Source organism: Gallinula chloropus (assembly GCF_964237585.1).
Source record: "Gallinula chloropus genome assembly, chromosome: 2".
Taxonomy (NCBI): domain Eukaryota; kingdom Metazoa; phylum Chordata; class Aves; order Gruiformes; family Rallidae; genus Gallinula; species Gallinula chloropus.
Window position 1 is genome coordinate 159781780 of NC_140086.1, and position 288358 is coordinate 160070137.

Below are 288358 nucleotides of genomic sequence, written 5' to 3' on the forward strand. Positions count from 1 at the left end.
AGTGCTAAAGAATATTTTTGGGAGCTTTTCCATGAAATGACACTCCACCATGTCTTGTTTCTGCCATGCTAGAGTGTCAAATGTGATGTCTTTTGTTCTACATGACTTTGACTGTGGTAATTAAGTAACTCCCCTTCTGTTTTGCTGCAACATGTATTTCTCTGTGTAACTCTAATAACAATACTTGTTACTGTTGAAAGAGAACTCACAACTTCAAGAAGCATGTAACCTATTCAAAGAAATCGTAAGAACTTCAAAAAATGAAGCGGTAAATCCCAGCATAGAATGGAAATTGAGATGCAGATAAGAACAGAGTGTGTGTGTGGGGGTCATTTGCTTGTTCAATTATTATTTACATCAGTAAATAAGATGGAGGTATTTTCTTTTCCAGGAAATTTTGAGAATATAGGGATCTCCTGATTCCATCAGACCATTTCCTTGTCTAATCCAGTCTTCATTTTGTCTAAGACAAGGTATATTAGATGAAAGAGAAAGAATCTAATGCCTAGATTAATAGGTTTTCTGTGTTATTTTTGCTCTGGCCATTAGTAATTAGGAACTGATTAAAGCTTTCAAGCTTTAATGTATCCTACTAAATTTATTTTATCATTATTAGTTTCCTCTAGATAATCTTAGTATTTTCTAATTCCTTCTATTCTGAATTGTATGCTTGGTCTCTGTAATTTTTTAGGAAATTAGTCTCACCACTGAGGTCTGTCTTAAAAAGTATTTCCTTTTATTAGGGTTGAGTTCTCCACCTTTCAATTCATCTGGCCATCATAAACCACTAAATTTTATTCAGTTATTAAACTCAATGATTTATGTTCCTATAAATCATCTCCTTAAAGTATCAAATGGACTTTTCTTGAAGACATCTAGAGTGGGAATCATCTCGCCCACCTTTAGAGTTGATACCGTAGGTAGTTTTTCCAACCCAAAGTTCCTTTAAAGTTAGTGGACACAAATAACACTTTTAGGATGTGACTTTTCTCATTTATTTTAGATGCCTCCCTTAGGTTGAGCTGATTCATACACTGATTTCTGGTGATTTCATGAACTAGATTTCTTTGGACTAGAAAGGGAAACAAGGATTAGTTCAGCTACAGGCATCTACATTGCAGGTACATCTAAGCTTTGATTAGATTAATCCTTTAGAGGATTAAACCTTCCCCTTCTACTGGTACTCTATTCCAGTGGTTACTTTTCCTACTTATTTAAGAAAACATTTTTTTCTCTGAAATACATTTATCTGGATTTTGCTTCCAACTAGTAGTTTTTCTTTTTCTTTCCTCTGTTAGGTTTGACAGACCCCAAGGAGCAAGTGTACTCGTTGTGAATATTTGATCTAATTTAATGTTTTCGTATGTTGATATTACAGGAGATGAAGACAGAAATTTTGTATGAATCTGCCTTTGATTGCTTGTACAACATTGTAACATTCAGAGAAGGGAAGTGGATTGTCAGGGAGCCTACAGACTCCTGTAGGAGATCAGATTTTGTACCAATATACATTAAACTCCAAAGAGCATCATGAAGCATGGAAACAGCAGAAGAGATATTTGCTAGAAGTCAAAGGAAAAAGATTTTTAGCTCTGTCATATTTGATTTAAGACAATGGCTTTCAGCCAAAAGTAGAGGAAGAATATTCAAATAGAAAAGAAATAGTACATAGAGGAAAAAAAGGACTTATCTGAAAGTAATTACCAGGTATGTTCCAGTGGCAAAGCATATTCATTATTACAGAGTCTGGCTTACTAAATGATGACAAATACTACTAGCAACAGTCACAGCTGTTCCTCTGGTGTGAGTGCAAGTAGGAGATATTTTGTAATGGTTAAAGTAACATCTTTGTCCACTGCTAGTGACTTATAATGGAATATAATAAATCCTACATATCACCTATGACCTGAGATAGTGTATTAAGAAAAGCAAGTATATCTAATAAAAGGAGAAACAAATAGATGTGGTGAATAAGTTATAAAAGAAATATAAGCAAACCAATTTCGTTCTCTAGATTGAATATTATTTTCTCATTCCACATAAAAAACTGCACCAGGCAAAACAGCCAGCAGACATCAGTCCCACGTGAGAAAAACTCCATGCAGGCATCTGCAGATGTAGGAATACACTCCTATAAAAAACATTTTCATTATGGCTTGGTTAACAGGGCTAATCATACACCTCCTGCAGCCCACACTAGAGTGTTACTTGCTTCCATCTTCTCTTCTTTTGAAGGAAAATAAATTCTCTGGTTGTCTTCTTCAGCAGTAGAGAAGAATCATCCTTCAAAAGTATTTCATGCAAGAAGAGAATGGCCTGTCTTGGCCTTAAGTAATTTTGAGTGCCAGGATCAAAAACAATGGCCACAGTTGGGTGATCCTCACCACACAAAGAGGAGTAGAGCAAGGAATTTAACTCAAGACATTCTGTCAGAGAAATTAGAAGAAAACCATTTGACTGCAGGGTTATGGGAGCCATCTGTCTATGACTAGCGATAAAGGAAAGAAGAATCATCCAAACCGACAAAACCAGCTTATAAATCAAGATAGTTCAGATGGGAAGTGTGACCTTTGAATTTAGCCACAAGTTGGTCATTAATAACTCTAGTGAGAACTGTCTAAGGAGGATATAATGCATCTTTCAGCTGCTGCAAAAGAAGACTAAAAGATGAAGGAAGTTGTGTACCAGCTGAAGATTGAAGCTGGATAGATATGTGACTTCTTCCTCAAATTTTTTTCACTAGTGTCTTTATTATGCTTTAATTCAGGAAAAGTTGTCTGTGTCAGGGTTTAGACCAGAAATCCTCATGCTATCAATCTGTGGTGTAAAAATTCTCGTGTGAACTGACCTTCAACCACTTTCTAGGTTTGAAGGTCACAGTGAAAATTATCTCAGCTTTGGTTCTATGGAAAAATTTAATAAAATCTGTTAAGTATCCACACTCTTTGGGTAGAATAAGACCTCCTGAAAGGAGACTTCTGCTCATCAGTCACATTCTGATAAATGTCCATGAAGTTTTGCATGCTTGTGGAGAGTTTTTTTCCATACTTGTTGGCAAGCAGGAACTACAGATAACTTTCAGCCTCCAGAGGACATCTATTTCTCCAAACATGTTTTGCTTAGTCTGTTTATCTCACTAAACTATCACTGATAAGGAGTAGTCTTTACAACCATGTTTATTTATGTTTGTATGATTTCTTCTGAAACAATCACAAATTCTTCTTAAATATTATTCATAAAAGCTTTGTGTATATTGAACATCTTTATATTTGTAGGTGGAAATTCAGAGAAACTTATCAATTAACCTTTCTGCAGTCTACTAGCTACTGATTTCTGGATTACGAAAGAAGGCACATGTGTATCTGCCTTGCTATATTATTGCTGATTCTTAATTTTCTTTTTATCTTTGGTTGAGAGGTAAATCAATCATAGAATGCTTTGTGTTGGAAAGGACCTCAGTGGTCATCTAGTTCCAACACCCTGCCATGAGCAGCAACACTCTCACTGGACCAGGTTGCCCAAAGCTCCATCTAACCTGGTCTTAAACACCTCCAGGGATAAGGCTTCCACAACCTCTCTGGGCAACCTGTTCCTGAGCCTCACTTTCTATTGTAGTACCTCTTTTAGTGAGGTTTTTGGTTTTTTTTTTAATTTCTGTTTTGAGAAATAACAAATACATTGTTGCAGTTGGGTTTTTTACCTGTTTCAGAAATTGAGAAAAAAAAATCACCTGACCAAATCACTGACTACTTAAATACAATTCTCTCATCATACTATCCTTTCACTGAAGTTTCACTGAAAATTGGAATTTTCTTTTCAAAACCTCCTGCTGACAATTATGGATCACAAATAGTTCTGAGCAAGCTCACTAAACTAGTGGGAAGGCTCATGACAGCAAAGCAAAGGACATCAATAAGTGTGCTCAGGGCTGTGACCACAAGAGCCTTGATAACCATCGCGATCCCTTCCCTGTCTCAACACTGAACTTCTCAAGATGCAACTCTGCCTGCCTTGTCTACTCTATGATGTGCTTGAGCAAGACATATTTCATACCTCAGAGGCTATCCCTGAGATTGTTTGCCTTGACATTTGTCTCCCTTCTGCTTTAGCACCATCTGCTTTAGCGTTCCATCCCACATCATCATACTGTGGTTACATCTGCATGACAAGGCATCTCTTACTACCTGAAACAAAGATGCATCTACTTTGGGTTATTTCTATTTATTTTACTCATGTTTCTCATCACTGTGTTCCTCACCCCCCCCCCCCCAATCTCAGTAAGGAAGAAGATGATGTGGCATAGGAATTAAGGAATGTTCACTATAGTAATTAACAACTAATTTATTTAGAGAGCTTACATTTTGTTTCTTAGAAGCTTAGAACTCAAATATTATTGTTTTTGTCAGAGCTTCTGCAGAACTTTCAGAGGGTCAAATTTCCAGACTGTATCACAGTTTAGCATGGATATCAAACCTTAAACAAACATTTGTTTATACAATCATGGAACAGAACTGTTGCAAAATTCACCTAAAAATCAGAATAAATTTTCTTAAGATTGTTATTGACTGAACATAGAAATCTGAGTGCCTTCTGCCAAAAAGAAAGGCTTTAGAGATAATAATTATAAAAATAGATAGAATAATAAACTGCATTCAAGGAACTGAGACATCTGATACACAGGAATCTGTTTGAAAAGCTCAGGTACAGAATAGCTCAGTTACCAGTAATTCCAGCACTAAAAGTGCTACTTGCAAGTTATTTGTTCATTCTGAATAAGAAGTGAAAACTTCTTTTACAGAAAGTATTTCTGGAATAATTTTCTTCTCAGTAGTAATACATCTTACACCTGAAACTACTACTTGGAATGTTCATGTGACAACCATATTACACATTTGTCCCATACAACCCAAGTCACTTTAATGCAATTTAGTGTATAGACACTGAGATTTTTCTAATAGTGAGTGGAAAGGGATGTTTCCAAAGTACCCTGAAAATCACAGGAGGGATCTGTCTCTGTAAACAGAGACCATGGAGCAAGGAAATTCTGAGAAAATTCATTCAGCTAAGTATCTAAAATGTGGCAAAATGGATCTTGGCCACATAAAAATTGAGAGGTTATAAGTTCAACTGCAAGAATGCTAGAACTTTCAGTTCAGATTGGAATAGTAATAGATATTAAAAATATATAACAGATATATTTATAAAATAAATTAATATAATATATAAATTATATAGTTTTTTGGCAGTCAGGTGAAGTCCCTGCTGTCTGGAAAAAGGGAAACATTGCACCCATTTTTAAAAGGAATAGAAAGGAGGACCCTGGAAATTACTGACTCTAAGACTCACCTCTGTGCCTGAGAAGATCATGGAACACATCCTCCCAGAAGCTATTATAAGATACAGGGAGGACAAGGACATGATTCATAACAGCCAGCATGGGTTTACCATGGGGAACTCCTGCTTGACCAACCTAGTGGCCACTATGGTAGAATTAATACATCAGTGGACAATGGAAGATCTACAGATGTCAACTATTGGGACTTCTATAAGGCCTTTGACATGGTCCTCTACAACATCCTTCTCTCTAAATTGGAGAGAGAGATGGCTTTGGTGGATGAGAAATTACTTGGATGTTCACACCCAGAAGGTGGTGTTCAATGTCTTAATTTCCAGATGGAGATAGCTTTCAGTACTTAAAGGGGGCGTTATAAGGAAGACAGGGACAAAAATTTTAGCAGGACCTGTTGTGATAGGACAAGGGGCAAACTAAAAGTGGGTAGGTTTAGACTAGAGATAAGGAAGAGAATTTTTACCATGAAGGTAGTGAAACACTGGCACAGAGGGAGTGGATGTCCCAACCCTGGAAACATTCGATGTCAAGTTTGATGGGGCACTGAGGAACTTGATCTAGTTGAAGATGTCCCACTTCACTGCAGGGAGGTTTGACTAGATGACCTTTAAAGGTCCCTTCCAACCCAATATATTCTACGATCCTATGATTCTATGATTGATATTTATCATTTCATAAAAGTACAACATCTCTTTCCAATCGATTCTAACATTTTGCTAAACATGTCAAAATGGAGACCAAACTGTCAAAACATTTCATTTAAAAGTAGCAAAAGGAAACCTCTGCATCCTTTTTGGGTTATTTTTTTTTTGCTTCTTCATCAAGCACATCCTGATTACATAATAGCTAGTTCCTTAAAGCTGCAATTTTTTTTCTAAAATTATATTCTTGTCCTAATTTGTTCCAATTATTTGTTGTTCTGATTATAGAACATTGTAAGCTGAATGTTGAGGTACATTGAGGTGAGAACATTAATAACATTATATATTTCTGAAAGATGTCAAATGATACCTTTTCCTTAGACATCTATATCTCTAAACAGAGAGATATCTAAACCCTAAATTATCACTGAGGAGTTTCCAGCTGTTCATATACAGGAGTGGTAAGATGTTGCTACCTTGCAAATATATACCTGAACCTTCTGTTAGAAGTAATTGTTCTCCAAGCAGAGATGGAAGAAAAATATCTCAGCTTCCCAGATGCCAGTGTAGCTGTGTGAGCTGTGTATGGTGAATAGACTAAAAAAAAAATCAGCAATTTTGTCTAATGCATTTGGTGTTGAGGTGTGAAAACCAAAAGTGTAAGAATGTCTGCACTGAGTTGGACCAGAAATCAGCATTTAGCCTTGCAAGCCTCTAAAATAACATAGGAAAAAGGCAAGCATTAAGGTTCAAGCACCCTAAATTATCTCCCAGCATCTATTGAAACGTGTTTCAGAGACTTTCTGAGCCAGAAGTAGTTTTGTGTTATTTAATTACCTTTATGGACTTTTTCATCCATGGATTTTCTTTGAACCCTTGGAAGCTTCTAACATCAACTAGGTCATAAAACCTTTTAGGTTAAGATTTTTGTGCTGTTTTCAACCAAGCCTCCCTGATCCTTCATTGGCAACTTCATTCTTCTATTGGGTAGGACAGTGGACACGTTTTTTCTTTATTCTGGTTCTTAATACCATTTTTTATAAACCTCCATAATTTTCCCTCTCAGTAGTCTCTATTGAAACAAGAACACTCCTAATCTAGCCAGTTATTACAGGTAATTCCTTCCATATATTTAATCCCCTTGCTGACTTCCTGCTGTGTCTTGTTCATTACTGGGTTGCCCATTCTCTCATTGTGAGAAGCTCAGACAAATTCCCTTTTATTGACTCCCTTCATTGGGGAGTAACTTTCATGGAAGGATGATTCACACAATGTCATTTCTCTAAACAGCTGATCATGAATCATAAGAGTTTTTTCAGAGGGCATCTTTAGTTTATTTACCTGAGAATGAGGAAAGAACAAATTCTGTCCTCATGCTGTGTGGAGCTGGGGCGCCAGACAGAGAAGGTAGATTGGATTGGGAAAGTAAGGCCAAACTTATTGATAACTGCACTCTTGTCCTGAAGAAAGGTAGATACTGGAGCCTTGCACTGGTCACTTGAATGATACACTTTGTTAGTAGATCATATATAGCTAAAACATTCCCTTGAGACTGACAGGCACAATTCAAGAGCAGCAGGAGACCCATGGTCTTGTGGAACACCAGCTGGTGCAAGAAAAGGTCCTCTAGGTCATAACAAAAGGCACTGGGCACCTCTCTCTAGGCAATTGATTGCTAACTAAATGTTACCCAAGTTGTACATGTTAAACAAGCCAACAAAGTTCAGAGAGCTGCTCAGTTGGTCCCAAGCAGCTGTATAGAAAAGGATTTGGGGATAGTGATGGATGAGAAACTGCATATGAGCTGGCAATGTGCCTTGCAGCCCTGAAAGCTCCAACATCACATCCTGGGCTGCATTAAAAGAAGTGTGGCCAGCAGATTTAGGGTGTTGATTCTTCTATACTCTGCTCTTATGAGATCCAACCTGGAGTACTGCATCCAGCTCTGGAGCACCCAGCATAAGAAAGACATGGACCTGCTTGAGTGGGTCCAGAGGAGGGTCACAAAGATGATCAGAGGGCTGGAGCACCTCTCTTTAGAGGACAGGCTTGAGAGAGCTGGCCTTGTAAATCCTGGAGAAAAGAAGGCTCTTTGAAATCTTAGAGCAGTCTTCTAGTACCTAAAGGGGGCTTAGAGGAAAAATAGTGCAGTGAAAGGACAAAGGGGAATGGCTTTAAACTGAATGAGGGTACACTGAGATTAGATATTAGGAAGAAATCCTTCCCTGGGAGGGTGGTGGGGTCCTGGCACAGGTTGCCCAGAGAAGCTGTGGCTGCCCCTGGATCTGTGGCAGGGTTCAAGGCCAGGCTGGATGGGGCTTTGGGCACCTTGGGCTAGTGAAAGGTGTCCCTGCCCATGGCAGGGTGGTGAAACTAGATGTGTTTTGAGGTTCTTTCCAACCCAAACCAGTCTGCCATTCCGTGATTCTATGCAAGTATCTATGTCAGGGTGAGCTCACCATATCCTTAGTCCTCACTGGCTAATGACTAGTCTCCATTGACTATAGTAGGAATATACCACCTACCCCATGTAGATACATTTCCTATCAACCTGCAGACTGGCTACCATCCCATGAGCCCAGCACACCCTTCTAAATAACTGTCCTGTAAACTGGCTAGCAGAGCATGCATCCTGTCACATCCAACTTCTTGTGGGTGACAGGTGTATTTGCAAAAGCCTTAGTCAGAGGCAGGTCAGCCTTACCTGCATGCACTGCAAAGCAAGCCTAATTAGTGTGTCCTCCCTCCTTTCATTTTTCAAAGTATAGCATCTTCTGCAACAGCACATGGGTGAGGGAAGAGAGTAGAGTTGGTGAAGGAAGGTGGGCTTGTTCAGAAAATCTCATTACAATGTTGGGGGAGGCAAAGAAAGGCTGGATATAGAGATTGAGGATTTTGGCTCAATTTAATTCCCTTTGAGGTTATAGCCAGATCAGCACCCCCCTGTCCAGTCAGCTGGGAGTGAATTTACAGCACCTCAGCTTCTCACCAATAGCTGCTATGCCACCTTCCAGCACCCTGTGGTACACACCTCTGTGGGCTAATCTACCTCATATTTAGGAAGAGAAAAGGTAAGAGTAGGTACACAACAGGATACCTACTGCTTTTGAGTTCACACTGTGGGTTACTGCCTTTTAACATAGTGATGCAGACCTTTGCCTACACGTCAAGCATGTCCCAGTTAATCACAGCAGTTGGGGTATTTAGCATACAAATTATTCCTGGCTGTGGACACTGTTCTACTAGGAGAAATGTCTTAAAACAGTACAGCTCATTTGCATAGCTAGAAAAGGAACAAATGATTGTCGTTTTCTGCATAAATAGCTGTTTTCTCCCACTCTCTGTCTTCACCAGCTCTTGTCCTCAGGAACCAGGAGATATCTCTTTCTAACTTTTAGAAATGTACTGTTGGTAGGAACTGACTGAGAAATGTGCAGACCAGAAGTCCCTGTCTGGCATCAGACATTTCTTAATCTCACATCTCAACTGTAGGACAGGAGACCTTTCCTTTCCTCTGGGTCTCTTTTTGATCCCTGGCACAGCTGAGGATTTGGGGGCTGATAGAACCTGGCAGGTGGGATCTCCGTGTGGGTGGAAGGCTGTGGCACTATCTTGGGTAGTTCTTGTCCTGGCAGAGGAGAACAAGCCAAGTGGGTGAGTCTCATTATTTCAAGCTTGTCAAACCTGATAGGGGAAGAAGGATTAATCTCATTAAACCTTAGAGGTCTACTTTGTGGGTGTTGACAAGCTGGGTTAGTGTTCCCAGGGTCTAACATCAGGGGAGACAAACAGGTACATTGAGGGGACAGTTCCTCCAAGCTCTTTTCAGCATCTCCTTGGGCTGAGATGGATTATGCCTTATATTCCAATGACTGCACTGATAAGATCTGACCTTAATATGAAGAGAGAGATGGTTGGCCAGCCCAGACCTGGATGTTTGGTCAACTAACTAGCACCTGAGGTGGCAAAGAAGATGACAAGGACCTTGCATCAAAATAGCTTTAACCTAACCCCAGCAAACACTCTTGCTGCCAGCTTGCCAGTGTCTTGCTCCTGTGTAGGATGACAGATGGATGGTCATTTAGATCATTTAGCAGTAAGTCACTTTGCTCTCAAGAAGCCTTCTCCTGCTCCTGTCAGTCTCTCATGCTAGCCAAGATAATAGTTATTATGCTTTACACACACTTAAATATTTCATTTAATAAGGGTAATCTGTTCATGAGGGTAACAATAAAGCTTGCAAATGGCTTGGGTTTTTTCCTAAAGAAAATTGTCTTCTTCAGAGAAAAAACACAGAATCACTTAGGTTGGAAGAGACCTTTAAGGTCATCGAGTCCAACCACAGCCTAACCCTGCCTAGTCCACCTCTAGACTATGTCCTCAAGCACAAAAAAGTTCTTAGATAGACTCTCCTGACTACTTCAATCAGAAACCTGATACAAATATCAGCTGAGATCATCTAAGGCAGTCCAACTGTGGCTGGATACAGGCCACTAGATGATTCTCTTGGCCCATTGCCCTTCTCCTGGGAAAGAGAGGGAGCAGATGTTGGAGCGGCACATAATAATCGAACAGCTGGGAGCCCTCTTCCATGCTTAGCAAACCAAGACAACAATTCATAGAGGGGCTCCTGGATTTTGAGGTAGGACTGCCATAAATTCTGAAACTTTTCTGGGGACACAGCTGGTGTTTGGTTTGGGGTTTTTTGTTTGTTTATTGGTTGGGGTTTTTTTAGTTTGGGTGTTTGTTTTATTTTCTTTGGGGATAGGAGGGGGAGAGAATCTTTTAATCCATAGAGGGAACACAGATGTTTTTTCATGGTAAAGCAAACACTTTGCTGTGGATGTTTCTTTGTCCTGCATCTTACCCTTTAGGTTGCAGAAAAATGAGGCTTGCTGAGATACATCTGACTAACAAATTGGTGCCTACACCTGATTTAGTTAGTCTTGGCTCCCTTTATGAAAATCTAGTCAGGTGTTTTATACTACCTAGACATGCAAAGTAGCTGCAATGAATGACATCCTAACAGTTCCCCTCTCTTGTCAATATTTATATAGATTACACAGGCTGATTATCTGAATAGGTTACAATGTAACCATCTACAGCTTTTGTTTGCATTCTTTTCAACCCTTTGTATTTAGTGAGGTTACTAAAAGCTGTGAGATGTGGCCAGAGAAGTTGGTATAGATGTAGGAAAATGTGCAAAGGAAAGTTTTGAAATGTCTAGTTGCTTGTAATGCTCTGTGGTGTTGGAATAAAACCAGAGCCAAATTAATTCACAGTGTGTCTGTGGATGCTTTTCTCAAGAGAAAGCACCTATGCAGCCATGGGGCTGTTACTGTGCAAAGGGACTGGAAGCAAGGCTGTCTGCTCTAGTGCTTCTGCTGTGGAGAGATGTCCCCTCAGGGTCCCACCACAGGGACTAGAACATACAATTAAGTAATTAGGTCAGGGATTTTCACACTGGACAGGTAATGGATTGAGTGGCTTTTATGACTAATTTGCCTTTTTTCTTCTTTAATCTGGGAGCAGGCTAAAGGCAAAGAGGATTTGAAATGAATTTACAGGCTAAGGGAAAAGGGAGATGGGAGAAAATTAAGAGAAGATGGTAAAAGATAAGCAAAGGGCTTCCACAATGGGATTGGCAATGGTAGGTATTGCAGGTATTGTGAAATTTCAGGGTAATGAGAAGAACCTCATCAGCAGGCAGCTGCTCTTACAGCACAGGTCTCAGACAATTTGGGTAAGGATGTCAGATTCAGCATTTCAAGTTCTTTATGTGGATCTCTGGGGCCTAAAAGCAGCACAGTTGGCAGCAACAAAAGCAGTGTGATACCAAGTTTCTCCATGAGATGTCCTGGCAGAGGACTTCTCTAGGCTTGCTATAGACATTCAGACTCCTTTAATAACCATTTTCCAGGTTTTTAGAGCTTTCCCTTGGGTGCTACTCTGCAGAAAGGAGAAGTGACTGGATGTTTCTGTGCACTTATCTAGCAGGCGACGTGCTGCCCTGCTTTATTCCAGATACAAGTCAAAGGAACCAGGTGGACATCCCTTCCCTCCTCACCAACCATCTCAGCCTTCTCTTAACAGCTCCACACCAGTGAATATGAGCCAGCTGTGTGCCCAGGTGGCCAAGAAGGCCAACAGCATCTTGGCTTGTATCAGAAACAGTGTAGCCAGTAGGTCCAGAGAAGGGACTGTGTCCCAGTACTCGGCATTGGACAGTCCATACCTCATATATCGTGTTCAGTTTTGAGCCCCTCACTATAAGAAGGACATTGAGATCCTGGAGTGTGTCCAGAGAAGGGCAACCAGGCTGGGGAAAGGGCTGGAGGGCAAATCCTATGGAGAATGGCTGAGGGAACTGTGGGTGTTTGGCCTGGAGAAGAGGAGGCTGAGGGGAGACCTTATCACCACCTACAGTGACCTGACAGGAGGGTGTAGAGAGGTAGGGGTTGATCACTTCACCCAAGAGACAGGTGACAGGACAAGGGGGAATGGGCTCAAGCTGCGCCAGGGTAGGGTCAGATTAGACATTAGGAAAAAATTCTTCACCAAAAAGGGTTTTTGGGCACTAGAACAGGCTGCCCAGGGAGGGGGTTGAGTCACCAACCCTGGATGTATTTAAAAGATGGGTAGATGAAGTGCTCAGGGATATGGTTTAGCAGAGGACAGGTATGGTTGGAATTGATAATCTAAAAGGTCTTTTCCAACCTAGAGATTCTATAATTCTGTGGCTCTGTGTTTTGCCAGCAACAGGTACCACAGCTGTGCTGCTGCTGCGGGGATCCTGTTGCTGTGTAGCTCTGAGACAATGCAGGACCATGCTGATGCTGCTGTTCCTGTGCAGTCACTTCCCTTCCTCTCTGTATGTGTGTGTCTGCCGTGGGAGGGGAGCAGATCCTTTACACAGGCTGAGAGATCTCACCCTGGTCACGGGCTAACTGCCCGTCTACAAATACCCTCTTCAAAATGCTGCTTCGAGGTGAAATTCGTGCTCAACATCCCCTCAGTTCCCCTCCCTGCCAACTCCAGCTACTTTATCATTTTTCTTTGCAATCAACTCTTCCGCAGCTCGGGCAGAAATTGCCTCCCCTGCTCCTCCCCGCTGTCAGCAGCGATACCACCGTCCCTCCCATCACCGCCTTTTGCTGACCCTGTCACACCAATTAAAAAAAAAAAAGAAAGAAAATCTCCGGGATAGCAGAAAAGGTGCTTAAGTGACAGGGAGAAGGAGGGTTTGGGGGGAAGTAGGAGGAGGAAAGAAAAAAAAAAAAAGGGGGGTAAAGTGTTTGATTTAAGAAACTTGATTTGAATAAACCCCTCCTCCTGCTCGTCCTCATTGGTTTCCATCTCCTCCTCCATATTAATGAGACTAGCCAAGGAGAAGCTATTGGCTCTGTATCCCCTTTCCTTTCCTCAGGCACTCGGGGGAGGAGGTGTTTGCATTTCTCCGCAGGACCAGCTCGCTTTGCAGAGCATTGTCTGGGTATGAGAATCACACACACACACACACAGAAATACAGGGGCGAGCACACCACAGAGCCTTGACTCGCAGGCAGAACATCTGATCCAGCCTGAGTAATCTTCTCCTCCCCTCACCCCACCCCTTACTTCCCGAGCAGGAATAACACCCTCTCTCCCCCCACCCCCTCACCCCCACCCCCCCACCCAAAAAAAAAAGAAAAAAAAAGAAAAAAAAAGGGGAAAAAAGGGGAAAAGTTTGCACATCTCCTGCCTCCCTTCTTGTTTTTTAGGGGTTTTGCTCTTTTTTTTTTAAATAATTGCTATCTATTTAGCCATGGCAAATTCCTTCACGGCCAGGACCTGGCCCACCCCCTGAGCAAAGGCAGCCTGGACATGACCGGCAGGCGAGGGAGGAGGAATTTGGATTCCCTTCGGAGGCGCCGACCCCTCCTCCGCTCGGTACGAGCGAGGCGGGGGGGAGCCCGGCTCCGGCCGCTCACTTCCACCGCGGGCAGCCGGAGCTGGACAGGTTCTAGCGGGGAACCGGTCCGTTTCCCCCTTGCCGCTGGCTTTCACCCCACCGGCACCCGCCCCTCCCCGGCACGGCGGGGATGCAGCATCTCCAGCACCGGGACGGATCCCTGCTGCAATGGTAAGTCCTTTCCTCCCGCCTGTCGTGTCCGTCCCCTCCGCGTCCCCCGCTACCTCCAGCCTGGGTGGCACCGCTCCGGCTCCCAGCCCGGGCTGGGGACGGCGGGCAGCGGCTCTGCCCCGCTCGGCCCGACCTCGGAGATGCCAAAGCGCCGCTATTGCAGCCGGCGAGGGAAAAGGAGCCGCCGGCTTGCCTTGGAGTGACATTGATTCACCGGCTCTTCCCTCATCTTCTTCCCCCGGGTCCTGGGAATACTTCTTTTGGGGAGGTGGGGGGGTGGGAATTGCATGCGGGCTTTCAGCCTTCAGCCACTGCTGCAGGCTCCCGAGGATGCGTCCCCGAGATAATCCGATTCTTTTCCAACAAAATAAATCTCCCTTTGCAAGTGGTGACAGGTTAACGCGCTCGGTATGGGAATCACGTCTGTTTTTAACACAATATGGCTGGTAAATAAAACCTGATTGCTAACAGACCCCGGTGCTGCTGTTGGCATTTTCGAGCTCACGGCTCCCTTTGCAGTTCTGCATCTTCACCTGCCGCAGGAACTCTGATTCACCCTTCAAGCAGCGCACCAGGACTTCTCTATTTTTACTGCGGGGCACTAGTAAAAAAAAAAATATAACCGCTGTTAATGTGCCTTTGACCTCTGCTTGCATGCCTCTGTGCGCTTCTCCTTATCAGTATTTGAACAGCTGGTTCTAATAATACCATCTTTATGCAAAGCACATCTTAAGTCGGAGGGGTAGCACGCAGGACAGGCTCTTTACCGCTGTGCTCTGGATTTAACGTGTGAACAGTTCAGGTATGTATTGGAATCTGAAGAGTTTGCAGCCAGGGAGAGAAAGATAATGCAGCTTTGCTGTTCAGGACTGCAAAATGCATGGGGGAAATATATATATATATATATATATTTGTTTAGTGGCATACTGGTGTTTGTGGCTAGGCAATCATCCCAGTTACACAGAAGCAGGTCTGGAAGAACTCCCTGGAAGTCAGTGGCTTTCCTCTGCATCTGATCTGCTGGTAAACAGAACCTGGCCTTTAGCTTGAAGGATAGCACTGGAAGTAATTGTAACAATAATAATAATAACAATAATAATAACTAGAGTGAGTAAGGCAGCGAAGTGACCCGATTCTTTCCCAGGGTATCATGGATTACCATCAGTCTTGTGTCCGTTAATTACAGTGCAAGCATTAGGCTGATATGGCAATATACTACGTAACTGAAGTAGATTTTTGCAAGTGTTTTGTTTTGTTGCTGGTGGGGGTTTTTTAGTGTTTGTTTGTTTTTTTTTTTTTTAAATCTGTTGGAATCAGCAAACAACAACTGGATTTTAATCTGATTTTATTGGTGTACACAGCCATCTCACTTCTCTATTCAGCCTGTGCAACACTGGTCAGGTACAATGGGGAAACGTTTCCATGGTCGGCACATGCTAATCGAAGGGAATGTACGATTACTTAAGGTTACTGTCAACGATAGCAGGAATCCGAACTCCTTAAAGTAGGGTTGGTTTAGCTACAGAGAAAGAACGTATTATACAAGCGCCTGTACTTGGCTAATGCAAAACGCACGGGAGCTGCCTTGAAAGAAGTTGTCCTATAGGATGGGTGAGGCATTGCTGCTCCAATTTGATGAATAATTAAGGGATGCTATTCAGTGCAATAATGGGAGTTGGATTAAAGTTGATGTCTCTGTGTCTCGGTTACAGTTCTGGGTTATGGTCTTCCACCTCCCCCCCCACCCCCCCGGTTTCTATGTACTGAGAGCAATGGTTGCTGCTTTGCTGTTCATTCAGGACTGCTACAATTGATCTGTTATTGTACCAGCAATCTATCTCAAACATTGTGGAGAGGAAGGTTTCTGGGTTTTTTTTTTCCTCCAGTCAAAGGTATGTGTGTAGTGGCTGGAAGGATAATCATTGACACTGAACGGACTCCAAGGTCATGGGGAGCTTTATGTGTGATAAATACACATCTTTATACAGAGAACTAGCTTTGTGTCCACTCCTTGGCTTTAGCTTTCCATCATTCGTTGGGGTCCCTGTAAGAAAACAGGAGGGCTCCTTCCTCTCTGTAGATTTAAGATGTCTGCTGTTTGCATGGTGGTGCCACAGCCTCATGTAGCTCTCTAGATCTGCTGCTGTCGGCGTGTATGTGAGGCTCATAAACACGAAGGCATAAGCTTTGTTATGGGATGCTATGAGGGAGAGAAAAACAGAGATTTCTGAGATTGTGGGCTATGCTGTTGGTCACGTTTAGACCTTCGTTCACCTCATCTCTCTTCATTTGGCTGACTGAGCCGGCATCCTTGAGAATTTTTTTCTGGGGTTGAGTTCCATATGTGCCTACGCCTTTGATAAATTGAGACCCATGTCCCCAAGCTGATTCATTTCAGTGTAGCAGATTTTGTTTTCCTTTCCTTCCTTCTGAGCACACTTAGTACAAACAGTCTAATTCCTAAATTAGCTCAGATTATCTTTTTATGAAACCGGAGTATTTGAGTTAAGAAGCACTGAGAAAAAGTAATCTCAGGACAGGATCATGCTGTAACTCATATCTTGGGAAAAGACCCGCCAAAATATCAGGTCTTACAGTTAGTCCTGATATAACAGAGGAGGTATTTATTTGCCACAGTTCTCAGGAGAGGTAAACTGGTAGCAGGACGTAAAAGTCAGTGGATATACTGAATTTTATTTCAATCCACTACTTGGCTCAGAGAGTGCAGCCTCAACCTTTATGTCAGCAAAGTGTATTTTTGTGTTGGCTCATGTTCCTTTGTTTCCATCCTTGTTCTCCTTTCGAATCCAGCCATCCCGTGTCACCTGTGAGGACAGCAGGGGCGGGATTTGGTACACACTGCAGTCAACAGGGTTTTGGACTGAGTCTTCCACACCAGTGCAAAAGTGGAACTACTCTGCTGAAAGGGATGTAAACGTACTGGTGAGGAACTCTTTCTTCTTTCCTGAAGAAAATCATCTTTGCTGGTAATGTATTGTCAGGGATAACTGCAGTACCGCTCGGCATACTCCTGCTACCCGATGTATGCAGCATCCCTCGATGAGCTACTTTTCCAGTTCTCTTGGTGCTGAACTTGTTCTGTTCTTAAGAAATGCTTTGCATACAGAAAGACATTAGATATTTTTCCAGAATGCTAACAAGTGCTAGAGTTCATGTGTCTGTGGTTGCTGTTGAAATGCTGTTTGGATTGTCATTGAGTGGGCACAAATATACGGGAAGGAAGGCAGACCCTTTTCAGTGTGCTTCATGGCAGAATGGCCAGTCCCCTACCTCATTGCATTGCTTGTGTTTTCTTTTCTGAACACCTTTCGCTCTCTTAATTTATTGATCTGCCTTCTTAGTCTTGAACTTCTATCTTGACAAGACAAGCTAGGAACTCATGTAAAATAAATCAGATTGTTAGTGTCTTGTTTATGTAAGTCCCTGCAGCTCGTTGATTGTATTCCCAGGCAAGACGATGGGCTACTCTGTAGAGTAGCTGGATTAATAATTTTAAGGTAGAACTTCTTAAGAGGCATTGAATCATTCCATTACCTGAAGAAAAGGTAGCAGCATTGTCATACGGAACATTTCAAACTAACATGGCTATTGTGCCGAGGAATATTGCCTTGGAGAGATTCCTGCAGAAATATACGGGCACAGTTGCAGGAACTCTGCTCTCTCATTCTATGCTACTGTTGAATCCAAATTCTTCTGAGATGATTTACCCATAGATTTGCATTTGACATTAGAGTTTATCTGCCCTGGAGACATTCTAACAGCCCCATTCCTGCTCATTCAGGTATCACATTTTGCTCTTGGGTGGCTCACGGTAGGACTGTGTTCTTAAACTGCTCTGATCCGTTTATTTGACAGATTGTTTAAAAAAAAAAGTTCTAAAAGGTATGAAAACCTCCGCTTAACACCACTGCTCAAGAAAACCTAAACCCTTCAATAAATCAACCTAAATATTTTAGTGTTAGTGTAACTGATAATTCACTCTTAACACTGACAGAAAAGGGGATAAATAGAAGTACAGTCTAATACTTCTTCTTACTAATAGTTATGGCAATAGCAATGCTAATGATTTATTTTTGAATAATGTTGGGGATATTGAAGTCTAACAGCTCCCTACTGAACGTACATCATTAAACTTCTGCCACATATATTTGCAGGTTTGTCCATCCAATGTTGAGGTATTTCACAAGAAGCCTGGATCACAGTGGCTTTTGCACTCCATTAGAGATGATTGGGTCGTGATTGCTCAGAAGCTGCAAATGGAAGGATAATTATAGTCCGTTATCTGTGATTTGTTGGGTCTGCTAAATGGAGGTGAGGGTTAGGGCAGGAAAAGTCCTTTTAATCTGCATGGTGGGTTAATAGCCTAGATTTTTTAAATTTGTATTCTTTAGTTCCTCAGAATGAGGTAAGTTTTGCTACTTACTTTTCCTGCGAGAGACGGTATATTGTTCTGTTTGGGCAGCAATTCTTATGGAAAAATGCCTTGTTGAAGGGAAACGCGAGACAATAAAGTTCTTTTGTATAGAGTTGATGTATCATTACCTTCATCTCTGAGGAGTTGAGGGGGTATAAATTGCCTCATTCTTAAGGTGAATACTTGTTCCCAAAGGATCCCCTGGCAAAACTATCATTCATTTCATGTGGAGAAAGGCTTTCTCACTTGAGAGAAGTGTTTGGCAGCCTGGGTGATGTTCATCTATTCTCACTTAAGCGTCTGAAAACTAGATGGTCACATCCAAGCTAATCACCCCAATTCACTATATTATAAGTGGGGAGGATGGTTCATCTCATCCTGAAGTGTCTCAGATGAATCATTCTATGGAGGTTCTTGCAGCAGCTGGCTCAGAGATACACATCCAAATTCAGTGAGATGAATCCTTCCGTGGTATCTCACAGATATCCTTGTGAACTGTAATTCCTCTTTTTCTCCCATCCTTGCTCAGAGAGAAGACTGGTAATTTTTCGCTAGCTCATAGCAACAGAAAATCATGACAGATGTTAAGTTTTCTGAAAAGCCAAGATCCCAGATCCTCTTCATCCACACCTTCCTTTTATTCAACAGCACACTCAGCCTGTTCCTTGCAGGGACAATTCATGACACGTATTCCAAGCAACATTCAACATCCTATCTATTTCTCTTTTGTTGTTGTTAATTATTAATTGATTATTTTAAGTCTCAGAGGCTTCCTGAGTGGATCAACACTTTCTCTCTTCAGAGCATGTCCCGTTACTAAGAGGGAGTTGCCAGCTGAAGCTTGTAGGTAATTTTGTGAACAGGTGGGGATGCATCAACACAGGGACTCATCTAGAGCAGCTACATGATTTTCTGCAGGCAGATGCAAGCTCGCTCTGCCTGTTCTCTGAGCCAGCCAGAAGCTGTGCAATGCTCCAAGCCTCATCTAATATACCCTACTTGTGAGTAGCTACAAGGTGCAAGGAAGGTGCAAGAAGATGGAGATGACCAGACCTCGTTAGGTTAGGGTTGGGACCTTCTGAAATACATTTTAACCAGCTTGGAGCACTTGATATGCTTAGATTTAGATGACCTAAGAGCGAGCTCTTTTGCCCATAAATCAATAGCTCAGAGCTCTCTTATTATAATGCCTCCACTCTCTGTTCTAAGCTAACAAAATCCCCCAGTCAGTTGATAAATGGATTTAATTAACACCTTCATCCTTAACTATGGCCTTTAAAAACATTTACTGAAATCTGAATAATAAAAAACCCGAAATGCATGAGCCTCTCAGAACACATCGATATGTAGTCTGGAATTAAAGTTATAGTAGTAAGAGATGCCCATCTCCACAGCAGAAGGAAATTATATCTATTTGGAAAAGGAGTTTAAAATAGCAAAGATATTCTTAACTATTTATTCCTTTCCTGGAATGGTAAGGCATTATTAAGCAATAACATTTCTGTTTCTGATATTTGTCATGTTTCTGAAGTAGGTTTATAGAAGTGGGGTTTTTTAATTATTTTTAGCAAAAATCTAAACTGGCACATTCACGAGCAGAAGTAAAAAGCATTTCCTTTTAAAAAACAGGTTTTGTGATAATGACATTTAAATGTCTATCTAAATTCTTAAACTGACGTAACTAGTGTCAAAAGCCAAATATGTGCTTGGGCTTAGTACAGATCTAAGTTGTTGGACACATGGCAGAACTTTCTCTCTTAGAGTTGGCCTAGAAACAAATTACATAAAGAAACCAGCACAAGTGCATTATATAAAGGCCCAAGTTAAAGTTAGTAAAGTTACTCATTTCCTGTGTTTTAGAGAGCTGGATTTTTGGATTCCTTCCAGGAGTTTTGTGCTCTAACTTAAGATGCAGGGGAGATGAGAGAGCATCAGAAATACCGCAGATGCTTAAGCTCTTCATGACTAAGGCTGTGAATGTGTCACAGCTGTCACTGGAGCCTTGGATTCCACAATCCACACTCATTCATTCAAGTTGCATGAAGTTTGACAGCTTGCATGGTGTTTTTGTGCTGGTGAATGGGTTAGTTAGCTGAGATGATTACGTACAGTGGGCGAACAGCTGGGACAAACTTCATTAGAGAATAGCACTTGGTGACTGTGGAGAGACCAGCATGAAAAGCCATTATTAGCCATGTTGAAGTTGCTTCTCTGAAGCATTCGAGTCTCTGGACACTGCTTTGTATTCTCTAGCTTTTTGTTCTCTGACTTGCTCTTTGTACCACAGCTGGCTGTAGTAACATTGGTCATGGAAAAGAGCCTTCAGAGACTACCAAAGTCTGAATGTTATTCAGCAGAGGAGAAGAAATTAACGTCACAGCCTTTTTGGTTCTCCCAGCAAGTGTAGTCCTGAAAGATTTTTCACCTCTGGTGTTCAACCCTTTCCCTTTCCTCTCTAGGGAACACTTGTAGGGCTCTTTGGTAAGATAGTTTCTAGTTTTTAATCTTTCTTACCAGAAATGGAATTCGGCTCACAGATTAAAACACCTAAAGGCAGGTGTGTATTTTGAAGTGTCTACCTGCATCTAAGTACATAAAGTCCTGCTAAGAAAAGATCTAGGACATGGTTCAGTCACCTAAACGTGGGTATTAAATACTATTTGAGATCTCCTGGGGGTATCTGAGATCACCCAAGGTATTGTAACATTCATTAATGATCTGTAGGTATGATGTTTAACTACAGCACATCTTTTACCCTCTCTATGAGGGCAGGTAAAATACCCTGGGGTGTTGGTGACACCAAGCATTTGTTTAGCCTGCTGATTCTGGCCACAGGCCAATGCCCAGTCAATGTAGGTAAGTATAGGTTATCTACTATTGAGTGAGCTCTGTAACTGCTCTGAAGAATCTTCACTGAGATGATTTAATCTGCAGGCTGAATCCTGGGATTTTGATTCCTTGTGATGGTTTAGAGTGAGACTGCTCAGATCTTGGCCTTCATGCTCTTACTGTTCACAAAAAGAGGTCAGTTGATTTTCCTATGTTCTCATGCAGGGCTTGGAAATACCCTTTGATATTGTGTCTTGGGATATGACAGTAAAGATACTATGCCACAGAGGAATTACTACAGCTCATGGTCATCCTGTGATTAAATAATCTGGAAGGTGTTGTTCTCCTTATACGATTTACAGATTCTCCTTATACAATTTAGAGCTGAAGTATTCCCATCCTTTGTTTCACCTTTTAGCATGTTGCTCTGTAGAGCTCACTGGTCCATGCTAGCTCTCTCCTGTTACCTGAGCTGTTCTCCATCCATCTGCTGTCCTAATCCCAAACAGATGCGTTGGGATCATACTTACGATCTTGCTTTTCTTTTCTTATGACATCCTGATTGAATATCCTTACTTTACCCTGATACTTTTGGATGTACAAGACAGAGCTCTTTTGCTGTCCAGCTTTCTCTCCCTTGTTACTTCTAACATCTTTGAATGTTGGTGATTCACCAGTTTTGGTCCAGAGTTCTGAAAAGTTTATGTAGGCATGTTCTCTCTAGCACAATGTTCAAACTTGCATTTTATAAATCAGCTTTGAGAGCTTTAACCCAAAACGTTACAGCTTGTGATTCATGGACTGGTTCCAACCTGCAAAATTTTTCTACACTTTCTGCTTTGTCCTTCCCATTTCCAAAATATACTGCCCTCGTGTGCTACTACTTCTGTGTGACTCTGAAAACTACCAGCTTCAATGTCTCAATATTTACATTTAGTCTACAACAGGTCAGAACCTGTGCTACTGAAAACATTGTGTATTTGCATCAGGACTGACAAGGATGAAGACAGCAGCCTTGGAGATGGCTGAACTGATCTTGCTGTTTCACATCTCTACAACTGCCTTCAACATATAATAATATCCATCTCTCCTTAAAATGCATCTCAAGACTTAGCTTCCTTGGCTGGTGGAGCAACTTAGATCAGAATGTTGTCCTGTCATTCTCCTGCCTTGACTTTCAGCACTTCTAAATGTTATATTAACCTTCGTGGCATTTTTTCTCTCCTCTAAGATAAGAAGGCTAAGAAAAATAAATGATGTAAGGGAACATGAAGAAAGAAAAAACTTCTAACATTCTCTAAATTGAAGTGGTAGTAGTGACATCATCTGAAGCTGACCTTAGCCTCCAACAAAGAGCTAGTCTCTGAAAAGATGGGAACTCCTTCATACTCAGAGAAATGAGCCATGCTGATTTGCCAGCCCATTTAATAATCAAATGATCAAAAGATTAAACAAATGCATGTTCCTCCAAGTACTTTCTGCTCCCCTGTGTGCCATGCTTGTTCAGTACCCTTGTGTGCTGCCTTTGTTCAGTGAAGATTCAGGCTCTTCTTACCAATGCCATGACTTCAGCCAACATTAAGATGAGCTCCATGTCTGGCAGGTCTGTATTTTTAGTCCTGGCTTTACAAAATGTTCTATATGATTCCACACCTTATTCTTTATCACCTATATCAGTAGGCTGCTGTCTTTAGTGACACATAAGTAGCAATAAAAGGCAGGTGAAGTACAGTGTGTCATACACATTGCTCCACCTGTTGCTTTGAGTTTTCCCCATGCGGTTTCCCATGAGCAGTTTTGAAAGCGCTTCTGCATGATGTTTTGCAATGAGCTAAGGGAAGGAACCACTGCTATTAATTTCAGTGATGTTGAAATGTTTGTTAAATATATTCCTGCTTGTTGCAACTTGGCCTTACTACAATACCATTGAATCAACAAGAGGTGATCCCAGTTTCTTAATGTGTCTTAGCAAATATTCTATCAATGTTCTTTGAAATTTTTTTTAGAAAGAAATAATTTAATTTTCATTCATTTAAACTTCATCAAGTTGAATATTGAAACTTGTTTGGGATTTCTTGTTGCTTCAATAGCAGTGAAGTTCCACTGCAAAAGCACAGACCCAGTGCTTGACACACCTGGAGAGCTTAAAGTTTAAATAGATTTCTACAACATACCTAAATCTCAGGTACATCTAAGGAGCATAAGAATATAGGGTTCAATTAACTTTAACCTGAAGCAGTAATTTAAAACAAATGAAATGATTTATGCCTCCAGATGACCTTTTTTCCCCACTGTCCATTAAGTCCATAGATTTGGTAATTTATAAACATCCACAAAATATATGTCTGAAATTACCGGACAGAAATCCACTTTGGTTTATGTAGACATGTACAGAAACATTGAAAAATTAACAAATAAGCAACAAATTTATCTGATATTTGGATTTACAAAACAATGGCTTTCAATGTCAGAGATGGGGCACTAGTTTTAACGGATGAAGGTAAAAAAAGTCAAAATATTTCCTTCACAGACTTTAAAACTGAATACTTACTCTTATTCCTCCAAAGGATTTCTTAAAACTAACACCATCATTATCCTAAATTGGTAGTTAATAAGGAATAATCTGTGGAAAACTCACAACCTCAGAGCTTTTATGTGCTCAGAGAAGCACAGACTCATCATCAAACATTTATTGATTGCTTAGGTTTTGCAATATGCCTTTTTATTTCTGGGATACTCAGTGACAGAAATTTCTGTTATCTTTTCAAGATAAAATAAATCTCTAGATGTGGAAGAAACTGCTTTCAGTAAGGTCTCAGCAATGGGTGTATTTGCTTGGCTCAGCACTGGTGTGAATATCAGTTAGGCTGGAAATGGTTAAGAAATTATTTCAGAGATATGTTTACACTGCTGTAATGGGAAGAAACCAGGAAGAATCTTCAGTAACCTGGGAGAATCTGATTTCCAAATGAGTTTCTCTCTCTGCAACATTTAATAAATAAGATACATAACAAATAAAGGCCAACACCACAGTTGCAAGCAATGGTCAGGGAAAATCCTGGCCCAGGGGCTGTTCTCATGGGCAGTTTGGGTGAGGCTATTCTAATTTGTGGTTTTAGAAAAGTGGATCAAATGCTTTGTGACAGCAGTTTAATACAGCAGGTAAAAGTTGATGAGATTTTACATGACCTTAAGGCCAAGAGAGGGTCCCAGATTTGATTAACATAGTTATACTATTAAAGTCCATTTCCTTGCCCCTGCTATTGAACCACCATTGGTGGTTGTTGGATAGTCTGTTCACTTCTTTAGTCTGCTGCTTATTCACAAACATGTAGCTGACAAAACAGTTCCAATACAAAGCTGAGTGATGAATTTAACATAAAAGCAAAGGCTCCTGGCTGGCTGGACAGATAGGTTTTTACCTTGGTAGAGGATTGTTCAGTGGTTATTGAATTGATGCCATTGACAGATGGATTCACTGTGGTCCAGCTGTTTACTTGGACAAAACAGCTTTGCTTTTAGACCTTTTAAGCATTTATTTTGGTCTAGAGGCCACACAAAAGAGAGTTATGGAGAGCCAGATTGTACTTTTGCTCAAAGGGAAGGGAAATAGATTACTAGACACTTCAAGGAGCTAGGGACACACCAGGAGTAAACTTGTCTATGGGAAGATGTTCTGGTTCTTGGATAAACATAACAGCACGTAAGTTCTCCTTGAGGTTGCTGAGGAAGTAGAATCTGACAAGGACACCTGTCAATGGTAATGAGCAAGTGTTTTCAAAGCTCAAATGCTCTGACATTTTACATTAGTGAAGTCTTTCCACGTATTCTATTTGGCCTGCTGTCTGTTAGTCTTGGCTGAATCCCTGGTAATTAAAACAAATTATTCTATTCCTTAGTTGCTTCCTGTTATAACCTATGTCACTCTTCAATTAATTTAGTCACTATTTGCTGCTTGGTCTGTAGCAGGACTGGTGACAAGATATCTGCAAGCATGCTCCTGTTTGAATGTATTTCAGCAGAATACCTTGTCTGTCAAGTCCTTTGGGATATAAGGGACTCTACCACTGTGGAATGCATTGGCTGTGTCAATGCTGAGAAACTAAATACCACTGCAGAACATCCTGGATGTCTGGAATTTGTCTCTATGCTGTTATTAAATTATTATTAAATTAATGTTACGTTATTTGCATGCCATTTTGAATGGGTTTGCTGACAGGTCATCTAAGATGCTTCCTTATAATGCCTGAGCAGAGTTCAGAGATTATTAAATGTAAAAAATATTCCCAATAGGCAGTTTGCAGGTGGCTACTCTGAAGGTCTGAATGGCTTAAACAACCTCTATGTACCCTGTTGGCCTCAATGCAAAAAAAAAAATCATACATCTAAATTACTGGGGGGGTAGGGAGGTGAAATGTGTCTGAAAACAGCAGCAACATCCATGAACAGACAAAAAAAATCTGGTTTGTGCCTCCCACATTCCCTAGCTTCTGTGCTATTCTAAGTCTCTTGGCAGTGCTGTTGGACTGCAGAGGGGAGTATCTTAAGGCAAAATCCCTTGGCTTAGTCATGACTCTGCTTTGATATCTCATGTTGTGGCAAGTCTGGGCTATAGCTTTTCTGGAGCATCAGAGTTCAATCTCCACAGGAAGTAAGGACTCAGCTGAGACAGAGCAGGAGAGATCCCCCTCAGTGGGCAGACCTGATTCTCCAGAGAGTTGGGAAGAGTGTTGGAAGAGCGAGTTGGCTGCACATCAAAGAGTGTATACTCAACTTGCAGATTCCTAGGAAGTTGTTTCCTTAGTGACAATAACAAGAACAATTTTAGAGTATTTTCTTCATGTCTGTTTTTAGTGATTTTGATATGCTCAGAAGTCAGAGTACAAATGGCATCTCCCTGCAAAAAGAGGGCTTTTTGACTGTTTTTCTTTCTCTTTTGTAGCTCACACAGGCACATAGGAATTGTTGTTTATAATAGTATAATAGGGATCTGTCTGTTCTAATACTGTAGGCACTTTTAAATCCACAGACACTGTGGGAGCTGAAGGAACAGATCTTGCAGGACCCTTAATGTGTCTTGTAAACGGTAGTAAATCAGGAGGTTATGTGAGGTTGTGTGAGTGCTGTGGTCCATGTGGGGTAGACATACCTTAAAGCCTACCTAGCTGTGGGGAAGGTACTCATCAAGTCTGAAAACTAGGATTGTGAGAGGAAAGAGTAGGAAAGTGAAATATGAAAAACAACAGAAAATGTTGTTTAAGAAACAATCTTGACATATTTGCCAATATACACAGGGGATTTTGAAAACAAATTATGGAGCATGTTGGGGGGTGGGGGTGGAGGAAATTACCTGCAGAATAGGACTTCTCTAGCAGTGAGACTAATTTTTTGGTTTAGTGTTTGTTGAAACCCTGTAGGATGAACACCCACTCTGCTTCCTGACAATTAAAGACCCTGAGCACAATCAGGGGAGTTATCTTTTATTTCCAAGAAAACAAGACTGAGTGAAACGGGCTCAAAAATGTGCAGTTCAGAACCTGAGAGATCTTTTAGAGGTCACAAAGTGCTAGTGAAACAGAGGTATAGCAAGAAGAGAAAGGACATATGAGCTATGACAAAAGAGAGTGCTAAGAAACAAAACCCTGAAGATGGTACTAAAAAACCAAACTCCTTTATCATATCTTTATTAGGACCGTTGTCAGTATAGACTTAAAATCATAGAATCATAGAATGGATAGGGTTGGAAAGGACCTTAAAGATCATCAAGTTGCAACCTCCCTGTCATGGGCAGGGACACCTCTCACTAGACCAGGCTTCTCAAGGCCCCTTCCAGCCTTGCCGTGAACACCTCCAGGGAGGGGACAACCATCACCTCCCTTGGCAACGTGTGCCAGTGCCTCACCACCCTTGTAGTGAAGAATTTTTTCCTATTATCCAATTTAAATCTACCTTCTTCCAATTTAAAACCCTTCCCCCTCCTCGTTCTATCACTCCACGACATTCTAAAAAGTCCCTCCTTAGCTTTCCTGTAGCCCCTTCATGTACTGGAAAGTGCTATAAGATCTCCCTGGAACTTTCTCTTCTCCAAGCTGAACAACCCCAACTCTTAGCCTGTCTTCATAAGAGAGGTGCTCCAGCCCTCCAATCACCTTTGTGGCCTCCTCTGGACCCACTCCAACAGTTCCATTGTCCTTCTTATTTTGGGGTTCCAGAACTTCCTCTTTTACCAAAGAAGAGAGCTAGACATCTGAAAAGAATGAGTGAAGTCAAAAAGCGATTCATGCAGTGGAGGTGTCTGGGTCTTTTTATTTAACAACAGAAATCATTTAAAATATCCATGCTTACAATTTAAATGCTACTCGTTAACTGGGGAGAACTCAAGGCTTGGGTAACCAGCAACACGATCAGTTCACTGGCAACACATGATACTTGTTCAGGACACAACATAATTATAAATAAAATTCAGTGTTATGAGAAGCTTTAGTTTTCCTTCCACAAGCAGGGCAGTGGAAATTAAAGCATTGTGCATATCTGTATTTCTAAGTGTGTTTCAAATTTCTGGTCAATTCTGGCACAGTAAGTTACGATTAAATTATGAAATGTTATAAAGTAAATCTGAATGTATCATATGGCATAGTGTAATAGAACAAACTGGATTTAAAATAGTAATTAAAATATACATCCACTTAAATTCATTCCTATATACCTTGCCACATTATCGGATGGCATTTCCAAAGTGTGTGTCCTAAATAAGTTTTCCTCAGTCTTTCTTTTGCCCAAAAAGCTAAAAATGTAAATGACAAAGGGAAGTAGTAATTTCTGTTTAAAATATAGATTGCCTCTTTCCTATTTTAATGCTTTGATTGAACCATTAATTTTAATGGAAAGCCCTGATAACTTCGCAGCAAGGTTAATTAAACTTGAAGTCCTGCTTTGGACTACTTGCTCTGATATATACATTTCTCATGAGTGGTTTGGAGCCAGATTTCTATCTCTCTAGTGAATTGTTCCTTCCTCTTATGCAACTACTTTTTTTTTTTTTTCAGTAGCTTACCTTTGTTAAGTGTTTCCAGCTTAGACCTGAATCTTTATCCTTTCATCAAAAAGCTGATTGGGATTGACTCAGCTCTGAAACTCCTGGATGATGGAATCTGAGAACACAAACTGTGCGCTGCATGTGTATTTTACATTAAACCACTCAGTAGTATCTAAGAAAATGGAAGTGATTTTTCTTAGTTTCAGCCTTCTGGGCTCTTTCGTGGGTGAATGTATTCGAGCAGAATACCAAATTAAGAATTAAAAGATTTACTAGGCTAAATCAGAGAAATCCCTCATGGGATGCAAAATGATATGTTGGTTATGTATTGAGGAAAGGGGACGTAAGGGAGATGAAAAAGGAATCACAATAAGTGTTTAACGAATTAAACTGACAGTGCACTGTTTAATGTGCATGATAAGAATACATTGATTAAATGGTGAATGAAATAGCAGGAGAATTTGCTCCATATTTTCTTACTGAAACATGTTTCTCGTCACGGAATTAGAATATATGTATTGCTAAGGCCCTTTTTTACTTGCTCTGTCAAGAGTGGTGGAATTAATCTGTCCAGTTGTTAGTTAAAATTATAAACATCAAGAGTGAGGATCTCTACATGCAAGGAAAAGGCAAAAAAGTCCCCACAGTTGTGTCATAGGAAGACCTGGTGCTTATGAGTTCTGTGAAGTCCCATAGCTGTCTGAAGACACCACCACCTCCAGCCAGCTCCACCATCTTGTCACCACCTCTTGAATCTGCCAGTTGAGTTGCTTGTCAGAGTGCTCCCTAACCCCATTGTATCACATTGACCTTGGCTAGCAAAGCCTTATTATTTAAGCTAACCCAATTTATTTGGAGTAAATTGGGTTAGGCAACGCTCATACGATCAGCTCAATGGGCAGATTGGAGCAGCATACATTAGCCTCTCTAAGCTGCCTGGGACTAATGTTCTTTTCAGCATGGCTACAGCTGGAGACAAATGTCCACAGCTTAGTGCAGGTGTCAAGAGCTGACAGTTCAAGGCACTCCTGTGGGATTTATACACAATGGTGGGCATCTCTTTTCTGCTGAGGGTCAACAGAAGGAAGAAATGAAGAATGTTTTCATGAAGAAATTTCAACTACCTTTCAGCCAATGATAACAAGTTCTATGAACTTGCTGGAAAATAGTTAAAAAGGGAAATATTGCAAAGGATAATAAATAATTTCATGTTATCCCCTATATTAGTGATCAGAGGAGATGCAGGAGGAATTTGGAGCTAAATTCACCCTATGTACATCTGTAATGGTGAAGCTATCTAGATACGAAGCACTCAATACCCTCATTTCTCTACCTAGATAGGGAGCACTGAATACCCTTGTTTCTCAAGTCACTCAGAGCCTTCAGAAATGCTGGCTTTTCATTTGCTTCAGGACTTCATTGACATGCAGAATAGGAGTGGTAGTCTTAGTACAAATACTAGTGTTGTGTCTTGAACAACAAGGTATATTTCCTTGTAGGCAAAATAATACTAAAAGGCCAAGATGTCTTTATGTGTGTGAGCACACTGAGACATCTGGCTTGCTTGAGAAAAGAGATTTAAAAGGAAGGGAAGGAAAAAACCCACATTGATTTCAATTTTACAAACACTGATCTCTTTTAGAAGACAGGGAGGATGCTGGCCGTTTGGACTGGAGCTGGGTGACTGACACTGAATAATGTATTATTGTACTTAGAATTTATTCAACTACATATTTATGACCTGTTAGTCCTAATGTCCTGGTTTGTTGGGGTTTTTGGACATAGTTATTGTAATGTAATCCTGCATTTTTTATTTTTTTTTAAATTATGTTTATTTTCATTATTGGCTTGAAGATAACATTGAATACAACCATCCTACACAGAACATGATCCAGAGTTATTTCTGTAAAACCTGTGATTATTGCACTTCAAGGGAGATTTTGTGATCAACCAGAGCCAAGCAATCATGCATGAAATAATCAAAAACAATCCAAAGGACGTCTAAATCCGTGTCACAAAATTATGTTTCATCTAACTGGGAGACATGCACACACCCAAAATGTGCAAAATATTATTGGAAAAAGTATTCTTTGCCTCACACAGCGTTTTCATTTCATGGCTGTTTCTGAAAAAGCCAGACCACAATAAAATATCCAATTCTTTGGACATGTTTAATGGCAGCCAAGCTGTGCTCTGGAGAGTCCTCTAGTTCATTGCACAGCAACTGTGCACCATCCTATCCTGACTCCAGCACAAAATTTATTCTGCTTGTCCAAAGCAGCCTCACACTCTGCTGACTTTAGGTCATCAGGCATTTTGTTTCATTTGCTGAGAGGATCATTCTCTTCTTTCCCTTCATGTGTCCCTACCCTCATCTCCCCAGTGAATTACACATTTCGGAACAACATACAAACTCATCACATGCTTCATTTACTCCAGCTGGTAACAAACTCTAGGGATAAAAGTTAACTCAGGATGTGAAATACCATAAAATGTGAACTCACCTTTCCTACTGCATGTGTAAGAATATATTTTTTTTTTAATTTTTTTTTTTTTTTGATGATGGTTAATTTTTGCCTGGTGCTTCAAGTGAAATGTTGGTCTGTGCTGCAGAACTCAATCTCAGAGGATGGAAACAAAATACCCTGAGCTGCCACTTTACCAGTTTACCAGACTGGGCTGAAACAGAAAATAAACGTAAATGTAACTCAGAGTTGTACTCTGCTACCACTACCTAGTTCCCAAGATTGCTTTCAAGCAAGGATGTCTCAGAGGTTATCAGGATATTAGCCAACTGTTAACCTTTGGCCTGTGTTCTGCTAGCTGGCTCTCACGTAACACTCGTGGTGGCTCCTTTGCTTTGCTGTCCTGATCCACCTTTAATTCTCTACCTTATTGGGGATGGGAAAACCCAGGAAGGCAACTTGCATGTAGCTCTCTGCCATCTGCAGGCATGAGGGTCATTAATAATGCAGCCTGCTGAAACGAGGGCTTTGGGACATCTTTATTTCTCGTCTTAATAAATTGCATCCTTTGGAGGCTGCTGAAGTGGATCTCCCAGTGCTGGAGATCAATAAAGCTTTCTCATTCTTAGGTTGCTTTCCTTTTTAAAGCATTTTTGTCAAATGCTGACTAGGATGGGCAAATACAGTATTTCTGTGAGAAACCAACCTGTGAAGCTGTGCCTGCCTACAGCATCGTTATTGTAGTTATCGTAGGAGATTAAAATAAACCCTTGCCACAGAACATACAAAGAAATAGGGGATTAATGGAGAACTGCTGTATCATACTAGGATGAAACTGTGAAATCTTTGGCCAGAACCCTTTGAACTACTGAGTTTACAAAGTGTCGATGTTTCATCCCCAAACTGCTTGAAAAGCACATGATGATGATCAATGTGGTACAACCATACCAGCACTTTATGGCTGCAGATTTTACATAATTATTTTCTAGAGCAACTAACTATGCTTCACCTGCTTCTCAAGACATCATTTGTGCTGAGCTGAAATTACATATTACATATTAAACTCAAGGTGGGTGGAAAGTAAGATCTGAACAGAATATAGACTTGTTCTAATGTGAGGAAAGTAAAGGGAAGATGTGGGACCAATAAGAAAAATGTTTTTGTTACTGGACACTTCACATTATTTGACTTTAATTTTCTTCCCAACATAAGATGCTACGAGTCAGCTGAGCGCAGCTTTGGCAGACTTACTGTTTGGGATGAACTTTCAAATGCTGTCTGTCTCAAATATCTCTCTTTCTTTCTCTTGCTCCCTCCCTTATTCCTGATGAAAAATACAGAGAAATAAGTCACAATTCATCTGATGTTTTGAGATACGTTCATATGGGTTCTGCACCTGGGAAGGGGCAACCTTGTCTGCACATCCAAACTGGGGGATCAGATGCTGGAGGCCAGCCATGCTGAAAGAAATTTGGGGATCTTGGTCAGCAGCAAGTTGCCTATGAGCCAGCAGTGTGCCTAGGTAGCCAGGAGGGCCAACTGTATCCTTGGGTGCATCGTGCATGGCATGGCCAGCTGGTCCAGGGAGGGGATTGTCCCACTCTACACTGTGTTGGTGCTTCCTCCCCTCAAGTACTCAGTGTAGTTTTGAGTGCCACAGAATAAGAGGGACACAAAACTATTGTAAAATGTCCAGAGGAGGGCAACGAGGATGGTGAAGGGTCTGGAGGGGAAGTCTTATGCATAGAGGCTGAAATCCCTTGGTTTGCACAGCCTGAAGAAGAGGAGGCTGAGGGGAGATCTCATCACGGTCTGTGGATTCCTGATCGGCACGATCTCCTCTCATTGGTGACCAGGCATAGAACCCAAGGGAATGAATGACATGAAGCTGCGCCAGGGGAGGTTTAGGTTGGATGTTAGGAAGAGGTTCTGTACTGAGAGGGTGGTCGGACACTGGAACAGGCTCCCCAGGGAAGTGGTCATAGCACTGAGCTGTGTTGAGGGCAAGAAGCATCTGGATGATGCTCTCAGTGCCATGGTCTGACTTGGCTGGGCCTGTGTGGGGCCAGGAGTTGGACTCGATTGTTATGGGTCCCTTGTAACTCAGGATATTCTATGATTCTGTGATACATAATTTAGACTCATCTGAGTTGTGCTCTGAACTCTCTGTTGGGTATGTCTCAGTGACTATACAAGGAATGTGTGGAAATCAGCCCAGTGTTAGAGGTATACATTTTAATGAAATGACTCTCACTCAAGGCCCTGAAAGACCACCCATAGGGAAGGAGCATTTTCACTGTGTCTTTGAAACATGAGTCAACCTATTTAAAACTGAGCAGTAGGGATTTTGGAGATGAAGGGGATTTCAGCCTGACTGAATTTACATCCTTGTATCCAAGGTTTTACTGGTATGCACAGCAATAAATTGTCAAAGCTCTTCAGTGGAAAGGAATAACATTTTGATTGTATCCTGAACCACATGGAATATTCCAGTTCTGTATAATTCCAAAAGGAAAATGTGAAACATACCAAGTTCAGTTACATTTGATCTGATGACCAGTTTATAACATTGGTAGTTTATAACATTCATCATCATCAACCATCACATCCATAACCAGAGGTTTCAACTATTACCTCAACATCACATTCAATACAGCAAATTTACCCGTTCACACACCTTCTGGAAATAAGAATTCTGCTCTAGTAAATTGTAATTCCACAGAGGTTAAAAAAATGCTCGAATGGATACAGTTAATATCTTCAAGCTGCAGTTTGCTGGGTTTGTTTTGGGGTTTGACACCTCTTGAATTAACAGAAACACCTCTTGAATTAATAGAAGAAGAGAAGATATATCTTGGCCAACAAATTTTGCATGTGTGTTCATGTTTATGTGTGTATGTATGTTTATATTAGACTGGTTCGATCCTGCACTGTTCAAACCTTCCCAGGTATCCAGTTAGGACCATATTCTGCTGCTTTATGGAATCTCTTAATAGGGGACCATAGGGCTGACTTATCTTCAAGAATTGGCACATGGAAAACCATGTGCAGATCATTAAGATGAATATATAATTCATCGGCTTTAATTACATGCTGAGAAGGTGATTACATGGCAATGAATCACTTCCATTTGTTCGTATTTACTTTTTGTCTTAAAGTGGTAGTTGTGCTTTATTCATAATAACAGTGAAGAAATGCTATGTAAATCGGGCTGAACATTATCTAGATTTTAATTTTTAAAAAGTAATCCTCATTGGATCTTCAGAACTCTAAGTCATGGGGATTCACATCTTTTTAAGGCACTGGGCACTCTGAAATGTGACATCAGGTTAAGCATCTTCAGTACTCTGAACTTGCAAAATCAGTTTTGGAGCAGGGAATACTTCTGCAATGCTACTCAAGATATTAGGACTTCTAGCTTGTTCAAAAGACAAACTATCTACAGACAAGCTATGGCAAAAGAAATTATCATTGTGTCATCTGATGTGTCCTTGCTTCATGGGACAGAGTGCAAAGACTTTTGTAATGTGCTGAAATCAAGAAGAAAAAGAAAGAAAAATCCCACAGGATATTCTCTAGACCCCATTTTCTGCTGTGCCAGATCGAAGGAAAGAGACTTGGACTGTCCTTTGTGTGAGCAGGAGCTTTGGTGCCTGAAAGGCCTGCAAGCCTTCTCTCTGTCCATGTGTTCAAACTACCATCACCCTCACCACGCACTACCAGGAAAAACCCTGCAGCCTTCACTGCTCCAAGATTAGTGGGAGCAGGAATGACCAAGAGCACATCACAGTTTCTCCTGAGACACAGGTTCACTCTGAGCTTTAAGGTGGCTGGATGAGAGTCAGCTCTGAGTCAGAGGCCACGTGATTGGGAATCTTTATCTGTTAGCACAGAAATAATCCTTGTGTCAGGGAAAGTGGTCTGCAAAATACTCAAATTCTATAGAGTGATCTTAAAATTATAATCTTTCTTGACTGTCCTCCTCTTTCTGGAATACATTTCCAGGGTCTCTATCCACTGATGGTCTGAAGCTTTCTTCTAATTTCCAGTTTAACATCATCTCCCAATGCTGACTTTAATTTCAATTGCTCTTCCTCCTTTGATTTTACTTCTACTATGCTTAGGGTTGCCCCTCCTCAACACAGAGTCTTCAGAACTAATGAAAATTGTTTTCTGCTTTATTAGCTCTCAGCTTTCCAAGGTGAATAGCACATTGTCCCAGACAAAGGCTAACACATGTGTTGCTTACCTTTTGTTCACTGTGGAGGGAGCTGAAGGAAACTATCAGGCATATAGATGTTTCCCATTCAGACAGCTAAATTTATGTAACATGAATTCTATCCCTGGTGTTGAAAGAACACATGCTGTGGAAGGTCCTAATAATGCCCAAATGTAATGAGCTCTTTAACCGCAGGATGTGATACAGCTGGGCCAACTTGGGCTGTTTGAGGTGAAATAGAAAAGGAGGACAATAGGAAATGTGAGTGTGAAAAAAGAAGAAGAATTATGCAACTTGCTGGTGCTTATGCAATGGCTTAAACTTATCTTTCAGTGTAGGAATGAAACTGTTAAAAAAAAAAAAGGGTTTTCATCTCCCAAGGGATGAAAGAGACAGGTTTATAGTCCCAGAAGTGTTCTGGGGTATTTTTCTCTGAGACATGAACAATATGCACCTGAGGAATCACAAAAGTAGGTGGATCATTTTCTTTACCCAGCAAGGAGTCAGGAAACATTATATCTGTTCTTTCTTATCGTCAAGATGTGCTGAACTTTGGCCTGGGAAAGCTTTCTGTGTTGTTGTTTAAAAGTGCAGAGGAGGCCAATGGGTGTTCATCTGGGACATCACCATAGATTGCCAAGTCAAAGTGCTCAATGAAGTACAAGCTATTATACTCAGAATGTCTCTGCCGTTTGCATTGGAAAATAACAAGGGATTGTATATATAAGGCAAAGAAAGATCATTTGGTCATTGTCTGTAAACACCTTGGCAGGTTTTCCACACTTCTAAGCATTCTTCTGTCAATGCCAAGGTTGTATCAGACTGTTTTCTGTACATCATCACATATTGATTCCTTTGGCATAAGGCAACTCCTTATTGTATTTATTACCTTCCAAACCAACAGGTAACTCCCTTTCCTTGCTTGTTTTATTACTTTTGTTCTGCTTTCAGTTGAGAAGGGTGGACTTGTTTCCCAGAGAAAATACGAAATCTCTGTGTTTTCGTTGAAGTTCAGAGACTGTGTCTTGCCCATGGGTTCATCACCAGCTTCAGGGCCACACCTCTGGAGTCTGCTTGTTCTAAATAGTGAAATGCCTTCCTTGCTAAAGATACCTCTAGTATTTCCTCACAGCTGAGAACATGCAGAACCTTGCACAGAGACTAGCTTGGGTCTGGGAATGATAGTTTCACGACAGCTTTATCTCAAGATAATCAGTCCAGCACACCAACAGAGCTAATTAAGGGTGTTAAGGGTGGCATCACACTCAGGTAAATGTATTACTTTGAGTTAAGGAGTTGGTTTGAAGGTGTAGCACAGCACTGTACAAGTGCTACAGTTGAAGAGATCTTCAGACACAATGGGAAGAAAGAGCTTTGGTCCACAAGTGCAGTTTTCTGCTCTTACTCTATCCTCTGGTTGTGATAGATGAGCAGACCTATCTCCATCCAGATAGGTTCAAAGCAGTGACTGATTACATTATTGATGGTCAAGTAACAGAGTCCTTATGAGCTCCTATGTAATACTGAAAACCAATAGTTACACCTATAGCTAGGGCAGGAAATGCAGACCACCAGTCAAGGAAAGCAAATTAATCAAGTAGCTCTTGTGAAACTTTGGTATGCCAGATAGAGAACACATTTTACTGGTTGTGGAGTAATAATTTTGAAGGACCTTGCCAAGCAGCACTTAAAGCTCTGCTGGAATGGAATAGCACGTAGCTACCTTTATGATCCCATATTAGTTGTGTATTAGCTATGAAGTACCACATACATCACAGATACTTCAAAAGCATGATTGCCCTGCCTGTGAAAGATGAAAACTTGTCATATATATTATTTTTTTAAACGTTGCCTACTAATGATTCCTGAATACAGAGCACTTCATAAATATTTCCTTGAATACCCATGGTCTTCAGTTAAAGTCATGCCATTTCACCAGCTCTCTGGGGAAGTCAACAGTGTAAAGGCACAATAAATCTGGTATATAATACAACAGAGAAAATAATGCTAATCAAGGAAAAAAAATCTGGATTAATTTTATGGGTGACTTTATATGGGAAGTCTGCCAAAAGTACAAATCCTGCACAGTGAGTTATGAATTGTATTCCATAACCTCTGTTTTCATAAGTCTATAGCTTCTATAGTTACAAAGGTAAGCTACAAAATTTTGACCTGTAGGTGAATGATCCATTCATGTCCATCTGAATTTTCAGAGAGCCTAAAGCAACAGTTCTAAAAGACTTCCAAAGTCATTCTAATGTCAGAATACTCTGATATCCAGAACAGTCCTTTAGATTTCAGTAAACTTTGATGTTTTAGCAAACCTGTATGGGTGAAGCAGCACACTATGAAGGAAGAAGAATTGTTATATCATGACAACTTTTATTACTTATAAAATCAAGACATTTTAGCTGGAGTTTGTTTAAACATCAAGTGTTAGTCAGTTTTATGCACAATGTCCTGGAAGGGCATAAATTTTCAAAGCTCAGGAAAGGCTGGGTTTTATGGTGACACACACGAATGGATGGATATAGTGGATTTGAATTTTCAAAGAGTTTTTGATAGTACCTTGAAGGAGAGCAGGCATCAACTGAGATCAAACAAGCTCACTGGTATGACTGGTGTACAATAATGTTACAGAGTTTCACACATCTGCTGTCTTATGGTAACTTCTTGTGTGTGTGTCTGAACCTACTCCAACAATTCCACATCTTTCTTGTATTGTGGGCCCCAGCTCTGGACACAGGACTCCAGCTTGGGCTTCACAAGGGCAGAGCAGAGAGGGACAATCACTTTCCTGTCCCTGCTGGCCACCCCTCTTCTAATGGAGCCCAGGATCCCATCACCCTTCCAAGCTGCAAGAGCCACTGCTGGCTCATGTTAAGTTTCTCATCCACCAGAACCCCTAGGTTCTTCTCAGCAGGGCTGCTCTCAGGGAGCTCTTCTCCCATGTCTGGGATTCTTATGGCCCAAGTGCAAGACCTTACACTTGGCAGTGCTAAGCCTCACTAGTTTCACCCAGGCCCACCTTTCAAGCCTGTGAAGATCCCTCTGGATGGCTTGCTTTCCTTCTGTTGTGTCAACATCACCACTCAGTTTGATGTCAATCTTATTAACGTTTATAAATATGTAAAAGGTGAGAGTCAGGAAGACAGATCCAGGCTCTTCTCAGTGATGCCAGCGATAAGACAAGGAGCAATGGGTGCAATCAGGAGCACAGGAAGTTCCACGTGAATATAAGGAGAAACTTTTTCACTGTGAGGGTGATGGAGCCCTGGAGCAGGCTGCCCAGAGAGGCTGTGGAGTTTCTTTCTCTGGAGACATTCAAACCCGCCTGGATGCGTTCCTGTGTGAGTTAGTCTGGGTGATCTTGCTGTGGAAGGCAGGTTGGACTAGAAGATCTTTCAAGGTCCTTTCCAGCTCCCAACTTTCTGTGATTCTGCAATTCTTTGCCTATGGTGAATGCAGGGCAATGAAACTCTGGTTTCCAACAATGAAAGTGAATCAAAGCTGAAGTATGCTGCATTGAATTTCATGTGGACTGAGAGGGACATATATATTTACTACATATCAGCTGAGACATAACAATTTTGTAATCTGTAAAAATTTTACTGTGTATCTGAGCCCAAAACAAAGAGAAAACAAAGGAGCAGAAAAGAAAATTAATAGTAATTGCAACAAGGAGCTAAGCTAGCCTAATCCAATGTAAGATCTGAAAGTCAACTATGTTAGCAGAATTTGCAGATGATCAAGAAAAGAATCAGATCTTCAGCAAGTGTAAATCGGGATATCTTTCTTGAATTGGTTGAATGACACTTATTTAAGTCTGTTAGACAATAGTTGAGAGATTTTTTATTTTTAAAATGTTAGGAAAATTCTATAAAGCTAGAGGACTAGGAAATATAAGAGCTGTCAGGTTATACAGAAATGATAAGGACTGTACTTTGTAAGGACAAATTATAATACTCTTACATCTTCAGGGAATTTCAATTTAATTGAAACCACTCAAAGGAAAAGGGGGAAAAAAAAACCACCCACCAAAATTATAATCGGGGACAGCTGAAGTAAAACATGCACAGAAGTTATTAGGCTGTGTTAGTAAAAGGAATAAAGATAGTACTGAAAGTAAGAAAAGGCTGTGGCAGAGATGGAAGTCAGTGCTCTGTTGTTTACCAATAGATCTTTGGTGTCTTAAATATTGGGATGGAGTTTTCTTTGTTTGCCCTTGTCAGTCTGAGTAAACAGAGGAAGAAAAAAGTAGAGTCTTTCAAAGCAGCAGCTCACTTCGTCTAAAATTAGGCATCTAGCATTTAGGTAAAGAAATTGCTCCCTGAGGATACTTACCTCTTCTCTGCCAACTGTAAAGAGAGCCTGAGTAGTCTGGACTGGACTGTGTCTAACGTTTCAGTGTGACCAATGCTGTTTAAAGTTCTCACTGGGAGATTTAATGTTCTTGTGTCAGGAGGATGGGGCAGAGTGCGCCTTCAGAAAGTTTGGAGATGATACAAAATTGGGATGAGTGGCTGATAGACTGAGGGGTTGGAGGTCCAGGGAACTGGGCAGGCTGGAAAAATAGGGAGGGAGGAAACTTGTCAAGTTCAAAAAAGAAAAGTGCAAAGTCCTGCACTTGGAGAGGAATAACCCTATGAAGGAGGACAGGCAGGGAATCAGCTGAATAGAAAGCACTTTCACCTGAGGCTCCTGGTGGACATGAAATTGATCCTAAGCCAGCAATGTGCCCTTGTGTCAAAGAAGGCCAAAAGCATCGTCAGCTGCTTGAGAGACAGTGTTGGCAGTGTGTCAATGGGGGTTGATGCTTTCTTTCTCTGAGCCCTGGTGAGAAACATCTGGAGTGCTGGGCCCAGTGCTGGGCTGCTGAGTACAAGAGAGATGTGAGCATGCTGCACTGAGTCCTGCAGGGAACCACAAAGATGATTATGGAATTATAAGGAGACAGAGCACTGGGGCTGTTTAGCCTAGAGAAGAAGGGGGGTTGTCTTATAAATGATTAGAAGCATCTGTTGGGAAGGTGTAAAGGAGATGGAGCCATGCTGTTCTCAGTGGCAACCAGCAACAGGACAAAAGGCAACAAGCACAAATAGAAATACATGAAATTAAATTTAAAGATAAGACAGCACTTTTTTTTTATTATATCAGAATGGTCAAGTACTGGAACAGGTTGCTTATGGAACTTGTAGAGTCTCAATACTTGGAGATATTCAGAAACTCATTAGAAATGGGTTTTGAATAACTTGTCCTTTTTCTATCTGACCCTGCTTTGAGCAGGGGTGTTGGACTAGGCATTCTCCAGAGGTCCCTGACAACCCCCATTTCTGTGAATCCCTCTTAGGAGTTGGTCTTTCATCTTGCAAAAACTTATTGCTCTGATTTCTCCCCTACACAAGCCCTTGTGGAAGACAATGCAATTGGTAGTCCTAATTCATGTAGAAATGTTCAAACACCTGGATTCTCATTTGCATATGGGAGTCACAGTATCTGTAATTTGCGGTTTCCTGTTTTTGCAATCACACCATTATCTTCATTTTTAAAAAGAGAGCTCTAATAAAATTTGTAGGTGTCTTCTGCATGCTAAGCAAGGAAAATCAAAAAAGCATATTCCTCCAGGTAGGAAAAAGACCATTACTCTTTACCACTGAAATGCCTAAGCCAAGTAAGAAATTGAATATATTTCTTTCAACTACTGACATGCAAAATTACTGCTACCATTGTACCTGCTTCTTTACTAAATTTTGTTTCCTGATGTCAAAAGCAAAAATATCTTGAACAGTGAAAACACTGGATATTTGAAGAGACTACATGTGTCATTAATGGATGCTTTCCAGCACATGATGCCCACATCAGTTCTTGTGTTAGAATGATGGTTGGATGTCCTACAGACTGCATCCTTTCTTGTGGACAGTCCAGGTTGCTGGTTGCCAACTCTTTTGGGCAAAGGTGTGGCATTTCTGTCTGAGGCCCTCAAGACATTCATGTTTAACTGAAAAGGGCTGACTTGTCCCTTCTAGCAGTAAATTCTTTCTGAAAACCCACCTCTTAGACCTTCTGATGTAGTTAACTTTCAAATCCTGTTTTGTCATTGACAACAGACACGGTGAGTGGAAACAAAGACACCAGGGGCTTTTCCAGTTAAGCACACAAAGGAAGAACAGGGAAGGAAATTGAATAAATGTCTTGGGTTTTAAAAGAAAGATAGATCCAGATTCTCAGCTGCTGTCATCCATGCAGATACTTTAACTTCAGTGAATTTACAAAGATTAATGCAAGTAAGTAGAAACAACCCAAATATTAGAATACCAAGAAATACTATAAGGTATATTAAAGATAGTAGAAAAGCCATGATGGCTTTTTGATTGTTTGTTTGTTTGTTTTAAGAGGATTTCTTTCTATAGGCTACTTTCTCTGGGTAACTTTAGACCCCTTGCTGTCTGGTATTCAGTTAAATTTTCTTGTAGTTTTTCTGTTCCCTTAGATACTTTACCATCAACTTATTGACACCCTAAACAGTCTAATTCCTTCTCAAGCCTTTGCGGTAGGTCAAACTTTGCTATTTTGGGTTTCACATTGCTGATCTATATACTTCAGAACATACTGGAGGTGGGGTGGCTAATCTGTCCAAATTTAGATAGCCATAATGTAGATGCCAACATAGGAGTTAGCTTTACATTCATGGGAGAGAAGTAGAAAGTTTAAAGTAGACTGCTAAAATAGGTCAGACAAACTGTTTTCTTCACATGTCTACTTCTGTCTGTTGACTATATAAAAAGACTTGACAATGAGCTCATACTTGAGTATGTGTCTTCTAGGTGACATGTCCTAGGTCACTGAAGAGCTGCTTCTCCAACTTTGCTTACTGCTTGCTAGCAAGTGTCTCAGTTGACATGTTGGCTAACCACACTCTTTAATATGAACCATGAAACTAGTGTACTACCTTTGGCAAGTTTTATGAGGGAAACAATGAAATGCACTGGATTCCAGAGCTTGTATAGAGATCCTAAAAAAGATAGACACAGCATCAACTAGATAATTACTTGTTCATACATAAGCCAAAAATGTCCTTCTTGTGTCATAAAAAGTTGTGGAGCTCTTCTCTGGGAAGAACTTAGAAATGGCAAGGAAGTGGTCTGTGAACCAGACTGATTGGTGATGGTTGGAGTACTCACCTCGTCACCTTTTTACTTTTGCAATCTGTCATTCTCCACCAATGTTTATTCTGCATAGGGAAATATTCTTTATGTCCCTGGGAAGTTCAGGAATGGAAGTGGGTGACTTTGCTGCAATGTAGAACATTCAGTCTTCAAAAGCTGCATGTTGTCAGAAGCTTCCAAACTTGTGTAGTGACTTGGTCATGGTGCAGGAGATGGATGTGGTGGGCAGTCTTGCCTGGAAACTGAATTAAGACTAAGAACACACATTTGACCACCACAGGTCTAAGCCATTGTGAATCAACTTTGAAATTTATTGCTTTCCTTTCAAACCACTGACATGTGGTGGTCCCAGGGGATCATAACAGGAATCTTGCAGAACAGGTTATTTCTTTATTTTGGGAGATATCAATAACAGCTCATAACTGCCTTATTAAGTCACTAAAAATCATCTTTCATTCATCCTACTCTGTCTGAGATGCTGTATAACAATTTCACCCATTACTTGATACAGTGAGGTCTGATTCTTTCAGGCAGTGATTGTTTCATGCTCCCCTGGGAGTAGGCACATCCTACTTGGAAAGGACTCACAGTCTGCTTTTGTTTTTTACTGACATCATATTGTGCACTTAGCACTTTTGGGCTTCTCACAGTGCAATTTTCCTCACCAGCCTTTAGGCTTCTGTAGCATAGTCCACACATGAACTAGGTACTCCAGAGTCCCTTTTTAGGTGGAGGTAAGAAATGGGCACTTGCAGTAGAACATGTTTTGCTGGAGCTTTTCCTATCTGCCCTAGAGGTACCTGTGATTCATTACTAGGAAACACAGAGAATCTGCTGTGGCACTGAAAAATGTCTCCAGTGGACAAATGAATTCACCTTTGTAGATGATGAATTATTTTCTGAAGTCATTAGATGACAAAACTGTATTTTTTTTCCTGTATTTCAGCCATGCTTGAAATAATCCCCTGAAGCTCATTCCATTTTAGTAACAATCAACTGATTTTCATATTCTCAGACACTTCAAACACCCTTCTGTTTCAACAGAGATAATTGAAGATTTTTTTTATATGTGGGAACTGTATAGGCATAACTGAAAACTTCATTCTATTGGCTATTCTGGCTTCACTAATTTGAATTTTGGTAGCAGATGAAGGTGAAACAAAACCACGAAACACCAGTATCTCTGATTCAGTAATGTAATTACAGGATTTGTCTACCAATGACAACAGAAGGCAATGTGACAATTGAAGCTTCTCTTCCAATTGCCATATCCATATATTTCTTTCTGTTCCCTGTACTGGATAGAAAAGGAAATGCTTTATATATATTACCTGTATTTTTTAAAAGTTCATTTTTCTAGTAAAACATAGCTGATAATACCTGTGTGTGAGATAACTAGCCTTTTATTGGCATTAGGTAGACTCTGCACTCACGTATATCATGCATGACAAGAGGTTCTAAAAATATATTCAGGTTCTGCTGCAGGTCCAGGGCATAAGTTCACAGAACTGGTAGTTTGGTATTGCTTAATAAACTCTTGAGTCTCTGTGGATGGTACAAAGGCTTCAGCCCAGCTTTTGGTGTAGGTTTCCATGACTACCTTGAAGGTAAAAATGAAGTCAATTCTTTTACTTTGTCTGCAAAATGTGAAAGAAAGGGAATGAAATGGTTTGCAGATGTTCTTGTAGTTTCTTTAGAAGTTCTTTTGAAACTAAGATAAAACGGAAAACATCCTCTCTCTACTTTTCAAACCTAGTGAATTCCAGGTTAAAGTAAAACTAGGTCTTCAAATAGTGGAAAGAGCGTATTCAAAAGGTTGCCACTTTCCCACAGGGTATCTCTCTATCTGTTTAGTCAGGCATTTCCCACCCTTTCATTTTATTTAAATTGTATTTCTGATGCATTACAGAGGCAGAATCCAAGGATAGAATTAAATCCATCACTCTCTGGCCTTTCTGGACTGGCCTGCACACAGGAGTGCAAATGATGAACACGTAATTTCAAATCCAGTGTCTGCTAATGCATCTGTCTGGTTTTCTGTTGCTTCTGCTAATGGAGTGACTCTCTTTTTCCAACTCCTCACTGCTGAATGTCACCACAGATGTTTGCTGTCCTCCTCAGCTGAGATGTTATCAGTCCCTCATTATTTGATAAACCATCAGAAATACAGTGAAGTAATTAAATTCAGTACCAGAGCACAGCGAGAGTGACTGATCGAGTGAGGCTGGAAGAAAGCAGATCAGTTTAGAGGGAATTTTATGAATCATTGTTCTCCATTTAGTCAGGGTCTCAATAGAGAAGACAAAAATTTAGGCAGGGCTTAATTTTCCTTTTTCATTTTTTAATTGAAAGACTCTCATATTCCCAAATGCTGATGTCCTGGCAGTACAATGCAGTCAGTATAACAATTGAGTGTCCCTTGACCATAAAAGTTCTTTTACATTTCTCTTTGTCACTCTTTTATGTACTTTAGTCTTTTTTCTTCCTGTCTTTTCTCCTTCCTTATATTTCTTCTCATTCCCTCTGATACTTAAACGTTTTTGCAGTATACACTTGCTCTATTCTTTCTCTAATCGTGGGTCCTGTATTCCTGACTTGTCTATGAACCCTTTGTTTTCTTCTCCCAAACATTTACTTATCTGCTTAAATATTTCTCTACCTGTGAAAGATGTATGTCAGTTTTTATGCCCATGGAAGTGATATGTGATGGCATGTAGCAAACTTCCATCTGACAAGATTTTAAAAGGGACCTCAGCATTTAAAGGCTTCATTTATATTTGAAAATAAAACAGATGAGAGACGGTTCTTTGGCTCTGAGCCAGACTTGTGTGGCACAGCTTATGGCAGTGGAGCTAAACTCTTATACCTTTCTAAACAGTGAGGTTGCATCTGAAGTACTGTAGACATTGACAAAGGATCTCTGACAGAGTTTATATCGGAGGAATTAGGTCTACAGGGGAGAGAGACACTGAAGGGATGCGGTGGGTTGATCTTGATTGGAAACCAGGTGCCCTCCAAAGCACTTCCTCTGCTGGAATGGGGAGAGAAAATATGATGAAAGTCTCTTGGATCAAGATATGGACAGAGACATCACTCACCAAATGCCATCACAGGCAAAATGGATTTGATGCGAATAAATTAGTAACTTTTACCAATCAAATCAGAGTCAAGTAAAGACAAATATAACCAAATCTTAAAAAAAACTTCTTCCCCACCACTTCTTGGGGTCAACTTCACTCCTGATTTCTCTCCCTCCAACCTCCCAGTGGCACAGGTCCTCAAGATCTGATCCAGCTAGAGATTGACACAGAAAGTTTCTCTTGAATGAAAAACTGTTTGAGGAATCAGCATGGTTTGGAACAAGGGGGAATTTTTTAACACTGGGTTATGGCAGAAGGTGCTGGGATGGTGCTAATGTCAGGTTCTGTTGTTGTCTTGGTCACCTGTCTAGCTCCTTGGCAGAGACCAAGCAATGGAAGTCACAGATACAGATGACACTGTTATCCATATAAGTCACTGCTGTCTTATACCATGGATGAATCTTTAGCCTGGGAATACAGTTTGTTCCTTTGCACTTCTGAACTGCTGAGTTCTCAAAAAAGCTATTAGATTATTAATAACTCAGGTCACAGATTTTGTTATCTGGACAAGTGATCCCTGGGAGTAAATCATCACATCACATAGACTCCTAAGAAGCCCCAGACAGTTGTGCTTTTGAGACACTACTGAGAATCACAAAGATCAAATCATGACTTCAGAAATGAAGCAGAGAGTTAGGTCCTTTTTCTGGTTAAAAATAATCCATCCTATCTTTTCCTTTTTGGTACCATTTAGGTCTTTGCAGCCACAGAACATGTTTAAGTAGTTTCTATGATACAAGTTACAGATCATGCAGCCATATCCATTAACTTTAAATTGATTTTCCAAGACCAGGTATAATAGTTGCAAGCCAGAGGAGGATTTACAACTCACAGTTCACGTGTTGGATTCTCTGTTTCCTGTCAATTTCCTTTTTATTCCATTCATGATTTCCATATTTATAATAATTCTCCTCTTTTGCTGCAGAGATCTGATCCTTGACGTGAAGACCTTAACCAAAAGATCTGCAGAGACCACGTGCTTCAGCCCTAGTAATTTTGTTAACAAGCAAAACCTGACCAAGTTCAAAATTAAGAGAGAAGATGGCCATCAACTGGAAGATCTGCTTCTTCGCTCTCATATTGCTTCCCATGGTAAGGAAAGATGGTTTTATTTACATTATAGTGATAGAAATTCACGTTCTCAATGCCAGCACTTGCTAGAAATGAAGGATGTGTTGCAGACATTGATTATGGCTTTTTCTGTGTTACACTAACACTTCTCCAACCTCCTTTGGGGATGCAATAAAACTGTGATCACTACTTATCCTGTAGAAGGGCAAGTCAATTCCTTGAGGGGATTTGTTCACTGTTTGTATCAGAAATTAGAAATAGAATTAAAAAAAATAATATTTAAAAAGAAATAGTAGGGCTTCTGCTGGAAATCCATTGGTTAAATTCTTTTGCCAGGCAGAGGGGATAAAATTTGGGATCCCCCATCAGCCTTATGAAACCTAAGCCTCGAGATACTACAGTCAGTGCTTTTGGATGCCTCCAGCCAGACAGCCAGCTGAACATGAGCTGGCAGTGTGCCCAGGTGGCCACGAAAGCTAACAGCATCCTGGCCTGTATCAGGAATAGTGTGACTAGCAGTAGAGAAGTGAGAGTTCTGTTATACTCTGGTGAGGCTGCAACTTAAGTACTGTGTTTGGCTTTGGGCCCCTCACTACAAGAAGGATGTTGAGATACTGGAGCATGTCCAGAGAAGGATAACGAAGCTGGTGAAGGGTTTGGAGCACAAGTCTTATGAGGACCAGCTGAGGGAACTGGGGCTTTTTAGTCTTAAGAAAAGGAGGCTGAGGGGAGAACTTACTGCTCTCTACAACTGCCTGCAAGGAGGGTGTAGAGACATGGGGGTCAGTCTCTTCTTTCAGGTAACAAGTAATAGGATGAGAGGAAATGGTTTCAAATTGCTCAGAGGAGATTTAGGTTAGATATCAGGAAGAATTTCTTTACTGAGGGTAGTCAAACATTTGAACAGGCTGCCCAAGGAGTTGGTGGAGTCACCATCCTTGGAGGTATTTAAAAGGCATGTATGTAGATGATATGCTTGAGGACATAGTCTAGGGGTAGACTAGGCAGGGTTAGGCTGTGGCTGAGCTCGATCATCTTAAAGGTCTCTTCCAACTTAAGTGAGTCTTTGATTCTATGATTTTCCAAGAAACAATTTTAAGAAACCATACAAGTGGGTCTCTAGATACAGGCACTCAAACTCTTTCATCACTTCTCTGAAGTATGAAATTTTCTGTATGAAAATTACAAAGATTTATTTTTAATGTGTCTACTTACCAAGTAATGTTATCCCAGGAATCAGTCTTAACACATCTGGGGACTGTTCTCTGTGCATCCCGATGTAACATAACAGCCATAAACCCATTGATCAAAGCAGGCATTTTTCACTTTGCAACAGTGAGAAATAGTATATGACCCTTACAAGAAACTCATCCTCCATTTCAACTCAGTTCTTTGATAGACCATTGATCATAACTGTGCTTTTCATCATTTCTCAAGAAGCATTGCATAGAATGATACCCGGGCAAATAGCACAAGTATTTAAATCCCTTATCTAATTGTTAATAGCCTTCTATTACTTTCATCAAATTCTCTAAAACTGCTTAACATCCAGATGGTCTCATGTTACTGCACTTGAATAAAAAGGGGTTTCGAAGCATTCTTCACATGTACTTTGCATATTTTTTAAATAAGAACTATTTAATACATGACCAGGGTATCTGTTCACAGTTTTGACACTTTCTTGCTTGTGTATAGATTGTGTAACCTGTCTTTTACAGTGTGTAGTGGTCAGTCTGTGGGTCTCATTTTTATTTTGGCACGCAAACCCACCCATTCTTTCCTTTTAGGGCTTATTTAGAGGACATTACCTGCATATAATGTGGCATCATTCAGTGAAATTCTGTAGAACAGAATTGGAACTGGTTGAATACATCTTTTCCTCCAAATAATATAGTCCCTTACCATGCAAACATATGGTCTTTGGATTTCTTTCTAGTGCTTGACTCTTTAGACCATTGCCTAGCTTTTCTGGTCAGGTAGGAAATATTAATTATAAACAAAGTGAGTATGTTTAATTTTTATACTGTATCTCTGAAATAGTTGCACTAGACTTCCTCCAAGCTAATGGGAAGGGAAAAACTGAGTTTAGATGCCTATGTTAAGTATGAGATTCCTGTGTTCTTGACTATCATAGAATCATTTGGATTGGAAGATTATCCAGTTCCAACCCCCTGCCATGGGCTGGGACACCCTCCACTAGCCCAGAGTGCAGTAAGTCCCATCCAACCTGGCCTTGAACCCTGCCAGGGATCCAAGGGCAGTCACAGCTTCTCTGGGCAACCTGTGCCAGTGCCTCACCACCCTCACATGAAGAATTTCTTCCTAATATCTACTCAAAATCTGCCCTCCTCCTTGTCCTGCCACTCCTTCCCTTGTAAAGTGTCCCTCTTCATCTTTCCCCTTTAGGTACTGAAAGCTGCTATAAGATCTCCCCAAAACCTTCTCTTCTCCAGGTGAACCACCCCAACCCTCTCTACCTGTCTCAATAGCAGAGGTGTTCCAGCTCTCTGATCATCTTCATGGCTCTCCTCTGGATCCAGTCAAGCAGATACATGTCTTTCTTATGCTGGGAGTCCCACAGCTGGACGCAGTACTCCCAGTGGTGTCTTATGAGAGTAGAGTGGAAGGGGAGAATCACATCCCTCAACCTACTGGTCATATGCTCTTTATGCAGCCCAGGACATGGTTGACTGCAAGAGCTCGTTCCTGGATCATGCTGAGTTGCTTGTCCACCAACACCCCAACTCCTTTTCCTCAGGGCTGCTCACAATCTGCCCAGCTCTCAGTTGTGCTTGAGATAGCTGTCATGATCCGCAACCAGATAGACTGCTTTGGCAGAGGTTAAACCCCCTTGCGTTCCAACCGACCTCACATTGCTCTGGGTGTCTGGGAGCAGCTGGGCTTAACCCCTGAGCGATGTCCAATTAGGTGCTTTATCGTGAGGAGGTCTTCACAATTCACACTAGCCTCAAGCAAGTCATTGAGTACCTCAGCTTTTTCTATATCCCAGATAGACAGGTCTCCCATTTCCCTCCAGAGAGCTTCTATTAGGGCTTCAGCTTTCCTCACCTGATCCCTGGCTACTCAAACAATTTCTCTGTGTTTCTCCCAGGCTATCTGCTCTTGCTGCCACCCTCTATAGGCTTCCTTTGTGAGTTTTTCCAGTTGTCTGTGTTTATCCATGCAGGTCTCCTGATATTTTTGTCAACTGTAAAAGGAGATTAGCTGAAATTCAGATACTGATTACATAAACACACCTTGTTTCTTCTGGTTTGAGACCCAGAAATGACAACTGTTTTGTCTCAGTCTGTTAGGATCTCCCATCTATTCAAGTTCAGGCTTGATGGGGTGCTCTGAGTGACCTAGTGAAGATATCCCTGCTTACTGCAGGGGGTTTGGACTAGATGACCTCTAAAGGTCCCTTCCAACCTAACACGTATGATTCTATGATTCTGTGATCTTGCAGCTAAGCCTATGACAGCCTTAATGTTTCCTCACCTGTAAGTGTTGATGAGATGCATCCAACACCATGTGAAACTGGAAAGCAGACTGTTAGAGCTGCTGAATTCCTGGATATGTAATCATATTTTTCAGATTTGAACAAAATTAATTAAATGGACATATGCATGGAAAAGCAAAAGATATTTTTAAGTGAGCAGTGATCTTCAACGTTTCAAGATCTTTGATATTCAGCTTAAGACACACAAAAGGTGTCTTATTATTTAGAGGTGAACAATTTTTAATTAAGGGAAATAAATGTGACTGAACATATCTCTTGAGCTTTCAGATGGATGACCTTCCTGGCAAATGTAGAAGGACAGCAAGTTTCCAATTTCTAGCATTTCAGGACATAACTGTGATCACTGAGCTGGATAATTAGTGATCAGCTTCAGCTTTTGGAAAAAACAGTTCTTTAATGAAATTCTATGAAGCAAAATGGAGCTAATAAGAACAAATACACTTTTATACATGCTGTTTCTGCAATGTTTATGATGTTTGTGAGTCCAAGGTTTTATTATAGTCTTTTACAGAAACCCAGGTACTAAAGTTAGAGTTTAACACATGAATTTGTGCCATTGCACACACACATCTTTGGCCAGTGAAGAGACTTAGGCCTGTGACAGAGAATGGACAGTAATTAGTTTATAGCATTCATTCCTTATTGCATCCCTAAGTTTCACAGACTGAAGTTCAGGAACGTTCTAAGGTTATTTGTGGTTCTTCCCTTGCTAGGGCTCTTTTGTAATGCTCGTGGTAACACATTTTGTCTCTATTGGGACACTCTTTCTCTTTAAACCACTCTAATGTGTTGTGACGCTCTCCACAAATTGGTACTTTTGTATCATGCAGATTTTCAGATTATTTTACCAAAGGAATGGATGTGACTTAAAAAATTAGAGTGAATTTGACTGTCAGCCCTAGCCTCCAAGAAGTTCCTGAAAAACAATCTTCTTTTCTGTTGCTTTCCTCTTAGCACACCTGGTACTGTTCAAGGCATCTCCAATGACTCTCAAGGAGAGCTCCTGTTCTTGCTGGTGTTGGGCTCATGTCTCCATCCCTCACAGTCAGTGTGGTTGCATTAGCTCCTGAATCTGTACACCTGCTTGGATGTGCAGCTTTTTGTCTTTGGCAATACACAGATCCATTTTACACTCAGAAAACAAAAGCATCCAAACTTAAAGTCCATGTTCATAAACAGGTCAAGAAAAGGCAAAAAGAAGACAAATTGCACTAATGAAAAATTCTAGGTTGCCTCAAGTATAGACTCACACCAGACAACAAGATTATATTATGCTAATAAATAGTTAGAAATGGGCATATCAAGCCAATTCTAATTGTTGGGGACTAGTGTGGTTGTGTTTTTTATGTGTTTAGCAGTATATTCTGCATTTGCCTATCACAAAAAAATTCCACCTTCTTAATCACTTGGGATTTGAGGTAGGATCTAGAAGCATGATGGCCTTTTAAAGGAATACATGAGCTTTATTTTTTCCCCATTTTAATTACTTTCCTAGCTTTAAATGTCTGTGTTGCTATTTTAGCTGGTATTAATACATTTTTTGTTAACTGGCTGGTTTCTTTTCAGTCATTCACATTCTTTTCTTCATTTTGCCTGAACATCTCTTTTCAGTTGCACATCAGTTTTCTTCATCCTACCACTTTTTTTTCCCTTCTGAATTCACTTTCGCTGCCATTTTGATTGATTTCTCATTCCATTCATCTGTGATAGCAGTGGGCTTTGTTTTTGACTAAAATATTAACAAAAGTCATCATAAAATTGAGGAGATAGGATCCTAAACCATCATTCCTCTGTCTGGTTCCAAATGTACCTGAGAAACAATGAAATTCATGACTCACAAAGTTGGCTTAGTATATGAACTGAATTTTAAATGTAACTGCAATGCAGGTGTTCTGTCTGTAATAATTCAATCAGATGTATTTCTTCAGCTAATATGTGGAATTTCTTGTGGATACATTCTTAATAGCACTCAGTTTAAACGTTTCAAATGGGAAGATGTTATTTGTCGTGTGTCATCTGCTGGCAAACAGATGTTCATTGACTTCCTTAAAAACCAAAAAAAAATAACCAAAGAAAAAGAAAAAGAGATGGCTGAAAAAGGAGAAGGGTGATGCCTTTTGTATACCAACATTGAAGTGTGATCACTGTGTGACGGTCAGATGAGGAAACACAGATTTGGATGCACAGACAGTATCTCACAGACCACAGAATGAAACCTTGATCTGATTGATTGTGTTTAAGCAATTCATTAAGAGGTGAAGAGAGAAACTGGATCTGTTTGCTCAGCCCCTGTTTACTGAAGGGGGTAATATTTCTCAATCTTTTGAGGGTGTGTATAGTCTACTGAGTAGAGAGCTGTCTGTATCCTCCATTATTCATCCGTAGCTGTCACTTCCAGTGCCAGGGTACGTTCAAATAAGATCATCTCATTTCAGCCTGTTGTTTTTTAAAGATGAGAGACAGTGCATGCAGACACACCATGCTACTAGTTTCTCTCCAACCCTGCTATGTTTGTCAGAGCATCCATTTTCTGCTGCAGCTCAAATGTGAGATGGTTGTGTTGGTCCCCACTCTTTAGGCAGCCTTTTTTGTTTGTTTGTTTCTATGCAGGGCTTAATAAGACAGTTTTTAATGAGTTTATCTGCCTTATGATTTGTAACATCTCACAGCTCTGTTTGAGAAGTCGAGTTCTCTTCAGGATTGCCAGCTTCTTTAACATAATGCACAGTTACACAGGACTTCCCTGTTACTTATGTAAAGCAAATACAAATATAAATATAGCTGGGAAACTGCTGGGAATTCTCTGCACAGGTGAAAAAAATCAGCTAGCCAAGACATCACTGTTACTACAGCTTTTCCTTTTTAATATAACGGGGTGGGGGAGGTGCTGGGGACAATCAACAGAGTATAACAACCTCTTAAAAGCCTACACCTTGTTTGAAAAAGAAAACTGTCTCAGGATGTGTGCAATATTGAGTAAGGTAGGTTCAGAATTTCTGTTAAGGTGTATCACAATTAGTGTCAGAGAAAAATCTGTCTTGCAAAACAATGGAAGTGCCCTTGTCACCAGCCTAATTCAAGCACCTTTCAGAGACGCAAAAATTAGGATCCTAGGTTCCAGATGGTCCTTAGCCTGTCAGCTAGGTGGGATAGGTACTTGAGGAGAGTGACAGGGTGACAGATACTTCAAGATAACATCTCCACTTGAGATATCTATAAGTCCCTGGGTTTTCTGAGAGAACCCAGCATGTTGGCACCCTGTCTGAGATGCGTGAAGCTGGTGGAAGACCTTGATGTTGTGTGTTGGTGCTCCAGCACTTGTAATTTCACACTGGGCACATCAGGTGTCAGTTATGGTTATTGTAAAAGCTAAAGAAAGACTCATTTGGTTAAAACATTTTTAAGCTTATGAAGCTTATTTGCACAAAATATGAATCACAGCCAAAAAAAGAAAGTCTAGAATTATGTATATTCTACCAATGCATGGTCCACAAGCACAGGCATCTGCATGCAACTTTCCTTATTTAGGAAGGGCAGATATTTAGGTCTTAGAAATACATGGCAGAAGGTTACAAAGAAGAAAATTCTTGCCCTAAATTAATGTGTTCACTTTTTGCCCTCTGGTAGTAGTAATAATTCCTGTGACAGGCAAATAATATGATGACAACACTGATATAAGGACATTAATATGATTCTTCTCCCTGCTGGTTTTGTATTCATGAGCTTGAAGAAGCATTGGATGAGCAGTCAAATTACACACTGGGAAATAAAAAGAAAAGGATCTCTTAGAAAAGGAGCCTTAAAAAAGAAAAAATCATAATCAGTGATTTTTCATATCGCTCAGCTATTAATATCCAGGACCTGGAGGGATATTATCCAAGTCTCAAGCAAGTGTGCTGGTGGCCTGTTCTTCCTTGGGTTTGCTGAGTCAGCAGCCTGATAAGATTTACTGTGGCGTCAGCTTGAAGAGATAGCTGTGATGCAGAACCAAAACTACACTAAAAGGGAGGGGGGCACAGAAGGAAAAGAGCACAAAGAGAGGAAAAGAATATGAAAAAAAATCATATTTGCATCACTGCACTGTTAGGGAATTGGTCTTTTGTATGCCCTCTTTACCCTCTCCCCATGGTTGTAGTAAATTGTTTCTTCCCAATCTGGGAAATAAACTCTGCTGCTTCTCAGAATGAATATATGTCCTACGGCAAGAATTGGGGCTTTCCTGAGGATCAAGTAGCTATGCTGTAAGCCTGCCTGGGGGAGCATACAGGATCAGCTCTTGCCCCAGGGTTACACACCACAAGGCTCTCCAGATGAGCTGTCCAGACGTTGCCTATGCAATTGCCATGGGGTTAGGAAGTACATGCAAGGCAGAGTTTACAATGCTTAAGGCCACTTCTAGGGCTGCTTTTTCAAAGTATTAGAGACATGGCTGTTTAAGCAAAATCTACGAGGGTCATTAAAAAAACCCCTGCCAACCATAAAGGCCAAGTGTTTCTATCATTGCAGGTCCCACAGGCACAGAACCCAACTCAACTAATCCGTCTTTGTTTCTCCATGCAAGGGGTGAATAGCTCACTCCAGGTTAGCTTGTGCTCATGTTCCTGAAAGGAAAATGGGGGTGCTCTCAGATTTTTCTTTCTGGTTTTTTTTTTTTTTTTTTTTTTTCCAAGTGGAAATCACTTTGAAGTGAGGATTTTGGAAATAAGGGTCCCCCACTATACCAAAATATGTTTGTTCCATGCCATATAATGCTAATTGTGCCCCTAGTGGAGAACATCAGTTTCCCCAAGGAATGGGACCTGCCTCTCTATTCCCTGTGCATGTGAGGGCTGAACTGTGTACCTAAGTGATGTCAGGAAATGTATTTGGGCCAATATTTAGCCACCTAGATGCTGGATGTCTAGATTAATAGATCTACCCATATACACTGATGATGCTTCTATAGTCAGTTGCAAGGGACAAACACCTTCAGATATTGTCAATCTAAACCTCCCTAGTGCTCTCCTTACTGCAGGGTCATCAAAAATTAGCTTAAACCAGGCTTCAAGCTCTTCAGTGTTTAGAAACCTCCTCTATATCAAGCAGTACATTACATTTTATGAATGTCATGTGGATGATGAATAGATGACAGGAAGTCACTGTTGCCAACTGATTGTTTTCTGTTATCAACATCTTAGAACTCATCTTCAAAGGGTGGTTCGTAAGGTTGTCATAAATATTGTTTAATACCTTTCTTGGAATATATTTTTAAGATAAAGTATTGAATGTGCATTCTTCTATGGGTGAGGGCAGATGCTAAAGGATCATTGTGTCTGTAGTGTCAAAAATTAAAACTGCAAAGATCCATTTTAGAGAGAGGAGGAAATATATTTTCCCCATATAATAACATTTCAACAGATTTGTAGTGCTTTGATAGAATTCTTTCTTGTTAAGATTAAAGAATTTAATCTCAATTTCAGCAGCTGTCCCCCCCTTTTTTTTTGGTACAAAGTACAATTTCTAAAATAGATACTGTTTTCAAACAAGACACAGTATAGAAAGGGAGCACTTCCCCCTTTTTGTTTGGTTCGTTTGAGGTTTTTTCCTTGCTATCAATGCAATTTAGACTGTAAACCTAATCAACGTGTTATCTCCTGAAGGAAAATAGTCTCAATGAGCATTTTTTGGCCAGATTTCATTTGTCACTTGGTGAGTTTAATGTTTTCCAAACCTTTGTACTGTCTCAGTGGCTGTACTCACTGTTCCAATGTACTTTATAGACCCGTACACTTACAGTGAAAAGTTCTGCTGAGGATCACAAAATGGCAAAGTTTTTTAGTGCTTCTGGTCTCCCTGATAACATATTTATGCAACATCCTTTCCTGTCCAACATTTCTCAGTAGGTTTCTGTTGGAGTGTAAAATTCCTATTAATTCTCTAAGAGATTTAGATGGAAAAAGAAAACACTTCAGCTTCTGTGTATGTTTTTCAAATGCTGTCAGTACCACAGTGTCCCTCTGACTCAGCATCCGTGGCCAAAGTGTGTTATTCAGGGGTTATTGAGGTTAAATGCAGGCTGGTGATTTGGTTCTTTGAAGAATCCTAAAAACAGTTCGTCAATAATTTGAGGTACTGGTGTTTGTAGATTTGGGAATGGAATGTGCAGAGAAATTTTTTGAATGTAATTAATCATATCTGATAGCCACATTTGAGCATGTTACTTTATTTTGACATAAAACCATTTTGGACCTTCATTCTGGCTTTCTTACTTGCTAAGGGCTGATAATAACTGATAATGCAAAACGCACATTGGATAAGATTAGAGATATGCTGAAGCTCAAGGGTATAAATTTGTGTTTATTTCCTCACAAATATTAAAATGTTCTTTCTTCTTGCTGCCCGCTGGCTGAGCTGGTTTTAGTTATTATATCTCTGTTAGCCAGTCTTATGGTAATTTGCTCCATTACTTAAAAAACATTAACAAAATACATGACATTTTTGCATTGCAATAGAAACTAAAAATTCTTGTGCAATTACAGCCTAAACTAGTCAATTTTAGTACCTGTCCCAGCAGAGTAAATGTGCAAAAGCTAATCTTTTTGACCATCATGTGTTGTCTACTATGTCTGAACCAACACAAGAACTCCAGATGAACAACCTGTATACTAATTTAAAATAACTGTTGAGCCTCACTATATATTTTCAGTCTAAAAGGTTTGACATTGAAGTGGTGAAGTTACTGTTCATCTTGTAACTGACTGTAGCTATAGGTATTCCCTTGCATACTCCATTTACAGACCCCCTGTGGGAGAGATAGGAAGCTTGTTAGAGGGAAGCAGCATCCCTTGGAATGGGTTGTAAGATGCTGAAGGGCCTTTGGTACCCTGAGGAAAGCAAACTGATGTGAACACAACTATGCATGGGTATTTATTTTTCCATTCCTCCAGGAATGGGAAAATCTACTTACCCCTTCTACCTACCCCCAAATCCTGAACGCTATGGGTGGTTTCAACTAAATGTGACAGAAGGACCACATTCTCAGGCAAATTAATTTTCTGCCAGTTTCATGCAAATGTTTAGGCCAAGACAGTGATTTTGTTAATTCCCTACAGAAAAATTAAAATCAACATAATCTCAAATCTCTTTAGACATCCTAACAGGAGCTCATTCAAGAGACATGAATCCCCAGAATCAATAGCTAAAGCCTTGTGTTACTGCTCACAAAACATCCCAGATATTAGTGTTTTAATTCTGTTTTTATTTTAATCTAACAGCTAGTTTGGGTGTCTTGTAATTCAGGGTCACTGGTAACTAGAGCAGCAACCTAAGGCATGAGAGCTTGAAGATCAAACGTTCTTATTGCTCCAGATTAGTGTTCAGTTTGAGCAATGCTGCAGCTCCTTGTTTCTCAGTTCTCTCTCTGCCAAACGAGGCCAGCTGTACTCCCCTGTCTCTAAAAGGTGTGGAAAAGATAAATCCACTTAATGCTAAGGTGTGCTCAAGTATGAGAGTGATGGTGCCAAAGACAGATTGTATGAGTTATGAGAAATTTTGTTAATATCTCAGTGCTGCACTATGGAGAAGCACATGCTGGTGAGCTGCCTAGAGATCTGTCCAGGATGAAGCAGCTCTGTGAGACACCTGGCTTTCAGATACTCTGAGATCTATATTTTCAACTAACCTGGAAAAAAAAAAAAAGCTGGGCTTGCTATTCCATCTATTTTACAGCTCAAGTGATAAACAAAATCATCAATCATATCTGAGTGCAGTACGGCATTATTTCATCAGTTCATTGTACTGTACTTTGATTGAGCATCCTTCTTTTTCTGGCTTTTCTCTCACATTCTTTGTACAAGATAGCCAATTTATTCTCATCCATAAAAATCCATATACTGAGAGCTGGGGGACACACCCACCTCTGGGTGCAGCCCATGTGGGGATAGGCAGGCCACAGCTCAGTACCCCCTCATTTTCTAATACTGGCATGAAGTCCCACGTAAATCATCATCTCTTTTATGCCTTCATGTTTTCATTGACATACTTATTCCTTCTTCACTTCTCAGGAGCTTCTTTGTTCCATTTATCTAGCTGTTTACTAGCTGCATGTTAATCTTTTAGGCATTTTTCTCTGAATTAAAGGAGTAGATAGAGACCAGAAATTACAAAGTTTATTTTGCCTTGGTTTTCATACTGTAGACTATTGGTTACGCCATTAATTATGCAGATATTTTATTACAGAACACAAAGATGGAAAATCAACTTCCTTTCCCTTTCGTGTCCATGGATTTTTTCCTATATGTCTGCTATTGAAATCCAAAGTAACACCTTTCAGATGACAATTAATATTCAAGGGGCAAACTATCTTGTCCTGAGGTCACCTCCCACTACACGGCACTGCTCACAAAGGGATGCTTTGGGATGTTGAGCAATGTGAAGTGGCAATATTCCAGCTGTTCTCATGGCTTTGGAAAAGAAAACAACACCCAAACCTAAATCAAACAGCTGCAGAAGCTGGCAGAAGCCATTGTGAACAAACACTTGTCAAAACTGTGGAAGAACAAAATCCGGATTTTAATGTATTGTAACACAAAGAATAAAAGGAAGGTGAACAGGGATGGGTATGGTTAACAGTAGGCTAGAGAAAATTCTGTTTGCAGTACTGATTGCTGGTGTTATGGGGCAGAGTTTTTATTCAGCTTATTTTTTCATAAGTGAAAATGGGAAATAGGTATATCCCTTGTCAAAGGTGTACTGTAGAATTTCTGAACACAGTAATCTTGAAAATTAAATAAATGACAGTTAACATATATTGGAGTCGCACAGAGTAACCCACAAAGGACAATATAAAATAGGTTCCACCAATTTTGCTTTCAAGTCTCTGTTTACCAGAATTATGACAGCAATTTGCTCTCATTGCAGAGAAATCTGTTCTCATTCTCTCTCCTCAGCATGCATTACACATACAGTATTTACATGTGTTAGTGTTCTCTTCTGACAGCAGAAAAAACAAGGCAGTGTGAGGTACCTGTCCCTGTTTCTGACCCTACCTTTCTCCAGGGAAAATCAAGATTTCTTCAATTTCAGTCTGAACCAAATCAAAATATTACTGTAATTTAATGTTACCATTTCAAGGGCTTCAGATCTATACCTCTTGTTGTTGTATGTCATACCACAATTCAGAAATAAGGGGAGTTATGAAAATTTACTTTACCTTCAAGGAAATGATTTCACATCTCTATTCCACTGCATGCATTTGGCTGTAGGATGGGCAATAAGGACATGAATTGCCTGAGAAGTGAGTGGTGGAACTGGTTTTTTTTTTTCTCTGTAACTGGAAATACATTAGCAGAAGAGAAATTGACTTCTTGGAAGGAAAGAATGTATAGTACATCAAGAGACATATGGGAATGTAGAATAGCTGAAGATTTCAGAATGACGTGACACTGGGTCTTTAATGTGGCCATTGCCATTGATGAAGTGGGATCCAGCATTTTCAAGCCCAGTTGTTAGGGTCCCCATGTCAACATATAAGGACCCTATTAAATATGGCATGCATAAATACCCCAGCAGAACCCTTGCCTTTTTCTCCAGGGTGCCAGCTTATTGATGCTTCTACCCATTTAGCAAATTAAATTTGAGAAGAAGGACTTCAAAGTATTATCCAGCATTTATTATCTTTAATGGAGAGAGGTAACCAGGTATGCTGGGGCTTTAAAGATCTCTTTTTTTGCTTTTTCTGTTTTTTTGTGACATTGAAAAAGCATCTCTTGTTTAAATATGCAAAAGATTCTGAGTTCTAAATGTCTGCGCATTGCAGTCAGCTGCAAACAGCACAGCTGAAGCATCTGTTACCCTTGGAGAGAGACCCTGTGCCACCGAGTTCTGCATCAAGAATGCCCTTGTACTTGCCAACCAAGGTGACTACACTTCAGATGCCTGCTGCATTTTGTTGGAACGGAGAACAACAGGAGATGTACCATGAGGATAATAAAATGTATCCTGAATCTGTCCTTATTCAGTTAGATATCCCTTCTCTGAGCAGATTTCAGTGTAGCAGTAGGACACAAAAATGCTGGAGGAGAATCTGGGTCATGACAAGACTCTGAAAGTGAGACCTGTGGCTTATCTGTCAGTGTCTGAAATGCATCCAAGTCCTGCAGGTTTCTTTGGAATGAAGTCACCCTTTAAGGGGGCGATCTGTTCTTAGAAGAAGACTATTGCTACCACTGCATGTTGTCCCTCCTTAAACCAAATCATACCCTGCAGGGATATAAGGGTAAAGCAGGGGTTTCAGATAGAGTATGAAATCTGGCTCTGTGTTTTGCAGTTTTGATTTCTAGTAATTTTACAGAGATATTTCATTATACATTGTATTTCTGAACTTCTTGAAAGCTGCTTGAAGTTCAGCTCGTGAAATCTGGGGTAGTCACTTGTAGGATATTCTAAGAATGCCTCATGAGGGGTGAATATGTGATGAATTCATTGCTACATGGATTTTATGCTGCTTACAGAGATTGTCACATGGGCAATACCTGTGCATCTTATTTATCCTTATGCCATGAAATAAAGCATTTGGGTAATGCTTTCTTACCCAAAGCATTTTGATAGGAGTCCCACTTTTTGCAGGAGATAGTAACATATTTATGTTGTGGTTTATAGGAACTTAGGGTTTATAATGGCAAAATATTCTCGATACAGCAACTGGTAAGTATTATCACATCAAATGTTAGGAAAGGGAAAAAAAAAGAGGAAACTTGGGGAAGAAGAAGGAAGGAGCTGTATGTCTAACACAGCAACAGCTAGATGTGGTCTCAAATACACCTCTTATAGAGTGTGTTATCCAGAATCACAGAATGAGTAGGTTGGAAAAGACCTTTGAGATCGTTGAGTCCAACCATATCTGTCCTATGCAAAACTGTATCTCTAAGTACCTGATCCTACCCATTTTTTAAACACATCCAGGGATGGTGACTCAACCACCTCCCTGGGAAGCCTGTTACACATCCTGACAACTCTTTCAGTGAAGAATTTTTCCCTAACATTTAATATGAACCTGCCCTGACACAGCTTGAGCCCATTCCCCTTCATCTTGTCACCTGTCACTTGGGTGAAGAGACCATTGCCCACCTCTCTACACCCTCCTTTCAGGTAATTGTAGGTGGCAATAAGGTCTCCCCTCAGCCTTCTCTTCTCCAGACTAACCATCCCCAGCTCCCTCAGCTGCTCCTCACATGATGTGCCCTCCAAAACCCTTCCAAAACATTATCTCTACTTCTGGGAGTCCTATCCCACAGCAATGGGAAATAAATAATTAAAAAGCAGGGCTGTTCAGGGCTGGTTTCCAACAGAGGAGGCTTACTGGTGTGTGGCTGTAGCTGGCCCATTGTTAGTACATAATGTTACTGAATATTCTACCCAGTGTGATGTGGGCTGAAGATTTCATCACACATTGCTGGTACCTGTCTGTACTCTCCCTCCATCTAGTTGCTGCTCTCAGCTCCTCAGAAAAAGGATTTAGATTGGTGGGTCTGGGTTTTTTTTTTTTTATAGTGTGCAAAACCAAAATCCCACTACATGTCACACCTCACCGAAGACATTCTGGAGTTGGACTCTTGTGACTAAAGAAAAGACTTGGGTGTGATTGTGTTTCCCTATCTTGCAAGCTCCTGTGAAAACGTCAATTTCTGCTTTCTTTCTACCTACAGAGGTTTTGTTGTAGTTAATCCATGGGTCCCTGCTGATAGCGAGTCTGAGCATGTCCTTCTCTTTTATGGCGTTTATGAAAGCAATATGCTTTTATTGTTCCTTTGAAATATCAGGAATAGGAAATTGAGGTCCAAAATTGCATTCCATCACTTGTTCACTGCATGTTCTTGAACAAGGCGTATTTGAACTGCATTCACTGCGTGATCCTAGTTCAGAGCTGCATCTTCTCAGGTTCTTAAAATACAGGTCATAGAGTTAAAGACAAAGGCCAGAGCTCCCACTGCGAGTCATTATTTGTCAATATACATTAGCTGAGAAGCCAACTCCTTCTCTTTAACAAAATAAATACCATTTAACAGGTAATGTGGCTTCTTACATTCAGTTATGTCTAGGGCATCCTGAAACGTATTTTCAAGCTTACAAATACCCAAGACAGAAATATGGCATGTGGCTAAATTGCTATGAATCACAAACATATCAAATACCGTCTGCTGTATCTGTGCAGGGAATTGTGTTGGTGGAACTGATCACCCCTTTGGCAATGATTTGCCTACCCAGAACTTAGCTATTCATTGTCATGATATAAATGCATATCACCAGAGATTATGTTTTCTGAGAATCACATTTACATGTGGTTGTTAAAGAGCTCCTACTAGGTATTTAAATACTGGCGATCACAGGATCACAGCCATGATTAAATCATGTGCCCAATGGCAGTGCAATACTTCCACTGCCTATAAAATGTGGGGTCCTTGAGGTGAGAAAGCAATGCACAGATCACAGGAACCTGCTTTGGCAGCGGGGGGTGGACTCAGTGATCTCTTGAGGTTCCTTCCAGCCCCTACAATTCTGTGATTCTGTTTACAAGAAGTAGGGTGAGGATGGATTCATTAGTACAGTATCTACAGCTACACGAGTCAAATTGAGCTCTTGTTTTTGTTACTAGTCTCTCCATACCATGTTTTTTCACCCAAATAACTTAGGCCATAAATATTGATGGCCACTGCATGCCCAAACCATTAACTGGCTGTGAGAGGAGTGTCTGCTAATGTGTCTCAGCAGCACGGCATTTACGCAGTCCTGAATACAGAGATAAGGGACCCATCGTCGGGCAGACAGTCATAAGAATAGGAACCCTATTTCATTAGTTAACCTAATAAAAGTAGCATTAGCATCATTTTCTGTAGTTTAAACCCAGACTAAAAGATTACAGTAGTTAATAAATTTGTACAGGCTAATTCTGGATTTTTCTATCATGTAGAAAACTCAGTTGTTTCAATATCTCATCCTGCAGAAATACATTCACATATACGGACTCCCCTTTGCCCCCAACCCAAGAAGTCTGAGTGATATTGTAAAATTTTGGTTCCAAAATGGTGAAGTATTTCACACTGACATCTTTAACCAGAGCAGAAATATTCCTTAGCTCTGAACTGGATTACTTGAATGACACCTCAGTGTCACTCAAGTGAGGACTGGTGACATGAATGACACCTCAGTGTCACTCGAGTCATCAGCGCAATCACATCATGTCAACTCATCAGCTCAACATACTATGTCACATTTTGTGTTTGTATCAATGTTAAAGGGCTATGAATGTGGCCAACACATAGGAGAGCACAGCTACATCATACTCATCACAGTTGTAAGTTGTGATGTCAGAAGAACAAAGCAGCTCATGCACCGTGGGTCTGTCAGCAATCTCCTTACAGCCACGGCTGTACTTTCCTCGCAGTCAATGTCCATAGATGAAGGACAACCAAAGCTGATCATAAATGCCTCTTAAGATGACTCTTCCTTTCAGTGATAGTTTGTTGTTATTGGTGGTGTTTTACCCATGTATGGCCTTGCTGATCATCATTAGGAAGTTTTCCTACACTGCCCCTATTTCTTTGTAATCCCTGCTGCTCAGCTCCACACTGGCTCATCACTGCATTTGTGCTCTACACACCATTCTGTCTGCTCCCTTCTTTCCACCATGAATATATACTCTATTCCCCTCCTTGAGTTTTTACAGTGAAATACTGGTGAAACCCTTCAGACATGGCAAGGAGAAAGAAGGTTTTGTTGAGAAAGCCACTTCAGGCACAGTCTTTTGTGCAAAGATTTGATTCCTTCTGGTATTTGAGTGGGTTTTTCTTGGTTGTGGCTTGTTGGGTTTTTTTCAACCACTTTGGCACAACATCTAAACCGATGTCTCTTAGCAGTGAAAGGGGGAAGGAGACTGAGAATGAGACTGAGTACTTCACATTGCCACCGTTGTAACGAGCTCTTTGCCTTCTTTCTTCAACATTCTCCCCAGTCCCAAAGCCCCTTTGGGGAATATTGGAGTGAGAGCTGTAGCACGATGCACTTGCTGGAGCTGCCTGTGGGGAGGAGTGAAAGGGAGGAATGTGTGTGATAGTTGAGGGCAAATAGCTTTAATTTAATTAGTAGATTAATTAAAGCTTTCTCCCTTGGGTAGGGGGTGTGTATGTGTGTGTAGAAAGTGTTTTTGCAGTCTCCTGTAGCTGTTCATCACGCATTTCTGTTCCAAGTGTGACTCAGATGGGGTTTCTATTGAACTTGCTGGGAGCCTGCACAAAACAAATTTCCTGTCTAAGACCTTTTCTCTTCAGGGTTTTGTTTAAATGTAATGAAGTATAAATGGGCAAATAATAACGAGCAATAACAAGAACTTGCCTTGCAAGTGAATGTGGCATCCGGCAGCACAACAAATGCAGGACTCCTAAAAGCTTCTCTGTTTCCCAATGCCCCTGCAGTGAGAGAAGTCTTAGGTTAGCACAGATTCCCTCAGCTTTCACTCAGTGAAAGTCATCAAGAGTTGGGTTTTTTTCTGTGTGATAAACCATTCAGCTACTTGGTAGCCTTGACTCTGTATACATTACATAGTTCCCAAGGAAAGGAGATTAAAGCCAACACCATCCTCGACTGTATTAACAAGACTGCCAGCAGATCCGTGGCAGTGATTACACTCCTGGTGTGGTTTAACACCAGCTGGAAGCTCAGCCCCACACAGCCCTCTTGGTCATTCCCCCCGAGTGGGATAGGGAAGAGAATTGGAAGAGTAAAAATGAGAAAACTCATGGTTTAAGATAAAACCAGATTAACAGGTAAAGCAAAAGCAGCACATACAAGCAAAGCCACACACACCATTGTTGCTCTAAACTAAAATCTCTTGGAGAGGTGAGAATCTTCCCATGAGGTTTCAGTCAGGTTTGTATGATGGTAGACACTGATTTGGACACTTAAGTCTCATTGTTCTTGAAAACTTTTGGAAACATACAGGAATTGCAATGTTGGCAGGACTCTGTCAGCTTTTCAGGTGACTTCTGAGGAACAAAGGACAAAGTCATCTAGTACATATTATTGGGAGTTGTTCTTTTAGGAGTTTCATTTTCAGAGGAGAAAGTCCCAGGAACAATGGGAGAAAGCCATTTTATGTGGTGCAATCAGCAATCAGAAAGGGCTATTAGACCTTTAGTTCCACCTCAAGGACATTACGTCTAGCAACGTTTTAAAACACTTTTTCCAATAAGTGATTGCATCCTGCAAGCACAACGCCTTGAAAAAAAAACCACCTTGGTAATTGCCTGCTATTAGAAATAGGAAGAGGGTATATTTTGGTTTAAGTCAAGATGTCGGTTCCTGGGGAAGTCATCAACATCATCTATACTGAGAGTGCCTCACCACGCTCAGAGAGAGGCTTTTCAACTGATCCTCAGGAGAAAAAGCCAGTTAAGGTAAACTCAAGAATAGGTTTACCCCATGTTGCATAACACATCTTTTGTCCAGAGTTACCACTTCAGAAGGTATCCACTGAGTGAAGGGAATGTTGATTACGCTGCTGCTATTTTCTAATCAGCAGTGAAACATGTATCTCTCCAGGAGCCATCAGTGTTAGAAGAGAACCGTACCTTAAATTCGTGTAAGCCTGTTTGAAAGGGATCGATGCCTTTTTTTGGCAGTGTGCTCTGTTTGTGGGGAGCTTTGGTTTTATTCCTGCACAGTTTGCTTAACGCATGGTGTCAAAACTACGCTGCAGATTGTACTATTGTGCCTTGGTCTGAATAAGTTTCTAATCGCTTTACCCTTTCACTTAGTCTGAAGTGTTTTGAAATTAGGGTAGTTTGGGTGCCATTTACACAGGCAGACAAAAACGCAATCAAGGAACAACGTGTAAGGCCTTCCTGAAGAACAATTTGTTTGACTGCCAAGCCAGTGTTGTGGGTACCAGTAATGATGTAAATCAGTTCTGAAAAAAAGTCCAGATAATCAGAGCTCCTTCCCAGCCACCATTTTTTAACATGAATGTTTTGCAAGCCTTGGCTCTGGTTTGACCAGTTAAATCATCTCTTGATAAGAACTAGAACTAAATCAAGTAACGTTGTTTCCACAACCAAGTAAGCTTCTTTCTGCAACGCTCACATAATAATGTATCAGTTTTAAGCTAACTTTTAAACTCTGAAATTCATCATGGAATTAATAAAAACTGTAATTCTGCATGAAGTGAGTGATCTAATGTGGATTCAACTCCTGTCTTGCATTACTTTCGAGACAACACAGACAAAAGGTGAATCAGACTCTATTTCATCTCTGTGTTGATGTGAAACACTGTCCATGTGGGATTTAATGAAAGGGGTTTGTTGTTGTTTCTTTGCTTTTTCTTATCTGTATTTCTTTACTCCTCTTGTTATTGTGCTTCATATGACATATTCTGAATGGAGTGGAAATATTCTCATTCATTTTGCAAAAGAAAAAAAGAATCAGGATTTTACAGGCATAATACAGAGATGCACAAGAACAGTTGCTGGTACTGAATTGCTCTGTTTGATCATGTCTTTGTAGAAATGAAAATGCCAAGTGATATTTTGTTATCACATCTTTACTATGACTTCAAAGCCTGTTTCCTGATCCTAAAGTTTCTAAAGAATCAGTGACTTGTCTTACTTCTGTAGGTCCACTGACTTAACTCATGTAGTGAAATAATGTTCTAAAGCATTTCTGAGTATTCTTACAGAGAGTAAAATGAGCAGAGCAGAATTTTTTGAATCACTGTAGTCAGTTACGTTTCTTGGCTGGACCATTTTGCTCTGTTGGCTTATGGGATGATTAACTTGGGTGCTACCAATACCTCTTTCAGTGCACAACTTTCAGGTGTTAGAAGAATTTCCAAATCCTTGCAGCTGTCCAACAACTCTCATATGCAGAAGTCTTCATCAGTGACTATGGATGTGGCACAGGGATAATATCTCATTCGTAGAGAATGTCTTGCCAAGAAGACCTATATTCACTTGGTATAGCAGAGGAAATTATTCAAGGGCTGAAAGAGAAATGTCTTTTGCCATTAAAGATACCCGACAGTGTCCAAAATAACCTGACAAAGGGCAAACATAAAGGCCAATGCAGACAGCAGCAGCTGGAGGTTGTGAGATGCCCTAAGGCACATCAAATGGTCTAGACATCTGTGCTTAGACCTCTGACCTGCTCACTTTGGGTATAGATGCATGTCAGTGCATATACACAGTGCATAAGTCAGGACAGCCACCTAAGCATTGTTTTAAGTTTAAGTTCATATCCCTTGTTCCTTAGTACGGAGGAAGCATCTTCCTAATGCATCTGAGTCCTCCTGTCTCTGCTGCCTACTCAGAGTCTTGCTTTGTGCTCCTTTGCACACTTGATCAGGATTTTGTAGTTTTACTGGACATGACTGTTCGAGGCACAGCTTGCAGCCCTCATGCCTAACGTGAGGCATAGTCTGTGCTACACACTGGGAAGAGGTGCAGAGCTGTTATTGTGCGGTGTAGAACTTTATGCACAAAATCCAGCAGCTTGACTTGTTTCCTTACCAGTATAGAACGGCTCAATGCACTTGAACTCAGTATGTGATACGCTTGAAACAAAACAAGAAAGAGAGCTAATTTAACCTTATTTTCATGAGCAAGGGAGGGCATGGTGCCCTTCTGATCTGCACAACTCCTCTCATGTGGTTCCTTCCACAGAGTATCCATAAGTTTGAGCAATACCTTGCTTAAATAGGTGACGTTAAAATATGTTAATCTGATTTATATGCACATCTAGGGAAAGTTCAGAAGCAGCACAGACATGTTCACCTGGTTCTCTGCTCAGGTTTATGTGCTAACAGTGGCTTTCTTAATGGAACAGTTCCCAGTAAAGCAGCACATTGAGAATATGTGTGAGAGAACATACGTAGGTCGTAACATAACACGAGATGATTGTTATTAATAGTATCATATCAGAACAACAGTGAGTTAGTAACTACAGGTTACACACAGCACGTGCCAGTCTTTGTGATGGCTACCTTAATAAAAATACATGAAAAAAATTAAAGCTTCTTGCCCATCTCTAGTGGCTTAGCTAGCTGCTTTTGTCTTTTTGTTCTCTCAGAACTAAACAGACACTCATTGTATTTACTGTTTTTCTACCTGTACAAATATATGCCTTTTCAAACTTGGTGAGAATTTTGCTCCTTCACTCCATTGAGAGTAATTTTTTTCTTAAAAAAAATAAAAAAAAGACTCAATTTCATGCACAATCAATTTGGTTTCTTGATTTTTCTAGTATGTGTCAAAACATTATTTAACTGCACATATCACTGGCATCTTCTGGGAAACTGAAACCAGACTGTCTACCGAACTCAGGAAATTGCAAATGTCCTTGAGGCAAAAGAAATGAAATCAGGAGGCCATGAAGTTCAAGCTTACACTTCCATTTGAATTGTGCTCTGCTGTTGAGTTGTTGAATATTGACTCGACACATTACAGGCTTTACTGGTACACAGTTAATGGAGAAACATGAAACATGTGGATCCTTTCAGGAAAACATGAGAGCGTTAATGCATCTCTTTATTCAGCAGAAAAAAAACCCCTTTTGTTATAAACAATCCAAACCCAGCTTTATTTTCTCAGATATGACATTGCTTGATAGTGGAGATGACAGTCAGCTTCTATTCTCCGCTCTGGCATTGAGGTTAATGTTTCCTCCTTTTCTTTGTTTTCTGCCTCAGTTTCTGTGTTCCCCATTATTATTTTGTGAAGTCTGTTGATGAAGGATGCTACAAAATGGCATAAAGATGATTATGGGAAATCACATCAAATCCTGCCAATAGCAAAACCTTAAGGAAAGCCATGGGGATAGGTGAAGCACATTGCTCTAGTGCTCTCTGTGCACTGCAGTCTGCATTTCAAATACATCCTGAGCCAGATTTAGAAACAATTGACTGAATTTAGTCAGTTTAGTCACATACATCTGATTAGCTATACCTGTCTGCAAGGAAAACAGTTAAATCTGAGCTTTTAACCTGAGACTTTCTTTGTAATCAATCAAATCCTGACTTTGATTTACCTCTTACTAGATAACCAAAATATAAAAGATAAATCACACTCTTGTCCTTTCACTATGATTGAATCTAAACCTTCTTCTCAAAGATCTGGAGTTTTTGATGTCCCATAGGACATCAAAAGTTGTCCATGGTGGGTTTGTTAATGTTAAGTATCCTTTGATGTACCTTGCATACATATGTATATAAGTATATATGTTTTGAACACCTGTAAAATTTAACATCCACAGTATCAAGCTGAAGAGAGTTCTGTAGGTTAACAATAAGTGTATGAAAAACATCTCCTTTTGTTTATTCATATCCAGCTTGCATATACAACAACAACAATAATAATCATAATAATGATAATAATTTAAAACTAATATATATAACAACTACTACTTGATGGGTTTTCTGATCTGCACATACCGAATAGTACAGAGTCTGCCATATTCATGTACTGAGACAACCCTGGACATGCCTTTCAGACCTCAGCAACTGTGGAGAGTGAACCAGTACTACCAGCAGAAGCCTGATTTACTTGCTATTTCTCTTTTATCTTTTAAAAAGATATGCTAAGAACTTGAATCTCAGCCAATGCAATTTTCCCAATCTTTGGTGAGGTTTAGGGGATGATGTAGCAAAAGCCTTCATGTTCTTGGGAAATCCCAGAGACCTGTGACAGTATGTATTTTCCAGACCCTTGGGGGCTGTTAGAACAGAATAGTATTTGTTTTGAAGATAAACAAGTCTCATATGGTTATGACTGCTGTCTCCCATGGGGAAAATAGCTGAAATTTATTACTGGGCTCTTAGAGATGAAGCTGTGCAGTATTATCAGTTCCTACAAGTGAGAAGTAAAGCTTTCCAGTAGAGGTGCATTAGGAAACTCTCTCTGTCTTTGAAACAGAGTGGCTTGTACCTGCTACAAGGCCACAAGTGTGTAAAGGCCTCCATGCCTTCTAGCACACATAAGAATGCAAGTACCACCAAATGAGGATGATATGTGCCTTTGGATAACAGTGTGTTTAGCATGAGGTGATAGTTCAACGCATTGGTGACCCAAACAGATCACTCCTTTCACTCTACTGGGATGTGAGGGAAGTAAAGTAGAACTCTGCAGATGGGGCTCCAAAATAAACTGAAGTAGATTGAATTGTAAGAGATTCAATAAAGTTAAGTGTCAGATACTTCACCTGGGTCACAACAACCCCAGTCAATGCTGCAGGCTTAGGGAAAAGTGGCTGCCTGGCAGAAGAGGACCCAGCCAACACTGTGCCCAGGTGGCCAAGAAGGTCAACAGTACCCTGGCCTGGGACTAGGGCAGAGATTGTCCTCCTGAACTTTGCACTGGTGAGGCTGCTCCTCAAGTCCTGTGTTCAGTTTTGGGTCCCTCTCTACAAGAAAGACACTAAGGTGCTGGAGTGGGTCCAGAGAAGGGCAGCAAAACACAAGTCTGACAATAAGTGGCTGAGTAAACCGGGGTTGTTTAGCCTGGAGAGGAGATAGGGCTGAGGGGAGACTTTATTGCTATGACTACGTGAAAGGAGATTGAACCTCTAGACCAGGTGTTGGTCTCTTTTCCCAAGTAACAAGTGATAGTACAAGAGGAAATGGCCCCAAGTTGTGACAGGGAGGTTTAGATTGGGTATTATGAAACACTTCTTCCTCAAAAGGTTTTTCAGTCATTGGAACAGGCTGCCCAGGAAGTCACCATCCCTGGAGGTATTTAAAAGGCTTGTAAATGTGGTGCTTAGGGACATGGAGTACTGGTGGATAGATTAAGGGTGTAACTAAATGATCTTAAAGGTCTTTCTCAACCACAGCAGTTCTATGGTTATATGTTTCTAGAAATTCAGGTATTGCTTTCCTTGTTTGCTTGTTCCACTTGGCAGGTACACTCGACTTCCTCTGTAGTTTCCCATCATCAAGAGTGAAGGAAATGGGATGGGAAGTAAGAAACAGCAAAATTGCTTGCGGTGGATCAGGGTGACCCATCCCATCTTCAACCAGTGCACTGTTTTTTGTGGTGCTTTCCTCTGAGCATGATTTGAACCATAGAAGTGCCCTTACAAAATGATCTAATGAAACCTGAGACTGCACTGCCCTTGAATTGATATCCCCTGGCCACCTCCTGCAACAGGAATAAAATCTTGTATTGATTTCCGGGAATGGGTCTCATTCTTATTTTGTGGCTGCTTTGGGATTGCCTGAATTCTGTTTGCTGCAATGTTCCTCTTACTAAATTTTTTGTCCTTTCTTTCCCCCACCCTTTATTTTTTCCTTTTCTTTTTTTTTTTTTTTTGCCTTTTTTTTTCTTATGGTGGGATGCCTTAGAGCCTTAAAGATAAAGGTGGGGGGAGAAGAAGAAAGGAAAAAAAAAAGAAAAAAGAAAGAAAAGGTTTGGATAAAGTCTTCTCAGTTTAATTGGCATTGCATTCTCTTTTGGCAAGAAAGTTGCTTTTTATCCATGGGGAATAAAGAAAGGAGGACACAGTAAGGAATGGAGAGGAGTGAAAGAGTCAGAGAAAGAGCTTTTAATTTAGTTTTGAGTCCTGAGTGAGGTTAATGGATTGTGAAAGAGTCATGAGAAACTGGTGGAAGATCAAACTGTGACTCTATTGATTTCTGATTTCTCTTTAAATTCTTGTATTTATATGATGCATCTTTACTCCAGCCAAATAGGTGGAAGGAATAGAATAAAATAAAGGAAACACATTAGAAAATACACTTTGATAGGGAGAAAAACATAAACTCTCCCAAACAATTTATGAGAACTATAAATCCATACAGTTGACTTAGGCCTTCTGCCTGTATCTGTGGGGAATAAAAGTTGCAGCTTCCTCTCATCTTCTAAGGATGTTTTTATTTCTTTTCCTTTTTGGAATGTGTCCTCAAGACTTACAGGTGTTTCACTATAAACTCTCCAGGTATTTTAAGTTTTGTAATTGTTCTTTTTTTCTACATTTTTTTTTTCCCTACACTTCAGGTTACAGCAACACATTCCAACTGCATCATTAAAAAAGAGCAAGAGACTTGTCTGGAGAAGATACGGAGGGCAGCCGCCCTGAACCCTCTCAATGAGTCTTCTCCAGGTGCGTTTCAGCTTGCCATAGACGGTCTACATTGAAATGATGACTTCTAAACCTTTCCATTCATGCCTGCAGGGGTTTCCAGCAATGTCAGTGCAAACTTCTTACCGTAAGAGGTGCAGTCACTGCAGCTGAATGAGCTTAAAGAATCATTATATGGACAAAACAAAAATCAATCAGTGGGGATGGACCAGAATGATTGCTGGTTATTACCAGAGGTCAGGGATTTGGCTTTGTACTTAAGGTGATGTAGTGACATAGCTACAAAATGAATCCAAAAAAAGGGGAAAAAAGAAAGGAAAGAGAAGAGAAACAGTGTGCCTGAAAAAACCTTGGTAGTGTTTCTGTCTTCTCCTGGTGCAGATGGCAAAAGCTATTGGGGACTGAAGGTAAGACTAAGTGCATCACTGGTCTGCTCTGTAACAGCTCATTCCCCCTCGTCAGTTCAGTAATAATTTGTGCCTCTTCCTCACACGATCTGAAGACCTTTACAGGTATTAACATTGTTATGACCATTATCTTGATAAAGAATACTTGTGCTATTGCTGAGATAAGAAACTGAGGCAGCCAGCAAAGAAGAAATTAATAGTTTAATATCCTGTCTCATTTCCCACTGACTGCAGGAGCTGCCTATAGCCAGCACCAATAACAGAAGGGCAAAGAATGACAAAGAAATTGGAAATCAGGGTCTATTTTCTGAGTCCTGTCCAAACTGCTTCTACTGTGACTAGAATTGGTAAAACTGCAGAAAAAACCCAAACAGATAGAACACATAGCATATGTGATAAAAGACATAAAAGAGATTTCTCTCCCTTTTTCCTCACCACATATTTTAGCCCAGAAGCAGGATGCAGATCTCTGTGTTACCAGAGCATCCTCTGAAGCAAGCCACTCCTGTATTTTAGCTGCTAGAGGTATTTTTGTTGGAGTTCTGCTGTTCATCCTGTACATTAGCTCATTTTTGTTCTGCTTCCCAACTATGGGCAAGAGAGCTGTGGGATTTGGTGGAACTGAGGAAAGCATGTGTTTCATGCTTTCAGTTCATTTCAGCCCCAGGGAGAGGGGACCCTCTTTGAGCATTGCGGAAGAGCTTTCCAAGTCTTCTCTGGTCTAGAAGGGGCATAAGTAAGGACTAAAGGGAAAAAAACATGTTTCTCCTCCTCTACTTCCATAAGCTGACCATGACCATTCTTATGATTATGCAATGAGCATTATTTTGCTTCAAGAACTCATAAATTTTACCAGGTCAAGGAAGAACATTTCATCGGCCAGTTTGTTCTTTAGCACTCAAATCCAGAATAACCGTGGTAGTTGGGGGAATATTCACACTGAACTCCTTCCTCCTTCTTGTTCTAAATTCAAAGGGCACAACTTGTAGATAGAGGAGCCATTGGAAAGCCTTTTGCATCATAATATGATTAAAAGATATCACCCACTCAGGCAGGGAGGGATTGAATCTTTTCAAGCTCTAGCTTAGCATCAGACCTCATTGCTCTGTTCTGTTCCACCAGTACTTTTGGACTGAATCATGGTGAATAAGATTTTCCCAGCCTCATTGTGTATCTTGTAGTTATTTACCACATCCTGTGGCAATGAGTTCCATGATTTAGGTGGCTTTGGTTAATGAAGCCACATCCCCTCAAAGATTTTTCTTTTCCATTGAAGAATTCTGGCATATTATTGTTTGAAAGCCATTTCATTCTGTGGACCTTGTTTATTGGACTTCCTCTCTACCTTTTTAAAATTCTTGTAGACCTGTTGTACATATATTTTATTTCAACTCTGGGACTACAGCATTCCACTCTATGACCTTTTAAGTTCTGACTTTCCAGACTCAATTTTCATTGCATGGTACTTATTTCAAGCCAGATTTTGCTGCCCTCATTCCCAACAAGGTCTTATGTCTATACTTAAAAGATGACACATCAACAGATCTCTACCACACTCTTTATTTTTTGCCTAAAGTTATTGAGATACTATTTTGTTTTGAATGACTTGTTGCTGCCTCCCAACAAGAACTGAGGCAACATGGGATACTCACTCCTCTCATCATTGATTCATGCTCCACAGCATTTGGACAAATGCCACAAGTATCTATGTACTACAAAACCAGTTTTGCTCCTAGTCTATTAGTGGAACAGAGCACCATTTAACACAGCTGAACCTAGCTTTTAGGTGAAGTTATCAAGCATTGTTTGGAGAATTTTTCTGATGAAGCTCCCTGAAGAGGTAGTAACTGCCCATAAATTAAGCAGTCATGTGTGCAGTGCGTTGATTCCTGACAATTTTTCACCTGCTGCAGACAACCTATTTTTCACTTGGGAGAAGTGAAAATTGCCCAACGTTTGTTTCTTTGTTATTCATCTGTAGCAGTAAGACCTACTAAGGATGGCAGGTAGAAGAGAAATATGTTATTAGCTTGTTTCCTTCAAAGAAAGAGAAACATAGGAAATAACTCCCTTGCTTGTCAGAAACACCTGAAAGAAGGAAGAAATCCCTCCTGGCTGGTGAGTAAACTGTTTATTCAAGAGCAAGAAGGAGCATAAAACTGCCTTTGCCTCCCCCCCTCCTCTTCTTTCCATAGAACAATTCAATACATAAATTTTCAGAGGATTTATTTCTCCTCAGAGGGGCTGCAGGATATAAAAGGGGACTGTGAGTTTTTAGGGTACTCTGCAGAAACTCAGGAACGTGTTCAAATTACCATGCATTAAAAATAAATCCTCCAAATGAGCTGAACTACAGTAACCTCTGTAAGAAAGGTAACTCCACATTCTTCTGGTGCAGGTGACAGGAAGTCAAATGATCATGTGTAAAACTTGAATCTGGGACCTGAACAGACTTTGCAGTCTGTATTTCTACAGTATCTGGAACACTAATGTCACAGATCCTGATCCAAGGTGTCTACATGGTGCAAAAAAGAATTAATAAAGTAATGGTAATAGTAGGTTTCCTGCCCCTTTTTAGAGACCTTTTCTTCTGCACTGATATTTCTCCTGCTTAAAAGTACTTCAGGCAAAGCAATGCCTTTGAAATCAAAAGAGGAAGAACATCTCTTGGGTTCCTACATTTTGCAATAATTCGACTCTCCTGCCTTTGCTTTGCCCCCTTGCTGTGTTCAGCATCTGTGAACACAGACATAAACTAAACGGTTCCCCAGAGCTCCTCTGGGTGAGGTCCAACACAAGCACAATGTAGATGCTGCAACTGCAACCACAGGTTGTGAAGAGTAAGGCTGGCACTATATTATGCACAGCATCCAGCCCTGTCAGTGTTCTGATATTTTCCCCTCCCACCCCCATACCCAGATGTTATGCTCATCACTGTAATATTCTTCACAGCACTGATTTCCCTCCTTCTGGTGCTGCATAATGCCTATAATGCTTCAGAGACAATGATTGCCTTGAGATTCTCTGTTTGGTTTTTATGTTGGCTTTTGTTTTGTTTTATTTTCCATGGGTTTTATGCTGGCTTCTCCTCTCAAATGTTTTAGATTCTTCAGGAACCTTTATATATATAAAAGTAAAGAACTTTATATATATATATATATATATATATATATAAAAGAGTATGTTCTCACCTTGTGTGTCCTTCCCTGTTCAACCACCACCTACTACAGACTGAAAGAAAAAGAGAATTTGAAGAAAATTAAATCTCAGTAGGACCCAAATTCTGACTCTCTTGATCTGGAAACAGAATTAAAATGATAAAGTGAAGTAACAAAAGCCGAAGTCGAAAGAGAAAAAAGGGAGGGGAATGATTATTCAACTTTTCCAGGCAGTGGACCTAGGCTATATGTTACACCAGTGTTTCTAGTCTCCCTTGTTTGGGTTTTTGTCCCTGTTCTGATGTACAGCTGCCTCAGCTCCTGTGAGATCCTCTTCTACTTACCAGAAATCATCAAGGGACATTCTGCCAGATAAGAATTAATAAATCTCACTGTTGATCCATATGTACCCTTTTTAATTTTTATTTTTTCCCATCCAGACTCTGTTCCCAACCCTGGGGCTAGGAAAGAATGGTACAGGACTTACTCAGATGATGAATGACAGTGTCCTGGGTCACATACACTTAGCATGGGATTCATCTAATTAAATGTTGATGCCTGCAAATGCATCTACACTACAAATGAGCACGTCATCTTGCTCATTTTGTAGCTCTGGATATCTAATAAGTAGAGCCTGAGACATAATTCATTTCATCCTCAAGATTAGATGCTGCCTTTTTTTTTCCTCTATGGACATATATGGAAACAAGAGTGACCATCTCAGCTGTAAATATTTGCACTTTAGATATTTACATTTGATCAGACAAATTGTACCTTCAGCCCCTGGGTCTGTTATACTGATTAGGTCATGCTAGAGATCTGGATTATCCAGGGATGTTTTGATGTGTGGGTGTGTTCTTCATGCCATCCATGAACTTAACTGTAGTGGATCTACTTAGACTTGTGTGAACAGGTTTTACAATCAATGCTTCCTTGGGTGGTGACCTCAAAAGACATGCAGGTGTTCAGCACACTGTACATTCACATTTGCCACGTGCATGCACTGATAGAATCTCCCAACTTTCTTCCACTCCCTGGTCGGTTTGTATCTTATCTAATTGTAGCTCCAAGGGCTTTACAAGGGCTTGATCTGGGATTACTGGACAGCTGCAAGGGGGCAAAGGATCACAGCCAGGAAATATGCCACTCAGAGAAATCCCACATGTGTATTTCTCTGAGTGGCATATTCTGTATTTCTGCAGCTAGAACATTTCTGCTATAGAACATGCAGATTGGCATGACAGACATTTCCCAGACTGTTTCCTGTCCTGCTTTCCACTGTTGAAATTTGGTAGTCCAGCCTTGTCCCCAGAATGTGATGCTCTCCAAATGGTAGTGGGGTTTCTTAAGAGATCTGCAGATTTGGGTGTCTGATTTAATGTTTACAGTGCCAAAAATCATTAACCTGGAATGAGACAGGGCACAGTAATAGTGAACACAGCACAAAAACTTGAATAGAAGAGATGAGGACTCAAGGGTGATTATGTGGTTCACAACTTACTCTTGAACTGGTCTTTAACTTGTAGTCCTAGTTAACTAGTCCCACTCCTCTTGTCTTTCCTTTGAAAAATGTTGAAGGACAGCAGCTTTGCCTGGCAAGTCAAGTAATTCAAATGAACTAAATATTTGATGCCTACAGTGATCTTTTTAAAGAGGAATCCTATCAGAAAGTTACCCTCTAAGTCAACAGGAAAGAAATTGGTCAGGGTGCCAAGAGAGGCACCCTGAAGGTGCTAATGCAAGGAAAGAGTAGATTTTGAAGTGTTTTCATCTTCATATGATGATGGAACAGTTGGGTTTTTTTAAGTTTTAGATTTTTTATTGGGTGTCTCACCAGTGTCCTGTTCATTGAGTCTTTTAATTATCTGCTTTTATTTCCTTTGGCACAGCTGTGAAGACATTACTTCATTGTGTGCCTGTGTATATGTGCATATGTTGGTCTTACTGATGAGCTGTGCCCAAGAACAACAGAGCTATGATTTTTCTTATCACTCTGAGCTTTTAAAAGCTATTGAATTCCTCAATTTGGAAGATTATAGCTAAGAATATCTCCCTCTATTTGTATGTTTTCACTTAGCTTATATTTGAGCCAGGATACTGAACTAGATAGCTTTGACCTGCCTGAATACATCTGTCTTAGGTCAGAGATGCCTTTTTTTGCACTGATGGATTTATTTAGCCATGTGGCACTGCATGGTGTATTTTACTAACCCCATGTTAGATATAGTAGAACCAAGTGAAGATTTCAAGATAGAAACAAGCCCAGCTCCCTCAACCTCTCTTCATAGGGGAGATACTGCAGTCCTCTAATCATCTTGGTGGCCTCCTCTGGACCCTCTTTGTTTGTCAACAGGCTTTTTAGAAGTCTGTTCATCACATAGAGTGGATGTCTTCATGTCACCTAAATATGGTTGTATAAAGTACAGATGTCTTTATAAATCCTAGTTATTTAGTCTGTGTTTATAGTCAAGAGATCAAAATAAGTACTTAGAAGTACTTTGTGAGCCAACTGTGAATTCAGTCACATTAGTGAAGCTGAAAGTCTGGAAGTGCAATATTATTGAAAAAATTCAGGATGGGCTGTGGCAGGGGAAAGAAAGGGTGCTGTGCCACAGACAAACTGCCTTGCAATGATCTACAGACAAGTTTCCTGCCAATGATGGTTGGAGACGAGACAATCCTCTAATGGGTGAACCTGTGGTATGTTCATATTTCTTTCATATTATCTACAGAACCTATGAGAGATGGGGATAATTCAGTTTGTCCTAAGACACTTTACCCCAAATCCTGCTAGTTCTTATTCTCTGCTTTGTCTCCAATGATGTAATTTCTCTCTCTTGATTTTAGTAACTAACACTTCAATTGTCTAGTCTAAAGTTAGTCTAAGTAGCCACTGAAGAGCTGTAGGTCCTTCCTTAGAGCTATTCCTTTCACATGGCTATGGGTTCCTGACATTTGTGAGATAAACCATTCACTGGAATGGCCTTTTTCACTCTACTGACTCAAGAGGGGAAGCAGCAGAGCAACTTAAGCTATATGAACTCTCTAAGTTAGTTAAAACTTCAGTGAGGTGATCATCAGCCTGGGAATGGTCAGTTAAGATGACTCATGGAAAAGATGCAAAAATTGCTGTAATGGAGCAGAAATTTCTATTATCTCCTTGGGCAGCATGAACACATTCTGCCGACACATTCAGCAGCGTTTTGGTGGATTAAATGAGGACTGCCTCCTTTGCAAGCCCTGCTAATAAATTTAAGTTTAGTCATCTTCTCAGCATTTGCTGGACTCCTATTCAGATGGGAAACGATGGGAAGGAAAAGTACTGGAATTTAATGCCTACAGCTCTGAAAAAACACCATTAGCTGCAAAGCATGTACATGAGCTACTATTCCCATCCCATGGTATATTCATTGTAATAATTCCTGCATGGTTCTTTCAAAACTACTACTTTTGTAATCTCCAGAATTGCCAGGAAGTCCTTCTTTAATAACCAAAGACCATAAAAGGTGGGATGGAATTTGTTCATACAACTGGGTCTGATGTTGACTCAGGTAAAATGAGTTTCTAGGAGCAGGACTGAATAAAAGTACTTTTCTACAAGCAGTTTATTCATGGAAAAATGCAGGTTCATGTGAGATTTTGAAGCGATTTCAACCAAAAATGAAGAACCATTAACAATTTTGGAAAACCTAATGACATTTCCAAACAGAGCAATGCTTCAGAAGTATTACCACTTAAATTTAATTAGGGCTAAAAATAAAAAAAATTAAAATTAAAAATGAAAAGCTATAAATAAAACTTTATGTCTGCCTGTCCAACTCTATTTTCTATCAGCCAGAAAGAAAGGGAAAATAAGAAGTACTAAATTAAAGGGAAAGTTGGGGTTTTTTACCAATTTTTTTTGTTGTTTAACTGCTGAAACAAAACATCAATTATTCACGCAGTTCCACTTGTGAGTTCCTTGTTTCTATGGTGACAGCTAGTTCATTAAACCACACCATCTCTTTTTTTTTTAATCCAGAGCTAAACAACATCAAGAAGCCCTGTCTTCTGTTGTGTGGCATGTATGATATGTAATGAGAAGCTGATCCAGGGTAAACAGAGGCAGTTTCTTTTGTATTATATGTATATCAGCAAGTGAGGGGTTGCCCCATATACTTATTTACTTGTTTCTGGGGTTTTTGTTTGGTTTGGGTTTGGTTTTAAATTATGATTTTCAAATGCCAAATGTAGTAGATGGATTTTTACCCCTGGGCCAGGGGAGTTGTTTTAATTCATGTTGCCCCAAGCTGCAATAGGGAGCATTGCGTGTAATTACAAGCATGACATACCAGGTCACTGCAGTTAAAGAAATAGTCAAGCAATAGCAGGAAAAAAAACTTACACAATGGAATGAGTTGTAGTTTTTCCCGTGCTGCTAGGATCTGTCAGTATCTTCAGACAGCTGGAAGCTGTGATATCTTCCAACCATTGAGCTTTTTCATGTCTTCTGTGTCATGGCAGAAGAAAAAAAAAATCACAAAAGGACTCTTGAAAAGTCATCTGAATTATAAATGAGTGACCACCTATGATTTTAACATGATTCTCATCAGACCTTTGTAGCTCCTTTTAAACTGCTTGTGCTGTATCCCATTAGGCAGCTGCTGCACTCTTCTGCAGAAGTGGGTACATGTTGGTGCTGAATTAAAGTGCTTCCTTGCATGCAAACTGTCTTTCCACAGAGGTCCAAACCCCATGTTATGTTTCTGTACAGATGAGTGCTTTGGCTGTCAGAAAAAGGGGTATTCTTTTAAAATGTAATTCCATGAAAATGTTCTCTTGTTTTTATTCCCTGTGACTATCTGCTGTATTTTCTGACAAGAACGAGTCTTTATTGCTGCTTTAGACTGTGAGTCTCTCTGAGAAAAAGCAAGCAGCAGGAGAGTGAATTCGATCTTTGCTGGAATCAATGGCACAGCTGACTGGTCTCTAGGATCTTTATTTCTGGTTATGGAGCGTGGATTAAGACAGCACCGATTGACTTGGAATTTCTCTGCACTGTCAGTGACTTCATTTCAAAGAAATCATGAATAAACTCTGGGCTGCACCTGTAAACTTAATTCTCGTGTCCAGTAAATTCCTGAAGGAAATACTTTGGAGATTTTTAGGACTGGATTCAGGTGTGCTCATAAATAACAAACATCTCTAGATTCCTTACCTTATCAAGATATTCTGACATGAGGCCTACAGAAGGTCTGTGACTATGTAGATTGGCAACTTGATCCCCTGAAGTATCTCAAATTGCACTAAAAACCTATATTTGTGAAAAGAAATTCATTCCTTACAGTGGAAATGCCTCATGTAGCTGCCTAAAAACTCTATGTTCAGTCTAAGTTAGTCACCCAGACTCCCTCAGTCATCAGTGATGGAAAACAAAAGATTTCTGAGTGCAGATCATTCACCACAGGTACCTTCTATCACTGGAATTACTTTCAGGGCTTCACTAAATATTTTGAATTTGTGTACAATAGTGAAAGTTGAGACACTGGGGAAAGTTTTATTTTATAGACCTGGTGCCATTTGAGGTGCCCTGACTATCTGAGACAACCCCAGAGGGCTGAAGGATGTGGCACAGCCTTATAGAAGTAGCAATATTTTAATAAAAGCAGGAGGGATCAGCTCAGTTGGCCCAAAGGCAACTGAGGCCCTCCTCATTTTGAGTGGACACATATTTTTTAAACTTCTAAGGTTTTTGAATCTTCGCAGGTTTCTGAATCTTCTGAGGTTTCTCAATCCAAAGGACTCATTGAATCAGGATGGTGAAACGCTGCAACAGGTTTCCCAAAGAGCTGTGCACGTCCAGTCCCTGGAAACATTCAAAGTCAGGTTGGATATGGCTCCAAGCAACCTGATCTTGTTGAAATCCCAGGTTGGATTGGGCTTTGGGCAACTTGGTGTCCCTCCCCATGACAGGGGGTTGGAACTAGATGGCTTTGAGGTCCCTCCTAACCCAAACCAATCTAGTATTATCTGAATTTCAATGGAAAGAATTAGGCAGAAAACCAGTTATCTTTTCTAAAAGAATCCTCAAAAAATATATATATAAAGGAAGGTTTGTTTGCTGAAGTGAGTTATCTGACCTAGGAAAAAATGCCTCTCTTTCTGCCTTGGTTTTAGAGACAGAGAAAAGAAAAATACTAATGTTAGGTACTCTGAGAACCGACGAACAGAGGCATGTTTGGTTGTTTAACAGAGAAACTACAGGGTTATTGTACACACACATCCCCAGACTTTGATTGTATTAGTTAAATTACCCAAAGGTAAGGAAAGGATAATACAGCAATAATTTATGATCTCCACTACAGCTTATAGAGACCTAGAAGAATGTAAAAGATATTGTTCAATAAGGTGATAGTTAAAGACAGAAAACAAATATTATCCTTTCTAGAATTTCTCAGGTTTGGGCTTCTGTTGTTAATGAAATCATGAAGTATGGCCAGTGAATATAACAGAATTTACCAATACAAAGTAGGATTCTTGGTTGCATTAAGGACGTGTTTTAACACCCTGGTATGATGAAGGCTCCATAATATAACTGCAGATCCCCATTCTACTCCACAAGAGCTTCCTACATATAATAATGATTCTTGTTGCTGGTAATGACTGTCAGGTTCCTTGTTCCTTCTGTCTCTGTGTTGGGAAGAAGCACAGAAGTGAATAGAGAGCACAGACAAGGCGTGTGACACTGGTTTCTCATCATCTGAACTTGTGGAATGCACAAAGCTTTTCTTAGAGAAGTGGGTGCTGGCAACAATTCTCCAGGCTGTGACCTGCTGCAGAAAGCAAGACCTAGACACCCCCTTTCACTTACACAGGGATGGTGTGGTCACCCAGCATGAGATGACAATGGCAGTCATCAAGCATCATGTATTGTCCTTCCATTTCTGTCATGTTTCTATTCAATCCTTCATTCAGTCTCTCATTAGACCTAGATTTAACAGGCTTAGCAGTGACACAGCCCAGGAAGTGAACTGGTTGGACCTTATTTTCTTGGATATAATGGGATTTTTGTGAGCCTGCTATAACAATGTCATGGTTTGAATTTCTTTGGTTATTCTTTTGTACATTGATATGAAGATGAGAACAAGATCGGGGTGGGGGTTTTGGGGATTTTTTGGTGGGTGGTTTTTCAGAGAGGCAGCATGGAGTTTTTCTCATGGAACCTGAAATTTCTGTGCTGTGGGTATTTTTATCTCAGCTATTGTCCTGAAGCTGCCTTCACTATCAATGGAGAAAAGTTGGCTTTTTGAGGGAATGACTCATCAGACCTGTTTCAAATGAGAGGCATTGTTCTCTAGGATTGTCTATCTATTACTAAAACAATGTTGAGAGCTATTCAAATGTAGATATTGTCAGTTGGTCAGTTGAATCTCACTTTGGAAAGCACACTTGCCAGTTACTGCTTGCTTTGTTAATGAGAATTGTTGCCTATACTTAGAGTACTTGTGGGATAAAGTGATGGGAACAAAACCGAGGTTAGAACAAACTCCAATGGCTTTCTGTTAATAACTTCAACTGCAAGATCTTCTGTACACTTTTAAGAATCACCTCCTCTTTACCAGTACGTGGGCTTCTGGAGGAACACTCTGACATAGCAAATTTTGTACATTCAGAATCACTCCTTCTGTTATCTGTGTGTGTTGTAGGATCAGTTGGAAACCTCTCAACATGGATCAAGTGTTGTTAGACCAAAGACTCAAGAGAGTCTTCTTAGCCTTTTCTTTATTGTGAATATTTTTTCTTACAAGACTTCACCGAGTGCTGATGTCCTCACAGAAATGGCCAATAACTGAAGTCTCCCAACTGAACAATTTCATTTCTTCTTTCAGCTTATTCTGAGCTACATCCACTACTTCTTAATATACCTTACAAACTTAAGCCAAGAACTTCATTACAGGAAACTGCCTGCTCAATAATATATGCAATTGAATAAGCATAATAATTTGGACTCCTGACAGGTTGTGGACATTGATTTTTCCTCAGCAAAATAAAACTGAAGAATGTAAGTTAAATCATCTTCAGACAGATGAGCAAGTTGCAGTACTATCACAAGCTATTAACAACCTTGCCTACTAAGCAGTAGAAAAATACCCATACATACTCCTCTCACCATGGCAAAAATGAGATAATTCAGTTTTACTTAACTTCAAAAGCAGAAGTGCAAAGTAACTTCAGTACATAATAACAACTTAAATATCATCTCCCTGAGCTCTTACTAAGCCCTATTTTTTTTCCACAAGATTCTTTATATTTCTACTTCATTAGACTCTGAAGCGATGGCTTTTCTGTTGTTGGAAATTATAATGGATCTGATCTTGATCTCTGCAGGATGCTGAAGAGGTTTAGAAAGTGGTGACAGCTCTGAAGTAGCTACTGAACTTCATGGCATCTTCCATCACTGGAAGAGGAAGACAGCAGGAACTGCATGTCCAATATTCATTGAATATTTTTAGTTTCTGGGTGAGAAAGGATGGGGGTGGAGAAAGGGAGATCCTTGGCTTTGCCTATCAGCTGCCAGCCAGCACTGCTGACTCAGGATGTGCATGGTAATTTGCTCCTGGCAGAAGGGAGGAAAAGAAAATGTGCAATTCCTTCCCCTGACTCTTTCCGTGAAATAGAAGGAATAGGAAAGGGAAAGGGGAAAGATCTCTCAATTTCACACAATTTTCTAGCCTTTTGTTAAAGAAATGAAGCAGAGAAGAACTCTTCTCAGATGTTGTGGTTTGGGGGTCATATAGTTTAATGTGTTGAAATAATTTATTTTATAGAGAAGAATTTCACATTCTATACTTGGAAAAAAAAATTAACTTCTCCTGTGCTGCTGTTATGCTCTTCAGCTTGAGATTTCATTTTCTAATATGAATTCCACCACAGAAACAGGTTATATTCTGTGGTGTGGGGATTCTTTAGCAATACCATTTGAAACTAATCTCACGTTAGCTGGCTGAAAGCTGAATGTTTACTTAAATTGGATATGTAGGCTCATCCATAGTGAGGGGGGAAAAAAAAAGAAAGAGGAAAAAAGTTGATATGTGATGATCTGACCAGCCTATCTTTGATTTTATTATTTTTTTAAAGTTTCAGTCACTTCAGTGTTCTCTCTCTCCTATTGATGTGTGATCTGCTTTTTCCTCATTTCATATCTGCAGAAACACTGAATATTAGCACCCAATTCTAAGCCAGCTTTTGGGTTTATTTTTTTTCAAATATAGGCATTATTTCTGCAAGATGTTTGAAAAGGAATAGAACTTAGAAAACTTGCATCCAGACTACAGATTGATCTCAGTTAATATAAGCGTTATGTCTTCCTCTTCTCGTTTCTGAATTTTGCTCCTGCATGACATAAAGACTCATGATTTTGACAGCTTGATGAATACATAGCATCTTGTAAATGCTTTACAGATGAATATAAGTAATTACCCGCCTCTTGCACCATACTGTAAACATGTAGTTTAGAGGCACTTTTTCTTTTAACTTGTACAGTTTGGAGCTTGAAGTCACATGGAAATATCCAAACAGACTCACCACCCAGGTAATGATATTTTTGTAGCTACCACTAGTGTGTTTTCTGAAAGGATCGTTAACAAATCACACTTCTAAGATTTTGATGTTTCTTAAACTGAACACACCTTTTACCAAAAGAAAGAGCAGCAAATACCCAACCAGTGGTGGGAGGGTCCTGAGGTCAGCACATAACAGTGCTTGCTCTTCTCTGGATGTAATTCTGCTCCTATCAACTGCAGCATCAACTCCCACTGAATTCAAGAGGTGCTTTCAATATATCTTGAGCTGTGCTGGGCTCTGTATTTAGGGGTAAAAGGCCTCCTTGGGGAACAATTACATCATTGTGAATTAGATATCTAATTTATTGGCTAAATTAGCTGTCTAATTTCCCAAGACTCCATGTGCAGTTGACAAGATACTGAGATTTTAACTCAGTTTCCATATGAAAACACCTAAATTAAGGTGGTTTAATATACAAGTTGAGTCACACTCAAGGTGTATTCGCAATCTTAAAAACTTTAGTTGCTTATTTCACTTCCCAGTCTTGGATTTTCTCTTTCTCCACAATTCACAAGAGCAATTTTATTTTCTACCCAACTAGGCAAGGCACATGTCTGAAGTTAAATGATGCAGTTTTCACCCTTCAAGAGCAGATTGTTGAGTCTTGTGGGCAAGTACCTGGAGGTGTTCTTCTTAATGATCCTTTTCCCTGCTTTTGTGATTATTCTAAGAGCCAGATCAGACTTCCCGAATGTCTGACTTTCCATAGCTGCTTGTGTTTTTGATAATCAAGCCATAAATTTCATGCTCACACACTAGAATTGATTAGTTTGTTTCCTTTACAGAAAAACAAATCAAAGCAAGCACAGTGAAACAAAGCAACAGACAAAACAAAAGGCAAGGTTAGAATAATTCTTGAGTGAGGAAGAAGCTTGAGGTACCATAATTGGGTGATTAACCAGGACCTTTGTGAAAAAAAAAATTACTGGGAATAGAAATCAGTGTTCAATGAAATGCTTTAGAAGAGAAAAACGATTATTAGATTAACAAGAGTATGCCCAAACCATGTGACGAGCAAAGCCAAACTGAAGTAATGACCACAAGCAATTAATTAAAATGCAATGAAGAACTGTTGTATACGTTTTGAGAACACGCCTCATTTATGTTCTCAAGACCTGAAAGTATTTGAACCTGCTCTGGGTTCAATGTCATACAGCCAAATGACTAATAAAATTCTGCCCCTTTCTCCACTAACCTGCAAATTACTTATAACCAAATGCACTGTTTTCATAACTGAATGACTTAGACCAAAATTAAACACAGTACTCTTAATCAATAGAACTATTTCATAATTGTCTTCAGACAGTATATGCCAGTACCAGTAATTTGTTCCCCATTAATCTTCTTGGACTGATGAAAGTTTGAATGGTATCATGCAAGAGCTGATCATTCCTGTTCACATGAATAAAATTTCTCTCATGGGTTACAAAAACTGGGCATTTTTGTGCATTTTCTAAATTTTCTTCTCTGTGTACCCTAAACAGTATGTGGGCAAACTAATCTATCTGAGGATATATATTAATATATACCTGTATTCTACACCTGTATAAATACATACCTATACCTATAAATAGCTTTTACATCTCACTGGGTTTTACAGTAGGGGTGAAACATAAAGAAATTTCTGGACCTTTATTCTATAACTCAAGCTTGCAGACTTGTGCCCAGGAATGTGCTTGTTTAATCCTTTGTCCAGGTAGAATATTGCAGACAATGAGAACTCCCATAGTATTTTTTAGATATTTTAGTTGTGGTTTATTTTGCATGAGTGCAGGATTCCCTGCACTTTCTGACTGCCACAGGTCTCTTTAACCTTACCTTCTGTTTTTCCATAATTATTCTACATTCCAATAAATACCACCAGTAAAAGAATACTGATCATATGTATGTAAATTTTCATAGTTATTTATTACTTCAGAAGGGAGTGTAATTACCTGCCCACACGTATTTGTGAGCAACACCACAGAACAATTTCTCTTCCTACTAGGTCTTTAACATTTTCCAGTAGGAAGAAGGGAGAAGGAATAATGTACTTAATTAATTTTCGTATTTCTTATTTAACCCATTTCTAAATTCTCTGAAACAATTAGTCCTCAATTTATAGCAGCTTTTTTAGAATTAACTCCTTACTTAAAGTGGTAGGTAAAACAAAAGTGAATCTTCCCAAGTACGAGTAAAACCTATATTCTTCCCAAAATACCAGTTCCTGCAATGATTACTCTAATGGCAGGGATGGAGGCAGTGAGCAAACCAGCAGTGTTGGAGGTTTGATGATATCTCCTCATGTCTGGAAGCTGAAACTGATGATACCAGGCTTCTATCCATAAATTGTGAAGCAGTGATGGCAGCTTCAGAGGTCTCTAAGGGCTGGCGTCCCATTTCTTCCTGTGTCTTTCCAGTCTTTAGACAAAAAAAAGACAGATTCACCTCATTTGTTCTCCAAGGATCTCATCTAAAGACAAGCAAAAGGGAATTGTCCTGTCCCTAGCAGGTTAGTTTTTGCATTGCCACCACTGTTATTCTGGACCCTCCTTTGCCCACTTCCTACGGCTTTCTTGGCATTTTCAGGTAACACATTTCATGTATCTAAAGACATGAGAAGTACTTCTGACCTCTTCCAGTGTCTTGTTATGATGCTTATAGGTTTTGGGTTTTTTTCCTTACTAGAGGCTGTTGGGAGATTTTGTATTTTGCTGCTTACGTTGTATAGAGCTGTGAACAGTGTATACACATTTACTTTTTCTGGATTAAATATATATGGCCTCTGTGTGTATGTGATAGGGCTAGTCTGGGTGTGAAAGCCCTGGTGGTTTCTTCCTAATCTATGTTCCATTTTATTTATTACCCTTTCTTCTTGCTAAAAAAAAAACCAAAACAAAACAAAACCCAAGAGGAAAAAATAAAATTAAAAAAATAAAATTGAAAGCATCCATTGTTCATTACCAAGGGAATGACCATGGTAATTCTCCAGAATCTCCTTTTTCCTTCTTCATTTCATTCTCCATTCTTATCTATAGATACCCTTCACATTGCCTTTTCACTGACTTCAGATTGTAACTTGCCCAGATCAAGGCATATATCTTTATATAGCATTATTTTTGAGGGGAAGGCATCTAGTAGCTGGGAACTTACTGAATAGTAATATGCAGTAATTCCCTTTGGTCTCATTCATACCGACCAAAATTTCCCAGGTGTATGTAAATCCTTGTGAGGCTGGATTGCATTTATTTTTCTGTATTGGAGTTTTTGTTTGTTTGGTTGGTTTATTTCTACTCTCTAAATACATTGTGTGCAGAGCCAGAGAAGTTTGATATGAAGCAGGAGATAGGCTTTGTTAAACTCTGACATTCTTATTGAATTAAACCTTTGCTTCAAGATGTCTTTTCCCGTTACTCCAAAAGCTTGAATAAAATCCACCTCCTGTCTTCCTGTTCAGGAGTATGAAATGCAACGTGTTAACATGCCTCTTACCAGAGTACGAACTGGCTTTTTATAATGTATTTATTTCCTTTGTTTCCTCTACTAGATCATAAGGTCCCATGGGCTCTAATAAGGAATTGCTTGACTCACCACTAGAACAATTTCCAGGAGAGATTATAGAATTTGCACACTGGAAGAAATTAAGTTATTTAATTCAGTCATTTCTCATTCTCAGAAGATTTGAAGGAGTAAACAAGGAATAAATGCCTCTCAAGAGTATCCACATTGGCGTCACTGTGGTTACATCAGGAATGAATTTGGCCCAAGACCTGTTGTACATTATCTTCTACTACAGACGTGCCTTTTCCACTGAGATAATCCTATTTATAAACAATAGAAAAGCAAGAAACTGGGGAGAACAGGAGCCTGAGTATGAAAGGACAGCTTGCTTCTGAACTCTCTTGCTCTGGAGAGTGTTTAGCTTTTAGTATCAGCACTTGTTTTGATTTGTTTTGTTTTGTTTTGTTTTCCAGCTGTAAAAATCTCTCTTCCCTCCCTCCTGAGCTATCATGAAACCTAAAGCTGATATATGTGTAACAGAATTTAATATAAGTCTTGAAATTATCATTCATATAGACTTGAGGTCACCTCTTATTTTCAGTTGTTTAATGTCTGTTTATTTGGTCTATCCTTTAAGAAACAAGTCAAAATTCCTGCCAGATGTTATTGACCAGGCAACTGTTGACCTCAGGGTTTGCTTGAAAAAGTCATATTGAAAATCCTGTTCTACCGTGTTGGGATTTTTTAAGATTGAAGCACAAACCCCATACCCAGGAACTGGGTCAAGGTTTCGTCCTATTTTAGTAGCAATTTAATGTTGTTGTGAGATTAGTTAGAAACTAACAAATCAAAACAACATTTAATCTCTCTTTTTTTTTTTTTTGAAGCCCTGAATTTGTTACTGAGAAACCTCATTGCCTAAAAAACCTGCAACCAAATTCTCATCTTCTTCCATGCAGTACTAGGTTAATGGTGGGTCTTGATGATCTCAGAGGTCTTTTCCAACCAAAATTATTCTATGATTCTGTGTAACCAAAGACTCTATTTGCAAAGGAATGCAAACTCCAAAACACCAAAAAGACACAATGAAAAAAAATTCTACTTTCTCTGTATCCATGGCAACTAGTTATCCTAGAAATCTTTACAGATATCTTCTTCACAGGCTCATAAATTTCATAATTGGCCAAATATAACTACTCTTGCTGGGTGGCAAAAGTGGCAATGATTTGTTCAGCTCTACACCTTGGAAAGTTTCCTAACCTATAGCCCTAGTTTCAAGCCAGAGATCTCCATAAGGCATGTTAGTACTCAGGGAGGAAAAAAGATTAAAATAATATTTTATATATATATAACATATAAATATATATTATACGCAGATCCTCTATCACCTAAAACAACTTTAGGCTTAGATAAAATTATTACTCTTCATAAAGATCAGGTGCAGCTGATAGTGCTCCACCTTGGTGTCCTCAGTCACTTTTTATGGGTAGGTTGTGCCTGTGAAGGGAGGATCCTTTTGGGTAGGATGTGACAGAGGAAGGTAAGGCTTTCTGGAAAAGGAACACATCTTTCTGGTTCTTACTCTCTATTGTAGGTCTGCAAACTTCAGTCAGTGTTTTTATTATGCTCTTCCCAGAAATGACTTAGATCCCAGTCAGTAAAGGATGTGAAGTATGCAAAGCTTTCTAGGCACTGGTAGGATAGTATACCTTTCCACCTCTCTATCAGCTTGGAGGATTAATGGAACACAGAACTGATAAAGAAAAGTGTACAATCTCTTCTTCTCCTAAGCCAGGAGGGAAGTGAGTCAGTATGGTGGTGGGGTAGGATGATGACAGTCATTTTGACTCCCTCCAGCAATGAAAGAAGTGAGGGATACCAGCTGCTGCCAGGCAGGGCTGCCTCCAGCAGTACCCCATGATGTCCCATAACACATGTCCTGAGTGATGCCAGATTCTGCACAGCTGGTAAGCCTGGCAGTGGCTCAGGTTCTGGTAGTTTGTGTCATTCTGTCCTCCAGCAGTGCTGGAATACAATCTCCCTTTTTTTTTTTTTTTAATAATTTCACAGTTGTCTCTGCCTCCAAAACAGCAATGGTGACTTTCTCATAGGTAAATAACCAATCTGTTTTATTATATGTAAAGAAAGTTTCTTTAGAAAATAAACCAAACCACCTCTCCATTTCCCAGATGATTTGCTTTTTACTCTTCTGAATAATTAAAGAAATGTTCCAAAGATTTTGCCAAATTGAAGTTTCCCTTTACAACGCTCCAAAGATCACCTAAGGCCAACTGGTTGGCAACACTTAAAGGCTTCTGGAGATTTTCTTGGATGAAGTTCTCTTGGCAGGTAACAATGCAAGAACAGCAATAAGTGTGAGCTTAGATTAAATATCCTGCGACTGTAAAGAATTAAAAAGCTTTAAAAGAAGAAAAAAAGGTTTAAGCCTCTCTAATTATAGATAACAGCTCCCGTCGTTTAAAGGTTGACCTTTGCCACATTTAAAATGTTCAAGGGAAAAAAAAAAGAAGCTGGTATTAGCCTCTCCTTTTGAGCTGCAAGTGTTTCACATGAGATGCTGACAAGAACCTTTCAGCCTCTTGAGGACAGAAGTTCTGATGGTTGAATTTTTGTATAGATGAAAGGATCTTCATGCTCTGAGGCAAGTCGTAGTCAAATAGTAACCTGCACGTGTATTTGTAGCTACCTTTTTCCCTACCAAACCAGTTGGAATAAGGATGGAGTTCTAATCTAGAATTTGTGTGGCTCACTGTTACGGTGGTTGGAAGGTCAACCAAGGTGCTTGAGAGATGCAGAAAGTCCAAAGCAGGTGTTGAACTGTGGTAAAAAAGACTAGTAACTGAGTTCAAAAATATACAATTTATGTTTGGCAAATGCATAGATAACCCACATGATTTTTGAATGCTAAAGCCTGCTATCTTCAGCCCATCCTTTTCTGCTGCTATGCTATAAAAACACTGTTCCAATCAAAGAAAGCCTGCAATTCCTCTTTCTTTTACTTCTAGTTTTTAATATAAAACTGCAATAACTTAGTACATAAGAAATGAAATATCTAAATATTTTTTCCAGTGTTCTCTTTCATAATTTAAGCTGATATTTTAATAGTTCTTCAAAAACAGTGCTGCACTTAGTGCATTTATATCTCTGAAAATGTCAACCCAGAAACCAACACACTTTACCAATAATGATGTAGCAGTAGAAAAAGCTGGTGTAGTTTACATAGTTATTGTTTAATAAACAATGGATTCTAAATTGTCATTAGTAGCGTTGCATAACTTTACTCCAAGGAGAGCAGTTATCTAGGGAAAGGTAATGGAAAATATTAAGGGTAGCCAAGTGTGTAAGGTGGGTAGGTTTGACCATGGTTTATTTTATATCAAGTACAGCCCTACCTGATTTGCTTGGACTATACATGTGGAATTCCTCTGCTCTAATTTCAGTTATTTTAAGCTTAAGTTTAGGCTTTCTCTTGGTGTCTTCTCTAAGCAGTGGGAGAAAATATGTATCTCAAGAGGATAATTTATCTTAAAAGCCCTCTAGCAGTGCCCTCAGGAAGCGTCTGTTTTTCTTCATGCACTGTAAAAGAAATGTAGAAGAACTTAGCTCAGATTACATATACGTACGTAATGTTTATCAGACAATCACAGAACCATAGACCGGTAGGGTTGGCAGAGGCCTCTGGAGATCATCTAGTTCAACCCCCCCTGCCTGAGCAGGATCACATCAAGCAGGTGGCAAAGGCTCTTGTCCAGGTGGGTTCTGAATCTCTCCAGAGAAGGATACTCCACAACCTCTCTGGGCAGCCTGTCCCAGGGCTCAGGCACCCACAGTTGTGAAGTAGTTTTTCCTCGTATTGAGTTGGACCTTCCTGTATTCCAATTTGTGCTCACTGCCCTCTTGTCCCCTCAGTGGACACCACTGAGAAGAGTCTGGCCCCATCCTCTAGACACTAACCCTTCATTTACTGGTAAGTGTTGGTGAGATCCCCTCAGTCCTCTCCAGCCTATACTGTTCAGGTGAGTGCAAATAATGTTATACAATGCAAGATGCACCTCAGTGCACCAGTAGTAAAATCTGGATAAAGGAGCAAATTCTTAGTGTAATAACTTGTCCAGATGTCATATGTTGAATAAACAGACTCTGTCCAAGTAATTCCAAAATCTACTGGGAACAGAACTGGGAAGGAGAAAACCTTTTTCTTTTGCTCTGCTCAGCTTCCTGTGTACTCTGTCTTTCATGTTTACTTGGCATGTAACACATTTTAAGGAAATGACCCTTTTTTCCTTGTGTATGACCAAGTATTTTCTCTTCCAACAAAGAATGTCCTCTGTTAGTGTTTTTTCTACCCTATGTGTGCTTTTTTTTTTTTTAAATTCCCTTTTATATGTCTAGATTTTCAGTAGAATTTTCTTTTCTACTCTCTATTGGCTTGGACTTTCAAAGGAGACTATTGAAGCTGACAGTGTTATAAGTGCTGCCTAACTTTAGACACCTACAGAACAACCATTTCTGTGATAGGAGCTCCTATAAGATACCTTTACTTGAAATGTCAATTACTTTTTGAAAATCTAAGCCCCACACCTAGGCATTGCTTAAGCCTTTATTTATTTTGGTATTTACATAGATTTATGAAAGAACAGAGAGCACCTATCTTATATTCTACCTCTCTCTGAAGGTCTTTTTATGTAGCATGCCCTTTAAAAGCTGTTGTGCATCTCATAATTCAGTTTAATACTCTGGCTTGTAACATTATGTTTCCTTCGATATTACTCTCCTGAAGGCAATATGACCTTGAAGGTGATATTTTAAACTAATAAATGAGGAAAGGAAGTGAAAATGAAACTGAAATCTGTAAGCCAAAAGGATGGATTTTCACCTGAAGCCTTTCTTTCAATACATGAAAAATATGGAACATTAATATTTATATATTTACTTTATTATTTTCCAAGTAAAAAAAAAATCTATGTAAATTCTTCTCTATTCCCTTTGTCCATGTATGGATCCATAAATCCACGTGTCCATTGTCCTGATACTCCTTTTTTCTCTCCCTGCCATCACCCCATAACTCAAATCCACTGAAGAAAGTCAGCAACCTTTGACTGAGGTGCACTAGTCTCAGTGCTGTGAAATTCCTATGTTTTGTGCAAATGGTGTCTTGTATAGAAAGAAGATGTCAACAAATTCTTTTCATGGAGAGTTGAACAGGTAGCACTTACTTTATTAAGAACAATGAGTGGATTAACAGTGAATTAATACACTTGCCATCCAAAAAACCCATCTCTGCTTTTGCATCTTCTTTTGCCAGAAATTAGCTGAAACGAAGAGGCATGTGGCACTAGAGACATAGAGAGAGGACGTTGTGGATGCTGTTAAGAGGATTTAAATTTAGATGGTGTAAATGAGGATATTGCAGTAGAGGAACCATGAGCAATTAGGACACAAATCTATAGAAAAAGAACAGTTTGTACATCGTCAACAGGACAGAGAGGGACACTCTATAAGGGAGTGTAGTAATAGGACAAAGAAGAATGAGTTTAAACTAAAAGAGGGTACATTTAGATTAGCCATTAGGAAAAAAAATCTTCACTGTGAGGGTTGTGAGGCCCTGGCACAGGTTGCCCAGAGAAGCTGTGGATGTAAGGCAGTGTTCAAGGGTTCAAGGGCCAGGTTGAATGGGGCTTTGGGCAACCTGGGCCAGTGGAGGGTGTCCTGCCCATGGCAGGGGGTTGGAACTAGATGTTCTTTAAGGTCCCTTCCAACTGAAACCCTTCTGTGATTCTATGATAGTTGTGGTGACATAGTGACTCTGTGTTGGTGGAAGATAGCAAGCTCTGTTCCCAGTGGATTAAAACTGAGGTCCATTCTTCAAACTCTGAACTTCAGCAATGTGTTTGCCTAAAACCTGGTTTTATATGTAGCCATTAACAAAACTGAGACTCTCAAGAGACCCTTAGAGGGGGAAAAATAAGATAAGGAAACATAAGCAGTTACAGAAGAGCTGCTTGTCACTGCTATTCTGGCACTATGGCTTGCTTTGTTTTTTGGCAGGCTTTTTTCTTCTTTTTTTTCCTCTGGTGCTTGTCTGGATATTTTGGGTAAGAGGGGGCCTTTCAACTGCCAGGAGTAGCAGGTTAAAGAGAAAGCATTTTTCTCTGAGAGGTTTAATTGGAAGCAAAGGGCAGGAACAAGGCTTGCCTGAACCACCACAAATAGAGGATGACTGGAATGGTTTTAGTACTAGGTGTAATTTTAAAATTACTTCACAAGTTCTGCAATGATAAACACCCATAGTTTCCTCCTTGTTAAGAAATTTAGGCTTTTTCTGAAAGTCATTCTTTTCTCAGTGGCTGCCGAGTCAGATCCATCCTTAGAAATGTGAAACGCACCCCTCAGCTTCAACAGTATTGAATCTAAATGCAAGTGTCAGGGCATTGATATGAAATTCATATAAAATCCATGTTGTGTTTCAGATGACAACAGGATTCTTCTTCAAAGCACATTTCATGAGCACAATATGAGGCGGATCGTACCACGGGGACCCTGCAGTTTGAACATGAAATTTATCTCACTTTTTCAAGAAGTTTGAGACAGAGATGTAGGGATAGATCATGTGGCCACTGTGGTTTACTTGTGGTTTGAATTGCACAGCTGTGCTGGCAGCATCCAGAGTCTGCAGTAGCATGTTCCAACCCTCAGCTGGACTCAATATTGTAATGTGGCTGAGAGAGGCTGCATAGCTACTGGTTGGTTTATCTCTTATCTGTAAAGCATCTCTCCATGAACTGTGGAAGAAACTTTGCTGAACTGAATAAGGGCAAAAGGCTATGTTTTAGCCATCTGAAGTTAAAAGAATCCTGCTGAATCCTAGGGTTGGATGATTCCCATGTTTCCTCAAAGATCAGTGAAAAGCGATGGGCTCTCCCAAAAGATCGTAATAGAATCACAGAATGTTTTAGGTTTGGGAAATTGGAGGGGACCTGGAAGAATGCAAGTCATCTTAAAGATTATCTAGTCCCAAACCCCTGCCATGGGCAGGGGGGACACTTTCCCTCAGACCAGGTTGCCCAAAGCTCCGTCCAATCTGGCTTCGACCACTGCAAGGTGGTCATGGAGCATCCACAGCTTCTCTGAACACTCTGTTCCAGGCAGAGTTTGCACTTTCACCATGCACCTTGTTTTCAAGACCGTCCATTAGCAAGACCACCACTTTTCACTCTGGCACACAAAATCTTAATCTTTAAATCTATCTGTTGTTATTGCTGATTCATAATGTGCTATGGACCAGGAAAATTTGCCCACTTGAAGCTGCATCTTGCTGCTTGCAGTGTCTGAGCTACCTCTTTCAAAGCTAGCTTGGTAATCCCTCCATCACATGACAATGGAGGCATGCCATCAATGCCAGAGGAGACTCCTCCTGAGCAGTTTTACACTCAAGTCACATTGATTTCCATGGGCAGATTTCACCCAGCAGGAGTTGCCGGGTGTATCATGGTTTACAAATGTAAGGGGATTGTGCACACTGGCCTTTATTCCATTTAATTTTTTGTCATATTTCTCTTTTCTCTTCTAAATTGTTTATTTCAAATATGCTTTTCCAGGCTGGATCAGGCAGTATTCTCATTGATAGTGAGTCTCTCCAATCTCCATCAATCACCTATTTTAGTAACTACAGCAAATCACTTGATTCTCTGCTTCTCTCTCCCTCTCTTCCAAGATCAGCACGTCAGTGCTTTCAAACACAATGAACTTAGAATGCTTTTAAACAGGGCTATTTTTTCTCTCTGCCTGGTATTACCACAAAACCAGCCACCTGGTACAGCTCAATTTGATACACAGTGCTATGGAATCTTTATTCCTCATTCTTTTCTGCAGTATGAGATTTCCTTGCATTTCTCTAGGCTGGTTTGCAGTGTCTGTTGTTGTCCCAGTGTTTGGAAGACAACTGATGTTGAAGCAATAATAAGAAATAAGAAAGCTTTCCCTTTTCCTATCAAACTCATTTAGTTTAAGCGATCAAGGCGAGCAGGTGGTTCTCAGAAGATCTCATTTGCCACTTTTATTGTTTATAACACCTCTTGTAAGCAAATGTCTCATTACCATGGATATTTACATGTCCTTTATTTTTCTACAGTGCCACACATCAGTGAACTATGCACGTATTACTACATGCCTTCAGATTTACGTGGCAAATACAGTTCCTGCCGGATGGACAGACGCTTGCTATCAAAGAAAATAGAATCTAATGGTGTTCAATGAGATCTTGATTTCTCTCCTAATATGCTGAATGTATCACAGAACTTTTCAAACCCCAACCTTTGAGCCTTTTGGAGATACTCTAGTCATTCACAGAACTCATACAATGGTATTCTTGTCTGGCAAGGGCAACAACCTGGGGTCAGAGTGAAAGAGAGAGGGAGATGTAAAGGATTCCCTTTTTCCAGCTCCTGAGCACTTTTGCAATGATATTGTATTCTGGTGGGTCTGGCAAGGCTGAGGAATTTTAGTGAATAGGATCAGGATTTTATATGGTTATTTATTTACATTATGTAATCTGATACTGCATTCTTTGATTTGTAATAAAAATAATCGTGTTTATAATATGCCATCACTATGATATCATAACAGTATTTTCCAAGACTTATTCTTTCAAACACTGTATCACTCAGAACTTCCCTATCTGCCACAAGTGGTAGTATACAGCTTATATTTTACAAGAAACACAGGGCTTGATTCCCTGCCACTGAAGCTGTCTAGTCCTATGAGCATCCATTCCTCACTGAGGGAAATTTGTGGCTATCATGTAGTTGATAAAAGCCCACACTGTTTTTACAAGTTGATCCCCCAAACCTCATTATATTGTACTTGTGCCAGGCTGGAAGTATGACGCTTTAAAATATTATCAGCTTTTGCTGAAGATCTTATTTTTCTTGGCACATAGTCAGAGGCAGAGTGTATCAACAGAAAACCACTTACAAAATCATGGAACTTGTGGCTTTTCACTGTTGGTAAGATTATACACTCAATCTCAACATCAAATACAAACAAGTAGCAGAGTTATTTAGATATAGTTGTACTTTCTTTTTCTGCTGAGGTAGAAGATGATTCCTATTGGAGATTCCTTTGCTAAGTGATTTTTTTTCAGACGTTTGTAGGAAATTTGAGAGATTTTTCTGAGTTTTTCTGTACACTGGATATCTTCTAGGTTATGAACTTGTAAGTTGGTGGCTTACAGAAATACAGGAGTAGCTAGCTGCTAGCTAGCTAGTCCTAGTTTGCCATGCCTTTGACACAGTGATCAGAAAGAAGCGGGAGGTGAGCTTCTTTATTCTATCTCAATAACACACAGGACCTGAATTTTTTCAGTATCCTAAGAGAAGACACCTGTTACCCACAATCTCATCACCTCCTCTTTCTGCATGCTTGTAACAGGAGGTTTGTTCGTTACCACTCAGATATTTAATTCAAAGCTTGTTACCTGAAGCCCAATCTGACAGCTGTTAGAGACATGATTCTGTGTTTAGCTTATGCAAGAAAAACTTATCTCTGGAAATATTCAAGTTTAGTCTGGACAGGGCTCTGAGCAACATAACTGGTTGACGATGTCCCTGCTTACCAAAAGAGGGTTGGACTAGATGACCATCAAAGTCCCTCCCAACCCAAACTATTCAATGATTCTAAGAAATCCTTAGAGGTCAAAATGGTCCTTTTGACACTTTGAGTTTATATTCTCTATAGCAAAGGCTGCAGTAACGATAGCAAATGATATTATGACATTTATGACAGTTCTTTGCTAATGGATGACATTTCTATTGCCAATATTTTTTAAGACAATGAAGGTGAAAGAAGTGAGCTTCCCTCACATATCCACAAAACTGGCTGTAGAGCGAAACAGAATCTGTTTTTCAGTTCCCAGCCATTTCCTTGGGTCAGGTTCCAAAATGTGGCAGTACCCAACCTTGGACAATGATTAGAGAAAACAAAATGTTATCACATTGAAATCAAAGATGCCTAAAGATTTAATTCAGCAATACTGAATGAGAGCTAAGGGATACTAAAAGACAGATGGTGATAGATCTCATGCTCAAGGGAAGAATTGTTTCTGGTGCATGCTGGAGTGATTTAACCAGGACTAAGAGATGTGATCTTCTGCCAGGGTAGAGTCTGGTTATTGTTGTGCCATACAACTACATATTTTATGCCATTCCCATGAATTAGAATTATTTTATTCCAAGGAAAGTTTATTGAAAAATGATAATGTTTATTATTCTAAACAAGGACATTTTTGTGGATAGAAGAAAAAACAAACTATAAAGTACAATAGCAGTGTCAAGAAAGGAATGGTTTTCCACAACTAATGTATTTTATCTCTTCTTCCCTTCTATAGGTTGCCCAGGAATGTGGGACAATATTACATGCTGGAAACCTGCAAGTGTTGGTGAAATTGTCTTTGTCAAGTGCCCTGCGCTGTTCAGATTTATCATCTCTGAAGATGGTAAAGTATTTTCTCTTGTTCTTTGCTTCTGTTGGGTAAAGCTCTGTGGCCAGCATGTGTGTAAAACCTCACTTAGCTACTTGGTATAAGGGGGTATTAAAAACTCGCCATGGTTTGGAGTTGGGCTTCAGTTTGAAAAGATACTGTAAAAACCCGAGATGTTTATGTGCAGACCATGAAGGTATCACCAGCTCTAAAGGGGATGTTCTGCCCTTTTGTCTCCACTGAAATCAATGACACCTGAAACTGTGTTTCGGTCTTGAATAGCAAAGGGTTTGGTTTGTGGTCTGTAGATATGAGATGTCACCATCCTACTGGCCCTTGGAGCTGATACAAGCAGCAAAGCAAGCAACTAAAGGCTCAGAAATTTGTGCTGTTTCCACTCCCAGTGTGAACTGGTGCCTAAGAGAGTTGTCCCTTGTCTTGCAAAATGTATCTCAGATGGTTAGCTAGGCTGGTGCATTTTTTTCTTTTCTCTCTTTTCCCTACCACTTTAATCTTGGACAAAAAGTCCCGTGCACTCACCATGTTGGGCAACCAAACCCTGTTAATCCCCAACTTCAATCCTTATACAATAAGGTTGCTGTTCCCAAATGAGCCATTATTAAACAGAGAACCTACCTTAATAGTGGTAATACTATTTGACCTAGTTATTAATATTAGCAAGTACTTTTTAATAGGAATAGTCTTTGTGCAACCTACATGATATCAAAACACCTTTGTCCTTTCTAGATTTTTTAAAACCTTTAAAATGCGTGAAAATTTGCCAGGTAAAAATGAGAATGTATGGACAGGAGGAAATAACTATTAAATAGCTCACAGCAGATATAATGTGATTAGAGGTTCTCTTGAAATTCCTTTTATTTTTTTTTACATGATTTCCTGATATTATCTTCCCACCTGAATGATTGAGAGACCCTAAGTCCTCCTCCCATCAGTGTGTGCAAGGAACAATTCTTTGCTGATAATTAACACGTTTTTGTTCATCTTCTGCCAGCACCCATCTAGGCTACTGCAGATCACTTAATTAGCACTGTTCTTCCAGGAACAAATTCATAATTTTCCCCTGGGATCCTTTTTCCTAAAGATTATTTTACCAATTAATTATTAATATATAGTTTTGAGTCCAAAATCCACCTTTCCTGCATTGCCACATGCAGAGCACAATTTGTGAGAGATGGTGTACACATCTCCAAGAGCACTGAAATCCTCACCTTTAAATACATCCATCTAAACCCACCTAGACACTGAAGCAAGTGCCAGTGTTCTTGTGGAATGGAGAAGAATTTAAGGGTTATTAATGCCTCACCTAAATTTACCCATATGAAACATGAGCACTTTCTCTATACATGTCCTCTCGATTCCATCTGTAGTCAGTGGAGAGAAGGATACCCACCAAAGACAGTTTAACTTTTTCCAAGAGACATGAGGTGAATCATACCTTGGAGATACCTCTCTTTACCCAGCAACCAGAAGGGCGATTCACTTAAACTAGGCACCTAATTTTTAAACAGGGAAAGATAAGTCCCTCTTTAAATTATCAAGCATGAAAATATAATTACTACTGTAATTCTACATGCTTTAATTATAGCCAGTGTAATTAAACATCATCTTTACCACTGTAATATTGGTTCAGTGTTGACTCAGTGGGTATGATGGCACTTACAGAGCCATCCATGTTTAGTGATAATGGAGCAGGAAACAGGTTTTTATCCAGCATAGATTAGGAAATAGTTTTACATCTTTCAGGGATTTTTTTTTTGGGGGGGGCTGGATTTTTTGTTGGGTTTTTTGTTGTTGTTTTGGTTTGGTTTGGGGGATTTTTGGTTTTTTTTTTTTTTATTCTTCATGACTTTTTAATCATTTTTGTTGGATACTGGTCATTCAGCCTGATTATCAAACCAAGTCTGGTCATCCTTTTGCACAGAATTTGAACTCAATCAAAAGTTTTCACTCTCCAGTTATCAGTGATGCTTACAGCCTGCAGGCAAAATACTTAAATGCTGTTTATTGTGGATCAACAGATGGCTGATACATGGTTATCTTCTGATACAACTGCAGGAAGCCTGCTGCTCACACAGCATCTGTCCACATTGCCATTAGGACCCCCTCCTTTTCCGTAGCTTGCAATCTACACCCCCTACATACCCTTAAGCTACAGCATGTTAACACATGGTAACATAACATCACACTTTTCTCTCTTCCCTTGCCTGTCTTGAATGCAATGCTCAGAGATATTGCTAGTTTGATACTATGGGGAGCGATGCCATGCACATCTACAGCACAGGAAATTTGTCTGCACACCTCTGCCATGGACCTTTTAACTGTTCTTGATTTCAAGGCATGCCCCTGGTATTTCTATTTATAACCCACACAAATATGGTGCCTTTTCCCTCTTACCCATGAAATTTCTTCTCTACAGTGCTATCATTTCTGAAGTAATTAAGGCTAGGAGGGCTCTTGAGAAATTATCTAAGCCATCTCCCTCCTCAAAGACCAGGGTAGCTCAATACAGTCTATTCCAGCACTTAACTAACTTGTTCCCTCTTAATGGTAAAGAATTAGTTTAGAAAAATAAAAAATGTAATTTTATAAAATGAAAAGCCCTACTATAACTAAATCTATGTAAAATAAAGGTCTGGAATAATATTTTTTTAATTATTTACCTAGTACTTCCTGACCTGTCTGCATACTCTACTTCACATTTGAACCTGTAGCTGGGTGATAGCATGACCCAAGGGGAGGAATAGACCATCCAGTGCAAACATATGTCCTGCTTGCTTTATCTCCTTACAGGATCACTAACAAAAGTGACAGCTGTTACCTCTTGTAATGCTGGGTTTGAGGGGTTTTTGGACATCTGTTCAGTAGGAACAAAACCAAGATTCATAATTCATTAGATAAACAAATAAACATTTAATCTGGAGTAGTTTGAAATCTCTACAGAACCAGCTGGACTTGCACTAGTGACCCCAAGGTTGAAATATCTACATCCATAATCACTCTTCTGGGTGAATCAGCATGAGTTTTCGCTATCATCGTTGTTAATTTTAATTAGCCAAGTGTACTGGTTTCAATGAGGGCTTAATGAAAAAAGTCACATTTTATGATGGTTCCTTAAATAAAGGATTATTAGATAACTGAAATGTTTCTAAGACATGGCTAATCACATTTTATAGATTGTTATAGTATCCTTTGTCTGCTGCTATGTTTCTAGAATACGTGCCTATGCAGGCACTGACAACAATATTTATTAGGAGCATATTCATTCTTAATAGAGAAAAATTATATGACCATAGCAATTACTTTTACAGACAGTAGCAGTCACTTGAAATTATACTTCAAAAAAGTTAGTCCTGTGAAGTGCTGAAGCCCCCGTAGGTACAGCTGCTTGTATAAGCAGACAAACCATATGAAGTGTTAAAGAGGGGGCAGGAGTTCTCTGACTTGGATTTGTATATCCGAAAGTTCTATGTGTAAATCTGAATTCTTCCTATGGATTCCAGTTGGCTTAATGCAAAGTAATGGGTATTTGCAGATGATGTTTCCTCTGACTTCTCAAATGCTTAACTTGAGATGAGCCCACTGGAGGGGGCTTTTGTGGCTGCCTTGACTTGGATGTCTGATTTCCATAGGCAGTAAAATGAGGAAAAAAAAAAGGAAATAGAAAAAAGAAAAGAAGAAAGAGACCACAAAACAAAAATTAACCAACTAAACTGTCACCTGGAGAGATGCTTTGTTGAAAAATTATCCATGGATTTAGCTAAAAATACCAGCTGTCACGGTTTTTAATTTGAAAGTATACTTTGCTCTGACCTTCACTGCAGTTGAACCCAGGAGTGACAATTGAACTGCTGTCAATGTCATGCAGAAAATCTAATGTTAAATCCCATGCTTGGTGATCCTTCCCTATAAAATTGCATTTCACCTCTCTGCTCCTCCAAAATCACCAAGATTTCTCATTTCCTTTCAGAGGCAGGCTGTCAACAAAAAGATCATTCTCAAAATCTCTCACATGAACAAAAAAACCCCACACCCATATTCACTCCTGAGTCTTTTCTAATCTAGTTAAGGTTAGGGATTTACAGTGGCTTTCCTTCTGGAGGCTTCCTAAATATTAATTTCTTTTCCTCTTCAGTAGTCATTTCTTTGATCCATACCCATCAGTTCACAATTTTATAGCTATAGCTTCCATGCTGTCACTGTTGCATATCAAGCTTTCTCCAGTGCCTTCCCAGTGAGAGCTCCAGAGAAATCCAGTCTAGAATGGAGCACATTTAAAGCATTCTAAGGTATCTTTGCAATGGATAAAAAAGAGAAGTATATTGGAGCTGCAATGTTGCATTTCAATATGAGATAGCAACACCTAGAGATGGCTCCAACATGGTCATCTGTATTCTCAGCTGGAAAATCTTCTCTCTTTTTTTCTTTATTCCTCTTTTTTTTTTTCCAGACAGAAGTGATACTGCCTGACAGTGGAAATCTACAGAAGCCAAGTCTGTGCTTTTCTTTCTTTATCTTGTGTAGATGAAATATCCTTGAACCTATAAAGACACATTACTCAGATGGGCCATTGAAAGGAACCCAATGGCCTGATCAAAAACGAGCATATTTTTAGATCTTTGATTTGCAGTATAAACAAATAGGAATGATAACAGGCAGTTTCCTAGCATTGCCATATGCTCCACATTGAGAAAACACTCATTCAGAAATCCAAAAAACAAGTATGATTAGCTCTTACTGAATCTTCCAGCAACCCAGAATGTTTATCTAGTTCTCAGTCTAGGAGACTACCTGCCACACCCAAAAGACCACTAGTACAAAGCATGGGTTACTATGTAAGACAGAGAAAATATGTATTTTTTACCAAACACATAGCACATCCTATGTTGATACCACAATTAAAGGGTCCTAGAATGAAGAATGTATCCAGGCATTATAGAGTTAAGAGGGAATTATATCTTATGCTCACATTTTTGAACTGGAGTGTTTATTGCTGCTAGTCTGGAAGTTATATGACTTCACTGCTCAGCCAGCAAGTTTTATTGTCACTGAGAAAGAGAAATTAAAAATAGTTACAATTGCTGATCCCACCAAAAACACTGGTTGACACTCAAGTACTTTGTCCAAGAACATGAAGCCTTATATATACTGCAGGAGAGATATCAGAGGTGGGCAGGGGTTTTTTTGAATGCAGGGTTAATTGGATTTGGGAAGCTATCTGTGGCTTTTTACTCCTGTCTGAGTTTAGGTGTTATCCTGAATCAAACACAACAGGATGACAAGAGACTAGTTAATGAGAGGGGAAGTGAGACTACAGGTTTATATGTGGAAAGCCTTTCTCTGTCATTTCTGGGGAAATAGTCCTGATAAAAGTTTTTAAGTGCTGACTAGGTACCACTGTGAAAATGGCATGTAACTCCTCAAGTGTGTGAAAAGACAATAAAAGTCATTGTCTTCCCAGGGTGAAAGCTGTTGAAAATATTTGCAAGTTAGAGTTTCTGTTAATATGGGTTCCATCTTGATTTTTTTAAATAGAAAGAAAAAGTGACTGTTAAAGATCAGGGGCTTCTAAACAACAAAATGTATCTGGAAGATTGAGCACTTATTTTCTACTGAAGTAGAGGATGCAAGATTTCTCTGCTACCAGCTGAAATTAAGATCAGCATTGCAGCAGACTGAAATTGGAAATTGCATTTGCCTGTCAAATAGGCAAGGGAAAAAGATCAATGCAAATGTCTGGATTTCTCTACAACTATAACTCACCCCCAGTGGGTATTTCAACATCCTGCACAAAAAAAGAGGGAAGGAAAACACCAGAACCAAGGAGTGGTCTCTGAAAAACAGGCATGATCCATCCCATAGCATGACCATCATGGGAGTAATAATGAGCCATCAGAGCTTAATCAGTCTTTGTATCAGCCAGTACTCTTGGCATACCTCAGTTTCACCCTCCGCTGTATATGAGATTTTATGTAGCTTTGAGAAGCAAGTTTAGCATGAGGGTGTCTGGTTTGTACCAGCTAAAGGTTTTGGGCAGCTTTCAAAGCTCTCTGCAGATCCTATATGTGTTACTTGTTGTTTAATGCTCAGCAAGTCTTAGAAAGAGTCACGACATAAAAAGGGGTATGAGAGACCTACAAAGTCTTGCCAGTATTAGTGCTCAGTAGATAACAAGTCCTTTCCTGCTGGCTTTCATCCTTAGGCTTTCCACAGGCAATAAAACCATGGGATTACTTCAGCTTTTCCAAAGTGAGGAGGACAAGCTATAATTAAGCATGCCTTCTTGGTCACAGCATCACAAAGTCTATCTGCAATGCAGAGGGAAAGGGGAGGAAAATATTGCCATCAAAGACTAGTAGCTGTAGCTACTTTTCCAGTCAAGTAGTTAAGGCCTCATAGATGCTTTTTTTACAGGAAAAGGATATTTTATGGTCTTTCACACCAAATTATGGGGACGTAGGGCTCTGTGGTCCTGATACTGAAAACATACAACATGACTGAAAGCTTTTCAGATAGAGACAAAGTCCTTTTTCCTTTTCAAGATGACGTCCTGCAGTGGCTGGGGTAAAAACATAATGCAGCTCAAGACCTTTGTCAATATGCTCTGAAAGCTCATCTCAAAAGCATGCATGGCTGGGACATACTGGGAGCTCGTAAGTGGTTGGGAGAACCCTTGGAAGGCCAAAGATAATACACCAAAGTATCACTGTAGGTGCAACCTGAACAGGTGAAACCTTTATTAGCAGTCTTTGCTCTATTGTTTCTACTCTTCACTTTAACTGAGAAAGGAGTTCCAGTGGGTTACAAGATTTTAGGTGTTGGCACACATTCATCGTTGCCTTTAAGCAAGTGATTTAATATGCTTTCTTCTCTGGGACTTATTTCATAATTGATAATCTCCATGGGACAATCTTTCTTATTTTATGTGTTTCTTGTTTGAAAAATATCTTCTCTGAAATATGACCCTTGCCTTCTTCAGAGGTAGGAGATGCTTCAGTAGTGTTTGTGTTGATCTTGGACTCTGATGGATGCTCCTGTGACAGCTAGTCTCATAGAAAGTATATGTTTAGATGGTGCCTAGCAGTTGCTATGGTGACCTCAGCCCACTGCTAGTTTCATTCCCTTTGATAAGAAGGGAAGAAAAGAAGAAGGTCTTAATCTCCCTCACATGTTATTGATCATATCTGTGCATCAGCCCTGCTTCAGCCAGCCCCATACACTATGGCCTTTATGTTCTCCATATGGGACCTGATTGGGATTCTCCTCTGAGCTCCAGGCACAATTCACTGGTACTTCTTTTCTCTCTGTAATTAAACCACGTACTTTGAAATCAGTTTGAGATATAGGAAGAAAGGGTTTGTGTACCGGTTCCATTGCTGCCTCAGCTGCAACGCTTTGCACAAACCGCTGGGTAACAAAGATGTTGCAGAAGCTGCTTTGCCTCACCCTGTGGTAGAAGGCTAAAACAGATCACCCTCTGGAAGTGCCAGTCTCGTTTCCCTTTATGGGAGGACACTTAAAAAACAGATGAAGTTTCTTTCAGGTGGGTAAATAAGATGGGATGACTTTGCCCTACAGGGTGAGTTCCTCAGATGTCCTTAGCTACCAGTTCTTATTCAAACATCTCAATATGAACCAGGCCTCCTAATTTTATCCTTAATTTTCCTCTCCCTCAGTTTTTCTGTTTTCTAAATATAGATAAAAATACCACTTGATATTTTTACTGTCTGTGCAAACGCTGTGCTCGTAAATCTCTTTGACCAGGCAGACGGCAGCATGCAGTAAATGCTAAGAGAGCTATTGGCTTTCAATCTGTAGTTTAATATATTGTCTGTGGGGCATGAAGCCGGAGACACTAAAACTGAACCTGTAACACCACGTCCTCTGTAACCTTGCCTGGCCGCCACTTTCTGCAGATCCTGTTAATGAGATTGTAAAGACCTTGCAGCCATTTCTGGATCACTTCTTTCCCCCCTAAAAAAAAAAGACATAATGAAGGAATCAGCAAGGTTGGGTGATGTGCATATGGGGATCATGCGTGCCCAGGTACAGGAGGGGGCAGAGGACTGTAGAAGCAGCAGGCAGAAGAGTGTGCAAGAGGTAGCTGTGCTTAGAAAGCCCCAGAAAAGCTGCTTAGTAGACTGCTGTTCCTGACTGCAGCTCTGCCAGCCGGCTGAACAGATTGCTGGTGCGTGAGAGCAGCGTGCAGCGATAGGGAAGGGAGCAAAAAGACCCAGTGTGGTGGATGCTGCGGACTCGGGCGCGATTTATTTCATATGTATAAATTAAATGTTAGCTTCTAATCAGTGCTATATAAACCAGGAAAGTATCAGATTCCTGCCTAACCAGCTCATTATCCACATTGCTGGATGTTAAGAAATGATCTTAGGAAATGTTTTCCATAACCTCTCCCTGCCCTGGTGTCTGTGCTTTTTGAAGGGAGAGAATCAATGTGTGGTAAAACCAGTTTGAGATTTGCATGTTGATCTCAACTTTGTCAAAATCCAACCTTTTGGAGGCTTACCTGGGACCAGCCCTTCGACTGTAATACTGACAGGGGAAACACAAGAGTAAAGGAAAAGTGTGGGAAAGGCATTTCAGGACAGAATAGTTTTGGAAGCCTTTGATTTGCCCCCCTTGCTTCCTGCAACTAAAAAGGGACAAATGCTGGAACAAAAGGGTTAAATAATGCAAGTTGTGCTCAGATAAACAAACCTATGGGGGATGAAGCAGTTACCATGCCAGCTGACAGAAGCAGCCAGCAGAAATTGGCACGAAGGAGACGATCTAAAAGGCTGCACTGAGATCTGAGGCTGATCATACCCAGGCTGTTTCTTGGCTTTAGCTTTGCCTGTCTGGTTTGCTTTAAATCAGAAGCAACAATTGTTTGCATCAAACATCTCATCTGTTGGGTGATAGTGGGGAGGTAGTTGTGTTATGAGGAGGTAGTTATTCTGGGGTTCAGCAAATGAAAACCAAGGCAGAAAAGCTGATATATGTGCAAGAAAGGTCTGGATCTCTGCCACTAACTCTGTGGGTAGCCCTTGGCAATGTCCTTTGACTTTTCCCCCCTTCTCTTTCATTTCTTCATGTACAAAGTAGAAAAAAAGCAACATTTTCTGTATTTTGTTTCTCTGTTTGGTCTTCAGAACCAATAATTCAATGTTCTGATGGATCTTCTCTATGGTCTCTAAGTAGTATTGCAAATAATGTCTTATTATTAATGACAGTTTAAGTACTAACAGAAGATTTGCTTCCCTAAGACAAAAAACCTTCAAAAAGACCTATGCAGTGTGGTCAAATAGTGAATACCACTGTCTGTCAACATACTGGATAAACTGTCCTTTGTCAAGGATAACATTATCTACCTCAGGAGTTTATTGACTGGTGTGAGCAATTATTGATATAAAAAATGCGGTGTTCTCAGGCCCTATTTAAAAGCTTTGGGCTGTGCTGTTATTTAACTACATGTGAGAAGCACAGGTGTCAATGTAAGTCATGAACTGTGATCCTTGAATTAAAAGCCTGAAAAATGGGCTTCTGGTCAAAATGCAGATAAAAAGCATGTTTTATTTAGTCTTCCTTTCTAGGCCCATAATTTATTTAATTTACCCTTTTGCATAATCATCTTGATGGGCTTTCTCTGCTTCATCAGTGAATTCTGATGCAGTATTTTCTTATTGTTTGTCTTAATAGTAAGGCAACTAGAGGACTCACATGAAAGCCTATGCAGCAAGGTACCCTACAACTTCCCCACTATGTCATTCACACCAGAATTAATTTACTGAGGTCTCTCTAAAGCCAGAAAGACACTCAGGTGAAAAAGAACCCAATAAAAATCCCACAAAAATAGTGTTTCAGGGTAACAGACTGAAAAATGAGAGGAACTGCCCTATGTCTGATCTTCTTCCAACCCCAACACAAATTCAAGCTCAGGCATTGTCCCTATACATGTCAGACATCTGAAATGTTAAGCACAGGAATGAACTCCATCACACTCTCATCTGTGTGAGCAAACATAGCCATTGGCACCATTATCTGTCATGTAAACATCCATATTCTGGTGCAGGGTGCATAAACATATGGCATCAGAGAGGAGGGCATAGCAGTAGCATGCGGGAATTTAAAGCCAGATGGTGGCTGTATGTTCCCTCATTGTGTAATTTTATATAGATACAGATATAAATATGTGTATTTATATATATGCACACACACACAAATATAATTGTATATGTGTATATGTTATCCAGGCACTCGTAATTGTAATTCAGGGTATAATGCTCAGTGTAAATTTAATTGACTTACCAGTAACTTAACTTATTAGTGAAAATTGCATTGATGGATCAAGCCTAAAAGCCTGCATAGTAAAAAGATTGTACTGGAACTTACTTCAGTACGTTAACATGGGCTCAGAAGTTGAAAAATGTATTAGTAGAACACAAGTTTGCTCCTATATAGAAAATGTGAATCCCTTCATAATGTCCAAACACAGTTTAAAAGCAATAATAATTTGGGTATATAAAAATATAAATATGAAACACCCCTTCAGTTTGCAAAGCTGCATAATTATAATGCTTTAACTGTTATTACTGATAACACAAAATTCAAAATTAACTAAAATCCAGTTTTTTAACATCAGTGTGACCAAATAGCACTCATATTTAACAGAGGAATAATGGTATATTTTATTTCTTCCTTTTTATAATCTGGGAATAAAATAGCTAAATTTCTAACTTTTTTTTTTTTAAATATATTTTTCTGATCAATCTGTGTAACGTGCTGGGATACCAGGAGCATCAAGCTTCAGTCTACTTAATATTGACCTGGTTTTTGTCCAACAAGATTTCTGGAAAGTTTGTAATATCACAATTCAGGAGTTAGGCCACACTGTATAACTGATAAATTAAAACTGAATTTTTATTAGCCAAAAAGTTTCTTGGAAGTTCTTTGAAGCTTCTTCTTATCCTGTTTCTGTGGGTCAGGCTACTGAGTGAAGTGACCTCATGTGAGGAATCAGTTCCATCACAAGCTATTGTTTTAAGTGTCAGCAGACTATGAAAGACAAGGAACAGTGCCTTGCTCTTTGATCCTCTGCCTAATAAAACCACGGGTAAAAATTCCTACAGGTTGTTCTAAAGTTGGTATAGTGAATTCAGACTTTTGTTATTATAGGCATCTATATCTGAGATATATCACTGTTAATAAACCTGGGTTTTGTCAGGCTCAGGAGGGAAATAGGTCAGTCCAAAATATTCTGCAGAGGCATCCCTGTTATTCTGCCAGAATCTGGACCACAGCCACTTCTTTAGCATCTGGTTACTTAGTCTGATGAAGCAGGTTGAATACTTCTCACAGGGGCAAGTTTTCTCGAAGCATTGATGGCTTCTCTTTGGAATTACTTCAGCCATCTCCTATTTGCAAACTTCCAAGAATTCTTATATGTGAAATCTTAAAGGCAGCTGGAGTCAGGCAGACAAGCCAGGGAGGCCACGGATGTTCTCATCATGGCTTTCAGGATTAGCCCTCCAGAGTAACTGGTGGGTTGAATGTGTAGGTTTGGTGTTGAACACATCCGTTCAAAGACACATCACAGCCTACCTGCTGCTTCAGCTTCATTTTCTAGACTCCCACCATCATGTTCACACTAAATCCTCTGGGTTCTTTAATCTTAGAAAATCAAAGATGTATTTTAGAGATGAGAAATCAATGCATTTAAAATTATTGCATGAGAAGGACTTTGAAAAAGTATAAAATTATAAATGCACTTTAATCTGTGGTGAAAAGATCTTCTTTACACTTTTGTTTCCTTAGATGCTTTCTTTCCCCTTTCCATAGCAACAAACCCAACCTTTAGATTTTCACTTTTAATAAAACCCCTGTCATATAGGTAGGTGAATGCCTTTCCCAGTCCGTAGCTAAGATATGACCATATGTTCAGGGTTAAAGAACAACCTGGAGCCCCATGGTTACTTCAGGGGAATACAGAACTAGGCTAAGCTGTACATTTAATCTGCTGTAGTGGTTACTGAAATATTGGAAATACTGTTTCACTGGTTGGTGGGCCACTGTCAGAGCTGTGTGCTTGTCAGGCTCCTCTGCACCTCTGTGCATGATGCAGCAGCACCACTCCGTGGTTTAAGGCAGCTCCTCTCTGTGCATCCCTCCCAACACCCAGCTCGAGGCAAAATCCAATGAGGGTTTGTGAGTTCTGACTCATAAACTCTGGTTTAAATATTTAGTAGGGTGAGTGGAAGGTTGGTTTGAGATCATCCTAGCAGTTTTATTTTGGAAGGGCAAAAGAAAGAAAAAGGAAATAAAATTCAATTAAAGCCCAAAATTCTATGATTTCCCATTGTGACATTTTGTATTTTAGTATACAAATCAGCATGGATTTTAGCCCAATATTTTGGGAATTTGTGGGTTTGTCTTTACTTCACAACCCCTCCCGTCTCAAAATAACCAACCAAACACCCCTCCCCCCAAAAAACCCCTCCAAACACCCCACCAAACTAAAGAGCCCCCTCATCTCTTTTTCATATCCTTCCTAGAGTTTGATGAAACTCCATAACCAGAGATTTAACATTGCAATGTAACCAACCATCTTCTGAAAAGCACTTTACATCCATAAGTATACAGCACTCAAGAAAGTTTTAAACACGATTTTCTTGCAGTTCTTTGGGCATTGCTAAATCCACACCTTTTATTAATTTATTATCAAGATCAAATTAATTGCTTTTTTTCCTTTTAATTTCAGGTGGGGAAGTAGATAACATGGGGCAAACCCATGCAGGTAAGAACCAGTTACGTCCACTACCTCCTGCGTACCTCTGTTCTCAGAAGTTCTACATAGAGCACATGATAGGATCAGACTAGTGAAAAGTTGTGGCTCAACTATTATGATAATGAATATCATGACTGTCATGTAGTTAATTTCAGATCTGTAATAAAAAGTGCAAGTACAAATCCAATAAGTTTCTAGAAAACAATTGTAATCTAACCTAAAACCATAAAACCAAACAATCTTACTTAAAATTAATTCATTATTGTTCTTTGTCATTCTTGTATGGATATTTTATTAATTCTGTAAAAACTGACAATATTTAAATATCTATGGATTATAAATGTAAATTTCCAAAGATATAACAACTGACTTTTATATATTTTACAATAAAATTGGATCTAATTTGACTGTACGTGGTTTTAGCTATGTAATCACTGCTTACAGTAGCGATTCTTTAATTGTATAGGTTCAGCTTTGATTTAAACTCATAAGCAAAACTGGTTTTACTTCCTGAAAAGACAGAATCAAGTATTTAATGCCTTTGGGCCTGATCCAAACAAATAAAAATCAATTGGATACTATTCACTGATTTCCGCAGAGACCAGTTTGGGTCCTAATAGAAAACACAATCAAAACAATTTCATACCAAATTTCCACTTTTATAGGTGATTATGACCTGACGGAAAGCACAGCCCAGTCTCCCCTAGGTAAGAAAAGGAACCATGAAATGTTTCTCTTTTTATTTTAACTCTGTTAAAAAGGAAGCTCCAAGCTTTTTCTCCTGCCATTTAGATATTATTTTCTAATCAGCTCTAATTATGGTGACACATTTTCTGGTGCATTACTTTTAGCAGTATTATGAAAATTTATTCCTCCACTATTGAACCTTGCAATCTAGCAAGTATGTTGTTATAAATTATATCTACCTGCTTAACAGTAATTACTAAATGGCATTGAGGAAAGTCAACACCATGATTCAGTGGTTATTTTCCATAGAAAACCGAGGATGAATGTGCAGGAGTAATTTACCAAAATTTGCCAAGTAATGCAATGTTCTTAAATGAACACTGTGATTAAATAGATATATTCTGCTGCATGGACGGCAAACACATTCTCTAAAAATAAGGTCACTGCTGGTGTTATGAGCTACTTGAATAAACTGCTCTAAGAATGCAAAGCAGCACGATCTTAATTAAGAAAACCACCCCCACCAAAAAAAAAACCCAACCAAAAAACCCTGGTAAATTTCCATCAATTTTTGTTAAGGTACAACTCTGATCCTAAAATCTGAAACAGTTTGATAAATGGAAAAAAAAATCTGTTATGCTGAAGAGGAATAAGCAGCCCAGCTCTTAATTTTTCAACCAGGTTATTGAGCTCTGACAAGAGTAATGGTGCTTAAAAAGAGCAGCATGTGGGCAGCCCACCTTAGGCAGCCTCAGGAATGAAGCCAGTGTCCAGAGACACTTTCTTCTTCTACCCCCAGCTCCTGTGGCCCAATAAAGTTGTGGGCCTTTTGGTTGTGTTAGTGAAATCCATTTAGGAGCTAGTCTTGACATATGAGATTAACCAAATGAGTAAGGTAAAAGGAGAGGCAGAGGAAGAGGTTTCCCCTGAGCCATTTTTGAGCCTCTTTGCAAATTCTTGCTTGGAGCAAGGGTATAAACAGGGATTGGAACAAATATTGGGAGAGGAATGAGAAAAACTCTGAAACAGGTCTGAAATCATCAACTGAAGACAAACTGGGCACCTGGAGATGTAAATGAACATACTGCTACAGACACACAGACAGGGAAAAAATTCCCACTTTGCTTCCTTTTCCTACAGACCCTTCTCCCAGTTCACTTTCAGATCACAGCCTAGTGAATCTAGAGCCTTGACAATAAATGAGTGACTGCAGGAGAACAGTCCAGCTGCCTCACCATAGACTTATAATGATTATTTTACATATTCTACAGTATCCTGCCTGGCTTCCAGCAGCTGCTCAAAAAAAAGTTGTTAGCTTTGTGTTTTCTTGCTGGTCCCATGCAGATGCTTTGTATACAGATCATCTTAAATAGCACAAACTACCTAACTGTATTTGAGCACTGGACCTAGCCTTTAGCCATCTGAAGTGTAGATGTCTACACCAGAGCTGTATTGTCTAGATGCCTTTCAGAGTCATTGAAGGCAAGAGGATGTTTAGCTGGTTTAGGTACTCACTTGGAATGAGATCTTTATTGGCCTGAAGGCACTGACGATAATGGTTAAAACTTTCTGGCTCTCTGGTGACCAGCTGTAGTAGTAAACCTCCATAGGTGCCTGTTGTAGGATTGGGTCATTATATATGTCATTAAACTATCAAGATGCCATTCAAGAAGTCCTCTGTGGGTAACCAGGTAAATGGTAGCCTCAGTGGTGCTGTGGGATTTATTTAGTTTTGTACCAAGGGGAGGGAGGAAATGTCCTGGGGTTTGCTTCAGCAGTGTTACATTCCCAACTGTGCTTAATATAGGGGACATCAGCAGAAATTGCACTGAAGATGGCTGGTCTGAACCTTTTCCTCATTATTATGATGCCTGTGGCTTCGATGAAAATGAAACAGAGTCCGATAACCAGGTGGGAATGAATCTTATAATTAAAAACAGATGAACAGGGGGAGCAGCAGGCTGCTTTTTGTCCAGCCTCTGGTCACGTTCTGATTTGATGGTGATGAGAACAAAATAATTATATATTTATGAGCACAAAAATGTGATAAGCAAGATTTAAATCCTTCCTAGCCCAGTCCTTAATATTTCCAGAATACAAATGTTTATTATTGATTCAGCTTCTAACTTCAATTACCACGGGTTATCCTTCAATTCTCCCCCTATTGACTAAAGAATCCCTTAGCCAACTACTTTTGTTTTGCTGCAGTGGTCAAATAAATGTAAGCAGCCTTTGCTAGCTCACTGACAAAGCTTCATGGTATGCAGACCCAAGGGTATGCCAAACACAGACCAGTGCTCTAATAGTCAGTGAGGTCTCAGGGGAACCATGAATGCAACCAGGCTGCTCAAGAAAGAAATCCTGCATATGGTTCCCCCTGCATGTTGACAGGGTAAAGAAGATGTGACCGTAGATGAACCATTTAACTGTCTGTTGTTTGCCTCCCAAGGATTACTACTATCTATCTGTGAAGGCTCTGTACACGGTGGGATACAGCACTTCTCTTGTTTCCCTAACCACCGCCATGGTTATCCTGTGCCGTTTCAGGTGAGTCAGGACATGAGCAGTGAGCTGTTCAGTCACTGGAGGAAAGAGGCTGGAGATCATCTGGCTGAAATACTGTCTAAGCTTTTATCTTACCAGATGTGGTAAGATAAAGGAAAACAGCCCTTTAATAGAGTTGTTCCCCCAGCTTGAACATACCCCAGTAGTCACATTTCAGTAGACTGTAGACACAACTGCAGAAGCTGCATTAGACTGGGTCTATTTTATGCTACCCTGCATACTTCTGCAGGAAAATCCCCAAATCCTCCTCTTAGGACCTCTTAGGACCCTCCTCCACTTAGGGTCAGTATTATCCACATTCTTGATATTGCTGTTATTATTACCACAGTTCTAGGAGCTCTGGTGATGTGTGCAGAGAGGCCTAGCATGCTATTTCCATGAAAGAAAAGTCTTTTGTAATCTTTTTTCCTCTTTTCCTCTCCCTTGCTCTTTCCTCTCTAGGAAGCTTCACTGCACTCGAAATTTTATCCACATGAATCTCTTTGTTTCATTCATCCTACGTGCAATATCTGTGTTCATTAAAGATGGGGTTCTTTATGCTGAACAGGATGGAAACCACTGTTTTATCTCAACAGTAAGTAAAACCAAAGCCAAAGCCTATTCCTTATTTTTTTCCAGCATGAGGTAACAAAAAATTAGTGAAGCAGGCAGCAATCTGAGATTGAGGTCTAAGCAATTTGAGAATCACAAACTGGTTTGGGTTGGAAGGGAATTCCAAGATCATCTAGTTCCAACCCCCTGCCATGGGCAGGGCCACTCTCCACTAGACCAAGTTATCCAAAGCTCCATCCAACCTGGAAGAGAAGCTAGTGGGAGAGAAGGTAATTGGTGGTAAACTTCTCTCCTGGTTCACTGCAAAACTGTGGATTGCATTTTCTCACAATGTCATTAGTGTCCAGCAGTTTGTCCTTCAGAAGAAGCCTACAGGTTTTGTTTTCTGACACCACTCAGGTTGTTTCTCCCTTTCACAGACCTGCTGTAGGTAGGATGAGAGCAGACACAAGCAATTTCCTTCATCTGAAGGTCTATTTTTTTTCTCCAGAGCCTTATTTTTTCAGGATGTCAGGCAGAGTCACAGGAAAAGGTGACCATTCAGACACATACCACACACACAAATACCCCTGATGGTCACACTCTCAAAAACTCATGAGTATTAGCCACACGTTTGTCTTGGAAGTGTGTGGATTCACAGAAAGCAGTCTCTTTCACAGATGCACTTATTTACATATTACATGTAAATCCCAATCCCTTTCACATTTAATGCTAGTATTTGATTTGATAAAATCAGCTCACTGAGTGTAATTATGATGGAATTACAGTCAGTTCCCAAACTGAGCGCTCCTTTATCCATCCAAGTTATGAGCTAAATTCCCCATGAGTCACTTCCAGAAGGAAAGTGCAGGTGTGTAGTTTCTTAGTCAGACTGATCTTTGTCATTGAAACTAGTTTCTGCTTTTAATTCTGAAGCTGTGTTAGAGCTGAAGTTTGTTCAAACCGAGCTTCTAATAGTGGCATCTGCCTCTTTGTTTGGAAACACTTGAGGAATAATACCTGCTAAAATCAGCCATCTAATGACCAGATAATCAGCCCTGGTAGAGCTGTGAAGAAGCTGAAGATCTGATGGCTTAAGTATATTGGTTGCAGATGTGTAGCAGAAGGTGGAGTGTAAGAGGGAACCAGTCAAAATTTTCAGCCTCCCGCTGCCCCAGGCAGGAGGCTCCAGTTTATGCACTGTTTCTGCTCTGATTTGGTGAAAAGTCCTACTTTTGTGGGACTAATGATGTCTCACTGGGATGCAACATGGGAAGAAACAGAATCATAGAATCATTTAGGTTGTGAAACACCTTTAAGAGCATCGAGTCCAGCCATTAACCTAGCACTGCCAAGTCCACCATTAATCCCTGAGCACCACACCTACACGTCTTTCAAATTCTTCCAGGGATGGTGACTCAACCATTTCCCTGGGCAACCTGTTCCAGTCACTGATAATCCTTTCAGTGACAATTTTTTTTTTTTCGTCCCTAAAATCCCATCTCAACTTCCCCTGGCACAACTTGAGGCTGTTTTCTCTCATCCTATCACTTTTAGGTGGAAGAGAGACCTACGCCCTCCTTTCAGGTAGTTGTAGAGGGTGGTAAGGTCTCCCCTCAGCCTCCTTTTCCCCAGGTTAAACAACCCCAGTTCTTTCTTTTTTTCATTTGTTCTTTACTTTTCACCACAGTAAGTGAATGAAAGCGTCTATTGTTTGGGTTTTTTACAGTAAATCACTCTGCTTTTTTTACACTTACTTTCATTTTCTGTCCCTGAGTGACAACGCCAGCAAATGGCAAAGGAAGTACAATTCTCAACTGCACTCAGGAGGGTGCATCCTTTCTGATCCAACTCTCAGGGCTTTCCACAATTGTCCTGCCATTTCACATCTTTCCTTCAGTTTCTCACTACCCAACTGGATTCTTTTCTTCTCTGTACTTAATCTCTGGAAGGGGGCTTAAATCTAGCAATTAGCATTCATTGACAATGTGAACTCCCACTAATATAAGACATTCTCAAGCCTTCTCCAGATGCTTGTTGGCCATGTCCCACTGGTAAAATTGGCTACCTGTCCTTTCAAGCTTCGCACTCTAAGTGGTACCTCACATTCTTCTCATGCTTTTAAAACTTTGCTATTAAAAATGTATAATACCAGTCCCAGCTGTGTGCCTCTCCACTAAAGAGGTCTGGAGAGGTTGAAAGCATTTTCTCTGTCTGCTAGGCAGAAACAACGTGAAAATAACTTTGTTTTCCTTGATTCCTTGCAGGTGGAATGCAAAGCGGTGATGGTGTTTTTTCACTACTGTGTCATGTCCAACTACTTCTGGCTTTTCATTGAGGGATTGTACCTTTTCACTTTATTGGTAGAAACCTTTTTCCCAGAGAGGAGATATTTCTACTGGTATACTATTATTGGCTGGGGTACGTGATGTTTCTTGTCTAAAATGTGTCTCAGTATGTAAGACAACTCCACAAATCATCTAATATTTCCATATACAGTTTCAAAGCACAGCTTCAGTCTGTATAGAAGTTCTGCTGCAGACTAAGCCACGTTGTTCTTCCTTGTCCGTGTAGAGTGGAACTGAAATCTGGAGGACACATCTCTTGCAGAGATGTAGTCCACAACCAAGAATTGCCTTCTACAAGATACAATCTTAATGCCAAATTCTTCAGCTTAATCAAATCTGCAATGCTAAGTCTAGTCCATTTTCTAAGACTCCCACTTGTGCTTTTTTTCCAGATAACAGCTAAATTGAAAATGTATCCAAAGGGTATCCACGTAAGCTCATCCAGCCAGGATGGGAAATGGAAACCCACAATGGGGAGAAACAAGATTTGTCTCAGCAAGGCCAGTTGCATGCTGATAACCAGGATAATTATTTTTTATTCTGGCCTTCAGAAGATAAAATGATTCCTGAAACACGTTAATTTGAACAGTTATCTGCTGACAATTTTGTGCAGAAGTCAGACAGTAAATGCAGAAGTCTACATTAATTTTAAATGTACCCTAAGAAAGTTAAACTCAATTTTTATACTTAACAATGCTTCTGAAATAATCTGGAAATAATCCCTTATTTTTATGTGTACAGCCTACATACAAACCACGTCTTAAACTACTCTCCCTTGAAAAAAACATCATCATGTAACCTGAGCTTTCAAGTAATCCACAGCTGGTTTTGTTTTTTCCCTCTTGAGTCAGTTGTATAGACATAAAAATTCTCATCTCCTGGCAAAGACTCCCTACAAAAGGACCAAAAGTATAGGAAAGAGCAAGCTATGAGAAATAACCTATGGCATATAAAGGTTATTGGGAAAGGATGTCTTGGAAAAGGCTATTGGAAAAGAAATTATAGGAAAAGGCTGTTCAAAGTTTCCCCTGAACTATCCACAGATGTGTAATCACATTATAGCTGAGAGATGGGGATCTTTTCAAAGACAGCTTGGAGGTTATGTACAGGAAAATGTGACAATTATAAAGGAAATGATGTGTAAATCCTTGCAGTCTGAACATAAACCAGAGGTTGTGTTCCTTTAATTAATTCTGCCTAAATTTCATATCTGTAGATTTGTCTGAATGTGAGAATATTGCAGCACAGCATATTAACTGCTTATTCTTTTTAAAAAGTCCATCCCTGTAATGAAAAAACTACTCGGATGGATTCATGCTGTAATGCAAGCTCCAAATATTCAACACTGACTTGAATACCATAAGTAATATCGAGCAGTCCAGTTTATAGATACCAGTTCATCCTCAAAGCAGTATTAAGAACATGAAAAGAATCTCCAAATGGTTTGGGATTTGTTTTGATTGTTTTTAATATGATATTTTCTCATTTCCTGTGTATTTCAACTTGATCTGGTAGAAGCAATTGGTGCTTTGCAAGAAGAGAAACACTTCTGGATGCAAATCATGTAGGGCAAAATCAGCCCCTCAGCTCAGAGCTGATGGGGAAGGAGCTGTATTGAAGCAGCAGTAAGCAAAAGCTCAGCATTTTGGAGCATCTGGATGTTTATCTCTTTCTTTCAATGTGCTGAGCACATCAGTGTCCTCATTTGATTAATGAGAACTACATATGGCTGTGTCGATCCAGACAATTTTTTCCTCTTTAATATACAGCATGCTGGTAAATTCTCTGGACATGCTGCTGTCTTTCTGAGGTCTCTCTTAATGCCTGCTCCTTACTTGGGGTAGAAATGCAATCAGCAAGAATAGTTCTCTAAGCTCATGAGGCTTATCTGTTTTCTAATGTTATGGAGAAGCTGAAAAGAAGGTGATGAAGATATATATATCTTTTGATGTAAAGAAAAGCAATGTGAGTATATTCATATTCATGGAGCAGATGGTTCAAAACTCCAAGCTGATCTGAAACGTGCTTTTTGAACTACATTTTCACAACATATTGAGGCTAATTCTGCCTTTCTTGCCCATGTTTCAGACTTGGAACACTGTTGATGCCACTCAAAATTTATATAGTGCAAATCAGTGCAAACTAGATATCACATCAGACACATGATTGATAATTAAAGATTATTTGTATTATTGTGCATCTGTTAAGTTCACAAAGATCTCAATGTTTTCTAGGTACTCTCATGTGAGAAAAGCAGACTTCAATTTAAATTAAATATGCATGATTTCTCCCTAAACCCTGTAATTTTATTTCTTTTTATCATTTTTCCTTTCAAATATTTCTGTGCATGCTTTTTTAAAGGAGGAGGGGAGGGCTTCATCAGTCATCTAGGTCTAACAGGGTTATTTTTATTTCTGATAGCAGGAATCTGAGATTTGACAGAGACTCTCACTTAAGTGGATTCAGCCAAATGACTAATTAATGTGACATCCACACAGCCTTGCAAAATGTATGAAACATAATTGTTCCTGTCAACTTATGACAGTCTCATTCACCACTCCAAGCTGGGTTTACCAAGGCCCTTGTTTTGTTTACTTTTTAGGGCTTTATCTTTCCAGTGGTGCCTGAATAGATGTAGGCAGCTTCCTAGCCAAAGATTTTGTTTGCCATAAAATGTAAGGCCAACTTAACCAGAGTTTCCTTGAAGGACTCTGTTATTTTCTAAAAGTATTTCCACTGAAACCCCACATGTTTAGTATTTTCAGAAAGGAAAATAAATCCACGTTTCTCAGTGGGTTCTTACTGTTTTGATTTAATTTGTCTTTTACATGTGATTTTCAAAGAGTGAAGAAATGCATGAAATAAAAATGAAATTCTTTCTCCCAGCATTTTGAGGGACTGAGGTTTGATTTTGTTTCATTAAAGAGAAATTAAACTTTCCTGTGAGTAATGGAATATCATCCTCTATGGATTCTTTTAGCTGAATAAGTAAAGCAAAATCAGTTATTTACACAATAACAGAGAAAATGCAATGTATGCAAATCATCTACAACAAAACCACATAAGAATACAAAGGATATAATATGCCATTACAACTCAACATCTGCCACGCTCCAATTATTGCATAATTACAGGAGATTTAGACTAGGAAGCTGGTATCACTGGTTTTGTTTTGTACAGACTATGTTTTAGTGCTCCTTTAACAAGATGCAGTACAACAACTTTAAGCAATAATGACTGGAAACAGCATCATTCCTTCCTGTTACCAGTTTTGCTTCTGCTAAACCATCAAGCCTAACCCATCCTCTGACTGAGACAGATGTTTCTAGAGCTCTGAATTTATGAACTGCATTTTTTCGTACACAAGTGCTATAAGGAAATTAAACTTCAGTGGAAAGGTTGCAAAAAAGCGCTCATTGCTGAGTACTAAATGTGTTTAGACTGCTAATGGTATCACCATCTTATCTTCTGCAGGTACCCCAACAATTTGTGTCACTGTCTGGGCAGTGCTGAGGCTTCACTTTGATGATAATGGGTAGGTATTACTGTGTGGAAAATCGGTTCACGGGTGTTCATCACAACGGCAAGGATGAAACAAAAATGTAATGATCAGAGGGCATGATTAATCTCTCATGCCATTTCAGACATTGATTTGTGTATGCAAGTAGTGCTCAACCTGGAGTGCTTCCCTTTTAGCAGCATAAATAGCTGTAGTTCAATGTTTATGTCCCTATTGCACAAGTGAATTCGTGAAAGAAGATGACATCGGCCCTTACTCAGTGGCCCTCCATTCCCTGCTCAGTTCAATTAGTGGAGTCTGGGATATGGTTTCTCTTAAAAGAACTGTCAGGTGAACCACATCCATGACTGTCTTCTGCTTTCAAACTGATTATGAACGAAGACAAATGTGTTAAGCTCATCCGTAGAAAACATTGCAGGTGTCTTTGATGCAGTGAGTGAAACCTGCACGTGGAGTGGCTGAGCTTTGATTTACAAAAGCAACTAGGAGTCTAGCTTCTCCTTGGAGAGTTTTTTAAGCCATAAAAAAAAACCTGTTGGGGAAGGTGAATAGAGGTGAGACAGAAATCCGTATCCTGTCCTGTGTGTGGAAAAAAATGAGGAAATTGAATAACTTCTTTAAAAATAATTCAATATGGCAAACTCCACCCAAATGGTCTCCTTCTGCAGTGAAAAAAACCCTGCAAATACTCTATAGCCTTTTCTAAAGGGCCAGAAGGAAAAGTTACTCCTAGATGCAGCCATGCACATCTCAAGTAGTCAGTATGAAATTGGTGAAATGTTAGGAAAAATGCTGAGAAAAAGGGAGCCTGAAGTTAGATTAATGGATCCCTTCCTATTGAACTTCTATTCTATTCTATTCTATTCTATTCTATTCTATTCTATTCTATTCTATTCTATTCTATTCTATTCTATTCTATTCTATTCTAACACCCAGCAGTGGTCCTTTGACTGTCTTGATCTGAGTAAAAGACATCATTATGAACCCAGGTCCCATTTCCACTTGGGTTTATGTTGTAATTTCGCTTATGCTAGAGATACCTGGATCCAAAATTTGCAGAAGACACACTGTTCTGTCAGGTTTTCTTCATCCTTGTTCTTTCATGCTCTTTCTGGAAGGCAAATAAAGCCCTTCCTCCACTGGGGATGCCAGTGCTTTGACCCAATGTTCTATTTTGACATTAAGACTAATTAAATAATTCATTTCCATGCACAACAAGCCAGAAACCCCTGTTGTGTCATTATGATTACAAAACTGGTCCTAAATTAATTAATTTCTCTTAGGACTCCAAACAGTCCTTGCATTTTGTGGGTAGGGGGAATGTCTCACAGAAGGAAAAAGAAGAAAAAACCCAAAATAACCTTTCTTTTAGTTAGAGGAGCTATTTAGCATGCAACACATCTAGAAAGGCTCTAGCTGAACGGCTCAGTGGTTACTTTTTAAAAATCAGCAAGCATTGTTCTGGGATGGGGGAGAAGCCAGCATGAGCCTGAAAACATTGCAGGAATTACTGAACTGGGAAACCACAGTTGCAAAGGCATGGACTAAAATACAGACTCAGAGTCTGAGTCTCCTCCTGCTTGCTCTTTATAAAACTGGCAGAGCTCCTGATTCACATCACTGTAAGTGATGGGTTTGTGAAGATAAATGCAACTGTCTGTTTGTCCAGAGCTGTGCTACTGAATTAAATGGAGTTATTCCAGATGTACACCAGAGATGTAACAGTGATCAGACTCTGACTTTTTCAAATGGAAAGCATATCACTTCCCCCATCCAACTGGCTCCCTTCCCTTCATCCATCCTGAAAAAGAGTCCTGCATGTCTGACCTCCACTGAAGCAGTGCATTTGAAAGAAATTAGGGAGCCTGTTTATGTAGTACAGCTTGTTGGCTGATATTACAGGCAGTTCTGTTGTGCATTGCTTTTTTTGGGTTTTTTTTTTTCCTTCTTCTCATGTTTATCTGAGGACAAGATGTTTTCTCTTCCACCACATCCATCGTGTAGATGTCATAGGGGCTGGATGAAAAAGCCCTTGAAAAACACCTATGTGCAAGCTTGATCTGATTTATTGTTGACACCTACAAGGCAGACCTTGGCAACTGAGCTTGCTGGGATCACATCCTGTGAAAGGAGAGGAATAGGTGTAAAATGAGGAATTTGTCAGGGATGATGTATTGCCTCAGAGCACACATTTAAAATATATCAGTGAGGGAAAAAAAAAACCAACCAAAATGACCTCCAACAGCCTATTTGTCTCAAACAAAAGTTTGGATAATTAGTTGGGCTTAAGATGTCTTCAATATAGATGAGTGGAATTAGAGCAGGTAGATTCTATCCCCTGTAATTTCTCATTTTGACACAGGCAAACTTCCATACATCACTGCCTGTTTGTACAGCCAGATTAATATTAAAATTTGCCCAGATTCTTCCAACATTGGTCAACTCACTAAAGACTTCCAGAGTAGATTTAATGTGCATCCTAGAGAGACTGAGCTCTGAAAGTGGTGGGTAATTTGCAGAAGAGCACACCTAGTTTACAAATGCATACAAAGGATTAAAAAGGTAATTGGTGATTTTAGGTGCTTTTATTTTGTGGCATATGATTGATAACTGAAAAGAGCCTAATTTCCAGACTCTGGCTGGGAAAGATTTCCCTCTGAACATTTGTCCCCTTTCAAATAGTTTAATTTGTTCATCCAACGTGAGGCAACTCAGAAATGTTACTGTGCATTTCAAAATCTCAGCCATCAGGGCTTTTTAGTTTGGTTTAGTTTCAGGTTTTTGAGGAGGGGAGGATTTTAAATTTCTAGGCTTTGTAGATAGAAGCAAAAAACCTGACATTCCAGCTCTAAATTTTCTCTCTTCTCACCAACTCTACCACACCCATCCTTATTGTTGGCTTTATGGGAATCCAGGAAAATATTGCATATATAAATTCACCTGAAATTTCTAAACCACTGAGTGGTTAAGACACTATTGAGCTGCTTAGAATTTCTCTTACAAGCACTTTGATGCTGGAATTTAAGCTCTGCCTCCTCACACTTCCATACATATATAGTTTTGTTAAAGTAAAGATTTTCATTCTTCCCCCAGATGCTACCAGACTACCACTTAAATGACACAGAAGTGGCATTAAGCTCTCATAAGATCAACAGTGTTTTATTCCTGTATATTCTTTCAAATTGTTTCTTGGCATCTAACAAATGCACCATGACAACCATTACTGGGACTTTTGGCTGTTGTCCCAGTGGGAGGGAAACCCTCCTTCTCATAACTGCAGGTACAATTTAGTAGACATTTTTCTGTGAATTTTTATGTTTTCCAGATGGAAGCATGAGGGGAAGAAAGCGGAGACAAATAAGACATCTTTTTAGCTGACAATGAAATTCTTAATGACTTCAAATAGTGTTAGCAGAGGAGTGTGGCAGGGGAAAAAATTATTTGGGTGTTTTTCATTATTAGCATTTTTCTGCCTTTAAAAACATAAGTTAAAGTTAAAAATCTTTATGTAACTGTGTCTTGTAACCAGCTTTCTCTACAAATGAATGTCCAAATGTTCTATAGAGAATAAGCATCAACAGAATCCTTTGTTGAATCTGGACGAAGATTTTAAATGATGAGGTAGAAATACCATTTTATTTATGATCAGTCCCAACATCTTACAGTAGGAGCTGATCTCAACTGTTGTCCAGTACTTTAAGATTCTTAGATGAATCCTTACTCCTTGGTAGGACTTTCAACCCAAGGACTGGAAAATCATTCCTATATGTAAATACAACCAATCTCTAGTATATCTTGTAGACTAGATATGTGCCTGAATGCTCATGTCAGGGTCAGGAACCAACATTCATATCTGTCCTGGAAAAAAAATTCCTTGGAGTAGCTGTCTCTTACCCTTCAAGGTATCCCTGTTTTCTTCCCTTCTACTGAAATGTTAGCTTAAAGGTACACACATCATGGTGTTTTCCAAAATGGCTAAACTGGTTAGTAAGAGGTACCATTGAAATTACTGCAATGATACTTATTTTACTTTCCAGATAACCTGGGGAAGTGTTGTAAAACAAAGCTACAACAGGGATAAACTAAAGAACTACTATTTTTTTTTTTAGCTATAAGGCCAATCTCCTACTTAAAAGTTGTTGTAATTTTATTAACTTCCTTGTATATCTTTATCTCTGTCTTTCTCTTTCCCAAACCCATTCTTTCATTAACAACTGCAGCTGCTGGGACATGAATGACAACACTGCCTTGTGGTGGGTGATCAAGGGTCCAGTGGTTGGATCAATCATGGTAAGTAACACTTGGAGGATGCTTTTCCTCAACTCCATTCAAATAGTTTCAAAAGGCTTAACAAACTATGCTGCATCCAAAGTGCAAATTAATGCCATTATTATAAAGAAGGTTTGGCACAAGTGATAAATGATGCACTGCCTGCAAGCAAAGAGCATGTAGACAAAGAGTTAATTCAGTTGCCTAAACATCAGTACCAAATGCTGTAAGACCCTAGAGCATATGGAGAATTTTCCTAGGGATGGCAGATATGACACAGGATGTATGGGAATCCTTTGACATTTGAGGTGGCAGCTGAAGGCCAAATGGGACAATTCAAAGCATCTAAAACAATGTAGATGCCAATGACTGCAAAACTGGACTTCACTTTTGAAGGGAATACATTTCACAGCTACATTGATTTATCTAATATTAGCTTTACAATAGTATTCTGGACATGGTGCAAGACTTTCAGTTGTTAACAAGGTATCTAAGTTCTCTTTATTTGATGGAAATCTTAGATTTTACTCCAGTGATGCTAGATATCAGTCTATGGATAACCAAGAGGTTCTAAAGTACTCTGTTTGGGCTCCAGCTGCTGCCCTGAAAGAATATGGGAATCTTAAAATCTTGTGTTGTACTCTTCCAGTTAGGAAATTAAAATGAGCCCCTGGACAATATGGTTAGAGAAGGTCCTGAAAAGTTATTTGGCTTAGCAAATGTAGCCCTCTCATTCTCTGCATGCTACATTGCTCTCTATACTTCAGTGATGTCATTGACCAGGTCTTCATTGACTGCAGTGGGAATTCAGACATCTAGCCCACCAGAAGCTATCTACGTTAGATGTTTTCATTGGGTTGATGTTTCTTCTTTTAAGTATTTGGACAGCTTTCTAAAGTACAATATCCTTCAGACACATTGAAGGTAATTTTACTAATAACACTGAAGGGTAATAAGATGAGAAATGGTCCAATGGTTTGGTGTTTTTGTGATACAGATGTATGAAAATTTCTGTCCTTTACAGACCTATTTTAAGAAGGATCACATTCTGGCTTTGGGGAATCAGTTATTCCTGGCTTCTACTGAAGGAATTAAGGATTCAAGCAACTAGCAAGGGATGACTGGGCTTCTCAATTCATTTGAAGTCCTCAGATCAGATAGAAAATCCTTCTAAAAGAGATGCTCACATGTAGTTTAAGTTTTTGGTCTCCTTACAGAAGTAAAAGATTGTGTAAGGTACCTACTTGAATTTCCCACTGTTTTCTTCTGCTGTTAAGAAGGAGCTGGTAACAGCCAAACCTGAAGCTAAAGCATCAAAACAAACAATTTATTACTCCATACTTTAAAAACTGTATCTGCAACTACATGATTCTACGAAGGAGATGATGTTCAGAATGACATAAAGGCAGGAAGGTGAGCATTAACATGCACGATCACTTAAAAACACACACATGAGCACACACACTCACAAAAACATTAGAGGTCATCTCATCTTGGACCAGATTCAGCCAAGCAGGAGGAGATGACACAACATGGGATTTTATGAAAGAGGAGACACTAACTTGTCACTGGCGGGTGGAACTGAGAAGTGCCTTAGTTTGGAGAATGGGAGTTAAAGGTGCTTTTACTGTGGAGATCTACGATATGGTTTTGATGTACAGGGATATCTTCCTTTTTATTCTTTGCACTGGTTGACAACGAAAAGTGCTGCAATATTTTCATTTAATCTATATGATGCTTGGGACTGAAGAAATTCTGCCTTACTTTAGCTGCTGCAAGGGGATACTTTTATGTGGAAAAAGGACAATCAAACTTGTAAACTTATTATTACTCCTGACCCTATAAAACTTGGCAATGGAACCAGCAAGTCACCGGGAATGTCTCATTCTCATACTTGAAAAAAATAGATCATTGTCATCACTTTTTCCTTTCTTTTTCCCCTTAGATAAACTTTGTGCTTTTTATTGGCATAATCGTGATACTTGTGCAGAAACTCCAGTCACCTGATATCGGGGGCAATGAATCCAGCATTTACTTGTAAGTACAAATTGAGCAGTAATCAATTTAGATTCCTAATATACACATAGGAAAAAAAATAAGACAAAATTGAAAAGCCACTTCACCTGAATAAATTTGACTTTCAAAGAGTCACATGATCGATTAAATTGCTTTGGTTTATTTTTATTTTTTTAAAAAACCAAAAGCCACTAAAGTGCATTTCAGTGCCAGCTTTCAACTTTCCATAAAAAGCCTAAAAAATAAACATAAATACAAGATTTAAAAAGAAAAAACAAAACAACAAAGAAAACCCGAACTTTTTTGGAGGTCAGTGATCTGCAAATTAACATACTGACCAGGCAGAAATATCATTATACTTACAAGACAGTCTGCTGTGCTTCATACATTGCAGGGACATGTTCCAAAGTTCATTGAAAGCAGAAAGATTTGGCAAAAAGCTTTCATTTCCTTTGGATTGAATTTTAATTTAGGAAGATTTCCTAAAGTTGCTTATGTTTGTGTTTCTTCTAACCTTCTATGCATTCCACTCAAGCCATACAATTCCCCCCCGCACACCTAGAATTGCTTAAAAATGCACAACAAACCCTAACATTTTCCTTCAGAAGTTTTAAAACTTTGTGACTTACACTTATTTATTTTTCAAGCTGACATCCTTTTTATTTGTTTCCACCTCATTAGAGGACAGATTGGCCATTTGAGATGGCCATCATTCCCATTTTGAGTGCATGCGGTCATTCTCCATGAAGAATTATAGCTGGTTTGAATATCTAGGATATGCAGCAGCACATTTGGTGTTTACTTGGCTTTTCAGCCTAAGCACCACAAACGTTTGTTTTGCAATTTTTTGTGAGCTCCAGTGACTTCTAGCATTCAGAAATATAAGTGACACTATTCGATTTAACACTGGATTTCTGGTGAAAAAAAGGCCTTTTATGCAGAGCTTAAACAAAAATAAAAGATGTCAGGTTGAAGTGGGAGATCCTTATTTTGTAGTACTTTAAAAAAAAAACCCAACAAAACAACAACCCAGTTATCAGTTTCACCCTAAGTAACCACACTTATACTATAATGATTTTACCCATCTAAGTTATGACCTTCAGGGAAAAATATGCCCTGCAGCTGCCTATTTTTCTCCCTTTCTTTCCTCTTGTTTACATTTACATGAAATGATAATATTTTATGCCTCATATTTTCATCTCTGTAGTCAGACACAGAGATACTGAAGTACTGCCCTTGAATTTTGCATTTCAGACACAAAAAATAACACTTTACACTCATTCAGCCAGTGGATGTGTCTTGGAATTAAAACTCAGGAGAAAGAGTAGTCAATAGGTTAACTGTATGCATGGGTTCCCCAGGGCTTGCATGAAGACTTTCCATGTATGTGCTGCTGGAAAGTCATCCACTGAATCTTAGATCGTAATTAGCACCCAAGATGTGCAGAGCTAATTCTGATTACAACCTGCTAAGTGCATGTACGGTGTCTGCTGCACAACTCTCATATATGAAGCAAAGCATGCCATAGACTCCAACGATTTAACTAGATTATAAAACATCTTTGTCATTTTGATCAATATGGTGACTGGGTTTTACTGGTATTTTTCCTATGTGTATAGTTAGCCACCCAAACCAAGAGAAAACATCATATTTTCTGTTTCATTCGCTGCCATTATTTTTCATATTTTTTTGCAACTTTATAAATGGGTGTGTATGAATTGATCTTGCATTTATGTATGTGTTACAAAGTGGAGTGTTGTTTATCCAAACAGATTCAAGAACAGAAAAGTCACATAGAAGTGATAAAAAGAAATGAAATTAATAAGTCTATGCAGATATACTCCAGGCATACTCAAGATTTGGGCACACATATCCTCTAAAAAAAGAGCTGTTGTAATGAAAGAAAAAGATAGGTCATAGTATGGTTATGTCACCATATTGAAATCACTCTGGCATTTAGACTGTGGTCCATATTAAGCATCTTCCATGTCCTATTTTACTGTTTCAAACTATTAAACATCATCCCATTAGACCGAATTCTTCATCTGGAACTTTACTACACAACTTATTGAAGTGTATTACCTTTAGTACGTCAGACAGATCACTAGGGGTTGAGGAAGGATGTTCATCCTGTTTCTGGAGGTAGTATCACATGGTATCTGCAGTGGTGGCTGAGATTTATTCTAGTATCAGTCTTCCCCTTCTTGGAATAAACTTTTAGGCAGGACTTCCATCATCAAAAAAGAAAAGACGCCATAAAAACTTGTATGGATTTGTTTTCTTCTTTATATATGCTGTGATCACAGTTCTGTGAAGAACTTTAGCCTGCATTTGGCTTTAAAATGAATGTGCTTAAATTCAAAGATTAATTTTATATTCCTACCACTGTTAAAAACTCCTACTACTGAAGTTAGCTGCCAGCTATGACAGGAAAACAAGAGAAGAGTGCACTACTGGGGAACTAATCTTAATTAATATAGTGTAGCCACTGGAGATTGTAAGACTTGCTTTAAAAAACCTGAACAATAATTTGTATAATTTACAGCACAATAATGAGTGCTTTACTCTCATTGAAAAAAAAATCAGGCTTTCTCTCTAAATAACCTGGTGATGATTATATATAAATAGCTTTTGCCTTTGGGCTGACAAAACATGTTGCTAATTCCTAATAATTTTCTGAAGCAGTCAAATGCTTTAGTGCTTGTAAAGTTCCATTTTACCAACTTGTATGTCCAGTCATTCATTACCAGCCGCACGCCTAATCAATCTTCACACATTTAGTTCCCCCTCGAAGCTGCCTGCATGCTGCTGATCCCATTTCAGACTGAACGCCTCAAAACATGTCAGGTTGTGAGAAAACAGTAACTCCATCCTTCTTTTATTGACGTTTTCGATAGAAGCTCCTTCTATGACTGAAATGATTAGGGGCTAGGTTCATCAAAAAAACCTTCTAAGCAGCTGAGGTAGAAATAGAAACCACCCTTTTAAATATTAATTTTAATTTTATGATTCTTTTTGTGTTTTGGTTTGGTTTGTTTTTTCTAGGAACCTTACACATCTTTCAATTTTCCCTTCAGTAGTCAGCATAATCATTGTCAGGCCTGAACTTCCAAAAAAGACATAACTTTGTTTCTTGAATGATGGTCGATTTCAGTTAACTCTGCCTCAGTCCTGAATAATTCCACCAAATTAAACATCAAACCAAAGCAAGTCCAGTAATGCCAATGCAAGAGGTTTTTATCTGAGTGAGAAGTTCTGAGATCCTCAGGTGCTGGGGAAGCACAAAGTAATATTAATTGTATTCCTAGTGTGATATCAACTATCTGCATAGTTCGGACAGGTTTCTTGCCCCAGCTGGTGAATGAATTGCATAAGCAACTGTGATGTGTTATGGTCATGGACTTGACATACTTAAGCCTGTAGTACAAATGACAACACTTTGTACCTGTACCTATACACTCAATGCAGTTAGATTTTACTTTATGTGCTTACAAACAGAAAGCACTGCCTGACTTCTAGCAATGTCCAATAGCACAGCCTGTAAGCATTTTGAAGAAGTGGTAGATTATTTAGGGACATTGTTACACCATATGCTGAAAGCCAAGTAGCACCACAACAGAAGTCCATGAGTCCAATGTGCTCCCACAGTTCTGAGGACTGGAAACACATATTCACAACCCTGCTATGGCTGGTTCAGCACACAGACCCACAATATTTACATGGATTTCCATATATCAGTCCCTTGCCTGGAATTTTAGGAGACAGATATGAATTGATCTGTCAAGATTTCATTGTTTTTCCCCATGAGAAATCCAGCCAATACTATGTAAAATCCTATGTCAGCTTCTGCTTTGAGGTATCTTGGTTTTGGTCAAGTTTCAAGAGAACACCTTCACCAAAAAAAAGAAAAGACCCATATTCCTGTAGAAATGCTGACACAAAGCTTAAATCCATGCTATTATTTTCATGAGCATTGTTGCATTGCTGAAAGAGTCGTTACAAACAGAGTATCATCTAACAGTATCAAAACCATAAACCTCTGCAGTAATTAAGTAGGTATGCATGATGCGGATGCATGCTGGAATAACCCTTCAGATGAAAAAGGCCCACACATTTCCATCCAATATTTGCTTCTTCATTCATTTTCAAGGATCAAACACATTTAACTGACAAAGCTTCTTTTTTTTGGTTAATTTTTGTTTCCAGTTTATCATGAATAGTGTATTTTGGGAGGGGGAAGCTTGTTTCTGCTTTTGCTTTAACAGATTCTTCATAAATTTTGTATCACATGTTGAAAACTCAATGAAAAGAAAATAAACCCCACATATATCTAGCTAATTCAGGTCTACGTCATTCCTCCAATCAGCATCTTGCTGGAAAGAAAGGAGAAACATGGCATATATCATAGGTAGGTATGATTTTACATATGGTGCAAACTAGAGGGTTAGGGCAGGAGAAAGAATGTTGTAACACAGATGTTTTGGTAAACAACACTCCTCTACAGTTCACCTACAAAGTCACTAGGCACTCAATGATTCATTCTGCTACCGCTTTGTCTTGCTGCAAGTGCTCAGACTGCCAGTATTAATTATTATTGACAGGGTCTTCATGCCAGAAGTCTCATTTTGGACAAGAAAATGGCAGATGTTTGATGAACGGTGTATTTTTAAGCATGGCACTTTAATTTCTTAACCCCAGGTACTATGAGTTGAGTGATGGAATGCCCACTAACTCAGCAATGAAAGGAACTTGTGTCCCTGAGCTAATCCTTTTCTATCACAATGCAAAGCATAGACAATGATTATTTGGTGTCAGGGCATGATCAACAAGGACCTAATTCTCATTTCTAAGAAATGCTAGGAGAGGAGATGAGAATGACAAAGTGTTCTCATGAATGAGAATGGATGAGAATGAGAGAAAATGTTCTCATTCACAGCTACTATACTTTTCATTTGCATTTCCCAAGACAAAAGTATTATTTTGAGTGTTGGTTTGAAAGTTTCATGGTTGTGGGCTGTTGCTTTTATTTTTCTGGGGAGAGGGTGTTAATTTGTGCCAAATCTTTTCAGGTAGGGATTTGAAAAATATTGAGTGTACTCTTTAGGAAGATAAATGTATGTAGGCTACCTATGATAATTAGCAAGACTATAATTACACAGGGCTTGATTTATTTTCAGATAAAGTATTTGAAAACCCTATTCTGTTTTGATTGCCTACCTATAGATTTGCTGTGGTCTCAGCTACTGTAAAACCAAGCAGCACAGAATATTTAGCCTGTTTATAATGTTCCTGTTATCCCTATTGAACAGCTAAGGGTATGATGCACAAATTTTGCTACTCAAAGTCTGTCCTGGAGCCTGTGGCAGGTAGAGGACCATACTTCTTTGGCTGTCACATCTAACTTCCCAAATGCTGTCCTTTGATCCAGTGTGCATCTTTCTTACAGTGATGATAGGATCAGAACTAAAACTATGTCCATAATGGAAGTGTATTTGCTGTTTCATGGGCCACTTGCCAGAGGGATATTCGAGATGAGCAAATCAATATTTTTAAAGGAAATTTCATCAGTTTCCAATGACGTACAAGCACTATACTGGAGCTTGGACAGGCTCTGGTTTTGAAATCATTGATCACAAAACTTGTTTCTTGTGCTTGCTAGACCGTCTATGATGAGTGTAATGTTAAAAAGTGCTCTGACTCTGTTTTGAAATCCTTAGAAGGTGGTTAGAGTGCAAGTCCATTGTGCCTTGGCCTGCACAGGTGATGTCTGTATGATGGAGGCTGACTTCTGTTATTTTCTATTTTGAAGGAGTAATGAAAAATAGAGTTACTTCATCTTCAAACCCTATTTGTGCACATTGCTGTAAGGTATTTTTATGAGCACTTTTATGATTTCAATGGGTGTAGGAACAGAGGAAAGGACACAACACTGATTTCTGTGGTTCGTGAACTAGCTGATTGTTTTTGAAATCTGCCTAAATTTCATGCTTTACACTTCTCTACCAGTGGCTTAAAATTTCCACTTGAGTCCATGCTCTTTGGCAGCCTTAGAGAACAAAGTTCTCTGTCCACGGACTTTTTTCTCTGTCTCTGGTACAAGAGCAAACCACAAACTGGAAAGGAGAATGTTTGCAGATAGATGGTCCTTCTATAGAAAGATTAAGGAGTGCAGGTTAATGAGGGAGAGAGAATGATGGCATTTTGTTTTCAGTGGGATGTTTGTATATAAATGTGCTTTCCATTTTTTTTAAGAAGAAACAGTAATACAAAGCTTGACACAATCTCAACAGTTTTATCAGTGGTTGGATTATCCCGAACAGCCTTGTTTCTGAGGAGGTTTAGGCACAAAAAAAAAGGCTAAATAATGCCTTATGAATTCCCTTTGAAATGTTAGTAGCATTTATCTGGATAGTTCAGACTTAAATGTCTCTCAAAGCCTAAACATTGTGACTTGATTTCCATAGCTGGATGTAACCACCCTCATAGCATCTGAAGACTCAGGACAGAGTGATTTATATATGTGTTTGCATCTGTGCATTTCTATTTGTGTAAATATAGGTCTTTGCCTCATATGAACTGTCTGAAACACAATATATATATAAAAAAATATTCTACCATTGTTTTTTAAAAGACCACAAATACTTTAGCAATGTGCACAATATAAAGCTTCTTCTTTTAAGTGAATCTGACTGCATTTAAATAAGTTTAAATTCTTTGTAATATAAATTTTGCCACACATTCAACTTTATTGACTAGTAAAAGTAAGGTAGCCTTCGTAAAGAAAATGGGGTGCAGACCTCAAATGTGTTTCTTAAATTGCTGCACTTCATCAAAGTGAATATCTAATACTGATGTGTATTGATAAACTTTAAGTTGTCATGGAGATGAGCAGGACAGAGAACAATCAGTGCCTAAGGCCTTGCATCTTTATGGATTACCCACAGGTTTGGGTGCAGTGTTGTATCTTTTATTAGGGTAGCTTACTTACTGGGTAAGGTAATGGATTTAGGATTCTGAAAATTTTTTTCAGCAGCTAATTTTGGGAGCAACCAAATTAGACCATTCTAGCTGTTTTCCCTTTCTCCCCACATTGCTCGTAGCTAAGCTTGTGGTTTTGACTGCTTGGTTAGGATGAAAGGGATAGATCTGGAATTTTATTTGTCCCCAAATCAGTTTACATCTCTGTTTGAATCAGTTACTTAGTGTGAAGATAAACACGGAGTTGAAGCAACTGGTCATGCAGCAGTTGTTGCGAGACTGCAGACAATGGGGAATAATTCTGACATCTCTGATCTTGAACGTGCTTTCAACTTACATCAAAGCTTGATGCACGCCAGCATCCATGGTCTTCCATTTACTTTTTATACCATTCACATTTTTGCCTCTATCATAAAAGAACAAAAGGAGTTTTATTTCGCCCCCCCCCAGTGTCTCTGCTTCACTTTGCCATTGATTTCTTGTGTCTCACAACATGCTTCTCATCCAGTAGTTGTAGTTTTACATCTGAAGAATTACTAGGACATACTTCTTAGAGCCTGAGATATGGAAGGAGCAAGAAAGATGGTGCTGTTGAAGTGCAGGTTTTTTGATCTGGAAGGACTAACTTCTGACAAGGCTCTAATTAATTACTAACACTAATACTAGTTACTAATACTGTTCATAAAAGGAACTGTATGATGCAAGCTGAGTAGCTGGTTAATCGCTAAGGATGTAATTCTTCCTACCTTGGAGAATGCAAGAACACTCAAAGGCCACCAGGTTACAATGGCTTAATATTAAATTCCCAGTGAAGGTAGTTTAAACAAATATATGCTACCTCAAGATTGGACCAATCCAAACTTGTGCATATGATCCAGACCATAGTCTTTAGTACCTGCTTTGCTGTGCACCTGCATCACTGCTAAGAGATTTCTAAACTGTATTTCCTCTTGCATATTTCCAATGAATAATGAAATCTGCTGGAACTGTCCAGCAGATTAAGTGTCTGTATGCCCAGGCTTTTCCAATTTCTCTTTTTTTATTAAGCAGGGTAATAGAAATAGGTTGAAACTGGTTGTCTGCAGGGATAGCATATAACATGTAAGACACAGAGGCAAAACAGTGTAAGTGAAGCTTCAGAGCTGTGATTTATATAAAACCTGTGTAGATATGCTGATGCTGAGCTGATAGAACTAAGACCTGTCTATAACGCTATAAAATCCCCACCTTGTATCAGACTGTGATATATTATACTCCATAGGCTTTGCTCATTTGCTTGTTTTAAGGACAATGAGGTAATCACATTCTCAGATATTTTATGTCTGGATTTGGAAATACATATTCTTCATTTCAAACAGTAGACCTATATTCAAAGCCATTTAAGAATCTCATTTGGTGTGGTACATTTTTCTCACTAGACATGCTATATTGTCTTCTACACTACAGTTATGTTACTGCACCTCCATCAGAATTATTCCATAATGCATGACATTAGTTTATGCTCTGGAGTTGGTGAGAACTAGTTTGTTAAAAGAGGAGCTAATACAGAGGAAGGATCATGACATGTAACCTGGAAGCTACAGTTCATTGTAAGACTGTTTTTGATGGACATATTCTGCCCTCTCTCTTCTCTAGAGTACAGCTAAATGTTAACTTTATCTCATCATTGTTTGATAGCTTCCTCCATCCTTGTGTGTCCATCCTATAGAAGTTGGCAAAGTCAAGAATGAACAGTGTAGAGATGATTTCTTTGACCATCCTTTTTCATCTTCAAGCCTCAGTTCTGTGCAAAGGTCAGAATTATTGGACAGAAAGTCCCAGTTCTGATTCATAGTTGTTAAAATTTCATTCTCGGCCTATAGTCTGCAAGCAGAACTCTGGCTCCAGCCTCTGGAGAGTTGATAGTTGTTTCCTCTCAGGTATACTGTTTCTCTGTCAAAATATTGTTGCAGTTGCCATGCTAGTTTTCTTTTACAATAGAATAAATCTAACTGTGGTGGAATAAAAAGTACGCTCATAAAATGTATAGAGACTATTGAAAGTTCTCTATAATGTGGGACCTTTGAAATCTGTAGAAGACCCTTAAGACCCTTGTGAGGTTTCCTACATATGTCATATTTTTAGCTTGGAATTGGTCAACTTTGCAAGTACATAGACACAAAAAATGCAAATCTTCTTTATGTTTCTCAAATAAATTGTGGGGGGGTGGGGTGAGTGGTCCACTGACTGTGTAAGACACATCTACTCAAAACAGCAAAGTGACAAAAGACTGACCTCTCACGTGTTAAACCAATGCAAGAACTCTAAAAGAGGGAGAGACAAAAATGTCAGAAGAATGAGGACTGCTACCACCCATTGAAGTCAAGTGATTTTAGTGTATTTTTCCAAGAACTGTAAAGAAAAGGTCACACTTTCTTTTCCAACTTGTTTTCAGATAATTCCCAGGTGTTAGAAGATGATCCTGGAATACCTCATATCCCTTAGAGAGATCAGGGGAAAGATTTTATTAGCTTGGTTGCGATAGCAGTAAAAAGTAGAGCTATAGGAAACAAGACTAAAAGGCAAAATGTGACTAGGCAAAGACTTTTGACCTTGTTTTCAATAAGAGTGAAGAAACAGAGTTGCACTTTCAATGTAGAGCACAACAATGGTACTTTTAGCAAGACACCATGGGATCTACTTGATTTAATAAGATTATTATGCCAGGATTCTTCCAAAACCAGTAGAGGTCTACCCAGCCCAGAGAATAAAATCTTTGATGGGATTTATTTCATTCTGAACAAGATGTTTAAAATAGGTCAGATAAATCTCATTTTATGCTGTTTGTCACCACTGACTGCAACACTAAGGAGGATGACAAGGTAAAACCAAAAAAATTAGGCGTACATCTTTATTGTTAACTTTGAAAATTAGATGAGATGGAAATAAATAACTACTTTCCTGAGAAGCACCCGTGCTGCTTCTCTCTTTGGATGAGAGGGTTGAATTGAGTGTAATGGCATGCAGTAGATCAGGGTCCACTGTCACCATGGCAGGATGGAGTTGTATAGTCTGTTTTCTGCTCACAGAACAAGTTCAGTTTTCCAAACTGTTTAACTCTGATCTGTAAGCCCAGAATTTTTATAAATGCAGTTGGTATTTTGTCCAGGAAATAAGTGTAGCTTCAGGAAATAATTAATTATTGAGTAACAAGTCCCCTAACATATAATAGTATCAGCTATAGGTAAGTAGGCACACAGCATAACTAGTAGATCATCTTGCTCAATTTTAAAAATTTTGTTCTCTCTCTCCCATACAATCTTTCTACTTTTACTTTGGTTAACTTTTTACTGTATTTTCAGTACTTTATTTCATTGATTTGTTTCTACATTCCCTCTCCTACTACTACATGGTTGCCAATCCAATTTGTAGCGAGGTTACATAGAGTTACTTGAGGAGGGTGCACAAAGAAACTTAATGAGGTACAGTTTTAGTTTGCATGAATAGAATTCTACTTTCATCAGGTTTCATAAAGGATTCCCCTTCAGCATATTCAGAGACAATCCACAAAATCTGTCATTCTCTATGTGCTATTAGTGACCTAAACCCAGAACCCAGATTTTTTATGTTAGGGATCTACATGACCTTGGTAACAGAGTATCAATCACTTCATTCCCCTGAATCAGCATGCTCTTTTTACTCCTCTGAAGAACTTATGAGAAACTTACAAAGTCTTTAGAATTAAACTGCAACTACCTTTGCCTCAAATTTGTGTATTCTCTCGTTTGCATTTACTTGCCAGACGTCAAGGTGTTCCATCTGACAAGATGGTCTTCAGCCACGTCATACGTCATTCATTTAACCCTGGGAATGTTTAACTTTCTCTTTCCCCTTCCACCCTAGCACCCTCCCTCTTCCTCCCAGATGCAGCTGCAGTCCATGCACAGGACACATGCGGTGAGACTCAGCTTGTTTGCCTTTAGCTGTCTAAAGTCTCGTATTTAATCTAAGCAGTCTAGTTGTCGTCTATGGTCAAACTGAGAGACCAGGGCACCTCTGTAAGACAATGCATCCCGTATGTCTTAGCTACCTCTGTTACACAGGTCAGCTCAGCCTCTGGAAGTGCCCATTTCTTTCCATGATTGAATTAAAAGTGAGAGTTCAGTCTAAATTTGTCTTAGATACAGTTAGATGTGACCAATTCCATTCTGTGTGTACCTACAGAGAGCTGAGGATCCTGCCCTAATTCATTTACTGTTTTAATATCCATAATTCCATTTATATTCATTTTCTCTTATTTGGCTATTTTTTTCCCTCTTTTCCATTTCCCCGCCTCCTCTGTCTCTTCTCTCTTTCTCCCTTGCATCAATGCTTCTATACTGATAATTAATATATAGATCAATCAAACAAACAAATAAATATATATATATATTTAAAGGGTGGGGAAAAAAGAAAGAAAACTTTTATCAATTCTGCACTCTAAAGTTTTTGGGTCACTTCATCCTATCATCATCAGAGAGATGATTCTACTTAGATGTTAGGATAAATGCTAACAACAGCACTAAAATAATGTTTTCCTAACAAGTGCTAGCAAAGTTTTCCATGACAAACCCAAGTGTACATCTCCCCTCATTGCGTGGGGAGCAGCAGTTAATTTTAGATACTATTTTCAAAATCAAGTCTGTCCTTTTCAGTAATTCTCGTACCAAGTTCTGTCATGTTAGTTCTACTTAGTAGAAAAACCTATCATGAAAATCAGTCCCCACTAAACAAAACAGCGCACAAGAAATAAAGGAAATATGGAGAAGAGGGTTTTTTTTTTCCAGATTACCATGGCACCATCAAGTATGTCATTGAAGAACAAAATTTCTTACAAAACCTCATGACTAAGAGTTTCCAAAGTGATTGTTGACTTTTAGATGTTTCATTCTCAGGTTATGTACCTTAAAATGCCTTCAAAATCACTGCTTTCCAAAAGATGCTGAGAAGCTCTCTTTGATAAAAATTGGTCTGATAAAATGTGTTTCAGATCAGGTGATCAACAAACAAGTGAGACATATGAAATTCATACTAACTTCTGAAAGTCTCAGCCATAGAAAGAAGGAACTGTCTCTAAAAATTTCTTCCTTGTTTTTGATCAGTCTTAGCTGACAACTCATACTCAGCCCTATGAAAAACAAAAGCAGAGCAAAATTTTATCACAGAAGCAATGCTGTAAAAGAACAGCCATTTTCATACTTCCTTAGCATCCCCCCAAAAACGAGACTCATTTCACAAGTTGAGACATTATTACTATTTTCCATTTGCTGGATGTGTGCACACTACAATACTGTATTCTTTCCAGCTCTTATGCTATAATCTTCAATGACAATGCAGTTGTCAGGTTTTGATTAGCCAAAAGGAAACCAAATGAAACAAAATACTAGTAAATGGGATTGGCTTAAAGGAGTTAACAGTAGGGAGAAATTTAATCTGGTTACAGTTTATTCTGTTTTGCTGTTCAGGTTTTAAACTGCAATTTCCACAAGTGAGCAGAAATCTTAGACCCTGCATATTAGAGCAATAAAAGACAGTTTGATTTGTTTGAATCAAGTTAGGTGTTTGCCTTGTAGGCAATTACTTAAAAAACCCATCATATTATCCTTTATAGTTAGTGGAGATTTGGTCAGGGTAGTCAGTGATGTTTGGTGTGTGCTGTTCATCCCATTCTAAAGTGGACATTAAAATAGGTCAGATATATCCTTACCAGGAAGTGTGTATTTCTCTCTTGGCTATTTATTCTCTCTGATGATTCTCAAGGGACCAAAGGTGTCCAGATTATTTAGATGTCTACATTGTAAATATCCAACCTTCCCTGAGGTAAATCTCACCAAAATAATCATGTGTTCAAAACAAACCAAAAAATGTCCCCTTGAAAGTAGATGAGAAATTTCTGGTTTCAATTCTCACTTTTTTCAGCCTACCATAACAGAGACAAAATCTCTATCCTTCAGATCCCTCAAAATACCTTCCCACGTTGTTTTGGATTCCCCTTCTTGACAGCTAATTTGAATTAGCCTCTCTCTTGCTAGCTGGAAATGTAAACATCCCATTCCAGAGCAGCTCTTTCTAGAATACGACATGTAGAGATAATGGTCCTGGTCCACAGTATATGGGACTGCTGCTTTCATGAACACACATGTCAGTGTGTGTGGCAAAAAAATAAATGGTACCTCTGAATTTCCAATCTAGACATATAGTTTCTATGCTAACCTCCCTCCCCCATGCATCAAGGAAGCTGGGGAATAAGGTGTTATGGTATCTTTGTTAGTGCTCATCACTAAAAAGAAGGGATTCAGACTGCCTTGTGTCCTTGCACATGAAAATGAGGACCATCTGACCCAAGTTCATCTTAGATTAATCCCCATCCTACAAGTTTATGTTACTATCTAATTGTTCTCCACAAACGTGCAGTCAACTTTCATTTAATATATTGTTCTGTTACCCTCTCTACAATACCAGACTGCAAAGGTCGTGTGTATTTTGGATGCGTAACGCTGCCCGCCTGCCTCCAGGTTGTTCGATCTTTGGTTTGTCTGTGAATCAACACATCACAATTGCCAGCAACAGGCAGAGCATTTTAATTATCTTTTTTTTTTGTTTGTTTGCCTTTTTTTTTGTTTCATTTTGTTTATTTTTGCTTCAGTCAAGCAGCTGGTTTGTGCTGTAATTTCATTCTGTCGTGTCCGCTTTCCATCTCCGTGATGTGTCTCATGAAATGTGTTGAAAGTGACCTACCTTGGCCTGTTCACAATATGCTGAAAAAAATGCTAATCTTGTCATATTTAGCAGCTGCGTTCAGAAATGCTACTGTAAGCCTAAGAGGGCTAACCAGCACTCTTGCAAGATGTCAGAACTATCAACCATTACCCTGTAAGTGTACGCAATCCTGTGACATTACTGTGTTTGTATGACGCATGTTGCAAGTAAATGAATGGATAATAGCAGAGGGGTAGTAACCTGAGAGCAAGCATTCATTTAGTTCTTGTTGCATGTAGAATTTTTTTTGTCGTTGTTCTGTGCTTTTGCTGATGCACCACAATCAAGGATTTTAAGGTTATTTTGCTTTAAAACAATTTTGTAACTATGGCTGATGCGATATGGTTTTGAGTAGTGTCTGTGTAGAAACTATTAATAGCTGTTCTTTATTACACAGCAAAGAGGTGAGCGCTGGTCACACTGAGAGTAAATGGTTCACCTGAAAGTTTGTTAGAACAGCAGGATTGAGTGAATCAGACTCTCAGCTGGTGTAAAACATGGTGTAAGTCCATTGAACTGAGTGAAGTTGTGTTAGTACAAACCCTGAGGTGAGGAAAGGCTGAGGTTAACCTAATATCAAGACGTGTCTAGTCATAAATCATTGTCAAAGGTTTGCCTCTGGAAAGTGAGGCACCCAGAAAAGTGGATAAATGCTATTCACTCTAGAGATGTGTGAATTAATTGCTTTCTTACTGTGCACCTCGCTCTCTGTTACAAGAAGCCCACAGTATTCACTGCAATGAAGCATACCTTTCAAAAACCTTATCATGCAATATGTTTCCTGATTAACTTTCCTCTAAATATCACAGTGGTCTTAAGAGTACGAATCAACACCCTCAGGGATGTCCTGCCACACAGATCCAACAGTCCAGCATTTTGCTGAAGAATATTTAAAAGCTCTCTTTGACACTTTTAAGGAAAAAAGGTTGTTTTGCAAATTACAACTGTGGATTTTTTTATGTTTGTTGGTTAGAAAAAAAATTAAAGCATGTAAATAAATTTTATTTGGGATTTTGCATCTCCTCAAAGTATTTAAGAAACAGTCCAATGAAGATGTTTAAAAGATTCAGTCAACAAACTGACACTGTGCTAAAGCAGATGGAATTCACTGCCATGTTTCAGAAAGATGGCAGCCTGAAAAATCATTAAGGTGAAATCCTCTACCTACTCCCTGTCAAGATGATTTCAGCCTAAATAGGAGCTCAGAAAAACTCTGTACACTTCCAATAAAGATAATTAAACTTTACTGTTTGTGTTAACCTATGAAAATCTCAGTACTCTTCCGCTGCTTTTTAAGTCATTAGTCTGAAGATGTGATTTTTTGCATGGGAAAATAAAAAAGGTGTAATCAATTCTTGCATTTTGGTGTTACCTCAGGTCTTTAAAAGTGATCCTACAGACCTAATTAAGCTTTTGTAAGAGACATGTATCTGTCAGGGTACATGAAACTACTAAGGTTCCTGATAATCACATATTAACAAAAATTAGCATCTTTCTGATAAAATAGATACTTTGGTTTATTAAACATGAGATATATTAAGCATTTCATTTCTAATGACATCCAGTATCTTCATGATTTGCTCTTCATCCTTCTGTTTGAAATATTGTAATGATTATTGTTGTACCTATACATCACTGAGTTTTGCCAAAGAGGTACTATTCCTCTAATCTAAACTTTACAAGCCTACGGTGAAGCAATTTATATGACAAACTCAGCCCAGATTCTCTGTTGTAGTAATTGGGAAGACCTAGAGTGTGTGATAGGGCTTTCCTTGGAGACAGATGATTTCTCCTTGCACATAAGTGCCTGTTACTCTTCAGTGAGAATAAAGGGATGTGGGCATGGCATCAATTTGATTAAAAACAAATGTCATCATTGCAGGTATCTCATAACTTTAAGCTAGTCAATTTATACAACAATAGTCACATTCAGACCTTTAGAAGAGACAGGAGTCATCTCTTCTCAAAGAGGTTCTGCAGGTTCTGAGTCTAGAGATATATCTTTGTTATATCCCATTCACAGAAGGTGGATGAAATGATTGAGACCATTCAAAGCCTGTTGGTCCTTGTTCCCTATCTCAGAGTTGGCCAAAATAGTTGGGGTTTTTTCATTTGATGTACAGTTATGGTGTTTGTTAAGATCACAGCATTAATTCATCTTCTAGAACCCTATTTTAAAATGAGCAATATGAACACGCTGGAACATTCAGGAGAAATCACTGGAAATTCTCCTCAACAATGCAACGTGATGTGTATTTTCATTTCTAATTCATACCTAGTTATGTCCTATGTAATATCTATAAGTAGCCTCCTTAATATGTGTGGATATTCAATGGAAAAATAAAGACATGGCTCATTCAGAGTCCAGTCAAAGTTAGACAACCTTTCTACTTTCTATTCCTTTCACTATAAGGATGCCTTTCCATAATTCACTAACAGAGTGAGGAAAACCAGAGGACACCATTATCTGTGTCTTTTTGTACTAACACTTTATGGACAGGTTATATTCATAGTCACACTGTTGGAGAAAATCTTAGTTTAAACTGTTTTTAAAGAAAATAACAACTGAAAAATAGAACGTGGATCTAAAAAATATTGAAATACAAGTTGCTTATCTTAAAAAAGTAACATTCCTCTGCCTGTTGGAATGTAAATAAGGCTTTTGCTAGAGAGCATATATCTTCTAAACATCCAGTTTAATCCCAAATGAGTGATTTGGATCTGTTCCCCAAGTTTCTTGCTTGTCTGAAAGAGTGCGGGAAGAAAGTAGGATGACTATTATTGGTTGCTAACGCTCCTGAGAATTTCTCTGTATTCTTTAACATCTTCATTTTACCACTGCACATAAGCTTACATCACAGGTATTCCTTTAAGTCTTCGTTCTTCCTAATGCCTTGAAAAAACACAGTGCATTATCATCCACGGTCATTAGTATCTCTCACATTTTTCTTATCATTAAAACCTTTTTTTCTCTTCAATAATCTATAAGCTTAAGAATGTGTTACCTCTTACATTTCATGTACTTCCTTTCTGACTATCATGACAGTATTAAACACAGTACCTCAATTAAGTCAAAGATGACTTTGTGTTTCAAGATCTTACAAATTAATTGTGTGATTAACCTGATATAATTAATGTCAGAAAGCTAACAATATAATAAACCTTCCTCTACTTGTTTTCCAAAATTAATCTATTACTTCAGTGAGATACAGCATACTAATAGAAAATTCTGTTCTCAATTTTAAATCAAAATAGCCTATCGTTTTGTTGTTATGTATTCTGAATAGAAAGAGTAACAGATTTTTAGAGATGCTACTTCTTTGTCCAGTTTACTACCTTCGTTTGATTTTTTTGTAATTCCATGGCAAGTTTTTTAGGTTTAGAGGTTTTACATCCTTTTTTTGTTTAAAGAGAAATTATTATTCTGTAATCTTTTCTACATTTCTATTTCCTTTCTTTAATCTGATTACAGGTCCACAGAGAAAAAAGGACTAGGAGGGACTTTGAAAGTTCTTTTAGTCCCGCACACTGGGTTGCTCATGTATAGCTTACCTGTTCTAGAGATCATCAAAGTTAGACACCCTGTATGCTCTTCATCAACCTGTTCCACGGTTGTTCCTCTCTTATCAAAACACTTTTGGTCAAATTCTGGCTCGATACACAAGATCTCTGTCCTCTGGTTTACGGGGTCTTTTACCAGGACTTGAGATTTGGTGTGCATCAGGCTAAAGAATCATGTATGTTTAGTACAGTTTCAAGGCAAGGGTTGTGATGTGTTATCACTATTAGTGCACCAAGTATGACCAAGGGACACCAGCAATGAACTAATGCCCCATTTCTAGTTTAGTACTGGATATAACAACATACAGTCACAGAGTTCTTGCAGATGTATTAACTAGATTGTCACTTTCAGTAAGACAAACATATAAATTGTGGGATATTGTTGAGCATATATCAGCACATTAAAACATGTCTGCAATATACCATATAGATATAAACCAAAGGAACCTTTGAATTTGGAAAAGTATGCTGCTCTTCCAAAAATCTTTATGGCTTTTTAGCTTCTTTTGTCCTCCATCTACCTCTTTAACTTACTTGAAGGGAATCAATCATCCTTTTCCCCCTTTTGTCACAGAGGTTACTTCAGGCCACTGTCTTTATAATAGGGCTGTTGCCTTGTTTTTAGACCAACATTTTCTTTCTCTTGAGTCTTTTGCTGCTCAATCAGCAAAGGACACTGATCAAAACTGATGTATAAGTCTTTCCTGGCCCCCTGCTTTTGGGGAATTGAATCTATATTCAGTTAAGTGCTTACAGGTACATGCATTCATTTTCAGCCCTTTCTCTTTATACCTACTAAGTTTGATTCTTCTCCAAAACCTCTCTATTCTCAAGCAGTGGAAATTAGTTACACCATGGATTTAGATTTGGGATTAAAATAGTATAATTGAGTAAAAAATCAAGACCTTGAAAAATAGTCATGATCCTAAGAACATACAGGATTTTTTTTTAATTAGCTTTAATTATATTGCTTTTTCTTTTTTTTTTCTAATTTTTGGCTGTGCAGAAATAAATTCACACACACTCACAAAAAAAGTTATTTCAAACACTCCAGTGAGATTAAGCAATTGGGTGAGAGGTTTATTATTGTGCTACGGTAGCAGTCTGAATCCCTTAGCAAGATTACCCTCCTCGTGTTTGGCACGGTAGAAAGAAATCCCTGCTTGTAATAATGCAAATTAAAATAACAGCACAGAGTATTAAGCATTGCTAATGTGCTATTATTGTAGCAGTGTGAAGAAGTGGGAGCAAACTACAGTGTGTGTGAAGTCACTGTTTTGGGAACAAATGGGAATGTTGTATATTTGTTTGTATAATTATACAGTTTATGTATTTCCCAAAAGGGAGGCAACAAAATATTTTCTGTGTTTTCTTCTTTAATTAAAGTGCAAGTTGTTTATTACAAGGCTGCATTAAAGTTCTTTCACTCTGTTGTAACAGGAGGCTGGCTCGCTCTACACTACTGCTTATCCCCTTGTTTGGAATTCACTACACGGTGTTTGCTTTTTCTCCTGAAAATGTCAGTAAGCGGGAGAGACTAGTGTTTGAATTGGGACTGGGATCGTTCCAGGTGATTATACAGTGAATTCTGCTCTTGTTAAAAAGAAATCTTTATTCATTATAACTACTTTGCATGCACAGTTCTCAGACTGTGTGTTTGTTTATTTATATATATATGTTTTGTATGCTCAGAATTTGGTTTTGTTTGCTTGTTTGTTTACTTTAACTCCAGCTATGTTCTAGCATTTACTGAAGGATTTGAATTACATTAATTTTTTCTCTCCCATTTACCTAGGGCTTTGTTGTTGCTGTTCTCTATTGTTTCTTGAATGGGGAGGTAAGATTTTTAATATTTAACCTTCCCCACCTACCATCTCCATCCCATTTCCTTGTGGGAGTGACTGCTATTCTAATCTTTCACTGTAACTCATCATCTACCATATTTCCTACTTCTTTAAGCTAAATCTCATGTTGTCTCAGCAAAAGAAAGAAGATGTATGAAGTCTTTATTAAACCTAAACATTGGCCTTGCCAAGCATGATGGCTCAGGTTAATGGTCCTGAACAGAGGTAGGGACTATGCTGGGCTTTTTTGTTGTCTCATCCTGGATGCAGAACTTGCTTTTGTGAAACTTCATACAGTTCTTGCTGTCTCACTCTTCTAGCCTGTTTGGTTCTCTCTCTAAGGTGGGTGTCCCTTCTTACGTGTCCTCCTCACGACTCAGATTGGTGTCATCAGCACACTTGATAAGGGTGCTTGCAATCCCATCATCTAGATCACTTAGGAAGATGTTGAACGGTATGGAGTCCAGTATCAGTCCCCAAAGGACCTCTCTAGTGACAGGCTGCCAACCTGAGCGAGTAATATCATTCACCACCCTCTGAGTGTGGCCTGTTGGCCAATTTCCTACCCATCTTGTACACCACTCACCCAATCTGTATCGTGACAGTTTGCCTAGGAAAAGGCTAGGGGAAACTGTGTCAAATGCTTTGCTGAAGTCCAGGTAACGACATCCGCTGCTCTCCCATGTCAACAGAAAACATTTTGTTATAGAGGATGATCGGGTCTGGCATGACTTGTCTTTGGTAAACTGTTGTTGGCCTTCCACATTCACCTGCTTCATTGGATTTCTGATAGTTTCTAGATCTTGTTCCATTATTTTCCCAGGGACTGAAGTAAGACTTAATGGGCCTATAGTTTCTTGGGTTCTCTTTAGACCAGATTAGACTTATCTAGGCTAGACTAGACTAGAATAGAAGCCAAGCCTTTTTGAGGCCCTTCTTGTAGATGGGTAAAACATTTGCCCTCTTTCAGTCATCAGGGATATTTCCTGATTTCCATGACTTTTCAAATATTATAGACAGTGGCCTTAAAACAATATCAGCCACTTCTCTTAAAACCTTGGAGTGGATTCCATCTGGTCGCATGGATTAATGTGGGCTGAGCCACTGCAAGGGACCACAGACTGGACCTTGTTCCATTACTGGTAAGTTGGTAGATGTGTTGTCGTAGCTACTTGATCCTTTGGCCTGGGATCCAGCTGCACCGGTAAAAACAGAAGCAAAGATGTTATTGAGAAGTTCTGCCTTGTCAGTATTATTAGTTACTACTAGTTCTTTTGTGCTCTTTAGCAGTTGGTTTATATTTTCCCTGTGCTTCTGCTTATTACTCGTATAGCTGAAGAAACCTTTCTTGTTGTTCCTGACTATTTTTGGCCATTTAAAGTTCTAGCTGAACATTAGCCTCCCTGAATTCATCTCTGGATGCCCTAGCAAGGTTCTTGTAGATCTTGATGGGTATTTGGCTGCCTTTCAATAGCTGGCATGCTGCTTTTTTCTTTTTTATTTAAGCAAAAGCTTATGGTTAAGACAGCTGGTCTCTTCTGCCTTCTTTCTATCTGTAGGGGACTGACTGTTCTTGTGCTTCAAGGGGGGTGTTCTTGAGCCTTCTTCCCAGCACTCAGAAGCTTCTTTGCCCTCCATAGATGTTTCCTATGCAATCCCTTGCAGCTGGCTCTTCTAAAATCCAGGGTCTTTGTCCTACCACTGTTCTTCAGTGTGCTTAGCAGTACTTTAATCTGCACAACGTTATGATCACTGTATCCAAGGGTAACATTAGTAGTTATGTTGTCCAGTAAATCTTGGTTTATAAGACATAAATCTAGCCATGCACTGTTCCTAGTTCGCATATCCAGCATCTGTATCACAAAATCACACAAAACAAACCCAAATCTGTATCAGGAAGCAACCTGCAATGCATTCCAGGAACCTGATGGAGGACTTGTGTACCACTGTATTGTTTTCCCAACAAATACCTGCATAATTTCAAGTCACCCATGAGAACCACATCCTGTTGACCTGAGACTTCCTTAAGCACCTGAAATAAAATTTCATCAGCCTTGTCATCTTGATTAGTAGGTTAGGTAATAAATATTTAACGGAAGATCCCCCTTAGTGACAATTTCTCTAATCTTGATCCAAAGTAATTTGATAGAACTTTGGTGATCTCTGTAACTCACATCCATACACTCAAATTTCTGCTTTACATGAACTGCAGCTCCACTTCTTCTCCCCTTTTTGTTTTCCCAAAAATTTGTAGCCATTCATTGTGGTCTTTCAGTCATGTGAGTTTCTGTGTTTTCTATAATATCATAGCTCTTTCACTGGGCACAGATCCCCAGCTCCTCCTGTTTGCTGCCCAGACTACACACATTTGTATATACAAATTTCAGGTGACTAAGGCTTCTTGCCTTTGGAGAGGGTTGGGGGAGCATTCCTCACTACTCTTGGTAGGTGAACTCGTGCAACCTGCTGCTTATGAATATGCTTTGGGCACTGTTCCCTAAGTTCATTAGTTTAAAGCACAGTCAATCTGCTAGTGACGATTTTCCTGCCTCTTCTAAGTAGGTGTATCCCATCTCTCTCCAGTAGGCTGTATTCACTGAAGAATGTCTTATGAATGTAGAAAACAAAACCCTGACAATGAGATTAGCCAAGGATAACCAAGTATAGATCTGAATGATGCATCAACTTCTGCTTACACCCCTGTCTCAGACTGGAAAGACAGGGAAGAAGATCACTTGGACATCTTTTACTTGCACTTCCAGGGCTCTGAAGTCCTGTTTGATCTTGCCCAGGCCAGTGGTGTCCATATGGAACATACATAGGGAGGTACTAACCTGCAGTTTTAAGCAGTTGTGGTAATCTGTGACATCCTGGAGCTTGGGTCCTCACAGGTGGCAAACTTCCCTTGGCTGTGTATCAGGCTGACAGATGGGTGCCTCAGTGCCTCTCAGCAGAGTCACCCACTACTAGCACTCGTCCCTTTCTTTCGCATCTTTTAGTATGTGTTGCTGGTACAGGTTCCCCATGGGAATATCGCTCACTGGTTTTGGTCACTGACAAGGCTTGGTACCTGTTGCTGGGTGGTACATTAGAAGAAGGGGAGTGAAGTGATAACCTCTTCCCATGAGGTCATCAGAGACTATGGCACCTCCTTCTCCAAGGTGCTGTCTATTCTCTGTTGAAGCTCTTTTCTGGTAGTCCTCAGAGTTCAGTGCTACAGGGCCTTAATGATTCTTCTTGCAAAGTCTTAAATAATGCTCCTGTTATACTATTAGGTGTTCACCCTTCCTAACACAGCATAGCTTGCTAACTTTCTCCTGCAGCTCCCCCACCTGCTGCCTGGATGACTCCACCAGAGCCCACCTTGAGCAGGTGGACCCCCCTCCTCCACCCAGGAGGCCAGGTCGCAGTCTTTGCATCCCTCCTCCTGGACAGCAGCTTCCCTGATAGGAAGGTCTGTCTGGGTGGCTACCTCCACTCTTCCCATGCTAGCCTGGCTAGGCAGCTGACTCCTGTCTGCTACAAAACGCATCATTTGCACCACACTTCCAAAACCTCAATTCACTGCCTAATAAGTCCTTCTAATCACCTGGAGCCACCAGCTAGCTCATATGACCATTAGGTCTGCAGCCTAAGATTAGAGGTGAGCAGAGCAGTAAGAGTGCACAGTCCTTTCCATGTGAACTGCTGGACAAACTTTGGCTGATGCTACTCCTAAAAGATGCCACATCCCACTGCTGATGCTGCTCCCAACAGATGCCGTGCCCTGTTTGGATTCCTGGTCGTGTGCTCCCCAGGAGCTGGTTCTATGTGGGTTCCCACAGTCTGACCTGGCCATGGGGACAGCTGGTAACACCCATCTTCTGCCCACTCCTCCAATGAGACCTGAGTCCTGCCAAGGTGGTCCCTCCACACACACAGCCTAAGGTACCAGAAACCCCCTCAAACACCCACTGGGTACCTTGCAAGCCTCACACTCCTCTCAGCATGTGGCAACTGCTGCTAGCATCAGCTTCCCACATTTGTTGTTTTCTTCCTGATTCACCTGCCCTAGTCTGCAAATTGAAATTCCTCTGCCTTTGTTTATCACACTGAATACCTGAGATAATCAGTTTCTGATTTAATGGAAAATTACTCCCTCCTCAAGGCTGCCTTAAGAGGAATATATACAGTTCATCCATTCTCTTCTCCACTGATATACATCTATTGTGCAGTCCAAGAGGAAAAAATTAAATATCACCTTCTTTCTTCTTTTCAAGGAGGCTGAGATCATTTGTTTCTAGCAGTTTTAGTGCAGTAGGTGTTCTATACTTGTTCACATAAGTGTGCTGGTCTTTAGTACAAAAGGTCTGTAAATCCAAGTGATTCCTTCTCTGATAACCATAACAATCCCTTCAAGTTCGTTAAACATTCTCATAGGTCATCTTTGCTTAGGGGTTTTGTCAAGGTGACTGTTAAAGGGCTCATAGGTAAATGTTAAAGCATTATTCATGGCTCAGTCCCACGTAGCTCAAAAGGTGAATTCTGGATCATGCCTTGCTGCAATTAGTGGTTGCATTCATACTTCACTAGCTGGCACTACTGAATGCCCACCTCCATCACCTAAAACTGTTGTTTGACCTATTATCTTCCATGAGAGCTAAAAAAAGTAGCCAGAAGATCTTGTCTGAAACTAATATGGACATAAGCATCTTCCAAGGTAATGTGCACAGTGTGTCAGATTGCCTGTAAATCCTTGCAGAGGGGTGGGGAGTTGTTCTTATCCAAACTAACATGACTGGATTAATTGAAACCTTGTTATACTCAAGACATTAGAGAGAACCTCGTGGTTCCACTAAATTACTTAGGGTAAGAAAGGGTTCACCATTAGTATTTTATGTTGTTACAGATGCAGATATTATTTTCTTTGTTACAGACTTAACATACTTCCATTCTTTATCTAATCTATACCTATCTATACTCTAACCAAAACAGAAATTTGAAGGTGCTAGAAGGTGATTGTAGGTTTTCCACTTGGACTTTTCCTCCCTAGAGTTAGCGTATGCCAAACTGTACTAGTCTAGGAAAATTTAGCAATGACTGTTAGAGAAGAACACCTTTGACACAGCAAGAATATTAGAGACTGGAAAAAATATATTGAGACAATATCTCTACATATTTCCTTGTTCTTATGCCATTTCATTAAGCAATATGCTACAGGCTACTGTCGGGAAGAGGTAGTAGACTGAATAAATGTTGGTCTTGGCTAGTATAATCTTATATTAAATCCTTACTATCTTATGTATATATGTACACACGCACACACCTTACAAGATTTCCAGGAAATTGGTGATGAATGAAAAGTAAAAAAGCCGTAGAATTATTTACTTCCTTTCTAAGTAGACTTCAGACCATAGATGTTTTGTTGCTGGTGACTTACTGTGGGAGCCCATGATAAAAGCTCAAGGGAAAGGAGACTGTCATGGATGTGTATGAATGCAAGAGCTGTCTTCTGCTTAGAGGTGGTCTATAAGCAGGAGGCAAAGTTTTCAGTAGACATGCATCCATTAACAGCAGGTGAGACACAAGCTGGCTTTGTGGACAGGTTATTTCATTCCTGTTTAGTACCTTGTGTTTGCTTTTTTCTTTGCATCCTTGTTATGTATTTAGCACTGGCCATTGATGAAAACAGGGTATTTATTCCAAGAAGGTAGCTAAGGAACCATGCTGAAGTTAGTTTCTGAATGAGTCTTCTATGCACCTCCAGGCCTACTCTAAATTATCTGAAGTCAGAGATGCAGAACCCAGGCTGTCATTCCTACTTCATGCCTGGACCTCTTTCAGACATGGAAGAAGGTACTTCAGATTTTGCTGAAGTGAGGGCTTGAATAACAACCTTAAAAATTGTTCTGTGACATTTTGGGATGTTTTCTAAACTTGATAATTTGTCAGCATGTCCTCGAGCGGCTAAGTACATAAAAAATGACCTTTTGAAGTTTCTCCCTAAAGGTGCAATCAGAAATAAAGAGAAAATGGAGGAGCTGGAAAGTCAACCGGTATTTTGCTGTCGATTTCAAACATCGTCATCCTTCTCTAGCGAGCAGCGGAGTGAACGGGGGGACACAACTCTCCATTCTGAGCAAGAGCAGCTCTCAGATTCGGATGTCCAGCATAAATGCGGAGAACCTAGCGACATGAGCAACTAAGGAAAACAAATCAATTGACAAGCAAACCAAAAACCATCCCTTTAAAAAGAAAAAAAATAATCATAGTTTTGATGGTGGTAATAGTCTCTCCCTTCTTCCTTTCCCTTATCCCCTTCCCCTTCCCTTCTGTTCCCTTCCTTTCCCTTCCCTAACATTTCCTTGATGGTTATAGAGGTGAATGAGCAAAGGAAATGTGTATATATATATATCTTTTTAACTATCACTGTAAATACCCAGCTGTAGTCAAGGCCATTAATGGAAAAATGTTTAAAAGGTAAACAACAGGCCAAGCCCACCCACTCAATGATTTACATTTCAGAGCATCTGCAAGTAATCCGTTGTCAGTCAAAAGTAACAAGTGATTGCTGTGCAGTTGTGATCCTTGGTTGCCAAACTGATACTAATATGTGAATGGACATGACCGTTGTTGTTTTTCAAATTAGTTAATATGTTTGTTTGGATTTGCCTCTTTTTCTTCCCCTCCCCTCCCCCCCCAGTCAAATGTATTTTAGCCTGTCCCTGTCTTTTGGCATGTGAATTTCTGCAGTGTTGCTCTTTTGAGTCTTAGGATGGAGCTAATAAGCTTGGGTTAATCAAACCAGCTGATTCAGGAGGAACTCTGGGAAATGAGGCTCATGGCTGGATTTAGTCAGGTATTCCCAGTGGACTTAAAGGAACTGCTGTGCCAATGCAAAGCTGCATAGCTACAGTCAATCAGTGGGGGGAATCCAGGCAATAGATGGGATCAGCTGTCTTGTGTACCCAGGAGCACTTCTGTGAATGCTTTATGTTCTAGCTAAGCTGTGAATTTTCTAAAAGGGCCATGCAGTTGAGATATATCTTTTTTTTCTTTTTTGACATTAACTGGTTGATTAGTAATTTATTGGATTCTTTGAATATTAAAAATAACTGTCCCTTCCCTCCCACCTTAAGATCAGAAGTCAGTTCCAGGATGGCCTTTCCCTCCAGATAACCTTGAACACTCTGCATCAGTGTCCAAACATGGCATGGTTTTGGGTAGTGCTGTCACACAGAGTGTGGTGCCTTTGCAACCTGGTTGACTTCTGTGTGTTGACTCTTCTCTGCCAGAGCAAGAGGCACAAGAAGGATCTGGCATGATCATCTTGGAAGGTAAAAGTCACCTGCATTTGGTGAGCAACGAAACCGAACAATAAGATGGTATGGAAAGAAAAGATAAAGACTTTGGATGACTTCCCACCCCTGGCAGTTTTCTCTCTCTTTGGATATTCTTTTTGTTTAATAACCAGCAGTCTTACTGTTTTTCTTTGAGAGGAACAAAAATCCTCTTTCAGCCTTTGCCTTGTAGTTAAAGCCACGACTGGTACATACTTACTTCAGTCAAATGTCAATGATGTCAATTCTTAAAAGTCTTTATACAGTGCATAAAGGCTTTGAGGACTGTCCTAGGGCTCACTTCATTTTGGATTTATGAACTGATATATATGTGTGTGTATGTGTATGCATATACTGGAAAATGAAAATGAAAATAGCATTTTAAATGTGAAGTTTTGAACTGAAACTAATAGTAACCAGGAAATCCAAAATTCAGGCTTCTTCTTTGCTGTTAGTTCACATGATCAGGAAGTTAAAAAAAAAAAGGTGAGAGGCAGAATTTTAGTGTCAGCTGAGTGTGAGCTTTTAATTTCACTGGTTTTTATTAGTTTAGGTAAAAATGTTTCGATGTCATTTTAAGCATAAGTTTTTAAAAATAATGCTAGGTTCCTCATTTTTAAAAGGAGAAAAAAAAAGGTCTTTGAAAGTTATGAAAGAAATATTAATTATAATACTTAACGCTTTATATAGTATTTTATGGGACATAATCTGCTCTCAGTTGTAGCAGTGTAAATGAATGTAAAATAGGTTGAAACAGACAGAAATCTTGAGATTGACTTCATAGTTGTACAGGAATGTGCTCTTATGAGATGCTTACACCCCTTTCAGGTGAAATCTACCCTTGCATAGAGGACAAGCAAAATCACTTATACTCCAGTATCTTAAGTGGGAGTTAAATGACCAAAACACCATTGTTTTTTCCAAGTCTTCAGCACTGGTTTGCTGCTCCAAGAGCAGAATTTGTCCCCCTCTGCCATACTCTTTGCAAAAGTTGCTGAAGAATTTTTTAACTGATAGATTGGAGCTTCCTCTCTCATTAGATGCTGCTAAAAGCTGTTTTAGAAAGTCTCCCAAGGGATTATGCACTTTGCAGTCCAGAAAGGCAAGGGAGATGGGTAAAGATCTATCAGGTAAATGCATATTTAGACATTTTTTAAAATAAGACTAATGTTAGATGAACAGATAATATTTAGTTTTGTATTTTTGGCAGTGTGGGCTTTCACAAGGTACTATATTGACAATACTGTAAGTGTATTATTTAAAAAAAAAAGAAGTCAAAAAGTATATTTTGCATGAATGGCTAGTAGCCAATTTTCAAGCATTAATGAATTAGAACTTTTGAGAAAAAAGTGTTAAATAACTGCCTCCAGTTGCATACTTTTTGCCATGTTTCAGTCCAGACCAAGAAGGTGTTTGGATTTTTTTTTTTTTGAGGCTTTTTCTGAGCTTTCATTTTGATTCTGTTGTTTTCCTGGCTGTTCTACGTTACTCTGCAATTTGAGTTGGTGGATCTCAGTCCAGTGCCTCGTGGGCAAGTGTCCACATCACCAAAACCACCCTCCAAACTTGCACACTGGAGACCAGGTCCTCAGCTAAATAAAAATCAGTACAGACAACTGTTGTTACTGTTAGAACAAAGCCATTTCACTTTGGCTTGGGATTTGGCCTCAGCGTATCAGTATTGCTATTAATTTTTGGCAGTCTCAGCAAGAGACGCCAAAGGCTGAATAGTCATGAACACTTGGACTTGCCCCTTAAATTCCTAGTGTTCAGGAGCAAGACAAGTCAGAGGGCCGTGGAGGGGAAATTTCTGCTGTTGCAGTCCCTGAGTTTCTTATTCAGTGGACAAATTGAAGTGTTCAGTACATTTCACCAGCACTAAATTTACTAGAAGGAATGATATCTTGACATATTTAATATATAATATATTATACAAGTAATCCCCTTCCATTGTATTTTTGTTTTCTATTTTCCTTTTTTTTTTTTTTAATTTTTTTATTGGCAGTGTTGATGCACTTGCAAATGTGTCTTTCCTTAGTCACTTGAACTTCCTCAGTGTTACTGGAAAGATCATACGACAGGTGTATATAGTTATCTAAACCTGACTCCGATGCCGTCGCACAAATGAGCTCTCAAGACATCTTTATGTTGAATGTAAGCTGAAGATGCTGGACATGCATGGCTACTATTCACAGTGGCCATCATTTCTATTTGTTTCAGGATGGAAGAAACCAACAGGTGGTTTGCTTCTAAGTCTGTGTAAATATCAATTGAGTGTAACAGTGCTTCGTTTGATTTTTTCACTGTGAAATATATTTTGGAGCTAGAAAGGCTATGTTATTAAAACCAACACAGAATTAAAAGACAAACAAATGTGCAGTGCTCCTTGAGCCATTTTTTCTACCATGTCCATAATGTATTTCTTGTCTAATTTTCTTATTTTGCTTTTGTAAATATACAAAATCTTTCCGTGCTGCAGCTTTCGTGACTATTTACTGTATCTAATCACTGTTTGATTGTTGACTTTTTTGATGTGGAGTGCTGGTACTACAGGACAATTAACATACCAAAATGAAAACTACAACCTGTATTTCAAAGGACAAGGCTTGTCTCATCGCTGCATGGCAACCTCCCCTCCTTTTAATTTCATTCACATTTAGTCTATCTGTAACTCAGAGCCCTGGTAGTGAAACCTAAATGATTAGCTGTGGGAGGTTTTTACTTAATGCCCCAGTTCTTCTGTGTCATTTAAGTAGTTGTATTTGAAAACCAGGTGTTAAAATGGGGTGGTGGGAGAAGGGAAAGAGATGAAAGCAGATGAGTCCAGAGTGAAATGCAGAAAAGCTGCAAATGGGAAGTTAAATTCAGAATCTGTATTTGGCATCTAACTCCTCCTTTTCAGCAGCTGTCCATCATTAACAATTAAAAGAACTGTGTTGCAATTACAAATCGAAAAAACAACCAGCAGTGAGCAAGAACTGACTGTGCTGATAATTTGAGATTGCATTTGCAAAGTCTCTTCCCTAGACTATCTCCATCCCCAATAGCAAGTGTAAGTTACCTTCTAGAAGGGAATGCAGGGCTGTTCATAGAATCAACAGCCCAGGTTGGAAGAACCTCAAACTATCATCTGGTCCAAACTTCCCTGAGAGTGGAACATAGATGAGATTATCTAGCACTCTGTCCCATTGCATCTTGAAAACCTCCAGTGATGGGCACTCTACCACGTCCCTGAGGAGGTTGTTCCAATGAGTGATTGCTCTCACTGTAACAAATATCTTTCTTATATTAATATGAAACTTCTCTTGGTACAACTTGTACCTGTTCCCCTTGTCTTCTCCATGTGGGTCCTTGGATAGAGATAGACTCTGTCTTTTTTGTAGCCACCCTTTTAATTTTAGAATGTTGTGATGAGGTCTTCCTGAGCTTTTTCCAGAGAGAAAAGACCTAACTCCTGCAGTCTTTTCTCATCAAGCAGTTTGTCCATCACTTTGATCATCTTCATGGTCCTCCTTTTGAGCCTCTCCAGCCTGGATGCATTTTCTTGAACTGTGGGGACCAGAACTAGACACAGTATAGTGTTTGTTAGATGTTTGCTCATCTAACAAATGTCATCATGTTTGGGACAATCTGATCCTCTTTAACAGTGGCAAAAGGTTTTATTGCCATAATTTGCCTCATCTATATAATTTTGTAAAGATATGAATTTTCATAATATTTTTATATCAATGATGGATGAAATTCTGTTTCTGCATAGCACGATAGCTTTGTGCCTGCATATGAAGGGCTATGAAGGACATCTGGTTAGCGCAAAAATTCAGGTTTTGCTTTTATAATTCCCATGGAAAGAAAAAAATCAGTAACTAACAATATGCAAAGCCAAAATGATCAAGAACAAAACATATTTAACAAAGTTAGAGCTGTTGGTCTCTGATCTTTTGGGTGTTTCAGAGCAACACAGATCTCTAAGGACACTCTAATCTGAAGGAAACTCTCTAATTACCATTATTTTCACAGCATACTACTCCCACTTCTAAACAGATCAACTCCCCTTTTAAAATTCAGTAGGCTTTTATTCTTCTCACTTTCTCTTCCCACTGAAAAGCTATTGTAAAACTTCACTTTTCTGGCAGTTTTAAGCCTTTTTCTGAGTTTGAAATTAAAATAACTCTAGGCACACTTATGCTCTTTGTCATACTACTCTTGCCCCCACTTCCTTTCTTCCTTCTTGAAATATGAACAGCTCTATTCCATATAACATCTACAGTTTATCTTTGGTCATACTGCTGTCAGACTAAAAATAATCATGCTACCAAGCTGTGTATGTTCCAGTGCTCATCTCGATTTGGGCAGCCAAAGGAATGCAAAGAAGCAAAGACAGACATATGGAAACTCACTGAGAACAGCAGCAGATTAACTGGACACAGCATGCCAAGCACTCTCAGAAAAAAAAAGTGGCAATAAATGCTAAAAGAAAGATTCCCAGTTCTTGAAATTGTATAGAGATTTGGGGTTAGAGCCGGATTCAGTCAGACAGATCTAAAGGCACAAGTGATCCCAATCTTCTCCTTTTTCTGGTTTCTGTTAACATCCTGCAAGAGGAGCTGTATCACTACTGTTTCCACTCCTTTGGTCCACATACTGCAGGAAATCAGCATTCAGACAGTCAGAAATACACTGATTGTATCAGCTTGTGGGGTTTCAGCATTCATCTGTCTGACACCCTGTCCTGGTTTTGGTGAAGCAAACCCAATACACACTGCCACTGAATTGCTACTAAATCCAGCATGTGAACCACACAAATACCTAACTTGACATTATCTCTCCAGCCCAGCACTGCTAGAAATTAGATATAAAAATTTCAGAGGGAATAGCAAAAAAATAACCCCCAAAACCTTAAAATTCTAAAGTCACTAGTAAACAGTGGCAACAAAAGAAATGTAAACCCCAAGTATTAAAGTGGTATTTTTTTGCCTTGCTACTTGAAATTGTTTTTCAATAGTGTTTTAGAAGCAGTTGCTTATGGAAAAGATTTTCAGACAGTAGTCCATGGAGACTTCAGAGCCTGCAGAGTCCATAGACTACTTCTGAAGTATTGTTCATTCATTGTATACAGCAATATAAGCTTGTAAGGCTCCTGAATGACTTCTGTCTTACCTGTAATTATGTGAAGGCTTCTCATAGATCGAAAAAAAGTTTGGAAAGTAGAGCAGTAAACAACAGAGAATGAGTTACTGCAAGAGATTTTCCCAGGAAAATTTAGATGAATGTTGCCTTTCAGGTTTTTTGCACTAGACATCCAGTCTTTAATGAATCTCTGTGCCTCCTGTCCAACATCCACTTTGACAAACAATGATAGAGAGGAGATCCCGAGGAAGCATGACCACTGTGAGTCAGCTGTAATCTCAAGTGGTATCTACATCCCAGTATAGCAGAAGGTCCAGGATGAACGAGCTGTATAACCAGGTCTCTTTGTAGCATTTTCACAGTGAGTGATTGGTTTGAGAAGATACAGGTAGAACAAATGCTGCACCCTGGATGAAGCTACTGTGCTTCATCCCTCTGTGTCCTCAACATCTACAGAAACACGCAAGCTGTCGTTTCACAGCTGCTGAGAAGTCCTATGACACCTTTCTCATGACAAAAAGTACAGGATCCAAACACCAAAAGTAATCCTCATAGTTTCCACATTCAGTGGATGTACCCTGTAAGTTCAACAAATCAGGCTATTCCTCCTTGGATTGATTATGTGATTTCATGATAGTAAGACTTTCTTTTTGTTCTGAGATTTGCTTTTGTGGGCAAGGCTTGCAGAGAAATGTAGGATGCTTGAATACATCTGCTATGTGACATCACAGAGCAATAAGTATGACCTCAGCAGAGCTAATGTGGGAAGTCTAAAGGGATATAAGACAAGGTAGTAAGAACAGATGGAGCAGGATATAAGGGACACTACATGGGGACCTGCTAGGCCTTCAGCTGCCAGACAAGATTAGTGTCCCCACTTCAGTTCCCATGTCATATCTGGGAGCTCTGTGCGAGTATCTAGGAAACTGAGGCAAACTCACTGGATGGGATTTAGCTCTGATCTCAAATAGCTAGACTTTGATATCTGTGTGAAGACAGTTTCTGTCCAACTCCTGAGAGTACAGATGTAGAAACCCAAGTAATGCAAAGATACAACCCAATATGTGGCTTTACCTGCTTTTCTTTTAGACAGTTAAATATCAAGGGCTATATTAAAGACGTGTCCCTTTCAACATCTGGCACATTCAGCATTGGGCATTTGGGCTCACAGGCAAAGTCCAGGAAAAGATCCTGTGTCATTAATCAGGCAGCTAAGGAGATACCCACGTCACTTAACTTTAGACATCAATATTGAAGATACCTTCCTTCGATATAGTTCCTCCACTTTGCCTTTGTAGTCACAAGAGAGAAATGATGAATTTTGGAGTACAAGCATCAAAACAAATTTCTTATGCCTATTCAAGGGTGAGATGATTCACACTTTGCCCTTATCTGTTTCTTTCCACGGGGAAGTCCAGATGACCAGATCAGAGGCAGATGTTAAAGCTGTGGAAGTCTACATGTATATGACTTTTTTTCCTGGCAACTTTGCCCAGTCACTATTGTTCTACTTCATCCATGCTGTGAAATAATGGTCAGGAAAAGCTAGGGGGTGGTTTCCAATGGGTATTATCAAAGCTTGGGGTGGTTTCCAACGGGTATTATTAATCTGGTTTGGGGGAGGTGCATGTCTAATAAAGGTTTAGTAGCTCTCATCAAGAGTAGTTATAAGGAAGTTTTGTTGTCTCTGTCAGATTGTGTCCATATGACCAGCACTCCCATGTCCAGAAACAAACGATGGTATGTAATACACATGCAGTGAATAGAAGTTGGGATTTTACCCTCTGCTTTGAGCAGTCAGGCACCTGCACCCAGCTCAGAATTGCATTTAAGAGTAATGTTAGGGAGATAAGGAGTATGCAGTAGTAGTTAATGATGCTCTGATGTTAAGCTCCGTGCATATCTGTGCTAAAGAGCTAAGTTCAGCTAAATACACCTTGTACTTTGTGTATGAAAACACACCAGCAGAGCTTGAACAATGCTTTGAACCTCATGGTCTTTCGCCTTCTTATGATTAAAAATGCAATTTCCCATTGGTTTTCTTTTGGGGAATTCATCCATGTAAAGAATTACTGTGTGATATGACACTGTGTGATAAGACACTCTTTAGTGTCTAAAATTACTTAGGCTTCTGGAAATGCCTTGTCCAAGGGACTTTGTGCTTGCAGAGAAGTCTCAAGAGGCCTTTGTGTACTGGTATAACCTGTAAAAACAAATATTTGGTGTGTTCATTCTCTTTCCCTTCTTCTTGTCAATTTAGTGGCAATGTAACATGCTATAGCTCTGAGAAGTACCAAGTTATTGGATGGAAAGTTGTATTTTGGCTTTTGACTGTGTCAAGGTACAAACTTACTGGCCTGTTGGGTCTAATACTGACCTTTTTTTGGTCAACATTGGTTTAATTGGGAATGGGATCTGGGGTTATTCAGCTTTGTAATGAGGTGGAAACAGATATCGATTGCTGCTTTCTAACCTTTTTTGTGTTTTGAGAAATTGTTTTTAACATGTATACTGCTGTAGATGACACAATAAATGTATTATCATTTTGTATAAGTCTGTTCTGATATAAAATTGCACCAAAGAGAAATTTTTGTCTGTGAAATTACAGGGTAGTGTATTTCTTCCTGAAGCAGCAGGATGGAGGGGGTTTTGACAAAAAGGGTTCACTTCCTTCCTCATGGGTAGGAGTCCCTGGATTCCCCTGGGCAAAGTCAGTCCTAGAACAGCCAGGCATGAAGTCTTTGCCATTAGTGGGCCATGCACACTGTCCCTTCACCATCAATCAGTAGAGTTAGATGAGGAAAGTATTTAGCACACTACATCACTATCAGGCATGATCACAATCTAATACTGTCAATACAAATGCAACACACTCCATTGCAACTAAAAGACCCTGTGGCTCTGAGCTTTGAGCCACAGGTCCTTTGGGGATTGAATATGATTTCTAAGAGGTCCAAACAGAAAAAGAAGGTCTGATATCTTCAAAGAAAGGCCAACTGTGAGTTGGTAAAGGTGGAAAAAGGCTGGTCTCTATCACTTCTAATATGCTTTAAGACTGCCTTTCCTACTTCAAAGCTATAGAATCAGGTTCATTTTCAAAGGATCAGATACATCCACCCTACTGAAACTGAGGACTCCACAGTAGATGACCTGTCTTCTCCTTCAGCTATTGCAAGTCTTTGCCTGGCCCTCATGGATCAAAGGATATGTCTTTCAATTGCTATTCTCCCTCATTATTTAGCCAAAGTATGGGCATTTGGAGCCTCATCTTCTTAAAAGGAAGTGGACATATATCTACTGGAACTGAGGTTAGAGATGTGTTTGGGAGTAGCCAGGGCCAGCTGATCCTGAGGGGTGGGGACTGGAAGACAAGCGACTTCACATGGGAAGTTGGGCCAGTCATAGCATCACTGAGGAAGTGAGGAAGGCCTGGAGAGAAAGACCAGGTTCAGCTGAGGGTCCGGACCTTCAGGCAAGTTCATGGTGGCAAGGCAGGTCCTACTCGGGCCAGGGCATCAGCCTAGACATCCACCCCAGATCAATGGAGCCCTTGGTGGGGCAGGGTTCTTGTAAAGATGGAAATCATCATCCTAAATATTACTGAGGCAGGGCTTGTTCTGAAAGAGGGTCTTGGGCCCATAGGAAAGCTGGGAGTTGAGTGGGACAGGGCAGATATATGGATTCTCATTTTGCAGCATTTCAGGTAATTGTAGCCCCTTCTTTGAGTATAGGGTGATGAGGCATAGGACAATTTCCCCCTTTCACCTTTTGCAGAAGTATCCAGGCAATCACTGTCTTATTAAACAAGTTGATTAGCAAGTGTGGAACAAGGAATCTGGAAAAGGTGCTGTTTCTAAAGGTTACATCCAGTCTAAATTGTTTTGTTAGGTGATTTTCATAGCTAAGAGACAGAGAGAGAAAATATAGCCCTGAACATATTTCACCTCACTCTAAATGGCCTATGGTAAATATCCACAACTTTAAAGAAACAATACCACACCATACCACATTTGCTCCAAGAACCAGACATAAGTAAAAACACATTTACTAGGTCTGTCAATGCCCCAAGGAGAGTACTGGCTCAAATCCAGCTATATTTTCTGAAATTGAAAAATTCTCAGATGTTAAAAGAAATCTTCAATGTATTTCTATAATTTCTCCCTATCTGCAGATTAAATTTATTTAGAAGCCCTTTTACATTAAACCTACATCATTAAGACTTATAAATTAGATCTCTGACCTTACCAAAGGACTATGTCTAGCAACCCCTGTCAAGTGGGGCACAGCCATCAAACTGTATCTGGCATTTTCTGTAGCCTGTTTCAACAGCTGGGCCACCAGTAACCACTGGATGTCCAAAAATGTTGAACCCATCTCTGCATTTCATGATGTAGCCCCATATCCTTTGTTGTACTAGGTTTCTCTGAAGTTAGTTTTTGATCCTGGGTGTGGATTCAATCAACTTTGTCCACTCTACACCACTTGACTTGAGAAAGAGTTTGTTGGAGAGGAGTCATTTTTGCACAGCAGTTAGTAGATGACAAGAAAGTCATAATGTGCTTGCAATGTAACCGTACAGGTAGACTAAATACAAAGACATTTTGGTGGGGCATGTGGACTTGATGATCTCTGGAAGTCCCTTCCAACCCCTAAAATTCTGGGAATCTGTGAAATCAAGCTGTGACCTTCCTTCAGTATGCTTTAGCTATAGGGTGGAGTTTATATCACGGAGTAGGACTGAGGGAATAGGACGGCATGTGCACAAGGACTAAGCATCCAAGATTTATAGACACCAAGAGAAAGAATTGGATGCTCAAATGCAAGTAGCTAGTGTGATTTTGGGGGCTGTGTGGTCTCCTGAATCACATATCCAAGACAGCGCAGATTGGTTACCCCAAGACATCTCAACTGGCATTTAGTAGCTATCTTATACAACATATAGCTCCAGATCAATACCCAGTGATGCTTAGACAGCTATATGGTTGGCCAAATTTAGGTGCTTACATTAGGAAGAGCTAAGTGGCTCAAAGATTTCACCAAGGGTATTGTTAACACTTCCACTGACTTAGACATCTAAATCATATATGGGCTGCAACACACAGATGCTAAAAATTTAGCTGTCAGTCTGTGAGCTGAGCACCACCTTTGCTTTAAAGGAAGTATCACACTGGGCATTTCTTATCACAGCATTTAATTGTTACTGAGGATCATTCTCTGCCATGCAAAGCACTTTTACATCGATTATTTCTTCATTTAGTTTGAGATGCACTGAAACCTGTCAGGTTTCTCAGGATGTTTTGGGGTGTTTTTACCAGTAGCTTCTCTAATCCCTCTGCATAGCTCTGAAAATCCAACCCTGTGTGGATCAAGTGACCTCGGGTGAGCTCAGTGTGGGCAAAGCAGGTGAAACTGCCTGCTGGAAGGATTTATTTTAACCTGGAGTCCACAGAATCAAGCTTTCTCAAAATATGTGCTGACACAACAAGAGTTAAAACCCCTACTCTTGGGGAGAAGTTTTGGTTACCGTAACAACCTGCCTTGCTGCAACACCAAGAAAAACAGCTGAAAGAGTTGTCTTCTTTAATCTTACCAGGTTGTCATGCAGGTTGTAAAGGGATTTGAAAAATAATACTTGAATAGTTAAACCATGTAACAGATGCTGAGGGATTAGTGGATGATAAACCAGCTTTTCCTATATATATATAGGAAAAGAAAAACTTAACGTTATATCGCAGCTGTCCTTGGATAATCAGTGAAATCTCGCTCAGGAGAGGGGGGGCATAACTCAGGTTCGTGTTAGCAGCCCTGGCTGTGAGTTGGGGGCAATGTTTTTAGCACTGCCTGGCTTTCAGGAGTGCACAGAACCAGACAGACAGCAGCGTGGCCAACAGACACCACGCACCACGAGATGGCAGTGCCTCCACACAGACCAGGATACGCTTCCAGGCACCGGTTTTTGAGAATCCCTTTGCTGCCTTCGCAGGCCTGCAGTGGAGCAAAGTATGTATTCCTGGAGCATTCCTTAGTCCTGCACACACCGTTGTGTCCTCAGATGTGCCATCAAAAAGGGATCAGCAGCCTTTTCACAGCACAAACAAAACCTTTGTCCAAGAAACTTTTTGTACTCCCTGGGATTATTAACCTCATCACCAGATTGTCTCAGGTGTGCCCTTTATATAAATATATATATATGCAGAATATCTTCATATAGACCTTGATTCCTGTTTATAGCTTACATATTCTGATCCAAAGTATTGAGCTCACTGGTATTAAAAAGACAGGAATCTCCTAGAGAGAGTCCAGTGGAGGGCTAGGAAGATGATTAAACAACCTGAGCATCTCCCCTATGAGGAAATTCTGAGTGAACTGGGGCTGTTCAGCCTTGAGAAAAGAAGGCTATGAGGGGATCTTATTAATGTTTATAAATATCTCAAGTGTGGGACAGAAGGGGAAATAACCAGACTCATTTCAATGGTCTGTGGAGACTGGACAAGGGGCAATGGCCACAAGATGGAGCACAGGAAGTTCTGCATCAATATGCGGAAGAACTTCTTCACGGTGAGGGTGACAGAGCCCTGGGACAGGCTGCCCAGGGGGTGTGGAGTCTCCTCTGGAGATATTCAAGACCTGTCTGGATGCTGACCTGTGCAGCCTGTCCTAGGAACTCTTCTTTGGTAGGAGGGTTGGACCCAATGATCCCTTCCATCCCCTACAATTCTGTGATTCTATGATTTGAAGAATAAAAGGCTTGAAAATGTTTATAGCATTGGAAGGGATGCAGAAACATTTTGAGGAAAGAATAGGCTGAGCCGGTGGCTCATGTTTTGCTTCAGATTGCTGGAGAATTTCTGAGGCATTGTGTTGGATCTCTGAGATGAGTTGTGAAGGTGACTGGGAAGAGCTTGAGGCAAAAGTGGATATTTGAGGAATTTATGTAAACAAAATATCCATGGTGATGGTGTATAGGTATAAACTATTTTGGGATGGGGTTGCTAGAGCGGTTGGATTTTTATGTGGAGATTGATGGAAGGACCATTCATGGTGTACTATCACCTTTCTTTGCCCTTGTTTCTCCTTCCTTTGTAGCCTTGGTCCAATAGAGAAGCTTCACAATAAAAAAAGGTATATATCCATAGTAAACACAATTATGACAGTTCTCTTTTAATAAAATCTCAAATAAAATACCCAAAATGGCATAATTAAAATTTACAAACTCACAACAGCTGCAATTATCACTTGCATTTTTAAATGTACATCATACAAATGTGTCCACGTCATTCCAATGTGTCCACATCATTATGCTAGGCAACAAACATAACAACACAGAAGCAAAGTTTACTTTTACAAGGACAACTGATAAGGAGGTCAGAATAGACAAAATGACACCTTACAGAGGACATCTGATTCACTAGGAGAGGTGAGTTAAATGCCTAATTAATGTAGGGCTGATCTGAATCGTATTTATAGAAATCTGGACAATCCATCTCTTCTTCAATAATTGAAGTAGAGAAGAAGAATCTAAAATCAACAAAAAGGTTTCCACAAAGTCAAATGTCTCTTGGCTTAAAAAATTAACCAAGAGTAGAGCAAAATGAGGGGCTGAAGCACTCCTTTTTAAAGCTAAACTATTGCAGTTCACAGAAAACCAACATGTAGTTGAACAGCCATGGTCTCTAGCAGTGCTTTCAAGTCTAGATGAAGGTTCTCCTGGGAATGGCTCTATCATAAAAGGAACTATATCTGTGACTGGTGTACCTTGTATGCCCCTTCTTTACTTTTGGAGAATTTGAGTCCAACTCAGTCCTGAAGAAAGAGGGAGGACAGCCAAAGATTTGATGCAAAAAGAACTAATTCAAGAACAATGCTGGTTCACTCTATTTTTCTAGACAACACTTTTCTTCATTAGACCACACTGATCTGTTAATATTTCTGACCCTAGAAATATCATTGCTTGGAGTGAAGTGCTGAGAAATGGTGGGCAGGACTGAGATAATGACCTAAACCCTGGAAATTTTGGGAAACACTAACAAAAAACCGACAAACATTCCAGGGCTGGAAGGAATTAACATAGTTTCTTTTTTTGTGGGGAGTGATAACCTGTTGATTCACACTAGCTCAAGGTGTGGATTTTCACAACAGAACAAGTGGATGTTATATGTTTAAGGAGGGGTTGTGATACTGATCCGTTCTAGGTGAGAAAAGCAGTTCACATTCAGGACAAGAAATTCATAGGAGGCTCTTGACAAAATGGAAATCCATGAAGGGTCCAAGGTGGCCATCTGTTATGTAGTATGTTACAGCTCCTAGGTAACTCAACCTGCTAGAAAATATCAGACAGAAGTTACACCATTCTGGTACACTGATGTTTTCCTTTTTGGACTGATTTTTTCAAGCAGTGATAACTGAGTGACGTAATTGACTGGGCTGTTTTCTCTGGACAAAGTCCTGTGTCTGTGTGTGAAGCTCAGGTATTCTTGATACTGCCATTTGCACAGTTGCTTCTTCAGTTCACTTTGGACCTATAGAAAAAGAATTTAAAAACAAAGAATCAGAAAATTAAGACTTAATGTACACTGAAGGTAAAATATGTCAAAAAGTTTGTCTGCACTAAGCCCAGAGGCAGAAAGGCACTCAAATCAATTAGTCAAGCCTTAACACATTTTTAGAACTTAAACTATGTACCTAGTCACTTTTGAAAATAAACAGGCTTAATTTTCAAAATTCAGAGGATGATGAGGAAATTTTAGACTGCGGTTTCTTTGTTTGTTTTTGTAGGTCTGCTTCATAAATATTTCTATGGGTTGGATTATTTTATTAATTTCTATTTTTCCTCATAGTGAATCTTCTGTGCCTCCCTGTGACCTTCTATGTACAATGAAGGTCCTTCTCCAGGCTTTCAGTTTATCCAGATTGAAATCCCTCCTAAAGATCCCTTACTGATTCTGAAAGATATTAAATCAACTTGAATACATATTACATTTGAGATAGTTCTCAGCAATCCCCAAAACAAAGGCAAAATCATTTTACACACATCTAAGAGGTAGATCGGTCCACCCTGGAGGTCCCCGGCCTGCTGTTGACACTACAGACTGTGATAAGGAGATAGTGGGGAAGTAGGTTCTGATGTCCTATATAAATCAGCTCACACTCAAAGCTGTAGCAGAAGGACAGTAAGTGGGTGCAAGGAAGATCCAGTCCTTTCAACTGTTTACATGAGCACTCTGCTCCTGTGCATTAATGGCTTGCTGTGTCCTGTTACCTCTGTTCACATTCAGCTTCATATCCATTTGGTTCTCCTGCAAGGGAGGGTGTCTCTCCTGAATGTCTACAGGGTAATTTACAAATGCCATCTTGAACTAAGAAGATATGTCAAATGCTTCTAACCACGTAGCTGCCACCTTCTGTGGCGGTCACAGAGTCACAGAATGGATAGGAGATGGAAGGAAACCTTGGAGATCATCTAGTCCAACCTCATTAGTATCGAACATCTATGGCAGTGTTGTAGTTGTAGCACAATTAGCACAAGCCCACTCCAAATTAAATATAGAAATAAACTGTTAAGTGAAACTATTAATTCTTACAGGGGATGTAGGTTCAGGCAAATGTGATTCAAGTACTTTGAACTAATGAATTAATGTAGTAATTCTGTTACCTAATCCTCTACTAGGTATGAGCTCTAGAGAAACAGAAAGGAGGGTGGGACGTGCAGAATTACATCTTGGACATCAGGGGCCCCTCAAAGTCATTGGCAATATTTGTCATTGAGGTGATCCCTGTTCTGCCTTTATTCCCTCATTTGACTCCACAGACATGCCAGCCTCTGTGTTCAACTTCAAGTATGGATAGAACATGTTGTCTGGAGGGGGTTTCCTCCACCAATGTAGTACTCCAGTACTATCCCAGCAAGCTCAAGGCCCTTCAAAACTCCTGTGTACCCTATTTGTAAAAACAGAACACACAACAGTAGCCCTCAGGTTCAACCCAGACAGATGCCACCCTGCCTGGCAGCAGCACAGTCTCTCACATTGATGCAGATACTTAAAATGGAAGAAACACACACACACACAGAAAATCTTAATTACTTTTTATGATTGCAGGGAACCATAACAGATTCAGGAATGATTCACTGCCAAGTTGCAATGAGCATCCAATCTGCTTCAGAAGCAGTTATCCCTAAGCAGCACGGATGCAAGCCAACCCTTACCACTTAATCTTGGGGCTGAAGATCATTCTCTCCCCATCCCTTTTTAACACCTAGTAGATTTGCTGGAGATACAATATGCAAGCTGTTTAAAGGCTGTTGGCAAGGAGTCTGTGCAGACAGAAGGCAGGTGGGAAGTAGAGCATTCTCTATTTACAGCTAGTCCTGAAGGCACTCCCTTAGAACAGCACTAGAAACCATTATAAACTTTTTTCCTAAGTAACAAATGTATTTAGGCATCATTCATCCCTGAGTAAGATTTATTTCACCTACATCTAGCCATCTCCATAAGAAGTGTGGAGAAGCTAGTGGAGAGACTGAGGAACTGTCAATCATCTCATGTAACCTATGCACTTCTCTGAGGACAAGATGTGCTTTTACATTTTCTCATGGCCTTTGTTTCGTTCTGCTCCTTTGGGGAAGCTGCAAGCAAATTTAGTTTTTTGAAATGATAGGCTCTTTAAAATATACTACAGGGAGTTGATCCAAATTCTAATAGCATTACAAAGCCAAGAAATAAAGTGTTTGAACAACACTACCTAAAAATGCAGGGAATACACTGGAAAAGAGGAAAGGGAGAGAGAGAGGGAGAAGGAAAGGGAGAGAAGGAGGGAAAAGCAAAGGCAAAGAAAAAAAAGAGAAAGGGAACAAACTCACTGGGACAAAATAAACCCAAAGAATGTAAGGAGTGTTGCAAGCTTTCCACTGAGACATCGTCATGATAACTATCAGAAATAAAGCAGAAAAAAAGTCCCCTGACAGGAAAGTCACCAACCATTTGTAAAGGGTCATTGATACACAGCTTATTTTGTGTCCTTCTGTCAGAACAGTGTGAATGCAAATAAAGTCAAGAGAGGTACCAAGGGAATAAAATTATATGGGTATTTCATGCTTTCAGGAGCAGATCAAAGCACAGATCTGTTCTGGAAATAGGAAAAAAAAAAGAAAAACAAGAGAGGCCCATGAGTTTAAAATGTTTTTTATAATCTTATGCATCTGCTACTCACCTCTGCATTTGAGAAACAGTATAGAAGAGCAACCACAAAACCCTAGGACAAGGAGGATAGGGAGAAAAAAGTCACCCATCAGGATTTCAAACACAGAATAAAAGGAATACATTGTTTCATTCAAAATTTGAGAAAGATAGCAAAGAACTATTTTCCTTTGTTTTTTTCATTGGAATTTAGGTGATGTGACACTTTGTATTGTGTTTTCATAATAGGATTAAATTCCCCAAAGGACTGGCAACACTATGTGTGTTATTGCCCTTGCATGGAGACATAAAGGACTACCTTACTGTTTACTCCTACAAACAAATTCTTCCTCAGATAAAGTAGAAAAGACCTATTTTCTTGTTCTACTCTGTATTTACACTGAATAAACTGAGTGAGGACCTGTCATTGCTTCACATCTTTATGGTTAACTATCTTCTTTCATTCACAAGGCAATGGCTGTGCTCAAAGAACATATTGGAAAAGGTCTTGGGTTCATATTCACTCAGAACTACCGTCAGGCATTGTCTGGGGGAAAGTTAGTCAGCCAGGATCCAAGACATTTCACAGGTTGTGCTAACACAAACACTGGACAGTGTTAGACTGTATCTGTATTAGTAAACTGAACGAGGCACAACCCTGAATATTGGCATTGTTAAAATGTCAACATGGTCTGTGGAACATCTTTGGCTGGTGCCAGCAAGTATTTTCCTAAACAGAGTCTGGCTATGGTTGAGGGGGGAGCATGGAAGATGGATCATTTTCAACACATGTCAAAGTGGACAAGCTCTTCTGGGGTACAGGGGAAAGGGAAAGGGAAAAGACCTCAGCTATTTATTACAATATGTCCTGTTCCCAGGCCTTGGCCCTTTGAGATCCAAGATATTGTTCTGAACAGTGCAGTGGCATAGCAAAATAAAAGAAGCAAAAAAAGTGTTAACATGATGAATTCGTTCCTGCTAAAGGGCAAGGGCAGAACAAATTGTTATACATTATTCTTATTTTTCAATCATCTTATCATCACCTTTATTACATGTGGAATTAGTTTCAATCAGTTCACCTTAATCCACAGACTAGTCTTCATGGTACTCAGACAATGTTATTCAATAAAGGTAGATTTTTAGAATATTTTCTTGTGGTTATTAATATGTAGTCTGAGTCAGAAATTAGAACTAGTGTGAGATTTCAGATAATAAGATAAGGGAACAAACAACAGAAAGAGATAGCAAAGGAGCAAGATGGAATGTGTGTGTTGAATTTAGACACATTATTAACACCTGCTCTAACAACCAACCCAAAATATAGAACTCCTGAGAGTGTGGTGTTTCAGCCCAAGCCTCTTAGGACTGATAAACATTTTGTCCAGCTTACCTGAAAAGAACCCAAACCCAACTCAATATAAAGGCGAGCTTCCAGACCAGTGCTTTCTGGGAAAAACGCAAACACAATGTAGTGCACTCCAAAGAGTGGGATCAAGAGTAACGTGGATTTAGCAAGTCTCCTGGTAAACCAAAAAGAAAAGAATGATGGACCCTTAGGAATGTAGAATAGTGATTAGTGATTCATATATATTGAACACATTTTTATACAGAGGACAGATCCTATAGCAACTACATCCATCAAATGTATGGAAAGATTACTTTTGACCAATCACACTGTCAAGACCTGTTGAACAAATTGAACAAATCAGCTTGCAGGTTTTCTGGATGGACTTTTAAGAGGTTTTCTCCCTGCTATTCTTGCAAAAACAGGGGCACCAACCTAAATACTCAGATCTACTGTCCTGAGATGAATCTCGGTCACATGTAGGTATCCCCCATAGAAGTGTCTCAACTTCCAAAACTGTCAGTGGAGATCTAATCACCATTATCCATAATACTTAATTCAGTTGCTTAAACAGTGGTGTGAGAGTCATTGATAATGTGTCAGTGTGTTCTACCTGGCTTTCAGCTTGCTTCAGAAGGACATGGATTTATGCTGGGTCCCGTGCCATAACTAACAGCTATATGTACATATCATAGGATTATAGCTTGCTGGAGTCTTCTGACTGAATTGATGAGATCCCTATCGATTGTGAATGAGACCATAAACAGGAATGGCTAGGTTCAGTTACCAGAACATCAGCATCATGTTGCTGCTAAGAATTTAAAGGAAATTGTCTGCCTCTTCCTCTGTGCGTCCATTTACTTGACATTTAGTGTTTACGCTTTCAAGCTGGGTCCTTTTGGAATTGTAATACTTTATATTTTACTTTAATTTCCCAAACACATCCACCCCACCATCCTCCTCCTGAAGAAAAAGGAAGACGTGACATTTGGGATGAAAAGAAAAGTTTGCATTGTTATTTCTTCTGGGGATTTCTCTTTCTGTTAGTAAGGAGTAGAACATTTTGTGCTCTGCCCATAAAACTTTTCTTATAGCAGCTAGAACAGCTCAGTATCAAGAGACCCAGAAATACTTACACAAAGTGGCTTGAATGGCTCCCTCCTCCCTCTTGAGATTTCAATTTATGGACTAGAATTCTGATCACATTAATAAATATAAGAAAGTTAATCTGAAAAGACAAGACAAAAAAAATCTGTAAAATCTGGTATAAATCAGGAGATACCTTCAGTAGATACAAATTGACTAAAAATCCCCAGTCATAGACATTGCACTGGTAGAAACCAGTGCAGATTTCCTCTCAGATCAAAACATTAGTGTTAGAAGTAGTATGCATTTTTGCCACCAATATAGAGTTATACACCAAGAGATGCTGAAAGTTATGTCGAAATAATAAAGACCTACATGTCTCTGTATAATATTACATCTGATATTAATTTCTTGTACTTGCTGTCAGCACAGATATTCCATGGTCTAAATAGTCCCCCAGATCCCTTTGCTGTTTGTGGGGGGATTATAACAGATACAGACCTAAATGACATACTATTTCCTCTCTAAATGTAGATGGACTAAATGTGTGCATAAGGGACATCTTTTTGTCTTGTTCATATCCTAAGAACTCATTTAAAAATATACTGGATAAAATGATCTATATGCATTTCTTTTATTAAACCAGCTTCCTATTATCTAAGAGTCTTGCCTGTATGGATTGCCTTTCTTCAGAAATTACTTATAGAGAGACAGACACAACTGTGGTATGGGGAATGGAGGTATCAAGATGATTCCATTATGATTATGTCCTAGCATGACTAGAAAATATATTGTTTACTCTTTAGGTTGTGATTTAGGGTAAATCTTTTGGGGGAAAAAAACCACAACCCTCCCCCCCCCACAAAAACAACAACAGCAACAACAACAACAGCAAAAACACATGCTGTGCAATAATTTCCAGCTATTTGAAATTCAATGCCATAGCATGTGCAATTGCTTTTCTCCCAGCTTACTGAAAGGAGGCATTAACTTAGCATTCACATTTCAAAAGATACTCAAGACAAAATGAAAAAAACATACTAATACAGTTAGCAGAATGGGGCCTTTGATGATCCATAACACCACTCCATTTTCATCGTCATCCCAACATCTGAAACAGCAAACAAAACAGTCATATTATCTGTCCCATGTGATCTTTCCACAGCACATGAAAGTATTTCTGTCACAGAATAGGAAAGTGATGGACACTTAAGTCTTCAATCACTGCTTAAAGGCCCCTGCTAGTACTCATATCCTGATACCTATCTAAGAGTTTCTGTGCAGCACAATCTAAAGGAAGTTTATTCATCAAAAGGCTAGGGTTGAACAACAAACCAAGTCAGGAAATGCATATTGCTATTATCAGGATTCTTTCCTGATGTTCTGTTGGAAAACTCTGTTTTATAGAGTACAAATGAGTGACTAAATTAATGTCCACACAGTAATCTAGTGGCTTTGAGTTCAGGAGGAAATAGGCTAGAAATACCTAGAGCCTTCATAAAGGTACCCTGAATGGAGAGAGCAGAATGGGCTTTTTGTCCCTATTTTGAGCCTGACCATGTATGTAACATTAGTAGAATCATAGAATGTGTAAGATTCTAAGGGAGCTTTAAAGGTCATGTAGTCCAACCCCCTGCAGTAAGCAGAGTCATCTTCACTAGATCAGGTCTCTCAGAGCCCCATCAAGCCTGACCTTGAATACCTCCAGGGATGAGGCTGCCACTACATCTCTGAGACACCTGCTCCAGTGATCCATCACCCTCCTATCAAAGAACTTTTTCCTGATATCAAACCTAAATCTCCCTTTTTCTAATTTCAAACCATCACCTCTCATCCTATTGCTCCATGCCCTCATGAACAGTTCTTCCTCAGCTTTCTTATAGTACCTTTCAGGTACTAGAAAGCTGCTGTAAGGTCCCCTTGGATCGTTCTCCAAGCTGAACAGTAACAGTCTAGTTTAACTAGTAGTTTAACTCCCTCCAGTCAAGTGCCATATGTGTGGCTCCTGTATTTTCCATTCCAGTTTTGTCTCATTGGATATTTGGCTGTATAAAGATAGAGCTGAAAGATGGTGGGTTATCACAGCCTGAGTGTGAGGTGTGTCTTTGCAATGAGTGATGTGCGTTCAGCCCATCTGTGCCTGAAGAGCTTGGGTTTTCCATTTACTAGGCTATAAGGAAACAAATAAGTGCTTTTTTACTGAAGTTTGTTTATATATATAATATTAGAAGAGCAACCAAATGAATGGAGAATCTGCAATGAGGTTCATCTGACTGTGTAGATGTCATGGGATCTATTCAACTACATTTCCTTTGCAGTTTAAAGGCATCAGTGTAGCAAAAGACAATCTCATGGCAAAAAGGACATCTAAAACACATCACAGAAGAAAACCAAGAGCACTGGAAGTTGAGACACTTTTCAGCCTGCTCTTTAAGCCTGTGAGTATTTGTCAGCTGTTATTCCCACTCTCCCACTCTCCACCTTTCTCTGACCTCTGTAATGTGGAGTATCTTGTGCCAGATTCTTCTCCTACTTGTCCAACAGACAAATGCTTTGAAAAAGGAACAGTGGTAAAGGAGGAAAAATTAAATATTCCTTGCAACTCTCCTGGCTACAAAACACCTGCAGATGTTCCCCAGTAATACTAAAATAAGAAAATGGGATGTGCCAAACATGGTGGACAATAGAAGTTACTGTTTCTACATCATTAATTTGATTACTGAGCAGGTAGGTGTAAAATAATATCTTCTCCAAATATCCTCCATGTGAAATGACCTGAAGGCCTTTGAGGCAGCTTTAATAAACTATCATCTGCTTTGTAGCTGGCCCTCATATTAAAAGACAATTATAGTTTAAAAATGAAATTAAATAAAATAAAAATAAATTGAATGGACGTGAAAGAAGGAAATGCTTATCAGGACATAATGTGTTTGCTTAGTATTAGTAATTTATGGCTGATTTTATAGAGAAGCAGTGATTTTCCTAAAATACAATTATTTCAAGGATTGAACATTAGGAACTGAATGAAATTTCAATATTTACTATGATATTTCCATGTTTTATTACTCTGTATATGTACATCAAAATCAGAATACCTAAAAGTATTTTTTTCATTTGTGTATGAAGTTTAAGGTTTAGAGCCACAACTATGGAACAATTATGTTCCCTTTTTCTTGATATTTTTTCCCCTCACAAGCAAATTAAAATACAATACAAACCCAGGATGTTCTTGGCTTCTTTATCCAAGCTCTGACTTACCCAGTATTTTGTCGATGGATTCTTGTGAGGACCCAAGCAAACATCACAGCGGTGGGAGCTCCTGGACAAATCAACATGGGACACAATATAATTGTTTTGAAATCTGCATCCCATGGAAACTTTATTCCAAGAAGGTTGGCAATGCAGTAGATTGGATGCACATTGAAAGTCAAAAAATGGCTCAGACAATCTTAAATAAGTTTCTGAAAGAACTTAAATTGCAACTCAGGAAAAAAAATAGGGGGAAAAAAGGAAGGAGAATTAAATCAAAACAGAGGAGAATAGGGGATGTTGTGTTTTAAAAAATAACAGCTAAGAATTCCTTGAGGGTTCAGATAGGAATTATGAACACCTGTGAAGCTGGAGGAATCATGTGTTTAGCTAGAGCTCTTTTGTCTTGTGAATTGTTTCCAGCATACAACTCTGTCTTTGTACACTAGCTGGAAGAGGTCATATTTTTGTCCTGAGAAGCCCCTTCTAATCACTCTAGACCCATCAGCTGATGAGCATTCCATGAAAGTCTTGCTAAATAAAGGAACTGGTGATTATTTCTAGTCTCTTTCTATCATTGCTTATCCTTCTACATTTGTGACTGAATAGTTATTTCTTTTGTTGTGCTTTTTTCTCAAGCATGCCTATAAACTGGAAAATCCTTTTGCTCTTCTATGGAATTGAATTTCCAAAGACTGAATGACTTTCAAAGCTACCTCAAAAGGGACTTCAATCTGAAGCACGTGACATTTTCACTGATAAATCTATAGGAATATAGGTAATATCTTTCTAAGTATCATTTGATATCTGTAGGAAAGGCCCAGTAGTTGTCCTTCCTAATTTTATACCTTTGTTCAAAGCCTTTAAGCTGGGACCACATTCAGTTCAAATTAATTGTCTTTTAAATTAATGAACAGAAATATTTACATCCATATCACTTAAGATCTGAGTTGTCCCTGAGATGTCTCTCACTTTCCATTGATTATAGAAGGAGATGTGTATTACTGCATTATTAATTGAAGTGTTTCCTTTGTTATCTCAAGTTAGCTGTGATTAATCAAGGTCTAGGCATCTCCTTTAAGGTAATCACAATTGAAAAATCTCCAAATCAACATCCCCTTTATAAAATTCAGAATTTTAAAATCTAATTATGGAAAGTAAAGTCTGAGAATCTGGAGATGAAGGATAAATTACTATTTACTTCAGGAGAATTTGGATTTCACTCCTGAGCCAAAAATGTCAATGTAACCACTCAATTTGGGTGCCTCTATTTTAGAAAAGCCAAGGAGAAGTACAAGAATATCTGAGTGTCACAATAAACAATTCTCTGCAGTGAAATTTTTTATATTATATGCACATATTCTGAAGATCAGAGATAATTTTAATTCCTGTATAAACTCAAAAAATTCCTTAAAGAAAGTCTCTGAAAAACAAACAAAGAAATATCTATTTGATTCTTGAATTTGAACTCACATGATTTGCTATTAATCTATCTGATTCTGCTTACTAGAAACAAGATGTCAACTTAAAGTTAGTCATACAAAGTTCTTTATTCAGTGGAGGAAGACAATATGCTTTCAGGATGTTATACAGCTACATGACTCATCTTCTAGAGGACTGAATTAATCACCATTGTGGCATGCATACCTCACTCTACTGACTGCAAGAGAAACCTGTACGAATAGTTTAGATTAGATGGATAATTTTTAAATTACTGTAGTAGCATGAAATTAATTCAAATCATGAATGCTGCAGTCTTTCAGGTAGACTTATCATACTACTTCTAGTAACCCATCTTGTCCTCTCATTCAAAGTTTTCAGCAGTATCTAACAAGACAAAAAGCTAGACAATATAATGGCATGGTGTTGATGTAGTAGTACTGGACAAATGGGAACTTTCACCAGAAAGGTGGAACCTTTGATAGACACTTTTGTTCTTGCAATAAGTGTTTTATCTAGTTGTAAAAGTAAAAGGAAATACTAAATAACATAAAAAGGAAAAGAGTACTAACCCCAGCCAGTAAATATGAACCACCATACATACTGCTTGTCCGAAACAAAGGTTAGCAAAAGCAGTGTTTGCAGGTATATCCCTTCTATAAGAAGCCAGAAGAAATTGGCTAAAATACTGAACTGGAAAAATGCCACAGCAGCTTTACAAGAAACCTAGAAATGGAGAAAAATATGTTAGGTCTACTCTCCATTGTGTCTGGTTTGTCTACAAGTATAAGCAAAATTAGCACACAAGAATGGTGAAATTAATACAAAATTTCAGTAGATTTGAGTTCTCAGTTGGCTTTCCTTCAGTTTTTTGAAAGGGAAACATTGCCTTTCTGTAACTGGTTACATTCTCTACTGAAATTGGTGCATCTTCATTAGAGTTGACAGACCCCATACCTTATATACCAAAGCAGAATGTAGCCCATAGCACTTGGTCTTTGTGTTTCTGTAATACTGTTTGTTTAAAGTTTTCATTTCTAGCAAACTAAACCAAAATGGTGTTAAGAAACCTCCATTATTTCTTCAGGTCAAGAATTAAGTGTTAAATCAAGGATAAGAGAGAGGGCAAGTTTAGTACCGTTGACATTAGGCAGTGGTCCATAGTCTCATCTGAAAACAAAACGGCATCTTTGGTGAAAACAGCAATTGCCCTCAGGATAAAGGAGACAAACAGGTGCATATGGATGTAATTCCGTGTACAGTGGAATTTTCTGTCATGGAAAGAGAAAAAATAAATAGTTCTTCAAGGGAAATTTCTCATGGTCTCATCAAAACTCAAACAGGAATACAGGGTGACTGCAGATATTTTCCAAAGCAAATAAATGATCTGTCACTATATGAGAGGGAGGTAGAACATGAGGAAGCAGAGCAGTTATTATCTGTTTAAGCTAATAAAAGTGTTAGTATAATCATCACACATTTAGAGGAGATGCCAGAAGCAGAGAGTAACTCTGGGACTCTCGGGCTGCATTGCAATAATGCCTTTTAATTATTCTAAATAGCATTTTTTTTTGTTGTTGAACAAGCTTGCAAACAGGCTGTGTTCAGAGGAGAACAGAATAGAGTGGGTGTCAGTTTTATGCTGTGGGGTGGCTGCCAGAGTTGTAGCTGCATTACCTAGAGTGCCCGGCCCATGGTTTGACCTTGAACTGAAGGAATCTCCTTCAATATTTGGTCATATCACCCTCTTGGTCCTGGGTCCCTCTATAAGTGATACGACCTTTGATACTGCCAATCCACTTGTCAGGAAGGTACTTCTGCACTCTGCACTCCCATCTGCAGAGTAAACTTAAGGTTTTTGCAACGAATTAAATCCAGGTTCCAATTCCCTAATATCCAACATCTTCAAAAATTGTATTTAAATTTCCTTAAATCTTCTTCTATAGCTCCCAATTCAGGAAGCAATGGTCTTTCACAGAGGACTGGACAGCTTGGAATGACCACAGGTTCAGGGCACAAGACACTCAGTTTCTGCAGGGCATGTCCTGCTGTGCACTGGTTGAAATAGTTATTTTACATTAATAGGGACAAGAGGTTGGAACATTTCCAATGTATGTATGGTAAAGATTAAAGAGACTAAGACAAACTGCCAAGACAGCTTTATTTTTTAACATCTACAGGGAAATGACAGAATGTGAATAGAGAAGGACCCATTGTCATCAACATTGTAGTATCTGAGAAGAGTTTGGAAATAATATTAAAAAAATAGACCCACAAAGCAAAATTACAGAGGGTTTGAGAGGAATTCAGATGAAGCTATCTTGATACATCCTGAAAAGAGACCAATTTATTTATTTTTTTTACCTGAAGGCAGCAAAGACAATTAGAGCTGTAATGAGTGCAGTCACTGATGCTGCATAGCCAGCAGTGTAGACACGCCAAAATGCAGAATAATATGATTTCTATGAGGAAAAAGAGAACACAAACCAATGCTGGTGGTTATGCAGCATGGATGCTGGTGTGCTTATTTCACTAAGATACATTTGCTCTTAATAGTCAGTCCCATCACCTATATGCTGCTTTGCATGCTTAAGATCTGCTCCAGGTTTTTCCCCTCCATTCATAACACCTTTTTTTCCCTTTTTAATCCTACATAAATTTACACATGAGATATGTCCCACAGACTACTCAGTCATATGAAACAGAGACCCCTTTGAGTATGCTCAACAGGACAATGTTACTTTTGTTAAGTAACTAATTTTTCTTCTGTAAGTACATAAAGACTCTTCGGCACTGAAGCTTGCTGATAGGGTGATTCATGAATCTGCCACTTTACACTCAGGCCAGATTCTACTTTGTTTAGCTCAAAGGATGTTCCCCACCAATTTGATAAATGTAAATTTTCATAAACAGCTATAGTTAGAAATAAAACATTTTGCAGGTGAGGAAAATGAAACAAAGGAAAACAATCATGGCAGACTGGGGAAGGAGGAAAGGTAAGATGCTAGGAAAAGGTAAGATGGTAGGAAAATATTTTTAGATGTTAGGAAACAATTTTTTACTGAAAGAGTTGTCGGGGCCTAGAACAGGCTGCCCAGGGAGGGGGTTGAGTCACCAACCCTGGATGTGTTTAACAGATGGGTAGATGAGGTACTTAGGGTTAGCATAGGACAGGAATGGTTGGACTTGATGATCTTAAAGGTCTTTTCCAACTTTGTGATTCTGTGTAAAGCTGAGAAAATAACCTCACTGTCTTGAATTCTTTGGACAAACAGTCCGTTCACTAGCTGCATACTGTAACATTGTAAATTCTTTATAGTTTGTTTGTTTGTTTGCTTTGCATTCAAACATCCTATGTGCCAAGAAAAATGAAGCAAGTTTATATTGCTTTAGCTATGCAAATTTCCTTCAGATACACTACAAGGTCGTCTAATTAATCAAAATCCCAAGAAATTAAGTTCTCTGAATCCTGGCAAATTTCCTCCTTGCAAATGCAATGGACACTTTGTTCTCTAATTGATCCAAACTATGCTTATCCAAAAGGCAGCAATTCTAGGTTGAGACAACCAATTAGCAATTTTAAGCAGATCCATAAATAAATCATGCAACCCTGACAAGCTAGGAATGATCTTTGTGTTTCTGAAAGAGACCTAATTTTTATCCAATATTTTTAACGCAGAGCTGAAAATAAGTAAATATTTTCTGTTGTTATAGGGTAGCTAAAAAAACAACACTATATGAGGAAGACATCATAAGTCCTCACTCCACAAATAAAATACAAAAAATAGAATTCATGCCACATTATGATTCCTACCTTCCTTCTGAACTGTTGGCATAGTTTCCAGCATCTGTATCAGATTTTTAAAAGTATTTATCTTTCTAGCTTCCCCGCAATGTAAATACAAATATTCTTAGTCTACAGATGGGGAATTAAGCTCCTGATATATATGCACTCTATATACCACTCTACTCTGCACTGATGAGGCCTCACCTCGAGTCCTGGGTGCAGTTTTTGGCACCATATTACGAGGGACACAAAAATTTTGGAGAGTGTCCAGAGGAGGCCAACGTGGATGATGAAGGGTCTGGAAGGAAGACTCAGGAGGAGAGGCTGAAGTCTCTTGATTTGTACAGAGTAGAGAAGAGAAGGCTGAGGGGACACCTCGTGGCAGTCTGTGTCTTTCTAATGAGGGGGGCCAAGGGACAGGAGCCAATCTCCTCTCTTTGGTAGACCAGGGATAGAACCCGAGGGAACGGCATGAAGCTGTGACAGGGAACATTTAGGCTGGATGTTAGGATGAGGTTCAGTACTGAGAGGGTGGGTCAGGCACTGGAGCAGGCTCCCCAAGGAAGTGGTCACAGCACTGAGCTTGACTGAGATCAAGAAATGTCTGAACAATGCACTCAGTCTCATGCTCTGACTTGGCTGGCCCTGTGTGGAGCCAGGAGTTGGATTCACTGGTCCTTATGGGTCCCTTCCAACTCAGGATATTCTGTGATTGTAGGATTCTATGCTGCCTGCTTGAGTTTCTAAGTTCATGGAGCCAAATGGCTGAAGTCAATGGTGTCTACACCTTGTAAGGTTTCAGATACCTGAACTATTACTTCTGTGCTTGAGCTTGCATGCCTGGAGAACCAAATGGGATACTCCAGGTAATACTTAGACTGTTTGTGGTGACAACCCTCTTCACCCTTCTGTGACTTGCTTTGTCCTGTGACAAATGACCTTCCACTGTTGAGTCCTGACAGCACAATTACAACAAGCTGTATCAGTTAGTCTTTCATAAATTGGAGGGAATCTATTGATTCTGTCAAAATATCACACTAGGAGGAGGAGGAGGCAGTGATGTACCCCATCTTGCATCTGTGCAAGATGTATGAGCCTTGACCAACACAGACTGAAGATGAGAGGATTGACACACGCCCATTCTCTTTTCCTGGTACTGTCACATATAGCAAAAGTCAGAACTCAATGACAGAGGCAGCAAGAACATGTCTGTTAATCAACAACCTTCATCCACGAAGCAAAGTTCACCACTGAGGCACTAACACCACCAGTGCAGTGTGAGGCTAGGCACAACAATGAAGAGCATGGACATTTAAATCATATGAAGATGTGGGTGAAAAAGAAATGTTGCTGGAGCCCAATTGAGAACCTAATGATGCTCTTCAGACCAGAGAAATATACTTTAATTTCCTACTCCAATGAACACCTATGATGAAGTGTGAAAATAATGGCATTCAAGAATACCCTCCTAGAGAGATACATTGACCACTGTGGTATGAAGTTACTGAATCTTTTACTGAAAGAAAATCATAGAATCCTAGAATTACAGACTGGCTTGGGTTGGAAGGGACCTTAAAGTGCATATAGTCCAACATCCCTGCCATCAGCAGGGACACCCTCCATTAGACCAGGTTGCCCAAAGTCCCATCCAACCTGGCCCACAGCTTCCAGAGAGAGGACAAACACAGCTTCTCTGGGCAGCCTGTGCCAGGATGTCACCAACCTTACAGTAGATAATTTCTTCCTAATATCTAACCAAAATCTATGCCTCTTCAGCTTAAAGCCATTACCCCTTGTCCTATCACTCCAAGATCTGTAAAAGCAAGCCACAGGAGGGATCCAAATGAATTTTCCCTGAAAAAAATTCCACACAGGCAGGCTGGTAGGGCTTCCCCTGGAGATGGGAGTATGATGCAGATTCAAATCATCTCTGTTAGAGAACTAAAGCCTTTGTTAGGCAGGACAAGTGAACTAATTATGAGTCTATTCATTAATACAAAGAGTAGACAACCAGATGGAGAAGAAAAGTGCTACCTGCTACTCCCTTGCTGTATATTAAACCTAATTTGTTAAGTAGGCTCTAAATATACCTAAAAGGTTTGAACTTAGCACTGAAGATGGGTAATTACTGGCTTCTGACAAGGCTTAGATGTGTGGGAGCATCCAGCTTCTCAGCACACTCAGAAGACAGTGCTCTGGAAACATCCACAAACAGAAAATAAAAATCTTACCTCATCCTCAGGCCCTTTACTGGAACCTTCATCAAATCCACAGGCAACAGTGTATGGTGGGAATGGTTCTGACCAATGTTCTTCCTGTGTGCAGTTTCTCTGAAGGAAGCCTTTAATGATAAAATATATCAGAGAATTAATTATAGCGAGGGGTGTTCTTTAAGTTTTGACAAGAAAAAATATTTTTTCCTAATTTCTTATGTTAGGGATTTACAGGTCTAGTCATGTTCAGCATGATTAGATATAGAGTTAAAATATCTATGTATCTACCATTTGAAAAGCTGAGACTTTTGAGTCCCAATTCATTTCAAGTTGCAGTGGAACTTCTGCATTTCATATATGAAATTAATTCTGCAAATTTATTCTTTACACAGAGGAAATAAAATTATCCAGCTTCTCTTGCATTTACAACATAATTTGTGCTTGTGGGTGATGCCCTGAGCCACCTGATCTTGCTTTGAAGTGATATACAGTTTTTGAACTTGGTCCTACTCTGGAGGATTGGAATAGATGACCTCAAGATGTCCCTTCTAATTGCAATTATTCTGTGACTTTAAAAATCAGTGATTCTATGATGTATTTGTATTCCTTTATACCTTCAGCAACATAGTACTATCACCCATGTGTTTTAGACCACCAATCTAGACTAGACAATTCAGCACAGCATAAAACAGGAGTGCCAAACATTGACCGTAACCCAAGATGCATATCTGGATAACTACAGTGTGCCAATTGACATAAGATTGCATTGTGAATCTGGAAAATATGCAGGTTACTGAATCTTTTCTCATTAGAATTTATTCTAAAAATATGTAGGGAGAAAAAAAGAATAGGAAAAAAGTCTTGCCGTGAATATTGGTGATTTCTTCAAAAAATCTTGGACAAGGAACTTTAACCACTTCCCCAAATGTGGCTCTGGGCCAGCAGGTTAGACCATCCCAATCTCTGGGACATCCTGAAAAAAAAAGTGCCTCTAAATAAAGAAACACACAAAGAACACCACAGACTTGATCTTCCATACTGAGACTGCTTTCCCACTAATTCACATGCAAGAAGAGACACAACAGGACATGCAGCTCTGCAAATGAAGGGTTGTATTGTTTTCCTCTTCTCCTTGAATGCATTGTCACTCACATGCACTTGGCATTCTAGCTGGACCTTCCCCCACCTTATCTCAAGAAAGAATGTACCTGAAATTCAAGCAGACACAATCTGAAAGTCAAATAAAGTGGAGCAGTTTCTGTTGTCAAAACAAAAGTCACTACGATCAAAATAGTGCATAATTATTATCACTTGAGATTTCTTATTACTGGTTTCAGAGTCTAACTGAAAAACATCAGATATAAAAATTCATCCTTAGACTCTCAATTCCATGCCTAAAGTCTACCTGAATTAAAGGAAATAAGGGCTGAAGTCCTGGTCTGAGGCAATCAAAGATTTTTACAGAGAGAGTGGTGAGGTGCTGGAACAGGCTGCCCAGAAAGGTGATGGATGCCCCGTCCCTGGAGGTGTTCAAGGCCAGGTTGGATGGGGCCCTGGGCAACCTTGTATAGATCCAGGCCTGGAGGTTGCTGGTCCTGCCTGTGGCAGGGGGGTTGCAGTCCTCTCCAACCCATGCCATTCTATGATACTATGATTTTTACAATGGACTTCAACAAGGGTTAGATTCATCCCAAACTAGAAGAACATCTCCCATCATTTTATAAAATAACCAGTAGGTCTGACAGGTTAACGGTCAAGAGGTTCCCTAACCCAGAGGTTGCCAGCTGATGACGTAGGGCACGCTACTAGCTATGAGTCCAACACAAGGGGTGTCCAGAAGTTATAGTTAATCAGAGCTTTGTCACAAATGCATCACAGAGAGACTCAAGCTGTGGTCACGCAGTGTCTGTTGGCAAGTAGGTGTGGGTGCAGCTCAGAAGAATTATCGTCTTGTAAAGGTGCCTGAACCAATAAAAAAAGCACCACGCTGTAACCAAAACTAATCTCTAGGTAGTCGTAAGGTGGATATAAAGCAGTGCATGAGTTTCATTTGGGAAGTGTTATTTTCTTTCACTGATTCTTTGCTGTTTCCTCTGTGACTGATGACAAGGCAAATCTAAAATTGTCAAGAGCTGAAATGTGGAAGCAATATTACTTGCCTGTAGCTGAGCAAAGTTACTCTCTGGTTTCCACAAGGATAATCCTCACAATGTCCCACGGCATTACCCTCACATCACCCTTGGGAGGATGTAATTCCTGGTATCCCCAATTTGCCAGATGGGAAAATAAAAGCCCTGATTCATTGTCTCTAATTTTAATTGTCCAAAATACGTTAGCTGATCTTAGCTATGTTCCCTCTGTAATCAGGAGAAAGAGACAGAGACTTCCAGCGCATGATTCATCCCATATATTGTCGGCTCCTTTCTGAGGATGGGATGAATCACTTGCTGCAAATACCTGGGTCTCTCTAATGATTATACCCTAAACTAGGCTGCTAATTTTCAGATTAATAACGTCAGATAATATGACTCCATGCATGCAGTGGCCCACATACCTCGACTTAAGGACATAAAGGGTCCTGCTTAGAGGGACTATGGTATTTTTGAGGAGCTTTGAGGTTCTAAAAATCTATCTTATTTGGCAGTGTGGGATTAAAACCAAGAACGAGGTGATCTTATGTAGGAGTGGATCTCGTATGTTTTAAGTCTTAGATATGGCTTAATTTCCGGTGACTTCTACATTTTATATCAGTTTATATGTGAGAAACCACTGAGTGCAGAGGCAGAAAGTGCATTTTACACGCCAAGGTTTTCAAGAGAATGATTATCCAAGTCACCTGAGACTCTGGCAGTAGGAAATGTATCAAGTAATGTTGGGATTGTAGGTATTTAAGTCATTTTCAGTAACTCAGGGCTTGCTCTTTTTTAGACAGTTGAGAAAAAGAAGCATTTTTAGAGCTTGATTTGACTGACCTATTTTACACATCTAGTTAAAGATGAGAGAAATTGCACCCTGGGCTCTACTGATGACTCTAGATGATGTCATTAGGCACTTCTTTGTACAATAAGAATAAAGTGGAACTGCATTAGATTAAAAAGTCTGCTACATAGACTAATTCCAGCTCAGGTTCTCTGTCAGTGTTGAGAAGTAAATCTGTACAAATTGTGAGATTTCAGTTTGTCTCATGTGCAGGTCCTGAAAACTGAATGTCCTGATTTCAGCTGATACTGCATTAATTTTCTTTCTAGTAGCCAGTATAGTGCCGCTTTTCTGGTTTTAGTACATGAATAATGTTGATAACACTGTGGGGTTTTTGGTTGTTTCTAGGTAGGTGTAATGCTTGCACAAAGTCAAAGTCTTTTCATCTTCCCTCATCCTGCCAGGTGCACAAGAAGCTGGGAGAGCACAGCCAGGACAGGTGACCAAAACTCACCAAAGGGATATTCCCTACCCCATAACATCATGCTGTGGATATAACTGTGGAATCTGTGCATGAGGAGAGATCACTGCTCGGAAACAGCAGACTGGGCATCATGGATCTTTTTCTTCCATGTATGGTGAGCAACTGTATTTGTGACTCACTTAGGTTTTATATACTATCACTATATCATCATCATCATCATCATCCTTTGCTATCCCATTAAGCCGTCTTTATCTCAGTCCACAAAGGGGGTTTTTCCATTCATTACCCCATCCCCTTGAAAGGATGTAAACCAGAGACTTTTACCAATCTTAGTCTAGTCCCCACATAAATTATGGGAATTAATATAAAATATTGGGAATTAATTGCTTTTCCAGATCTAATATTCCATTTTAAATACCAGAAGAGATTTTCATTAACATTAACTCTAAGGAATAAAAGCTGGAAAGAGGAACTTTGAGAAGATCAGAGTTGACAAGGTTCAAGATTTTAAAAATAATTTAACAGACATTTGAGCAGTTTTTATTTCTTTGAGTAGCCTCTGCTGCAAAGAGGTTTAACAAATCATCTAATTATGTTTCTGGTAAAGGGAAAAATACTGAGAAAGTCATACTGAATTTTTCAAACAGAAAATGCATGTAATAAACCATTATGAAAAATGCCTAATTTTTACCAGAACTCTTTTTTCAGGGGGTTGTTAGGTCTTGCAAAATGTGTCCAGAAGGCATTCTGGACTTGACCTAAAATAAAGTAGGCAAGTACAAGAATGATACCAGACATTAGAGTGATTGGAAAATCTGCAGAAAAATAAATAAGGTAAAGGAAATAACCTGGGGCTAAGCCTCTACATTTTGGTAGGCTGCTAAAGGCAGACCTACCAATTGCAACCTACCTGTTTGCAGTACTTCATTTCATACCAAGTGCATGAGGAATCTTTGTCTCATAATTCCTCTATAGAAAAATGAACATCTGATAATTCTTGCCAATTGAAAAATCTCACTGAGGTGCATTAATACTTTTCTAAGCAAATTTGACCCCCCAAAAGTGGGACTGAATTTTTGAAAGAGCTTGAACATTTTTTACATTTCAAAACATGTCTCCACAATGCCAAAACCCCAGCAAAGAAACCTCCCTACAGAGCATTTTAGAAATATCTTACAGGCTCTCTGAAATGTCCATTCTCATTTTCAAAATGTATAAGTGAGCATATAATAGACTTCAAAACACCGTCACAATAAATCTTTTCAAACAAAGAAAGAGACAAATAAACTCCAAAAATGTAGAAATAGAATAGTTTTAAGAAGTTGGGATTATTTTTTCTTTAATTTATAGGAAAAAAATAGTTTTCACCACATCAAAATGATTCTTAACACAGTGTAATTTCAGAATGTTTCTCAGTGTATTTTGTGGAAGTTTCCTTGGGTCTTTCAATATGAGTAAAGAACACACCAAATACTTTAGCAATGTAAGACATTGCAAGTAGGGTTTTCCTGCCCTTACCAGGCATCAAAACTTGTCAGTGTCTGAACTAATCATCTTAATCTCGTTCTGTGGTTAGTAAAGAGAAAAATGACTCAAGAGAATGATTCATCTCATCCTAAAGCATCTAAAACAGAGGCTATGAAACATAGGGATACCCATCTTTCTCTATTTATTTTAAGAAGACAAGTCCCAACGTAGATATTGAGAGTCTAAAGATGTCTAAAATTAGATGATGTAAAACCCCAGCCCACAGAAGTAGAACCACTTCAGGTTATTAAGAAAATAAATAAAAATAGGTATGGTTTCTTCACACTGTGCCATTGAAGTAGTACAAGGGATATTCATATTAGAGCTTGACAATCAGAACCAGTACCTTTAAGATCAGGTGAAACAGATTCGTTCTTTTCTAAGCAGAGAGCCTCTTCTTTCAACACTTGCTGGAATATCTTGCATTCTGGATGGATTCCCTCAACCTTGGTGAGAGAAAGACAAAAGAAAACCAGGAAGTTCTGTGATTCTCAGAATGAGAAGATCTAGGTTTCTTTCCAGTTTCTACCTCATGTCTGATACTTTCTGAGTCCAAACCCCATCTGAAGATTTTTCTGCAAACAGGACATGTAAATGTCAAAAAGACATATGAAAAGAAGTCTGAGTTCTCATATCTCCATCAATTTGAGTACATGTCTGGGTATGCATACACACATTCTTCTGTGTATTGTAATAATCAAGCTGATGCAGCACCTCTTCTCCAATCTGGATATGTACACCACCTCCCCTTTATACTTATGTTTTTCACAAAACATAAATGGACTTCACAGTATTTGGATCTCCACCTGTCAACTGGCTAAAATTGCATGAATCCATCACATATGGGAATATTTACAGTCAGTTCCCCAAACTCACATGCAGTCTAACCATATGCATTTTTTTCCTTGTGAAAAAATATAAATAAATAAAATACTTTAAATATACATCCTGCATTTTGAGGGTTTTTAGTTAATTATTTGGGGCGTTCCAAACTACCTATTGGCAAAATATTCTTATCTTGACTCTTGGGACCTCCATAGAATCAAGATTTTTTTTTTTTATTGGAGAAATTAGCCCTAAGCATGACAATACATTCTTAATTAGTCTTCATGAGGGAGTGCCTACTCTGCTTTGATGCTGATACAGATAGAATGTGCTCCTGATCTTCTTTGGGATTTTGGAATTATAGTGCCATGCAATTCACTCTACTGAGAAAGCATGGTGTGAGCTCTTCACTCCAGAAGGCAGTTGATACAATCATAAAATTGGAAGCAACAAACAGGAGCAAAAGTTTTGTGTCCATTTGGGCTTAAATAAGAAATGTGGAAAATCAAGAATTCACAGAAATTAGAAAAATGATAGTCTTGGCTATAGTTTAATCTGATTATAAAATTTTATCAACATATTGTCTGAGGATCCTACATACTCCTTAGACAGAAGCACTGTTTCCATTTTACCAGATGAAGAAATGAGAAAAAATAAATGTCTTGAAATCTTAAGAAATGATATCACATAGGTTAAGATACCTATGTATAAACAGCTAAATGGATTTCTAAACATCAGTTGTTGAGTAGGGTCTAGATTAATCTTCCTAAGTACAGATACTTAGTGTCATTTAGGTGCTGTCACATCTTTAACTTGGCCTCCATCTCCCAAAAAGTTTCATGTCCTGCATCATATCTGCTGTGACTGTGAAGATGTTTCTAAACACTCTAGAGAATCCCCATATTACTGCCTCTGGAGAAGCAATGAAGTCCTGAGAAAGTATCTACCATCCCAGTGCCTGCGTGTGACCTTGTTATCTGAGCTTTTTGGCAGTCCATGGAAATTTAAAGGATGTCTCACTCCCCTAGGAATGGTTAGCGCCATTTGGGATGCTATAGGGTCTTGTATAGATTCTTCATTGATTTTGCCAGCCTCATGTACAAGTCTAAATCACATTATTTGATGTCTCCAATACACACCCATATTTGCATTAACTGAATTAAGCTCATATTCAATAGATTCAGTAGAATCAATAGAGTCAAGAGAGTCTAGAAAATAATTGAACTGCATTCAGACAACTGAATACTGCACCAAAGCCTCCTTTGGGATATTTAGATCTTCAAGACATAGGTAGCCTTAACATGGAATAAAGCAGAGGATTTGCTCCTTTGAAAGCTATGCTAATCAAGGCAAAGCCAGAGGCTCAAGGGATGATGTTTTTAATGGAAATGATGGATTGAAGGCTTTATGAGATATTTCTGAGGAAGACTGTAGGCCATTCTAAACTTCTAATGATTTCAAAACCACTGTACAAATGAAAACATCACTGCTATATTGCCTTTTCTGTCTCAGGAAGTTGATTTATTGGCCTTCAGAATGTTTTCAAGTGAGCAGCGCAACCAGGACTTCTTTATGCCTTCACAGAAACTTTACTGGAAGTCACGTAGACTATTATATCTTAGCAATAAGATCTGCCTAGGGGAAAAAAAAAAAGAACAATTTTATTTTTAAAAACCTTAAAAAATTCTGCCTGCGTTTGGGTTTTAAAGTAGCATAGACAGACTGTTTTTAATTATGAGGCCCTAGAGATGGTTCAAACATCCTAATATTAGAACAAAAAAAAGTATTAAGGACAGTATTTGAAAAGACTTTTTTTCATGCATTATATTCCTCCTGTGGGTAATTTGAAATACATTTTATAAATCAGCATGAATGACTCTTAAAATAGTACTTCTTGCTGTTCAACTATAGAAACACAGTTCTGAAATGGAGTTTTTCAGGTATTAATAGGTTTCCTGCTTTATCTTTTAACATATATTTCACTTTGCATTTGGCCTGCATAACAAAGTAATTGTTTGAGTAGTAGTAATGAAATGATTGCTACATAAATCTCCCACAATTTTAGTCCCTAAAGATGGGTTCAGTTGGACATGAAAGAAGTAATTTCTATAATTTCTAGACTCTGTTACTTCTGAGAAACTTTCTATTTGGAATATTCCTAGGCTTGATGTTTAAAAGTCATGAAAACTTGACATGATACTATACAACTTATCATCTATACTGAGGCCTCTGGCAAAAATCTTGAAAGCAATGGTCAGTCATAATGCAAAATGAAGTCAAAACCATGAAAGGAGATTTGAAGTGCCTTTGAAGAACAAGTATTTGGGACAGATAGGTTAACTTAACTGCCTCCTCATGCCAGAGGTGCTGAGAATGGTGGAAAAAGAGATATAATTAATTAAGGCCAACTTAAGCAACATATGCTGCAGATGCAGGGAGAACAGATACGAGGGACTAAGCTGAGGTGTCCCAATGTTATTGAACATTGGATAGGTGTGCCAGACTGCCTGCTGCTCAAAGTAGACTGGATGTCCTTTTTCCCTCTCCTTTGATAAGTTTAGGCCCATTGAACCAGACCCTCAGTGACCACAGTTCAGCAGAGCTACAGTGAAACCAGTGGTGTGCTGGGGATGCCCATAACACACCCGCAGAGGAGTTGTTCTGTGTTGGTTTTACATGACAGGGGAACTGACATAACAGATCAGATCCCTAGTTCATGTACTCCACATTCCTGCCTCTGAAAGCAGAGCGATGAATCACCAGAAAACACAATTTTACAATTTCTTCTAGAAATCCTGACCTACTGTTGGTGATACTACTGGTGAGATTGTAGTCAGTCCCACTGCTACCCATAGCTCACAGCACACTCACATTTTGTTTGCTTCTGGGTTACTTGATTTGGGGAGGGGGTGGCTGTAGCCACCACTGCCCAGAGTTTTTTTTGCAGGCCAGTGCATAGGTTACGTATTACTGAGAATTCACTCTTTTAAAATCAATATCAAGTGAAACAACTAGGCTGGCATTGTTAATTAATAATCTAGCCTTACTGGAAGTAATCCTACTGTTAACAAAACAAATTAAAAAAAAAAAGAAAAGAAAAAAAAGATATACAAGAAATTGGGAGCAGTGATGATGCTTCAATTTGTTGGTTTTCCTCAGGCTTTAAGAAAAAGAAATACATTAAACAATTTTACAGTTAAAGAAAAGCCTTCTGGGCAGAAGATTACTTGTAAATTGTTGGATATGTCTTACTTATTTTTAGTTATTAATCTCACAGTGCCTTGAGAGAAAAGTGCACGTTGTTGCTCTCATCTGCCTACAATGGTTAGGTGATGAGACTTTCTAGAAAGCAGGGGCTCTGCATTTGTTGCAGGGAACACAGTGCAATTCGTGAGGCATCTGCTGTAATGACTGAGCTCTTGTAGGAAAATGGCAGCTCTCATTCACCTTGGAAAAGGATAATTTAGGAAACAAACCAAAGAAGAGATGTCTGAGGCAGGGATGGCCAATCTGACAACAGTCTTCCTGCCACAGTAACAAGCATAAGAGGCTGATTTAAAATACTGCTTCATGAATCAACACTTTGTAGCAACTAGGCATGAATTCTACTGAAAATCCCAGTGGGGTGCCTTCACCCCAAGGCTTATACAGAAAGCCTAGAGGTTTCGTGCAGTGTTGCAGATGGCACTCAAGGAACAAGGATTTGCATCACTGAGCATAAAAACACAAAGACCTTTCTGCTGGGCTGAACATTAGTGACCAGTCAAAATTCACAGGGGCATCTTAATTTAATGTTCTAACTACTGTAACTATCTTGCTTGGAACAGAACCATCACATAGTGAACATTAAAAAGTTACCTGTGACAGGCAAAGGCATGCTAACAACCTGAGACAATTTAAAGAGCCAGACTTTGGTCCTGCACTTACTTTTGGACTTCCTTTTCTTAACATCTGTAAGCTTACTGCATTGAAAACTTAAGTGGTACTCTCTCTATGACGTAGTTTCTTATTTCCTCTGTTACATTATATTTATTTATTTATTTGCCTAAATCTGAACCAAAAAAATCCCTCAATACAAAACAATATTGGGCTTTGATTTGTTCATGTTAGACAACATCAGACTAAGCAAGCACTGGGAAGAGGTTATTTTGACAACATCCTCATGCCATACTTGGTGCAACTTCACTAAAAGCAATCTTTCCTGAAAAACCATGAAAAGATGGTACCCCTAGGCTGTGGTAGTGGTAGAACTGCAATTCAGATGTCCTATGAAAGACAGATCTTCACTCATTAAGAAGTCCATTAGCCCACTTGGGGAAAAGTAGGGACATTTTCTCTGCTCTCTGAAAACAAGGGAAGCACTTCAAAGCTGGGCACTGAATATATTAGTCACTTTTGCAGAAGAAATTCAATGGGATCAAAGAGCCAGAAATAAATCGGTAACATTTAGTCTATTTGAAAATTAATCAAAAATCAAAGAAGTGGCTGAATTCATTGGCAAGATGGGAAGGTTTCAAGAACTTGAAGGGTCTTTCAGTGATCTGGTTCAGTTTCCAACGCAGTGCAATCCTAAAACCTCTCAAATAGGTTTTGCGTCAAGTGCATAAATCATTTACCAGGAATATTCATCACTGTTCTTTTTGCCTCTGTCTCTGCAGCTTTCATTCATGTCTCAGATTTCATCTCAGATCTCCTCTGAAATCATGTCTGTACTCCCTGTTCTCCCTGTCTTTGCTTCCCCTGCTCAGTTTTTCTGATATGACTCTGACGCCTGAATATTTTTACTTTCCCTTATACAAAACCAGAGTTCCCTGCCATTCATGTAACACATTAAAACCCAGCCTAGAGGATTAAAACTCACGTGGTATTTTAGGGTACAAAAAGACACAGAAAAAACATTCAAAGCTCCTATATCCCCTGTCCATTTTCAACTGTAGAATGAAGTGTTCAGTCAGTCCTGAAAGTTGGCCAGTGATGCCAAAGACACAGTCTAGAGAACCAGGATGCTCTCTGAAATGCATACATTTTGAAAAATATTGAATATGGGTCAAATAACTGAAGAAGAAGACAACAAAGCCATCAGCCTTTTTCATCAACTTCTCAGAACATTGAATATCTCATCAAGGTCTTCCATAATGTCTGTTGGTTTCCATCTGCTTAACTGCTTTCTCAAAAAAATCAAGTGGTAATTAGAGAACCTTGAGAGTGGAAAGCCCAGGACACTGAAATCAGGACTGATTTTCACACACACTTTGAAGGGAGCAGGGACTAAGCTCAAGCTCCATAATCTGTTGTCCATTTGAGTACAACAACTTTTGCAACCACCAAAGTAAAGATTTACCTGTCCACTGTGGGCTATAAGTAATTCTGGGATATTGACAATGTAGTATAGGTAGTGTAACATTCTGTAAGAAAACTGCAAGAAACCATAAAAAATAAGCAAAGATTTCTTAGGGAGTTAAAAAACTCACTGCTCAAATGTGCTTGGAAATATAGATGGGCATCCACTTTGTACCATATCCAAGCCATGTTTACTGCTCCTGATTTTGAATGACTGTAAAGCATAAGTTCACCACAGCCATGACATGACTACAGTCACCAGCGACGTACTTAGTTATCATAAAAAGTCCTGCCCTCAACTAGCAAGCTCTGACACATGCTTGATCCCAACAGCTTTCAACCCCAAAGGTAAAGACCTATTTCCAATCTTTCTTTTCAGCCAGTTAAATAGATTATTTCAGGAGTCTTTTGCACTGAAAATGACTACCTAGAGGACATTTTCAGTGTTTGTTTTCTCTTTCTAACTTGATTACCTATGGAACAAGAGAAGCTGAGACACTGATTGCCTTACAGTCATTTAGAAGAATATCTTTTCAAGATTGTTTTTAAGACATTGGAGTAATACTTGAATGCTCCTCTGTGTATTCCATTGTATTTATAACCTCACTGTATTTAACTGATCAGCCTTACACAGAACTATACTTGTTATACATACATATCCACCTATTATCAATATATGTATTTGCTCATAGGTATTGTGTGTGTGACAATACAGCCATCCAAATTTATTTTGTTTATAATCGCTATGTAATTTGTATTATCTTGAGAAATTGAAAATGAATTTATTAGCTGTCTGCTAAATTTGATAGAACACTTAATTACCCTTAACACTTAAAGGATAACAGTCCTAATAAGTGAGGATCCTCGTTTTCTGCTATTGCAAGTATTCCTCCAAATTAAAGAGAAATTTCTCCTTCTCTGCATGTGTAGCATGTTTGCCTAAAGGTAGGGTTCATGTCACCTAGTCCCAAAGAACTGATACCTAGATGTCAAAGCCCACCAGAAAGGTCACACAACTAAAGCTATCGCAGATGTTCTTGGCATTTTTCCCCCTCTCCCCAGTAGCATTGAAGGAGGCTAAATGAGTAGCTTTAGATAAAATTCCTAATTTTACATAGATAATTTTAGATGATTAATCTAAACTCTCCCATTAAGACTCCCTTAATGGGAAGGATTAATGGGAAGGATTCCTCCTACCTCTCTCAGACACCTATTTGAAGGCAGAGTGACTCACTGTGCAGAAGCCTGTCTCCCTCCATTAACTCCCTCCAGGTTAACAAAATGCCTAAACAGGCTGATTTTTCCCACACTTCCATTTCCCAATGGAGAAGAATATAAGATCCACAGGGACCAGATCCCTAGAAGCAGCATGTATTTCCTCCAACACAAACTAACCAACGGTGCCTGTATCAGAAACTCAGGCACCCACGTCTGTTTTATGGGGAGCTCAGCATCCTCCCACGAATTTTGATCCACCTACCTATTACCACAAGAAACGCTTTGTTAAAGCAAATATACACCAGAACAATAACCCATCTATGTTTCCATCTTTCCATCTCCACCTCTGTTCGTTAGATACGACTGGACCTGAAATGTGGAAAGATGTGACATGTTTGAAGAAGAAAGCGGTTTTGCTCAGCAGGAAGGACAGCAAATGCAGAGCCTTTTCTGTTCCCCAGCCTCTGTTTCCTGACACTCTGAACTCTCTAAGACAGGAAAAGTCATTTTTATGCATTTCAGCACCTACTGCTCTGTGTTCCTTGTCACTTAGAAGCAAATGGTAATTTTTAATGTCAAGGACTCCATTCTGCAAGGCACAAAGTATATCCTGCAACATACAGCTCCCTGTGGAGCTGGTAGGAGGCAAAAGACCCAGGTTTCATGGAGGAAGTTTTCAGGATTACCCTTCTGTTTTATTTACATAATGGAATAATGGATTATTCACAGAATCCACACGAAAATTATTTCTCTGTTCTGACATGATCCTTTGAAATGTGAAATGGTCTACTCAATACATTCTATGAGTCTCTGGCTTTCCCTGGCTCTCTAACTTAGGGCACAAAGCTTCCCACAAGGCATAGTTTGAGACACAAAACCCACTGATACTTAGAGCACTGACACTAACCAGACATGTAGTTGGAGTCCATATATGAGCCATATATGAATTTGAGGCCAAAAGCTATGTAGGGCATGCAGCTTGTAGAATTCCTTTTATTATGGGCACAGTCTGCTGCAATATGCTAAAATATTAAAATGATGCGTGGCAGCCCACAGATGTTCATGATACATCACTTCAGGTTAGCTTCGCGCTGCTGACAGCTGCAAGAATAAGTTGTCCCTTTATCATGTGTAAAAAAGGCTTGTCCAGATGCCAAAGCCACTCTACCTGTAACAGTTTAGGCTGACCAGCTTTCCCAGACAGAAAGGTATTACACATGATAATAACCACGCGTGACAAGGTTTACATAGCAAGGACCTATATCCTATCACTTGTTCGTAAAGCTGTGTAAACACAGAGAGAAAAACATGTTCCAGGGGATGTGAGGTGCAGGTGTGAAAATTTATATCCCATCTTTCACCTTTAAAACTGAAGGGTCAAGACCAGTATGTAACCATCAAGCTTCTCAATATTATCAGTGGAAGAAAGCAGGATCTATAGGATTGTTACCCCATCTGTCTTTCTCAGGACAAGATGAAACACTTCCCAGTGAGGTGACTGCCTCCCCCTTGACTAGAGTGGGAGTCTGAATCCCAGCCTACACTAAATATTTAACTGTGAAATAGCTAAAGTCAGAATTAATGAGTCCCTGGGAATCACACCCATAGAAAGGTTTCCAAAGACTTCTCTGAGGCTGAAGACTGAGAGGAAAGAGGAGATATATAGATACAGATATAGATATAGATTATATATATCTATATAGAGATATAGATATAGATATAGATATAGATATAGATATAGATATAGATATAGATATATAGACTTAGACATAGAGATATATATATATGACCACACTTGTACTTACAGTGGCTTTTGCTAACCAGCACAGGCAACGCCAGCAGCAAAGCATGGGTCTTAGAGAGGGATATACATGGAATGGTGTGTCTGTGCTCACACATCTTCCCTGATGTTTAATGTTACAATCTCACCTGCTGCCTCCAGTGCACAGCAGACATAAGATGGTTCACGCTCCTGCTTGGAGCAGATGCCTTCAGCAGTAAGAACATCAGTGCCCTCTCAAAGAGTTAAACGTCCCAAATCTATGAGGAGAAACTCTTTCTTTTTAGTTACAGTCCTTCACCAAAGTTCTCTTTCTCAGGACAGCTGGGACAGCCAGCTATACCCTTCTGTCCCTCTAAAGGCATCCTGCAGCTATTCTGATTTAGGGATATTTTTCTGTCCTTTGGAAACTGCCATTCTGATGAATGGAAATGAAAAGACATTTGTTAATAGCATCTTAGGGCAGGAAAAATTTGCTGGGTCAACCCCCTAACTCAGGAATAAATTTTATTTCTTTCTTTCCCTCCTACATCCCCATCATCCCCTGTCCCCCCATCCTCCCGCCCCCTCCCCTCCTTTTTTTTTAATCCTTTCTTTCTTCTTCTTTGTTTCTGTTACAAGAAAAGTTACCCTGCCTCTGCGGACATCCCCACCACCACCCCCGGATCCTTCGGGGGCATCTGCACTGCCATCCAGCTGTGGGCAACAGTGTCAGAAGCCAGATGTGCTGTGCCAACCTTCCCCCCCACCGATTTCCCCCCCCCCCCCCCCCCCCCCTTCCCCCCCCCTTCACCTCCCGCCCGAGCCCTGGGACCACCGCCGGGCACTCACCAGCGGGAGCAGCAGCCAGCACAAACTTAACATCCTCCGCAGCAGCCGCCGGATGCTCCCCGCTCCTTCTGCCTGTTGTGAAGCTGCCAAAAGCCGAGGCTCTGCCCGCCCCCACCTGCCCAAGACCCGCCCCGAAGAGCCTTGCACCTCCCTTCCCGGACACCCGGGTCCTTTTTGGGGGAGCCCATCATCGAGCCCGGCAGGACCAGGCTTACAGCTGGGAAGGAGATTCTCTAGCATCTTCCTGGGATTTTGGATGCACCTGTCCTCTGGTCACCCACCTGCAGAACTGCAGGGAGCTGGAGCACTGGCTGCTCTTTTTAAAGGCATTTGGAAGTAGATATTCTCTGTGCAAGAAGAGATGCTGGATTCACCCCTCCTTCTAATGTACCCATGTTTACGGCAGGCAGCATCAGGTTTTCAAAGGATCTGGGTTTTCAGTGGGTCTGACAGTGTGGTATTCCCTGGGGACTCTTAGAGTTGGGGTTTTGTCATCCCTCTCCTCCCAGATAAAAGATTTTGAGCAGTGGCAGAGGATTTCCTCCACAAGCTGCATAAGGTCTTTCTGGACTTTGTCTTCCAAAGGTTCCTGGAATGTAGCTTTATTTCTTGGTGCATTAGGTAAAAACTAATTCTTGCCTATGGCTCAGATTTGTAGACAGAAAAAAATGAAGGAAAAAAAAAAAAGAGGCTAACAAATGACAGTAATTTTTCAAATGTCAGGGTTCGTAGGACCTCAGCACAAGTTCTGGGTTTTGCCAAAGTAAATAGTTCACCAAGCTATTTTCAGGGCCTGGGAGAGCAGGAATTGTGAACATGGCAAAAGCATTTTTTTTTCTTGATAAGATTTAAGTGCTATTTCATATCGTTAGTTATTTCCCAATGGCGTTAAATGCAAGAGTTCTGTGCAGTCAGAGGAGATCCAGAGCTCACCTGAGTTGCCCCAAAGTAGGCAACTAATGTCATTTGAAGAAATATATATGTATTTTGCAGGTTACTTCAGAGTTTTATAGCTCTCCTATTGCCAGATATAGCAATAATATACCTAAATACTCCAGATACACAAGGGCACCCTGAGCAGAATTCCTTACCTATGTTTAAGAAACTGAGTCATGTCAAAGGTATCAATGAATTTCTCTCTTAGTCCTGCCCGAATCACTCTGTTGTAATGAGAATCTAGACAACTTCTATATTTGCAGACAGCTGTAGTAAAATGCCTAAATGTGGATGTTTTGTATCCAGATGTACCCACCTTAGTCTTGCAGATCAAAGAAAATTCAGTCTGAAATCAAATAGTATCCCCAGGCTCATCCTAGAAGAGGCAGTCAGTTCCACAGCCTGTGCAGAGCAAAGGTACAGATGTACAAGGTAACATTTGCAACCTAATTCCTATTTACTTCCCCTTTCCTATGTTTTTCTTTCATTAGTGCATAATGGCATCTGATCACTTACCTGCACAGACAAGCCGCAAATGCTACTACAAAATCAAGTCTGTTATTAAAAAGAGATTAAAACCTAAAAAAACCATAATTTAACTATTTTACCCCATCTATAATGGATGAGTTAAAGTTATGGCCAACTCACACTCATCAATAAGGCTTTCCTCATCATGCTGGAGTAATTTTTAGGATTCCACTACAAGGCAGGCACCACAAGATACAAGGTAGCTTCTAATTCTAATACAAAGGAAAAAGCAAAGTAGAGACCTATCAAATACCCCCAGGACAGGAATAGATTGTTGCTCCTACTGAACAGTATTAAACCAACTTGAATATACAAGATCATAGATTAACAGAATAATTTAGGTCAGAAGGGACCTATGGAGATCTGGCCCCAACCATCTCTCCCCATCAAAATAGGTCAAATTTCAAAGTCAGGTCATGTTGTTTGGGGATTTGGCTGCTGTGCTTAAAAAAAAAAGCTCTCAGGAGTCACACTGTAAACACAAAGATGTGGTTAAATTAATAACAGCATTACATTCCAGGCCCCGGTATTTCAACTTGATGCCATTGTTAAAGGCCTCTCAGGTCACTTTGATGAAGTTTTTTAGGTCATCATAACCAGTCTTCCAGTTTGGAGCAAAACTGAGAACCCTATTAATTTTTTTTTGGTAGTTTTTTGTGTGGTTTCTTGACATGGATGTTCATAACCAGTCCTTAGGAGAAGGCACTGCTTCTTAGATCAGATGTGGTCTCTCAGTGCTTCCTTCTTAATATTAATAATGAAAATAAAGCCTGCTCTTGTTGGGTTTTTTGTAACATCTTACCAAAATTAATGTTATAAACCTCTCCTGCACTGAAGTCACTGAGTTCCCTAGTCCATATATATCTCTTTGTTAAATTAAAAGATCATTTTGTAGGTTAAAACCTTATTTAGGCTAGAACCTAATTTCTGTTTATTATACTCATTTACTTTATTCACTCTACTTTTTGTTATTTCTCTATATGCACCCAAAGAAGACCCAATAATGAAATAATAAAGGAAAGTAACTTTTCTTTTCTTAGTCTTTTGTATGCTCTGATGCCTTTTGCTATTTTTGTCACAAAACAGTTCCTTGCCTGATAAACTGGCTAAAATAATCCATTATTATTATTATTAATTATTAGTATTATTATTCAGCAACTATAAGATAACTAATCCAAGATAAGGAACGGGTCTGTTTTCCTACCACTCTGCCACACCAATCTGGGCTCAGAATATAACTTTGATGTGCATAAAAGTGTCCTCTTGTTAGCATGAACAAGCAATCTAGCCATCTTGATGGTATGAAACTTAATCAATGAAGCAACAGCCCTGAGATTCATCCTAATCCCCATCATGGATATTCTGAATCAATCGATAACATTTAATGAAAATGACTGAACATTTACTGAGCTGCCTAGAATCTTTGTAGAAGCTGGAGAATGGGTTTTGTTGATACCATATGCTGCTTGAATAAGGCAAAAATCTTTCTGAAATACAACCATGTTTCCTGTTTGCATATACAAATGCCTCTTTAGACAACAAAAGTGTAGTGCACCAGCAGCACACTGCAATATGAGCCATCAGCCCAAGAATAAAGGTGAATCTATTGACATTTCTAAACAATCTTTTGATAAATCTGGCTAAAGATGCAAAACACAAAGCCCTGGGAGTTTTGGAAGAAAACTGCAATTACTGAAAGCTCATAATCCAGTGCTGAGATGGAACATGAATATACTGAAAAACATCTCGCAACTATAATTAAAAGCAAAACTCATCTGTATTTAAAAGAGTGGAGGGTATATAAAAAGGATGGAAGCTATATTCCTGAGGGTGATCTCTGTGTGATGTTTGAGAGAGTGGGGTGAAATTAGGAAGATAAAACAACCAAAGAAATGAACTGGTGGGGGACTAAATACCGTAAACCAAGTACTTAAAGTTGCAGGAGGAAAGTTTGTCTGATTCATTTTCTTTCTTCTACACCAGCTATGTTATCTACTTAGTATTTTTCTTGATTCCTACTGTGTCCTGGAGATCTGACTCCATATGGACCAGTATTCTGTTACTGTTACCTGGCCTGACTCCAGGGACACCACAGAAATATTGGCAAAGATGCAGTTCAGTTTTGTGGTGCAATCGTGGACACTTGGCTCATGTGGATTTAGTCCCCACATGTTTTAATCTGTACACTTAATTCCACCCAAACATCTAAGATGCTTTCTGAATCTGGAAAATATATCCCATCTGTACTTAGCTACGACAAACGTACTATTTAGGTTCCCTTAAAAATAAAGTCCTTTAATCTTTTCAGTATTTCTACTTTAAAAAAAAAATAAAGTCTGTCAGTGATGCCTTCTCTATTTCCATTGTATCTTTATTCATTGAATAAGAAAGACAATTTTCAAACCTAAGGGAAGTTACTTTTCTCAGTGGCACACAATGCAATCTTCATTCCTATTAATAGTCTCCAAAGAGTTGACAAACCAGCTGTTCCTGTCCTCAGAAATAGTTTTATGCATTACATTATTAATTTCTTTTCTTGCTTTCCTCTGGCCGTTTCAACTCAAATTCATTTCTATTCATTTTTTGAGACAAGTAGAACACTGATTTTTATGCTCTAAAATGCAGGTTTAAGGCTGAGATTGCTCCCATTGTAAGGCTCAAGAAAACATCCATGTTTCTCCTAGGCATAGGTTGAGCCTGCAAAATAGAAGGTAGGTAAAACATGAGTAACCTATTTTTAACAACATAGAAATCCAGTTAATTGTGTATACTGGTCTCTGCTGCTTTTTTGTTTAACAGAGAGAAGGGAATCTTGTGTCCAGACTTTTTGACTATGCTAGTTTCTCCACTCACTGTAGGAGGGACTAGGACATCTAGCTCACCTCACACCCTTGTATATATTGTCTCGCCTAATTTCAGACATTAAGAGTGTAAATGTGAACTGATTATTCCAGGTTATTTTCACAGTCACAGACACAGTTGAATGCAATTTGCCTGACACAATTTAGATGTCTATGGAGGACAAGATAATCAATTCCTCAGGGCATGCTCCTCCCCTCCATCTCTAAAGGGAGTGTTGGATGATTGCTCGGATGAAGATGTTTACTTTAGGGGTGAAACTCCACACACACTGGTACTGATACATCTATATAGATGTGCAAGGAAAACTGAGCTCCCACTGTGTTTAATAGCCAGTCTAAATTAATTAGCTAGGCTTACAGAATGACATAGAAAGTTACTGTTAGGAACTCACTTTTGCTATATTGCAGTGGGAGGTACTGAGTCCTAAACTATTCTGTCTCTTTTAAGTGATTTCAAAAGGAGATGAAAAGTGGAGGGGTTTTTTAAGACATTGAGAAATTTAGATATCAACATGCAGATGTCTAGATGCAGATTGGATGTTTAAGCTTCCATTGGGTGTCACTAATCAACTAAAATGGCACCTTCATTTAGTCCATTGACTGTATTGGCTAAGACCTATACACACTTCAAGGCTCAATTAAGTTCCTGATAAAAGGTGACCAGTGGCAACTGAGATGCCTTAGTATATTTAACATTCACAAGAGGCTGGCACACATGAAAAATAAGCACTGAAAGCATGTCAGGTTGAAGGGAAAATTGTGGTAAAATACCCACTCAGAATTGAGTGTAGTAGTTTCTGTGGTGATTTTAAAGATGCATGGATGTTAACACAAGCACTAGCAGCTGAAGTGTAGAGGGTGTCATTCATTTCTGTTATTTCAATCAATGGAAGACATTATTGCTGCATACTTATATTGATCCCAGTGCTAGCACAATGCATTAAGGCTGTTTTAAACAAGCTTTGGAAAGGTAAATGATAAGGAAAGCAGACCTGTCACACGAGCTGTATCAGATCTGAGGGATATATAGAACTTTTCCAGCAGTGGAAAAGCAGAGTGCTTTGCTGTCAAAAATTATGGCAGCAGAGTTGCTGTTGTGCCTTCCCATGTTAATCTTCACATTAAACATAAGGAAATGTGGTCAGACCTGTTATGGATACACACCAAGAGATAAACCTTTCTCTGGACAATGAAGAGAAGATTGTCTTTCCACCATACTTTTTTTTCTAAAAAAGAATAAAATATTCTTGATGTGTTCCAGTTCTTCCTCTCATTTAGCATCTTCATGATATTAGTGTCTCTTCCTAGTTTCTTAGGTTTGTGGAGATATCATATCATACTCAGCTCAACCCAAAACCCACCCCAGTGGGAAGGGCTTTCTGAGAATTGGCTTAGGTCTAAGACTTACATCTGCGCTAGCAAATCAAAGTGGGCAAGGGTCCATTCTGTGGCTGCAAGAGCAAGCAGTAGAGATGGTTCCTGTCCCTATGGCTAGCTTCTCTTTCCCCCAGAAAAAGCCCATCCTCACCCCTACCATCCACTGGAAGCAGTCTCTGGACTACTATCCCCTGAGTTGTGCTCCAGCATGCTCTAAAAGAGTGCTAGGCTAAACCACATCAGCTAGTGTGCTAAAAGTGAAACAGCATGGATGCCACTCATACCACAAATCCTTCTGTCTATACCCTGCCCTCCTTATTTTGTCTTCACGCCATGCAGATAGCCCTGCTCTGAAGAAAATACCTTCCTAATGTGACATTGGCAGAAGTGAGGGTAAAGAGCAAGGCAGGACTGAAAAAGATGCAGAATTATTACACCCTTCAAAGCCTGTGGATGAAAACAGAGGAACAGAGTGAGCTGTGAAATGTGTGCTGCTACTGCCTAGCCAAGTAACTCAGAGGAATGAAAACACCCATGTGTTTTCAGGAGACTATAAGGGTGCAAACATATTCACAGAAGTTTTGAATGTCTAGAAGAAGCATCACTTCTAGGAGGAACCGTGTAAAGAAGGTGATGCACCTTCTGTATCAGTTTGTCTCACCTTATGTATGAGTTTGATGAGTTGGACAATTTCTCAATAGTCATAGGACAGCATAATGAAGAGTAATCTAGGAAGATTATTAGCTAAGAATTGATTGCCTTTTAATTAGCTAAGAATTACACACAAAACAAGATTGCAGTATGTAAACACATTGATTTTTTTTAAATTACCATTTCTTAGAAAAATAATGAAAAATACTTAAACAGCAAAGACACAACTGACATATATTCAGCCACCATTCCTAGGTGATGAATGCCTGCCTGATCCTAGAAAGTATGAGGTTCTTATCACCTTCTTCAAATTTTTATGTTGTAGACAGGTGTAGCTGAGCTTCTCAAGCCATAGCTTTATTTGTAGTAAAAGAAGAAAAGCAAACATGACTAGATGATTAAGGGCCTGGAACATCTCCTGTATGAGGAAAGGCTGAGTGAGTGACTAAGGGGGGACCTAATTAATGTTTAAAAATATCTTAAGTATGGGATGCAGGGGGAAATGGGCAGCCCCTTTTCAGTGTCTGTGGAGACAGGACAAGGGGCAATGGCTGCAGGTTGGAGCACAGGAAGTTCCACACCAACATGCAGAAGAACTTTTACACAGTGAGGGTGACAGAGCCCTGGGACAGGCTGCCCAGAGAGGTGGTGGAGTCTCCTTCTCTGGAGATATTCAAAACTCATCTGGATGCCTATCTGTGCAATAAGAGCTAGGGAGCTGCTCTGGCAGGGGGGTTGGACCCAATGATCTCTTGAGGTCCCTTCCAACCCTTACAATTCTATGATTCTGTGGTCTTTGTGCTGATTTTTTTTTTTCTTATATATCTATTTTAACATTAGGCCAATTGGATCCTGTGTGCCATTGGCCATCCTGATTAAATGAACTCAACACATAAATCCTTTATGTGATCTACACCCTGGAGACTCGTTATTCTGAGAGTTTGCATTTTGGAAAAGGACAACTAAGGAAAAAATAAATCATAACAGGAACCAAATACTTTACAAGGAGACAAACTTTGTGTGCTCAAGGCCAAGCACTGCAAGCTATGCGTAGGGGGAAATTTGTTGACTCAATTTCTGGGTGTACAAAATACTGTAGCTAAAGATTTCTGAGTCACAACTCTCAATTGGGACGGAATCAAGTCTTCCAGGTCTTCCAGATAAAGTCACAGTCATCAGAGCACTAGTATTTGCCCTAAAAAGTAACTGCCTCAGGAAAACAGGAGAATCATCAATCTCCAGGATTAGACACAGAATTCTTTTGGTATCTATGTAAAACATATCAACACCTGCATAGTCCCTTCAACATACATATTTGGCCTATGGAAGGAGAACTGTGGAATAACTGCATTTACCATCATCTTGCATAAAAGCTTCATATTGGTTTTCTCTGAAGAGACTCCGTTCCCAGGAATCCCAAAGTGAGGATTCTGCTCTGAACTACATTGTGGAAGGGCATCCCTGTCTTTTTCTACTGACTATGGGGTACTTAGGGAAGTCTTTCCCTTAAACTTCCCTGAAGTTTGACAAAGTGGATTTTACAGAGTCTATTCCCTATATGCTACCCTGAGGAGCACATGTAAGTAACTGCACAATCTTATGCTGCCACGCATCTCAGAATCATCAATCCCTTCAGATTCTTAGGAGCCGAACAGTTTCCCTCTTCACAAATAGCATCTGACAGGCTAATAATGAGAAAGGATCAAATATAAAATATATTAAAAAAATCAACTTTGTCTATGAAAGCTACTACAGGGAGAACTTTTTCTCATTTCTTTATTCCCACTTACCTCCCTACCTTTCTTTCTCTTTCCTTTCCTATTATGAAAGACTCCCCATGCCCCACCCCAAAGAGATTAAATACATAAAACAAACAAATGAACAAACAACTTAGGGTTGTCAAAGGGTCTTAAAAAAACCCTACTTTTTTGATTTGATGAAAACTGTATTTCAAGTAACATTAGCTAAAATCACAATCTAAACTAATGATCAATGAACAGGTCCTTCTGTTAACGTCAAAAATACCAGTTAATGAAAAATTTATGACAAAAATAGTGTGGGATCCTACTTTATTTCTTTAGAAGAAGTGTTTAATGGCACCTGATAATTACCACCTTACCCTCTGATAGTGTAGGAGGAAAAATCCATGAGCTCCCCCAGGAACACCACCAATGAAACAAAGATGAGGTTTTATCCTTAAAAATTCCTGAATTTGCAACAGTTTAAGTGATCTGCAACAGCAGGAAAACTGTAAAAAATTCTATTTTTCACTATCATGACATTCACAAGAAATCACCAAGAAATCTTGAATTCACTAACAGTCAGAGTATTGTTTATGCTTTTGGCAAATTGTAAAGTTAAAAGTACCAGCTGGGGTCACAATTAAAGCAGTTGTCATTGCTTAAGTGAGAGTCTGTTCTGAGCAAACTTAACCTTTCCAAAGAATAGGCTGTGTGTCTTATTGCTGTATCTGGTACATTTTGGGGGTGGGTCATTAAACATCCTTTGTAGTAATTCAAGAAAATGATGTATTTAGGGTAAGTGGGTGCAATTCGGAGTGCTACTTGAAAATCTATATTCTAAGAAGATAGTAGTTCTTGATGTCCCTGGATGGATTTATCTCTGTCAGTGCTTCAGCTTTCCCCACCTGATCCCTGGACACTCAGTTTCTCTATATTCCTTCCAGGTTACCTGCCCTTGCTTCATCCCTCTCCAGGCTTCCTTTTTGCTTTTCAGTTTGCCCAGGAGCATCTTGTTCATCCTTGCAGACCTCCTGGAGTTATTGTCTGACTTCTCTTTGTTTTCTAGCTACATTTTAGTGTAGAGCTTACCCACTGTTACTCTTATTTTTCTGGGGGCCATTATAAATAACAAAAGTAAAACGGTGTGAGAAAAGGCATCAAAACCATTTTCTTTCCATTAAAAAAATCATGCAATTCAGCCATAAGGTGGGGTTTTTTTTGAGAGAGAAATGTGCAATAGAGAGTATATTGCACAATTGTATTCAGAGAATTAAGCTATTTCCTACAACATTAGTTGAATAGTGTGAGATAATTCTTATTGTAAATAGCCATGGAAAAGAGCTGCATGAAAACCAGCTCAGCATTAGGATTGATCTATACCCAGGAACTCATTAATAGGAACTACATAAAAGCTAACTCAGCATTACAATCGATTTACACGCAGGAGAGTAGGAGTAAAAAACAGCACCAGTGTGCCATGGAGCACAGTGAGGGGACAAACTCACCCTTTGGGATTGTGAGGTTTTACCTTTTCAAAGATTCTACCTTATGATCTCATTTATTTGTCCAAAATTTCTTTTAAACACAGCTGTGATCTTCTTTCTCTAACAGTATTTCAGGACTAGTTAAAAAAACTACTAGTCCAGCCAGAGAATATAAAACCATAAAGATCCTCTTAAAGAGGGAAAATTCCATTTATACTTTTAATAGCTAGTTTTCTGTGCTGAACATGGTGAACAGTTCATCATTTATACAGATCCACGGAATCCCTTTATTTTTATAAACGGATTTTAGTCCTCCCACATTAATTACTTGAAAAGCTGGTGAATAACTCATATACTGACAAAAAAACCCATTCACTTGGAGCTTCAGACACACTTTTTTAGATTTCCTGATCACACTGCCCTGGCTTAGTTTCCCGATGCAGAAATTACAGCCATTATTTTAATATTTTGCCTTTTTTTCCCTGTGTGTCCGTGATATTCAATACTCAATTAAAGAGATAAGAAAGCTATTGTTTCCCTATTTTCTTTTCTTATCCAGGGAAAATAATTGTGAAATGTGGAAACAGAAAAGTCCAGCACAAAATCCTTACAATAATGTTGGTAAAAAAATAACCTAATGTTTCTCTGATCTGTATGGAGAGTTGAGACTCACACACAGGCCGCCTAAAATACCAGAGACAAGGCAAATACCAGAGATGATAATTACTGCAACAACAAAAACCAAAATCTTACAGCATCCTCAACAACTATCTACTTTCAACACAAGCTGATTGTCAGTGTTCAGGGCTGAATGGGTCAGCAGGCATTCAAGTGGGACCAGATGAGCCTAATCGTTGTGTTCAAAAGTGACTGACTTGGGTAACAAATACTTCAACCATTGACCAGTTTGGCCCAGAACATTTTTCAGAAGTTCTAAAGCTGCAGATCGTTGGAAGTTGGCCAGGTATTCTTGGAAGAATCACTGCATTGTTGTGGTGCTTTTATACCTTTACTGAGCTTGCTGCTACGGACACTGTCAGAGAAAGGAATCAGCTTAGTGCTGAACTATGCCACTGATCTTACTCTTAAGCTTTTGAAAAATAACAAACAAAAAAGAACCATCCAACAAGACAATGTATTTTCTTATTTTAAATTTTTCAGGACCGGAAGGTTGATTCTGTTATTTAAATCACAGAATCACAGAACCATAAGGGTTGGAAGAGACCTCAAGAGATCTTCAAGTCCATATGCCTGCCAAAGCAGGTTCCCTAGGACAGGTTGCACAGGTCAGCGTCCAGACTGGTCTGGAATATCTCCAGAGAAGGAGACTCCACACCCCTCTGGGCAGCCTGTCCCAGGGCTCCCTCACCCTCACTGTGAAAAAGTTCTTCTGCAGATTGGTGTGGAACTTCCTGTGCTCCAACTTGCAGCCATCGCCCCTTGTCCTGTCCCCACAGACCACTGAGAAGATGCTGGCCATTTCCACATGTGTCCCACACTTGAGGTATTTATAAAAAATTGATCAGATCCCCTCTCAGTCTTCTTTTCTCAGGGCTGAACAGCCCCAGTTCACTCAGCCTTTCCTCGTAGGGGAGATAAATAAAAGCTCTTTGAGCAGTAATGTTTTATTACACTGTTTATCATTAGGAGACCCTAATATTTTCCTCAGATAATTTATTGAGGAAGTCATAAAACAACGGCACTCCCATTTACACTTGCTACTAAATCTGAAAGTCTTGATGCAAACCTTAGCCAGCAAGTCAAACGAAAAAGAAGCAGAAGGTAGGCGAAGGTGAAGGCACAGAGCAGCGCAGGCTTTTCTGCACTGTTAGCTTATTCTTAGAATTGCTCTTCAGGCAGGCACATGAATCCTGAAAAGATACGTGATTACATCCTTGAGTATGGGTCTGGCCTGGGTACACATCCTCAGCTCTTTTCTTGGAAACATCACCACCTTAATTCAGGTTGAAATGATCAGGTGATTAGTAGGTTATTTCTGCAGCCTCCTATTACAAGGGATAAAACTATCAATTGCAAATACAATTCCCTTCCGAGAACGATGAAAACAGCTCCTTTGGCCTCTGTTAATTAATAGATGGCAGTGAGCTTTGTATCAAGGACTTAAATGTTTCCTCCTAATGCAGGGTTTGCTGTTATTATTGTTTCTCCTCCTGACAGTGGAGGGCTTATTATAGTGGAAAAGCTACCGAGGTAGAATCACCATAATTAAAAAGACATTTCATGAAACACGAAGCAGCAACAGGAAGACTGTCCTCTTTTGTGTTAGCTTAATGTGAAACTACTTAGCGACCTGAAGAGTCCAAGGGGCTGGTGGTATGTGCCCAAGCACTCTTTGTGGTGGTGTGCACCCTGCAATGGTGAATTAAAAAGATTCAGGCAGCAGAGGATTCAAGGATCTGGTGAGAAAAGGAAAGAAAACATAGCTGGCAACGTTTAAAGATGCTGGCAGTGACAGCAACCCATGCAGATTCCCTTCACGCTACTCAACAATGTACTTTCTCCCCCGTTCGTTGTCTTCTGCGGCGAGATCTGACAGGCAGGTGGGTTGGCATCACCTCTCTTTAACAGCTGGGTGCTGGTCTGTGCTCATCTGCCTGTGCAGAGACAAAGGCACTACCTGGGAGCGGGGGCTGACACCTGGATTTCGAACTAGAAGTGAGCCAGTGCTGCTGGTTAGAAAACAGAGCCTGCAAGTCAGGGCACCACTGAACTGAGATTTTTGAAGTGGAGGAGTGGGAATAATTGATTGTTCAGGCTGCTGTTAATTCTTATAAATGGAAAAGATGTTCAGGCTCACCTGGTTGCTTTATTCCCCTTCAAGTGAGCTAAAAAACAAACCCAAAATCAGGTTAGAATAACTAGGGATAATTTTCTTAGGTTTTAATAATTCCCTATTTTTCAAGTGAAGTTTATGGGAAATCACAGCATGCCAAATGTTGCAGGATAAATATAAACATACTGTATATGGAAAAAAAAACCCAAACCAACACATTAAAAAAATTCTTGGATATATTTATCATGGTAGTGTATGTTCTCATATCTTTGAAAAACTCGAACAAGAAAGTAGGGGCTAAATACTGCAGAGTGTTAGAAAGTAAGTGCTGCATGCAGGTGCAAAACTGAGGCAAGTCAAGCAAGATGTTTTGAGCTCAGGAAGGTGCAAGAAAATGATTAGATGGCTTATTAGCATGCACTTACTAACAGATCTCATGGATTAATTTTAAAACTAATAAACAATCATCTTTATTGTGGAACCCATCACAGAAATGCAAGTACACCAGGAAACAGCTGTGTAATGCACATTTATAAACTTGGTAAATGTTTGTACACGGCCCAGCTCTTTAAAGATCTGCTGGTGCTTAAATATTAATGGCAATCCCACAGCAAAGGCAGAAAGAACCGACAACACTGAGTTTTAGGTAAATAATGCCAGACAGCCGGCAGCGTGCTCCTGCAGTTTGGAAGGCCGATGGGATCCTGGGCTCCATCAGAAGAGGGGTGGCCAGCAGGGACAGGTACATGATTGTCCCTCTCCACTCTGCCCTGTGAGGCCCCAGCTGGAGTCCTGTGTCCAGAGCTGGGGCCCCAATACAAGAAAGATGTGGAACTGTTGGAGAGAGATCAGAGGAGCCACAGAGATGATCAGAGGGCTGGAGCACCTCCCCTACGAAGAGAGGCTGAGGGAGCTGGGCTGGTTCAGCCTGGAGAAGAGAAGGCTGTGGGGGGACCTCATTGCAGCCTTCCAGTTCCTGAAGGGAGCAGAGAAACAGGAGGGAAATCAACTCTTTAAAAAGGCAAACAATGGCAGGACAAGGGGGATGGAGTGAAGCTGAAGGAGGGGAGGTTTAGATGCGATATTAGGGGAAAGTTCTTTACAGAGAGAGTGGTGAGGGGCTGGAACGGGCTGCCCAGAGAGGGGGCATCCCTGGAGGTGTTCAAGGCCAGGTTGGATGGGGCCCTGGGCAACCTTGTGTAGATCCAGGCCTGAAGGTTGGTGTCCCTGCCTGTAGCAGGGGGGTTGGAGCTCTATGATCCTTGGAGTCCTTTCCAACCCAGAGCAGTCTATGATTCTATGATAACAAAAAATAATCACCAGATGTTATTTTCATCTGGGCTTTTTAGAAGGAGTGTAGGTAAAACACTGGAAAGTGTTCACTCATGCTTTGAAACCTGCATTTGCAACCAGACCAACAAGGTGATATTTGGGGACACTCTATGGACTGTGTTTTGATGATAACCTCAAAGTATGAACTTTGTTGCAATGAATATCCAAAGCTAGACCTGAAGGCAGTGGAAATTGTGGCGTTTTTTTTCACCAAATCCAGCAGAATTCCACCAAAGGAAGGCAGTCTGTAACCTAAATTAAGTGTCCTTTCATCCTCAACCCACTTCCAAAAAAAACCCTGATCCAAGAACTGTGCTTTAAAATTAGATTATAAAATTTCCAACTAGATGCAACTTTCCTTTCTTTTCTCTCCAAACTGCTGTAACATTTTTGTACATGTGGTTTTTTGTGTGACCTTATGTCTTAGGAAAAAGTTTAAATGTTTCACTGAAACCCCTCCAAGTCAAAACAAAAAGGAAGTATTCCCACAACAAATCTGACCAAATCATTATTTTTTTTCTTTTCTCCAGGCAACTACTTAAAGAGCAGTACAAGTTCCTGAGGATGGACATCTGGCTCCATTTGAGATACTCCAAGACATTATGCCTGGCCTCCAGCTGCTGCTCCAGAAAGACATAAAATCTCTGCTGAGGTTTAACAACAGTAGGCAGCTCAACCCCACACAGCTGCTCACTGACCTCAAACACACAGAGTGGGATGAGGAAGAGAATTGGGAGGGTAAATGTGCAGAAATTCATAGACATTCACTTTTCACAGAATCACAGAACATTAGGGGTTGGAAGGGACCTCGAAAGATCATCTAGTCCAACACTACTTCCCTGCCCCAGACTAAATCACACAGGAACTCATCCAGGCAAAGTTTGAATGTCTCTAGAGAAGGAGACTCCACGGCCTCTCTGGGCAGCCTGTCCCAGTGCTGTCACTCTCACAATGAAAAAGATCCTCCTTATATTCCCATGGAACTTCCTCTGCTCCAGCTTGCACCTGCTACCCCTTGTCCTGTCGCTGGCCATCACTAAGAGCCTGGCTCCATCCTCCTGTCTCTTGCCCTTCACATATTTACAGACATCAACGAGGTCACCCCTCAGTCTCCTCCAGGCTAAAGAGGCCCAGCCCCCTCAGCCTTTCCTCACAAGAAAGGTGTTGCACTCCCTTCATCATCTTGGTGGCCCTGTGCTGGACTCTTGCAAGGAGTTCTATGTCCTTCTTGCACTGAGGGGCCCAGAACTGGACACAATATTCCAGGTATGGTCCCACCAGGACAGAGTAGAGGGGGAGAAGGACCTCTCTTGGTCTACTAAACCCCCCTTCTAATAGCCCCCAGGGTGCCATCGGCCTTCTTAGTCACAAAGGCACATTGCTGGCTCATGGTCATCCTGGCGTCCAGCAGGAGCCCCAGACCCCTCTCCCCTATGCTGCTCTCCAACAGGTCAGTCTCCAACCTATAGTAGCAGCTGGAGTTGTTCTTCCCCAGACTCCATATTTGCTCTACACTCCTTTTTCATTCCTGAACTGCTCCTTTACTGAGAAATGTGAGGAAAAATTGCTTTGATTCACAATAACTGAGAAAAAAATAAATCTGTCTTTAGGGAAGCAGAAATCAGGCCTTCTAATAACTTCCAAGGGCTAGAACGAAATCTGTGAGGTGACAGCAAAATACACTTCTGAAATTAGTGGTATGGACCACTGTGAAATGAAATCACTCTTAGCTACCTCAGTGATTTCATGTAAGATGACTGTGGGAGCCCTGACTACTTGTGTGCTCTTACCTGTTTTCCCCCAAAAAATTTGAAATCCCAAGTCCCATGGCAACCATTGGACCAAGTAACAAAAGCTGAATGGCATTACTTTTTAACTATTTTAATGGAAATAAGACGTCATATACACAAGCATAACCTCTTTAACTGAGGGAAAAGAACAGAGCAGGAGACCAAAACTTATTAGAAATCTCAGAAACCACATGACAGTTCAAATTTTCAGGCTTATTTTCATTAAATAATAAAATCTTTCCCTGTTTCCACTAGTCACAGAACCACCTGCATTATTTCAGATCTAAAGACATAGACATTGAGTAAAGGGTGATTTTATTTTGACCACGAAACACTGTTGGCATGAAAAAAAGATCACATAGCAGTATCATATATATCAGCAAATAAATCTTTGACTGCAAAGACACCCTTGTTATTCAAAGAAAATTTGGTTACCTGAAAATGTTGGAAATTATTTTATTTGTGTTTTTGGCACTTCTATTTCCTTTACCAAGTTCGCTGGATACATTGTGGGGGGGAAGGGGGTGATGATTTGAAGAGTGGACCGAATGAATATTTTTTAAGCCATTCTTTAGGGTGAAAAAAGGGTTATTTCTGTCTTCATGCTAATGTGTGGTATTCTTTGGGAGGAATGGTCATTCTTTGAAAAAAGAAGATTCAGTTTGACTGAACCATTTGGTGAAAAAAAAATGCTGATTTAATGTTTTCCTTTCAGCTGAATAAATATACAGATTAAAAATAAGGGATGGAGGGCTTCCACATCCTGCAAGAGATGTTGGGATGTGGAACAGGCTGCCCAGGGAGGGATTCAATCACCATCTCTGGATGTGTTTAGAAACAGGTTAGATGAGGTCTTTTCCAACCTTGGGATTCTTTGATTCTAAAACTAAAAAGATGTGGGTTTTATGTTCTTTTTAATTCAAAGTCATTGCTCCAAAAAAAAAATGTTGCTTTGCTTTGTCTTCTTTAACCTTTGAGGAATTTCAAACTTTTAGATGTGAAGAGACCAAGAACAGCTTCAAATCTAAATGAAACATCATACAACCCCTCAAATGTGGAAACAAGGGTCAGGTACACCCAGACTCGGCTTTGACTTTAAAACCAACACTTTTCCTAATTTCTCAGTAATGAAAACCAGACATGGTCAGTTATTTCCATGGCTGTATTTGCACACACTGAACAAATACAGTTTTGCTTCTCAAGTCGCAAATGCAGTGAATCTGACCTCTGCCTGCCTATATGGCTCTCTCACGGCCCTATCCCTCTCTTGTGCATCTTTGTGAGCACTGGTGGCAACGAGAGATTTGGGTGTGCCTCAGCTCACATTGAGTACAGTGGCTTGTTCATCTCTCCTTTGAGAAAAGAGGGAAAGTGACCCCAAAACAAGACAGCACACAGTCAGCAGCAAACCTGCTGCACAGGAGGAGAATCAGCTTTTTTAAAGGGTAGATAATGACAGGAGAAGGGGGAATGGACTAAAACTAAAGGAAGGAAGGGTTAGATGAGATATTCGGGGGAAGTTCTTTACAGAGAAAGCGGTGAGGGGCTGGAATAGGTTGCCCAGAGAGGGGGTGGATGCCCCATCCCTGGAGGTGTTCAAGGCCAGGTTGGATGGGGCTCTGGGCAACCTTGTGTAGCTCCAGGCCTGGAGGCTGGTGGTCCTGCCTGTGGCAGGGGGTTGGAACTCTGATCTTTGGGGTCCTTTCCAACCCAGACCATTCTATGATTCACAAGGAAAGGGTTATTTCCAAAGATGTTTGAAAGCTCTAAAGGATCTATTTCCTTGAAGGGAGAAACAAACCCTCACAAGTCCTCTGCATCCTGCATCATTAAGTGACCTCAGATAATATCTGCAGGCCCATTAGAAGCCTCTGAGAAGGTTGTCAAAGAAATTCTGGTTCCAAACAGTCACATTTGGGGTCTGGGCTGGACTTTGCAATGAGAAAGGTAAAAACTCTTTCAACACATGAAGACTAAGTGTTTCTAGGAACAAAAAGTAAAAGGAAAAAAATAACAAAAATAATCATGTGCTTATGGACTTCTGGCCCATTCTGTGCAGAGATTTTTAGAACTGTTATTTGGACTTTGGTACTTAAATCTTTATAGTTTTTCTTTGAAATTTAACTCTATGGAAGACACCTAAAGTAGTCAACTGTAGTGAAGGGAACCCAAGTCCTCAGCCTTGTTCCCTTTTGATTCTCATGCTGTGCTTTCCAATAAACAACCAAGGCTCTGACATGGGCTCAGAAATCTCAGGCCCATCAGTACAGTGCTCCTGAGAGCTACTCACTACCTCCAGCTCCTGGAGATAGCAGTTATCTCTTGCGAAGATATAAGAAAAAGTCCTGTAGCCACGATAAGGTGACAAGAAAACCCTTTCCGAAAGAGTTAACTCCTTTCTGTTCTTGCTAAGACATGCTTCACTCCTCCCAAATAGATTCCTGGTGCTGGTTTCTGGGCATCCGCTGTTTGTCTACGTGACACTAGATGGAGCTGCGGACCTGCTGAAGGCATCCGGATCCAGCTCTCCTTCTGCCCGCAGAGGGCACCCAAGGTCTTCGCAGGTCTGGTCATTCAGGGGATCAGGGAAAGGTGAATTCTGTTCCCTAACAGCCGGCTGAGGGATTTGGAGAAGCCGGGCAGGTTGATTGAGACCCTTGGAACAACGGGGGAATTTCTTTTCTTAATTGGGTACTGAGCAATCCGGACTCTTGGAAGTCGGCAGAGGTGGTGATGGTCAAAAGGGTGAACAGCAAAAAGCTTAGGAGTGCCGTGTTATTCATGGTGAGCATGGCTTTGGGGTGCTTTCCCAAGCTTAAGGTCACAAAAAGGGAAAGCAAAGGCTGGGCTACTAAAAGCAGGGGGTTTGAAACACTGCTTTTTGTAGATAGGCAGGAGGCAGATGGATCCTTTCTTGCTTCCCATCACCACCATGGGGACAGCCCAGAACTGCCATCCTGATGTTCCCACCCTCTATTTTCTTGTCACTTTCCACCAAACCACAGAGCCAACTCATGCAACTCTGTGGTCTAATGTCCACCTTCAGCTTCTTGACCTGTGCACAAGGTGCCCAGAAATTCCAGGTGCTCTCCCAGACAAATTCTGACCCATCCCAGGCAGACTGATGTCCCATCCTGACCTTGGGCCTTGCCTCCAACACACACCTGTCTTGTGCTCTGTGGTGTCCCCAGCTGCCCCCCCAGCTTGCCCCCTTCACTCACAGAGGTGGAGAGACAGGCCCTGGCTGGTGCTTTTAAAGAGTTATAACAGTTGTAAAGCTGGCAATGGTTTCAGCTATTCAACTGTATCATATATCAACATCTCCCCAGCGAAGTGGTCACAGCACCAAGCTGGGCTGAGCTCAAGAAGCGTCTGGATGATGCCCTCAGTGCCCTGCTTTGACTTGGCTCGGCCTGTGTGGAGCCAGGAGTTGGACTCGATGGTCCTTATGGGTCCTTCCCAACGCAGGATGTTCTAGGATTCTGTGATTTCCATTTCCGAAAACAGACCTGTTTACCTGAACATGGATGCTTCTCACAGCCCCATTCCTAATTTTCCTTCCTTGTAGTTAAGGAAACTTGATAAAAAATGGAGCGGGACCTCCAGGTTGTCAAAGCTTCCAGCTCTTGTCCTAATAACATCCCGCATGATGATGATGATATACAAAATGACAATCCTACAGCAATGTTCAAAGTTTGTTTCCCATCTCCAAAGTAAATTAGATAGATGGACTTTCTCCTCAGCATATAAAAACACCATGAGAAGATTTAATGGCAGATGATGACCCTGGCTACACACGTTGTGTAAATAGCTCTCTTCTATAAAAGCTTTGTAAAATATATGTGTGTCTGTGTGGTCTTGTACGAGTATATGCACATGTTTGTATATATTTACCTACCAGCAAAGACAAAATTTGCCATGTTTACAGCCTGTTCAGTCTAGAAACAGCAGTCACTAATTGGTGTGTTTGTGGAAGAGAATTAATTGACTCTTTACTGCTCTGTCTATCATAACTATAAAGCTGAGCAAATATGACAACTTTTGGGGAGTAATTTTGTTTTCTTCTTTTGCTCTTGTTTGCTCATTTTATTTATTTATTTATTTTAATAACGGGTAGGAATCCTTCTATTGTAACATTCAGGGCATTTTTTTTTTTTTCCACTGACTTCATATGCAACAGGTCTCTGCCTTAATGAGATACAATAGACCTCACTTTGAAAAGGGCATATCTGTGAGTAAATTTGACTCGTGTGTCCATTATCAGCTCTGCGTATGATGGTAACATTAAAAATCTGACCTTGTTCAACAGCAAGATTGCTTCCAGCTTTAATGAAGTGACGTCTGGAGTCTTTTCATTAGAATGGAAAACACAACAGGAAAATTCAAAGGTTTTTGAGCTTTCTTTTCTTCAAGTCTGAAACAGCGGTGGCGATGATGTTCAGCCTAAACAGAGCTTGGGGACAATTGTTCCATGTTTAAGTTAGTTGTGCTAATCAGCCTTAACATAAGCAGAAGTAGTCGAAAAGAGGGGGAAAAATCACAGTTCTCTGTGTAAATTTGTAGGCATTTGTCTGTTCACTTGCTGGTATATTAGATGCATGGAGAGTTTCTTGCCTAAAATGCCTTCATTTTTATTTTCTATTTAGAAAAGATGCCATCATTAATCATTTTAAATCTACCTAAATTTGCTCTCCAGGCCAAGCCAGCAGGGCTGGTTTGTACCAACCCAAGTTGTATTTACCTTTTTGTTATGTAAAATCATTTGGACAGGGAAATAATGAGTCACAGAGTTAGTGAAGAAAAAGGAAAAGGGAAAAAAAGAGAGGAAGAGGCAGATGCCTTTTAGCAAGGATTCTACCAAATAACCAGGCTTGTTTCAGGTCTTTAACTTCTCTATCACATTGGACTCACCATCTTAAAGGTTTTTTTCCAACCTAAATGATTCTATGATTCTACACATTGCTGAAGGCATCTCAGCAGTACAACCAAAACTGAGTAGTTTTGCCTCTTCCTGAAGCAGTGAAACATGATAATGTGTTCAAAGGAAATGTGGCATGAGAGACCTGAAAAAGAAGGTAAAGGAGATTCAGAAAATCAGGGGTTTGTATTCCTATTGCTCCCAGAGAAAAGGAAAAGCACTTGAGCTGATGTAGCAAGGGCCACTGAAATGTGTTGTCTCCCTGCAGTAGGGCTGGTCCTGTGCCTCCAGCTTCTGCCCTTCTGGGGCTGAGCAGATAGCACTGCCTTAGGCTTTAGTGTGTGTACTGGGAGGTGGTTTGTCTTTGGGATGCTTCACCTCTGCCTTTTACGTAATAAGCTTGGCTAATATTTGGAGACTGATTGATCTTCCTTACACATCAGGGATCTTTATTTCCCTTGTGAGCATTTTTTTTTCTCTTGCAACCTCCTGAACATTAAACAATGAAACCCAACTCTGACCAGCAAGTCTGACTGTGAGTTCATGCTGTCAAGTTAATTAGAGGAATGATTTAACAGAATTCCTCGGGATACACTCAAAACACAAGGATGCTAAAGACTTTGGGGAGAAAAGCCCACCAAAGCAGCTGTGCATCAGGGAACACAAGTGTAAGGGGCACATTTCTGCCCGGAGTGCTGGGTGAACTGATGCTCTTAAACCTACCCTCTGATTGTTTTGAATATCTTTTACAGACCTGACAATGTAGGAAAATACCTTGTTTTAAGAGTTTTCTTTTACACTGAAAAGTCATTTATGCTTTAATCTAGGATGACCACTGATGGCAGGAGGAGTGGAATTAACGGTCTAATTAGAAGAAACCCATGCTGTGGCAGGCACTGATTTTGCTTGCAAACAAGCCTCTTGGAGATCATTTCTGTTTTCAGTTAGCCTGCTGGTGATTAGGGCCAGGTTGGCAGAAGAAGGAGATGAGAAAGAGATCAGGATGATGAGCTAAATATGTTAACCACTTGATTAAAAAAGGCCTTTGAGGACTGATTTCTTTCTTTTTTTTTAATTTCATAGAACTTGCTAAGAAATATTTCTATTCAACCATTATTATTTTAATGAATTATCTTGTAGGTGCAGCAGTTTTACAGTCTTGCTGGGGGTTGTTTTCCCTTCACATCTGCCCTGTGTTTTCAGGAAGTTGATATTTTTATGGAGCTGTAACTTTTTTACTGTGCATATTGACAGAGAAGGAAAAAAAGCACTTCTATCATATCCAAACACCATCATATCTACAGCATTATACATCAAAAACGGATTGTCACAGCATATTTCCTTCCATAGAAAAGTCTCCTTCAGGGTGTTGCCTATATACTGCCAGACTTTAAGTTCCCACAGACACTGAAGGGAGAGTCCCTAGTCCAGACTTGTCTTCCACTCTCTCTTCCGCATCTTTACTTCTCACTGAACTGAAGCCAGAGAAACCTAAATTTGTCCAACCAACATTATTTTTGGGTTGGGTTTTTTTTTTGTTCCAAAACAAGACTACATATTTTTGGATTTTGAGAAGTAGAATGGAAAAGCAGAATGAATGTACTTGGAAGTCCTTACTGACAGTCATGGGGGTTTATCTTCTCCCTATCCCCAGGCACTGTATTTGTCTTTCTGAGTGCTTTGATATTTTCACATGTTCCGTCTCTGTTGCTGACAGTTATTGTATCTCCAAACTAACACAATTCAGATGTTAGCAGGGCTTCAGTCCATCATGTGAAGTGACCATCAAACAGCTGCTGTTCCAAAACAAGAGAAGAATTCTTTCTGTCCTGTAGTGTGGCCATCAAGGAAAGACAGAAAACAATCAGATGTGTTATGAAAGTAACACAAATACCTCCCACACAGTAAAACTGGGCTGGAGTAGGGGAAATCAGGCCAAATTGATGTCTTTAAAAAAAAAAAAAAATATATATTTGGAAAATATTGATCTGTTTACATGTTATTTTTGAAAAATACAGTTGGGGAAAAAGTAGACATTTTCCATCCAAAAAATCACCAAGGATAAATGTCATCCTCTCACATGAATGGAATGAATGAGGACTATCAGATGACATATTTCAACACTTTGTTTTATAAAATAATAACAGTTTTGTAGCAAGGATAATATCTGGATGCAAGGTCTGTAGGGAAAAGTAGTAGTATTTATTACTCCAAGTGTGATGAAGATAGATGGAAGCTTGTCCATTAGTTTTTCAGCTTTGTCAGCTGCAAAAACTGAATGTCAGAAGGAATCTTGTCTAATCCTTTTGTCCTTTTTCCTACATACTGGAAACAGATTACTCTGTTAAATGAATGCTTAGTCTGAATGTTTATGCTATTATGGTCCTCCTTACACTTCTTACTTTATACACTTAAATGGGCAAATGCAGTTGTATTTGAAAGCATGCATATGTCTAAGATAAACAGTGAGAACAGTGTGTTTCAAATAAAATCCAATTCTACTATTTGCTAAACACATTTCTGTGTCACCATTTTGAAACTTGGGTGTTGAGAGCCTCCTCATTGCTACGTCAAATGTCAAATCCAGTCACGAGTGTCTGGACAGGGGATGCAGGGGGAATCAGCCAGCCCCTTTTCAGTGGTCTGTGGGGACAGGACAAGGGGCAATGGCTGCAAGTTGGAGCACAGGAAGTTCCACACCAACATGCAGAAGAACTTTTTCACAGTGAGGGTGACAGAGCCCTGGGACAGGCTGCCCAGGGGGTGTGGAGTCTCCTTCTCTGGAGATATTCAAGACCCGTCTGGACGCCTATCTGAGTGGTATGTCCTAGGGTGCTGCTTTGGCAGGGGGGTTGGACCCGATGATCTCTTGAGGTCCCTTCAAACCCTTACAATTCTATGATTCTATGATTCTATGACAGGATTGACACAGCAGTCATTCTGGCCTTGCTGGATGACGGTGAGGTCCATCTCTATCAAATCTACACAACCATTCAATAAAATCTTGAGTGCCACTTTCCTCTTGCACTAGTCACAGACACACTTCCTCCAACCAAGCCCAATAACTCATCGCATCAGAATTGGATGTATCCTACTACTGCTATCAGAGGGATCAGAAGCCATTGGGGGATTTTTCTGTCTGTTTTCAAAGCCTCAAAACAGATTTCCAGCAGCTCAGGATGAGCATGAAATTTGAAGCACCTTAGGAAGAAGTCAGAAGATACCAAGCCCCATCACTTGTTCATAATGTGAGAGCAGAATTTGTTGTTGAAATCACAGAATCACAGAGTCACTAGGCTGAAAAAGACCTTTAAGATCATAAAGTTCAACCATATTTGTCCTCTACTAAACCATATCTCTAAGTACCTCATCTATCCGCCTGTTAAACACATCCAGGGTCAGTGACTCAACCCCCTCCTCGGGCAGCCTTTTCCAGGCCCTGACAACTCTTTCAGGGAAGAACTTTTTCCTAACATCTAATCTGACCCTGCCCTGGCACAGCTCGAGGCCATTTCCCGTTGTCCCATCTCCTGTCACCTGGCTGAAGAGACCATCGCCCACCTCTCTACAACCTCCTGTCAGGTCAGTGTAGGCAGTGATAAGGTCTCCCCTCAGCCTCCCTTTCTCCAGGCTGAACACCCCCAGCTCCTTCAGTCGCTCCTCATAAGATCTGCCCTCCAGCCCCTTCCCCAGCCTGGTTGCCCTTCTCTGAACACACCCCAGGACCTTCAACTCTGTGCCTTCATCTCTCATTTTGAAGACGAAGTTGAATAAGAACTTTCTGGGCTGAAAAAGATGTTCAGCAGCTTTGTTAGAGTCCTCATGCTGTGTCCCTGTGCAAAAACCCACAGTGAGGGTTTCGCTGGCTAGCCTGAAAGCTATAGAGATGGACATGTGTCAGCTTGGTCTGAGTGCTAAAAGAAGCACGTAGGAGAAAACAACAAGACCCTTCAAAAAGCAGAGGCTGTTTTTTTCTGGCTTACAGCTTCTAATAACTAAATATTCCTGTCTTGTTTCTATTGCCTCGATAATAAATAGCCTACACTGTTTCTGGTTTGTGCAGTGTTGTTCTCCTAAGCGTCTGTTGCTTTATGAGCACACACAAAGTCTACTACAGATTCTTCTGTTGTGAGTCAAAAAAACATCAGTGCTCCTGATAATGGCTATGCCCTTTTGTTTTGCTCTCATTCACATAGTTCCTGCTACTGTGCCTTTTGCTTTGCAGCATCCCATCTGGTGACCCAGATTAGCTGGCTTTCTCCCAGGTTTATCTCGCTTCTGCCTCACTTGCCTAAAATATCCTGTTATGCTAAGGGCACTGTCTCTGCTTCCAAATGCAGAGTAGGTTTCTTTGCTGAGGGATGCAGTAACTTTCTAGGACTAGCCACATTTTTCTCCCCCCATCCCCTCCAGATTAGGTCCAGCAGTCCCTTTCAGAATAATCCTTTCTATCTAACCAGGAGCAATTAAAAAATGAGGAATAACCACCAGGGACAGAATTTATGGAAGAAGATTCTACACTCATGTGCCACTTTGCTTATATTCAGTTCTGGTGTAAAAAAAAAAAACCATGCATGGATGTGTCTCAGCTGGGTCACTAGTTGAATCTATTCTAAAAGTTAAATATCTTAAACACAGCGTGAAAAGAAGTGTTAATGACCTGCTAATAACCTGTTAACCTCCTAGCACTGGAAGAGGATGTCCATGGGTCCAGGGATGGGTTAGCACAGCCAGCCCTCTAGCACAGGTTGCTTGGGAACTGTCGGAGACACACAGGAAAAAAAGCAACTTATGGTCAATTTATGGCTATATTTAGAGCGTTGTGGCCTCTGAGATAAAATCAAGAAGGAATCCTGTAGAGGAACCACTGAAGGGAGAAATAAAGGCTCACAAAGACTGGTTGAAGCTCCTTGCAGTATGTCGGTGCAGGGGAAGAGTTTTGGCACTGAAGTCCACAGTGATTTAGAATATAAATAATGATATTAAGGAATGATCAGGCCTGACAATTTCTACCTCTTTCCTAGTGAGACTGAGGGAAGGATATCAATGATTTGCACTCTACCACTGCAACGTGAACACTCGTTAATTCAGTCGGTGGCTTCCGAACAGGCAGCCTTAAGCAGACATCCACCACTCCACTGCGTGCCAAAGTTCAGCCCCCACATCCATTTTTGGCATTCAAATCCCAGCCTACTCCTGCTGTGTGTTGCTATTAATGTTTCTCCAACCCCACCATTCTTCTTGCCACCTACTGACCATCCACTTGGAGATGTTAATGGGAGTTTTGGCTGTGGGGAGAGAGAGGGGCTGATTTATTGGGTCATTAGGCTTCTCTTAGTGAAGCTCCCTCAGCTGCAAGATCTGCTCCATTTAGAGGACTGTCTCCAGGCTTTTGGTCACACTGGTTTAAGGCACTCGATATTTTAAGGAGAGGAGGCACACGCTGAGCTAGGAGACAGCTCTAATTACAGCAATTGACATACAAAAATCTTTCCTGAGGGTTTTATGGTGGAGAGGAGAGGAGGAAGACCCACCAGCTGCATATTGTCATAATCATTATTTCTTTAGCTAGCTTGTTTAGCCAATGAAGTGGTCTTTGCTGTCCAGGGGATCTTAATAACATTTAATATCTTCTCTATTTTTATTCTTTTTTTTTTTTTTTTTGTTAACTTGCTCCATTTCCAGTCCTTTATGATTCTTTTTCCCTTCAGTTACAACTTATATTTGCATCTCTTACCCAGGAATCTTCCATTTGCAGCTCTCCTTTCTGATCTCAAAAGTTTATCATTTCCCCTAGCCAGAGACTAAGCTAGTTTCCTTCTAGATTTGGATATGGTTCATAGCTGCTTAGCACATTACAGGCACAACAAGGAATTCATTATTGAATTTTCCCATTTATTTCTTGAAATATAGTATAAAGACCACAGAATTTTAGGAGTTGGAAGGGACCTCCAGAGATCATTGAGTTCAAACCCCCTGCCAATGCAGGGTCCCTGGAACAGGTCTCACAGGTAAATATGAAGTGATAGTTTACAGGCAAACTCTTAACACAGTTGTGCTTTTTGGTGCTTGCTTCTTTTTTTTCTTTTTTCTTTTTTTCTTCTTTCATCCCCTCTGGAGTATCTACTATTACAAACATTGCATATAAGGGAAAAACCTTGTATGAGTCTCAGGAAGACCCCAAGGATAAAGAGGACTCTGACCTTGGCCAGGTAAGAGTAAGAAGAACCAGTCTAAGGCTTTGACTTAAATTGGCATCCCTCTTAAAGGACTTAAAGGTACCTGCTAACTTCACAGCACAATGCTAAGTTACCTTATCCAAGAGGTTTTTTGTCCTCTTGGAGAAGAGAACTTACTTTTCTGGAATAAAAATGATAGCAACTGCAGGAATTAAATGCAGATAATGAAAGCTACCCCAGATGAAGCCTTCTAGCCTGTGTCATAGGGCACACAAGAGAAGACTGAGCAATGTGCTATTTTCAGCAAATGGTGTTGTCCTGTCAGCTTCTGCAGAGAAAAACAAGCCTGAAGCAAGCTTTTCTGAAGCTGAGACCAGTTAATGAGGGATAGCGAGCTAGCGTGAAGTTAAATTCCCTGCAATGACAGGCACATTTCCCCACCCACTGGCACATTAAATGGCTTTCCTTGCACTCTAATTTGGCCCCTAAATGAGGGCCTTACTTGCCCTGCTAGCCTTTGTGGCTTGCATCTCAAACATCTCTGTATTTCCTTTATTTATTTCACTATTCCTCTTATTTTTTTATTCCATCTCTCTGAATTTTGCTGCTTTCTCTTGTTTCCTCAGCTGAGATGGTGACCTGCTTGGGAAAGGGCCACAAGTCTCTGGTCAGCATTTCTTTTAATTTGCTTGCTTCTGATTTGCTTTCCCACAGCATTTACTTTAATTAGCAAATATGAGTTAGCTTGGAATATGCCTGGCTTCTTTTTCAGCCTTTAGAAATAATGTAAGGTTTTCATAGATACGTGATCCACAGGTTAAAAACTATTGTTGCCTGTACTTACAGACTGATAGACCGTTTAACTAGCCTGGAAAGCAAATGTTGACAGAACTAATTATCAATGAATATGGCAACAGAAGTGAGTGCCTAATATTCTGTGCTAATGTCCCAACAGGCTGCTTTCACCCTTGTCCAAACAAGATGCAAGCAACTTCTGAGAAAGGTGAAGAGCAGAGTTATTTATATGAGGTGTATTGCATGGAAGGAGGGGAAAAATGATGAAAGGAGGCCAGTGGAGTGACATACAGTGTGTTTAAAAACCAATTATAGCACATGCTTACTCCTCCTTTGCCCTTCTCCAGTCGTTTCCACTGGAGGATATCAAAGCAGGTATTCCCCATGCTTCATTAATGGCAAAATATACAGGGGTTTGGCATAATAATACTAATAAAAACAACAAGTCAAACCCTTGTAAATTATTATTATTATTATTGGGGGGGGGGGTGTTTGGTTTTGTTTGGGGTTTTTTTTTAGTTTAAAAACATTGATCTGTCTTAGGTGACCCAGAGAGTGCAAAATTTGATAGTAACAATACCAGCCTTCACCTGCTGCTCTGCACAGAATCACCTTTCAAATTTAATACACATTTAAAAATACAAGATAATTTTAGAAAGCCCAACGGATTTTGGCACCTAAGCACTCTGGAAGCCAATGAGAATCAAAAATTAGGTGTGCACATAAATTTGAGCCCTACCTAATGACAACATCGCTACACGTTACGTGCATTAGGCACATAAAAGCTTTTGTAAATCTGATATTCAGTGACCAGCTTCTAAATCACATCATCAAGGACCAGAAAAATTGGAGAACATGTTGCAACATCTTATAGCTGTGGTGTTCTACAGCAATAGAAGGTTTTTAGGCAGGTTTATTTTAAGTAGTAGTAAAAATTTATTGCATGGTGAGTATAATAAGGAGCAATGGAGAAGCACTTCATTACTTCAGTATGCTTTGCTCTAATAAGAAACATTAGCTTTATGAGCAGTCTTTTCTTGCATTAGAAGTCATGGTTTCTGCCTTAATCATAAAAATATTTTTATATTGCACTACATTCTATTCTATTCTATTCTATTCTATTCTATTCTATTCTATTCTATTCTATTCTATTCTATTCTATTCTATTCTAAGTATCCAATATCAAACTGTCTTATGCCATCAAAGAAAGACTCTTAAGAGGACATCATCTGTTTAGTTACAGGTATGAAATAATTTTATGCATCAGCTTAGGAACTTGGACACAAGGGTTCTATTTTCACTCACACACACACTGACAGGTTCTGATCCAGAAGACTGTTTGAGTCTCCATGTGCTCAGGAATTTGGGGGGGGGGGGGCTTCTCTGCCACTGACTTCAAGTAGGAAGGAGTATAAGGGTTATGCAGCACGAACATGACCTCTAAATTTGATCCAAGTTCCCAAGTCTCACTGGATTCCTTATGTTTAGCAGTTTTTATTAAATTTGTTCTTTCTAGTATTTATGAAGACACAAAGACAGGATCTAAACCAAGCGTAGTAAGGCTGTCAGAAAACTGGGCCTGAAAGGTAAGGTAAGAGCAAAGATAAACCTCACTTGTGTGAAAAAATCTGTGGTATGAGCAATTAACATGCCTTTTGATTTGTTTGCCTCTAAGCAGCTGTCAGAATCTGTAAGACAATTATATTCCTTCCTGCTGGTGATTTATATGTAGTCAGACATCCCTAATTAGTGCTTCCTGGAAGACACCAGTAGCCTTGTGCCTATATACAGTTTTCCTGTCCCTGTCAGGAGGAGTGTAGCAGAAAACCTGAACATCTCTGTGAGGGAGCAACTTCAGCCCCTGACTGATGCAAATTAAAGACAGTAGGATTGATTGTGCTCCTAGACATAACTGTAAAGATCAAAGGACCTTTCAGAAACCTGTGCTAGCTACATTAAATAAATCCAGTACTGCTGCTCCAGTCGCATTCATGGGGGGAACATCACCCTATCTTATGCAAGGAAAGGTTTGGACAGAGGTGTATTAGTTTTTTGTCAGAACATCTGAGATACCTGGGGAGTACAGACAAGATACTTGACACTCCTGCCTTGCTCCGGGTCTGAAAAGTAGCAGACTTCAAACTAAGAGCAATTGCTCTGAGTTTAAATCAAGTTGGTCAGTCAATGAGACATTTTGAAAGGAGAGAGTGGTTGATATCTGAGGGCAGAGAGATATCACCCAAGGGTGAATTAAAAAGAGAGGAGACCGAGACAGATAAATAATTGTCATCTCCAAAAAATACATTGCTGCTTTTATGAACAGGTAAGAAAGGCCACTTCCATGGAGGGGTCAGTCCTGACAGAAATCAAGTGGAGTATAAATCATTTGTGGCCATGTGGATGATACGATTAATTTTAGGGATGTAATCCATGAGGACTACTAATGCTCCTTTTTAGCCTTTTGGCAAAGTTAAGACCTAAGGGACAGAGTTGAAATGGGACTTGAGCAGCATCTGGATCTCTAGGTTTAAAACTACCACCCTGAAAACACCTGCACATCTGCCACTTAATCTACTTTTTAATGCTGAAATGCCTCAGGCACCTACACTTACTGGCTGGCTGTCTCTGAGCAGCTCAGTCTCGACAGCACTAAGGAGAATAGCACCTGTCTTATACCTCCCTTTTCCTCCTGACAGGTTTTTTTGGATAAGAACTTGCTAGAAACACCTATCAGATACTTCCCAGATTTTCCATCACTTGAAATGGTGTCTCGGTTTCACACTCTTCTAAAACAGGGGTGTAGCTACTCATATGTCCCCTTTCCTGGGTTCCCTACTGAGCCTTGGTGAATCCCAGCTCTGTGGCAAATGCTGTGGCCATGAGGATATATAGGAGTTGAAGAAGCTCCTGTGGTTTTGCTGTGCAAATGTCTTTCACATCTCTCACAGTACTAAGGACACCAGTGTACTGCTCTGTGGCTCTGCTGCGCTATGCAAACCTGGGGTGAAGTTTTCAAAGTATGTTAATACAAGCAAAAAGTTTCAGCCCTGGAATACTTTGGGGTACAGCCTTGTAAATTATGGTTCCTCTGCTTCATACACCCCTGGTTTTGCCATGAGGCTAAATCCAGAAGAAGAAATCTGTTTCTTCTTTCAATAACTTTTGGTCTCTGTATGTCACTCAAGGTACTCTCCATGTTTGCATACAGTCATTTTCTCCCTCAACAAATGAGCCAATGAAACAATGGAGCTAATTATCACAAGACTGCCTCTTAACCCTACCTAGAGCTGCAGTAATACCTACTTCTCCTCGCTGTAATCCTCTATCCGTACCTCCCAGATAATATTAGGAAACTAATTGCTAAATACTAGGAAAGCACAACCTCTGTGATGGTTAATTCTGAGTTCCATACACATTGATTGGATTGATAGCACTTGTGAATTGGTTGAGTAGATCAAGTGAAATAAATGAGCTAATCTCACACAGATTAGTTGTTATTATTATTATTATTATTATTTATTTATTGTGCTATAAGGAATGAGTTTGAGTCTTTGTTCCTTACCCAGATTTTATTCCTAACTGTAAGACTACAATTAGGTGAGATTTATGAGTGCTCATGAAGAAGATTTAGTAGTGCTTGAGAAGTGGCAGTGAATTATTACAGGTTTCTGAGGGTGGGCTGCAATAATTGTTGGTCTGAAAGATGTACTCCAGCAGTTATATTTGCTGTATAACTTAATCGATGCATTGTCCCTTTAGATATTGGCTGACATAGTCTAAAAGAGTTTTTGGGAATGGTGTCACTGTTTTCTACTACTGCTTCAGTAAGGAATTCTGGGGCTTCAATGCAGTCTATAAACTGAGGATTTTATCTACATCTGGTACCTCTATTAGCATTGCTACAATACAGTTATTTTTTTCTGGAAGTTGACAGAAATATTTACATGGTGTTGGATCTTTTGGGCACTGTAAGTGAACATACTGACTGTCCCAGGTGAGGCTGCTGTCAGTGAAGATGAGTTAGGTGAACTTGACAGCACAAAAGGCTCAGAAAACTGAGTGCAGTTCTTGATCCTGCAGGACTTAGTTTATTGCTATCCCTATGCCACTCTCTGCTCCCTCCACTGGAGCTAACAGCCTCAAGACTTTCTGATATTGCTACACCCCCAGAGGCATCATACACTTTTTGTTTTTGAAGCCACTAGCTAGCACAGTGAAATTGCACACCAATTGCACAATTAGACCCTTCTCTCCCTCTATTTGGCTTGAAATGTTTTGGTTCTGTTTCAGATCCACTTTGCTTGGCCAAAAGTTAGGAAACAAAAGTTGGACCTGGCTTTTTTTCTTTAAACAAGATTTAGTGAGTTGTTGCTTTCACGAACTTTTTAATGTTACAAAGCAGATATTGCATGTCCTTTTCCTATTCTGTCTTTCATTTGAATATTGCTACCGATGCTGGTGTTGATCCATGTCATTTAAACTCAGTTTGATCTTGTTAGATTGATTTTGGTTTTTTCTACTTACTGAGGGTAACACCAGGAAAAATATTTGTATAGCTTAAATGGATCTGTAGAGACATAGTGGAATATCCATACAATATTTATATAATTTATCAACATTGTCAGTTCTTCTTATCTATTTCTGACACTTACATGCACCCATTATTGAGAGATCTGAGAATTTCAGTCTTTTTTTATCTTGACAGCTTTCAAAAAGATAGGGATATAATATAGTCTTTTTTTTTATTTTATTTTTTGTTTTTCTACTGTTGGCTGAAAACTGTTAAGATAAAGCCTGGATTTATTAATTTCTTTTAAGCAATGTTCAATCTAATGTGTTGGACTCAGCTGTTCACTCATTTAAGGAACCCGGTCCAACTGAGGAGCAGATTCTAAAGGTAAATAGATTTTCAAAAGATGCTACAGTGAAATACTTACATGGGATTTACTGGAAATAAAGCTCTGTAAGGATCGTCTGTCTCAGAGTTCCACAAACAGGTTTTGGCAATGTCTAGCCCATCAGGCGACTCATGGGGGTGCTGCAAAAGCGATTTAACCTTGGATTTCCTTGAGTCCCCATCTCCCCAGAGACAGCTCTTGGGGAGTTGTGTAGATAGCTCAGCCTTGACTTGACCTGTAAACCCAGACTAAACAGGGCAGCGCTGCATAATTAAGGGAAGCTAAAAACCTGTGTTGAGCTTTGGATTTCCTTCAACAAAACAATATGCCCTGAGTGCCAATCAAGCCGCTATTCAGCTCTCTAGCAGTAAGATAAAGGCAAGGCAGTGGGTACCCATTTGGCTTCAATGGGCCCAGACAATGCGAAGATGTGCAACAGATAGGGCATAAGATAAAGGGAAACGCTGCTAATGACACACATGGAAGGTGGCATTGTCCACTCCAGACACAGTCCTACCCACTGACGCATACATCAGACATAAAAGCAAATAACCCCCTCGGATTGGGTCTGAGATGGGGGAGCAGATTCTCCAACTCTGCAAGGAGATCCTTCTCCCTTGGCCAGGATGCTGCCTGAGGGAACGGATGGAGAACCCTTACCTGGAGAGATGGGTAAGTGAATAGTTGATATGCTTCAAGTTTGTAGTCTCGGGTGACTAACACACGTGTAGTTGTGATAGTGTTAGTGTGATCCCTGAATCCGTTGTGGTTGTTATATTGAGCCTTGAGGGGGGTAACATTGAGTGACGTGGATCTGTTGGGGGTCGCAACACCGCATTTCGGGACTGGTGTGTTGGTAGCAGCGCATTTTGTGAGTCAGTTGTGGTTGTGATAAGTGCAGTCGTACTTCTAAGCTGCCATAGTGCATTTCTCCCTTGTATCCATGAAACCTGCAATAGTGACGTATTAAATCTGCACGTAGGTTTAAAATAAATTACTTTTATTTTTAAAACCCTGCAGTCGAGTGTCTTTCTATCAGAGGCTCTAAATCTTAAAAAGGAAAGCAAAGGAAAGCAAAGGAGAAAGGGAAAAGTGCATTTAGGAAATGCTATTTAAGCATTTTGATTACTCAGGTCTTCTACTACTACATAAGGAAGCACCGTGTATCTTCTTTAAGAACCTGATCCCAACTGGCTTGCACACAAATTCTGCTGCAGCTACAATTCTTGTTCCATAAAGATTAATCCAAATGTTCAGAATACCTGAAATAAAGTGATTTGACTTCCTCTCCTGAATAAACTATTTAAATAAAAAGAGGCAACTGTCTTGACTTGTTCTCCTTAACTGTGTAATTTCATGGAAAGCAGCAATGAAGAGAGTGAGAAACACGGCTCAGAAGGAAGCCTTCATTACTCTTTCTATTTTGAGATAGGGACATCAAACCCTCCTGTCTGTGCCATGTTACATCCACATGCCAACCATGGATGCTCAGTCTCTTGATAATACAAAAACAGGGTTTACAATTAGGTCTGACTGTCTCACAGAAACAGTAGTTATTAACTATTTAAAGCAGTTTACTGTTGACCTGACCATAGTCAGTACACATTTTTGTCTAGCATCTTGCCTCAACTAGTGTCTTTAGAATGTGAACTTCTTATTGCATGTTTGCAGTACGTGCACAGTGGAGTTCAAATCAAGGTTTGATGCCTCCTGCACATCATCATTGTTGCAGGGTTAACAGTGCAGATTTGATTGGATCTTTTATTCTTGATAAGAAACTCGGATTTCTATATGCTACTTTTTCCACTCTCTTAAGAAAAGTGCTGAAACCCAACCTTAGAATTTTGAGAAAATTGAGACTATGCAGCTTCTGGAGCTGACAGTGTCTGACAAATCCTTTTCCTTCGGGGTTATGTCAATTATGCTGTTACAGAACATGCTGAGCCTGGATCCCTCCTGTCTCTTTCTTTTTTTCCATAGGAGTTGTCATTTGCAATGATGGATGAAATGGTTACATTCAGGCAGCACTTTACTAAGTTGTTTCCGGAGAAAGATCAGTGTTTAATTGCAGGATGGAACCATTGTAGGGTTTTTTTTTGTCATTAAGTAATCTGGTAATTGAATAAACAAGCCTCTTAATATCTATGACTGGGTAGCTGCACTAAATGAGGTTCAGAAAGCTGGGGTCCTTTTTCCACCTTGAAGCTATTTAATTCTTAAGGTTTTGTCTTTGGTGGGGCTTTTTTGGGTTTTTTTTTGTTTTTTTTAAACTTTTTTTGGTGGAGTTTTTGTTCGGTTTTGGCTTATTTTATTTTGTTTTACAGGCTTTTGTGATTGTCAGTCTAGATTTCTATTACATAATACTCGAAGATAAACACACAGGGCTTGAGCCAATGCTTTATTTCATTGAGCTTCCTTTGGTTTTTATTGGTTATAGGATTTTATTGGTTCTAGGATCAGAAACACCCAATCGTTAAGTCAGATGTCCCAGTTTCTGCCTAGCAGACTCTCCACAGCTGGGCTAGAGCCCAAGGCTGGCATGGGCATGGATTTGGCCAGGCTTTTCATGCATTTCCTGGATATGTTCACATTAATTAGCACAAGCTATTGGGTTTTTTTTCCAAGAAGCAGTTTGGATGAGGCCACATGCCCTGAGGGAAGGGAAAGGATTTACCCCTGAGCAATGTTGTTCCAGCATGCTGAAGGAGAACAGTCCATGCCCAGTTTTAGGTATAGTACAGATAGAGCCCTGTAATCAAATATACAGGAGCCCAAAGCAATCTCAACAGGTCTTAAGGAAAGTTGAGAAATTTTAGGATCAAGGTAAGGGGCAGGATTCCTTTCTCCTGCCTTTAAACAATCAGAGGTATCTCCACCAATGCTAGTCATGTTGACTTCATAGTCAGTGGAGAGAAATGGGCACTTGCAGGCCATGCTTTGCTTGACTTATTGAATACTTCTGTTATTAGGATGAAAGAAACCACACATGCAAATCTTTATAGCTCAGACATGAATGTTGGAAGGGACCCACTAGAGATGATGCTGCAGTGGTGTGACTCACTCCCTACTGAGGATCTGTTGTTGTTTGAATGACACAAATTGCACCCAAAAAAGTTTGTTTCTCAACATTTTTTGGATAGTAAGTGGGATGACAGCCTCTGATGCAGCCTTCTGTTTGGAATTTGAGCCATAGGTTTTTAGGAAGGTGTTTCTTTAACGATAATGGGTTAGCTGCTTCATTCAAAAAAATCCCTGCATTGGGAGTTGGAAAAAATAAGGACACATGCCCTCATTAAAAGGGCTTTCTGAGGCTGTGCATTCAGTTTAAAGACAGGCTTACATATTTGATTCCTCCTGGATCTCTGATATTATTGTTATAAAACATACACAGCACTATCTCAGACCACCAGAGTGAAGGCAATTCAGCATCAAACCCTGTGAAAAGAAAAACTATTGCAAAATGTACTGTTGTTGAATTCAACCTTACCTTGAAGTTATTAGTAACCTCCACATGTAACGACTTATAGGTTATTGTATTGTGCCTGTGCTCTTTTCAGATGTCCACCACCTGTTTAAAATGTTCTTAGGTTGCTCCCTCTGAAATTCTGCTAAGTGCAAAGAATTGAATCCAAAATCCAGTGTTGTATCAATCAATTTCTTGGCATCTTCATTCTAACCACAAGGTACAAGAGTTTTGCAACTTCTCGTGACAGGTCCCATCATGCTATTTGTTGTCTCTATTTGATCTATTCTGTTTACATTTCCACTTAACTTTCTGACTACATGATGGTATATTTAACCCTTCTTGAAACATTAAAGGTGTAAAAGAAGAAGAATTCTGCTCTGATTTTGGTAGTATTACCCTGATTCCTGAGGTAAACAAACATCACAGACATTTTCTATGTAAAACTTTTCCCTCCATGGATCAATGGAACAATATGAAAACGTAGTGCTACTGTTTACAGATAGTAATTGGAATGCTAGAGCATGCCAAATCTGTGAGAAAAGTGAATTTCAGAGTCAACTCAAATTCAGTCATTCAGACAAAAAGACAGAGGCTTCTAAAACCCCAAATTTGCAATTCCTGTTTCTGTGAAGAAGGGAACTTCTATCCTTAAAGTGATAGTCCATAATTTTAAGGAGTTTCACATTATTTTTTTCTGTGCTTATAGTAGTGTCCTGTGACATCTGTTGTATTATCAACATCGTAATCCAGACTCTCTCTTTTACTTCTATTTTTATAACTTCATCAGGAAAGCCTTTTAACACAGACACCACTTCAGTTCCTCTCTGCTACCTTAACAAGGATACCCGCTTCATAATAAATACACCTAAGAATTTCATAAAGATCTCCATCCCATTGCACATCCCACTGTAGATCAGAATAAACAGGTGGGAGTGTTTAATTAAAGCAGAAGAACGTGTGTCTTTAATCATATATGCATACACACTTCTGATCTCTGAGACCACCCAAAAAGTGCCTCGTTACCTTTGTAAGTAAAGAATGGGCAATACTGTAAACACAGTAAACACTAGAACACGTTGCCCAGAGAGGTTGTGAAAGGCCCACCCCTGGAGGTGTTTAAGGCCAGGTTAGATGGGGCTTTGGGCAACCTGGTCTAGTGAGAGGTGTCCCTGCCCATGGCAGAGGGGTTGGAACTAGCTGATCGTTGAGGTCCCTTCCAACCCAAAGCATTATATGATTTTATGATTCTATATTCAGGTTGGATGATTTGCTAAAGCTTCTAAGTAGTGATGCTATAGTTCTTACTGTTGCTCTTGCATAGGCATCTGTTGGAGTCATGAAACAAAATATATCACAAAGAAGGAATAAGAGGAAAAATAATTCTTCTTGAAGCAGATTCTTCTGTAAAGATCTAAACATGAACCATGATGTCCAACACGGGTGGTTTACAACTCTTCTTGGTAACTAGCCAGCAAGTACTGAATGTCACCCCTCTTTTAGTTTGGCTGAAATGGCATAAGTTTAAACACTGTCCTAAAGCTGGGACAGCTGAGAGCGATGGCTGGCTATTGGGGGTGACTGCCACTCCATCTGCCCCAATGCATGCCCTGGTAATGGCAGTCACATCATTTTACCTCTCCATGAGTAAAGCTGGTAGTGGTGTCCTGAACATTTCACTGACACTGTCTGCTCTCAGGTGACAATCTGCTTTGCCCTTTGGTCTTTGGTTGTTTGCTGCTATGGCCAGTTAGTGAGACTTCATGATCAAGAGGGTATTAAAAAGTGGATCTTGGGCTATGGCATTGTAGTTTTCCAGCTTCCAGAACAGTGCTGGTTCATGTTTGACCAGCTCAGACGTGTAAGCAGAAGAGCTCACATCCATCTGCTCCTGCCTGTTGGTGCCTATCCAAAGTCCAGCCTGGGGACATTACATGACTTGGAAAGAAAATTAAAACAACAAAGCTTAATCAACATATCTGACACAGCCAACAGCACGATTAACATGAAAATTGAACTTGAAAATTAAACTGGTAACGAAAAGTTTTTTTCCAGTCACTTTTATTACATAGTAGGTAAACAAATATGGATTGTCCAATAACTGTCACCCATCTGCTTTCAGAGAAAGCTCACCCCTGCAGACAAATCATTTAATTATACCAATTTATCTGGCAATCTTCTTTGTAGTATACAAGTCCAAGATTCAGATAACAGAGTCATATTAAGAGATAACAAACTGCGTATGACTTGAACGAGCCATTTCAAGAAAAACTATAATCACTGCAAAGCATGCAGGTGTCCTCAAATGGACTCTAAGGTTACAAATCTGTATCAGGAACTGGCTCATGGTAACCCCCTGTATGCTTACTAGGATCCATGTCAGTGCAAGGTAATTCCAGGCATGAGTGAGGAAAGCTCTGCAAGCTTACCCTAAGTGGAACCAGAATTGAGGTTTCTATGATGTGTGTCATCAGTAAATCCCAACAAATGTTCATGAACTGCTTCATTTCTTCTGGCAACCTAATTATTGATCAAGTTCTAGGCAATTTAGGACATGGTAGTTGAGACTCTAACACGCTATATAAACACCCATCATGTATATATCTAGTGAGGAAAGCTCTTTGATAAAGCAAATTATGAAATTTAAATGTTGTGGGTAAGATTAATTTCATTTAGTTTTAGACATCTGCAGTTGATAGCTCAGCTGTTTGCCCTGGGAAACTCTCAGTCAGCAGAAAGAAATGAATGCTTCCAGAGTGATCCAACATGCCTTTTCAGATGCTCATGGTAAAGTGAATTGTGCCATAAATTCCACTGGTGGTGTTGATTAGGTCTCCCGTGAAGAGTGCCCAGGGCCAAAAATTAACTTTATATCTACATAGGCATTTGCATTTAGTTGAATACTTTTCCCTTTTAAGGCTTCATATCTATTAAAAAGTAGAATTTACATGTGGGAAAGCAAGATGCTGCTGTTTCAGCATCAATCACCTCTGAATTCAGGGAAGTTTTAGCTTGTTTCACTCAGAATTTGGTTTTAGTTTTGCCTCACGGTTGAATGCTGTGATTACCAGTCTGTAGGGTGAGCTTCTGAAGAGAGAAATCCAGTCTGCAATTCTAAAACTATCTTTATAAAAAGCATTTTTTGGGGCATAGAAATAGTCCCACAGAAGTCTGCCTTTACCAGAACAAAGCTGAATGTGAAGGGGGTGAAGGGACCCTAGTTGCCTTGCTTAGTTGTCACTTTTATAAAGTTCCCAGTGCAGATATTCCATTTATCTGTCCATTAGCACTGGTATTTATTTAGAAACAGTAGGCAAAAAGAAAAATAATCCAGTAGTTCATCCATTCAAGATGTTTATTTTGCTTCAGTTTGGAAGCCACTCAGACTGTAGGGTATGAAAGGGCTTGATGTTATTGTTTTATAGCACAGGAATAATGAATGTTTGTGCAGGGTAAATATGCTCATCTGACCCTACCAGTTTCTTCCACCATGCTCACAGCTTGCTTTTGGACTACGTTGCAACATCTTATTCTAGTTCACCTATGGAAAATTCCTATGAAGTCTACATGACCGATAGAAACCCCCAGTTATAACTGTTGACATTTGTTTAGCTGGTATTTGCTCTGTAGGAAACTTAGACCCAGACCTTTCGTAAGTACAAATCATATCTCCATTTCAGTCCTATTTCTCTTTGTAAATTGACATGATGACCGAATCTGGTCTAGTGTTAATTGATTCTTTTCTACATCAGTTACTGCTTAAACCAATGCTTAGCGTCACTGAGGCGACCAGATTTCATTTGTATCTGGAATGTTTGCTTAACGGAAGTTTTCTCTATGTTTCTTTCATAGTCATACTCTACATATTTAAAGAAATAAAACCAGACCCTGTTGGTCTCTTCTCCATCATGTATTTCATCCTCCCAACCTGCCTTAGAGAAATTTGTCACAAGAGAAGAGACTAGTCAGTTTCTTTTGAAAGGCAAATTAATTCCTATAAATGTAATAGATGGTGATTGAAAAAAATCTGTTTATTCCTTAAGAATCTTTGAAAATGTTGAAGATCTTAGGCAATGACTTCCCAATTAACTAACTGAAACCCCAAATTGATCCCTATAAGTAATTCACTCAGTAGTAAGTAAATTCTTTGGATGATCCACACAAGTCTGATCACTAATAATTCAGTGGTTTGGAACAGAAAGAGAAGGGCCCAGAGGATATAACACATTTATTATTCCTTATCAAGTTTACAGCCTATATTTACTGGTCAGAGTAAGCTGTGGCAATCTACCCATTTCTAGTTTCTTCTCTTAAGTGATTATTAGATCTCAGAAATTTAAGCATGACATGTTTCTGAGTACCTGGACTAGAAATCTTTCCAAGAAGTTACAATGACAGTAATATTGAAGGAAATCTGCATTGTTCCATCTGATAAGTGTTTTGCCTCATTGATCTCAAGAAGACAACAGAGCTTTCTGGAAATTTATTCCAAAAATTAACACACCTTCTCACAAAATATATCTATGTTCTAATTGTATGAGCTATCAGGTATCTTGATAGCATATTTACCAGTCTTAGAGGATGTCATAATGACAGGGACTGTTACTCTTCACACACTGCATACATACGTATACTGGAGCTCAAAACTCTATAGAGTCATGCATTTACCTTGTGCACATTGTTACAGGCAGCCAACTATAACCACTGCCACCATACTGCCTGGAGCAAAAAGGACATAGGTTGTCATGATACAGCTCAAGGGTTTCACAGCTCTGCCTAAGTCAACATGACCAAATGGCTGTAAGCTATAATTAACTCTGTCTCCCAAAGTCTGAGGGAATAATGCACCCAATACCTGGGAATCCCAACCAGTGGTCACTTTTCTTGGTAATTGAAGGCTTGCTCCATAGCTACTGAACTCACCTGCTCATTTAAGGCAAAGTGGTTTAAAAACACATCAGAGACGATGTCAGGACTCTTGGCTCCTTTGGCCATGAGCTCACAGTGTGTCAAATGAACCATTTCCATTCTGCTGTACAACCAACCTGGAGAGAGAAAAAGTCCATTAGGGATAAGCTACCTCCTGATTTCTCCCAGCTGCCCCATGATAGAAACTAACTTAGAAATTGCTTCGCATTAAAAGCCAGATTGCTGGAGTCAGTGTTGTCAGGGAAAAGACAGCATCATTTTCTAAATAATGAAACACCCTCACTTATGGGATGTGGGAATGAAGCTGCGTAGCCAATTTAATCCTTGCAGAGCTCTTACTTTATCAGCCTACACACTATTATCCCTTTCATCGCTGGCTAGAGCCTGCATTATAGACTTGTCACTCCAGCAAGGACCTGGAGGGATTATATTAACTCTTGGGCTGATGCCAGGCTTCCCACTGCAGAACTCCCACTGACCTTGGGTTTTCAGCTTCCTTCTGGAGTTGTAAAGGCGGGTTCTGCTGTAACCAAAGACCTTGTCCAGCAGTGCCATGTGTGATGTTTCTGTTAGGAAAGCAGCAGCAGGGATTGGATTCGAACTTAAAAATTAGTCTCACATTTTGAGCACAGAAAATTATGTTCTACATCTTGCAGCAACCCAAACTCAGAGTTTAGGGTTTTGTAACTTGCTGAAAGGTAAGAACGTAAGTTGTACGGATCTGTTGGTGTCCTTTTTTCCAGAAGCTTTTCCCACTCCTCCAGCTGTTCCTGTTGGCCTCACATTGCTCATTGCTCCCACTTTCCTCCACTACAGGCAATTTCCTTTTTCTGCTGAACACCTCTTAGATGGATTTCTCTCTCTGGTTGGGATAACTGCCCTAAATTCAGAAACTTTACTAACCATTAATGTTTAAGGCAATAGAAGAAGAATTACACCAGATCTCAGGTCACAGGAAACATGTAAACCACTTTTTCCCACCCTCCTACTTAATTTAAAAAAGTTTCTCATTTACATCTGTTTTCATTCTGTATTTTATAAACTTTGAAAATAAACTTGATATCTCTATGCCTTACAAAAAGCATGAAGTAATTTCTCATCTAATGCATCTGCAGATGGTGATAACTGCTCTGAACTTCTAAATGTTACTGTAATTGTGCAGTTACAATTATTCAACTCACCTGCTCATTTAAGGCAAAGTGGTTTAAAACCACATTAGAGACAAAGTCAGGACTCTTGGCTCCTTTGGCCATGAGCTCACAGTGTGTCAAATGTCCCCACCTGTAGCTCTTAGGGTTTGCTTTGCCTTTATGCATCTGGCTTGCAGATAACTATCTGCTCCAAATAATATCTACATATTAGACCTACTATTGAGTCTGCCTCCAGCACAAGAAGGGCAGAGGACAGTCTGACTTCTCCTTTCCATGCCTGGTCTGTAAAACTTGTAACACTTGCCTCCAAAACCAACAAAAGGCTTGGAGAATAGGGGATGGAGGCAGAAACATGGTTGAGAGCTCATTAGGACCCATCAAGGGCTGTGTGCAGAAAGAAGGGGAATAACATTTGTTGGTATTGGTCTGTGAAGATGGAGAGGAGTTTATGTGAGCAAAGTCCCCAGTGCAATCCTATTTTAAAATTGCTAGCTGTAACTTCATTGTGGAGCAAGAATTACTACAGAGAGACTTATTACTCTAATAAATGTTGTGTTTAGTAGTCTAGTTAAAGGTTAAAAAATAAATTAGATTTTTAGCACTTCATTGCATAACTTCAGTTGTATTAGAGATTATCTAGAGTGTGTAACTCAGTATTTTGTAGACCACAGGATACGGTGACTGGCCTGGTCTGATGACCCCAGCCTAGAGAAATGTTTAATTTTGCATACATATTACATTTATTTGTACATTTAGGAAAAAAAAAAACAAACCTGCAGACATTTATTGCAGCTCCAGATGGACAGAACGTAGCCCTTTTCCTGGAGTATTATTTCACTCTGTTTGGTCACATTTCCTAACTGGAATTGTAGTTCCCTACTAGTGCAAGTCAATAGAGACTCTACTAGTGCAAGTCAATAGAGACTCAGCCCGGTAACCAGGGCTCCAGATTTGTGCCAGTTCAGGATGTGATTACTTCTCCTCTGAGCTTTTACATTTTTTTTCCCCTCCTCATCATGCCAATTTAAAGCAGTGCCAATCTGTCAGTGTTAATGGAGTTGTGCCTGCTTTATATAATATTGAGACACTAAAAGTGAAAACCCATAAAACTTTTAATTAATCATTTCAACATGCAGTAATCAATGTAACCTACTTTCATGCAAATCATTTTACTTAGAGAAATAGATCATCATGAATTAATTCTGTATTTCTTCAAGATAAAAATGCCTGCAAGGTATTTACTCTGTGCCTCAGCACTGAAGGACTATGCAACAGTTTACGTTTTTTCTTATCTGCAACAATTGCTTTTATTCAGATTTTTGTACTTCCTGCAATCTACAATAATTTATTTAAAATGTCACCGACCTGAGTAATTCAAACTACATTTTTCAGCTTCCTTGGCATTAACCTTTCAGCCTCATCCTCCCATTTTTGGCATCCACTCAAAGACAATAGAGATACCTGATGGACTGAGAATATTTGAAGATAATAATAAGAATTTGGGATTAAATTGTGAGAGACAAGAAATTGTGTTTGGACTTTGTCCTTCAGCCTTGATAGTCTTCTAATTTTTTTTCAGACTAGCTGAAACCATGTCACAGAGGTCAATGATGGTAGGCTGCATAATTTGTCCCAAAAGAATAAGTATGTACCTGGAAGTTTGGCAGGTTTGCCATACACTACTACAAGGCAGCTAGTTGTGAAGCTTCATCACCTTGTAGAATGGTGGTTGCCAACATCCAGGCTTCCCAGACATCTACATATGATGTGGCATTGCACTGAGAGTACATCTGAATGAGCCCCTCTGCTTCTGAAATAGACTCTTCAGTCACAAGAACAAACCAGATTAATTCAGCTAATTGGTAAATATTACCCTGATATTTGGTTCTTTTTCAATGTTTAATTTCACGCATCTGCACACACACATTTTTCCTCACTTGAGATTCCAATATTGTTTCACCTTAGCTAGTGAATTCATGGAGAGCAACTAAAAAAACCCTAATAGCAGAATGGAGAAAAATGTGCATTATTAAATTACAACCAGACGTCCTTTCCAACCCCCAGTAAAGACATGAATCCCTATCTCTTCTTCACAGTTGTTATTACAGTGGATGCTTTATTTTCCCTCCTGAAAGGACAGAAGCATCCAGGTCACTTTCCCATCTATGAATTGTTGCTGTTAGAATGAGGGCTGCAATTTTGCTCTTTTAATTCCACTCCACAATTCCCAGCTGCATTTTTTGTTATTGCTGTAATCCTTTTCACCAGTGGACAATACACTTTATTTACCCCTTGCCCTCCTTACATGGAAAGTGGGGAAAATGCCAACAGTTCTCCTGGAGAATCTTCTTATAAAAATTATTAAAGAATGTTATCTGTCTAATATCTATCTGCATATCTAAACCATATCTTTCAAAACCAGGCTGCCTGCAAACTAATTTATGGCCTATCTATTTTAAAACACACTCAGGCTAGAATGTGTGCTTACAGCTTAATGAGCAGCAAAAATGACTGGGAAAGGCAAAAGCTCAAGTCTCTCCTTGCAGATGGACTTGGGCCATGGTTATAGTTTTTCTAAGGTAGGTTTTTCCTCACCTGTGGGGAAGGTTTCTCAGTTGTGCTACACCTTAGCAATGGCTTTTCAATCAGCATCACCTGCTGATACCTGAAGTATTATTTGCAGACTAAGTGGTGTTTGCTTATGACAAAAAAAAAAAGGCTCATTTCCACAAACACAAAAGAGCAATAGCAGGCAGAGTAATCACTGTAACCTGGTGAGAGAAATGAGCCTCAGCAGCTCTCAGGGTTGTTCCAGGAGAGCCTTGGATCCCTGGGCTGGTGGTGTGATACAAGTCCATGAATTAATAGGAGAGGACCCTGGGTTGTCTTACAGACTGAAGGGGGTTTAATGCTCAAGAAGAGATGCAGGGGAAAAGTGTGCTGGGAGGGTATGGGGAAGGACAAAAGGGAGAGAATGAGATGCCTAAGGGAGGAGCAATAGTGGGAAAATAAAGAGATAGCAGATAAAACAGGCCAGTCAAATGAAAATAGTGTATGTTCTGTAGGCTTGTCTGACCATGCCCAATTCCTGGTTAATGCAGTCTGTCCTGTCTCCTCATTCAACTCCATTTATAATAATTTTCAAGGGTGAGGGCCCCCCTGTTCTGTGTGCACATCGTTTGTGAAGCTCTGAGTGCAGCAACCAGAGCTATACCATGGGTTGGAGGGCCTATGTGTCTATGGTGCCAGCAGCTAGAGAGACCAGAGTGTATGCATGTTGTACAGATTGTGCCTATATATGAACATCATGCCAGACTACCTCCTGAGGGAGATACATGGCTTTGGAGCCGGGTATTGGGATGGACAGAAGTCCAGACCAAATACTGGAGAGATGTGAGGCTGGTGAGTTTGTTGCTTGAGAGACAAGGAGATTGAAGCTACCTTCCTGCAGAGACCGTGGGGTTGGAGGGTTATCTGAGGCCACCTGCATATGAGTGTGAGGAGAGATGGTGATCAAGGACCAGGTAGACTTGAGTGTCAAGGCCAGTTACTGGAGGGATCCACGGTGTGTGTGTATGTGTGTGTGCAAGCAAAGGGGTCCAGCAACTGGGGTTTCTCTTTTGGCTTTGGGACCTCATGCACCCAAGTACCAGTAGATCCTTAGGCAGTCCAAGGACACACAGATTGTTTTTTGGATAGACTGAAAGTCCAAGGACAGGTACTGGAATGATCCATACTCTGTTATGCCTTCTAACTGACCTTACCCTTGGTCAGCCAGTGAAGGGAGCAGGATGAGGATATCAGTATTATTTGTGCTTACATGAGTGTTGTGTTTTCTCTTCATGTTGATCAGTGTGGATTCCACATGCTTTACACGTGTGTGCCTATTGGAAGTGCACAACCAGCCTTGCAGTTGGTCGGACCTGGGGGCATGGGGCTGCAGCAGCTTCACTTCTAGGAGCTACCAGATTTAGCAGCTCCCTGGCAGACAATCCAGTTGCAGTCAATTGTATTTCTGCAGTGGTCCACAGAAGCCTGTTATATATGATAGCAAGGCATAGCAGGCAGAAGGAAATTTGAAGCTGGACCAGAATATTAAATTTGAGAGGTATGAATACTGAAAGAGGTAGAAATGTAAATGAATCCTTAATACATTCTTTCACCCAGCTTCTGTGCCACCTGGTAATTTTATTTCTTGAGGAAACACTCATAAAATTAATGTGCCAATAAATAGCAAAAGGTCATTTCATAATTATTACCATCATTTTCATTAAACTACCCCTATCTAAACAACCCTGGTGTGATTGCTCCAGAATGAATTACCTTTTATAAATTAGTTCTGCCAACAGCTAAATAGAGTCATAGAAAGCCACAGTGAAAATTAATATTAAAAGAGATTTTTTATGGTTTGAATACTGTCGTGATTAGCAGGTTTGGGACAATGTGGCCCATTTGGACCTGCAATATAATTGTAAGTGTGAGTTGTCCTAACAAAGGTAAACAACTGGCAGTCCAGGGAAGCCCTTCTCAATCGTCTTCTCAAATCCACCCCTCTATAACATGTAGTGCAGCTCTGCATTAATTTGCACTTTATTGAGAGAGGAGGAAGAAAAGCCACACAAGTGGCAAACTCCTTGATGAGGGTGTTGCACAAAGTAGCAAAATTCAGATGCTGCAGAAAGGAAGAGGCAATAAATCTATAAACCATATGGGAACTAGGGACCAGGAACCATGATGAGAGCTCTGTTATTATTATTGCTTTTTTTAGCAGTAAGAGATCACAGGCATTTACAATTTGAGCTAGAAGAAACATTTACAGGCTTATGCACAGTAAACGTGGTTTATTCCCTGTGTTTCAGAAGTAATTTTCCTTGACACATGCACTCTTTTGAAGGTACATATATTGCTATAAGGTGAATAATGTGGTTATAAGATGGTGAACTGAGACATAGAAACCTTGTCTACAGTTCCAGAAACAGTATTTCTACTAGGGAATTCAGCAAATGTTTTAGAACATATTCCCAGTAATCCAGTGTATTCAGTAGGGGATTTCCATGGAAATAGTGTGGTTTAGTAGCACTAGTGGAATCTATCAACAAAGTTTAAGTCCCAGCTTACTCATGTTGGTTGATACTAGTCTTCATAGAATCGTAGAACACTTTGAGTTGGAAGGGACCTTTAAAGGTCACCTAATCCATGCCCTCTGCAATGAGTAGGGACATCTTCAAATAGTTCAGTGAGCTCAGAGCCCCATCTAACCAGGCCTTTAATGTTCCCAGGGATAGGGCATCTACCACCTCTGTGGGTAGCCTGTCCCAGTGTTTCACCACCCTCACCATAAACAATTTCTTCCTTGTATCTAGTCTGAATCCACTCTCTTTTATTTTAAAATCTTTACCCCCTGTTCTGTTGCAACAGGGCCTACTAAAAGGTTTGTCTCATTTTTCTTGTAAGCCCCCTTAACATATTGAAAGGCCACAACAATGTCCCCCTGGAGCCTTCTCTTCTCCAGGCTGAAAAATCCCAGCTCTGTCAGCCTGTCTTCATAGGAGAGATGCTTCAGCCCTCCAACTGGTCCATGTCTTTCCTTTGTTGAGGACTCTATGAATCTTCCTTCTTCAGATTTCAAGGACTAGAGCAGTAATCATTGTGGTCTACTGTGATGCCAATTACTCTGTTACTTCCTAAAGTAGGTGAATGTTTCCCCATACTTTCTGAGCTCCTGTGCTCTTTGTGGTCCCTCTTCTGCTGTGGACCAGGACAGTATTACTGAAGTTAATGACCTAAAACAGAGAAGTTGTTCTAGACAGTTCAAATACTGCCCACCTTCTGCCATGTCTGCTTTGTTGTCTCTTTTTTGGGTTCCTTAGGAAGGGTACAGAGACAGAGGGATGCATGTGGAGGTGAATGTGCCATGCAAGCCCAGGTGGAAATCTTCCTGAGCAGAATCTCTTCTCTACTTTAACAATAAAGAAATAAAACCAGAACTTAATTTTCATATTATGTTTTTCCCCAAAATCAGAATTTGAAATGTTTAATGGGGATTACTACCTCATGCAGGGCTGAGATATTTTGTCAAGTAACAAATGTGGCTGTATCTGTTAGGGTTTCCTCATATTTGCACAGAACTTCATTACAGAAGTGTTGGAAAGAATTGAAAAAATAGGGACCAATATGTGTTAGTTTGGGTCCATTCCTGAGAACTCGCCAAATTATTCTTCAAAATGCCAACACAGGGACTTCCACCTGCATATAAGGAGGTGAGAACTGCTTTTTTTCATCCTTCTCCTTCATACCATTGGGCTTATGTCTGTTCATTATTCTTTCTGCAGTGCACCTTTCTCTAAGCTTTCCCAGCCCCACTATCCTAGGCTGTTATCATACAGTGTAACTCATACTTTTTGGTCTACACAAGTTTCTAGTTCCAGTAGTATTTTTGTGACAGGCACTATCATGTACCTAATCCTTGACAGATGAATTTTTTAACTTCTGAGAAGATATGGCCAAGTTATTAATTCCTATACATAGCTGATCCCCTCTGATACCTGTCTGTTCTGCCAGAAGGCAACTCCAGTGCCACGCACTAGGTTCAAACAATTGCACTGGATGTATAAAATTGATGTCCTGGACCATGAAAGATGTTAATTATCTTCAAGTGCTTTTTGCTACATATTGCTGATGGCCTGATTGTCACATGTGCTAAAACCATTAGACAACCCTGCAACTTCTTTTGCAAGAGAAATTCTCCCCGCAAGCAGCTCTCTCTCCTAACAAGTATCTGAAGACTCAGATGGGTGAGAGAAGAAAAGGACAATTGAGAAGCCTTTTGCTGAGAAATTGTGTATAAATAACTGGAGAAGCAGAGGAAATTCAAAGGTTTTCAGTCCACATATTCATATGGTAGAAAATCACAGAATCACTAGGTTGGAAAAGACCTTTGAGATCATTGAGTCCAACCATCCTCATCAACTTGAGGTCTCTTAGAACACACCTAATACAACTTTATTTTGTATTGGTCTGTTGTGTCTGTGGGTTACCTGTAGGAAGACCAAAAATAAAAGATTTGAGATCATGAGGAAACCAATACATTGTACTAGCAGTGTCATGATACATGGGGAAGATCAAAATAACCTGTGTGAGGTAACCCATTGCTTAAACCTTTCGAGGTTTTGCTTTAGTAAGGAGACCAAAGATATCACATGGACATTCATAGACTCTTTTTATATAAGAAGTAAAGAGTCTAAAAGATGTTAAAGAGGGATTCTGTGAGGCAGACCTCATTGCTGAAGAAAGACTTTAAAAACCCAAAACTTTTGCATCAAATCAATCTTTAATATTTACTTAGTAGTAAAGTAATAGTACTTCCCCAGCAATTGGCATATCCATGTCATAGAAATGTCAATACTGTTACCTACACCCAAACGGAGATAAGTGAGTCCTTCTGTTCCAAGTCTTGTATTTTCTTGAAATTAGCTTATCTTGACAGCTAAACAGCAGAGAAGAGCAGATTTTGCACCCATGGTGGTGATGTGTAGTGATCATACAAGTTGGATGGGTTTTGTACAGTTCAGTTTTGCTTCTCAGCACAGTTTTTATTTGTAAATTAGTCTGGGTCTCTGTTGAGCTGGTAGTTCAGTCTACATCCTTCAGTAATGCAGTAGAAATTATCAGTGCAAAAACACACTGCTTTCTCCTCCCACAATGCATTGCCAAGCCATTTTACCTCCTATCTGTGATCTTATCATGCACTTTCAAAGGATGACAGTTAAGACACCAAGTAAATTTATATCAGTTAGAGTCAAAGAGTCAAGTCTGAGTTGGTTAAGTCTGGGACTTTCAAAGGACTTTAAATAAAGAAGAGTTTCCTTAGTATTTCAGTGAGACATGGAGAGCCTGAAGTTTCCAGATCCTCTGAGCACAGACATGGTCCACCACACCCTCAGCAAACATTGGAATCTTCTGTTATTTAATGTTGAGAAATGTAATAACAGTATTGCCATTGCTTGCCAAGCTATCAACTATACTATGGGGAATTTTGCTGAGGAAATTCTCTCACTGGGCTATTGGTTTTAAGCTGTAGATGAGGATGCTGTCTATAGCCTGAATGTAAGGAAAGTAAATCTTCAATATGGTCACACTCACTGGCAGTTTCATTCTACTGAGATACACTTGCAAGCAGACAACTTTATAGTCCTGGGAGTCTTCAGTTTTTGAAAGAGGCTTTCCAGCTCTGGGGATGAAAGTGAATGAAGTCTGTTAAAACTGTGCATGATTAATAACATGCATTAATTTCCATGAAGATGCATACTTTGTATTCTGTAGTTCCATGCATGTTACAGTTTTTTGTCTGCTTTAATTCATTCCATATCATCCGCTCATCAGAATACTAAATTTCCATTACTTTAATGCTACATATAGTACCTACATGTCTGTGTTGTCAACTCTCTTTTCAAAGAGCTCTTTTCAAAACTGTTTTCAGCTGAACTGCTTGATTGGAGGAGGACTAATTTCTCTCCAGGTCTAATCAGTTTCTAACAAACCATGTAAAACCAGTTAGGGATGCATAGACTTAGAGGGGGATTTTTCTTCTAGAAACACATGGGCACAGCAAGATTTCATTGGAATCCTACAAGACAGCAAAGAAAGAAATGAAATGTTAGTAATACATGGAATTTAGATCATATTATGCATTTTCAAAGCATTTGGCAAGTCTTGAAGTTAATTGCATTTATAAATCCATTAATACTGCTGTGGAGTTTGGGAGTAAATATTGTGCTGAGGACATGTTGAGGGTATATGAAGGTAAGATTAGGGGAATGCTGCTGGAGGATGGCAAAGCCCCAGACCTGAACTGGCAGCTCTAACATGTCGCTCTTTCTCACAGAAATCAAACAGGAACAAAAGTCAGGAAAATTATTTCACAGTTCAGTGTATTGTGCCCTGTTAGCTTAGATAATAGTAGCACTTCATCAGAGCTGTGTGGTAGCAGTCAAAAAGACTGTCATAACAAATGAAAGCTAAACTGCTTCAAAGTTCAGGCACCAACCCCAGAGCAACTTTCCTTTGAAGCTGGCTCAAGAAGCTGAAGACCTCAGGGTGGTGTTAGAGCTCAGGGTTTGGTGTCGGTATTCAGGTCTGCAGTAGGCTTCAATGTAGAAGAGGTTACAGGGACAAAAATCAATCAGGACCGTCGTTAGTATGTACTTCAGAAAGGTTAAGATGAATATTTGACCCTAAAGTTAGAAAGAACCAAAGCAGGACTTCTAAAATGACAGCTGCAGAGGCTTCTTGGAGACTGTTCTTAAGCAGCCTATTCTCCTTCTCTGGAGACATTCAAACCCACCTGGATGCGTTCCTGTGTGATTTAGTCTGGGTGATCCTGCTCTGGCAGGGGGGTTGGACTAGATGATCTTTCGAGGTCCCTTCCAACTCCTAATGTTCTGTGATTTTGTGATATAAAAACATTGCCTGTCACTAATGGGTAGAAATCCATGGATGACTGATGATTTCCTAGGAGGAAAGTGATATATAAAAGCTGAACCCTTTATTTTTACAGCTCTCCAGTGCTGTGATCTATCCAGGCCCTAACCTAACCTGTTTGAAAAGAAAGGTGACTTTTAGGGGGAGTAATGTGATATGCCTCCCTTCTCCATATCAAAGCCAATCCTTTGCAGGTGCAATAGTTTTCTCTACTGTTAGCATGAAAGAGATATTATGAACACAATGAAGCCATTCTCGGCTTTGCTTTCTGTTGAGCTTCCTGATTCCCAAGGGGTGCTATTTTTTGCCTTTTTGGGTGGCTTTTTTCTTTTTGCTTTTTTTCCCCCACCCTTTTCTTTTTTCCCCTGTTCTTCAAAAAAACCCAGAAGTTTGTTGTCAGGACAGTCAGATAACTGCACACTCATCACATTAGCTCTTCTTGCAGCTGGATGTCAGCATCTTTCAACCAACATTCAGTAACTGGCTGTGGATGAGCTCTTAACCTATTATAATGCTAAGCAAATTGGGTTCATTGAAACCTCTTGTGGTGGCAGAGTCAACAAGATTGTTATTTGCAGTGCATGACAATGCTGTACACACAGTTACTGTGCTGCAGCTCAAGGCAACTATTCCCAAGGGAGGGCTGGCAATGCCCTCAAACATACTTCTTTCTGAGTATAAATTAAGTTATTGGTGCACAGGAGAAATTACCCACCTTCTTCATTCCATCTGTAGTGATATAGAACCTAAATATCTGGTCAGTAGGGTCTGCTTTCCATGTTGGCAACCAAACAGCCTAGAATACAATATATCAGTAATACTCAAATTAATGAGTTTTCAAGCTAAGATTAAATAAGGACAGGAACATGAGAGATTTTGGTAAGGAAGGTCCATGCTTTGGCTTCCCTATCCAAGTTCCATATGATTTTACCTTTGATCACCAGATCATGTTTACAAAGGTATTCAGATATATCAGGGTTAGGTGTCCAAGAACATTCAAAACCATTTCAAAGAGAGTTTAGCTGTCAAAATTGTAAATGCTAAAATATTCTGTGGGCTTAAAAAGTGGGTGCATGATATAATGGATAAAGTGTCCTGCAAAGAGTATTAAATTCAAAGCTGCTGAATTTAAATTCAGACACTGAAAAGTGATGCTGTTGGGTTAGTACATCCTGGGGATGTTGCTGAGATTGGTTGGTTCACAATGGTCTGCTGTGGGAGCATTGTTTTAAGAGAGTGATAGGTGACATACACTTCTTGTTCTATTATGCCAAAAATGAAGACTTCCAAAAGAATTGGTTCTTCATAAAAATAAGTTGCAAGTGAAAACTCACAGATCCGATACATGCCAAATCTGCAGGAGAAAAGCCTTTACATCCCTCAAGGCACGTGCAAGGAAAACCTAAAGCTTCATGTGAAGTTTCACAATTCTTTTATGTGAATTAAAGGATAATGGACTATGTAATCCATCACTGGACTAATAATAGATTAATTAATGAATAGATAGACATGCACAATGTAACTATCTCACAATCAAATAAAATACCACACAGCTACAGTATCTGAAGATCTTATGTCTGCTACTACATATATCCCCACAGGCACAGTGAGATGAAGGGACTTCCATATAGCAGGTTAGATGGAATTGGGGGACCACCACCACCTCCTTTGAACTCCTATCTCTGTAGAGGTCCAGAACTAGCCTTGTGCTTATGGCCTTGAGCAAACCCAGTGCCTCACTTACATTGTGGTGGCAGGTTTTGCCTTTTGCTAATATGAAACAACCTAACAGGCACTCCTGGTCAAAGAAAGCTGTACACTCTCTGTAATCTCTCTGCAATGTCTTTATTTGTATGAGGCACACAGGACTCCCATCCTGGTTAATGTGTGTTTAGCCACCTCACATGCCTTCCACTCTTCATCTGTAAGAGCACACAAAGGTATCCTTTGGTTGTATGTGGAAAAAAAACCCCAAACCTACATGAAACAAATAAAGGAAAACCAAAAAAAACCACCCCAAAATAACTGAAGCAAATTCACACTAAGTTTAGTCATTTGGGGTAGAAACATAGGACTTTCTTTGGATACTGATACATGATTTTCTGTTCTTATACATCTGGAGTGAGTGGGAGATACGTTTGCTCATTTATTTTAGGAGAATTAATAGCATGATTAACACAGCTGATTGGGGTGACTCTTGAAAACTGAGGAATATACTCATTTCTTTAAATAATGTAGTAATTTTGAGATAGCAGCTCTGCAAATTTCCTTTCCTGTCCTGTGTAGCCTTTTGGTTCTGAATCTGAAAGATTAAAAGAAAAAGTATGAGAAATTTTCAGAACTTATAGATTGTGACCTCAGGCGCTCTGGGGTTTTGGAGAAAGATGTTTTGTTGCTGGTTTGTTGTTTTTATAAAATCTTTTTCTATTGGAAATAATGTGAAAAACAGCTACTGAAAGAAACTAAAATAAGTAATCTGTAATCAAAGCTAAAAGCAGAGGGTCATAAATGTTGCATCTTCCTACATTCCATTTTGGGCTGGTTTACATATTCAAACCTAATCTATTAAGCTGAATAATTAGAGCTTTTTGATTGACAGGCTTCTCAAGACTGTGCTTTATTTCTGTTCATATTTTCATATTGTGATTACCCTCACACCATTGGGACACAAAGAATATCACTTTTAGCTCTGCTTCAACACTGCTGAATCATAGCAGCCAAATACTACCTTCAAACCCATCTGTTGAAGGAGAACAAGAATCAATATGAAGTTTATCTGTGCACAAACTTCATAAATCACTGAGTTATAGAAAGCACCATCTCAGCTTCAGCTATTGTTCAGAATGTTCAGAAACATCATTTCAGCAGCAGCTACCATTTTGTCAGTCACAAACACTAAAAATGTATCAGGTTTAAAGAACAATGTTTTTAGAGGGAAGTTTTTGTAAATAAATCATGGGAATTTTGTGCTTAATACTCTCATGTTAACACTTACAGGTTTTATTACACTCTAACACTTCTCAAGCTTGTCACTAAAATAGCAAAAGCTGAAAGTTTTGTTGTTTGGTTGATTTTGCTGTTGGGGTTTTTTTTCCCAAGGAAAAGTTACTGGTTCACATTTATTTCATGATTTCAGAAACTGATGCTTCAAGAAACACAATAGCTTTCAAGCCTTGAGGAAATGTTTTTATTTCATGGCAAATGCTGAAGCATGTGGTGCTCTGTTCTACTTGACCTCTTGTGGTGTCTTCAGTTTCATGCTTGCAGGACTGCAGACTTTGTCACACAGCACCCAGAGAAAGAGCAAAGACCCCTAACAAAAGCAGTGCAATATGTCAGCGATGCAAATCCTAGTCCCAGGGTTCACAACATGGATTTGCAGCAGATAAAAGAATTAGACATATTATGTGGACTTCCCTTGACCCTTGGCTTCCATGGACCCTCCATGGTATCAGATGCTGTTCTGGCAGCACAAAAGTCTCTTCCCAATCTACCTCATCTTCCAGGAGCCACACACCAAATCCATTAATCACTATGTTAAAACATGGTGCCATTGAAACATTAGTTCACTCCACTGTAAGGGAAGCCCCCTGCATAATACTATTCACAGAACATTAGGAGTTGGAAGGGACCTTGAAAGATCATCTAGTCCAACCCCCCTACCAGAGCAGCATCACCTAGACTAAATTGCACAGAAACACATCCAGGCAGAATTTGAATGTCTCTAGAGAAGGAGACTCCACAACCTCTCTGGGCAGCCTGTCCCAGGGCTCTGTCACCCTCACAGGGCAAAAGTTCCTCATTATATTCACATAGAATTTCCTATGCTCAACTTGCACCCATTGTCCCTTGTCCTGTCATTGGCCATCACTGAGAAGAGCCTGGCTCCATCCTCCTGACTCTCACTCCTTACATATTTGTAGACATGAATAAGGTCACCCTTCCACCTCCTCTTCTCCAAGCTAAAGAGGCCCAGCTCCCTCGGCCTTTCCTCATAAGGAAGGTGTTCCACTCCATAATTTTGGTAGCCTTGCTCTGGAGTCTTTCAAGGAGTTCTGTGTCCTTCTTGAGCTGAGGGGCCCAGAAGTGGACACACTATTCCAGGTGTGGTCTCACCAGGGCAGAGCAGAGGGGGAGAAGGACATCTCTTGGCCTACTAACCACACCCCTTGTAATACAGACCAGGATGCCTTTGGCCTTAGCCATGAGGGCACATTGCTGGCCCATGGTCACCCTTCTGTCCCCCAGGACTCCCAGATCCCTGTCACCTACGCTGCTCTCCAACAGGCCATTCCCTAACCTATATGGGTACCTGGGGATGTTCTTCCCTAGATGCAAGACCCTACACTTGCTCTTCTTAAATCTCATTAAACTTCTCCCTGCCCAACTCTCCAGCCTGTTTAAGTCTTGCTGAATGACATCACAGACCTCTGGCATCAGCCACCTCTCTCAGGTGACTGTAAACTCTATTCCCTCATCCAGATCATCAATGAATACATTGCATAGTGCAGGTCCCTGTAATGACCCCTGAAGGACTCCACTAGATACAGGCCTCCAGCTAGACTCTGTCCCATTGATCAAATCTCACTGGCTTCTTCCCTTCAACCAGCTCTCAGTCAACCTCACTATTTGCCCTTCCAGACCACACTTTCTTGGTTTAGCCATGAGGATGCTGTTGGAGATGGTGTCAAATGCTTTACTGAGGCCAAGATAGACCAAGTCAACTGCCCTTCCATCATCTATCCACCTGGCTATATATATATGTATATATATAAGTGGCTACTAGATTAGTCAAACATGACTTCCCTTGGTAAAACCATGTTGACTGCTCCTAACAGCCCTCTTATCCTTGATGTGCCTTGACACAGCACCAAGGATAAGTCTTTCCCTTACCCATTTTTTTAATTTTCCAGTATCACAGGCTATTCCACTAAAGGAATAGAAAATTAAATAAAGCAAACCCTGCAACATAACATGGCTCTGCTTTCATGACACTTTCTTTACTAAATAAAGTTTTGAAACTTTCAAAACCTGTAGTTTTACAAGAGTACATTTGAGGGAACTTCCACTGTCTTAAATTTAGATTAATTATAAAGTACATTATTCCCAAGATCTTGGTGACTGACCTTTATGACTGTGTTGAGTAGGTGGAGAGGGGGAAGCTGCAGGCAGGGAATATTCTTACAAGTTTAAGAAATATAACTCCTGTCACATTAGGCCTTCAAACAGTTCAGGGTTGATTTTCCAAACATTCACTATCTTCCTTTATCAGGTCTTTCTGGAGCCTGGAGAAGTAAAATAAATTTTCAGACCTAGGATGCTGTGAAATGTATTTATACTCATTTACTGTTGCTATACATCATTGGAAAAAAGCACAGAAAAACATTGACAGAAAGATTTGCATCACCAGAAGCAGCTTGGTGTATGCTAATTATGCTATATTTTAGGTACAGAGGACAAGAAACTTCAGAACTGAAGACATAACTGTATATTGTTTTTACAGTTCTATTTAATCCTACTTTATTGGAATTCATAACCAAGTAAGGCATGCAGTGAACTTAAGGTATTAAAAGAGAGTGTTTGGTGTTTGAAAAATCATACTATGTCTCTATTTTTTCATTTAGTGAGATCAGTTAATCAACATGCCACCAAGTACACTTGTGATAGCTGTATGAAGACATTTCAGTTTTAAATAGTACTGAACATAGTGGAATTTTTCAGCTTTCATATTGACATTACTAGAACTCTTCCAGGCCATGCTAAATTATGTTTTAAAAGCTATTGTGTAAGGAATCAAAAATAGGCTTGATAAAGTGAAAGGCAGCATACTCAAAAGAAAAGGATGAACTTTTGATACTATATATCCTAGACGGCCGTGGAGCCCATGGGAGCTGCTTCATCAGCTCTTTCACCGCTTCTTAAAATGTTAATTTTTCAAAATTTTTATATTGATGGAATTTATCTGTCCTCATATGTCTAGTACTGGGTCTTGGTGTGCAGCAGTAGTAGAATTTGCCATCCTCCTCTGCCTTTCTGGTCAACAGAGATCTAATCATTATAATTACTGGAGTCTTCAGTGAAGCACCTTTCATTCTAAAATAGGTATTTTGTACAGATGCTTAAAGACTGAATGCTTGTTAAAATGGAAAAAAAACCCACATTAATTTAGTTAGTATCTTCTCACAGGAAAATGTGAAATCAAATCACTCAAACCAGGCTGTTGGTTCCTCTCCTGTGGTCACAGAGGTCTCTGTTGTAAGAGACTTTGCAACAGTATCTTCAGCTGAATCTGGTGAGGCACCTCAAACCACTCTCATATTGACTTTGTATAACCTAGTTGTGCTCCTGTGTGAACACTTCATCTTCTCTACAACCCTTCTTTCTCGATAATATTAACCATGTACAAAACATCTCCTAAATCTCTTAACCACCTATAACAGACCGTCCTGTGGGGTTATTTCTGCTTCCACTGGAAACTTTGTATTGTTTGTTTACAAAGGACCGTGTACAACTCAATAACTTCTGTAAGGAACTGCCTGGAAATCAATGAGTCACTTTCCCCACGATATTAATCAACACATTTAAGCACGCAAATTGGACTGGGCTGAGCAGGCTGTACCTGGGGGAATCTTCCAGGACTGCATGAAATTCCCACCAGGGGAGCTCCTGTAACACTCAGTTAAGTGGCTGATTGTTCAGTCAGTCCCTTTGCTTCAGTTCTGTCCTCTAATGCCTCAGAACTGTCCATTATCTCATCAACACAGACAACTGTCTGGGCAGCCCCTGAAACACTGGGGGAATTAATGGCTTAAATGCACTGAGCAAGAAGAGGCACAATCCTCATACCCAGCAACACTACAACTGTAACTAAAGAACAAATTGCATTTTCATACCTACAAGCCATTTGTAACTGAAGTCCCACAGCTCTTGCCACCTGGGTAGATGAATCACCCCCAGAAAGTGTTTCTTTCTCAACACTCATCCTAGGGAGTCCAGCATAACTGCTTCAACTGCTTTATGTCTACACTTGACCTTGACTCCCAGACACTGTTACTTTCAGGCATGACTCACTGTTATGACAACTCTGAACTATATGGTAATGTCCATTAGAACTTAGGATGGAAGTGTGACAGTTTTGAACAGACACAGAAGGAAATATCTGGGACAGCTTTCTGATCAGAGCAGTGCAAGATAAAAAGCTGACTGAATTATCATTCTTATTTCATGATGAACTTTATACACTTTTAAAGTATGGTCACCTATGGACTGGGAGTCAGAATGTGATAATTACCCCAATCCAGGAAAAAGCTGTTTTGAGGTGCTGGGACATGATCATCATTGTTGCTAAACTGCTAGAATGATCCTTGGCATACTTTCCTCCTGGGTCAAAAAATCCACTCTCAGTCAGTTCCTAGGCACAGGAGTCAAGAATCAATGCTATGTCTATACCAGTGAGTTGCTTAACTCAGTAGAAATGGTCATGTAAACAGCAATAGTTGTGATGGGAATCCAGCAGCTAAACTCTACACTGTGGGGGACAGGCATGCAGAATCAGATTGAGTCTGTCTTGGTCCCATAGATGGCACCACCCTTTAGTGAGAAGAGAAAACTTCTTGCCCTCTTGGGAGTCCTCCAATTTTAGTTCTAGCTGCAAGGATAATAGCTCAAAGGTTTCCAGAACACCTCACAGTGTAAAGCAAACCACAGGCAATGGGGATGATAAAGGCATTCACGTCTTGAGTAAATGCCTGAGCCAGGGGGAGTTTGAGTGACCATTGCAAAAAAAAGCACTTTGGAAGAATCATAGAATCATAGAATCATAGAATGGTCTGGGTTGGAAGGGACCCCAAGGATCATAGAGCTCCAACCCCCCTGCCACAGGCAGGGACACCAACCTCCAGGCTTGGATCTATACAAGGCTGACCAGGGCCCCATCCAACCTGGCCTTGAACACCTCCAGGGATGGGGAATCCACTACCTCTCTGGGCAGCCTGTTCCAGCACCTTACCACTCTTTCTGTAAAAAACTTCCCCCTAATATCTAATCTAAACCTTCCCTCCTTTAGCTTTAGTCCATTCCCCCTTGTCCTGCCATTATCTGCTCTTTTAAAAAGTTGAATCCCCTCCTGCTTATAAGCTCCCTTCAGGGACTGGAGGGCTGCAATGAGGTCCCCCCGCAGCCTTCTCTTCTCCAGGCTGAACAAGCCCAGTTCCCTCAGCCTCTCTTTGTAGGGCAGGTGCTCCAGCCCTCTAATCATCCTTGTGGCCCTCCTCTGAACCCTCTCCAACAGTTCCACATCCTTCTTGTATTGAGGGCCCCAGATCTGGACACAGGACTCCAGATGGGGCCTCACGAGGGCAGAGTAGAGAGGGACAATCCCCTCCCTGTCCCTGCTGGCCACTCCTCTCCTGATGGAGCCCAGGATACCATTAGCCCTACGAGCTGCAAGAGCACACTGCTGGCTCATGTCAAGCTTCTCATCCACCAAGAAATCATTCTCTTTTGGAAGCTAAAGGAATCAACAGCATACATGCAAGTATTGCTGTGCAAGGTGATCTTGATTCCCAAGGACTTTTGTCAGTCACTCACAACATACCAGCACGGACTCAGCCTGGCCCTGACAGTCCTTTCCAGTTTTACATTGATATGAATTGAAAACATTTTCTTTAACTCCATGATTTCTGCTACAGAAATTGAAAGTATCACTTGAAATCTGAACTTGTGAATGGTCCCACAGTGATCCAAGGCAGATTTTTGGTTTAATGCATGGGTAATTATGGTTTGATTTGCTCATTTAATTCTCTCACAGGCAAAGGAAATAGAAATTTTTATACAGAAGACAGAATACCTCAGGGAGTACAATACTGGGAAGTGCTGGGAAAAGAGGGGAATAAAAAGGGAAACAAAGTCTCTAATTGTCTTCTTTGTTGTTCAGATGTTCACTACAAGAAGCAGAGTTACAAAGGCATTTGAAATATCTAGAGGTGAAGCAGCTACCAGGAAAGAAGGCAGAGACATGACTGAAGGTTTATAATTCAATGTTAAGAACAACTTCAGTAATCCTAGACTGATAAACCCTCAGTTGTCCCCTTAAGTTCTCTATTGTGCAAGTAGAGTTTTATCAAAAGTCTTCATAGGGTTCTGACATATGTTCTCAGTTATTAGAAAACAGACTTAACATGATGGATGTTCATTGCCTGATTCTATCCAGGCATCTGTCAACTCTCAGAGAGATCAATGATAAATAATTTTCTACAATATAGTGGAAAGAAAACACTCCAGTTTTGCTCTCCCTTGTCAGTCATGTACTGCATGACATCCAAGGAATGATCACTGTATCATTGGGTTTTCTTTCTTTTTAAATGATTTTCTTTTATTGCTTTGCCCAAAGGTTCCAACAGGAAAACAGAACTATAGAAGACTAAAGAGCATCAGAAGTGTGACAAAGACAAAGCATACATACAAGCAGTGATCAAAGAAAGTCCAATCTTAGTCTTTGATGATGGCAATGACATACTAAGAGGATCTCATTCTCTCTGGGGTTACATTTATCATTTTAATTCATGTCAAGGGAAGAAATGTTAAGATGTATTATGCCTGGATTTGCCAGTTGAGATCCCCACTTGGCTAATCCACAATGCCAACACCTCTCTAAGACTAACAGAATCAATGCTTCTTGATTTCATCCAGGACGCAACAGAGGAATATTTGAGCACCATTATGTGCAAGTATTTCATATCCACTAGATTTGGATGTCCTAGTTTTAAATATGACACCAAAACTCAAAGCAAACTCCAGCTGCAACTACTGAAGGTTGCATTTCTAGTCCAAACACTAAAGAACTCTGGATTCTCAGTGTTTCTTTGAAAATAAATCAATTTTTCTTTCCACTAAGATTAATTTCATAATCCTTTATTAGCCATGAATACATAATATAATAAAATATATAATTCAGCCTTTATAAGATATAGCTGTCCAAAGACTACTGAGAAAGGAGGATAACTGGAAATTCTCCAAGGATCCAAAAATAGTGGCAGGTGCAGAGCACATGAAATGGACTGCTTGCTACCTGGAAAATGTGGCAAGTTTTCTAATCTCAAGAGTTTCTCCAAGTGCCTCAGTGAAGAGTTTGTGTTTATCAGTAACGCAGCGATGGTAACAGCCATTTACCCCAAAAGCAATTTAGGCAATTTAGGAGCCACACATTGAAAATGTGAAAGACAAGACTGAGTAGATGTCATAAAGGACAGCCAGCTGCATCTGCTGTATTTAGGTAGGGATTTTCAGTGTCATTGTCTGCAGGCTGACTGTTGGTACACAGGCCCTTTACCTGACATTAAATAGAAGGGTTTTTTTCCTCTTGGTCAAAAAAAAAAATGCTACATTCCAGCCCAATCGAAATACAATTAGAAGTAAACAAATCCCCGTTGCCAAGTAACTAATGCACTCTAAATTCACATCTGAAGTGGTTCGGTGGCAAATCACTGTGGGGGTCCAAGCTTCCATATTATTGGTATAGTATTTTCAGACCTCACAGAGGTAACTCACTGTGCATGGGCTTTTCCTATTTTTATTAGGGTATGAAAGAAGTGTGACAATTGGGAAGACAGGGTGTTTCCAGATAATCACTCCTCAGAGAAGGCCAAGGGAAATGTATCTGAGGGTACCTGTACCCTCACTGCAGCCACTGCAGTATGTCTGGGTCCTAACCTTCATGGTAACTCTATTTCTGGATTTCCTTTCTTCACAGAATCACATAATTACAGGATTGGAAAACACCTTTAAGATCATCAAGTCCAACCATTCCTGTCCTGTGCTAAACCATATCCCTAAGTACCTCATCTACCCATCTGTTAAACATATCCAGGGTCAGTGACTCAACCCCCTCCCTGGGCAGCCTGTTCCAGGCCCTGACAACTCTTTCAGGGAAGAATTTTTTCCTAGTATCTAATCTGACCCTGCCCTGGTGCAGTCTTCTGTCATTTCCCCTTGTTCCATCTCCTGTCACTTGGCTGAAGAGACCATCGCCCACCTCTCTACACCCTCCTGTCAGGTAGTTGTAGGTATTTTTAGCAAAACCATCACACAGATATGAATTATGTGACCTGCATGGTTTTGGGGATTTTTATTTTTTTTGTTCTTTCTTCTTCTTCTTTAGCTTGTTCTGCCCATCAAGTCATTAAACAAGATTCAAATGAAAATTAAGAAATGCAGAAGAGTTATTTTGTATCTATGAATTACCAGCAATTTTTCTGAGCCTTCTAGGAAAAGTGGCACCTGCACGAAATGTAGAGCAGGTATTTCATGCTTTCTTAATACTTTTGATTCCAAGCAACTGCAAGGTTTGTTTTTCCTCATCAGCCAATTTGTGAAAAAAGGGAAGAAAATAGAGACAGGCTTGAGAGCGTTGCCTTTTACTGGATAATGATTCCTACAGAATCATGAGTAATGCTTGTGAAAAAAAAAAAAGAGAAGAGGTGTCAACATCTCTGATGCCAGTATCATGGCAAGCATTAGCACAGGGTGTTTTTTCTGCTTCTGTAGCAATAATTATTACTCTTGAGATGACACCACCATGCCAGCTGAGGCAGAGGAGGGGAGCTTTCCATGTCCTAGGGTATTACTTCTCTGTTACATTATACATACTTGGGAAAGCTTATGTTTAAAGCAGAAAACACTAGGTGAACCACTTCTGTGCAGTGAATGACGTAAAACTTGCCTCCCCCATAACACGACTTAGCCTTTGCCTGCAAAGATGATGTACCTTGCATCGTGTTTTCATCTGGCATTCCATGGGGTGACAAAACTCATATACTTGGTGTTCCCTTCACAATTTCTCTTCTGATGCAAACACAAAGGAGCTGCAATAAAGGCAAGCAATACTGTAGGAAAATCAGATCCTTTAACTATTAAATGAAGCTACTTCTGATCATGTCCATCCCTTCCTGGCCATGCCTGTGGCAGGGGGGTTTGGAACAATATGATGCTTGGGGTCCCTTCCAACCCAGACCATTCTATGATTCTATGATTCTTTATAGTGCTTATAGTTACCCAGCTGTGGAACTGGGAGGGACTGGAGCTAGCTGAAGACCCTTCATTGAAATCATGCTGTGGAAAATTGGGTTGGTTTATTTTTCAGCGATACAGTATCACTCTCAGAAAAAAGGAATATGTCTATTCCCTCAGTAATAACACTTCGCACTTCATACAAGGAGAAAAAAATTGAAAACCACAGTATTTCTCCCATGGTTTTGGTAGTTCCTGAGCAAAACAAAACAGCGAGGAGAAATAGATTTAGTCTGAGGGAGCCTGACCTGATCCAGCTGATTCTAAAGCCATGTAGCCTGGTTAGCTGAACTAGTATCTGCCGTCTCTCAACAGTGTGTGGAATATCACTAGAGTGAGATTCTAAGTCCTCTGATTTATCATGGTCAGAGACAGTCTTTCTTCATCCTTGCTTTGTAAGATCATAGAATTATGGAAGATGTAACAGGCAGATTTCTCCTGCAGCATGCAAAAAGGGTGACTTTGAATGCTGATTTGGCTCTTGGAAAATACTTTAATTCAATATTTGATTATGAATCAGTGATTTCTCTCCCAAGGAAAGTTCTTTCTGGCAGTTTCCATGACAAAGACAGACACTTGCAGAGTCACTGATGACTAAGGGGTACATTTAGCCAGCTCACTTCATTGTTTGAGCAAGTTGCCTTTTGTAAGGTGTTTAACTGTTTGTCAGAACGTTTTGAAAGGGAACTCAAATTGATCAAATGAATTTGCATCATATCCAAGAAAAAGGAGAAAGTAAAAAAGGAGGAAAGCAGAAGGTACAGATCATGACATTTTCTCATCTTCAGTGGTTCTTAGATTTTGAGCAGAAAATATTAACAATTCTTGATTAATTTTCTCCTCTTGCAAAAAACACCAACAAATTTATTCCCAGTGCCTGTAGAGCAATTATGTGATTACTTCTACAATTACTTTTTCTTCCTGCTTATAATGTGATTCTAATACAATAGAATGACTTTCCCCTCCTCCCCCAATTTTCTTTTTCTCTGCTTATCCCCTGACATTTCTCAGTTTTCATCTCAGTATCATATTGTCAAACTTCACAGCCATGCTGCTTCATGTATTATGCCTCAAGGAAACAGCCTCAAGTTGTGCCAGGGGTGGTTTTGTTGGATATTAGGCAAAATTTCTTCACCAAAAGGGTTGTCAATCATTAGAACAGGCTGTCAGGGGAAGCAGTGGAGTCGCCATCCCTGGAGGTATTTAAAAGGTGTGTAGACGTGGCACTTACAGACATGGCTTAGTGCTGGGCCTGGCAGTGCTAGGTTAATGGACTTGTTATCAAAGGTCTTTTCTAACTTCCAACTTCAGCATATATTATTCATTTTTGCAGATGTCAAGGTGTCCTCTCAGCTTTGCCATAACTGTTACTCTAACATTAAATTTATATACTCTGTATTTAAGCAAATAAAAAAGCTATTTTTTGTTAAACCTGAAAAACTTGTCTTCCTGGGTTCTTTATTCCTATTATTTATTCAGAACTGTTTTTCAAAACTAGCTTATTTTTATCACACCAAAGTATGCATGCATTCAAACTTTAAAAAAGAGCAATTACAGCTCAAGTTCAAGCCTCAAAAAAGTTTTGATTCAGACACTGCACAGTTCTGAGACATTAGTTTTCTCTTAGCAAAATGCCACTCACGTTAACGATTGATTTTGCTCATTTTTCTTTCTTTAATGCATTTGTCATTCATATCAATAAATGTCTATTCGTTTTCATCAGAGATGAGCCATCAAATGCACTGGTAATTCAGCTAATGTTTACGTGGCAATCTGTTGACTAGAAAAATATGATCTTTTAGTGAATGCATTAAGGGAATGGGAACATAAAGCTGTTAAATAAAATGTTATTACTCGATGTGATACAAATGGGATTTACAAAGATTCTTTGTTTAGGGGGGAAAAAAAGAAGAAGAAAAAAAAGAAGAAGAAAAAAAAAGGATTAAAAAAGAGTTATTCAAAGACCAATAATCTCCCTGAAGGGTTTTGTACTGGAAAAGAGACAACTGTTTTTGAAACCTCAGCATGAATATGGTTGCTGTCCTGCAGACCTCCATAATCCAAGCTGGACCACATATCTCACATTTAGTGGTGTTGTAAATTCAAGCAGTGTGCAGTATCTTGTAACATGGGAAAATATCCTTAAATAAATCACTTAGAACTATCTCCACACATATATTATTTGTACCCTGCTGTACGCGACACAGGTTTTCATTCTCCTTTTCCAAGCTACTTAATCCAGGCTGAAGTTAAACCCAGATAGGGGACTACCTCAGCACCCTGAATGCTACTGATACAGAACAAGAAGTCCTATCAGGACCAGGCCACAACTGTCACAACATTTAACATTTTATGACTTTTTAATCATTCATTGCCTGCTCAGTACAAATATTCTCTACTTCAGGATGCCAGATAGTGTCAGAAATAAGATCATTAGAACAAACCAAAAAGACTGTGCTACACTTTTTATTTATATACACTGATGGACTGGGCAGTGTTAAGTTTACAATTGGACTTGGTGATCTTCAGGGTCTTTTCTAACCTAAGTGATTCTCTGATTATTTGTCTGTAGTTTGCATGTCCTATAATTATTACATCTTCAGCACAGGTAGAAAATTTTTGCCCATTATGCTAACTAATGCTAACTAATATATTGGCTTGAATATTTTTTTTTTTCTCCACACTCTGGTAATTGTTTCAGCTCACAAGGGATATATGGAGCTTCTCTGTCTGACTTGTTGCTCAGAGAAGTTGTGGACGCCCCCTCACTGGCAGTGTTCAAGGCCAGGTTGAATGGGGCCTTGGGCAACCTAGTCTAGTGGAGGGTCTCCCTGCCCATGTCAGGAGAGGTAGAACTGAATGGACTTTGAGGTCCCTTCCAACACAAACCAGTCTGTGATTCTATGATTCAATGACTTTCTCCCTCTTTTTCTCTACCTTCGTTATTCCATGATCTCTGAATTGCAAACCATGCTGCTGATGAGAACTAAGTCTGTTGAGAGGAGGAAATAACTCTTTCAGCAAGTTAAGTGTTGGGTTGTTGCTGGGAATTTTGGTTCACTTTGTGTGATTTTAAAGGGGGTTGTTCCCCAGGTTTTATGTGCCATTCTAGAGGCCAACAACAAAATTTTTCCCCATATCATTCTAATAACAGATCCAGTGCCTAAGTAAAAAAGTCTTTTAGCACATGCCAGTATCATATTTGCACTAAGTAAACATGTCTCTTGTAATAACTATGGATGTAATACAGGTGTCCAGAAGACAAGCAAGAGAGATTTTGAATTGCACTATGCTTGAATGCCTCTGTGACTGAAAATGCCAGTTTATGTCTCTGGATCTAAGATTTGAACAAGTTATGCTAAAGGATCTCTTGGATTGGCAGCATTTACTGTCTTTTCCCTCATTAGGACTCTTTCCCATTTGAATGGTCCTGGCATAACTTCACCAAATAATGTCATAAAAATTTAAAAAAAAACCCTGTAAAGGTCCTTTTTTAGCAATTGTTAATGTCACACATCAGCTGCTAATCCAGACCCAACCCTTAAATCTAGCCTAGCATTCTTAGCCTACAATGATGACAAGAAAACTCACAATTTAGACCTAAAACCACAGCAAAATATAACCATTGCCATGAAATTCCAGTAATCAGGGATATTTACTTGCTCTTCTGCACTTTTCAACTGAGCCTGTAGTTGCAGGCCAAGCTGGAACAGGTCATAGCTGAGATGTCCAGGTTGGTCAGAGGAATGGAAGTGAGAGAGCACGTAACAGTGCGGTGCGTTCTGCCTTGCAAATTGAAGACTGAGAGGGAGCAGGCTGGTTGTAAACAGAGAGGGCTGTGATTTGTCTGCAAAGCCAGTGAAGGTCAGGATAAAACAGGTAGAAATGGAATATTGAATCCATGTAAAATGGAAATTAGAAGGTTTTTTTGGCTTTCGGGGCAATCAGGTTTTCTAACAGCCTCTCAAGAAGATGAGGAGGAACAAAGGTCAACTTCATTCAAAACAGAGCACAATAAGTTTTTGAAGGTAATTGCATCGTATCAAGGTTGTGACAGAGAGGGCTTGGTCTGGATTATTGAGTGGTTTTTATTCTGATCTTTCCATAAGCTCAAATCAACATTCAAGAATCATTTTAGGGATAAACGTGTATATACATGGAGTGTGACTAACTTATGTCTCATTAAAAAAATATTCTAACTGCTATGGAAATGTAAGCTGCTACCCAACCACATTGTGTATCAGATCATGTTGTGTACTTCCTAGTGAATGTGAGTATGCAGGTAGTATTTACAGTACATCAAACAGAAAGATGACAGAGAGCAAAATGCCTCAGGATTTCTGCTACAGAGGCTTTTTTAAAGATCTATTATTCCATTTTAAAGCAAATCATTGGGATCTATGATAGGTATTGAACTGAGAATATATAGAAACAAAGATTAATTAAAGACAAACAGTCTGATTTTAAGGTAAGAAAAGTCCTGAATGCAGCCCTCAAGAAGCCTTTGGACAAATAGGTTTCAACAATCCTTCAGCACATTACAGCCTGAAATTTCTAGTGAAATATTAGCTGTCTGCTGCATAATAATGTTTGGCAACACTGATATGGTATTAAATGTAACATCTTTTATCTAACAAAGGAACAGCATTTAGAAGCAATTAATTGGGATTCACCATACGGCTTAGAGGTGGGGAAATATTTCTGTCCTGTTTTCAAAATGTGAGATTTCATGTGTATGCCCATGATGTTTAAATACAAACTGAGTCACAAAAGCAATGAGACCAATTGAAACACAGCACTATTTCCCAAGTCCAGCTCCAGCCTCTGAGCAGCTAAAATCCCACTGATGCAAAACCCAACGTGGATACATGCCCAGAAGAACATGTCACAAGGTTCCCAATCCACACTGCACAAACGAGCAGCAGGTAGGATAGGAAGAACTGGCTTCCTGTAGCTAAACTGCAGTATGAATATAATTATCAGAAACATCCCACTGTTTTACAGGAAATGGAAATATTTCAGCTTAGAATAGTGTCTGCCAGGGATCGCCGTGTCCCCATTCTTCTTGACAGATCAAAATGTATCTTCCCTTACCTCCCATAAAGCCCTTACTCTTGAAGAAGCCATAATCCAGGGAAAAGCTTTGCAGCCAAGATACAATAAGAGAAAAAAAAAAAAAGAGGAAAATAATAAGTTTTAGTGGAGAAGAGGATCTTGAGGTGATGAATCTAGACCTTTCAAATCGTGGAGTGTGAAGTAATTATTTAAAAAATATATAGAATCATAGAACCATCAAGGATGAAAAAGACCTTCAGATCATCGAGTCCAACCATCTACCCCACACCACCAGAGCCTCTAAACCATCTCCTGAAGTGAGATAAACAGTCATGATTTATTTTGTTTTAATTAGAAGTCCTTATTTTGTTTTAGCAGACAATTTCAGTAAAAGTCCTACAAATGAGTTTTCTTTTTGGTTGTGGGTGAAAGACTTTTCAAATATAGGGCAAAAGAGAGTTAAATGTTCTAAATTATTCCAATACCATTTTTTATTACATTTTCACCTTTCCCCATATAAATTAAGGGTTGTCACAGCAAATGTACTTCATGTGAAAACAGCTCAGAGCAAATCTGTGTCACTGATTTGTGGAAAGATCTGTTCTCTGTCTTCATGTTTTTGATATTTTTATAAATAAGACTAGACTATTGAAATTATATATTTCAAACTAATAGATGAAAGCTTTAGAAAATAGGAGTAGCCAGATGAAGAAAAACAGGAACAATTTAAATACAAGATCAATGCTATAGGTAGAAATGGGATCTGTAAAATGTAAAATATTCAGCTGTGGAGCAAACACTGACAAATGATAGAAGACACTGAAAAAAATGAAAAGAAAAGAAGTAGAACAAAACAAGACACTACATGGGTGACTGAAGAAAAATGGAAAAGAAAAAGTAAAACTTTTGTAGGGAAAGAACTGAGATGGAAAATTATAAAATTTGTTAGTACTAAATCCTACTTCCTTCAAAGTCGATGTCAAACCTACTGTTGATCATGCCAAGAATGAACTCTAAAAACCTCTGGCTATTTATAAAGAATAAATATATAGTAATTTCAAGAGGAGTTTTTTATGGGAGATGAGGGAGTTGTGTGGGAGTAGATATTTTAATTAAAGACAGTAACAATCCCCATTTTATCAATCCCTTTTGCAAGAAAATGTTCCACTTTCAGCACTGACTTTCAGCTATTTTAGTTTAGACTAAAAATATCACTGTAAAACAATATTCCTTATTGCTCTGATCCATGGAGTTTGTAGTTGTCAAACATTTGTTTTCTGTATATTAAACATCTGAAGTTGCTATGAACTCTAGAGACTGAGGTGCTGTTCTACTTTGAGGCTGCTGTAGTCTTTTATGAGAAGACACATGCATACACACATGCTGTTTTGTTGGTTTTTTTTCTTGCATTTCACACTTCAACCTTAAATACCTTATTTAAAACTTAAAATGTATCATCCTCCATTGTGTTGTATCAGAACAAGGACATTTAGAGGTTTTATTCATACAGTCATCACCCATAACTCTTGCTCATGCATTTTTACGGCTACACTTCAAATTCAAGTAAGTTTACCCCATAATATACAAAGAGATAAAACAGAGAATGTGGGAAGTATCCCTTTTATTGTCATAAATGACATCTTGGTGGTTAGCAGCCTTTTTTAAACCTGCAACATTTTTTAGCTCATGGATTTTTTTTATCCCCAATTATGAATCAGAGCCTCTCACACTCCAGAGAGATTAATGTTCCCTCCCTGTTTTGCAAGTGGGTAAAGTGAGGTAGAACCAAATCACACAATTTGTCTTTCTATGCAGAAGCATTACCTAAAGCTGAGGAACTTAAAAATGGTGCTTATCTCTGGTATCAGGTACATTGCCTGGCTGTGTCCTTTCTTCAAACTTGGGTGCCCACCATCCTTTCCTTCAGTCTCACTCCCTTCTCAGGGGAAGACAGAATACAAAGACCAGAAGGAAAACATGGGATGCCAGAACAGTTGTCACAGAAGAGCAAATAGAGTTCTTCAAGGTTTTCCCTTCTTATATTACTTTTCTTTCACCTTATCACCTACCTTTCACAACAGGTATTTAGGAATTGGTGCATAGAGGAGATTGAATTTGTGGTAGCACAATTTTGTTTCCTACTTAAGACTCAAAAAATAAGCACACAGTTTGTCAGTTTTGCACAGTTTGCCTCTTACAGTGTAGAAACTGGAGTTACTTTAGATTTGTAGAATTTGAGGGGGTCAGGAGCTGGCAAGCAAGCTGGCAAAGTAAATCAAGATATTCTCTTCTGTGCATAAGAACTGAGAATCTGCCTAAAGCAATATCCTGTTCTGACAGGGATCAGGAAAAGATGCTTAATACAGGAAGCAAGGCAGCCTGGATCAAAAGATATTGAAAGGGGAAGGGACAAGGTGTTTTCTCTCCTACAGCTCTCTGCTTCATCTCCTGTGGAAAGAAAACTTTCCTCTCCTGTGCACGCTTATCAGCACATGCACAGATGCTGATATACAGACATTGGTGCCAGGTGGTGCATTTCAAATTGCTAAGGATAGTAGACATGAATGTAGAGTATATTCTGATGTTTTCAAGAGTACATCGAGGAGGTATTTTGTTGGTGATTGCTAATGAGGCTGTGAAAAGTGAGTCTGCTTTGGTATTAACTGTGCCAGGTAGGCCTGGTATAGTCTGGTAAAATTGTTTTAGCTTGCATTCTACATGAAAAGTCAGCCTGACTGTAATACCAAAAGGCTTGCTGGAGCAACACTCTGTAAGTACAACATGGCAAAAGGATCTGAACCACCTGTGTCAAGGCCAAATGTAGAGCGGCACATGGGACATAACAACCCCATGCAGTGCTACAGGCTGGGGGGAGACTGGCTGGAGAGCTGTCAGGTAGAGATGGACCTGGGGGTGTTGGCTGACTGCAGGCTGAACATGAGCCAGCAGTGTGCCCAGGCGGCCAAGAAGGCCAATGGCATCCTGGCTTGTATCAAAAATAGTGTGGCCAGTAGGACTAGGGAAATAATTGTGCTCCTGTACTGGGCATTGGTGAGGCTGCACCTCGAGTGCTGGGTCCAGTTCTGGGCTCCTCATCATAAGAAGGACATTGAGGTCCTTAAGCGAGTCCAGAGAGGGGCAATAAGGCTGGTGAAGGGGCCGGAGGGCAAATCCTATGAGGAGCTGAAGGAGCTGGGGAAGTTCAGCCTGGAGAAGAGGAGGCTGAGGGGAGACCTTATCACCACCTACAACTACCTGCCAGGAGGGTGCAGAGAGGTGGGCGATGGTCTCTTCAGCCAGGGGACAGGAGATAAGACAAGGGGAAATGGCATGAAGCTGCCCCAGGGCAGGTTTAGATTGCACATTAGAAAAAAAATTTTTACTGGAAGAGTTGTCAGGGCCTGGAACAGGCTGCCCAGGGATGGGGTTGAGTCACCTTCCCTGGATGTGTTCAAAAAAAGGGTTGATGAGGTACTTAGGGATATGGTTTAGCTTAGGATGGGAATGGTTGGACTCGATGATCTTCAAAGGTCTTTTCCAACCTTGTGATTTTGTGATTCTGTGATTCTGTGTCATCTTGCAGTGACAAGAACTGAGGCGAAGAATACATGTGGTAAAAAACTAAGCCACATTTCCAGATGACAAACACTACCTTTATGCCCCGGTCTCACAGAAATTAACTTCCCTGAGGGGTCTTGTACTAGGGAAGGCAAGAAAACTTGCATCCAGAGATTGTGCCAATTGCTTCTTTTCCACTTCCCTCCCATTATCTTTGCCCAGTTGAGTGCAGGTTGGGGTTTAGACACATTACTCACTTTGGTTAACGTATTAGCACCTTAGCATCCACACAGCATAATCCTAGCTATATCTGGTACAAGTTACTACCTGTATTTACCTCTTTTATACTCCTGGCTTGACTTACAGCCATAAACCCTTTTAGGTTAAAAGAGATATCTGAAATCATTTGATCTAACACCACACTCAAAGCATGGTCAAGTCCCAGTGTGGTTTCTTGAAGGGCCAGGGAGAAGGATTCTTACAAAAGTAGAGCAAAGCAGTAATAAAAAAGTAGCCTACTAGATAAAGGTGAGATCTAGCCTGAAACGTGAAAAAATGTGTCCTTTAACATCTGCAGGACAGAAAGGTATGCAGATATACAACAGTGAGGGGAAAGTCATCAACTGCACACAGGTTCCTGTGGAACCTGCTTCGGCAGGGTGGTTGGACCCGATGATGTCTTGAGATCCCTTCCAACCCCCACAGTTCTGTGATTCTGTGATGAACACCCATCATATTGAGCATTTCATGGCCACAGCTAAAGGCCATTAAATAGGAATATACAGAAACTGTCAAAGCAGCAAACTAGCCTCAAAGAGTGGCAGATGAAGGATCTCTCTCCCAGTCTAGTATGAACTTCTTAAGCCGTTTGCCTGGTAGGATGCGCTATTGCACAGTTTCACAGGTCAAGACAACTTTCCCTCTGCTCTCTTGGAGCAGAACCTCTTCTACAGAGTTTCTTTGGATTCTGTGGGGTCATTCAAGGAGTAAGCTGTCACTCACTTTCCCAAAGGTGTCAAATGCTGGCTCAGACTCTACAAAGAAAACACCTGAAAACAAGGAGAGCCATTGTCTGACCCTCTCCATCCCAGTCTTGTGCAATACCCTTCTACCTTTCTGCAACGTCAGTGCATTATGTGTTCCTAGGAACAGTGCTCTGTTTTTCTTTGAATCAAGTGAGAGAAAATATGAAAGTTCATGCTGACAGTGAAACTCATTGAAGCATGAAGAATAAAACACAGGTGTGCCTGTGCTTTGAAAAGCTAAACAGCTTAAGCACACACATGCTCATACAGAAAAAAATCCCAACATCCTGATCAAAACACCACCCTAGAAACTGCATAGCTCCTCCTGCTCAATGCACTGAGGAGTCTTGTAATTTCTTATAACTTTAAGTCATTTTAAAAATATTGCACTAAGTAATGAAGGTAGTGGGAGGGGGAGTAGGTGCACCAGAGCTACATGTCCCTCCTTAGGTTTCAATTCAGTGATGATAAATGTAGACTGGAACAATTTTCTTCAAAGATGAAAAGTGCTTGAAGAAAATGGTAGCATCAAAAATGAGTCTGATGATCAGTAAAATGGACTGGATCCAGCTTTTAAGACATCGGGTAATTCTAAGAAACAGAAAAGGGATAATCTAGTTGCTGTAGGGAAGATCAATAATCATTTCTTTACCTTCACATATATTGTCTCTGATTTCTAGCAGACTCCTCAGTTCCAGTCCCTGAAAGGTGTGTGAGCACTTGCTTCCTTTTGGAATACATTAAAGCCAAAATGAATTAGGTGAAGAAATTATCTTCAACACCTGAGTATTTTCTGCCCCTGAATAGAAGGAAAACTGCAGGCTTTGTGCAATCATAGATCCACAGACTAGTTTGGGTTGGAAGGGGTCTCAAAGCCCCATCTAGTTCCAACCCTCTGCCATGGGCAGGGACACTGTCCCTAGTCCAGGTTGCTAGACCAGTAATTCTTTCATTCTACAGATATTCTTCAGAGGAATTAGTTAAATTCAAAAAGCTGCAATATGTTCATGTTCTTGCCTCAGGCAAGTCTCCATTTGCAGCATCCTATTTCTCTGAAGTTTAGAGAAATTTGCTTTGGTAGGGCGGTTGGACTAAATGATCTTCTGAGGTCCCTTCCAACCCCTACAATTCTGTGATTGTTGGTTTAGGATTTGGGGTTTGGGGTTCATGGGGTTATTTTGCTTTTGTGTTACTTTTGAGTATAGAATGAAAGCCATTCGCTTTCTTTCCTTTGCTCTCAGAAGCTCATGGTATCTTTCAGCGTAGAAAACACAGAAGAAATACTAAAATAAATCATACTGATGACTTAAACAATCCAACATAGGACTGGAAACCTAAGAAATAATCTCTGCATTCCCCTTGGCTGCCTGTTAACATCACCACACCATTTCTCATCCAATATATTGGTTCATGAAATTTTACATTCCAGAAAAAGATAAATCTTTGTAAGTGAAGAATAACTTCATCTTGCCTTAAAAAAACCCAAAACCAAAACAACACCAAGAAACAACAACAAAAAACCCAAAAAAGGACTTTCAATGCGGCCACCCCTCCACCCACCCCCCAAAATAATTCCACCCCCTCAAAAAACCCACAACCAATACTGAAATTAGCATCCTTGCAGTAGAGGAAATATGTAGAAATTAAACTCTAAGGATGAAATTTATTTCACCTTGCTTCAGTCATTGGAAAATTACATGTCTTGGCTGTTTTAAATCACCTAAGCTTTTTGTGTAGACAGAGGAAAAAAGAGAGAGACAGCCCTTGCAGAGACAGGGTCATCCATTTTCAAGGATGAAACTCTTTGTGTTCCTTTTTTAACCAGTTTCATTGTCATTTAAAACTTCTAATCAATGGCAAAAATTAGGCTTCACAAGGATTTGGAGGAAGAATAATAAAATCTCTGAATCTGTGATTTTCTGAAGGTCTGAATAACTGTGACCTGCTGTACAGACCATCTGCAGGGCAACACGTTATGCAGGAGAAGAGAGCAGATGGTGGGAGGGCCACGAAGGACACTGGCTTCTTTGAGCAGGGACTAGGTGGAACTTTCTGCAGATACAGATCTGACTAAATAAATCCTCAACTAGTGGACAACCATTGCTATTTTTTTTTTCCATTGAAAGGGGATGCTGACATCCCTGGAAAGCATCCAGTAAACCATTTTTCATCAAAAGAGCAAATTTGAAACAAATCCAAACATTTCATGGAACTCCACAGACTTGACAAAAAGTGAAATGCAAGAAGATGGTAAAGGCAATAATTTTGGATCAACTGTTTCTGTAATGTCAAAATATTTATGGTTCATTTTTACTGTTAACTTTTGGTTCTTTTTTTTAAATATAAACTTATATACTGTATACATTTTATACAAGTAGTATATTATTTTATGTCTTGCATTAATATAAATAAGATTTTGAACATTACAATGGTTTGGGATGAAAATGTTGCATTTGAAATCTAAACCAAGTTGTCTTTTTCTTGCTCAAAAGGCATTTTGTTCATAGAAATTCCAGAGAAAATAGGTTTCTGTTTTCACCTAGTTCTTATGTAAAATCTCCACTATGACTTAAGAGTGCTAAGTACAGAGCACTTTAAAATGAAGACAAAAATGGATTACATGGCATTTCATTCCATTACTGCTGGAGTAGTCTTTATTTTTAGCAGCCTCAGAGACATTCCCACATCCTTAACAAGCACTAAAAGCAGCTGTGATAGAAGACAGTTAGGCTGAAAACCCTATATGTGTAGCTACCTCACAGCCTTGCCTTTGTTTCTTTAAGACACTTGCTTTTTCTTTTTTGTTCTTAAAAAAAAGGACTTTTTGCAGAGCTGAACTAAGTGTAGAAACTCCTTTTTTGTAGGGAAAAAAAAGGTCTATTTTTGTCTTCTCTTTATATCTGCTCTTTTTCAGTTGCTTATTTAGTTTTTCTTGTTGAGGGCAAGAAGTCTTGTCTCCCTTCAGTTTTGGGCAGAAGAGCATCAGATGATGCATGATGGCCCTGGGCAACAGGCTGACTTTCTGCATGGTGCTGGACCACAGCTCTGGGGACAGCTCAGATATTAGGGTTGTTACAGGTGACGAGGCAGAGACATGTGGTGTTGGATGAAGCGATCAGCATCCCTAAAGGATAACATTCCAAAGTATTCCAAGTAGTAGAGAGACTTATGCTTGTTTTAACTCTCCAGAAGGCATTTTTCCTTTTCAGGATTATAATGGATTTCATATATATATAAATCCATATATATAAATTATATATATGTTTAATAAATCCATTATAGGTTTTGAAGCAATAACGATTCTTCTGTTTTTATTTCAAAACCTACCTTTTCCCTGCCCTTCCTACCACCTACCACTTTGGCAGTTGAAACTCTTTCTCATTTAATATCATTTTAATTCTTCCATTCCACAATGCAGCAATTAAAAAAAAAAAAAAGAGAGAAAGTTGTTGAAAAAGTTTTACCTGAACTTTTTTCAACAGTTGATGAAGAACAAAGAAGAAAAATGTCTCTAAAAAAAACACTGCTTGTAATTACATAGACATAGCTTTCTTGTTTTTGTGATTACATCTTCCAGGGCTGGAAAAAGCCAAATTCAGAACTCCATAGCCTTGGTGACTCTGAAGTAGGTATTCCTTATTGCAGTGCTGAGCAGCTCAGCTCCTCTTCATGCGCGCCCTGTAAAGCATCAGTGACACAGCTTTTATACAAGGCATATATTAATGATATATGCATAATCATAGGGTTTCCAAGGAATGGTTATTTTTTGCATTTATGAGAACCCCTTATCACCCACTCCCACATGAGCATTATAACCTCTTGGTGGACTTCAAAGACATTGGATGGTCATTTACTTCATTTACTCCTCTTCATTACAGGTCCTTTTGATGAGCTTTGTTTTTTGTCATGCTGGTTCTGCAGCCTTGAGGAGCCTCCTGTCCTTTCTTCCTCTTCCTCTCTATCACTCTCTTCTCAGAAATAAGTTGTTTCTTACCACAACACACACAATGTTAGCACATTGTGGTCTGTCAGGCAGAACTTTGCACATCCTTTACGTAGTTTGTTGCTGACCAACAAATATTTATCATGTCCCTTCAATAAATATATTGAGTTTGCTTTGTTAGTACAGCTGTCACAAAGCAGTGCATCAGTCCCAGACAAACTGTCCTTGCCAGTTTCGGTTTTCTACAAAGAAGCTTTGAAGTGTGTACTAGTGGAGTGAGGAATTTGTTGACTCCAGACCTGCATGTGTACAGAAGAAATGGCATCTCTAGGTCAAATGTTTTCCACTTGCTCATTCTGGTCTGACAAGCTGGTGATATGGTCCCTTCAAGTCTGATGTTCCTACTACATCTCATGCTATTGGGTTATCTGATGAAAAGCTCATCCCCATGAGCACAGAGGCAAACTCCAGGCAGAGGAGCACCAGTCACCCAGCCAGAACTAAGGGACCCCCTACCTAAGCTTTTGCCAGGGCTGTTGCATCAAAGTCAGTCCATGGTGCAGGGTGACATCTGTCACTGTTAGTCATCTGAGAGGCTCCATGAAGGAACCCACTGACTGAGAGGCGGACTACTGGGAAGGGAGAGTTGAAGATTATTATGGGATACAGGGGAAGAGCATCTTGGGATTGTGCAAGACATATTATCAGATGTTTAGGGGAGGAAAAAAGGTGGGGAGAGGAAGGGATAGAGGTGACTTGGGGGCATGCTGAGATAGAACTTAAGGGGTTATTTGCAGTTGTTTTTTTCATGTCATGGCCATAGAATCACAGAATACCAGGTTGGAAGAGACTTCAAGGATCATCTGGTCCAGTCTCTCTTGGCAAAAGCTCCATCTAAACAAAAGCACCCTCTAGACAAGACAATCCAGCACGCTGTTCAAGTGAATCTTGAAAGTGTCCAATGTTTGGGAAAGAACATCTGTTGGGGAAAAATTTCAGAGCACAGTGTTGTTAAGTCACCAGAACTGTTTTTGTAGCACAGCAGTGAGGGCATTTCATTCCTTGGTTTAAATCAGGCAGGTTTGTAGGTGAGAGAAGAATTCAAATTTGACCAAATATGAATATACAGTTCTGGCTGGGATGGTGGTAAAGGACTACGTCAGATGAAAGGGAACAAAATTATACATGGTTTACATCCATAACTATTTGAGGCCAGATGTCTGGAGTCAGGTTTATCTTGCCAATTCCTTCTGAATGTTTTCCTGAAGGGAACTTGCTGGCTTGTTCAGACAAGGAGCCCAGGAGCCTGTGCATAGCATAGATGATCCTATGACTCAGACCCACAAGGAAGCAAGGCAGAAAAAGTGTCTCAACTGGTCCACATAATTTCCTGTAGGTCCCCTAAAAAGTATCCTGAAGAGGGAATTGAATGGGAAAGCTGCAGGATGTATGCTGACATAATAACCACTGAAACCCCTTATTATTTACTGTAGATGTCTGAACTGATTCTAAATCACAGTTCTAATCACTGCACATATAAATGATTTACTGCAGCATGACAGTGTTCTATATTAAGTCATGACAAGAGGATCCTTATTTCTCTTTGATTTTATTTACAAGGCACAGAAGTGAGGAACTCAAGATTTATTAGCAACCTGCAGACAACTTTCCTGTTTACTGACTGTCCTGGAAACACAGAGCAGTCTTAGGAAATGCCTTTGGGGCTGTACTGGAGGTCCCACATTTTTGAGAGGAAAGTCCCAGCAGTTTTTGTGTGGAAAAGGAATGTTCCTCAGAATGACTGTACCTTCCTGGGAAATGATAAGGAATGAAATTATAGGAAAGAATTTAAATTTGACTGAATGTGAATAGTATATTTTCATAGCTGAGATCTAATTTGGTGAATTCTGTGAAAAGAACCCATGAGGTCAGTGGGAACCTCTTAAATGACACACTGGGGGAAGACCTATGAAATGCAAGAGTCTGTGTTAATTTAACCCCATTACAGTGGTAGCTAAGTTCTATTTTTGTCTTTCCCAATGGAGATGTTAGGGAACTAAGGCTTCTAGGGAACAAACTACCCTTTTTTACCCTTCAGAGTAAAACCACCATCAGCGTCATAAATCAGAAGTCAAACAACAAAGACTCAAACAATTCCTTGAGATAACAAATACTGTAAGTTTGGCAGGGAGCAAGTGAGCTAAACCCACATCTATCTGGGTTACTACTGGATGAGACTCCCACACACAATGTCAACAGACAGCAGCACTGACTGTCTTACAAGAATGAATTAAAAGAGAGGTGGTGGAAGGTAGCGAGGAAGAAAATAGTTATTGGGGTTTCTAGGACTGGACTCTGCAGATTTTGAGGGAAAACGATAAGGCAAACAGATCACCATATGCAACTCTGGAGTCATGGAGGAAACAGGGACAAGAGACATGCTCTTGTTATTTTCTTTTTTTCCGTAGAAGTCAAAGTTTAAAGTTCATCATTGAGTCTGTTTGAAGAGCAGTTACAAGGCATGCTGAAATTCTGGACTTGCAAAGTCATCGGGAAAATTTTGATTTACTTAATAGAAGAGGGTGTCCTCCCAGCTTGTTTTTTTTTTTTTTGAGGGCATGTTCAAGGACTTTGAGGAGTCATCAATCTGCCAACACTGTAATCGAGTCGTATGAAAAAAACAGCTATCATAATCTTGTTCTCTCTCTGCAAACAAAGGCAATAAAGAAACAGAATGTCAAAACATCAATAGATGCTTAGCTCTTGCCCTCTCATTTCCTTTTTTTTAATTAACTATATAGAAAATTATTTTTGTATCTGAAAAATATGAATGCTCAAGAGGCTGCCAAGAACATATAATACTTTCCCAGTGCAAGGAGTATTATTTTTTCCTTTCCTTAAAGATAAATGAACAAAGAAAATCAACAAGCAAGCAAACAAAATACTTGGGTTCTTTTGGGGGAAAAATTGTGTATGAGAAGTCACAAGGAAATCTTGTGGTTTAATATACCTGTTTCACCATCAGTCATAAACCTTGTGGTCATAAATTAAGATGTTTTGCAGGAAAACAAGACACAGAAGGAGAAAAGGAAGCATTAGGGAAAAGGTTGGAAAGCATGGGTAAGATAAGATGGATCTGTTCAGAGAAGGATGTCTCCATATCGACCAGTCCATAAAGATGGAGAGATGCACATGGTGGTACAGGTGGTTAAAACTCACTGATCCATTGTATGCTCCTGGTGGTCAGTGCTGCATCTGGATTTGAGCCAACCGTGACGTACTAAACCACTTATTGTAACATCTAATCCATGATTTGATCACTTTCTTTGCTATCAATCAATCTTCAAGTCTAAGGTCTCTTCCAGCTGTCTTTGGACAAGAACTCTAGAGAACCTCTGTTGATCTGGAGCTTGCTTTTTGTTGCCCTGGAGAGGATCCCAAGCAGAATAAGATCATTTCAACTGATCTCCGTTGCTCTTTACCAGATGAGGCTCTGGAACTGTCACCTCATGGTAGTGACACTAGTTTCAGTCCAAACCACATTCCCTTATGTCCTGGTAGAGCTCTAATGCTTTAACCTGAAGAAATATAAATAGGTGTGTGCAGCAGAATGTGCCTAGGGCAGCTTTTCAGAGTTTTCATTTGCCATTTGTACTCTTGTTATTCAGCAAGTCATATTGTTATAATTACAGAGCCTCAGTAAATAAACAGAAAGATCTGAGGAATGGCAGGAAGCCTTGGTACAGCCCTCTTCTTAAAAGACTATGAAGGGGAACTAATTTGTTTCTATCACAGAAGCATCCAGGCGAATTTCACTGTCTTGATCCAATTATGAAAACAAAATGAGAACTAAATCCACATTTACTCAGAATCAGAGATGTGTACTCTAATTCTGGCTAATTCTGTCAAGTGGCTTTTGACAGCTGGAGGAATTGCTGTAGTTTGTTCATTTTTACACTGGATGACACTTGGTTCTCTGGAAAGATGTTGTTCTGATGTTTACTTGGCTAAAATTGTGCAGTTCTTAGGAAATGGACTAGTTCCTAGCTATTCAAATGGGGCCATGGCATAGCATCAAGAACTTGTGTGTGAAACTCAACACCATTTACGTGTTGACATACTCGTCGGAGGGATTTCTCCTCTGCTTCCATCAATGTCCCAGACCAAATGATGATTTGAATATCACCATCCATTTCACAGGGAGGTGAAGGGGAGGACATTGTTTAGTCAAATGCCTAGATGTCCACACATACTTCATTATGTTCAACTGCAACCTGCAGACCTAATTTTTTGGTTTTTTAACCTCACAGACTTCCCAAACACCTGAATCCTTTCCCTGGTAGCATCAAACCTGATTCTACTAGCAAACCCAATAACCTTTTCTCTCTGAGACCAAGAGATTAAGAGTAGGATATTGGTGTCATAAATTTTAACTCTGCTTAACTGAAAAAAAAAAGATTAGTATGCAAATGTGATTAAATTTGACCTTCCTTAATAGATAAAGTAGTAAATATATTTTGCATACTAATGTGTTTAATTTTCTAAATTAATTTCACTTCCTTGTCTCAGAAGATTATGTGTTCATTGCTTGTTATTACAACACCAAGAATTCGTTTTACAGTTTATTTTTTGTCTAGAAAATCACATTTAATGAAAGTCTTCTTGCTATAATTATTCAAATTACTTTGAATGGTAAAGAAACAGAATAGAGACATTATTGGGTTACACTGAGAAAGGAACTACAGAAGTTCCTAGTCAGCATTTTGTCACCTATAGCTACCAACTAGTTAACCACAGTAACAGAGAAATGACTGCAAAATACTTTGGTTTCTATTTCAGGGCTTGTAACAATAAACTTCTATTAATTTACCTTTAAGTAAAGGCATGGTGTTCTTTATAAAAAAAAAAAAAGAGTAAAAAGAAGAAGAAAATTGTCACCTTGAGGTAGATGGTGTTGATATTAGTTATTCCTGGTTTCTTCTGCTTTAGTTGAATGTACACTGGCTTTTGGGTCAGAAGGGGTGTCAAACAGTATAGATTATGAAGCAAAAAGGGAAATTTCTAGTTTATGTAAGAGTCAGAGCAATATCTTTGAAGAAGAGCTTGCAACTCACAGTGTGTTAACTTTGTTGAACTTGCTGATGTAGCAGTCTTCATCCATATAAGTCCTGAGGAAAAAACACAACCACAAAACAACACACCAGAAAAGCCCCTGATCAATGTTCTTTACAAGTGCTTTATTTTGTGTAAAGTGACAACATTCATTACTGCTCCCCTCATAAATCACTTTACACATTAACATAGCACAACTAAATTGCTTCTCATTCTGTTTGAGAATCATTAGTAACTCTCCAAATCTCAGATAATTATACCTTAGGTTTTGTTTAAACAACACCTGTGTAACTTTTAAAGCTTTCTAGAAACTGTTGTTGGGAGATGGGGGTAGGAATCAACCTTTCAAGTCATATGCATATGATTGCCACAAGATAACTTCTTCTCCAAAAATAAAATTGAAATACAGCAAGAAAATGCCTTAGTGCTCATAGCTTTATTGGAACTCTCCCTCCAATTACAGGAGTAAAAACACTATCTGTATTATATTCCTGCATTATAAGGATGTCTTTTAAGTCTATGCATTTTGTTTTGAGTTTAAGGTTTGCAGTGGAAAGAAATGTTTCCACTTAAATCTCTCTTGGCTTCTGTGCTGCTCTTGTTAGGTCTGGCTTCTGTTTCTGAAAACTTGGAAAAATCCCCTTGGCTACTGAGCTCATAAAACAAAATATAAATGTATAGCTTATTATGAGCATCCAGAAATGGAACTAGGTCAACTTCTAAATTTCTGGGTGGTTTTGATTGGCTGAATTTCACATACCTAGACATCCATTAGTGTAACCATTTTTATAAATATGTTTGGCTCTCCACAGTCAAAAGGAATCAGGTTGGAAAAGAAATCTAATGGAAAATGTTAATGGTAATGGCATCAATTTGAATAAAACTGGTTAAGGAACAATTTACACAAGCAGTAGAAAGGGCAAAAGGGGTTGAGTAACAGCTGGAATCAGGATGGAGAAAGAACATGAATGAATTTCATCCTATCTGATTTCAGCATCATTCAATCTTCTGCTATAAAATAGACTTTAAATTAATATGAGTGAATCCCCAAATATTTTATTTCAAAGGGATCACATAAAAAATGTTCTTTCTAATTGCAGGAGCTCTTTCTTCAGGTATGCTGTCCTAGGGAACAGGATACCTGAAGAAATGGCAGGAGGGGTTGGACTCGATGAGCTCCGGAGGTCCCTTCCAACCCCTAGAATTCTCTGTCTGTGAATCTGTATCTCTAACCAAATACCCTCTTAAACACAAACATAAAAAACATAGTATTTGGGAAAAAAATGAACTGTTCTATTTTTGATTCCTTTTTCAGCAATTAGAAACAAAATGCAGAAGTGCTCTGTCAATTCCAGCTGCTTTTCACCAATTACATTGCGATGGGAAATTTGCACTGACATACTTTAGCTATAAAAATACCTTAGAAAGCCTTGATCAATATCTATGAGATGTTTTAAACCAGATGTATGAAAGGTGCTATAAAACTTTAAAATATCCTTATTTGTACTCTGACACTAATATTTACCTTTAAGCTTGGACTTTTGGCGGAGTTTTCAACTCCATTCCCATTTAAGGAAAGCAATTATGCACAGCTCTCTAGCTGGGAAGAAACAGAGTGAATGTTCTCCATTTCCTTGTTCTTATTAGTTATACATTATTCCCCATCAACATCTTGACCTTCTCAATAGAGCCAGAGAAGCATAATGCATCAGAATAATATTTTATATGCTACCATATAATTAAGCTTATTGTAAGGGGGAATAAATAATACTTTAGAGAGAGAAAAAGCAGGTACTTATCTGTCCTGCAGAATGTATTACTAAACATGTTAAAAATTTCCCCTTGTCCCTTTCATCCAATCCACAATAACAAAAGAGGCATTTCATACACAGACTCAGTGTTCAAAGCAAAAACAAAACCAGGAATATTTTATAATCTCTCTTCACTCTTGAATACAAGGAAGAAATGGGTGTAGTGGCAAGAACAAATAGTTCAGCTGGGCTTTCTCATTTCTGCCAGCATTTTCTTACAGAATTACTGATTTTTTTTTGGTGCTCCAGCTTCCCTGTCTGAACAACAGAGAAATCAGTTTCCACCCTCCTGGCAAAGGTTTTATGAGGGTGATTTGGCATTTGCAATATGCTCATCTCTGGAAGTCTTTTAAAATGTAAAATACGCCTTCTCTTGTTCCTGGCTCATTTTGTTAATGCATTAGTCTTTCACCTCTGCATTCTGTGATGTAACAAGAATAACCCTGCATCCGTTTGGAATCCAGTAGAGGTTTAGTTCTGCTGGTTTGCAAGCTGCACACAGGTTTATCAGGATTCAAAATTCATCTAGCAGAGACAAGCCGAATTCCTTCATGGTTTAGGATGACTGTCACAGTTAAACATAATCTTGTCTAAGCCCTCCTGGTTTTGTCCTCGACTTTGTCACACAGATTCTGGCAAGATCAACCTTTCTTACATTAATCTGCCATTTCACAGGGACTCTTGCTAAATCCAGTTGCTTTTTCCTCACCTCAAAAATTTCTAAATTCCACTCATATCTATAGCTCCATTAAGCCCAGATGTAGATGTTTGTTGTCCCTCATCACTGCTCTTTCAAGCTTTAATGCTCTTCAATTTCCTTAGCCCTCATAGCATTTTCAGATAACTTTACTTCTAAACAAAGTTGCAGTATCATTTCTCACCCTCTGGTTTGATGAGCCATCCATGGAGGTGATCAAAGATGACTGTGATAGATTTGGTTTCATTCAAACTTCGCTCTCCACAGAGTCACAAACTGGTCAAGGTTGGTGGGAGCATCTGGAAATCATCTAGTCCAACCCCCCTACCAGAGCAGGCTGCACAGGACAGCTTCCAGGAGGGTTTTGAATGTCTCCAGAGATGGAGGCTCCACAGCCTGTCCCAGTGCTCTGCCACCCTCACAGTAAAGAAGTTCCTCCTCAAGTTTAGGTGGAACTTCCTATATTCAAGTTTGTGCCCATTGTCTTGTCACTGGGAACCACTGACAAAAGACTGACACCATCCTCCCCACCCCACTCCTTAAGTATTTGTCAACATTGATAAGATCCCCCCATAATCTTCTCTAGGCTAAAAAGTCCCAAGTCTCTCAGCCTTTCTTCATAGGATAGATGTTCTAATCACCTCATCATCTTCATAGCCCTTTATTGTACCATTTCCAATAGCTCCCTGTCCTTCCTGAGCTGGGGAGCACATTAGTGCACACAATATTCCAGATGAGGCCTCACCTGTACAGGTAGAGGGGGAGAAGAACCTCCCTTGATCTACGCACCACATTTTTCTTGATACATCCCAGGATGCCATTGGCTTTCTTGGACATCAGGGTACATTAATGGCTCATAGTCAACGTGCTGTCCTCAGCCTTTTTCCACAGAGATGCTTTACAGCAGGTCAGCCCTCAACCTCTACTGTTGCCTGGGGTTATTCATCCCTAGGTGCAGGACCCTACACTTGCCCTTGTTGAATTTCATAAGGTTTCTCTCTGCCCAACTCTCTGGCCTGTCCAGATCTTTCACTTTTGTTTCTGAATTCAAAGCACACCACCTGCACCCACTCACCTTGCAGCATTTCTCCAGCTCCATTCTCAGCATTTCTCCTCTTTCTCCCTCTCTTTGCCCACACATCTCCGAAGGCACGGAGTGAAATTGGAGCTGGAAGAGAAGAGAGAAGCGGTGAGGAAAAGGATTGAGGAGTCAACTACAACTCAAGGGTATGAGTGTGCTGTACAATGAGTAACGTTAACAGTGAAGTAATGAACCACCACTGTTTAAAATCAAAGCAGTGATTTCTCCATGTCTATCAGCTAGCCTCTCTGTAGGACTTTTGCTATCCCCAAAAAACTACCCAGTTTCACTGTTTCATCTCTACCCAGAGGGAAAGGAAATACAGTTTAACATGCAGCAGAGGAAGGCAGAGAGGGGTAGTGTGAATCCTGGCTGCAAGGAAGCGATGAAGCATTCATAAAAAATTTCAATGTTGTACAAACACGAAACACCAGAGAAGTGAGAGGGATTAATGTGGTTCTTGGTAATCAGGCCAGGCAAGACAGCTGTCATGGTATTTGGATGGCTCCCATTGTGGTTTAGAATTATTCAAAACTTTAAAGTGTGTCAACAAATGTGACTTTTCTTCACCTTGCAGCCAGGGATGTAGCTGTGGGGTGATACGAACAGTTGTTGCTCTGGGGAAAGCTTCTCAGGGATGGTGAACACATTTTTAGGTATTTAAAAGACATAACAATGCAGGGAGAGCGTGTCTGTAAAGGAGGGCTTCTGGCAGTGCTTTTACTGCTGAGAGCTTTTGAGGAAGAGCTGCCTTTCACTGAGAAACACAAAATCACAAATGCAAAGCTCCTCCACTCTCGTTGCCAACTACTTCATTCCGCCACCCTTATTTTATGGATTATATGAGATGCTCTTCTTGAAGCTGCAAAAGCAACAGACCGTGGCTGTAGACACTGTAGGAGATTATGCTTTTATGTTTTCTCAGTTCTGTTTTCTGTCTCATATGCCTGCAGCAATTAAGCTGTTCTGCCATTCACCCTCATACAAATCCAAATCTTTAGTCCGTGTATCAATGACAGGACCAGGATTCTTGGGCACATGACTGGGCCAGCCCAGGGACATAAAAATATCCAGAATCCCTGCAAAGTTATAAATGCCAAACACCCCCCAACTTGTACTGAAGTGGATACATTTAGAGGAAGGGCTAGAAATAGTGTGACTAAAATTTAATTAGCAAAGCCATGATATTGAACTTGCAATAACAAGCCAAATCACTCACAAACGGCTGTGAGAGAAGAATCCTTAGACTATAACTACAGAAGTAAATAATAAAATAGGCCAGAGACCTTTCTCTGGCCTCAGAAATGAGTAACATATCATGGTTTGCATATCTATATGACTTAATTCAGTTCTTCCCCTCCAAATGAAAACGGTCACATCATCCATCCTGCCTGCTGGTAACAGCTTCAGGACTGTGCTGCTCCTTAGGTCGTGACTGGATATAGCCTGGGAATAAGCTTGTTTGTATAGGACACAACCAGTACAGGAAGAGGGATAAGAAATTAATGGTGCTGGCTGTCATACAGCTGTGCTCAAGTCTAACCCTGAAGCCTAACCCTAAAGCCTAGGTGTGTTAGAAAGGGTGCAGTTAGTAGATCAAGAGGGGTCCTTCTGCCCCTTTACTCTGTGTTGGTGAGACCATACCTGGAATATTGTGTCCTAGTTTTGGGCCTCTCAGTTCAAGAAGGACACAGAACTCCTTGAAAGAGTCCAGTGCAGGGCCACCAAGGTGATGAAGGGAGTCGAACACCTTCCTTATGAGGAAGGGCTGAGGGAGCTGGGCCTCTTTAGCTTGGAGAAGAGGAGATGAAGGGGTGACCTTATTCATGTCTGCAAATATGTAAAGAGTGAGAGTCAGGAGGATGGAGCCAGGCTCTTCTCAGTGATGGCCAATGACAGGACAAGGGACAATTGGTGCAAGCTGGAGCAGAGGATATTCCATATGAATGTGAGGAGAAACTTTTTCACTGTGAGGGTGATGGAGCCCTGGAACAGACTGCCCAGAGAGATTGCAGAGTCTCCTTCTCTGGAGACATTCAAGCCTGCTTAGATGTGTTCCTGTGTGATTTAGTGTAGGTGATCCTGCTCTGGCAGGAGGGTTGGACTAGATGATCTTTTGAGGTCCCTTCCAACTCCTAACGTGCTGTGATTCTGTGATGAGTACACTAAATAAATGAGTAAATAAATAAATAACTTCCCATTAGTGTGCACTCTTCTATCCATGTGTAACTATGATCAGACCAATCTTTTCCAGTGTCATACAGATGTTTCTCTTTTGCCTCCATCAATCATGTTACATATAATTTATTTCCTAATTAGTCTATGCCAACTCACAAATGTTTTTGTGCTCTATTTCTCAGTCATACTTGTTTTCACATGACAGAGAAGACTAATTCTGCCCACCCCAGGAGTTACTACATGAAATGTTTCAGTTTGGTCTCAACCAGAGTTTAGCTTATATGATTACCATGGTCACTCAAGGGTGTGTAAGTAAACAAATCGTCTTGAAATATCTCTTGAAATGACCTTGCAGAGTTTTTTACTTTCTAATTATATATTTACAATATAGTATTTTTGAAGAAGAACAGTAAAAATGTCCTTGAGTTAAATGAATCTTGTTTATTATCACCCAGTATATTTTCTTTTTGATGCTGAGCAGAATGATTTATAGTGCATCATCAGTAAGTACAGTAGATTATCTCAGCTTGGAAGAATAAAAATAAAAAATGAATAAATGCATGCAATATTTTGCAGTATAATAAGAACTACTATTTAAATGGCTTGATTTAATCAGGCACAGGCTATCCTGGTTTCAGATGAACACTATGTTCTTTCCTGAGGCATATAAAAAAATCCCTGTAATGTAAAAAAAAAAATGAAGCAATAAAAGCCAATATCTCCTTAAGCAAGCACTTTTGTGATTTCTGGACTACTTACACTCAGCTTTATATTTAGAACTAAACAGAGCTATTTTATTAAAAAAAAATTAAAAATTAGTTGAAGTACAACATTGAAATTACCAAAGGAAAATATATAGGCTAATAAGAACGTTTTTCTTAAGATCTCACAAATGACAACCATGAAAATGCCACCTTTTGGATCAGATTTGGGCTGAGAGACGTTTTTTTGCCTAAAAATTCATTTATTTTTTTTTTATTCAGAAGGAAATTCAATTTTATAGAATTAGCCTTAAGGATGCAGTAGACACACCACATTGTATATAGCAAAGATAACCTCAGAAACCATGAGAGTTTGCATCTATAGTAACAGTGTATATATTCTCCAGGCATTAAATACAGCTAGTAGCACTTCAGAAGTGAAAAAAAGGTCTCACTGAATTTTGTCACCTAAATCAGTGCTAATGGCCCCAAAGGAGAGAACTGGTTGTCTCCAGTAGGTCTTCCACTCAGTCTCTCTTGGATGATCCTTTTAGGGTAATACAATTTACTCCCTGGAGATGCCTTATTCTCTCCTTCAACAAAAAAAGGGTGGCAAAGGTGACAAGACAAATTGGACAGTTGATTTCAGACACCTATTTTATGAAGCCAACACCAAAGAAAGGAGTAGAAATTTAAGTTAAAAGGAGAAATTTAATTTCTCTTCCTTTATGTTGCACAGGATATTCTACACAGGTATAATTGGTCATGTGGAAGGAAATTACAAGGAAGGGGGAAGGCTGTAACTCTAATGTTTTCCTGTCATTAAGATGCTTCTCTTAGATGAACATCTACCTGGAGGAAACAGGACTCCACTTCATCCTTTGCACGTTTTAAATGGGACCACAAACGAACACTAAATATTTCTGGAAGAAACAGTTGAGGCTCTGCAGTGTGTACTGTTTGTAGATTATTTGGAGGTCAAAAGCAATCGATTTCAAAGTCACCAATACACATGCTGTGTTACAT

At 39.7% G+C, this 288358-nt stretch overlaps 2 protein-coding genes across 3 annotated transcripts; one reads left to right on the forward strand and one right to left on the reverse strand.

Annotated features, from left to right (window-relative positions):
* Positions 1-46444: 46444 nt before the first annotated feature.
* ADCYAP1R1 (ADCYAP receptor type I) lies at positions 46445-153310 on the forward strand (the record flags this gene model as incomplete). Of its 2 annotated transcripts, XM_084280389.1 has the most annotated exons (16): positions 46445-46495; positions 72008-72113; positions 99146-99253; positions 112011-112046; positions 112703-112744; positions 114532-114635; positions 115174-115271; positions 115731-115863; positions 118088-118241; positions 121643-121703; positions 125909-125978; positions 127903-127994; positions 141759-141842; positions 146730-146859; positions 147085-147126; positions 153122-153310. In XM_084280389.1, 16 exons carry the CDS (start codon positions 46445-46447, stop codon positions 153308-153310), a joined length of 1500 nt encoding a protein of 499 aa, XP_084136515.1. The 2 variants fall into 2 exon arrangements, with proteins under 2 accessions (XP_084136515.1, XP_084136516.1); XM_084280390.1 differs by lacking the exon at positions 141759-141842.
* Positions 153311-167909: 14599 nt separating this feature from the next.
* On the reverse strand, positions 167910-198830 carry LOC311188817 (vasoactive intestinal polypeptide receptor 1-like; the record flags this gene model as incomplete). Its single annotated transcript, XM_084260330.1, has 13 exons — positions 167910-168098; positions 170788-170829; positions 172144-172273; positions 173235-173326; positions 174226-174295; positions 176443-176503; positions 178446-178599; positions 179012-179144; positions 180238-180335; positions 183892-184001; positions 184739-184846; positions 189150-189249; positions 198798-198830. 13 exons carry the CDS (start codon positions 198828-198830, stop codon positions 167910-167912), a joined length of 1320 nt encoding a protein of 439 aa, XP_084116456.1.
* Between the last annotated feature and the right edge of the window lie 89528 nt (positions 198831-288358).